At 37.6% G+C, this 288,358-nt stretch overlaps 4 protein-coding genes across 7 annotated transcripts; 2 read left to right on the top strand and 2 right to left on the bottom strand.

The window, feature by feature from the left end:
• Window positions 1-64,709: 64,709 nt before the first annotated feature.
• GIMD1 (GIMAP family P-loop NTPase domain containing 1) lies at window positions 64,710-66,068 on the top strand (the record flags this gene model as incomplete). The annotated part of the gene is made up of 2 exons (XM_081333308.1): window positions 64,710-65,102; window positions 65,808-66,068. The coding sequence occupies 2 exons, from the start codon at window positions 64,710-64,712 to the stop codon at window positions 66,066-66,068; spliced, it is 654 nt and encodes a 217-aa protein (XP_081189434.1).
• A 2,978-nt stretch (window positions 66,069-69,046) lies between these two features.
• AIMP1 (aminoacyl tRNA synthetase complex interacting multifunctional protein 1) lies at window positions 69,047-94,687 on the bottom strand. Of its 3 annotated transcripts, XM_081332140.1 has the most exons (8): window positions 94,628-94,679; window positions 92,498-92,604; window positions 82,939-83,072; window positions 79,462-79,575; window positions 78,462-78,623; window positions 77,772-77,977; window positions 75,440-75,608; window positions 69,047-69,291 (listed from the first exon to the last, which is right to left on the bottom strand). In XM_081332140.1, coding segments are annotated over exons 2-8 (954 nt in total). In that variant the 5' UTR covers window positions 92,500-92,604; window positions 94,628-94,679; the 3' UTR covers window positions 69,047-69,124. The 3 variants fall into 3 exon arrangements, with proteins under 3 accessions (XP_081188266.1, XP_081188267.1, XP_081188268.1); XM_081332141.1 differs by lacking the exon at window positions 92,498-92,604 and having other exon boundaries at window positions 94,628-94,687; XM_081332142.1 differs by lacking the exons at window positions 92,498-92,604; window positions 94,628-94,679 and adding an exon at window positions 93,213-93,231.
• Window positions 94,688-94,911: 224 nt separating this feature from the next.
• Window positions 94,912-193,095, top strand: TBCK (TBC1 domain containing kinase). Its single transcript, XM_081333217.1, has 26 exons — window positions 94,912-94,982; window positions 100,647-100,865; window positions 105,213-105,285; window positions 118,248-118,362; window positions 119,811-119,884; window positions 121,566-121,707; window positions 125,280-125,340; window positions 127,419-127,480; window positions 128,297-128,358; window positions 129,952-130,100; window positions 131,494-131,632; window positions 132,313-132,412; window positions 135,094-135,143; window positions 135,787-135,916; window positions 137,752-137,850; window positions 142,248-142,310; window positions 144,455-144,581; window positions 145,662-145,712; window positions 146,727-146,810; window positions 148,834-148,919; window positions 151,394-151,430; window positions 152,707-152,868; window positions 161,457-161,632; window positions 172,251-172,426; window positions 177,891-178,050; window positions 191,359-193,095. The coding sequence occupies exons 2-26, from the start codon at window positions 100,673-100,675 to the stop codon at window positions 191,467-191,469; spliced, it is 2,682 nt and encodes an 893-aa protein (XP_081189343.1). The 5' UTR covers window positions 94,912-94,982; window positions 100,647-100,672; the 3' UTR covers window positions 191,470-193,095.
• A 31,132-nt stretch (window positions 193,096-224,227) lies between these two features.
• NPNT (nephronectin) lies at window positions 224,228-288,102 on the bottom strand. Of its 2 annotated transcripts, XM_081332821.1 has the most exons (14): window positions 287,831-288,102; window positions 273,722-273,822; window positions 259,858-259,908; window positions 256,395-256,487; window positions 254,318-254,410; window positions 250,131-250,250; window positions 247,501-247,620; window positions 244,917-245,051; window positions 243,715-243,837; window positions 236,954-237,412; window positions 231,410-231,505; window positions 230,734-230,832; window positions 228,461-228,717; window positions 224,228-226,382 (listed from the first exon to the last, which is right to left on the bottom strand). In XM_081332821.1, the coding sequence occupies exons 1-14, from the start codon at window positions 287,899-287,901 to the stop codon at window positions 226,287-226,289; spliced, it is 1,914 nt and encodes a 637-aa protein (XP_081188947.1). In that variant the 5' UTR covers window positions 287,902-288,102; the 3' UTR covers window positions 224,228-226,286. The 2 variants fall into 2 exon arrangements, with proteins under 2 accessions (XP_081188947.1, XP_081188948.1); XM_081332822.1 differs by lacking the exon at window positions 254,318-254,410.
• Window positions 288,103-288,358: the final 256 nt, after the last annotated feature.

Raw genomic sequence — 288,358 nt, 5'->3', positions numbered from 1 at the left:
TTCCAGAAAAGGGTCAAAAATTGCCCTGGAGGGGCGATTACCAAGAGGAGGACTTCCCTGCGATCGCAGAAGGGTGGCAGCCCTCACTGGAATCTGGGATCATCTCCTTTGGCCCGAAGAAGAAGAGACAGGCCATAAAGATGGGCGATCACTAAGCCGCTCCCTGTCAAAAGCCAAAAGTACTACCTAGCACTAAGAAGCAATCTGGAGGACCTGGGTGAGCTTTTACCTTCCCTATTCCCTTAATCATCTTCCTGTGGGACTTTCCTGAAAATCTCCTTCCCCATTTTTTGAGAAAACGGTGAATATCTACTTTGGGAACAAATCTTAAAGCCTCAAAGTCACAAAAGAAATCCAATTAATGCAGCAAAGAATTTAAGCAATTTTAGCTGTATTTACTAAAAAGCTTCTATTTGTTGCTGGGGACTCACTATCCTATTCTCTCTTTAAACTGTGAATTAAAGGAAAAAAATTGGACTAATCCTACAAAAGTTCTATATTAATTTGGAAAAAGAAAAAGAAACCCTCTTACATTGCATGTTATATGTTATTGATGACATTTTGTGGCGAAACCTGGTACAGCAAGTAAATTTCCTTTTTCTGTTGTGAGAGCTGACTGAATAATAGAGCTGTCCTTGAAGATAAGTGTGGGAACACCTGGCACTGAATACAACTCTTCAGGAGGTGGAAAATCTTTGACTATTATTAAAACAGCCTCCATGGAAGATTTAACTGTAAACAACAACGAAATGGATGAATACATCCCGCCACTTGATTATAAACTAATACTGGATATGATCTTGGCAATGACAGAGCAAATTAAAGCCAAGCTGCAAGAAAAATCTGACAATTTAAAGCCACCAAATCAAACTCTGACTGTAAATGAGGAAAAGATAACCCAAAACCAAATAGAAGTGGAAACTAAAACTAAAATTGGAGATTTCAAAGAACAACAAAAGCAACCTACAGAAAACCTTAAAGTCCAAACTTTAATAGCAACTACAAAACTTACAAGCCAAAAAGTAACAGCACCTGAAGAAAGCAACACCAAGAGTGAAGACACTAAAGGTCTTCAAATACACTATATTGAGAATTCAATTAATCAAATGTCAAACATAATACCAGCTACTACTTTCTACCTAACCCAGACAGAATTGGAAGAACAAAAAGATTTGACTGATTTAATGACAATTATATTATATCAACCAACAAAAATCGAACTACCAAAGCAAAAATACAATGGTTACAAAGGGGACATTTTCCTTGCAAAACTGACATTTGGATAGGCTCCCTGGTTTCAAATAAGGGGTCTAGGAAGAAAGGAAGATACATTTGAGAATTTAAAGATGTCAAGAGGGAAGTATGATTGGCATAAACTGGTGCGCCAGTTGCGGCCTTATTTGGACCAGGATGCCCTACCCACAGTCACTCATGCACTCGTGACCTCTTGGATAGACTACTGCAATGCTCTCTACATGGGGCTGCCCTTGAATACCACTCGGAGGCTCCAGCTGGTGGAGAATGCGGCCGCGCGAGTTGTGATGGGGGTCTCCCAATACTCCCATGTAACACCTCTGCTCCGCGAGCTGCATTGGCTACCGGTTGTCTTCTGGGTGAGATTCAAGGTGCTGGTGATGACCTATAAAGCCCTAAATGGCATGGGTCCGGGTTATTTACGGGAGCACCTTTTGCCGGTGTTAACTTCCCATCGCCCTGTGCGCTCCCACAGAGAGGGCCTTCCCATCGCCCTCCCACAGAGAGGGCGCTCCCTCAGGGTGCCATTGGTCAGGGAATGTCAACTGGTGGCCCCCAGGGGGAGAACATTCTCTGGGGGCGCGCCTGCCCTCTGGAATTAGCTTCCGGTTGAGCTCCAGATGGCTCCTGACCTTCGCTTGTTTCGCCACGACCTGAAGACTTGGCTATTTGAACTTGCAGGCCTGGACTGAGGGACTGGGATTTTAGATTTTAAATTTTAAAAACTTTAAATTTTAGTATGTGTTTATTGTTTAGGGCTATTTGATTTAATCTCATTTTAATTTTTATACATTATGTGTTGTTTATAGTGTTTTAATTGCCCTGTATACCGCCCCAAGTCCTTTTGGAGAGGGGCGGTATATAAATCCAAATAAATAAATAAATAAATAAATAAATAAATAAATAAATAAATAAATAAATAAATAAATAAATAAAAGGAAGGCAAGAGTTAGATTTAAAAGACTGAATGTTTCTTTTTTGGGATTCCTAAAGATAGAGTATAAAAATATCTTTTTATGGATTAAGGGGAATCTCTAAAAAATATCACTGATTTTACATTTAATTTTCAGATTTGTAAAGGAAATATAACTTCGAACTATATTATAGAATTTGGAATGACATATCAAAAGATGGTATTTTAATAACTGATGTACAGTTAAGATGCTTTATAGAATATTCAGTGGCTATTTTTGAACTATAGTATAGAATCTAGAATTTTATATATAAAAGATAGCATTTTAATAATTGTTGAACAGTTAAGGCAAAAAATATATTTCTAATAACTGGTGATTTGCTAAGATGAAAATTAGACTTTAATGGTAAAACATAAAAAATGTTTTGTAATGAACAATATAAATTTTGTAGACAAAAGAATTATTCTTTATTGAAATAGGGAATTGTGGGTTACCCAAAATTAAGCTTTTTTTCTATATACTATAGGCTATTCTAGAATATCCTATTGCAATTAGATAACATTTAAAAACAGGATATTGATATGTATTAGTGAAAATATATTTTGAATTTTGTTGATTGATTAGGTTATAACTAGAAATATACTAACTTGCTTGAGGAGATCAACCCTGACTGCTCTTTAGAAGGCCAGATCCTGAAGCTAAAACTCAAATACTTTGGCCACCTAATGAGAAGGAAGGACTCACTGGAGAAGAGCCTAATGCTGGGAAAGATTGAGGGCACTAGAAGAAGGGGACGACAGAGAATGAGGTGGCTGGATGGAGTCACTGAAGCAGTAGGTGTGAGCTTAAATGGACTCCAGAAGATGGTAGAGGACAGGAAGGCCTGGAGGAACGTTGTCCATAGGGTCGCGATGGGTCGGACACGACTTCGCAACTAACAACAAAAACAACAACAAAATACTAACTTGCTTATTTTGACTATGTAATCACAAAGGGAATTAGAGAGGGCATCTCTGTTGATGTAACCTGACCTATTTACTAATGGCTATTTCTTATTTTAATTACCCAACCACCATATTGTTTCACAAATACATGTACATGTAAATATTAAAAATCAATAAAACTTGTTTTTTAAAAAATGAAATTCAGTGGTGAAAAAAGTAAGGTTCTACATTTAGGCAAGAAAAACCAAATGCACAGGTATAGTATAGGTAGTATAGTATAGTAGTAACTGTGAGAGGGATCTCGGAGTCCTAGTGGACAATCACTTAAATATGAGCCAACAGTGTCCTGCAGCTGCCAAAAAAGCCAAAACAGTGCTAGGCTGCATTAACAGCGGAATAGAATCAAGATCACGTGAAGTGTTAATACCACTTTACAATGCCTTGGTAAGGCCACACTTGGAATACTGCATCCAGTTTTGGTCACCATGATGTAAAAAAGATGTTGAGACTCTAGAAAGAGTACAGAGAAGAGTAACAAAGATGATTAGGGGACTGGAGGCTAAAACATATAAGGAACGGTTGCTGGAATTGGGTATGTCTAGTTTAATGAAGAGAAGGGCGAAGGGTAACATGATAGCAGTGTTCCAATATTTCAAGGGCTGCCACAAAGAAGAGGGAGTCAAGCTATTCTCCAAAGCACCTGAAGGCAGGACAAGAAGCAACAGGTGGAAACTGGTCAAGGAGAGAAGCAACCTAGAACTAAGGATAAACTTCCTGACAGTTAGAACAATTAACCAGTGGAACAACCTGCCTCGAGAAGTGGTGAATGCTCCAACACTGGAAGTTTTTAAGAAGAGACTGGACTGCCATTTGTCTGAAATGGTATAGGGTTTCCTGCCTGAGCAGGGGGCTGGACTAGATGATCTCCAAGGTCCCTTCCATCATCATCATCATCATCATCATCATCATCATCATCATCATCATCATCATCATTATTATAAAACTTTTATTCATAAAAGATGAAACTCAGTCAACTGAATACTCAAATTGAGCACAATGTTTGACACGGGTTGCTGCCAGCATCCCAGGTATCAACCAGGTATCTCCTTAAAATGTAAGATGTTTCGAGTAGTGCAGTTTTTTTTAGCTTTGCTGGACTTATTGCAGGAAGCTACAATTTCTTTTTTTTTATTAAAGAGTTTTACAAAAAAAATTTTTTACAATACATATCCCCAAAACCCACCCACCCCAAACCACCCCGTCCCCCCCGCTTCCCAGAGCTAAATACAGGGTTATAGATATAATAATCATATTCTAACTAAAAATTATCCATAATATAAAATTAACCAAATTCATAATGTGCTTTAACTCCCCTTTAACATAGATACATACAAAGTACTAACACTAAAATTAATAACAATATCCCTCTAAAATCTACTCATAAGCTAAATGGAACTTTTTAGTCCCATATTTATTCTGAATATAATCTATCCATCTCCTCCAAACTGAAATATATCTTTCTTGTGAATGATCCTTCAAATAAGCAGAAATCTTAGACATTTCTGCAAGATTCGATACTTTAAACACCCATTCTTTTATGGTAGGCAAACTATCCTTCTTCCAGTATTGTCCCACCAGTAACCGTGCTGCTGTTATCAAATTCAACATCAAATTGGTTTCTTTAACATCACAATCTACAACAATGCCCAATAAAAACAATTGCAGAGAGAACTTTATCTTTCTCTTAAAAATCTTTTGAATGTTACACCAAATTTTAACCCAAAAAGCTTTTATATTTCTGCAAGTCCACCACATATGAAAATAGGTGGCTTCTAAACTACCACATCTCCAGCATTTAGACTGTAAGTTAGGATACATGTTAGACAACCTTTTGGGATCCAGATGCCATCTATAAAACATTTTATAAAAATTTTCTCTTAAATTTTGAGCCTGAGTAAATTTAACATTTCTAACCCAAATTACCTCCCAAGTATCCAACGGAATTGGTTCCTGGATATTTTGTGCCCACTTTATCATACAATCTTTAACTAATTCTGTTTCCAAATCCAATTCAATTAAAACATTATATATCCTCTTTATATGTGTACAATTTAAATCTCTAATTTGTTAGGAAGCTACAATTTCTTGATGTATTTTGCAAAGTTTTTGGACATAGTTCCCAGTGCCCTGATGACAATGGGTATCACTGTTACACGTTTCATCCATAATCGCGTAATTTCGATGACCAGGTCATGTTGTTGTTGTTGTTGTTATTGTTGTTGTTTATTTTTTTTATTTTTTTTATTACATTTATATCCCGCCCTTCTCCGAAGACTCAGGGCGGCTTTTACAAACTTAGCAGTAGCCTTCATTCTATGTATATGCCTGCTTATTAGGGCTGTTGTTGTTGTTGTTGTTGTTTTTGTTGTTGTTATTATTATTATTATTATTATTATTATTATTATTATTATTATCATCATCATTATTTCTATAAAGCTGAAAAAGGTAGAAGGAAATACAAGAAGACAATGACAACCAGCAACAAGGTGATAGATTCAATTAAAGTACTGAAAAATGCCCTGCAGATAATATACTGTACCTATGTGGTCACTAAGAGTTAACACTAAGTTAGGACACATAAGCAAGCCAGCTTCTGAGAAGTTTTTTATATAGAATAGCCAGGCAAACAAACCAGTTCTTTGTTATTGTTGGACGTCTTTGTTTAGGGAGCTAGAGTAGATTTACCAAATAAACAAACAAACAGAAAACAAAATATTGTTCTCCTAAGAAAGTTGGCACCATTTATCATAGTCATTTAGTGCTCAAGAATAGCATTGCATATACATATATTTATTTGCATATTCTTATATATACATGCAAAATGAAAAGCATACACAGATGTAACATTAATAGCTAGCACATGTCTCTCTTGCAGCTTGAAAATTTTGCCCTTTTCTTTATGGATGAAACTCCAAATGAACTGTTTACAACTGTCCAGTTAAAGGAATGACAAGAAACAGATAAAATTGTGTTAGGGTAATTTTAGCTCATAGAATGCCAATTAATATTTCCTGGAATAGATTTCAGTATATATAATGTGTCTCCTACTCTTAGGAATAATCACCAGAAATAACCAAGGCAACAGATTCATCTGCTAAACAGCATGATTTTTTAAAAAACTAAATAAATAAGTAAATACATGCATACATACATATATACATACATACATACATACATACATACATACATACATATCTATGTCAGGAAAAATTTATTTGGTACAATTGTTGGGAGAGTTATATTTGAACTATATTGATATAACCAGTTACTAGCATAATTATATGTCTCACTCTAGAGTAGGGACATCCTCCTTGTGGTCCCCAGATGCTTTGTTCAGCTCCCAAAATACAGTATTTTTCTATTGACCATACTTCTTTTGACTGATCAGGGTTGAGGTCCTAAAAACTACAGGCCTCTACTCTAAATAGAAGGATTTCATCTTAACATTCACTGTAATGTTTCCTGGTTAGGAAACCAGTAAAATATATGACATCTTTGCAAGATACATCATGGCTGTTTTTTTGTCAGATGGTCCAGCAATTAAAGGACAAGCTTAAATAGTTCAAAGCAGCCATCTCTATTGTATGCCAAGGCATCTTTTCATATGGTGGCTGACCAATATCATTTTTAAAGGAGAGAGAGAGAGAGAACTATTGTATGGATGAGAGGTTTTAAAAGATAATCTAGGAATCTTCAGTCTCTGAAAGCTTTAAGATGTCCTACATATTAAATTCAAAACGGGTTATGTTTACTTCATCTGGTCTATGGAGGACAAAGAGAAAAGTTGCATCCCAAAATATTATACCTAGAAAAACACATTAAAACTTAAACTAGGAATGAAAACCCAATATTATTAGGCCAACTCATAATGAAAGTAATAATAAAATAATAAAATTAGTAACATGGCCTTTCATACGAGTGTGTCAAGATCATGTTTATCATTCAAATTTTATCTTTGGCCATTTTCTATTAAAATTTCACACAACAAAGTAGCACTTGTTCATGGTAATTATTAATTTAATATACATTTTTAACTCTGTAAGCTTATAAATTTGTCTCAGTTACTGTTATATATTATCATTCCTCTATATAACCAAAATATTTTTTCCCCAAGAACCTGGCAGAGAATTAGTTGTAGATCCTGAGACAATTCAGCATATTTTAGTAAAATAAACCATTAATGGTAATTAATTTACAGGCCATTACAAAAATAATAGAAGCAATGTGTGTCTTTAAAATGTTTCATAATCAGGTATAAATAGAAATATTTTTTATATTGCAAGAAAAACTCTTTTCTATCATTAAATTTTTGGAAGCTAAATTAATGAGTTTATACTGATCTACTAAAAATTACTCTAAGATCTGTCAATAGAGCCTGATGGTAAGTTGGTCGTGGTGAATTGGCCATGGTGAATTGACCATGGCAATTTGGCCATCGCGAGTTGGCTGCAACATATTGTCCCATTCGGCCCAGAATAGCCCTATTAGGGAAGTTTCTCTATACATTTTCTGTACAGTTGACCATTTAGATAAAAATAGATGCTATTAAAAAAAGATGATCTTTTGTCATATTGTGGTCAGGTGAGATATAGCAGCATTTATTTTTGTGATTTCTTCTAAAGTAGAATGAAATAACAGCTATATCAACTATTTATTACTAATCATAAATCAAGCCTATTATTGGGACATTCAGTGAATGATAGGAATGAATGGGCTTCCAGTTTTGTGCAGTAGTGCAGCAGCTGAAGGATTACAGGACTCTGCAGCCTACAGCTGTTTTTTTTTCTGTTTGGGGACCCTAAATGGGCCTATACTCTCTCACCCCAGAGAGACGAAAAAGGAGGGGTGCCCCACTGACCTAGAGAGATGGTGGTCAATCCAGTTGTCCATGGAAAGCCATTAAGAAACCAGTAGAAGAAAGGCTAGCTTCACTCCAGAGTGTAGTCAAGGCTACAAGCAGCTGAAACCAAAAAGCACTAATTTAAGCTTGATTGTAAACAACAGATTTGGAACTGGGTAAGAATATTTATTCTCTCTCTTCTACTTCATAATTGTTTTCCTGGAAAAAAACCCAAAGAAGCAAAAATCCTCCGAAAGTGAGAAGGAGGAGGACTTTTGTTCTACCCTCCCACAGATAAAAGCAGTGAATTAAATTTTTATGGGGGACAAAAATACATTGAAATGAAATGAATATATGACTAAAATTTGGATAAGTTTGAAATTGGTGGAATTAGTTAAGATTTTCTTTTTAAAAGACTATTGATGAAAACAGAAGAAAGTAAGTGCTTGTTTTCAAAACTGAAAAATGAACTGGTGCTGACATCTAGTGGTGGATGAAAATATACAATTGTAGTTACAGGAATTGGCAGAAAGCCCAGAAAAAGATAACTTGTTTTTGTGACCTTCAATGTTTAACTAATCAGAGAACAGCTGTAACAAAGAAAAGAAAATATTTTGGGCTATAAACCTTAGGAAAAAACTGATCTTCCTGGATTATAAATACTTATTGAACTGGGACTCTAAAACTGTTTGCAGAGAAAGGAAAACTTTGATTTTGGCTATAATGGAACATGGAACATGGATCACAGAACATGGAACATCAGAATATCAAGAGGAAATGTATGCTATGTTGCAACTAATAGAAAAGACAATGACTTCAAACCACAAGGAAATTAAAAACAACTTTGAAAATGTAAATTAACACATCTTCACAACAAGAAAATTCTCAGAAAATAAAAAGAGAGTGTTCAAATAAAGCAGACAACTGGACATAAGCCAGAGGAAAGAGATTTAAAAGTGGAACCCAACAATGGAAGGAATTATGACTTAATCCAGGCGGAGAAAATCTTGCAAGAAATAATGGATATGGAAAAGATAATCTACATTTCAAGATTGCAAAATAAGTCTGAGGACAAAAAAAAAGATACAACAAAATGGATTTTAGGGCTATCAGGAGAACTATGAGAACTTGAGAGACAAAAAATGATAAGAGAAATTAAGAGAGAAAGAAAGAAAAAGATTTTCAATGAATACAAAGGGTTGAAACATTCCTACAAAAACATTTTACTTGACCAGTCTCTTGTACCTACAACAACATCTACAAGACTTGTGGTCCAGCAGAGCATACTGATTAGGAAAGATGTTTGGCAAAAAAAAAAAGGCTAAAGTTAGAATTAAGAAATTAGATGATGGGATTTATCAGATTTATCTAAAGATTAAACACCTGTTTGAATATGGTTAAATAAATAGAAAAATTCCGGATATAAATGAATTTTAGTTTAAAAGTAACATAATATGTTTTATGATATGAGAAATATAAAAATGTTGGGATGGTTTATACGAGGGAAATGTTTTAGATACTTAAGTATAATTGATTTTGAGAAAATTTCAAGTGATAAGAATGTTTTGAATAGATTTAAAAGTTTAGATGATTGGATTTATTAAATGGAATATTTAAAGATTAAACATTTGTTTGAATATGGTTAAAAAGAATAGAAAATTTTTGGATATAAATGTATTTTAGCTTAAGAGGGACATATTTCTCAAGTAGTATATTATTTCCTTCTCTTTTTTTCTTTTCTTTTTTTGTTTTTGTTTTAAGATATGTAAAATTGTTGGGATGGCTTGTATGAGGAAAAAGATTTAAATACTTAAATGTAATTAACTCATAGTAAACTCATGGTAAAAATGTTTTGAACATTGTGTGGAAAACAAATCTAAATAAGAACTTTGAAAACAGGATTTATGACAAAGTAATTAAGATGATCCATTAGAAAAGGAGCTTTATATTCATGTGATTGTTACTTGTAGAAATCCTATAAAAATGTTTATATTCAATTGTTATCTATCAAAATATTAAGAGATGTACTAATTTAAGGTTGATAAAAGAGAACATTATTGGAAGAAGAGAAAATCAAGGAAAGCTACTATGTGGAATATGGAATTATAGAAATTAATTGTTATTGAATGTTTTTAAATATAAACCCAGACAACACACTGTTTATCAAATATTAAGGTGATTATGTCAAAAATTAATAAAATAAATTAAAAAAAGAATGAATGACTGTCAATGTTTATGTTATGGAAATAATTCTTTGTGTACAACAAAAATCCATTATAAGAACGTTCAATTATACCATCAATTGTTCTATCTTTCTGTTTGTAGTTAAATAGTTCTTTGCCACTACACACCCATGTCCAATAAATATAAGGTGATTTAAAGCATGCAATGGATATAAATTTGAATATCAATTTTTGGTTTGTTAGGATTTATTTATTTCAATTTCACAATTGACATACAAGACCTATGGTTACATGGCCAACAATATAATAAACACAGCAAAGCCTAAAACAAAGTCTTAGGTGATGATGATGATGATGATGATGATGATGATGATGATATTACCAATATGGATAATGCATTTGAAAATGAATCTTCTGTATAATAAATAAAGACCAGCTATGTTTAATTTAGTGGTGTTTAAGTGCCAAGATTACAGGGCTGGGATAAATAAAACCTTCCTGAAGCAAGTAAAGTGACACTTATAATTGATTTTACAGTTTTATTGTGTTTTTAATAGTTTTACCACCCCTGCTTATTTGTCCTATTCTAATTACGCTTAATGGGAAAGCTGGATGGATGGTGCATGCAGAAATATTAAATTCCCTCTTTTTCAAGGATACTGTTTGTTGTTTTCTGTACACTCGTGCAGAAAAAGGTATTTCCTAGTTTAGTTGAATTCTCCAAACATGGATGGAAGGTTTAACTGGGATAATTTCAGATTTTCTAAGGGCAAAGCCCAACAATGTGTATCTGAGGCCAACAAAGAGACCATTCTCAGAAGGAAATAATTTTCTCATTCCTTTTGGCCCATGTTATTTTTAGGTGGTCCTTGACTTACAGCAATTCATTTAGTGACTGTTCAAAGTTACAATGGCACTGAAAAAAGTGACCTATGACCAGTGGTGGGATTCAGCCAGTTCGCACCACTTCAGCAGAACCGGTAGCTAATTATTTGTTGCCCAGGCCCAGAATAGACTTCTGAAAGCGGCATCCACACAGAGAATCGGTTGTTCACATATTTGAATCCCACCACTGCCTGTGACTGTTTTTCACACCTACGACCATTGCAGTATCCCCATGATCACCTTATCAACATTCAGACGCTTGGAAACTGACTCATATTTATGACAGTTGCAGTGTCCCATGGGGTCATGTGATCACCTTTTGTGACGTTCTGACAAGCAAAGTCAATGGGGAAGCCAGATTCATTTAACAACTGCAATGATTCATTTAACAACTGTGGCAGGAAAGGTTGTAAAATGGGGCAAAATTCACTTAACAAATGTCTCACTTAGCAACAGAAATTTTTGGGCCTATCTGTTTTAGCAACATTCTTAAAATCAACATACAGTCCTAAGTTTATAGCAACTTACATTATGAAAACTTAAGCAGCTGAAGCACTTTTGCATGTTAATTGCAAATTAAGAAATCTTCAGTCTTCTTCAAACTGTAGTATTAAAATAAACTTGGATTATAAATTCATATAAAGCTGCTGCAATCTGATTGATTTTTGGACATTTAATCACTTATACAAATGCTTTTGCATTTTATGCAAAAAAATGGTGAATATTTTTTTTTAAAAAAGTTGAAACCTAAACGATAAAAAATGGAAAGGGCTTTCAATGGAGAGTGGCATACTCTCCAGTACGCTTCAGATTTCAGGGAAATGAGATTCAGATGAAATGTGTTCCATCAACATAATAGTTGGCTCACACATCACATCTATTGTATGGATTTCTCCCTGAGTATATACAGTACACAGCTAGGAGTAGATGCACTAAATGTGTGTGATTAAATTGTATTGATTAAAAATGACAGAGGTCAGTAAGAACAAAATATTGGAATAACTGGAATGTTCAGAAATGTTACTGATGTTGTTTCTGATTATGACAGTTATCAAATTCATTCCAACATGGTTTTGGGAGGAGTTCAAGTTGATCTCTAATGCCTTACTTGTATGAACCGTTGTGCTACAAAGAGAAGTGGCTTTGATGGGATGCAACAGCTGTCAAGATGTTGAATGTTTGTGTCAAGAATCATCATGTTACAGCTAAACTTCACTACACTGCAACATGTTTGTACTGCTTTGTTAGCAAAAAATGACTGCCTGAAGACATGCTATATAGAAAAGACATCACCCCCCCCCCCCAAAAAAGCTAAATCATAATTGAATGCAGCTTGTTCATTCGCAGGACTATGTAAAACCATGTAAAGAGAAAGTAGTTTTTTTTTTCTTCATTGATCTTTTCCAACCAATGCTCATTCTGAAAATACACCAATGGCCATTTTCTATAGGCAATTGACAGAAACTGAGTACTTACCACTATTGTGTCTTAAGATTCTTTTTAAAAAATATATATATGGACATTTGATAGTGGAAAGATGAACAGAACCAGACTTCATTTTATCTTCATGCTGGCACTGTTGCAAAATCAGCTCTGCTTATATGGCTCTATTTTATTTTTTATTTTATTTTATTTTAATTCCATTTATATCCCGCCCTTCTCCGAAGACTCAGGGCGGCTTACAAGCTTAGCAGTAGCCTTCATTCTATGTATATGCCTGCTTATTAGGGCTTTCATACACCCCCCCAAGCGGCATTATTACAAAGTCAGCTTATTGCCCCCAACAATCTGGGTCCTCATTTTACCTACCTCGGAAGGATGGAAGGCTGAGTCAACCTTGAGCCTGGTGGGATGCGAACCTGCAATAATTGCAGGCAGCTGGTGTTACTTAAGGAGGCATTAGCCCACTGCTCCACCAAGGCTATTGCTGAGATGGCAAGTTTATCTTCGCTTGCCTAGGATTTTTTATGCAAGTATTCCTTGACTTGCAACAGTTTATTTAGTAACCATTCAAAGCCACTGAACAGAGCTACTTATCACTATTTTTCACGCAACCATTGCTGCAACCCTATGGTCACATGATCAAAATTAGGATGCTTGGCAACCACACTCACATTTATGACAGCTGCATGGCCCAGGGTCATGTGATCATCTTTTGCCATTGACAAGCAAAGTCAATGGAGAAACCAGTTTCACTTTAATACTATGTTACTAACTTAACAACTGCAGTGATTCACTTAGCAACTATGGCAGGAAAGGTGATAAAATGGGGCAAAACTCACTTAGCAACAAAGGTTTTGAGCTCAATTGAGCTCGAGGACTTCCTGTACCTGTTTTTATAACATTTATCTTTTAATGGGCATGTTTACATGTTTACATTTGTTTTATTTTTATCTGATTGTTGTACACCCAGAGTTGCTTTTTATGAAATGGGCAGGTATACAAATTTGATTAATAAATGAATAAATAAATTATCACTGGAATGCTCAGATTAATGTTGTTGTTGTTGTTGTTGTTGTTAGCTGCGAAGTCGTGTCTGACCCATCGCGACCCTATGGACAACATTCCTCCAGGCCTTCCTGTCCTCTACCATCTTCTGGAGTCCATTTAAGCTCACGCCTACTGCTTCAGTGACTCCATCCAGCCACCTCATTCTCTGTCGTCCCCTTCTTCTATTGCCCTCGATCTTTCCCAGCATTAGGCTCTTCTCCAGTGAGTCCTTCCTTCTCATTAGGTGGCCAAAGTACTTGAGTTTTAGCTTCAGGATCTGGCCTTCTAAAGAGCAGTCAGGGTTGATCTCCTCTAGGACTGACCGGTTTGATCGCCTTGCAGTCCAAGGGACTCGCAGGAGTCTTCTCCAGCACCACAGTTCAAAGGCCTCAATTCTTTGGCGCTCAGCCTTTCTTATGGTCCAACTTTCACTGCCATACATTGCAATGTCAGATTAATATTCACCCTAATTGGTGGCAGAACTGTAGAAATCTAGGGGATATTAACAAAGTTGGCAAATAATTTTTGTGATAAATAACTAAGTGGGTAAGAGCAATTTGTTCAATTTTAGACCAAAATAAGAGACAAATAGAGGATGTTTACTAGAAGCCAAATACTTTTTCTAGAAAAAGAGAGTGAAGATAAACATGTTTAGAAAATCTATACAAATTTCTGCCAATGTGGCCAAGGACTTGGGGAAAAAATAAAAGAAAGGAATCTTGTGCAGGGAATTTCTAAGATTATTTTAGCTACCACTTCTTCAGTAATTGGAGAAAATAAAAATTATAAAGAGTTTATAGTAGCGCAATATTGGAAGAAGGAAGAACTGCCGACTATAGAAGAATGGACTTTAAAAGTTTCCAATCTGGCGGAAATGGCAAAGATCTCTGCGTACTTGAAAGACCAGTCGCAACAGAGATATATTGTGGAGTGGAGAAGATGGATTGATTATATCCAGAATAAATATGGGACTAAAAAGTTTCATCTAGCATTTGAATAAGTATTGATGTGATATTTAAATTGCTTGTAGTTATTTTATAAGAGTTAAAGTGCGATAGATTTAATATTTTATTGTTGTTGGCATAAGGTAGACTATGATTGCTTGTATTTTTATACCCTGTATTGAGCTCTGGGAAGTCGGGGAGGGGGGAGGGAGAAGGGAGGGAGATGTTGGGGAGGGTTGGGGAGAGGGGAGGGGGTTGGGAGGGGTTTTGTCTTTTTAAAAAAATGTATTGTAAAACTTTTCAATAAAAAAAATTATAAAGAGTTTAGACTAATGAGAACAATGCCGGGGCCATGTGCAGGACAAAAAAGACTTAGGTCTTTAAATTTAAATTGCCCCCAAAATATCTTGTCTGGTCATTATCAGCAATAACAGAGGAGAAACTTTCAATAGCATTTGGTGACAAAGAGGGGATAAAAGAGACTAGATCATAGCAGAACACTCTCTAAGGTACATAGCTTGAACAGAAATTAGAAGGAAGTCTTATTGTTGACAGGTAATCTTTTTCGGTATTTTCATCCTAGTTTACAGATCTAAAGTCAAATCTCCCTTAAAGTCTAAGGACAGCCATCGGGTTTCTCCTTTAAACTGTTTTTTTTTTGTTTCAAACTTTGGACCCAATAGAAAAGAAACCTTGTAGTAGTCAGTTAATCTGTTCAACAGTCTAACTATATTTTAGAATTAAAAAAACAATAGACTAAGATACAAGTTATCTAGCAATATTAACTAGGTTTCCTCTGAGTTCACTTCTAAATGCACTGCACTACATCTTGCCTCCTTTAACGTCCATTTCCAGGGACTCATCCAGAAATCATACATTCTATTCTAACATTGCACAGCAAAGATACTAAGAATTTCTCAATCCTTTGATTTTTTTTTTCTATTTTTCTTCTCTACTGCAGCTGCATTTTCAACTCACAAGTGGGATACCCTGGTTTTATATGGCACATGTGACAACTGTGCAGGTCTCTATGTCCTAGCAGCTCTCACTGTCTTCAGACCATGCTCATGGCCATACAGTACAGAAAAACAGTACTCCAATTTCTCATCAGAATGTTTTATGCCTATTCACAGTATACAAATTTTCACTACAGTGAAAAATTCTGAACTGGTGTAAAAGGTTTGTTAAATTAAAATTATATAAGGTAGTACAGGTAGTCCTTGACTTACAACAGTTCATTTAGTGACCATTCAAAGCAACAAGGACACTGAATAAATGACTGTTTTCCACACTTATGACCATTGTAGCACCCCCACGGTCACGTGATCAAAATTCAGATACTTGAGAAATGAGTCATATTTATGACAGTTGCAGCATCCCAGGGTCATGTGATCACCTTTTGCAACTTTCTGACAAGCAAAATCAATGGGGAATCCAGATTCACTTAACCATTGTGTTACTAAGTTAACAATTGCAGTGATTCACTTAACAACTGTGGCAAGAAAAGTCGAAAAACAGGACAAAACTCACTTAACAAATTTCTCACTTAGCAACATAAATTCTGGGCTCAGTTGTGGTCATACATCAAGGACTACCTGTGAATTGATAGTTAAGGGCATGAGGCTAGAAATTGGATGATCAGGAGTACTAGTCCTGCTTTTTGCAAAAAGCCAGTACTTTCTTTGTAAAAGAAAAAAGTGCCGGAACTCACACATGTCATACAACCCGCCTTGCCTACCCTACAAGGCTCCATCCAAAAATGGTGCCGGAACTCCGTTCTGAGCATTCTATGACAAAAAAAGCCCTGCAAAAAGCCATGTAGGTATCCTTAAGCCAGTCACACACACTCTCTCTGCTTTAGAAAGGAGATAATGGGGAACCACTTCCCAAAATTTGGCCAAGAAAACTGTAGGGACTAGTGAAGATTAGTGAAGATTAAGCAAACAGTTAATTTAAAAAATCATAGTGCATGCAATGCAAATTATCTATCTGATCTTTTGCATTTCTGTCCCTGAAGGCAGTTTGAAAATTGAAACACACACACACACACACACACACACACACAAACAAACCCAATCAGAGCACACCTCCACCCCATCAGAACACAGCCAAGCCTCCACCCACAGAACACACCCCCTCTGGCAGTTTAAAAAAGAAAAAACAGTCACTATCACACAGTTCTCCCAGAAGAAGGAAGCTGAAATCACCAGCCTGAGGATTGACGGATGAGATTTTGTCGAAACATTGCCCTGATACCTCCAATTTTACGTGGGAAAAAACCCGAATGACCAAAGATCTACATACACACACACACACACACACACACACTGTATATATAAATTGGATACTCTCTCCTCCCTTAGTTTTATTTTGTGTTTCTATGGGGATGAAGGGATGCAATAATTCTTGAAGTTTTGTTTTTATTTACTCAATGGGCACTTTAAGGAATAGATGCTTAGCACAACCTATTGGAAAGAATAATGATTTTAAAAATCCCTTAAAGCCTAATGGGTTGAAATAAATGTGTATACTCTGCTGAAAGAAGTAGGCAAATTCTTAGTTTTTCAGCTGAAATATAATTTTTTTAATTTTTATTTTTTTTATTTTAATCCCATTTATATCCCGCCCTTCTCCGAAGACTCAGGGTGGCTTACAAGCTTAGCAGTAGCCTTCATTCTATGTATATGCCTGCTTATTAGGGCTTTCACACACACCCCCAAGCGGCATTATTACAAAGTCAGCTTAATTGCCCCCAACAATCTGGGTCCTCATTTTACCTACCTCGGAAGGATGGAAGGCTGAGTCAACCTTGAGCCTGGTGGGATGCGAACCTGCACTAATTGCAGGCAGCTGGTGTTACTTAAGGAGGCATTAGCCCACTGCTCCACCAAGGCTCTGTAGAAATCAATGTCTGTAGAAATCAATAAGTAACATTATAATACTTACAAGTTTGGGCTGATCAGTCTATCACACCAATCAGTCTTTGAACAAAATTGACTGATGGCACAGCACCACTGATGTTATCAGACTTACTCAATAAGAGGATTGGTTTTTATCTTTAAAATCTATCAAATGACATTTATTCATCAAAGCAGGAATTTCTTTTTATTTTCAATTGGAAAGTGAACACTCTTGACTTTTTAATATATGTTTTATATCTTTTGGAATTAAAAAAAAACCCTTCTGAATTCTTTTGTATTCGACTACAAACAAAAACATTAATCTGACAAAATACAGTACTTTTGCCAGGAGCCCAAATTTTAACTAAAGACAGAACATGGCATCATGATGAATTACTTAATTATTTATCCAAGGATGAATAATACAATACACAGTCTCTTTCCTTCTTCATATTGGCTGCCCAACTCAAGACATTCTTTAAGGAAATGGATTATTTATACTGATTTCAGTTTGGCTTCAACCCAGTTTCAAGACTGAATATGGCTTGGTTTATCTGTTTAATACTTTCACTACAGAAAAAAAGCAAGAAAAGTCTTTTAAAAAATTATCTAGCTTCTTTTTCAATATTTTTCAAAAGATAATATTCTGCTATGGCTGTTGGGACAGGATGTGGAATAAACACATTCTGGTGATTCTTCTATTATTTTTGAGACCAGTTCCAGCAATTGACATTATTGCTAATTTAAAATTAATTTTACTATTGGCATGAGCATCCATGGGCACAAATGACAAAACATGATTGTGAAGTAATGATGTAAAGTCTACCCTTATGTACTTGCATCTCTTGATGAAAAATATAAGAATGTACCGTATATACTTGAGTATAAGCCGACTCGAGTATAAGCCGAGACCCCTAATTTTACCCCAAAAAACTGGAAAAAGTTATTGACTCAAGTATAAGCCGAGGCTGGGATCCGCCATTCTGCAAGCCTCCGCCACCGGCGGAGGCTGGATTCGCGCTCTGCAAGCCTCTGCCGCCAGCAGAGGCTCGATCCGCCATTTTGCAAGCCTGAATACACAGGAATACCCTGTGTGGCCGCGGCTCTCGGGGAAGCCCTGGCTGTCCGCTTCCTCGCTCCACGCTGCCATTCGGGGCCCGCGCGTTCCCCGGGCAAATCGCGGCGCCCAGCAGGTGAGGAAACACGCCCGCTCCAGTCGCCCCCCCTTCCCTCAGGAGACGCGAAGCAAGTGACCGCCCGGAGCTTACCGAGGACTTGCGCGCGGCCGAGGCTTCGGTGCTTCCAGGATCGCGCGCACCTCTCCCAAGCCGCCGCCGTCCGGAGACCTGCCGAAGTTTGGGGAGGTTTGGGGAGGTGCGCGCGGCGGTGGCTTGGGAGAGGTGCGCGCGATCCCGGAAGCACCAAAGCCTCGGCCGCGCACAAGTCCTCGGTAAGTTTTTTTGTTCACTGGAGTATAAGCCGAAGTGGAATTTTTCAGCCCAAAAAGTGGGCTGAAAAATTCGGCTTATACTCGAGTATATACGGTAAGTTTCTTTTAAACTTGTACTTGACTCGTATTTTGTCATTTTAATGTCAACATAGTTAGGAATGAATACCTGTGCATTAGATAACCTAACCATGTAATAGCCATATGCTTTGGATTGCTGGATGCAACATAGTTACAATCTGTATTCTTTGCTATTTAATATCTATATATTCCCCTTCATGGATTGCTGCCTTGTCATGGCAAACAGGCTTGTGTAATTCAATGAAGCTATGATCTATGCCATGCAGGGCCACCCAAGATGGAAAGGTCATAGCAGAGAGTTCTGACAAAACGTGATCCACTGGAGAAGGAAATGGCAACCCACTCCAGTATCTTTGCCATGAAAACCCTATGGACAGTACCAAAAGGCAAAACGATATGACACTGGAAGATGAGCCCCTCAGGTCGGAAGGTGTCCAATATGCTACTGGGGAAGAGCAGAGGGCTAGTACTAGTAGCGCCAGAAAGAATGAAGCGACTGGGCCAAAGCCGAAAGGACGCTCAGCTGTGGATGTATCTGGTGGTGAAAGGAAATTCCAATGCTGTGAAGATTTTTTCTCCATAGGAACCTGGAATGTAAGATCCATGAATCAAGGAAAGCTGGACATGGTCAAACAAGAGATGATAAGACTGAACATAGACATCTTAGGAATCAATGAACTAAAATGGACAGGAATGGGTGAATTTAATTCAGATGACCATCAGGTATACTACTTCGAGCAAAAATCCTTCAGAAGAAATGGAGTAGCCTTCATAATCAATAAAAGAGTAAGAAAAGCAGTACTGGGATACAATCCCCAAAATGACAGAATGATCTCAGTTAGAATCCAAGGCAAACCATTCAATATCACAGTAGTCCAAGTCTATGCCCCAACCACCGGTGCTGAAGAGGATGAAATTGACCAGTTCTATGAAGCCCTACAGCACCTTATAGAACTAACACCAAAAAGTGATGTCCTTATCATCATGGGGGATTGGAATGCTAAAGTAGGAAGACAAAAGATAATCAGAAAAACAGGCAAGTTTGGCATTGGAGTACAAAATGAAGCAGGGCACAGACTGACAGAATTTTGTCAAGAGAATATGATGGTCATAGCAAACACTCTTTTCCAACAACCCAAGAGATGGCTCTACACATGGACATCACCAGACAGTCAACACAGAAATCAGATTGACTACGTGCCCTGCAGCCAAAGATGGAGAAGCTCTATACAGTCAGTAAAAACAAGACCAGGAGCTGACTGTGGCTCAGACCATGAGCTTCTCCTTGCAAAGTTTAGGCTTAAACTGAAGAAAGTAGGGAAAAGCACTAGGCCACTCAGGTATGAATTAAATCATATCCCTGTTGAATATACAGTAGAGGTGACAAATAGATTTAAGGAATTAGATCTGATAGACAGAGTGATGAAGAACTATGGACAGAGGTTCGCAACATTGTACAAGAGGTAGCAACTAAAACCATCCCAAATAAAAAGAAATGAAAGAAAACAAAATGGCTGTCTGAGGAAGCTTGGCAAATAGCTGAGGAAAGGAGGGAAGCGAAAGGCAAGGGAGAAAAAGAAAGATACACCCAACTGAATGCAGAATTCCAGAGAATAGCTAGAAAAGATAAGAATGCCTTCTTAAATGAACAGTGCAAAGAAATAGAAGAAAACAATAGAATAGGGAGGACCAGAGATCTTTTCAAGAAAATTGGAGAGATGAAGGGAACGTTTCATGCAAAAATGGGCATGATAAAGGACCAAAATGGCAGGGACATAACAGAGGCAGAAGAGATTAAGAAGAGGTGGCAAAATTACACAGAAGAACTATACAGGAACAAGCTTAATGTCCCTGATAACCACAATGAGGTGGTTACTGACCTCGAGCCAGACATCCTAGAATGTGAAGTGAAGTGGGCCTTAGAAAAGCTGAGCAACAACAAAGCTAATGGAGGTGACAGTATTCCAGCTGAGCTATTCAAAATCTTAAAAGACGATGCAGTAAACGTGTTACACTCAATTTGCCAGCAAATTTGGAAAACTCAACAGTGGCCACAGGATTGAAAAAGATCAGTTTACATTCCAATTCCAAAGAAAGGCAGTGCCAAAGAATGTTCAAACTATCACACCATTGCACTCATTTCACATGCTAGTAAAGTTATGCTTAAAATCCTACAAGCTAGACTTCAGCACTATGTGGATCGAGAACTACCAGAAGTACAGGCAGGATTTCGAAGAGGCAGAGGAACTAGAGATCAAATTGCCAACATATGCTGGATCATGGAGAAAGCTAGGAAGTTCCAGAAAAACAGCTACTTCTGCTTCATTGACTATGCTAAAGGCTTTGATTGTGTGGATCACAACAAACTGTGGCAAGTTCTTAAAGAGATGGGAGTACCAGACCATCTTATTTGTTTCTTGAGAAACCTGTATGCGGGTCAAGAAGCAACAGCGAGAACTGGACACGGAACCACTGATCGGTTCAAAATTGGGAAAGGAGTCCGGCAAGGCTATATACTGTCGCCCTGCCTATTTAACTTATATGCAGAGCACATCATGAGAAAGGCAAGGCTAGATGAATCAAAAGTTGGAATTAAGATTGCCGGGAGAAATATCAACAACCTAAGATATGCAGATGATACCACTCTAATGGCAGAAAGTGAAGAGGAACTAAAGAGCCTCTTGTTGCGAGTGAAGAAAGAGAGTGCAAAACTTGGGTTGAAACTAAACATTAAGAAAACCAAGATCATGGCATCTGGCCCTCTTAATTCCTGGCAAATAGATGGGGAAGAAATGGAGGTAATGACAGATTTTATTTTCCTGGGCTCCAAGATCACCACAGATGGGGACTGCAGCCAAGAAATTAAAAGACGCTTGCTCCTAGGGAGGAAAGCCATGGCAAATCTAGACAGCACTCTAAAAAGCAGAGACATCACCCTGCCAACAAAAGTGCGTATAATCAAGGCTATGGTCTTCCCAGTTGCAATGTATGGCAGTGAAAGTTGGACCATAAGAAAGGCTGAGAGCCAAAGAATTCAGGCCTTTGAACTATGGTGCTGGAGAAGAGTCCTGCGAGTCCCTTGGACTGCAAGTCTATCAAGCTGGTCAGTCCTAGAGGAGATCAACCCTGACTATTCTTTAGAAGGCCAGATCCTAAAGCTAAAACTCAAATACTTTGGCCACCTAATGAGAAGGAAGGACTCACTGGAGAAGAGCCTAATGCTGAGAAAGATTGAGGGCGATAGAAGAAGGGGACGACAGAGAATGAGGTGGCTAGATGGAGTCACTGAAGCAGTCGGCGTGAGCTTAAATGGACTCCAGAAGATGGTAGAGGACAGGAAGGCCTGGAGGAACATTGTCCATGGGGTCGCGATGGGTTGGACACAACTTCGCAGCTAACAACAAAAACAATCTATATATTGAACATCTTTGGAGAGTAATAGGATCAGCTTATTATCATAAGTATTCCTATAACATTAAATTCTATTTTTCTTTGCACATCATTCAAGTATTTGTATTATTAATGGACTGAGATATAATAATTAGACTTCAGTAGAGACAAGTTAGATATTTATGATTGGTTGGTGATATGTTCAGCCAGGAAACAGATTCTTGTTATTCTAGACTAAAATTTTAGCTAGGCAATGCTATTAGAACTTGCAATGCAAATAAATAAATGAGCCCTGGTGGCACAGTGGTTAAAGTGCAGTATTGCTGGCAAACTCTGTCCATAAGCCTGGAGTTTAATCCTGATGGGGCTTAAGGTTGATTTAGCCTTTCATCCTTCTGATGTTGGTAAAATGAGGATCCAGGTTGTTGGGGACAATACGCAAAGAACACTTACACTGCAAACTGCTCAGAGAGTGCTATAAAGAATTTATGAATGCCAGATTTGATTTTTGCTCTCAGAAAAATAAGTTATGTATGACATGCTAAAGCTAGATTACCGCAGTGAAACTACACATCACGATTACCAGATATTCAACTGCTGGGAAGTTGAATTATTAACTGAACCTTCTAAAAGTAACCCTTTCTAAAAAAAATACTTAACATTCTAAATCATTTCTCATTGTTCTTTGTCAGAAAATAAGCCTTTGTTTAGACAAAAAAAAAACAGGAAGAAACCAAAGTCCCACAAATTCCAGAGAAGGGGAATGTGGGGGGTATGGAAATATTGGTCTCACATATGTTGGTAGTTTTGATTGTGTCATTACTGAGTCCAATGAAACCCACAATTGCCTCAACAGAAATAATATAAAAAATATAAAAATATGTAATCTCCATCTGGCAAATGGTTAGCTTCTGCTTACTTACTGAATGTATTAATTCAGCTCAGTATACATTTTAAATTTGCCTTTTTTAAAAAAATGAAAAAGCAAACTTAGCAAGATAAAAATGTAGAACGCACATTTGATGGTCATATATTTTAGCACAGATTTTAGCGCAATATTTGCATTTAGCATAATATTTACACTGATAACGTCATCGCCTTACAGTTTTGCTAAAGTATACATTTGACCGCCTTTAATTTATTCTTGTATACTACTCCAATCTAGCTGCCTTCTGAGTTGTTTTGCCCTGGGATAAAAGGATTATTTGGACAAAGGACTCTTTGGACCAATATTGGTCATCCATATAGATTCATTATCTATTCACACCTTGAATATATGAATTGAGAGTTCTCTTAAGAAACCACAGGAGAAGTCATAAAATTCCCAAATAGCAGGAATAATGGCTAAACAAAATGTGATCATCTTACAAACATATATGTGCAAACACATATGTTCAATCATTTCAAAAAGTGAAGATTTGCCAAGAGATGTTTTTGTGCTTCGGCAACCCTCTTGCAAGTTCCAAGCATAAAGTTATCAATAGGCTTTTACCATTTCTTCTATAATTTGGCCTTCTCATTTAGTTCTTTGCCCTTCTAACTGCTATCTGCATAAATTATTGTGAGTTTATATAAATTACTTGCACGTTCTTTTACCAAACCTTGAAGGATCCTAGTTAATAAACTGATATTACATTATAGCTCCCCAATTTTAGATGTGATGGAAAAATTCAAGTGATATCACTTTGTTGGAATTTGGATTAAAATCTTGAAACAGAATTAAAAGGTTATAAGTCTCAGTGAACTTAGTAAAAATTTTCTTCTGAACAGCATGTATAGGATCAGCCTATTATGTGCTGTTTTAAACCTGACACTTTGACAGCTATAGTATCCATACCATCACTGTTAATTATTTTCTCCAATTTCCACAATTTTCTCCAATTTTTTGTGGGCATGTTCTTTGGATAGCATATTGTATAGGTATGGTACAAATAATATTTGCCAGGGAGGGTTTAGGATAATTGAAACAGCCTAACCTAACCTTCTTCTCTGATAGCATTACTAACTTAGTAGAAGAAGAGAATGCCATAGATACGGACAAAGCATACTTCAGAGGGTTGGCTATAACGTATGCTTCTAAGAAGAATAAAGAAAACTTCTGGTTGGTCGCCATTCCTATCGGACGGGAGAGTTCCTTGCTCTGGAAATCTCCTGCGCGTTGGAGGAGGGGGACACCGCAACAGCACTGCGGGCACTCCAAAAAACCTCAGATCGAGCGTTCTGAGGACGTGGGATTCGCCTGGCACCCTGGACGTCTCCCCTGCTCCTAGGTAGACCCTAGTAAGGGCTGCTGAAAGCGAGCGGGGTGGGAGATGTGGTGCTGTGAATCTTCTTTGCTATCTTCAGCACGTGAAGCTGCAAGTTCCGAAGGACGTGGAGCGACCAATTTCTCCGTTAGAAATTAAGAGAATTTGGACAGTTGAATACCGTGAGTAGAAGAATCTTAAAAACAAAATTTGGACTTGATTTGGATTGCGGAAGGGAAGCTAAAAACGGAGGTCGGTCCCTTTCCGCTGCGACAAAACTGAAAGCAATTGCCTGATAAGCTGCAGCTGTAAAAAGACTCTTGAGCTTTTAAAACCTCCAAGCTTCTGAAAAAAAAAACTCCCCTGAAGCAGGGTGAGGGGGAGAGAGACTCTTTAGACTTAAAGTCCCTGTGAAAGCTGTGAAATATATATATATAAGTTAAGCCGACTCTCTCCCTGGGAGGGAGAACTGGTCAGGCAGCAGACTCCATTGTGATGCAATAAAGAGATTGGAAATCTTTGATCCTCGTTTCCTATTGGAACTTTTGATGTTACTGTGATGGTCTGAACTGTTGCAATCGAACCTCTAAGGATTAGACTTGCTACATACTGACTTTTTTATTGGCTTTGTAACATAAATTGCTTCAAAAAAAAAAAAAAAACCGGCTGACTGCTAGTGACAAAATAGAGACCTTGACATTTTAAACTGTTGAGCCTTTAGTTTAACAAGCTACAAGATTTAAAAGGAGAATTACACTTCCAAAATGATGCAATGAAAAAAATTATCAAAGATTACTACGAGACACTTTATAAAGCAGAGGAAGTTCCTAAAGAAAAAATACAGTTGTATTTAAAAAAAGCAGGTTTGCCAAAAATCCTGGAGAATATCCAAAATATATTAAATGGAAAAATATCAATGATGGAGACAATAGAAGCTATAAAAAGGCAAAAAAAGATAAGACTCCGGGCCCAGATGGACTTGCTGCATAATTTTATATAGCATTACAAGATGTATTAAGCCCGACTTTGGAAGAACTGTGTAATGAAATACTTCTGGAGACTAAAATACCAAAGTCGTGGATGGAAGCTAATATTATCTTAATATCTAAAGAAGATATTGACCTTACACAAATAAAAAACTATAGACCAATATCGCTATTAAACGTGGTTTATAAAATCTTTGCTTCAATAATGGCAGAAAGAATTAAGAAATTTTTGACTGAATTTATATATACAGATCAAAATGGCTTTCTACCTAAAAGACAGATAAAAAAGAACTTAAGAATGATTTTGGATGTATTAGAGCATTATGAACACCACGCAGGGAAACAAATGGCACTAATATTTCTTGATGTGCAAAAAGCTTTTGATAATCTAAACTGGCAATTTATGTTCCAGCAATTGGTGGAAATGGACTTTGGGAAAAACTTTATAAATGCAATTCAAACAATCTACCATAATCAAATGGCTAGAATAAATTTAAATGGAGATTATACAGAAAACCTTGACATTGAAAAAGGTACAAGACAGGGATGTCCATTATCCCCATTGCTATTTATACTAACATTGGAAGTATTGACTAGAAATATCAGACAGAACATAGAAATCAAAGGATTGAAGATAAAAGATCAAGAATATAAATTACAAGCCTTTGCAGATGATTTGGTTTTTCTCTTGGATAAGCCACTTGAAACAACTACTAAATTGTTGGAGAAAATAGAAACGTTTGGAGAAGTGGCAGGCTTGAAAATAAATAGAAAGAAGACTAAAGTATTAACAAAGAATTTAACAGATTAACAGAAAAGTCAACTTACAAAAAAGACAAATCTGCAAATAGCTAAAAAAATTAAGTACCTAGGAATGTATTTAACAGCAAGATGTGTAACATTAAAAGAAGATAATTATGAAAGACTGCTAAAACAAATAAAATTGGATTTGGAAAAGTGGAAAAATCTTCAACTGTCACTGTTAGGAAGAATAGCTACAGTGAAAATGAATATTTTACCAAAAATACTCTTCTTATTTCAAACAATTCCTGTAAAATTGGGAAAGGTCTTTTTTATGAGCTAAATACAATAGTACTGATATTTATGTGGCAAGGGAAAAAACATGAATTAAAGTGAAAATGTTACAAGAACCTAAAGATAGTGGTGGATTTGGACTCTTACATTGAAGAATACATTATCAAGCAGCTATTATACCATGGCTTAAAGAATGGATAATGCTGAGAAATAATATTGTACCTTGAGGGACATGACTTACAAATGGTTGGCATGCCTTCCTATGGTACAGGAAGAATAAAACACACAGATATTTTCAAATCCATCTTATAAGGAATGTACTTCTTTTAGAATGGGAAAGAATAAAGAAGAAAATTTATACTAAGCTACCTGAATGGCTTTCAACAATGGAAGCTTTTGCTTACCCAAATTTAATTAACTATGACAAAGTTGTGACATAATAATAATGTAGTAGTAGTAGTAGTAGTAGTAGTAATAATAATAATAATAATAATAATAATAATAATAATAATAATAATAATAATAATAATAATAATAATAATAATAATAATGTTGGAAGGGACCTTGGAGGTCATCTAGTCCAACCCTCTGCTCAGGCAGGAAACCCTATACCATTTCAGACAAATGGCTGTCCAGTCTCCTCTTAAAAACTTCCAGTGTTGGAGCATTCACCGCTTATGGAGGCAGGTTGTTCCACTGGTTAGTTGTTCTAACTGTCAGGAAGTTTCTCCTTAGTTCTAGGTTGCTTCTCTCCTTGATTAGTTTCCATCCATTGCTTCTTGTCCTGCCTTTGGGGGCTTTGGAGAATAGCTTGAGTCCCTCCTCTTTGTGGCAGCCCCTGAGATATTGGAACACTGCTATCATGTCCCCCTCGTCCTTCTCTTCATTAAACTAGACATACCCAATTCCAGCAGCTGTTCCTTATATGTTTTAGTCTCCAGTCCCCTAATCATCTTTGTTGCTCTTCTCTGTACTCTTTCTAGAGTCTCAACATCTTTTTTACATTGTGTTGACCAAAACTGGATACAGTATTCCAAGTGTGGCCTTACCAAGGCGTTGTAAAGTGGTATTAATACTTCACATGATAAAGATATCTTGGATAACGAAGGGAAATTGAAATTGAAATTGAAAGATAGACAAGATTTACAACAGCAAAGTATTGATTTAGCATGGTGGTCATATTTGCAAATTCAAACGGGTTATGAAAAAGATCTAAAGACAACAGAATTATATAAAGAACAGACAGAATTCGATCAAATATTGTTAAAAACAGATGAAAACTTGATTAGGAAACTCAATAGATTTCTGCTAAATTTAAAGATGGAAGAAGAACAAGTAAAAGAAACAATGATAACATGGGCAAAAAGCTTTGGTTATTCTATAGACTTGGAAGACTGGCAGAAACTATGGGATAGAAATATCAGATTGACTAAAGCAGTCTCATATAAAGAAAACTTGTCTAAGATTTATTTATTTATTTATTTATTTTATTAAATTTGTATACCGCCCTTCTCCCGAAGGACTCAGGGCGGTGAACAGGGCATGTATAAATAGAAAATACAAAAATTAAAAGAGAATTAAACAATTGCCCAGATAAAAACAGTAACAATATAAAAACCCATTAAAAACCCTAACATCCCCCATCAGGCCAGGCCAGCTTGTTCAAATAAATGGGTCTTCAGACCGCGCCGGAAGGAGCGAAGGTCCGGTGCCGTCCGGAGCTCAACCGGCAGTTGGTTCCATAAAGCCGGAGTGCCCACAGAGAAGGCCCTACCCCTGGGGGCCACCAGCCGACATGACCGGAGGCACCCTGAGGAGGCCCTCTCTGTGGGAACGCACAGGGCGGAGGGAAGTTGACGCCGGCAGCAGGTGGTCCCCGAGGTACTACAGACCCATGCCATGTAAGGACATAAAGACCATAACCAAAACCTTGAATCTCACCCGGAAGACAACTGGTAACCAATGCAGCTCGCGAAGCAAAGGTGTAACATGGGAGTACCGGGAAACTCCCAAGACAACTCTCGCGGCCGCATTCTGTACCAGTTGGAGCCTCCGAGTGGTCTTCAAGGGGAGCCCCATGTAAAGAGCATTGCAGTAGTCCAGGCGAGAGGTCACGAGCGCATGAGTGACCGTACACAGGGCATCCCGGTCCAAATAGGCACACCAGGCGAACCTGGGTGAAAGCCCCCCTAGTCACGGCTACTATATGGTCTTCCAAGGTAAGTCGTGAATCTAGGAGGACTCCCAAGTTGCGAGTCCTATCCACGGGGGGTAAAAACTCACCCCCCATAGAAAGAGGTGGAATATTTTGAATGTCCCAGGATGCTGGAATGCACAGCCACTCAGTCTTGTCAGGGTTGAGCTGAAGTCTGTTCCTCCCCATCCAGACCCGAACCGCCTCCAGGCAACGGGACATCACATCGAGGGCATCACTGGGGTGGTTTGGGGTTGAAATGAAAAGCTGGGTATCATCGGTGTACTGATGATACCCAACTCCAAAACCACGAATGATCTCACCCAGCGGTTTCATGTAGATGTTGAACAGGAGAGGCGAGAGGACCGACCCCTGAGGAACTCCACAAATGAGAGTCCTTGGGGTCGACCTCTGCCCCCCTGCCAACACCGACTGCGAGCGTCCCAGGAGATAGGAGGAGAACCACTGAAGAACTGTGCCTCCCACTCCCAATCCCCTGAGACGCCGCAGCAGGATACCATGGTCGATGGTATCGAAAACCGCCGAGAGGTCTAATAGGACTAGGACAGAGGAATGTCCTCTGTCCCGGGCCCTCCAGAGATCATTCACTAGAGCGACCAATGCCGTCTCCATGCTGTACCCAGGCCGGAAACCCGATTGGGACGGGTCTAGATAATCCGCTTCATCCAGAACCAGGGGGAGCTGATACGCCACCACACTCTCAACAACCTTCGCAAGAAAGCGAAGGTTGGAGACCGGACGAAAGTTATTCAACACAGCTGGGTCCAGGGCAGGCTTCTTGAGGAGAGGTCTCACCACCGCCTCCTTCAAGATGTTTTATAGATGGCATATGACACCAGTAAGATTAGCAAAAATGTTTAAAAACACTTCAAATAATTGCTGGAAATGTAAACAAAGGCCAGATACTTACTATCATATCTGGTGGACATGCCCTAAAGCATGTTGGGTTAAGATACGTACATGGTTGGAAAAGATGACTAAAAGATGACTAAAAGACAATTAGAATTTAAGCCAGAATTGTTTTTGTTAGGAATATTAGGATCTAATTATGAGAAGGAGAATGAATATTTAATATTGCATGTACTGACAGCAGTGAGAATAGCATTTGCCCAATACTGGAAAAATGAAAACTTACCAACTGAAGAGGTTTTAATTAAGAAAATCTTAGAATTTGCAGAAATGGATAGACTGATGTTAGAGATTAAAGAGAAAAAAGATTCAGTTTATTATAGAACAGTGGTGGCGAACCTATGGCACGCGTGCCAGAGGCGGCACTCAGAGCCCTCTCTGTGGTCATGTGTGCTGTGTCCCGGAGATGGCGAGGGACTGGCCCCCGCCGTCCTGGCCCCACCGACCTAGTCTACCATGACCACGGCGGCCATGCCCACCCGGCACCCGGTGATAAATAAGTGGGTTTTGGGTTGCAGTTTGGGCACTGGGTCTCTAAGAGGTTCACCATTACTGTTATAGAACATGGGATAATTTTTACCAATGGTAAGGAAAATGAACTAGTGAGAAATGAATATGATATGTTGTTTTGAATATATATTAGTAAGAAGAATGACAGGTATTGATTAACTGATACTGTTTTTGATTATTGTTTATTACATTCTCTACAGTTATCTATCACTATATTAACTATTGTTAATTGAACATTTGTACCTGGACAATAGCCTGTTTGCTAAAGAATGTTATTGGGGGATAACCCCAATGTTAATCCCAGCCATGTCCTAATCCCAACCCCACCCTAAACCCTAATCCCTAACCCGATCCTATTTTATCCCTAACCCGATAAAATTCAATAAAATCCTTTATATAAAAAAGAGAGAGAATGCCATAGATATTATGCACTTGGATTTTAGCAAAGTTTTTGACAAAGTGTGCCATTATGTTCTCTTTCATAAAATGGTTTCAAAGAAATAGATGACACTGTTGTTAGACGGACTCACCCATTGTACATTGACCGCCCTTCACAAGTTGCTTATTTCAGCTTGGAGGGAAGTACATATTTAGTGCAGTGCCAAGCTCTTTCCTAGGCTCTTCTGCTGTTGAACAGTTTTATCAAAGACCTAGGTGAGAGAAATAAGGCACAATTTGAGCAAAAGCCAGTGGCTTAAAAAGCAAATGCTATCTAGCGATGTATTAGTAAGATCCAAGATTCCAGATTACAGGAATCGTCCCACTCTATTCTGCTTTAGACAGATCCCATTGTAAATATTATATCCAGCTCTGGCCATCATAGTTCAGAAAGGACAAATTGGAATTCAAAGATGCTACCAAGATGGCAAGCAAGGCTTTTATTTCCTCTGTTCCTGCTTTTGAATTGGAAAATAATACCAAGATAAATGTACATACACATAAACACACACACATACACTTTTTCTCTAACTTGTCACAATCTGGACAAAGGTTAAGTTCAGGGTTAAGGAAGTCTGTACCTTCCAATTTCCATTTTGGTTTTGGTCCGCAGAACTTGTCCTTTTTTTCTGTTTCCCTGTGACTTTTACAGTGGATGTTTCCTCTCTACTCCCCCTGTGTCTTAGTTTTGGCTGATCAGAAACTCCCTGCAGGCCTGGCATCCAGAAAAATATTTTGATGTCTAATGGATGGGCCATTTCAGAGCAGCTTTTGTAGGAAATTTCAGCATATCTTAAAGCAATTTGACCATATCAATCCAGTGTTTGCCAAATTTCCATTTCTGAATGCATCCTGTTTTAATTAAAGAAGGCAAACAAAGGCAACATTGTTCAGTCCTTGAAATTTCCTGTAATATTGACATGTCTATTTTTACATGTGCCAAAAAGATTCATTTGAACAACTGTTTAGAAAAGCTGTTTGTAACTGTGCTTGAACAAATAACCATAATGGTAATCAAAGAAGCCATGACATACCTATGATACCTGATGCTTAGGCTCAGTCCCAACAATGTTCTGCCTGCACTTATTTCTACTTCATGGAAACTTTGAGATATATTTACAGCATATTCCTTAGCATTAATGCAATACAGGTGTATAACTTGTTTTTTTCTACAGATTCATGTATGTGGCTTGTAGTATGTGGCTAATTTTCCTATAGTGAACTACATTGGACATAGAGAAATCAGTTTCCTATATTCTGACTAAAAATCTAGAGGTTTTTTAAAAAATTCTTTAAAGCTCTATTCTTCAACAACAAGAAAAATCTTAGAAATGTTTCATTGTAAAATTAGAATCAAAGGAAAGGCTGTTTTTGCCATTTTTTTCAAATCCACGAAGTGCAGGAATTCAGATTAAAACTTTCCTGGTAGAAATTGTCGCCTAGATGTGGTTGACTCTCTCCATGAAGAGAAAATCTTCTAAGTTTCCTTCTACTATTCCTTCTACCTGAAAGATCAGCTCAATCATCTTTCAGCTGGAATCTATTATTTTGAGTCCTGCACTCTAGAACAATGAGAAAGAGTTGATCTTCTTCTATGTGACATCCCTATGTGACATTGAAAGCTTATGCACTGGAGACAAATTCATTGTGCCTAATCATGCTTGGCCAAATAAAGTTTATTCTATTCTATTCTATTCTATTCTATTCTATTCTATTCTATTCTATTCTATTCTATTCTATTCTATTCTATTCTATTCTATTCTATTCTATTCTATTCTATTCTATTCTATTCTATTCAGCATATATTAAGATTGTTGGCAGAGTCCTTCCTCTCCAGGGTGAAACATTCTAGTTCCCTTTCACCTTTCACTTTCTGTGATTGCCCTCATTCTTTTTCTTTGATCATTAGTGGTCAGAATATTTAAAATACTGTCCATTAAAAGCAAATATAGTACCTAAAATAGAATCTGAGCAATGAAGAATGTAGAGCAAGAATTACTTTGTATGAGCTGGAAGACTATACCATCTAAAATTGCACTTAATTTTGTTGAAGTCATATCAGACTACTGCCTGATATCCCAAATTAGACTGGCAAATTTCATATTTCTCCCCTAAATTCTGGGAGCACAATCTGGGGTTAAAGTTAGTAGGTGCAGTGGGGTTAAAATAGACTGCCACCTGCAGTCCTTGATCACTGCAATGAAATGTACACCAAATGTAGTTCCCATCATGTCAGAAGACCATGTTACTCAATACCAAGAGGTTGAAGATTAAACTCTTGGGCCCATTTAGAGTATTTTAGTTGATCTCTGCTAGACTGACTACTTCAATACTGTCCTGTACATCACTAGTCATTTCTAGTGAGGGTACTAAGGTAGTTATGTATTTATTTAATTTAAATAGCCACCGATTGACTTGCATTTAACTCTGGGTAGCATACAATTAAAACACAATCCCACCATTAACACTAATCACCAATTCCACCTTTAAAACAAATTAAAACAGTTTAAAGCTACAGTTAAAATGCTATAACAAAAAGCTAGGGGACAGTGAGTCTAACACTATAACCATTTGATGGGCTCTCCACTTCTTTAGAGTCTCCAAGGCCAATGGCACATCCAGGGTTTGAAGACCTTCTGGAAAGCCAGTGGAATTGGGGCCAATCTAGCCACAAGTCCAGGGGGAATGATGTTCCTGAGGGTGAGTGTAATGGTAGAAAAAAGGTGTCTTTCTGGATCCTCCTAAATGAAGCTTCTTGCCTGACAGGACTCATGGAATGCCCCTTCTGATGGACCTGGTGGGAAAGGAGGAGATGCAATTGAGAGACGCACCCTTCAGATAACTGGTCCTATGCAATGGAAAGCTTTAAAGGTCATAACCAGCAGCTTGAATTTGATCTTGAAGCAAACTGGCAGCCAATACAGTTAGCGGAGCAGGGCTGTAACATCTACGGTTCTTAGAGCACACAAAATGGTCTTCCCCTCTGGATTTTATAACAGTTGAAGTTATGAATATTCTTCAAGAGTAACCCTATGCAGATCACATTAAATGATGCATTTAAGAGTGACTGGGGCATTACTGACTTAGAATGGGACAGCCTGATCCAGGAATTGGAACAACAACATAAAACTTGTAAAAGCTCCCCTGTCCTTCTGCTCTTTAAGTAGGAGTTCTGAGTCCAGAAGGATCCCCAGATTGGACAGAATGGATACTATAGTGGGCAGAAAGCCATCAAGCCTTTCCTTGAGCAGGAATACAAAGTGTAAGTCACTTGACTAGAATAAACAAAATCTCCATGCAGATTTAGAACTCATTACTGTTGAAATTGTCCATTGTTTGGGAGGTAGAGAAAGCATTCAGGTTAAGCTAAAGAATTGCTTGTTCTCTTGAGCTGATTTGCTGTGGTTCTCCAAGCCACAGAAATAGCATGATCAGCCAAAGAAGTATATGATACACAATTTGCACCCAATAACGTGTTACCTGATCTTTATTTTGTTAAAAAAAATCATGGAAATTTATTGCTGTGAAATTATAAAAGCAAATGAGGCACATTATCAAATTCTTCTAACATTTCTTTCCCAGATAAAGAGAAAAATGAAACACCTGCAAAGCTTGGCATAGGCTCAAAGATATGCTAGAAATAAAAATGTATGTGTGTGTGTGCGCATGTGTATGTATTCGTGCAATTTAGTAAAAGTTGTTTTGATGCAGTCGAGACTACCCAAAGTCTTACCTGTTTGTTGATTACCATTGCCTAGAAAATTTTCTTCTCCTATCACATATTATTTTGCTCATTATTTTATCTTTCCTGGTTAATAAGACAAATAAACAAAACACAAGCTGAAATTGAAGTGGGATTGTTTCTTTTTGGTAGTGATATGTTTCCAGAAGTCACTGAATTATAATAAGTGGAATATTTTGTTTATGAAAGATTAATCAAAGTAATTTAAATGGAAGTTTACCCTTAACAATTAAACTGAAGCTAAACAAAAGCTGGAATACTATGAGTTTTAACAAACTAGACCTCAGGAAGCAATGGCCTTTCTTCTCTATTGCCCAATCCATACATTAACTGTCTGACCGAACACAGTTAAGATCCTTTTCTAGATCTTATCTTGTGGCAATGGAGGTGGCGAAGCGTGCTCACTTCGCCACCCTCATTGCATCCGCAGATAACCGCCCAGCTGCCCTGTTTAGGGTGACCCGTTCCCTTTTAAATCAGGGGACGGGAGAGGACCCCTTTCAGGGACGGGCCGAGGAGTTTAGTGAGTATCTGGTGGATAAAATCGCTCAGATTCGGGCTGGCTTGGACTCCGACTGGGCAGTATCTGACGAAGGGGAAACGATGGGTTTGGCCGATAATATTTGGGAAGAGTTTGATCCTGTGACTCCGGATGAAGTGGACAGGATCATGGGGAAATTAAGTGCCGCCACGTGTTTGTTGGACCCGTGTCCCTCCTGGCTGGTTTATGCGGCTCGGGAGGTTACATGAGGCTGTCTCCTGGCACTTATCAATGCTTCCTTGAGTGAGGGGTGCTTCCCTGCTGCCTTGAAAGAGGCGGTGGTAAGGCCCCTCCTCAAGAAACCTGCCTTGGATCCAGCTATTTTAAATAACTTTCGTCCTGTCTCCAACCTTCGCTTCCTTGCGAAGGTTGTTGAGAGCGTGGTGGCACGGCAGCTCCCTTTGGTCCTGGAGGAAACTGAGTATCTGGATCCATACCAATCGGGTTTCAGGCCCGGGTACAGCACGGAGACGGCATTGGTTGCGCTGGTGGATGATTTCTGGCGGGCCCGAGACAGGGGTTATTCCTCTGTCCTGGTCCTTTTAGACCTCTCAGCAGCTTTTGATACCATCGACCATGGTATCTCGCTGCGACGTCTTGAGGGGTTGGGAGTGGGAGGCACCTTTTTATGGTGGTTCTCCTACCTCTTGTGCCGTTCGCAGATGGTGTTGGCAGGAGGGCAGAGGTCAACCCCTAGGCCCCTTAGTTGTGGGGTGCCTCAGGGGTCGGTGCTCTCGCACCTCCTGTTCAACATCTATATGAAGCCACTGGGTGAGATCATCCGTGGTTTCGGGGTGAGGTATCATCAATATGCTGATGATACCCAGCTTTTTATCTCCATTCCAAACCAACCCAGCGATGCCCTCAATGTGATGTCCCGTTGCCTGGAAGCGGTACGGATTTGGATGGGGAAGAACAGGCTCCAGCTCAACCCGGCCAAGACTGAGTGGCTTTACGTACCGGCATCTTGACTTGTCCAAGAGGTTCCATCTTTGGTGATGGGAGGAGAGGTGTTGCCTCCCGTTGATGGGGCATGCAATTTAGGCGTCCTCCTGGACTCACAACTCAGTTTTGAAGATCATATTGGAGTTGTGGCCAGGGGGCATTTGCCCAGGTTCGCCTGGTACGCCAGTTGCCCCCCTATCTGGACCGAGATGCCCTACGTACGGTCACTCATGCACTCGTTACCTCTCAGATAGATTACTGCAATGTTCTCTACATGGGGCTGCCCTTGAAGACCACCCGGAGGCTCCAGCTGGTGCAGAATGCGGCCGCGCAGGTTGTGATGGGAGCATCCCGATACTCCCATATTACACCCCTCCTGCGTGAGCTGCATTGGTTACCGGTTGTCTTCCAGGTGAGATTTTAGGTGCTGGTACTTACCTTTAAAGCCCTACATGGCCTAGGCCTGGGATATTTGCAGGACCGTCTGCTGCCGGGGACGACTTCCCATCGCCCAGTGCGCTCACACAGAGAGGGCCTCCTCAGGGTGCCGTCGGCTAGACAATGTTGGCTGGCGACCCCCAGGGGAAGGGCCTTCTCTGTGGGAGCGCCAGCCCTGTGGAACCAACTCCCCCTTGAGCTCCGGATGGCCCCGGATCTCCGGTCCTTTTGCCACGACCTCAAAATGTTCCTTTTTCATCAGGCTGACCTGGATTGATGACGGGTTTTTAAAATGTTTTAATTTTTAATTGTTTAGTTAATTTATTTTGGGGCTGTTTATTTAATTTCTTTTAACTTTTGTATTGTTGTTTTTATTGTTGTTAGCCGCCCTGAGATAGGGCGGCATATAAGTCCCAAAAATAAATAAATAAATAAATAAATAGCCATAGCGTGTCTTTAAAAAAAGTATTGCTTATTGATCTGAGTAAATATAGTAGGGAGGAGAATTTGGAAGAGAAACAGAAGACATTCAATTTTGAGTTTTCTATTTATATTATTCTAGAAGAATCTGATAATTTCACCAAAAATTGGGAATAAGCATGGCTATTTGTTCACTTCTGGATGAAATGTTGAAGAAAAACACCGGGGAATGACCATTGCCTTCACATTTTGCTGTCAATGCCCAGCGGATCATTGCTGGAAATTTGGTTAGGCCTTGTTATTTTTTTAAAAGAAAAATTATCCAGCTAATTAGCCACACTTGCTAACTTAAAAGCCTTTTAGAACACTAGTTAATTATGAATGAAAGCTACCTATCCAATTTTATACTCTTAATGTTAGTGTTAATGTTCATTAATTTTCTGTATCTTAGTCCTGCCATCCGTACCATATCTTGAATATAAGATACCATAATCTATAGAAAATATGTCAATTATGAGTGCTATGGGATTTGATGTCTAGCAGATTTGAAAGTTACCTAGCAGGGCAAGTTTGCTTTAGTGAATTGAAAGACACGTCTAAAATGTAAAACACACCATGAGGAAACTGGCAAAGTCTACATTGCTACTGGTTGTCAAAAATAGCTCTTAAAATTTATGCTCTCAGAGAATTTTTCACTCAAAAAATAGCAGTTATTTTTCTTACAGGGATTGCTTACATTTAAAAGGTAAAGGTAAAGTTTCCCCTGCACATGCGTGCTAGTCGTTTCCAACTCTAGGGGCCGGTGTTCATCTCTGTTTCATAGCCGAAGAGCCAGCACTTGTCCTATGACGTCTCCGTGGTCATGTGGCCGGCATGACTAGACGCCAAAGGTGCATGGAACGCTGTTACCTTCCCACCGTAGTGGTCCCTATTTTTCTACTTGCATTTTTACGTGCTTTCAAATTGCTAGGTTGGCAGAAGCTGGGACGAGTAACAGGCGCTCACTCTGTTATGCGGCATTCAGGATTTGACCCGCCAAACTGCCGACCTTCTGATCAACAAGCTCAGCATCCTAACCCACTGAGCCACCCCGTCTTACATTTACTAAGGTTTATTTTATTGTACAGAAAAAAATCAGAAAAAATACCGATACTATTTTTATTTTAAGATCCCCTCTTGACATAAAACACATTGTTTATAGGAAGAGCAGGCAAAGACATTCAAATTAATAGAGGAAGAACAGAGAGGATTTTTTCCCATAAAAAATTGTCACCCCCTACTGAAGATTAGCATAAAGTCAAAAAATGACTGACGCCAGAATAAAAATGGACAGAATTTATTTATTTGTTAAATTTATTTGCCACCTATACAGCTACTCTAGGTTGGTTACGGCAGGGCTTTTCAACCTTTTTACCCATTGTACCACTTTTAGGATATGGCAACATCCGACTACCACCAGTTGCCTAGCAAGGTGTCAAAAACTTGATGACCAAAAAAAAGGAAAAAGGAAAAAAGTGATGAAGTACAGGTAGTCCTCAATTTACAACAGTTCGCTTAGTGTCTGTTCAAAGTTACAATGGCACTGAAAAAGTGCCCCCCAAGCCACAGCCGAGCAAGACACCTGTCTGCCAGCCCGGTGGCGCTCTTCCTCCTGTCTGAGGTTTTCATTGTTGTGAGCATTTATGTTGAGGATTGGCAGTGGGGTGGGGTGGGGGGTGTTTGTTTTTTATTTCCCCCATCTGCTGGGTGGTTGCAGCAGGTTTTGGTCACTTCAAATGACCCTTGGACACTGTGACCACCATAAATATGAATCAGTTGCCAAGCATCCGAATGTACATCACAAGACCCTGGAGATGCTGCGACATTCCAGCTGATCGGCACTTCTTCTGGGCTCAGCAAAAGTGCCAGGATCAGTGCTGAGCTCCAGCTGGAGCCTGGCACTGATCCTGGTGCCCTGACAGCCCTGCAGCTCCAGCCATCTCTCGCTCAGGCTTGTGCGGTGCTGCCACCGGTTCAGCTCATTCCCCTCCTCTGCTACCACTTTTCTAGGATAGTCGCGTACCAGCCACCAGGTGCCAATGTACCACACGTGGTACCGGTACCACTGGTTGAAAAGCCATGGGTTACAGCAATAAAAAGAAAGAAAATGGAAAGGAAGAATTGCAGGTTTTCTTTTTGTTTTAACTCAACTAACTCATCACTTATTTATGTGTTATTCTATCTTTGTAAACAGTATAAAAGTATTTAGTTTTATAAGGTCCATCCTTAGGTCCACCCTGCCCACCAAAGTTAATGAAGTATTTTCATGCCCTGCCTTGAGTCCAGCACACCTTGAATAGCATGAAGTTTAGAGGATTCCAGATGATCCTTTCTTGAGAGCTTTGGTGTGTTTCTCATTATGTGGTCTTCAAGGATAGCTTGTTTCTTATTCCTGCCCCCAGGTTTTTGATTCTCACTTCTGGCTTTGTGTTTTGTGTCCAATCAGCTGGAGCAAGTCCAGGTTCTGATTGCCAACTCCCCGTTTAGTTCACACTCCTGACTACCCAACATTAGATTAAATATAAATGCAATAATAAAAGACTTTCCATGATAGGCACCATGTTCAAAATAGCACAATTATTTGTGAAAAGTGGCCAGTTTAAGACAGCAAGCTCAAACATTCTGTAACCATACACTGAAATAGTGAAACAGTGCTGCCCTATATGGATATGTTTGCAATTACATGGCTATGAATATGCTGAAAGCATGACATTTCATATTGCAATACTTTCGAAAATAACAAGAACACTTTGGTCTTTGTGACTGAATCTTGTTTGTAAATTCCATTTTATCAGGCCATCTAACAAGTTCTGTGGAATCATTTTGGAAAAGTTTCATCAACTGCAAGAAAAGGTCCTTTCTTGTTTTGCTTTGATCTAGAAACACAGATTCTTTAGGGATTTCAACAATTAACTTTTAAGAAAGGATTCTGCTCTTAGAAGGCTTAGTCAATTGTCAACAACATGGGAAGATTTTTTCCCCCCAAACATTACCTTTTTTAAAAAGGTGTTTGGTAAAATTGATCAAAATTATTTAGCATTTCAGAGATGGAAAAGAATATTGCTAAACAGAGTTCTAAAGTTGATATGGCATTGAAATTTTAGCCAGGAGTACCGTTTTTACAAAGCTTTTTGTTGCTAAAAATTAATGAAAAGTTCCAAGATAGATTAAAGTAATATTACTTAAGTTATCATTTCTGGAACTGCTTATTTATTAAAAAGAAACCTGGACAGAACCACAAAGAAAATACCATTGTAATTTACACTTACCTCAACAAAAGAAAACAAAACCCACCACCCTTTGTTTCATCTCCAATCTTGCCAACATACTTCTGAGTTCAGCTGTATGTCTTAAGTCCTGTCTGTCTTTTGTTACCCTATAAGCGTGTGGCAGGCAGCAAGCCAGATGGAGGCCGAGATTTTGACTACTAACTGTTACCAGCTGATTTTCTGCCTCCCAAAGTTAATGTGACGCACTGGTTCAAAGACCTCACAATTCATTTTTCAAATCCATATCAGAGCGCTTTAATCAAGATGATCCCAAGTATTTCCCTGGAAAAGACCTACCAAGAGCATTTCCTTGCAGTTTGGCATATGATTGAATTGACTAGACACACTGGGGCCATTGTTGTGGCATGATTAATTGTGGGGTATCCCGTTGGAGGAAGCAGAGGCGTTCTTGCACATAAGGATGCATGGATGGATTGTTTTAATCTAATTCATCTATTTGTTTTCATTCTAAAACCATCCCTTCATGTCATCATTAATTTGTTGGAGTAGAATTCATTTGAATGGGGTTTTGCCCAGTCTTGTTATTCCAATAAAATTTCATTGTTTTCAAGTAGGTGATACAGGTGGATTCTGCTACATGTAACTGTGGTATTTTCCATCCTATTAAATTTCAATCTTCAGAAAACTTTCAATATATTTGCCAAACTTTAGAAAACAACAAAGTTTAGAAAGCCAATAACCTTCAGAGGCCCTGATTTTCCACTGCTGCCTCTAAATGCCAGGTTTGACTATAATAAGGTCTTTCCAATTTGTGATTTAATCATCAATGAGAGGGTGGTTGACCTGACAAGTATTATTGAGATCTGGCTGGACCCAGAAGAGAAGGTGACCCTTTGGGAGATATGCCCAGAGGATTTCAGATGTGCCATCAGGATGTGTTTCAGCTGAGTTTCAGTTGTGGTTCAGAGCCTTTCAGGATGCTAGCTTCACTACCATTATCATCTCATAAAGAGAGAACACTAGCAAATGCCATTGTTCTCATGATTGTTCAGAAGGCCTTTCTCCAAATAGCTCCAATGCGCAAGATGGAGCGAGGTAATGGGAAGGTAAGTGGACTTGAGAGTAGTGAAGTGTGGAAAGGGTTCATGTGCTGGTGGGCCTACCAGTGAACACCTCCTAACCTATTGCAAATTTCACATACAGGTAGTGCTGGCTTCCCAAGATGCCCTTCTGAGGCATCACCACATGGTCACTCAACAACTACAATGGGAAAAGCTCAGATTAGTCTAAACCAGGGGTAGGAAACCTTGGCTCTTTTATGACACATGGATGTGTGTGTGTGTGTGTGTCTGTCTGTGTGCCTGTGTGTCTGTGTGCCTGTGTGTCTGTGTCTATGTGTCTGTGTGTTTGTGTGTCTGTGTGTGTCTGTGTGTGTCTGTGTCTCTGTGTGTGTGTGTCTCTGTGTGTGTGTCTCTGTGTGTGTGTGTGTGTGTCTGTGTGTGTGTATACCAAACTAGGTAAAATCATTAGTGCTAATGATCAGAGCTAGTGATCAGTGCTAACTGCTAACTGATGATGTTACCTAGTTTGGTAATGAAATGTCTGCAAAAAAAAAAAAAACAACCAAGCTCAAGAAAATCTAGTACCTCACAGTTCAAACCTGAGCTACAAACATTCTCTTCCCTAAGTCTTCTCTTTGCTTCACAAGGCTAGTTAGAGAAATTATAGCTGCTCAGAGGCTATCCTGAAAACTTTTTAGATGATACTGGTGTTCAGTATTTTGATCCAGTCCTTCAACCCCCATTTTAAGAGCATCTCAGAATGTGCATTATAAAGTTGATATGTTCTTTACATACCACACTTAGACTCTTAAAATATGTGGTTTTATACATGGTCTTAAAATCACACATGAATAAAAATTATCTGCAGATGAATTTGGGGGCTGGAGGACTTTCACTTTAGGTTAACCTTGCTCATGTGGTGCTCAGAGAGATAACATCCAGTAAGGCAATGGTAAGATATGTGCCAGAGAACATAAATGAGAGTGCAGGCAGACTTGCCAGCAAGAAAGCATTAGATTGCAAATGAAATTTATGGCTAACAATGGCATTGCTCACAAACCAAAATTAATCACATTCCTCCATCTGGGATGCATTCTGTTTTCTCCTGTCCACAGTCCCTTAGGTCTTCTTCCAAAAAGAAGACCTTGAGTGATGTGACTAACATCTGTCATGTGTAATCCATTCATTCTCTGGGAGACAGTGGTGTGCTCAACAGGAGAGGTGGCTTTGTTTAGTAGGTGTGGGGCTATTTGTTTTGGTTGGCTTGAGAAAGGAATGTGCCTGCTGTTAAGAGTTCGCTGGAGCCATGGGAGGCCAAGGACACTGCAGTGGGAGTGAAAGGTGGTGGAACCTAGGAAAGCTTTGGGATTTGGCATGGGAGCTGTCCTTCAAAGAAATGTTGACAGAGCAAAAAAACAGGTGTCCTCTTTTATGGTGAGAGGAAAAAGCTGGGCTTCTTTCAAAAGACTCTGTCACAGTGAAAAGCTCTGTTTCACTGGCTTCCCTGCTATATTTAGCTAGTTGCCTTAATAACAACTGAGCTTTTCCAGAGCAGCATAGTTCAGCTATAAGCCACCATTGTTGCAAATGATATTCAAACCCATATGACCATCACATAACAATGCTTATTCATTTATTTATATATTGTTTCATCCTGCTGTAAAAACTCTAGGTGGTTAAAATATATAAAAACACTGTCAAACTACAAATCAAAATGACATTAGAAAAGCTATACAGGCAGCTGAGGTAAAAACCCAACTTACAAGAAATTAAACCACAACCACATAAGGGTCTAATAACGCTATAGTTTCCATATGAGCTCTTTGTGTATGAAAAACTGGAAATTGTACTATAATCATTTTGAATCCTGAACAAGAAGAAATTATTTCTTTCCATTTTATTTCAGTTGCTCTCCCTAGCCAAAGCAATGGAATTCAAATTATGGATCCCCTTTCTCATGAAAGCTACAATGCAATGAATGGGGAAAAAAGAAAGAAATGATTGGGGGAATTTCTGTATAAATTAGAGAAACCCAGCATCCATGATTAGACAGACCAGCACAGATACAGTAGCTCCGACCATTTCTGCATATACTTTTTACCAGAGAAAGATTATGAGGTATAATCACACTAAATCATTGCCACTAATATGAATTAATTCCATTGGAAAAATAACTGTCATTTATTAAACATAAACATTAAATTGTTGATGATTTAGTCAAACTGCTGTCTAGAAAATGCCCAAAGTTTGTGCTTCTCCACAGTCACAAAAAACAACAACATGTCTACATGTAAAAAAAAAAAAGCAAATGGACAAAACAAAAATACCATTCCTTTCTGCTGCTTTATGTTATCTGAAACAGCCAATAAGATTACTTTATGGAGGGGGAAAAAGGAAAGTCTACTGTTATACTGTAGTATATACTGTTATACTACTTGTTATATTGGATTTCAGATCCCAAGATTGGTTGTAAACATAAGGATTTTGTAAGTTGAACTCAAAACATCGGGGGAGTATAAGGCTGGGCAAGGCTGCCATGAGCCATGAATAAAGATTGTCTATGCTTTTCTTTTGTTAAGATTTCTGTGAATGTAGAAGGGGCATGCTGAGTTCACTTTGACTACTATGAACTTAGTGAACAGCTTAGTCAACATATTTGCATTTATCCTGAGGTGATGCTAAGGAAGAACAAACAACTGTAGATCAATGCTATTCAGATAATTTATATGACCATTTGAGAACCAGGAAAAATTGAAGAGAAATCAAAGGGCGACTCTATCTATCCAGAATCATCCAGCATTACCAACCTTTCTTGAAAACAGAAACTTACAATATTTTTGTTTGTGTGCACACACACACATACACAAAAACACATATTCTGAATTTGAAGCAACAACTAGGCTACCTTTACATGTAGTTGTGTATTTTGATAAGACTTAGCGGTGTTGCCTAGAGCAGTGTTTTTTCGGCCTTGGCCATTTTAAGATGTGTGGTCTTCAATTCAGTGCTGGCTTGGGAATTCTGGTAATTAAAGTCCGCACATTTTAAAGTTGCCAAGGTTGAAAAACACTGCCCTGGAGTATCTGGTAAGTGGCCTCATGCTGGGAAGCCCAAGTGGTCCAGAAATAATACTTTGTTTCTCAGAATTGGTTTCCCATACAATCTTTTTATGCAGTGTCATCAATCTACCTACCATTCAACCGTAGGACATAAAGAAGTTATGTTTGGCTACTATTTAATTTTCTAGTTTGCTGTCTAAGCCTATTATATCAGAGATGGTATCATTCATTCATATTAGTACAAATATGCTCCCTTCTCTATCTAGAGATGTAGCTATGCTGTTTAAAAAGGGAATTTCCCATTAAAACCTTCTTCAGAAATGAAGGCAAATATATATTGCAGGATCCAATCTGGATCAGTCACTGGGACCAGAAGTTAAGTCTTCCAAGCTTTCAGACGCATGCTGAGCCCATCCTCAAGGAACCTCTCTCTATACATTCTGGTATAGAGATGTTTCCTGAAGATGGGCTCCAGCATAAATCCAAAAGCTTTGAAGACTAAATCTCTGGTCCCGATGACCGACCCAGATTGGATCCTGCAAACGTCCTCAGTTCAAGTCCAAAAAGTTGTAAGTTTCCCCTCCTGTTTTTCACATTTTTAAAATTCATTGTTTCTGGGTTAAAGGCAGAAATTTCTTCTTATTTGTCCTACATCTGGCTGAATGTCAAGGGTGCACAACTATCACTAAGATAAAGACACCTTTAAAAAGAAAAGATAAAACTACATTACCATCCCACCCATTTCTCACTTCTCATATAGTACTCCTAATTAAAAAAAATATAGCTATAAAGCCAGATGAACTTTTTATATTAGAATCCATAAATGCCAATTTAAACAGGATCAGCTTTTATGAAGAAGGGACTTACATCTCTGAAATGTCATTTCATGAATATAATCGTCTCCTCTGTTATAGGAGATCAAGATTTCAGGTATCTTACTAGCCATTACATTTTTTGGAATGCCTTGAGCTAGTCACTGTCTCTAAACCTAACTGATCTCACAGGGCTGCCAGGAGAAAACTATATGAACTTGTTGCTTTGAGTCCTGGGAATAAGACAGGAAACAAAGTTACATAAATAAGTATCAGCATCTTGGAATTACATTATTGGATATAAAGCCAAAGCAATTTCCCCCCCTACATCCACAAACCTATCCATAAAAGAAACCTGTAGGCTTAATTCAGCATTAGTGTTTAGCTTCCACATAATAAATTTATATGCTGCAAATATTAGGTTCTTGGAAAGATTTGGGGTTTTTAAAAATTATTTATTCTTTATTCCAGAAATCTCTGGATTATCACAATATTGTAAATTATGAGAACTGAGATGACCTACCAAGCAGTTACAAGAAAGTAATATAGCTTTGATCACTCAATATTCTGTGTGTGTATGTGTGTATGCACATGTATACATACACATACACACATTAATATGGATATATCCATATTAGTAGTGCTCGACTAGCACTTCCTCCAGGCTAACACATTCTGCAGACAAGTAATTACCTTTGACTCCAAGGATAAAGAATCTCAAATTGTTTTGGAAATATCCATCAATTCTGTTATTTTTAATGGGAAGTGGAGTGTGTGTGAAGAGTTTCTGTCAGAGAAAGAAGCATTGTGATAATAACAAACTTTGAAAGCAGAGAAACTGCTTGATATGTAACCAGGAAAATGTCAATATTCATCATCTTTGTTTATGAGGAACCTCACTAGGGATAGCACGTTTGCTTTCTTTTGTTGGATATTAATCCATAGAAAGTCCTGAGAAAAAGGATACATATGGTACTATGGAGCATATCCAGTTCTCCTTCAGTACTGAAGGTGGTAAACAGCTACCTTGATTCATGAATGGTACAGAAGTGAACTGGGGACAATTGGAAAAAATCTGTCTATTGTGGCTCACTTCAGGAAGAGAGTTCAAATGCATTTCAGATCTATTAAAAATTACCTCCTCTTCAAAAGTGCAGTTCACTATATCTAGCACTTTCATGAAAAATAACACCCAGATAACAAACATTGATGGTTATATAGCCAGTGTGAAACTTTTATTCTGGATTTAAATCTGAAGCCTGGTGATGCTTTTCTAGCTCCCCTAATAAAACAAAGAGGCTGCAATACACTAACATGCAATTAATGCTGTTTGCTCCATAATCCAATTTGATTTGATCTAATTTTCCTCTACGTATTTCTAACATCTTGTCTTTTCTCATAGTATAATTTCAGGAACATGGCTTTGTGAGGGAGCAATCAAACCCAGAGCATTATTTCTGCCTCCAACTTCCCACACTAATAATGTATGGCTCCTAGAGAAAAACTGTACATGGGTTTATTAACAATTAACTATTCAGTTCATTAACTTTTTCAGCAAAACATATCCCGCTTGCAAAGAACAATTTAAATTGTATTCACTACAGCAGAACTAAGACTAAATACAGTTAGGCATATATAGTGTATACGTAGATTATTCTGGCTTTAGTCAGTAACCATAATGAAAATAAATCAGGGTTTAGCTTAGCATGTAAATTCAGCCATAAAAGCAATGGTTATGGTGTTAGACTGATTGGTAAACTAATGGTTGAAGAAAACTCTCTGGAAGACATGAGTGCAGTTATGACCACTGACTCCAAGACTATGCCATCTCTGGTGCTATGTGGGGTTATACTACCACAGATAGACTCAGTACACAACCTGGGGGTCCTCCTCATGACTCTTGCTTGATGAGCAGGTGGCAGTTATGGCTAGGAAGACCTTTGTCTGTTGTACCAGGTGAGCTGATACCTGCAGGGCCTGTTCATAATCACTCATGCCCTGGTCACCTCTAGATTGGATTACTACAATATGTTCTAGAGGGTATTGCCCTTGATGAGTACCTGGAAGCTTTGGTTGTTACAGAATGCAGTGGTGTGAGCTGTTATATGTCCTACTAGAGCAGCGCATGTTACACCTCTGTTCCATAAGCTGCATTGGTTGTAAATTTGATTCAGGTTCAATTCAAAATGTTGGTTTTAATCTTTAAAGCCCTTCAGGGACTGAGACTGGGCTATCAGAGGGACTGAGCCTCTCCCTAATTACATCAGCTAGTAAATAAATAACCCATTAGATCTGGCAGAGAATATATGATGCAAGTACCATCAGCTAGGGATCCACCATGTAAACATGTCCCAAGAGATGTGTCTTCTTTGCTAGGTGCCTTCCTTATGAACCATTCTTGCCCCCAAACTTAGATCAGTTCCATCTCTTTCATTATTCCCGAGGTCCCTTAAGATCTGGTTAAATTTTCAGGCCTGCAGCTCCAAGGGAACCAGAAACAGGCTTGGATAGTTCCAGTGCTAAGGTGGCCATTTTATCTCCTCTGTGCCTAGGATCCATATATTGATTGTTATAATAATTGTTTGTTTGATTGATTTAAAAAAATTATATAGCTGTCCATCTTTCAACCAACTCTGGGCAGATCCCAATTTCTTTTTTGTCTTTTTATATCTGTTTTTTTAATTGATTATTGTATACTGCCCATTTTAGTGGTATGGGAAGCTAAATAAATTTGATAAGAAAATAAATAATAAAGGAAAATATTTTCCCTTGTTCCAACTGCCTTGTCAAAACATAAATAAAACTTAATGCAACAGGCAATTGACAGACTACATATTATTTTTTCACTTTCACTTAGAAAATCCTTTACACCAAATCTTTGGCATTCATTGTTCATAGCAGCAGGATTATTAAGCTCTGGGCACATGTTTTCTATTTCTGAGGTAAAAATCCCATGATGAGAATGGGAGAATGAAAACGTGACTCTCGGGAAATATTTTTTTTTAAATCTGTACATCTCCCTCAGTGGACTTAAAAGAGGGACATGGATTAATGAGGATATAAAATAAAAGGCACAGGCTTTTAAAAACAAAATGTGGCAAAGTATGCTTCTTTAAGTTTAATAAGTCACGAACAATTGCTCAGTCATTGAAGCTTAAGACAATACTACCCATAACCTCACTTGCAAGGGTAGGAACTTGTGTGTGAAAGGTAATTTACTTTACACAAGGGCACATTACTAAGATTTTACTCTCCTCAATGGAAAACTCAGTGACTGAAAACTGCTTAGTGCCTTCTGTCCCTATCCAGCAGTATCTCCATGTGACATCAGACAGCAGAAATAGACACACTGGTGGAGGGAAATCTTGCAGAGATGAGTCAGCTGGTTTGCTTGTTTTCAGTTGTAAGAGCCATGCAGCTGAAGGCTGGTTGAGAGCAAAGCTCCAGAAATGGAAATGTTATGCTGGAGTGGAAATGAAATTTAAAATCGGTCCCCATCAGCAACAACATAAGAAAATCAAATACAGTGGGGACATCTACACAGTGGTCAAAAAAGTCAAGATGGTAGCCACAAATATGCATTCACAAGTCTCACCATTTTTACCTGAATTTCAAAAACTTCATCAAAAGTTAGTTTAAATACCTTTAGCAATCAATATGAGATTTACTTTGGAAATCAGGCCCTGAATTTCTCATTATTTATGTAAATCAATGAACAATATACCTTTAAAAAATCTATTTACATTAAGAATAAGCATGTATTTAATCTTACAGGATACTTGCAATTTGCATGAAGTATTATTATCATTCTTTAGGGAAGTGATTGCGCTGAAAAGGGACCAATATTCTGGTTAGCAAAAAGGATAGAAGCAATCGATTTAATTTTGTAAGGTATTCCTTAAGGGGAAAAAAATCTAGTTAGTTGTGGCTAATAAATTATCAAAAAATCAACTTATCTCACTCTTTTTCTGAATAAATGCCCAGAATCTGTTACCTGGCTATTTACAAAACCTATCAAGTTTATTTGATTTTCATTTCTTATGTTGGAGCCAGATTATAAAAACAGTTTTGAGACAAATGAACAAGCTGATCATTCCTTCCCAAAAATTATTATTGAAAGAGAAAAAGTCTTGTACAAATATTTAAGACAAATTTAAGCATTTTGAAAGGATTTGACATCTTAATAGTTAATGTTCGTAAGAAAATGATGGACAAAAGAAAAGAAGGAAAGTAATATACTGCAACACGTTATATAATAGGGAGTAAAATATTTTTGGATTTTATTTTTTGTGAACTCTGACTCACACTAATATGCAGATCATATCATAAATTTATTTATTTTGATTTCTATAATTTCTGGTGTATGTGATAATATATCAGCCTGAAACATCATCTAAATTATATTTAAGATGTCTGTAATCTGGATCTTACACAGCTAACACTTATGTTATGCTTCAGCAGTACAGCTTTGCTTCATAAGCTTAATAGTGCTTGTGGATGGAGGCATACCAGTAGGACACCAGCTTTTCCCAGGTGTTTAGGTCTGTACCATGCAACTTCACTAAGACCTTTAATGATTCTATGAAATGTTTCTTCTGCCTTCCAAGCAAGCATCTTCTAGCAGAGAATTCCCCCAAATGGAGCTGTTTGAGTATGTGCTCATCTGGAACACGAGTGACATGGCTATCAACCAGGTCTCTGCTCTCATCAATAGTGTGTGAACTGATGGTCGACATGCTAGATAAAACATCAGTATATGGAACTGGTACTCTCCACCGGATACTAACACCCTGCAAAGACAAATCGTGTAGAAATGGTTGAACTATCTTCCATGCCTTTAATACTCACTGCACATTTCATAAACATACAGAAGTATGTTAAGTTCCACAGCTCTGTAGACCTTGTTTAATGAGCTGAATCCTCAATGTTCCCACACAATGGAACACAAAAGCAGAAGTTGTCTTTGTTATTGTGCAGTTATCTTTATTAATAGTTAATGCTTAGGAGAGGATACTGTCCAAATTATGAAACTGGTTTATTGCTTATAGTTTCTTCCATTTGATTGTGATTTTGGGCTCTGAGTATGATACATGAGGAGCAGGTTGGTGCATGACTTCAGTCTTTTGGTTTTTGACAGAAAGTCTAAAGTTATCACAAGCCATGATGTTCCACCCTTCTATTTTTCCCACAGCAACACTGGAGTTTTGCTGAGGAAAGATGACTGGCCCATATTCACTCTCTTAAGCTTTTGTGCTTAAGAGAAAACTCATGATCTCATAGTTTCTTGTCCACCACTATGCTGAACTACATATCATAAAGGTGTGCCATTTTTGGATCTGAAATGGAAAAGAGCCTTTGGATCTGGCAAGGATATGCTTACTGTATCCATATCCATATATTCAGTGGCTCCTTAAAGTATCTATATCTTTTTCAGGCCTCACTTGGTAGCCATACTAATACAGAAAATATGTGTTCAAGTTAAGGGACTGTTTATAAGATAGCAACAAAATACAACCAGATCTCACCATGTTGTTGCCAGTTCCTTAATATTTCCTTAACACAAATGTTTATTTTCCTGGAATTCTTGAAACTTTGGCCCTCCTGGGACCTTTGAACAATGCCTCCAAAATAACATATATTAACATACTGGGATTTGGTTTTAAGTACCATAACTATATTTAAAAATATATCCCAGAAACAGAAGATAAAATTACCTCCAGAATATTTTTATCTCTAATGATTCCTTGAACTTCATGAGTAGACAGGGATTAATCCTGGCCAATGCTCTGTCATTTAGGCTAGACCAAGTCAGAATCTGCTTTTAACCATGCAGAACTAAGGGTGCAATCTTGGATTTTAAATTTGTCCATAGTTACATGCAGTTAAATCCAGGAATAAAATTTGTTTGGTCTTCTGGGAAACAGTTACCTGAACAAAAAATTTGCTGCTCAATTTATCTGCTTTCCCAAACACAGAAAAGTAGGTTAAACTTGCTGGGATTTAGACATATGCTCTTAAGGAGTCTTGAACGGCAAGACTTGCACTTGGACCACTAATCCACTCCCTCCAATTTATATAAATTGTAGGTTTTTTACATTCCAGCTATAGCAGATCTTCAACTATTACATTGCCAAGGAAATCCACATTGGTTTGCAAAGCAATTTCCATATTGCATTTTTTAATATATTACATTTGCAGTGGTTTGGAACTGTATGATGTATAGGGAAAATGTACTTGGGTCATTAGAAAGCTTTAAATATAAAAAATATTTTAAACTAAGTCAAGTATTATGTCCTAAATTTCTAACAAGTATTATAATAGAGGAAAGTCAAGCTTTGTAATAAATATTTGTTTATTTATTCTATTTTCCTATTTAATGTACTATAAGTAAATATCCTTCCTGTCATTTTATAAAACAATTCAATAACTACCTACCTATTAAACTATTCCTTTTGGGGGTAAGCAGCACTATACAAAGGAAAAATGGTAAAAAATAGTGAGCACAAATGAATTAAAAGCATAAGAAAAATGGCAGAAACATGCCTGGATATAGTTTACAGCAAGACCATTCATTATGCTGTACTTTTCTTGAAAACCCTCCATGCTTTCACCATGAGTATATACAGATCAACACATTGCCTTTCGTCCATTAAAATTCTCAGCTTTCCTTTTTGAAGATTTCAAAAATTCCATCCAAATATGAGTTTCTCAGTATCCTTCTCTTGAGACTTCCTCTCCTGAGACTTCTTCTGAACCCTTTGACACTTTTAAATTTGATCCTCATTCATCTTCTTTATACATTCAAACTACCTCCATGTACTTTTTTTGTGTTTGTCACTCAGCCAATCCTCATACATTCATTCATAACCATTTCATTTTGACTCTACTGCTTTTTCTTTTACCTAGGCCTTTGATGTAGTAATTTCAAATCATACTCATTGCTTCACATGATCTAACATTCAGTGCAAATAGAATTCACTTTGACTCTCAGCCAATATAGCACAGCATTGTCTGCTCATCAAATTACATAAACACCCATGTCCTGTATAAATAAAACTGTGATGTAACCAAATGAATTCTTTATAAATAACCAAGGGACATCACTTATTTATACTTTACTGCTTGCTCAGGATTAAATTATTGGCTAAACATTCCATTTATTCTTTTTCTTCTTTCTTTCTTATTTACTTATTTAACCACTGTTGTTAAATTTGGCAATTAACTTTTAACTCCATGGTAAAATATACCATATGTCAAACCTTCTCACTTTATCATATGCTTTCTGTAAATCAACATACGGTAAACTCTCTTATCATTTTCATCACTCAGTTTCATTACTCAGTGTCCTGCTAAAGAACAAAAATTTGATTTGCACACAGTAATTTAGCATAAAGTTGCTCTGTACTTTCTACATTTTGCTCATTGTCACCCTTTATATTTTTCCAGTCAACATCTGCCAGACACTTTGCCAGGTACATGTAAAAAAAATAATCCTCCTATAGTTTTTGCAATCACTTTTTCTATCTTTTACTTTGCATAGAGGAACAATAGTGTAATTTGTCCAATCATTGGCATAGATACAGTTTTCACACTTACGCAAAACAGTTCCATAAATACACCCATATTTTAACATTTCTCCAGTTACACCGTCTACAGCTGCAGCCTTACAATTTTCAACATGATTTACAACATTTCAGTTCCACTGAACGTATCACATAATTGCCATACAAATCTCTAAACGCTCCTTTCTTGTATTCTTGCACTATACCAACTTCCCATTTATTCTTTCGGAACATTAATATTGTCTAATACATTTACATACAGGATTCTACTTGCAGTTATCCTGTTTTCAACCTTGTTTCTTCAACTTCTTTCCTTTTCTTCTATGTCCATTTCTTCCCAAGATCCACTTTTAAGACTGACCCCAAAATATTCTATCGCACATTCATAACCTTTCATCACTCTTGGATCCTTCATTAATCAAGAACATAATACTAATAATAATCAAATTATACTCATCCCTTTGCCATGTATACATATGAATAGACGTATGCTCAAACTAAACAGATCATATTCAAAGCAGAAGGATCTATAGAAGGATCTTGATAGACTTGAACATTGGGCAGTACTAACAAAATGAAATTCAATTGTGAAAAAAGTAAGCTTCTACATTTAGGCAAGAAAAACCAAATGCACAGATACCTGGTTCAATAGTAGTAACTGTGAGAGAGATCTCGCAGTCCTAGTGGACAATCACTTAAACATGAGCCAGCACTGCCAACACAGTGCTAGGCTGCATTAACAGAGGGACAGAATCAAGATCAAGTGTTAATGCCACTTTATAATGCCTTGGTAAGTCCACACTTGGAATAATGCATACAGCTTTTGTCACCACAATGTAAAAAAGATGTCGAGATTCTGGAAAGAGTACAGAGAAAAGCAACAAAGATGATTAGGGGACTGGAGGCTAAAACATATAAAGAACAGTTGCTGGAATTGGGTACATCTAGTTTAATAAAGAGAAGGACTAGGAGTGACATGACAGCACAAGAAGCAACAGATGAAAACTAATCAAAGAGAGAAGCAACCTAGAACTAAGGATAAATTTCCCGACAGTTAGAACAATTAATCAGTGCTACAACCTGCCTCCAGAAGTGGTGAATGCTCCAATCCTGGAAGTTTTTAAGAAGAGACTGGACAACCATTTGTCTGAAATGGCATAGGGTTTCCTGCCTGGGCAGGGGGTTGGACTAGAAGACCTCCAAGGTACCTTCCAACTCTATTATATTATATTATTATACTGTAGATACTTACCTAATGCTCCTATTCTCATTCATTTTTCACTTCTCCAAATAGCCCAATCAGTTTTTCTGTATTCTCTTGCCATTAGAATAATATTTTCCCTGGGATTTCATTAATTTAGAGTGTTTCATAATATACCTCAAAATCATATATGGTTCTTCCATTATCACCATTCACTGGAGCATAACATTTAATTGTCATCTATAACACCAATTTATATTCTCTGACATACACTGTAGTCCTTTTATTTATAATTAAACCTACACGTTCATTTCCCTGCATGTATTTATCAGTTCCAGGAGACGTATTACTTCCTTCCCCTTTCTCATAGTTTTACAGACAACAGGTCCTTTGTTTTATTTATCCCTTTTTTAACATTTACTCTTCTTACATTCATATACCATTTCCCTGTCATACATCATAGTTTTGAGCAGTCAAAGTTTTCACATATTTTAATAAGATAAAAAAGATGATATCCATACCATATGCAACATTCCCTGCTCATATAGTAGGAACAATATTGAACTTTTGTGGTACATTTTGCCTAATCTGCCCAACATATGTAACCCAATCCCAGTTCTACTGAATCATGCTCTTACTACAGGTAATCCCTGACTTACGACCATTTGGAAAAAGGGAATTATGACCTATCTTTACAATTAAAACCACTGTACTACCCTTGTGATCACATGATTGCAATTTGCACACTTGGCAAACAGCTTGTACTCACACTGTAACTTGTTGTGACATCCTGCAGTTGGGTCTAGGACACAGGTCTGCAACCCACGGCTCCGGAGCCGCATGCGGCTCTTTCAGCCGTCTCCTGCGGCTCTCAGTTCTCTGCCATGTGCAGTGCCCCCACAAAAAAAAGCGGGACTAAAAAAGTTCAACCAATCAATTCAAATATGCAGGGTAGGTGCATATCTCGCCTTGGCTCCATTCTTCAGTCAAACCCTGTTCTGCGCATGCGCGCATGTACGTGCATGCGCACACATTTTTTGCAGCTCCCAGTTTTTCCTTTTGTGAGGGAACCGTTTCTAAGTGGCTCTTTCACTGTTTCAGGTTGCTGACCCCTGGTCTAGGAGAACTCACTGTAGCCAATTCACTGTGGACAATTTCCCACAACCAACTCGCTGTGGCCACCATAGACAACTCTCCACAGGACAACTCACTATGGGACAATTTAACTCTGTATTTATCATTTCACTCAGTTACTCTTATTAATGGTGACCATGTTTGCATCGAAATTATTGTAACTCTTGTATTTTTGGATTGACTTATTTTATTTTATTATTACTGGCCATGATTCTTTTGAAATTAATTTAACTTTTGTATTTGTTGAATTGTCCCATGGTGAGTTGTCCCACAGTGAGTCAGCTGTGGTGAGTTGGGCATGCGAATTGGGTATGGTGAATTGCTGTGGCGAATTAGCCATGGTGAATGACGAGTTGTCCCATTCTACCTGCAGTCACATGATCATGATTTACAATCTTCCCAGCTAGTTACTGACAAAAAGTCAATTGGGGGAAGCTTGATTCACTGAATGACTGCAGTAACAATGGCCATAAAATTGGGCTTGTGATGACTCATTTTAGCATCACAATAATTTATAATGGAAATTTTGGTCCCAATTGTGTCATAAGTCAAGGAGGCATACTGCATGCCAGCTAGGAACTTAGATCAAGAGACTCTTAATTCTCTTGCCTAGTCTCACAACTAGGGAGTAAATGAAATATACCGCGACACATGCACAATTTGCACAACAACTTAATATATACCTGAAAGGCAGCATTACAGTTTTAACAAATTGTTTAGTAAATTATGCGAACTATCATCATTATTAGCAAACAATGCTTTTCTAGATCGTAAAGAAAAAAGTATAATGGTATATTTTAGCAAGGTTGTCAATTGAAAAACAGCAGGAAATAAAGAATGATCGAAAGCTGGAGGCTGTGAGAAGGAAAGGCCCCCGAGGTTTAATAAAATGGCAAAAGGTTCAGCCAAAAGAATCTGGATAAGGACATTTTTTAAAAGATAGAAAATGGTAATTTGGAGAAAGGCCAAAGAGGTCACTAGAGCTTGAAGTCATTGTCTAACTCTTTTGGAGTCATATATTCCTTTAGACCGTGCCAAAATCTGTTACCCAATTTTCCCCAAAAAAAGTTTCCTTCTCTGCAAAAGAGAGTTCTGTTTTTCTATCTTATTATTGGTATGATCATTTTAAAAGAATTCCTTTTGGTATTATTTATCTTAAACCAGGAGCTGGGCTTTTATTTGCAGTCCCTCAAGTCCTCTGCAACCATGCTGCCAAACATTCTGCAGTTTCTTGCCGTTCTGAGGGGAAAACAGTTTATAAGATCCTAAAGTAACTTCCTTTTCAAAAGCAATAAAGGAAAAACAGGTACTGCATCTGTGCTGAAGAAAGTGGCATAGCTTCACTTCCCACCATTGTTTTGCATTTTGTTGCCCTCGTTCCACACAAACATTAAGAATGATTACCATGCACCACTGTCTTACATCAAAATAATTAAATTGAACCTACTTATACATTCAAAGTTTGGATCCAAGATGGTCCTAGGTATGTTTTTTTACTGTTCTTGCCAACAAGACTGAATGGCTGTACATACCGGCATCTCAGGAAATTCAGATTATTCCATCTCTTACTATTGGGGGTGAGTTACTACCCCCCGTAGATAAGGCTCGCAATTTGGGTGTCCTCTTAGATTCACAGCTCTCCTTAGAAGATCATATAGGAGCTGTGACTAGAGGGGCCTTCGCCCAGGTTCGTCTGGTGCGCCATTTGCGACCCTATCTGGACCTGGATGCCTTGCGTACAGTCACTCATGCACTTGTGACCTCTCGTTTAGACTACTGCAATGCTCTCTACATGGGGCTGCCCTTGAGGACCACTCAGAAGCTTCAGCTGGTACAGAATGCAGCTGCGCGAGTTCTTTTCGGGGGTCTCCCGATACTCCCATGTTACACCTCTGCTCCGTGAGCTGCATTGGCTTCCAGTTGCCTTCCGAGTGAAATTCAAGGTGCTGGTGATGACATACAAAGCCCTACATGGCGTGGGTCCGGATTACCTACGGGAGCACCTACTGCCGGCGTCATCCTCCCTCCATCCTGTACGCTCCCACAGAGAGGGCCTCCTCAGGGTACCCCCGGTCAGATAATGTCAGCTGGTGACCCCCAGGGGGAGAGCATTCTAGGTGGGCGCACCAATCCTTTGGAACCGCTTACCGGCTGAACTATGGATGGCCCCCGACCTTCGCTCATTCCGGTGTGATCTAAAGACTTATCTATTCGAACAAGCCGGCCTGGCCTGATGGGTTTGGGGTTTTAACATTATTTTAACTAACTTACCACATTGGGCACAATCATTTAACTTTAAATCTTGTATCCTGTATTCTTATTTTTATTGCCCTGTACACCGCCCTGAGTCCTTCAGGAGAAGGGCGGTATATAAATCAAATAAATAAATAAATAAATAAATAAAATAAACATTCAATGACAGGCTACCATGCTGTCTCACAGACTTTCTTTAGAAAGTGCCATTGGATTTCCCATAAGGGGGAACTCCTGTGAAGTGTTATGTGAAAGGAGGACTTGCAGGCTTTTTTCAAAACCAATACATTATATTTCTTCTCTGAAGGCATACATTTCCTTTCGTGGAGCAACACTGAAACTTGGATTTCAAAGAAGTAAATACAGTACACACACACAGTATATTCTGTTTCCAATATAGGATCCTATCAGTAATTTGCAACAATATAATGGAGTCACCATCTGCAAGTGCTAGTTCATTCATTCATGTCTCATTATTTCCCATCAGAGAGTGTGAAGCTTGCAAGAGCACATCTTAAATTGTTTACTGTGGCATTATCATTCGGCTAAATCAGGCTGCTTGTCTGCAGTGAAGGAGCTGGAATGTATGGGAACCAAGAATTCAAAAGACTAAAACTATGGGTGGCAACGGCATGAGTTATAAATAAGATGGATTATATACATTGAAAACATTCTGGTTTTCTGGATCAGCCATTTGTTTTCAGGTGCCTTTTAGATGACCTGGATTACAACATCTAGGTTAGAGTAATGGAAATTATATCTGACATATCTGGAGAGCAGGAAATATATACCGTTACTACCATAAAACAATGCTTTTTAGTTGGACTTTATTATTGAATGAGATGAGCAATTGTATCTAAAAAATGTAATAAATTTATCAAAGAAAGAAACAGGATATTTAAGTGCAGGATATTTAAGTCTTTTGCAAAATAGGTACTAGAATCATACATGAGATGAAAGCAATAATCAACAAGGTAACCTGACCAAGCGATCAAAACTGTCAATCTGGAAGAAACAGATTAAGTTATATAGATGTGATCCTTTTCCATGAATACGAAGAGCTACATTTCTCAACTGTATTATTTTTTTCAAAATTAATGTGTAAATAAAAATGTGCAACTTACATTTAATAAAGGATTTTCCCAGTACTATGCTGTCTAGGTTCTTTTGAAAAGAGTATCTTTTCCCAGAAATCATTTTGTGTGTTAAGGTACTAATAGTGCAAAACTTAATATAAATGGAACAAAAGAAATTTCAATCTAGTTGCACTGATACCTGTGATACAGGCATATGCTGCCACCTTGGGGAAGACTCCTTTCTTGAAGAGGCATCTTGAGTATAGTAACATAAATCAACTTCATGTTTGGCCTGTCATATCCCCACAGGAAGAAAAGTTTCTTAAATCCTTCTACTCATGCGGTCATAAGATCTTCCAGATGTCTCTGAGCATCTTTCATGTTATGATACTCATTGTGGAGAATTGCCATTGTTCTGAGTTGGAGCAGCATAGCTTAACATGTAATTTCACAATGCCTGTCTTAAATTAATGTAACCTGGAATAGCAAACTAGGACGATGAATAGTTCTAAAAGTTACACCCGTCTTCCCAACAGAATGGCTGAGTTCACACAACACTGTGAATGAGCAATTAAACCAATTAAATTCTGACTGTGCATAAAAACTAAGTTGATCAAAAATCACTATTTTTGGCTTACTGAACCCACATTCATTTTTTATAGGAAGCAGATTCCTATGAGTCTTTGTCCTGGGAGAGTATTGAGCAGGTTTCATGATATCAGTGGCCTCTTTGTCAATGTCTAGGTTGGAAGCAATTGGCTTGAGTTGGATGTTATTGTCAACTCAATATTAATATTTAAGAGATACGTTCTGTCCTGCTAGACCTTGGCAGTAGACTCTGGAATGAGGAACTTGCTTATATAGCTACTATTGGTAAGAAAAATTCCAATCTCTTGTTTTTAAAGATTTTAAACATATTCTTATTTAGAATGTGTTTTGGTGGTAGGTACTGAGCTAATGGTGCTGGGTTGCTTCAGATTATGAATTGTTTGTATTGTATGTTACACAAACCACCTTCGGACCCTTGAGAAATGAGCAGCCTATATATAAATATAAATGCACAGAAATTCAAACAAATATTCACTATTTGTTAATTTAGCATGCTCATTTTTATGTCATATAGAATGGGATGGAACAATGCATACCTGTGCAACAGTGGTTTCCAGACTTTCAGATTTGGGGACTGTAATGTCAACTATTTTTATAAACTCACATAATTCGTGGAATTATTTAAATATCTATGTTATCCTCCTAGTATCTGTTCACTGAAATAAAAACATAACAAAAAGAGACTATGAATTAAGAAATGATTGAAAGTGCTTTTAAACAATTTTGTATTATATTTATCACAACTATATCTACACACAGTTAAAAATAATAATATTACATATGCATGCAAGATCTTCACAGAAGAGGAAGCTTTCTGGCACCTGCTAAAAAAAATCCCAAGGGGCAGAGTCACTTCATTCTTTTCATTGATTGCTGTTCCCCACACATCATACTTGTTCCAAAAATTTAAATAAAAGAAGCTTTAAAAAAATCCAAGAATGCCCCACTTATTTTCTTGTTCACACTTTGTACTTGCTTAGAAAACTAACCACTTTGTGCTTAGAGAAATAACCACACTATTTGCTGCCAGAGGTTCGCACATCACAGCAGGTAGACAGATTCAAGCAACACTCAGTCTCCTTCACATGGGAGTACAGTGGTAGTCCAGCTTATATGTGCATTGGTAGCAGCCAGGAGTTCAAAGGAAACCTCAGTGCAGAGATTGGTATGGCTAAGGAAGATCGTATAAGTAGATCTGGAGAGGTCTTCTCCCCTTTGCATTATTGTCTCTTCTTCTCAGCTTCACTTCTAAAGACACAGTTGGGACATCTCTGTGAGTTGAAGCTAGGAAGTGAGGTGTGTGGAGACTTGTGGGATAGTTGGGCAGTTATGGGAATGGGAGAACAGCAATATGGTTCAGCAATATGTTTATAGGACAAGAACATGGATGGGCAGCCCAAATTAGTTGGTAGTATTTTTCCCATTCTTGCTCCTAGACCAATCTATATTTCTTTCTCACATCACCCCAAACACTGAAGTATGGTTTGGTCAGTGTCTGTGCCAGTGGAAGAGCTGTGTGAATGTATTTGATGTAGAGCAGGGCTTTTCAAGCGGTGGTACATGTACCATCTGTGGTACTTTGCCAAGTGGCAGGTGGTATGTGACCATCCTAGAGAAGTGTAGCGGGGGACGGGAATGAGCCGAAGTGACCCAAGCCTGAGGGAGAGGCAGCTACAGATGCAGGACTGTCTGGGCTCAGCAGAAGCCCCAGGAATCGGCAGGGCTCCAGCTGATTGCTCCAGCTGATTGGTGCTTCTGGCGGCAGCAGCTCGGAGCTGGAGGTGAACTGAAGAAAAAGCAGGGGGAGGAGAGGAGAGGCTATAAAAAGAGGTGGTTTGGGCGGGAAAGGGGGGAAAAAGACAACAGGGAAAGATTTAATCCCTTTAAACCAGGCGTGTCAAACTGCTGGCCCACGGGCTGGATACATCACACCGAAACCATGCCCACCCCATTGCTGGCAATGGGGAAAAAGTCCTGATACGTCATGCAACATCACATGACATTGTGAGCGTGACATGCCTGCTTTAAACAAATGTAATTAGTATAATTGAGTCTTTAATTGAGTCCCCCTTTAATTGAGTCTGTCTATGGCTTTTAGAAAGTTTTCTTTGAAGGTAAACAGGCTTAATTTAAAGCTAAAGCTTTTTGCAATTGCTGGAGACTTTCAGTCTTGGAGTGCAACATTGTGACACATGACATACCGGAGGCAGCTTAAAGAGAAAAAAAAGCCATGAATTTATGCATTTCTTTATTTTGTGAGTCTTTCTTGCTTTGCACTTGATTCCTGTGTCTTTAAGGGTACAGGGAAGGGATTGGGGGGGGGCATTCTTACTACACTGTGGAAAGAGGTCAGAAGGGAGAGAGGGAAAAGGGCTGACCTGCTAGCTCAGGGGTCTACAAACTTAGCAACTTTAAACCTGTGGACCTCAACTCCCAGAATTCCTCAACCAGCCATGATGGCTGAGGAATTCTGGGAGTTGAAGTCCACAAGTCTTAAAAGTGCCAAGTTTCAAGACCCCTGAGCTAGCTGATAGTGGTGCATATTAATAAACATGGATAAATTCATCATACATTTGTCAGTGCAAAGAGAAAGTGATTCAGCAAAGGAACAGCCACCAAAGAAATTAAAACTGGCCCTTTTTTCCTTTTTTCTACAGTTTGTAATATTTTATTAGATTATAGAGTAAAATACAAAAATACGAAAACAAATAGTAGGACACTGGGGAGGAAAAAGGGGGAAAAGTGAGGGGGAGAAGGGAAAAAGAACAGACTTCTTCTGTTGCAGTAGAAGGAAGCATTAACATTGAACCTCAACTTTTTACTTTTCCATAATATTATAAACTAGCCATTTCTATAACAACAAAGGAATCTAACTAGTAAAACTCAAAATCCCCCCTTTTTAGTCATCGAGTTTTTGACACCTTGCTAAGCACTGGTGGTACTCAAATACTGTCATGCCCTAAAAGTGGTACAATCTGTGAAAAGGTTGAAAAACCCTGATATAGAGTATAGAGAAGACCTTAGAGAAATGATATAGTTATCATTAGTAAAATATAGGGGTTGTAGCGACTCACATGGTTAGAACACTGAGACAAAAGAACATTGAGAGGTCAACAGTTCAGCAGTTCAAAACCGAGAGTCCCAGCTCTTGCCAACCTAGCAGTTTGAAAGCATGAGAACGCAAGTAGATAAATATGTACCATTTGGTGCAAAATAACAGGGACATGAAAGGCACCTCCTCAGGTGTCCCCTGGGCAACGGTGATGGTACCAGCTAATCCTTTCAAGATGGAAGTTTGAATGTAGTAGTAGCAGTAAAATATGACCTTACCTGGGAATACAGGAAAGCATGAGAATGAAACTCAAGATTGACTTTCTTCAGTACAAGATGGAGGGAAGGGCATTCTGTCAAGTTTTCAAGATTCTGTTATTACAGGCTATATCAATAAAGCAGAGTTCTAATATTTTTGTGGCATTTATTTCCTAAGCAGACTAAGTCAAATGAAGCATTTTCTCTTTTAAGAACCATTTTAATCTTTATTAAATTCTAATTGTTTATAAACAAATCATTTTGGTTCTTTAGTCCTTATATTTGCAGCATTTTCTCTGATTTTAAATATTGTAAACTACTACTCTGATTTTGAGGAAAATCAATACACACTGTTATTCCTATAAAATATATTTAAAAATATATTAAACAACTAAGAATAGTAGAAAGGAGAAGTAAAGGGTTTAGAGTTGTAAAGGGTTTAAAGTTTACACCATTGAAGTATTGAAAATACTGGCTGAAAAATGACTTTCAGGTAAGATCAGGCTAACAATTTCACGACAAGAAATTATAAGTGACAGATGATTGGGCACTCCTATAATTTCTAAATAAGGATCATTCTGTAACTCATTAACTTAGATAAAGACTCCGTGTCTGTCTCACAATGGTACATTATCAAGATCTGCTTCAAAGTACAGGTTGACAAGACAGAAGCAGAGCAGAACTTTATGACACAACAGAGTAAGTACATTTTGGAAAGTACTGCGGATCAGATTGCTGCTTGATCCTATTCTTATCTGAGAATTGATTCCTCCCCCCCCCCTGGAAATGCAATGCTTTAAACATGAGATTTAAGATTTACTGAGAATATGTTCAAGAGGCAGGTTTTCTTGTGTAGTTATAAATTAACAACTATCTTCTTTCAGAATATGAGTTTTTTTGTACGTGTGTTGTATGCGTGTTTAGAATATATGAATTCACATATGTGAATATGTGACTGTGTGTGTATAATTTATAATAACTTTCTTAATTATCAGCCCAGTAAGCCCTGAGTAAGCAATACATATTCTATAGGAATTAACTTAAATTAAATAAGCTGTATTTTCAGTGGAAAAAAGAATTCTAGGTAGCTTATATTGAAAAGTGGAAGCTTCCAATGTATTCCTCATTGGTCTTCAAGAGTAAAGGACAAAAGACCATACTAGCTCAAGTTTTACTGAGCATTTTTGTGGTGTTATATGATCCCCTATGGTCTAGAACATTGGTACTTTCCCTTTTGCTGCTCAATGATGCTGGACATTTTTTTAAAAAAACCTACAGATACCGGTACTTCACATTGACTTTGGCAATCTGAACAGTTTTGCCTAGAATAATGTAAATACAGATGTAGGTAAAGGGTAAAAAAGGCTTTGGAGGAAGTAAGGGAAATGGATGGTTGCACTTGGTGAGTTAATCCTTTTCTATCAAAATGAATATTGTTCCTAATTTAATGTGTGTTTTTAGAGGTATTCCTATGTTAATACTAAGGAAATACACTATCTCTTTCAGTTCAATAGGTGACTTTGGAATAGTGGACCACAAAAGTTTTCTTTAGCTATTTAAGATTGCCATTTGAGGAAGGTAGGTTTAATTTATTTAATTTTCAAAATATCATTGGGCATATATTTCATGAGCTATTAGTATGTAGAATGAAAATATAGTAGATTATTATTCTTTAAGGCTCTGCTGGAAACTTATTGTCTATTTCTCTTTCAGTCTTGGCAAGTTCTTGGAACAACATATAGTAAGAAAGTATTTTATTTCCAGAAGGGTGAGCAGTGAAAATATATTGGGGTCATATTGTGGCAAATATTGAGTTTAAATAATAAGATTCATGCATATTTACCTATTTGGAAAAATTCTATTCTAAAAATAGATGATTGTTTATTAGAAACTCACTTTAAAGCAATTAAAGTTGGGATTTTTCCCAACTTCAGTTTGGTCTTTCCAGTTCACAGCAATGGCAATATTTTCATTTATGAGATGCTCCCTTATTTGATGAAATCCGTGACATAAGTAAAACCCATAGCATATCTCTATGAAAGGTAGACAGGATTTATTTTTAAAGTGGGCAGTTCTTTAGCTCATGTTTGGAATATCCCAATCCACTTTAAAGATACTCTTCATGTTCTTAAAATGATAAAATGGTGTCAATGGATTAGAGATTAAAATTGATTCATTAAAAATGTATAAAGAGTATACAGGACTCCCCAAAGATGTACTTGAAAGGATAGACATTAAATTTTCTTTGTTGTATATAAAATAATAGAGTTTATTGATCCGGGTAATATGGTCCTGTAATATTCCCTTTGGAATTATATTTTAATGTAGGTAAGTAACTTTATGGGCAAACATTTAAATATCAACAAACTAATGTAATGTTGAACAAAGAGGTCCACACATCTGCTCAAAGATTGTGGAACAACGTCCAGTGCTACTGTTTTAATTCCTAGGAATGGCAATTCAACAGCTTTCTTCTTCACGTTGTCTCCCTAACCAATTAAGCTTAGATCCAATGTATAGTAGCAATATCTGTATAGTGCCGCTACTTTTGTTAAATAATGTTACTATTCACTTTTCATCTCACAGAAATTTCAAGCGGGAAATACAATGTCTGACAATAGCAAGATGAGCATCAATCTCCTTCTGCTTGGAAGAACACAAAGTGGGAAAAGTGCAGCAGGAAACACTCTTCTGGGAAGCACAGACTTTGCCAGTTTTCTTTCCCCATGCTCCGTGACTACAGGCTGCCACCTAGGTCGCAGCTGTAACATTTCAGATTTTGGCCGTCAGCAAGGAAGAGCACTAACTGTGCAAGTCCATGTCCTGGACACTCCTGGATATCCTCACAGCAGCCTGAGCAAAGAGCAGATCCAGAAAGACATAAAAGATGCTCTAGCTCAGCATTTTGGAGAGGAAGGTCTGCACTTGGCACTTTTGATTCTCAGAGCTGATGTTGTACTATGTGAAGAAGAGGAAACTTCCACCATACAACTGATTGAGGTAATGTCCATGATAAATAACACTGCTATATATATCGCCCCATCACCAGGGTTAATGCTCAGATTACTTAACATCAAACTACAATAGAAATTGCACATTAGAATATTGGACTGGGAATTAAAGTGTTATGAATTTTTAAAAAATGAGATGTGTGTGTGTGTGAATTCATCCAAATCCAGTTCTTACCTATATGTGATGATAGGGTTAGGGTACAGATTTAATACAGATTTTAATAAAGGCAAGCAGATTACAATTAGATTCTAAGGGCTATATTCTAACATAGAATATGGCCTGATAGAAATGTGAAAGGTATATTAATACACTTACTATGATCTTCAATTTGACCACAGGACGGCATGTTCTTTCCTGTAAAGTTCAAAGTAATATATATGGCTAATCCAACATATATGTCTTGTTTAGGCAATTTGTTAAGTGATCCTGAGTTGAATCCAATTTTTAATGAAAAGGTTTAGACAGAATCACATATAATTACTTGGATTCTCATTTATACCGATCACCTATGATACCTCCCAAAAGCCCCTTTAAAAAGGTTGGGATTTTCCAACCATAAGAGACAGGAGGTAGGAAAATTCCACTGCATATCAAAGCCAATGGTTGGGTTATATCCTGAAAAAGATAAAAACATGTATGTAAAATAATTGTTAATTATTAATTAAACCAATGCCCCATTTTTTACCTTCACAGGAACTCCTTGGACCTAATTGGAAGACTTACACAGTTGTTTTATTTACTCATGCAGACCAGATTGAAAAGTCATCATTTACTATAGACAAATATTTGCATAGTGCCTCAAACACACTACATAAAGTAATGCAATTAGTTCAGCAAAAATGCATTTTTATTGACAATCATGCCAGATTTCTAAAACATGAAAACCTAAAAGCTTTAAGAAAAATTATGGAGTTTCTAAAACAAAACAATTTCCAGACCCTTCATGTGAAATAAACAATGCTATACATTTAAATAGCTTATAATTTCCAAATTCTGAATTCTTTGCTGCTTTTATAATTCACTCTTTTGGGGGCACAATGGCTTAATGGTTAAAGATGCTGAGCTTGTCAGCTGGAAGGCTGACCTCCAGGGTTTGAGATCCAAGCGCTGCACAATGGAGTGAGCTCCCATTCCTGCTGCAATTCCTGCTCACCTAGCAGTTCGAAAGCATGAGTAGATTAATAGGTGGCATTTCAGTGGGAAGGTAACAGTGTTCCATGTACCTTTGGCATATAGCCATGGTGGCCACATGACCACGGAAGTATCTTTGGACAACTCTGGCTTTCTCTACCAAGAAACGGAGATAAGCACTCACCCTAGAGTTGGACATGACTGGATAGAAAAACCTTTACTTTGGGAGTGTTTTTAAAATTCTTTAGGCAGACATTTTACATTTCTATTACTGAATATAACTAGAATGAAGAACAAAATTGAAACTATCCTTAAGAGTTAATGCAGTTAGCAAAAGCGATAGTGTTTTATAATATTTTGATTATTAAATTATGGCAGGTATACAGTGCCAAGACTGGAGGAAAGTTTGGTTTCTGCTATCAGCTTTTTTCCCCAGTTATTTGCTCAATCTTACCATGATTACATTTTAGCAGTAAGAAAAGGTATCAGTTTAGCTAGCTGTTATTAAACTTTTAAATTTTAAATGCTGCATAAAATAATTCACAATCATGCATAATGATGTTAATATGCCATCTCTCAACAACAGTCACCAAATTCACCAAAGCTTTTAAGAAGAAAAGATTAGAAACATATTTGGAACTCTTCAGTGTTTTGGGATACAGTTATTTTTTCAGATTCAATTTCCATAGTATCAGATTGCAGCATACTATTGAAAACTACTTATTTTCACCAAGTATATCCAGGATCAAATATAAATTTCATATACTCAATTCTCAAGGTGGTTTTAAAATACCTATATTTTGTGTACCTAGGCCTATATTTCCAGAAAATAATATATTTTCAATACATTAAATATATATTAATTAGCTAATACTGACACATTGATAATATCACTCTAGATATAAAATATACACCTTGATCTCCTTTATTTCTGAACTACCAGTTTGTGCTGAAGATGATTAATGAAACTTGCCTTGTTTACTTATTTAGTACTACTACAAGATTGTTTTTGGGAACAGTAGATAGGGTGTTTCACTTCAAATCTGTATAGCCTATTTGGCAAATATGATGGAATCAATATCTGCCTTTAAGGAGCTTGGGAATCCATGAGAAAATAAATTAGAAACTTTAAGAAATGCTTCCTTCTATTTTGAAGAAGGCATTAGTGCACCTCACTTGAAAATACTGTATCTCTCAATCCAACCACATTGTACAACTTCTGTTCAGACTCCAATCTCTACTTTTAAATGAAAATTTTATAGAATGTGGGAGGTCAGTTGCAGAGAGCCCTTGGAATGAAATGCATTACTTTGATACCTTTTCATCTAATTTGAAGCCTGGTGTGGGACTGAAACTGAATTGTTCACCTTGGTGGATAACTTTTGTTGAACTAAATAGGAGTCCTTCTGGTCATATCAGATCTGTCAGCTGCATTCAGTAACATTGTATCCTAGACTTCCTGTGAGGGTTGTGGTTCCATGCAGCAATACTGTGAGATGCACCATCAAACGTGGGCTGGCACAAGATTCAGCTATGCTAGTTGAACCACACTATTTTCATATATGTATGAAACTGATGGCAGAGATAATCCTTGATTCATGAAGAGGTATTGTCATTATACCCAACTACATATAACCATTGGAAGCCAAGCAAGAAACACATTGGACATTCACGTTTAGAATGTGGAAACTATGAGGGACGAGTAAAGATGAAATAGATTTAAATTTGAATACCCAAAAAGTAATCAGTCACAGTAAGCATCTTATTCAATGTCAGTTCCTACTCTGAATCTTCATAAGGCATGTTATGAATAGAATTCAAAGTTCTGGTTTTCTTCTACAAACCCTCTATTGAGACCAAGTTGAGATTGTTTTCACAAACAGTATCTACTTGCTTTCTGTCTTCAGTATGGAAGGAGATTCTTCAGAACCCTTCTGCTCAATAGGCAAGGACTAAGAGTGGAGATAAAGCTTGTGGGCAGAATAACCAACCTCTAGATGACTGAATAGTGTTCCTACTTTGTTAGTTTTTAAGAAGGCACCAAAAATGAAGCATTCTTTACATGCATACGGAGCTAAAGTGCTATCTCACAGAGCTGCTATTAAAGTGGTTTTTAATTTTAATGTTCAGTAACTTTTTAGTCTGTTTCCCTTTCAGTGGTTTAAATGGATTTTAATGTTAGACAACATATTCTATTTCTTAAGAATTTCTCTGTAATTTTAATAGGGCACCCAACCATGAAATTCATCTATTATTTACGCTGTTTCCATTTTTTCTCTGGACCATTTCTCTGGGCTATGTATTGTTACAATCATTTGAACTAGGGTATTAATATATTAGTGTAATAAATTTCACTAGTCTGACAACTACTTAATTTTCAAGCATTAGCAACACTCGAGTTTGGGAGGGAGGGATCCTAATTCCAAATTAGTTTCCAACCCTGCTTATAGATACCACAAAATGAACTAATGGGTATGGGCATGCATGCATTCTCTACCACTTATCTGTGGCCCCAATTAATGATTTTTTTTCCAGTTTTATACAGGAATGAAAGTTTGTATTTTTGGTATGTTTTCCTCAAGCCTGACTCCCATAACTCATGAATTTGCTCAGTTTTCTCACCACAGTACAGAAGTTGTCATTCCCTTCTTTCAGGAACTTTCTTCAACTTCCTTATCTAGTATATATCTTTGGTAATCCCTGTGTCCTGTATTCAAATACTAACCAGGTCTAATATCACTAAAAATTTTAAGATCAGCCAAGGTCATGTGTAAGGTTGTAATAAATTGAATGAGACATGGTTTTCAGCGAGGCAATATTTATTATGTTCACGTTTTTCCCTTCAAAATTATCTCAAACATTTCCAAATTTGCTTTCATTTATTTGATTCCACTGTTGGCCATGGAAGGAGCCCTGCACACACCTTTCCCTTTCACTTCAAACGGCACTCCTTTGTATGTAGCAATACACTGCTCATTGGTCTGAAGATCAGGTTGGATCTGCTCCCATATTTTCTTCTTGGGATTAAGTTCTTTCTCAGGTTCACCTTTTTAAAAAAGAAAAAGGGAAGATAAGAAAGTGAAACTAGGAATTTGAATTATCATATTTTTTCATAACTTAATGGAAGTTAGTTATATCAGCGGTCTCCAACCTTTGTGGCCTGGCAGCCAGGCAGGGAGGAGAGGGGAACGGGGCTGTGTGAATGGTAAGCCGATGCACACACATGTGCACAGCTCAACTTGCACAAGTGGTGGGCTGGCACGTAGGCACATGTGCACACAGCTTGACTTGCACAAGAGCTGTGTGCATGCTAGCCTGCCACTTGTGTGGCCCACCTGTGAATAGGCCACAGCCCAGTAGGACTATGCAGTGGACAAAGATCAAAAAAGATATTTGTTTGTTTATTCATCCATCCATCCATCACAATTTCTTGTAAAACCATAAAAGGTTGGACTTAAATTAATAATATGAGTTGAAGAAAAGTCAAAACATTCGATCTTCCTCTCCTCATCATTCCTCTCTATGACTAATTATTACAAATACCTGCAGAAAGATTAACCACAGTTAAAACTGATTTGGCTTCTAGCCAATATATAATGGTTTAAAGCTGATTTCAAATTCTAGCCAGCAGCAATGAATGGTATCTGTAAAAATTAATAATCAACCCACTTAGGTCTGGCAAACTACCGGTAATTTAAAATCATATTCAAACAGTATCTACAATATGAGATACATGGTTTTGGGCTTGTTTTATCTCACCTTTAAAAAATCACTCCAAGTATGTTCAACATGATTAAGAATAAAATAATACAGCCTTCCCCATGTAACCTAAAGTTATGAGCTAGTAAGTGTTATGCAATTTTATGCTGCAAATGATCCTGAGGTTACAGCAGTAGAATAATACAATGCCCAAGAGTAAGATTATGAAAACCATTTAAATGAGCTAGGTGTTCTGCTTCCCATCAGGAAAGTACAGGACTCACACAGCAATTAGTGAACTTACTATGAGCATAACTTCTAAAATAAGGAATTCATGTACCACCTGAAAGCTCCTGTTGTTGGAACTAAATCCAAACATTCTACACATTTGAATTTTATTCATAGCCCATTAGAACAAGAGACAATTCTCTCATCTGTCAGTTACTAGATGATATACAGGTTAACAGACAAAAAAAATCATGCTAGTATTTCCTCTTCCTGTTTGCAAGAACAGGGAGATATCAAAAGAAAACTAGTTCAAAGATTCTGTTTGTATATTTCACCAAACAAATATCTACACATGAATATTAATACATTCTTATCAGTACTTGCTAGCAAGTACTAAGATATTTATAGCCTTTATTTCATTTAGGAATAATAGTTACTGAAACTATTTAGAAGGCAGGAACAGATATGCTGCAATATGGGAGGAATATTGTTTTTTAAAAAATAAAAATAAAATACAAGCCTAATATTCTCCCGGGACCCAGAATTTAAACAATTTAGCACCTGTAAAAATTATAGTAAATATAATAGGATTGTGTTGGAGTACAACTGTTCTGGACAGAAGGAGCAGTCAAACGGGAAAGAAGTCTAGAATCGTTATGTAGGCACAAGAGGGCAAGATCTGATTCCCCCTTAAATGCCATTGGATGTTAGTGTTTCCCACAGGCAACTTGCCACTGTGGGAAGATTCCTGTGAAATAGGTATTGAGCAATAAAGTAGCTCTAATTTGTACTCAACACATGTGGGTCTGGCTCTTCGCACCTGACAGATTGGTATTTCAGACTAACAAATAGTTTTTGAGAAAGAAAAACCAGCTGTTTATACATGAGTATATTATCTGCCCACCAAAACTGTTCCCAGTGGACAGAAAATCCTACCATTTTTATCTTGTTTATATATTAGATATTAGTCCATCTTTATACTGATCTATTCTGATGTTTCATTAGAATTTTTTTTTAAAATGGCATGTTTTAAAGGTCAGAAAAGAAGCTGGTCACAGAAATAGCCATATGACCATGAACTTTGGATTAAAATGGTTTCTTACTATACTATCTAGTGGCTTGAAATCAACTTTTCAGGTTTCTTTGTGGCCTGGGGGGAAAAAAGAGAAGTTTCAGTTCATAAGCCATAAATAATTAGTACTTTCTCAGACCAGCAGTTTATCTTTTAGAGAAAAAAAATAAGTAACTAAATGGCAATTAAAATGACATCTCCTCATGGTGAAATCTTTCAAATAAAATAAAAGCCTCTCTATGCAAAAGAAAATATATATCAGACCAAAAGAGCAGGCAAGTCTTTAAAATGCAAACATTACAAAACCGTATTTAGTTTTCAAGAATAAATTAAAATCTGGCTTTTATTACAGAACCACCTTCTGGATTCTATTAAAACTTGCTTTGGAATACCCAAGCAAACTCTCCTGGGATCTGTGGCAAGCTTGTATTAGATTAGCACAGGCACCACTTTTAAACATTACCAGAACACCATGGTGTATGCTCCATAAAACCCTCCCTTCTCATCCTTTTCTTAAAAGAGAAAACAAGCCTCTTGAAAGACATCTATAATAAAAATTGAATAAAATTCTTGGGAATATAAATGGTATTTTTTAAATGTAGCATTCAAAATACTGTTATTAACAAACATCAATCTATAATCATGCTCTGACTAAACCATTCACTGAAAGCAAATTAGCACTGAACTGCCTGCTTCAATGAAAGAATCATTATAGCAAAAGCAGTTTCCACCCAATATGGGATAATCTTCCTTCAGCATCTTATCAGAAAGACAAGTCTAAACAAAGTATTTCCAGTGTTGTAAATGCAGCAATAGGTTTTATTTAAATATAAAAGTTTATTATATTGCTTAGCAAACCACTGTTGTCACCATTGCAAGAGATATTAAATAATAAGGTGGAGAAATGACCAAATATGCTATTTTTCAATCCTCAGCATGTTGAAGTTTGTTATAAAATGTTGGTGCTTTTATTTCATAGCTACCAGATTTGTGAGCATTTATTTTTCTTTGGTGCTTTAGAGACCACTGTCTTATACTACAGCTAAGATATATAGTCTCGAAAGACCAAACTTATCAGAGGTAAGGTATAAATCCTTCATTTGAAACTATTAAAAATCCACAGTTGTTTCAGGTTTCCCATCAAAAAGGAATTCCATTCACAAATTCTGTATCTCTCATGACACAATTAATTAGTCATGGCAACCTATATCGTGTATGTAATACAGTTTGCTAAGTTTATGGCAAAGGAGGGAGGGACAAAGCATTTTCCTCTGCCTCCTATGTGAAAAACTGGACTTACAAATCAGACTTTTATAGACAATAAAATCTAACAAAAAATGAAGCAACAATCCATCAGACTAAAGCCACTATAAAAACATATCCAATTGCAATAGAACCATAATCATCTGCAAAAGGAAACTCACTAACCAGCAGCAGCTCGCAATGTTTTATTTAAAGAGAATGTTTTGTTGAAGAAAAGCAGAAAAAAGGAACAATCATATGCAAGTATTATGACATTTTCTATAACCTCCTGAAAATGTGATGAGTTTCTAGAATCTGAACAAGCACAATTTCAGTGGTGATTATGACAAACTTGTTTGTGTGTGCAGTCCTGCACAATGTGGGAAGGCCCAAAACACCTTGGAAAACCTTCTTCAAATGGATTTACCAATGACTTAATTAAGGATTGTTGCTATGCCTTTTGGAGATGGTGATTTAATTGTCTAGGACAATAAATATTCTAGCTACATACTAGCAAACTGTATTTACCTTACTTGATTTTATATATTTATTTAGATTTATATACCGCATGATAACCTCAATACATACAATTCTACAAGATGCATGAAATTATTCCCCTACAGACATTGCTAATATTAAATAAATATAAGTATGAAAATTTAGTTGCAAACTGAAAAATATAGTGTGCTTGGTACAAAAGATTGAGGTCAAAGAAACAACATAGTGGATCATAATGTTATTTTTATATATACATTTTCTAGTTAAGCAAAGAGGAAAACACTGCATACAAGTCATAAAATTATGAATATAAGCTTTGAAAGACACTTTGATACCTCTAAGCAATTCTTTCCCCCCCCCCCCTCTACTCCATATGCTACGCAATAGCAAAAGTAACTTTTGTGGCTATAAAATCTATTGGTTCCGGTTTTGAGGTTACTTACCCCGCCAGACTTTTAAATCCGTCTTAAAATATAACTTTTCATTTTTATGGAATCCCAACTAATTATAACCAAACATGGCTTGCCCTCCTATACTTTTCTATCAAGTTCTATTTCAAAGTTAGTGCTACCACTTCTTTTCTGTTAGGAAACTTGCAGGACTGCCTCAAGAGACTATGCCTTAATAAAATTCTATTAGCACTCTTGTCCAGCTGTATATTTTCACTCTTCCTTTACATATTAGCCAAGTTATATAATGGTTTTGATGGCATTGTACCAATTATCAAGTATACAATGTGCAGATTTCTATATTTTATCACATAAAAAAATAGGAAAATCTAATTTTATAATATTAAGCCTGCATTTTAGGGTTTTTTCCCCCATTCCACTTATGTGAGTAAGAAAATACTGATTTCCCTAAAGTTAATTTCAGAATATTTTACAAACTTGGTCTCATTTTAAAACTTAAGAAAAAACAAGAATAATCTAATCTTATCAGAGGAAATATATTATTTTTTCAACTTTCCACTTCATATCATACTGAAAAATAACCCTTACAATACCTCATTGATAATTCCAAAGTGGTTCTGTCACCTGTATTCTCCTTTTTGGTTGATTCTCCATTGAATAATTTTTTATTTAATCTAGGATAATATCAAAATTTCCCATGTTTGCCTGTACAAGTAGTCTTCAACGTATGACAACTGAGCCCAAACTTTTTGTTAAGTGAGTTTGAACAATTTTATGAACCTTCTTCCCAGAGTTGTTAAGTGAATCACTGCAGTTGTTTTTTAACTTTTGTATTTTGTACTGTTTGATGTTAAATACCCTATAAACCGCCCTGAGTCCTTCGGGAAACATTTTCTATAACCTCCTGAAAATGTGATGAAAGTTTCTAGAATCTGAACAAGCACAATTTCAGTGGTGATTATGACAAACTTGTGTGTGCAGTCCTGCACAATGTGGGAAGGCCCAAAACACCTTGGAAAACCTTCTTCAAATGGATTTACCAGTGACTTAATTAAGGATTGTTGCTATGCCTTTTGGAGATGGTGATTTAATTGTCTAGGACAGGGGTCAGCAACCTGAAACAGTGAAAGAGCCACTTGGAACCAGTTCCCTCACAAAAGGAAAACCTGGGAGCCTCAAAAAAAAGGGCGGTATATAAATCTATTAAAATTAAAATTAAATTAAATTAAAGTTAAGTTAGTAACATTGTTCTTAAGTGAATCTGGCTTCCCCCATTGACTTTGCTTGACAGAAGGTCACAAGAGGTGATCACATGACCCTCAACACACTGCAACCGTTATAAATCTGAGCTAGTTGCTAAGCAATCGAACTTTGATCACATGACCGTGGGGATGCTCCAATGGTTATAAGAGTGAAACACAGCATAAGTCATTTTTTTCTCTGCCATTGTAACTTAACGGTCAGTAAATAAATATCTGTATCCAACAGAGAAGCAATTATTTTTAAAAAGTAAAGTTATCTGAGGGAAACCACTTATTACTGAAATCATTTTTACTAGTTTTATCGTCCTTAGAAACATATTCTATTCCCTATTTGAAGAGTGAAGGATTTTATATATGATCCACAATTTACATATTGGATTGCAGAAATTACAGAACACAAAAGTTAAACATACACCTTTAGTAGGTAGATAAAAAGAGAAAAGCAAAGGAACAATATTATTCAATACTAACCTCACAAAATACAAGATATGAATTAGTGTGTGACTTTAGATACAGATAACTGGCAAAAACGCACTCCTTAAAACATTCTATAAGACATGCATATAACATAGTACACAACAGGTACTCTGTATTACTTCTCTCTTTCTCTGCCTCCTATTGAAAACAATTTTCATTCCTAAAGTCTGATTTTCATTTTTGTTTAGAGTTTTCTTTTCAGGCACAGATATGCGCACATTTAAAATTACATTACAAACTTTTCAATAATTCATATAAAAAAATTCTCATCAATTTCTGTTCAATCTTTAAGACACTTCTGCTTACCTGAAAAACCTTCAAATGTAATTTTTTCTCCAGGAACAACTCTATTAGGAGGAATTATAATTTCCACCTTTTCTGGTGTGCTAGCACACATCAGCATGGCTTGGGACACCACTCCTCTCATTTTTACTGGTTTTAAGTTGCAGAGAAATACAGCCATCCGGTTTTGCATCTATACAGAAGTAAAAAGAAAAAAAGTGCAATTTACCGAGGTCTTTTCGGGTTTCTACCAAATGAAGTGGTAAGAAAATATTAATGCATGGAACATAGAGCAAAAAATTAAATTTTTCTTTCACTAATCCAGAAATACAATCAGGAAATATCTAATTAAGTTTAATGGTCCTCTAACATACAGATGCAATAAGAATCAATAAAAACATTAGCATTGTGTCCTGATGTTCTGGGTGATGGTTGAAGCAGTATTTTATTTGCTTTCCATTCTTAGTGATCAAAAGTCAACTTTTAACTCTTCAATTAAGTATTTTAAACTAATTAGGAAAAATATAACAAATGTGTCCAGGTGGAATGCATATTTACAAATCCCAAATGTCAGGATAGAACAAATGTTTGGAACAAATTGAATTAAAACGGTTGCACATAATATGCCTTCCAAGACATTCATTTAAATTCTAAAAGTTTCTGTTCCGACCCAAATATGAAGGGGAAAAAAGTAAAGTTTCCTTTGATATGACACCTGGTGACTTCATTTAATAATATAGGTTTCTTGGAATTGCTATGGAAGCAGATTGCCACTGACTTTTTTTAGAACATGTTTTCAATTTTCCAACGTAGCCTACAGTCCTCAATTTCTAGATGATCTCCATTCATAAATGGAGACCCAACACAACTTCCCAGCCCAAGCAAGGTACTGCCACCTGCTGAGACAACCTCTAGGGAAAAAGAGCCCAAAGAAAATAAGGCAACTGAGTCCACCAGGCCCAATGCAATCACAGTTTAATTCAAAGAAATTAAATTTTAATACATGAGAATTCTGATCAAAATGCAACAGAATCATAACAATGGATCAATGAGAAGACATATGGAAAAAAATAATAACATTTGCATCAAGCTACAATTTGAGGAAAATCTTGTACAAAATATTCTATATAGTTTCTAAGTCTTTCAACAATTGTCAGAAGGGATAAATCATGTAACAATAAATGTTGGAATTGGCATAACAAGGAAAGAACTTTTTACCATATAGCGGTTATACCAATGGAAGAAAATATGCCAAAAAATCCAAAAAATTCTGAAAATAACATTTGAATTAAAACCCAAATATTTTTATTAGGTATCCAAGAAAACCTAAGTGAAAAATGTAACATAATTATGATATATGGTAACAGCAGGAAGAATCAATCTGGCACAATATTGGAAAAGAGAAACTGGGGAAAAAATTATGTTTGTGTATGTATGTACAGGATGCATTATTTGGCCAATTTTGCTTTTTAACTCTTTTTCCCAAATTCCTTTATATGTAGGTTTTTATTTTTGCCTCTTTTTTCCTTGAACATTTTAACCAATAAAAATGCAGAGCAGTTTAGATCACATCCTTTTTAAGAAACAATATTCCAGAAATGACCGTATTGGATTTATGTTGTTGGAGATTCTTCATTATATAAGAAAAGCCAAGCATGGTACATCATAAAGTGATGGTGTGCTTGATATTAATTAAAGCATGTTTCACATTAGACAATGATCACAACAGAAACCTGTGATAAATTAGAACAATAAGTAAAACAAATACCAGTAGAATGTTATGGAAAATACTTTCTTTTGATCCACGGATATTAAGAATTTGCTCAGCATATTATAGGGTGGGTTCTGACTGTATAACAAATTCAGATACAATGGACATTATGTGAACAATAAAGGCCAAGATCACTGTTAATTTTGTTTACTGTTGGCATAGAAATACAAACCTTTTCCAACTGTAATTGAACAATGTGGGCTTTGGAACATTTCTGAAAGTACAAAGTTGACTACCAAAGACAACTTTTGCTATCGAGGAAGAAATGCAAAATCTTACCTACAAGCCTTACCAATCTCTGCACAAATGTCTAGAAGATAACAGTAGGGAACTAATATTAGCCTTTCTGTGCATGCTATGTAGATCTCAGAGGACTTCTTGAATCTTCAAACTAGTAGAATTTTTGAGATAGTGAAACTTTTGATATCTTTTTATGGCTTCCTTAAGTGAAACTCAAGTTCACGATTTTGAGATTTAAGCACTTAACTGGAACACACTATAAGCAGTATACATAAATGATGAACAACAGTAAATAAAAAAGTTGTTAAAGCTTCAAATAATACATCAGAGATATTTCATTTATACCTCTTCTAAAGGAACATGTTTCACCAGACCGCTGACAACAGTTCTTAAATTTGCTTCTCCAACATCAACTTCCTCAATATAAAGACTATCAGCATCTGGGTGTTTCTTTGCCGTCATAATACAACCAATACGAAGATCAAGCCGAGAAACATCTAAAGGCTTTGAATCATCATTTGCAGCTGACTGCTTTTTTTCTTTCTTTTCTCCTACAAAAAGGAAAGAAACCAAATTAATAAACCCACTGATGCAATTCAGTTCACAACGCTACCGATTTTTTTTCTTCTCTTGACAAAAACTCCCTTATGTAAAGTATTAAGAACACTTTCATGACATCAAGACCAAAAACATTACAATTATATCAACAAATATAACAAAAAGCATAGTTGTAAAAACATAGTATTATTTACTCTAACAATAAACACGGCATCAAAAATAAATCATTGTTCCTGTTTATCCAGTTATCCCTACAATTTCCAAAGCATAGTTGTAAACAAAAAGGATGAAAAATCTTAAAACTGGCAAAACAAAGTCCAATTTCCATTTATAGAATAAGGATAGTTCCAAGCCTGAAAGCAGTTGAGAGAAAAGCAAAGGGTATTAATGTCTAGAGTTGAGTTATAAAATGAGCCTGCCTAAGCCTAATTTATAGCAGCCTTCTATGAGCATACAATATATTGAATCTAAAATTACCTTTCTTTTCTGTTTTGTCTTTCTTCTTCTTTTCTTCACTGGGTCCTTTGATCTGTTCCTTAGGACCAGATAGAGCTTCGGCAGCAGATGATGTTTCAGAGAGATCCTTCGAAAATGAAACTGCAGCAGCCGTGTCAGTAGGTGGCATAGATATTTGTTTCACTAAAATTAAACACAAAAGATTCCATAATAATAATAATAATAATAATAATAATAATAATAATAATAATAATAATAATGATGATGATGATGATGATGATGATAATAATAATAATAATAATAATAATAATAGCTCAATGAATTAACCTGAGCCTCATCTAATTAAATATTTTCCAAACTAAAAGAATAGTGAATATGAAAATAATTTTCATCTTATTGAGGAAATGTTTAATTAATGCTATCTAAACTATCTCTATTTGTGACTATTGAACGCTTTTATTAATCAGTGATTAACTTTCTTTGGAACTGGTGGTGGTTTGTATATTTTCACCTTTCACTTGCAAGTCTTCCTCTTTCGGGCTTCCAATAAATAAAACAAAAAACAAAGGAATAACTTAGCAAGGTCAATAAATTAGGTGCTTAAGGTGTCAAAACAACTTTAAAATTAGGACAACTGCAAATACAAATCAAACACATTAACCTTACGTTCTCCCCAATCCATAAGACTTTTCAACATTTTCAATCCTTCTCTGTAAGTGAAGTTGTATCAACTTGGTCTTTAAAAACAAACATTGTTGTTCCTTGGATACTTTAATAAAAGCTATTTCTCAACCTTCACTAGAATCTCTTTTACAACATTTTGGGGAAAAGCAGCATAGACAATGGGGTAGCAAGTATCTTTCCTTTTCCTCACTTCTCCTGTCATTCATATCACATTAAGCAAAAGAAGTGCAATTCTGCCCCTTAAGTGCCCCTTTTAATGTTTTTAATATTGACTCTAGGAAAAATATAAACATCACTATAAATGAAGTGTGCTTGCATAAAACAACACGTTTCTCACCTCCATTTCGAATTTCTGCTTGGATCAATTCCTGTTTTAGCACTTCAATTTCTTTCTTAAGTTTAGCATTTTCAACACGCAGTTTCTTCTCTTCCCTTAGAGATGCCTGCAAGACTGTAAGAAGCCGAACTCTCATTAGAATCACTGTTCAATTGTCAAAAATGGTTAAGTTTCATTTCTAGATGCTATAAACGAGTAACAGAACACTTGTTTGAAAACTTCAAGACAATGGAGAAATCTCATAATTACTTATACCTTGTGTATTTTGACTAAACATTTATATTAAAATACAGAATTACATTGGATACATTTACAATTATGAAAGTTCCCCGAATCATTTATGAAACTATCATGAGTGCTCAAATATCTGATTTGAAAATAGTGTCATGATATAAAAACAAACAGACGTAAGCAAAAGTCATGATAATGGGAAAAGCATCAACAAGCAATCAAAGAGTTTCATGTTATTTCCATTAAGATTGTGGAACAAGGAACAGGTGTCTTATAGAGAGATCCTATGGAATGCCTATATCAACACTCACGTCAGCTTTTGTAAATATTAAAACAGATATTTTACCACCCGGTATTGTTATTAAAACCCTGCAATAATACCCACTGAACGCTGTGTTTTCCAATTAAACAAAAGGGACTCTTTATTCAATTCACACTTCTTCCCTCTTTTCCTTGGCATATATTCTAAGAAATGAACTTTGGTTCTGGTGGGAATACAAGCTGGAACCATGTTATATGCCTATTCCAATGGAATGCATAGCTAAACAGTTTATTGTTTAAATGTTCTATATCAAGAAACCAGGAGTGGAAAAAAGATGACAGATTCTGGAGATATTATCTCAGAACTATGTGAAACTGTTGAAAAGTTTCATTTCATATTTGTAAGTAGAAACCTTGTTTATTGGCTCTAGTCTAGGCCATAAAATCTCTTCAGAACATAAAAAGGACAAAGCTTTAGTATACATGCATTAAATACAAAGCTTAAAATCCTGAATAACAGAATAAAAAAATTCTCCATTATTGCAATCATAATATATGTATTGTTGAACATACAATTTTGGTTTTATTTTACAAAAAAATCACAGCAGTCAGACATGTAACTTTTAAAAAAAAATCAGATAAATGCAAGATCCTAATGAAGAAGATGAAAAAGCTAATCCCCTTCTTTAGGAACTTGTAAACTGCAATGGAGAAAAAACGGAGAACAGCAGAAAACGAAAATTCAAAACATACACAAGAAAACTAAGTGGAGGCCTGCGAATAAAAAAATTAGGAAAAGGATGCAGATTTTTTTTTTCCAAATGCTTTTCCAGCAATGGCCATAGCAAGTTGTCTGTATTTTCTTCTGTGTAACCAAATTTGTAGCTTCAGTATCTGTATCTGTATATTTCTGTTCTTTCCCATGTTGCATGCATGTGTATATACTGGGAAGCACAGAATGAGCTGCTAATCTCCATTCTGAAGTTATGTATCAGGAGAGGGAGGCAGCTCAGAGTGGAAAACCGCAATATTTCCAAGCTTCTCCCACAGTGAAACAGTGGTGGTGGTGGTGGGGGGGGGGGGTTGAAGGGGAAAATATTTTTCTCAGCAGTCTCTGGTTGGTTCTTTCATTTGTCAGCTTCCCTTGCCTAGCTAAATGTTCAATATTCAGAGAGTTATCTGTTGACAATACCTTTATATAATTTATTTCCAACATTCCATCAAGTTAAAGAAAAAGTAAACAGTCACAAAGGGACAGTGAACAAATGGTGACAGGAAAACTCAGAATAAGTTGAGGTTAGTGAAGAATGTTAGTAAAGAAGAATATTCATATCAAGAATATGAAAATGAGCTACATACATTCAAAAGTAAAGAAAAAGAATATATACCAGCTGCTCAGTGAACATAGCAAAATGTTGACAGGTTACCTGGACAAGGCTAAGTTTTTCAAACAGTTCAGGCTGGTTTATCAAAAATATGTATCTGAAGGGACAGGATTGAAGTTTGAAAACAATGGATACATATTTATTTGATCTGAATGTGTTTCACTTTAGGATCAGATGAAGGTTCTAGGATACTAAAGGAACTATCTGAGCATCTCACCAAACCCTTAGGAAAAAATTGGGAAACTGATGGAAGTGTCAGCTTGGAGGAGAATATTGTCCCATTATAAATAAAAGAACATCAGCAAACTACAAATCAGTCAGTCTATACTGATAACTAGGATGATTTTAAAATAGGTCATATAAGGTTATTGAAAACAATGTGATAATTAAGGAAGCAAATATAGATTTGCCAAGAACAAGTAATAGACTAATTTTATCACTCGTTTGACTAGGTACTTTCTTTAAGATTGTACAAAGACTGTAGATGTTTGCTGTAAGAGTTAAGGTGCTGGACTAGAAACCAGGAACCTGTAAGCTCTAGGCCTCCCTTAGATGTATAATAGTTTGTATATAATTAACAAAATAATAGCATCCTGATTAGAAAACTAATTCTAATTGTGGACTGGACAGCAGTTCTTTTCTTAGGGACATAAAATCAAATGCATCATTACTGGGGATATCTAGTTTAGTGATGGTAAAAAAAATCCTTGCTAAAGCAGTTGGGTGCAAGCTAAGTTGGAACCAGGAACGTGATGTGGCCACCAAAAATCAAGTGTAATTTAAGGCTGCATCAAGAGAAAGATTATTTCTGATTCAAAGAATGTAACGATTCCACTTAATTCTGTATTAATCTAATTCCTGACATAACAGGTTTAAGCATTATTCACAGAAATTGGAATAACAAGGAAAGGCAACAAAAATGTCTAAGGTACTATAAGTCTATACAGACAGATTGAAGAAGTTAAGTGTATTTAGCATTGAGCTAAAAATAAGTGAGGTATAATATGATAGCATTATTTAAAGACCACTAAGTGTGTCACATAGAAGGTCAAGACCTCTTCTCTCTTGTTTCAGAATACACGGCATAGAAGAATGGATGTAGGCTACAGGAAGGCAGATTGTGATTGCATGTTAGAAAAGAATTTATAGCAGCAAAGGCAATTCAAGAGAAAGGCTATAAGTTCACCATTGGATATAGTGAAGTGGACGCTAGGCAACTATCTGTTTAGGATACTATAATTTGGTTTACTGCACTAAACAGGAATGAGTGGGACTGAATAACATAAATCATCCTTTCAACTCTAGGATTCTACTGACTATAAAACCATAAACGCCCTTCTTACTGTTATTACCATTTTCATTCAGGTACCTGTTAGCCCTAACTAGAGCCGATTCTTTAAAAAAGCACGGCCAAATATACCCCTTGACAGCTTTTGACACCAGGTAACTTGTCTTCTGAATTTTAAAAAGTGGGAAATTATGTGTTATTTTAGTCTTTTATAGGAAAGCTGTTACCTGAAATAATTTTTAAAAATGGTTTAGATTTTACTCACTGACTTAGAATGGATAATGAACAATCTATTTTAATGTTATGCCTTACTAGCTTTTTCTTTCAGAAGAGCAACTTGCTGCTTAAGGTATTCAATAATTTGATCTGCTTCAGCACCCTTCTGCTCCAGTCTATTCAAAACTGCATTGTTGGCTGCCATTTTCATCAAGGATCGGATTAAAATCCTAGATAAAAAAACAAGATAATATGAACATGTTATCAATGCAATTATTTCCAACATTGTTTTGAATAAATAGATTGAACTAGTAACTAGTACTATATATAGTTGCTATATAGTAAAGGTAAAGGTTCCCCCGCACATGCATGCTAGTCGTTTCCGACTCTAGGGGCCGGTGCTCATCTCCGTTTCACAGCCTAAGAGCCAGCGCTTGTCCGAGGATGTCTCCGTGGTCATGTGGCCGGCATGAATAGATGCCAAAGGCACACGGAACGCTGTTACCTTCCCACCGTAGTGGTCCCTATTTTTCTACTTGCATTTTTACATGCTTTCAAACTGCTAGGTTGGCAGAAGCTGGGACGAGTAACAGGCGCTCACTCTGTTACGCGGCACTCGGGATTCGACCCGCCAAACTGCCGACCTTCTGATCGACAAGCTCAGCATCCTAACCCATTGAGCCACCGCATCCCTTATAGTTGCTATATATAGTCTTTACTTTTACTGTATTTACTTTTTTAGTTATAAAAAGGTCACTTTGCCTATCAACTGTAATAACCATGTTTTTTCTATGTATAACAATATACATTCCACTTTTAAAGACGTAAAAGAAAAACTGAGCCAACTGAACTCAAGCACTAATAAGATGGATAATTTTCCTTGTGAATTTTGTGGCAAGCATTTTCTAAGCTGTAAAACTCTTTGAGATCTGAATCCTAGTATTAATCATAGTTAATAATTCATTATATCTTAGAATAAAGGAAGCAGCTATTAGTAAAGATATACATACGCACACTTCCACAGGCCAATTTCTCTTACCAGTTCTTTCTGGAATATTCTACCAAATTCATCCTCTCAAATCAAGTATTGCCTTTTTACTAATTTTCACTGACCATACTGAGTAAATACCTGACTCATACAAAATTCTAGTGGAGTATACAATAGCAAGAATGACAGATAAATAAGGATTGCTTCTTTTTTAACAATTGTTTTACTACAGTTTCTTCTATTCCAGACTTTTACAGCCTGGTTTATTTCTGGATATATTTCCAAATCATAACATCTAAAACATTCAAGTTAAGGAAGGCCATTATACAATGTTTTCTTATGTCCGATCCAAGACTACTATGCTTCTGTTGGTTTTCATCTAACATAGGACTATAACTTTTCTTCCTTCCATAATGTAGCTTTCTATTTAGTCTCATCATAACACATAATCAGTCAAGGCACAGATCATCATAGTTTCTCTGTTGCAGCACATATTTAGAATCCACAATTTTACAATTTATTAGTTTAACTCTAAATTCAAACTCTGAGACTAGCAAACACATCTATAAACTGTTATATTTTTATTTATTAAACTCCACCTCAATTTAATCAGATTTTGTTTACAATACCCATGAAATATTTGAATTCATATGGCTATCTGATCCGATTCCTCACTACAGAATTAAGAGTTCTTGTGTTGCAAAAATCTGTAGGACATATTAATACATTCACTATGAGCTCTGCCATTCCAATATTCACCTGTATGCCATTATACTTGTCCATGAATATGACTGGAAAATATCCAGGAATAGAGAACATCCAGCAATATATAATGTCAGCTAATATTACTATTTAATTAGACCTCACTAAAACTAGTGAGTGGTTGATAGATTAACAACAGATCCACCTTCGTCTCCCCCTCCCATCCTACTCCTTCTCTCTCTCCCTCCTCTCTCCGTTTCCAAGTTTTACATCTTTATTTGGATCTATACAGCATTTTATTTACGTCTTTTAGATTTTGTATGATTTCCATCTTTTTAAGATTGTAAGCGCCCAGTTACCCTGTGGTAAGATGGGTGGCCAATAAATTTTACAAATAAATAAAACTAGCAAGGAAATTTAATCATTTACCTAATTGTTTATACAGGCAATCATGAAAAAGATATGGAATGCTTATGCAGCTATTACATTTCTGCAACAAAACACTTAATCCACTCCAAGATATTAAAAATACACATTTCTTAATACTGCTTCTATCAGTTCAATTAGGATTAATTTAATTAATTTATCAATTTGTTCCGAGATCCCTTTAATGGGTGCCAGATAAATTTCAATAAATGTAAATCAATCAATTTACCTATGAGTAGTTACAAGAACTTGTATCAGAATAAACAATAGGGACTGCATTTTTAGTCATTAGGAAAGCTTCTTTAATCGACTAATACCGAACTCTTAGTCTAACATAGGCTGAAGAGAGCATATTTTATTACCTACCGGTCCAAACTGAATTAACACTTTCACCCTGCATAAATACAACTTTTATTAACATACAGCTTGATATCAAGCATACTTAAGTAGTAAATCTCCTTGAAATGCCCAATATCCAGATGACTTTAATAGGTTAATGAAAACTGCAGAAGTATCTGAAAATGGCTTCCAGACTGAATTTAAAGATGCAATTCATTTCAATATTTTTGGCAAATTTCCTCGGAATCAGGGACAATAAACTTCACAGAATTAGATTTTCAATTTACTTTAGAATGACTCTAAGTATAGATGTTACAGATATATATCATATATCATAGGAATCATATAGCAGGTGGCAAGCCCCTGGTCAATTCTGATCTCAACCAGAGCTGGATTTGATTAGCATGTGGATGGGAAATCACCAGGAAATCCTGGAACCATGGAGAAGTCAATAAAACATCAAGATAACAATGGCAAACTATTTTCATATTACTGCCAAGAAAACAACATGAAAATGTACTGGGAGTTCACTGGGGATCAAGTTTAATCTGAAAGACATTTTACTTTTTCATTCAATCAACAGAAATTTATCTTTCTTTTTCTTTCTAAGTTTCTTTTGATAAACATAAATTTGGATTAGACACAAGGCATAGCATATTCAATATTCTGTGCAACATCCAAGACTCTGTGGACAGATTCCTGTTTTCTTTTAGTTTCTCCTCAACACAGGTGTTCTAATTCACTATAGGAAAGCATTTTAGGGATATTCCTATTATTTGAGACAACCCTCTGTTCCGTTTGAAATAAATCAGGTAACTATGGATAACCCATAAGCAAGAAATAAGCAAACAGCAATTCTTATCCATGCACACATTTAACACACTTAAATTGTCTAGCAACTGGTAACTATACAGATAAAAAAATTGTTTTCAACATCAGGATTGGACTTAGACAAAGGTTCAATAGAAATTTTTTTCATAAAGTGACCCACAGCTGCATGTTAGCTCCAGGGTCTTTGGGGAGCTGCAGGCTGTAGAAAGCATAAAACACTGGCAAAGATCCCTTCACCAGAATGAGCTTTCTGTAAACAGAATTATCCTTATTACCTCTCTAAATCCAACCATTCACATCTAAAAAAATTTAATCTCATTACAAAACTAAAGGTAGTTACTATCCCTCTGCAGATCCTATGCAAAAGGAAGACATCTAGTGTTCCACAAAAATATTTCACTAAACATTTAATACCTCTGGCACTCTCTATGGCTCTGGCACAAATTCAAATTTCTTAATCATTGCCTGGACTTTGCTTCTGGCCTTCTATATTTCAAACAAGTTGCAAATTATCAACTGCTGACCAGATGGAAGTTGGTGTGTGAGGGAACCAGAAAAAAATCCTACTCAGCCAAGATTCACTGAAAAATCTTACACCTGACAAAATTATCACATTGATTTAGATCAAATTTCAATGTAACAGTTATTTTCAACTTGAAATAAATAGTTGGGAAGAAACTTTAGCAGGTTTCTGAAGTCAAAATATGCTCTTATGTGTAAGAAGACATTTAAAAAAATATAGGGAAACTTCCATTATTGTACTGTACTACATCTGAAATATTTTTATGCTACTCTTCTATTACATTTTACAGTTTTAAATTGAAACAGCAACCTATGATTTACAATTGAATAAATGCATAACATGTATCATAGAAGCTGTGAGGGCTTCAACAGTAATATATAAAATGTATGAAAATATACACTTAACTGTGTTTATTTTAAATTAAATAAAATGGTTATTTTAGATCATTTAGATCAGGCATGTCAAACTCGCGACATCACGTGACATCGCGCGACGTATTGGAACTTTTTCCTATTGCTGAAAATGGGATGGGCGCGGTTTCTCCGTGACGCTCCGGCCCACGGACCGGCAGTTTGACACCCCTGATTTAGATCATTTATATCCACTTCTTCTGCAAGTCTAAGAAAACTATATAAGAACAAAAGTAAAACAAAGCACCAAATAGGAGAGCCAATATGCATATTAAGATTAATTAATTTAGATTAGGTCTAAAATGGCCTAGGTTTAAATCTTCCTAGTTCTTTGGAACAATATTTTTACTGCTTTTTAAATCAAATCTACTTTTAAGACAATTAATTTTATTTTTCTCCAGTAGCAAAGAATAAACCTAGAAAATTAAAATATCTACAGAATTAAACTGATTAGCTTCTATAATATGGATTTTTACAAAAATTGTAAAAATATACTTAATTTTATAAACATATTAAGACCTGAAGTTACAGTTAAATTATCATCACACTGGAGCTAAATGATGTTTTAGAACTTCATTAATGTTACAATATGATTAATGTGAATAAGATTCCAAAGATTTACTGCAATTTAGAACAGAAATATCCCTTTCATCCCTAAATCCAAAGAAATAAAATAAATAAACAGGTACACATTATTTCTAAAAGTAGAAGAAAAAATTATGTTGAAAATCACACTCTAAAATCAAAGGACAATCTTACAAAATAAAACTTCAATAAACCAAAAAATCAGGGAAAATAATGGAAAAAAAATGAAAATCACTAAATGTAAAAAAAATCCCACAGAAACCCTGTTTACAGAAACAAAGTTTAATGATACTGAGTGTGCAGCAAAAATACGTTCTATTTTTTTCTGCTTGTTGAAAGAAAGTATTGTTAAATATTTTCTGACACATAACAGACTTTTTGTAGATTATTCCTTTGTTTAATGATTAGTTTAAAATAAAGCAGTCTAGGTAAAACAAAAGGAACTTTGTTGCTTAATATTCAAACAAAACAAACAAAACGTCTCAATTTAACGAAGGAAGATAATGAAGTTACTAATATTAGAAATGTTCTGCCTTTAATATTAGAAGAAAACCACCTCAGTAATCATCAGAGATATGATTCTTCATTGTAACTTATACCTTTTCCAGGAATCAACGCAGCAGGAAAAAAAATAGTATGACTCCTTTATAATTTTGATTTTTGAAGAGAAAGAATAAAAAACAAAAGGATAAAGATGTTAGCCCTTGTAGATTTAACATACCTGTGAAAACCTATGAAAAAAGCATTTCAATTTTTAAGTGGAAAAAATGCTTTACAAAGTTCTTACTAGATTGTTTTACTAAATATTCTCACAGGAAAACATGCTTACCTAAAGAATATGAACTCAATAAAATTCAGGAAGAAAAGTTTTGCTTTTTCACAAACATTGGGGTGGGAAAAATCAAGGGCGATGAGCTATATCCTGATAGTTTTAATTATGTATAACATGTAAAAAAAGAATGCCCTCACAGCCTTCTGTATTTAGATGAGAGCAATTTAAAAAAAATATATGAAGGGGCTAACAACCACACCTTTATGCAGAGAAAACTCATTTTATAGCTCCAGGGAAAGAATAAAAAGAAAATATCATAGAACAAGAAACTAAGAAACTCCACTCCTTGGTGGAGCAGTGGGCTAATGCCTCCTTAAGTAACACCAGCTGCCTGCAATTAGTGCAGGTTTGCATCCCACCAGGCTCAAGGTTGACTCAGCCTTCCATCCTTCCGAGGTAGGTAAAATGAGGACCCAGATTGTTGGGGGCAATTAAGCTGACTTTGTAAAAATGCCGCTGGGGGGGGGAGCGAAAGCCCTAATAAGCAGGTATACATAGAATGAAGGCTATTGCTAAGCACATTGTGCTTTAGATTGTAAGCCGCCCTGAGTCTTCAGAGAAGGGCGGGATATAAATGGGATTAAAATTAAAAAAATAAATTAATATTAGTACTGCAAATTCAGATACAATGTCATGTAGCAAAATATGTATCCGAGCTTTGATTTCCGCTGCTTTTTCCTAGAAATGTAATGTTCTCTTTGCAGTAATATGTTTGAAGTTAGGGCAGAGCTGAATGGACATACTACTTGTCCCTGAAGTTATTGCATGGTTCTACAGTCATGTGATCAAAAATTAGGTACTTGGCAACCTACTTACCACTTACCATTCCAGTACTTCAACTCCACCTATCTGCCTATCTCCCATCTATACCTTTTTGACCCCCTGCATTCTGCAATCCCTGCTGCCCGCCACTATATTCTTGTTCCCACTTCTAATGAGTTTTCCTCATGTCACACACTGTGGTTTCACACCTGGGGGAAATGGCCTCATGTAGCCAGCAGCTACCTTGTGAAGGATCAGGGAATGTATATCTTGTCAGCAGGAGCAAGAATCAACTGAGAAAAGTCAGGTGAGCTGTGTGCCAGAGTGTAGGGTGGAAGGTGTTTTGCAGTGCAGGGCAGCAAGATAGGATGAGCTGGGGTGATTGGGGCTTCCTGGGATGGCAGCTTTATGCCAAATTACTGAGTGAAAGTTTTGCACACTGCTGGGGCTTCCCTGGGGTAGAAGCTTTGCACTGAGCTGCAGTTCAGAACTTCTTGCAGAGTGATGGATGCCAAGAACCTTCAGCCACAGTGTGCCAAATGGCCCCAGGGCCATGCAGTTTTGGGGATGATTGCCACACTGCAAGGCAGGATACTTGGCAGCCAACAGAGGAGAGATGAAAAAGTGATAGCGGGTGAAAGTAGTTGAAGAGAAGGCAGTTCTTTACGCAGGCTATACTGTATTCATTAAAATTAAAAAAATGTTATAGGTCTATAACAAAAATTATAATTTGTATAAAGTAACTAATATGGCTTCTGGAATATGGTGAACTGAACTAAGGTGAAGCAAACAGCTGTGATTAAATGAAATATCCTTTGTAATTCTTCTCTGGACGAGGAGAGGATTTCATATCACCCCCCAAGTGCTCCAGAGAGTTGCTCCTCATGTAGACACCAAGGCAGAAGTGACCATCAGGTTTACAATTCTGGGAAACAAGGGAATAGTTATCTTGCTCAAACTAATGAATGTTGGGAATGGTCAATGGAACAAAAAGGGGGAAGCAATAAACACACTGGCTTGATAACATCAAATCTGATACGAAGTTGAACATCCAACAATTGAAAGAAGCTGTGCTTGACAAGGTAGCATGGAGAGCACTTGCCTATAAAGTCACCAAGAATCAGACATGACTAAACAGTTAAACCAATCAACATCTTGCTCAAGCTTCCTTCTTTCTACTTCCAAAAATTGCCTGTTAATTGCTTTTCAGCAATTTCAGGAACCATTAAACAGACAAGTAAATTTTCTTCAACCCTTAGCAAAAGAAGTTCTAAACATAAATTTAAGGATTAAAAAAATATTGGGAGGGGGAAGCATAAACATCAAAAGGATGATTAGAACTTTGATTTGGGAATGTTACAAATAGAATAAGGCTCCAGATGGATTTGAAATGAGACACTGGAATTAATTACAAGAATCCTTGTGGGAATATAGTTTTGTTTTGAATTCATAAATACTTAAAACATGATAAGATGGGACTTTGAAGGTTGGACACTATATAGAAAGAACTAAAGATTACAATTAAAGAACATTTAAATTTTACTTACTAATAAAGATTGGAGAAAAATATTTTAACGTTTGACATATTGCAGGATATTTTTTAACAATGGACCCAGACATTAATTTTAACACCATCTGCTTTTATAGATAAGACTATATTTACAAGATGTTATGGAAGAGGAACAAGTTTTACTATATAAGAATGAGACTGATTTGAAAGTGGATTTATAATGACAAGCTATGAGAATTGTAGGTGCTACACTTGACATACAAAAGAAAGAGGCTCATGTCTTAATAATTAAGAGAGATGTAGAAATAAGTCTTGAGAGTGACCTGGATAATATTTCTATATTGGAGATACAAAACAGACTTGTTAACCCTTTGAAGAATATTGTGAGAAAAGACAAAGAAAAAATAAAAAGAAATCAAGTTCTATGACATTATTTGAAGGGATTAAAGATCAAGATTGTTACAAGTAAAAGGAAGCAGGATGGTTCATTTGATCAAGGTTAAAATAGATGTTATTTCTAGTACATTAATGGACTTTTGCTGATCAGGACTGAAACAGCAATGTTTTAAGGATTTGTTAATCGGTAGGAGCTTAGATATGGGAAGAAAAGATCATTGTTGTCTTTTATGACAAGTTACCAAAATTGTTTATATTCATTATAATGAATGGGGAAATAATTTCTTTATATATATATATATATATATATATATATATATATATATATATATATATATATATATATATATATATATATTCATTTTCTTTACTATATTATTTTTCTATTATTTTTCTATTTTTTCCTTTTATGTACCTTTTATTATAATTTTATTTATAATAAATATTACTATTAAAAATGAAAAAGTAACTTCAACAAGGTATCTATAGCATAATGAACATCTTTAAATTTTATACAGCAAAATGTACCTATACAAGCAAATTATATATAATACATTTTGCAAATCATTTTACATTGCAAGGAATGTTACAAATTAAGTATTACATTTTTTCCAAAATGTCCATTCTTTGTAATGTTGTCACAAAATTCTAAAAAACCCTATTTTCATGTCCTTCCAAATATTAGCAAAGCACTTACACTGAATGAAAAAAAAAGAAATATAATGGAGCTGTCACAGAATTCTAAGTAATTGATTTGTCAAGGATGTAATTTACTGAAGATAAGGCAGTTGTATGTCAAAGTATTCTATTAAAACTTTCTTTACAGCCATGTAGTGGAAGGGTTAGAAATAAAAGGAGAAAAGCTTTAATAACCTTAGATACTTACAAGTAAATCCTTCACAGGGATAATTATTAGTTTTTTATTAATATTTCTATATTCTATAAAAGTATAGAAATGAGAGGCATAGAAATTTGATACATTTGATAAAATATAGATCACTCTGTCATCTATAATTAGAACTGGCTTCAGCCATTTACCATAAAATGTCTTTGGCTTGTTCCCTTCAATAGGAAGCTTAGCTTGAAGATATCTTACTCTACTCATAGACCTGACCTGGAGAAACAGTTTAGTAGGTGGTGATGAAGGAACTAATATGAAAAAAAAAATCAAGCACTAGTTTTATTACCCTCTTCTATCCACTGTTTTTCTTTTATTAAAGCTCTGTTCATATTGATATATTGGACTTAGATCTTTATTTTGCACGTTCATATCTTACTTCATTCACAACACAAACATCCTTCCATCTGTGCAAAGGAATGTATTAGACTACCAAATGTTAGTTTCACTCACATTTAACAGGTACTGCCAGAGAAGAGGTTCACATTGCAAAGTTCAGTGGAAGATGCGACCCTCAACTCTACTTCCTCTTCCCCACCAAATTTGTCTTTTGTGAGGACCTGATATCAGGAGAGGCAGAGTTAATCATGTAAATATCCCTGGACACCATTAAAACAAGCCTTGAAAATGCACCTGCACATTGAACAATTCTTTTTTTCCCCTTTAAGAATAAATTAGACTGCATTAAAGACCAAGAGTGTTAAGCCAGTACAATTGAGACATCTGCACGGACAAAGGAAAAGCACACAAAAAGATCTTAAAAGGCACACATATTGAATTTAATATAGATAGAATAGAATTAGGCAAGATCAGGAGTAAATAGATTAATAGAATGAAGATAAAGTAAATATAGAATATACATATACAGACACATTCATTCATTCATTCTTCCATTCATTTTAGTAAGTTTAGGTCATCTAATTTGAAAATCAGGTATCAGAAAACCAGATATCCCATGTAACATCAATAGCCACATGCAAAAAGTTAAGAATAAACACTTCCAAAGCAAAAGAAGTTCTACCTCTCAAAGTTATTTTATTAACTAAAATAAATCTACAAATATGACCCCAAACTTGTTGAAACAGAGTTGCTGCATTAAAAAGCCAAATATTCTAACATTTGTAAGAGTAACACACTTTAACATAAGCTTTTATGACTGAATCCTTACGTGTAGTATGTTCATTACAGCTGCCTGAAGAGACTTCATGTATGGGGTTATTTTACATATAGGCCAGTAACTAGAAGTAGTTCCTAGGGTGGCAAGAGATTTTTTTTCCAAACACCAATGTAAACAGAAGGCCATCTAAATGCCCTGTGCTTTCTAGCATTAAACTTTCCTTTCTATCTTATCTGTGTGGGTTGGCTTGACCAGTGAGAGGAAAAACCGGAGATTAAAACTGCCACAAGAGAGGCAAACCGCAAGGAAGAAAAAAGAAAGCATCAGTTCAGGAATATCGTTACTCATAAACTCCTCCCTCCCCCAGACTCACAACCTAATATTTATTATTCTTTTTTTTTAAAGTGCGATAGATTTAATAGTTTATTGTTGTTTGCATAAGGTAGATTATGATTGTTTGTATTTTTATACCCTGTATTTAGCTCTGGGAAGTCGGGGAGGGGGGAGGGGGGAGGGAGGGAGGTGTTGGGGAGGGTTGGGGAGAGGGGAGGGGGTTGGGAGGGGTTTTGTTTTGTTAAAAATGTATTGTAAAACTTTTCAATAAAAAAAATATTTATTATTCTTTCAAGGCATTCACGGGATGCTCGGCAGCCTCGACGTCCCCCATTCGCCGCCGCCTCCTCCCCTCTCCTTACAGCAGACTTTTTTAAGACATTCCCTGAATACCTTTATCTATCCCCAGATGCAAATAAAAAGCAACACAATTAAAAAAAATGAAGGCGCTGGGGGGGGGGAAGCGAGAGCTTGAACGACTGCATATCGATATTTCAACACCCCAACCCCCGCCACACACACACACACATACACACACACATCCCTATTACGGGTACTCCCAGCCACCCGCTCGTTTCGTTCTCTCAAGGCTAGCTTTTACGAAGCCTACTTATTTTGCCCACAAAGATACTATAACTCAGGGGTCTTCAAACTTGGCCCTTTTATGACTTGTGGACTTCAACTCCCAGAATTCCTCAGCCAGCAAAGCTGGCTGAGGAATTCTGGGAGTTGAAGTCCACAAGTCATAAAAGGGCCAAGTTTGAAGACCCCTGCTATAACTCCTATCCATGGGAAAGATTTTAGTCCAAGTCACGCTGACTTTTATGTTACATGTTGTCTCTCAACCTATTATCCATGGGAAAGATTTTAGTCCAAGTTACGCTGACTTTTATCTTACATATTCTCTCTCAACCTATAGCGAGAGGAAACCCCCACACCCCCCCTGCATCCCAACTCTGCAAGCCTGACTTTGTACCCCAAAGCAACTGACGGGCCCGAAGAGCTCCCCGCAGAGACACCCCCTGAGCAAAAACAGAAATTCAGACACGCGCCCCCTCCGTACTCATCCACGACCCCATTTAACTGTAAAGGTCACGCGGCCACCCGAGTTCATCCCTCCCTTCCTCGCTTACCCTACTTGCAGCAGACGCTCGGGTAGATGGCTACGCGCACGCGTCAATCGCGGGAGGCCAAAATGCCATGCGCGGCGCGTGCGCACTCGTTCTTGGCTTTGGCCAGTCAGGTGGACGAGCCGAGGAGGGGGGCGGAGCCAGAGGAGGAAGGACCAGCTGGAGCAGGTTGGTAGGCTGGACGGGAGGGTTCGTGGGGAGCGCGCTGGGTGCTTTGCATTTGTGTGAGTGTGAGTGTGAGTCGGGTCATCTCTTTATGTGGATCTTCTCGCCTGGAGGCCTGGTGTGAGAATATGGTTTTGTTCGTACGGTTACTTGAGCCACAAGACACATGCAAACATTGGATGTGTGAACCCAAGTTCGTATATCGAGTGGCTTCATGGTTTAGAATGCCTTTCTGTCCCGGGAAATTCAGAAAATTGTGGGTAAACACGTAGTTCAAGCCCGGGCCATTTTTTAAAAACTATGATTCACGTGTAAACTCTTCAATTCGAAAAGGGAAACGAAACCACTGTATTTGCGGATTTCAGTTATTCCGTACAAACAGAATTTTTGGCTGAGTCCTTTTTAATGCAGAAATATAAATTGTCCTTGTTGACAGATAACTATTGATGTTATCTGTGAGCTGCTTATGAGCAAATACAGCGTTGTCTGATATGCTTGATTATTCTCCAATCGAGTGTTTGCTATATTGGATTATATTGTTTGAGGTGATGGATAAGTGCAAACCAACATAAAGCAAACCAGTGGATAGAAAAAAGTGCACTTAATTGTGAATGTTGATTATATAATTCATTATTCTGTTTAAAAGAATAATCCAATCCTAATTGATTTGGGAAATAAAAGCGTAGTAAAGCATTGGGGAAAGAGAAATGCAGCATTAGACGCACAAGGAAGTAAAAGTCTGTAGAAAAATATCCCTGAGGAGTGATCCACCTTGAATGCACTTCTAAATTAAGCATGTCTAAAATCAGATTGGAAGACTTATGAATGTTAATCAAACGAGTCGGAACACATAGATGCAAACAAAGTCATTACTGAAAGCCAACATGGGTTTGTCAAAAACAGACAAATTCTTTGACCAAGTGACAAAATTAGTGGACCAGAGGAATGCTGTGGATATAATTTACTTGGACTTCAGTAAGGCATTTGATAAAGTAGATCACAACCTGCTACTTGATAAAATAGAAAAATGTGGGTTAGACAGCATCACCACCAGATGGATTCATAGCTGGCTGACCGGTCGTACTCAGCGTGTGGTCCTCAATGGAACTGCATCTACATGGAGGGAAGTGTGTAGTGGGTTGCCCCAGGGCTCTGTGCTGGGCCCAGTGCTCTTCAACATCTTCATCAATGATTTGGACGAGGGGATAGATGGGGAACTCATCAAATTTGCAGACACCAAGCTGGCAGGAATAGCCAATACTCCAGAAGATAGGCTTAAGATATAGGAGGATCTTGACAGACTTGAACACTGGGCGCTATCTAACAAAATGAAATTCAGTGGTGAAAAAAGTAAGGTTCTACATTTAAGACAAGAAAAACCAAATGTATAGGTATAGTATAGGTGGTACCTTGCTCAATAGTAGTAACTGTGAGAAGGATCTTGGAATCTTAGTGGACAATCACTTAAATATGAGCCAGGAGTGTTGGCTCCCAAAAAAGCCAACACAGTGCATTAACAGAGGGATAGAATCAAGATCACATGAAGTATTAATACCACTTTACAATGCCTTGGTAAGGCCAACTTGGAATACTGCGTCCAGTTTTGGTCACCACGATGTAAAAAAGATGTTGAGGCTCTAGAAAGAGTACAGAGAAGAGCAACAAAGATGATTAGGGGACTGGAGGCTAAAACATACCGTATTTTCCGGCGTATAAGACGACTGGGCGTATAAGACGACCCCCGACTTTTGAGAAGATTTTCAAGATTTTTCGTCTTATACGCCGGAAAATACTTACATGCCAGTTGCCAAGTGTCTGACACAAGCCCGATTCAGCCCCGTCTGATGCAGATGGTGCAAAGCCCTGCCGGTTCCTGCCCGACGCTGGACGGCTCCGCCGGTGCCGCCTCGAGAGGGAAGGGCGTGAGGCGCCTGCCACGGCTCCCCGAGCACTCCTTAGCAGCCGGGGAGCGCGCGCGTGCATAGGACTGCCCTGCCGGCTCACGCCCGACGCCGGATGGCTCCGCCGGTGCCGCCTCGAGAGGGAAGGGCGTGAGGCGCCTGCCACGGCTCCCCGAGGACTCCTTAGCAGCCGGGGAGCGCGCGCGTGCGCAGGACTGCCCTGCCGGCTCCCGCCTGACGCCAGCCTGCCCTGCTTCCTCCACAGTGAGAGGGGAGGGCGTGCCTTCCCGGGCTCGTCGACTTGCAGCCATGCCAGAGCCAAAAGGGGCTTTTCCTTCCACCCACCCTTTGGAATAAACGCAAGAGCTCCCGGGGTCTGGCGTTTGCAAGGGGGAGGGGAAGGGGCTTAGGGGCTCTTGGGGGTGGGAAGGGAGAGTCATGTTGGAGGGGGGACTGGACTAAGGAGGCTTGAAGTTGCTTTGCAAGAACAGGGGCGCTCGATTGATTTATGTACTATTTTCCGGCGTATAAGACGACTGGGCGTATAAGACGACCCCCCAACTTTTGAGAAGATTTTCATGGGTTAAAAAGTCGTCTTATACGCCGGAAAATACGGTATAATGACTATAGGTTGCTGGAATTGGGCATGTCTAGTTTAATGAAGAGAAGGGCGAGGGGTGACATGATAGCAGTGTTCCAATATCTCAGGGGCTGCCACAAAGAAGAGGGAGTCAAGCTATTCTCCAAAGCACCTGAAAGCAGGACAAGAAGCAAAGGATGGAAACTAACCAAAAAGAGAAGCAACCTAGAACTAAAGAGAAACTTCCTGACAGTTAGAACAACTAACCAGTGGAACAACCTGCCTCCAGAAGCGGTGAATGCTCCAACACTGGAAGTTTTTAAGAAGAGACTGGACAGCCATTTGTCTCAAATGGTATAGGGTTTCCTGCCTGAGCAAGGGGTTGGACTAGATGACCTCCAAGATCCCTTCCAACTTTAGCAGTAGTAGTAGTAGTAGTAGTAGTAGTACAAAATTAGTATAACATGCAATTTTTAAATCACCCTTACAAACATAGCTATTTTATAGAATAAGTTACATATATAACTTGGTTAACTGAAAAGTTATATTTTTGAAGAGTATAACATTAATTATAAATTGTTGCATTCTGTTTTAAAACACATGCACATATTTGATTTTAAAATAGAGTTACAGTGGCTTGGTGATTTGTTTGATGAGGAATGAACTAAAAGCTAGAAATCATAACACATTACATTAAATGCCTGATCTGTTTCTATTTCTGACTTTAAATAATTTCACCATTAGCAATATTCAGTTCTTCGGATCCTTTGTTTTTATTATTTTATTATTCCCAGAGAGTGAAAACAAAGGTTTTTATTGTACCAAGACAAGTTTTTCTATCTTTTTGTTAAGAAAATACTGTATTAGGAGATAGTTCTTTGTTCATTAAGCAACAGGAATTGAACATTTCCTGCTTTTCTCCACTGGGCCTTCACATCTTCAGTTGCAGTGCCATTTTTATTTATTCTCCACTGCTGTTTTCATGTCTTAATTAATTTTTCCAATTGCTTTAGGAGTTCAACTATCCTGCTTCATTTTTGTTTGTTTCTTTTTTAAAATCCTGCTTTTAAATACTGTGATTTTCAATGTTTTCTTTCTCTCAAGGCTAGCTTTTATGAAGCCTACTTATTTTGCCCACAAAGGTACTGTAATTCCTATCCATGGGAAATATTTTAGTCCACGTTATGCTGACTTTTATTTTTTTATTTTTTTATTTTAATTCCATTTATATCCCGCCCTTCTCCGAAGACTCAGGGCGGCTTACAAGCTTAGCAGTAGCCTTCATTCTATGTATATGCCTGCTTATTAGGGCTTTCACACACACCCCCAAGCGGCATTATTACAAAGTCAGCTTATTGCCCCCAACAATCTGTGTCCTCATTTTACCTACCTCGGAAGGATGGAAGACTGAGTCAACCTTGAGCCTGGTGGGATGCGAACCTGCACTAATTGCAGGCAGCTGGTGTTACTTAAGGAGGCATTAGCCCACTGCTCCACCAAGGCTCTGTTACATATTGTCTCTCAACCTTTTTCATTTGCTTTGCATTACAAATATTGTTGAACGTTCCAAGAAAACTAATACATGCCAGAGGCTTCACGGTCACCATCATATATTCTCCAATACTTAAATTATAATTCATGTTTGCTGAAAAATAACATAGATTATATTCAATGGAGTATTTGTTTGATATAGTGAAATTTGTATGTATATCCAATATTAGCTAAAAATAGAGAAAAATACTTCCATAAATGTCTGTTTTAGGTCTTAAAGCTAAAAGCTTCAATCCATGGAGAGATTGATCAGTAAGCAGTAGCTGAAACTATCCCCCCCCCCATATCTTCCAGTGGTGCATGTGCACAAAGGGTCTCAGAAATTAAATCCCTTTGAGCTTGTTTAGAGGATATGATGGAGAAGCACTGCCGTAGCCTTCTATTAGCTAAAGAACAACATGTTCCTTTCTATATGGCAGGGATGTCAAATTTGCAACGTCACGTGATGTGTCGCAACGTATCACAACTTTTTTGCCATTGCTGGCAATGTGGTGGGCACGGTTTCACTATGATGCATCCGGCCCCCGGGCCGGCAGTTTGACACTCTTGCTCTATGGCAGGGGTGTCAAACTCAATTTCATTGAGGGCCGCATCAGCATTGCGGTTGCCCTCAGGGGACCGGGTGGGTATGGCCAGGGTGGGCGTGGCCTACTGGGTGGGCGTGGCTAGAGTGCGCATGGCCTACTGGGTGGGCGTGGCCAGCTCTACCTCATTCGCATCAAGGGTGCCTATGGGGGCCTGGGCAGGAGTGGGACAGATCTGAGTGTCTCTGGCAGAAGGAGGGTCTCTGGGCCAGGGCCAAGGCAGTGGGGGCCGTTCCCTCACTGTTTCCAGGATGGATTCGCGGGCCACATGGAACCACTTTGCGGGCCGCATCCGGCCCCCGGGCCTTGTTTTTGACATGTCTGCTCTATGGGATACTAATCCTCTTCACCAAGGACAGGATGGAGATGTGGATATCCATGGAGTGATGAATGAGGAAATGGATTACACCCACTTCACCTCACCATGCACATCAGCTAAATTAACCCTAATGTGTAATATTTTACTAATACTTAATTGTCTTTACCCAGAACCTGAACATACCTGTAACATAGTAGTAGACAATATTACAGTAGTAGATAATTTGAGGGCTGAAATGTTTTGGTGTAGATATCGAAAATTCTATTCCCTGAAATTCAGGGGACCCATTGCCAGTTGCCTTATGAGCTGGGTGTTTCTATCCCACAGTACTGAGAAAGCTGTTATTTATATTCCTGTTTAAAGCATCAGTGCCCCAACTATACAACTTTAATCCCCCAATTAGAGTCAATACTATCAAAGCAGCTTTATTTATAAGTAAAATGTTTAAATGAAAACTAATATTATACACTTTTGAAAGATCTAAGTTAATGCTAATATATTGTCTTCACTTTTTTAATGTTAAATTTATCTGAGATTGTTTTGAATACTTTCCTACTTGTTTTTACACTTATTCCTTCTGGAGGATCATTGTATACTTTTGGTTTCGTTATAAGTGAAATACTTTTATATTTTATTTCTTTTTGAACCAGTAATGAGGAAAAAAAATCCACTTTATTACTCTTTAGTCCATATAATTTCTTTCTAAAGACTACCTGAATAATCTCAGGTTGAGGCTTTTCTATTTGGAATGGTCTGAATGCTATAAAAGAAATACTGGTTAAAGTAACTTCATAATTTATAAATAATGACATACAGTAGCTATCTTTAGTTAGTTCTAATCAGTATTTAGCAGCTTTTATTTTGCTTCACTGCTGTTACTGTAAAACCTGTTTTTATCAATTCCTCTTCATTTCTCTTTCAGGGGCACACACGTGCTAGACTTCTGACATGTTTGCCTTAAAGGATTCAGAATTAGGAGCTTTCACCTTTTTTGCTTCAGCTCTCCCAAATGATGTTTGTGGCAGCAATGGTCTACCTTTGACTCCAAATTCCATAAAGATCCTGGGTCGCTTTCAGATTCTTAAGACACTTACATATCCCCGGCTTTGCCAGTATGTGGATATTTCTCGTGGAAAACATGGTAAGTTGTATTATTTTTTTCAACCCCATAACTGGCTTAGGCCCGGGATAGCTGCAGGACCGTCTACTGCCAGGAACGACTTCCCATCGCCCTGTACGCTCACACAGAGAGGGCCTCCTCAGAGTGCCGTCGGTCAGACAATGTTGTCTGGCGACCCCCTGGGGGAGAGCCTTCTCTGTGGGGGCACCTGCCCTGTGGAATCAGCTCCCCTTGGAGCTCCGGATGGCCCCTGACCTCCGGTCCTTTCGTCGTGACCTTAAGACACTTCTTTTCCAACAGGCCGACCTGGACTGATGATAAGGGGTTTTTTAATATGGTTTTAAGGTTTTATTGGTTTTAGTTAAGGCTTGGTATAGTTTAATTTAATTTTTTCTTAATATTTGTATCTTATTTGTATTTTATTGTTGTTAGCCGCCCTGAGTCCTTCGGGAGATAGGGCGGCATATAAGTCCCATTAGATAGATAGATAGATAGATAGATAGATAGGTAGATAGGTAGATAGGTAGAGATAGATAGATAGATAGATAGATAGATAGATAGATAGATAGATAGATAGATAGATAGATGATAGATAGATAGATAGATAGATAGATAGATGATAGATGATAGATAGACAGACAGACAGACAGACTTTTGGGTGTGATTGGAAGACTGTTGCATTAATTATTTTGTATATGTACTTCAGAGTTTTAGAAACTTCAAAGACTTCTACATTTATTTTTCCCAAAGGCATTTGTTTGCTTTCCTCCAGACTGACTCGGCTGCAGCATATTTCAGTCTTACCACTATTGTTACACATAACAGTCACAGATGTACGTAGCTGCTCTTTCATTACAGGCTTTGTTATCCTATAGTTCAGATTACACTGATAATTTTGAGCTATTTTCTTTTCTTTTTCACACTCTGTCTATATATTTTTCTCTGCCATCCCCTTTGTCTCTTTCAAGCTTCTCTTTTTGCTGGGTTCTGTTTGGTTTTAAATGTAGGAACTTCATTCACTGCGTTTATTTCCTAGGTCCTGTATTTCATCAGTGGGTCTTGCTTTCACTTTAATTCCTTAAATCTTTCTTTTGATGTAGGAAGTTGAAAAGAAATGTGCTTCACAGAAGGCACTCTCAACAATCCTTTCCCACTTCCTACTCCCAATTCTTAAATTACAGAATTTATTGCTGGCACATATAACAGTAAAATTGATGGGCAACTGTAATTCACATCTCTTATGTTGCTTATAGACTTCTGAATCTTGCAAATCATTGAATGACACAGTTTAAATTGCATTTTTTTCACATCATATGGAAATGAAGTAAAACATATTAATTTCTTACAGTTTAAAAATTGTATTTTAAGATACATTGCTTTCTTCAGGATATGTAGGCGCAAATTGCATTAGGATTAGGTGACTGATGTATTTCCACCAAATGTCATAATGTCATTACAATAATTGCACCATTTTCATAATGGTGTCATAATATGACATGTTATGGTTGCTGCTGGCTCTCCACAACTTAACTATAATTCCCATTAATCCTGTGTAGTCTGGATATTGATAGCTGTGATTCATCATATCTGGAAGACACCAGGTCAAGGAATGTTGGTGTAAGCTAATAATCCATATGCCTTATCTTTTGACTGTAGTGAAGGTTGTGATATATACGTTAGACTGGCTGAGTTTCTACTTTGTACTAGCCTTGGTTTATTTTAATATGCTTGTCTATATAGCAAATTGGCTGTTATTTTCATAGAAAGCTCTACATGGATGCACAAATCACGCAGTGCCATAAATCATGGCTTACAAACCATAGTGGCTGAGTACACATAACATGAAACAAACCACATTATAGCTTAACATGATTTTAATGAAAATTAGGGGTATTTTGTGGTAGACCGGAAGCAAAGGTATTTTGAATAGCCTACATGCTGAAATATTTAGTGCACTTAGTGTGTTTAAATGCATGGAGTTAAGTTACTTATTAACTTCCTGCCCCTTTTTTCTAGTGTGATTTAAGCATACTGAATACGATCAAGCAAGCAACATTAACTATTGATTAATGTTATGTATGCCATTGATGCAATTAATATTTATATAAAAAGTATACTTGATATTGGCACCTGGAATTGCATGATTTTCATCCTTTGCTATTGGCTGAAATCCCACCTGGGAATCTTGCCTATTATTCATGTAAAAAGAAGATTTTTTTTCCCATTTTGTTAGAAAATCTTGAGCAATATGTCCTTTGTATGGCATACCAAGGACTAAAGTTTTCTGTGCTAGGGCTGAAGTCTGCATTAGCCTTCTACAATACTAGCAATTTAGTTTTAAAACAATTCACTTTCATTAATTCTCTAAATGATATCCTATTTAATTTTTTTTTTAAAAAAATGAGTTAATTGGTGCACAGTAAATTTTTAAAGTGTAACTTAAAAGTCAATATTAGTTAATGTTGCTGAGAGAAGAAAATAAGGATAGGTTTTCTCTGATTTGATCTTTACTTCATTTTGAGATATGAACAAGGAAAGAAAAGATGTAGTTACAATGGAGAATATTGTTAAGATGGGCAAAGCCCTAAAAAAACTCAATAGACATATCAGCCAAGAGTTTTGACTAACCTGACTATTATCCTATACATTGAATGTTTTTTATGTTTCAAGAAGTGCTTGACAGTTACTTGTTGCTGAATTCTTCAAATATTTCTATGAAATGGAAAAATAGAGGTGAAAGAAGCATAGGAAACATCACAGATTCCATCGTTGCTCATTTTAAGTGTGATATTTTAGTGATAAAACAATTACATCATTGTAATAGTAAAAGTCAGGGGCTACTTATTTATCCCATTTATATATATACTGTTGCCTTCTTAAAACACTTTTGGCAATTTACACACAAGATAAATACATAATGTGCAGTAAAAATACCCAAACAGTTCCCAAAACCAATTAAAATTCCTAGAATAAAATTAATTAGCAAAACCAAACAATCAATATGGCTGCCAAAGGAGAAAACTGTGTATTCATTTTTGGGATTCAACGATTTTAAGAAGGTCACAAAGTGGTATTTCAGGGCTAGATGGAAGATGCACACATATGGAATAGGGGAAAAATATCTCAAACTTTGGAACTGACATACTTCATTTCCTTCAAACATAGAAAATGTAATAAATGGAACATTTTCTGCTTAAGCTGGTAGATTTTTCCCTGCTAATGAAGCATTGGCTTTAAATCCTCCTTTGGGATAAAAAGTAGCTATATATATTTCAAAATTAATAAATGGATAAAAAGTACATGAAATCTGACTTGTGAAACTACATCTGGATATAGTGGTTATTAATAATAACTGCTAGCTATATGTTAACTTCAGTATTCACCATGTAAGAGTTCCCTACAAAGTAACCCTCGACTTACAACCACGATTGAGCCCAAAGTTTCTATTACTAAGTGAGACAGTTGTTAAGCAAGTTTTGCCCCATTTTACCTTTCCTGCCAGAGTGGTTAAGTGAATCACTCTTAAGTTAGTGACATGTTAAGTGAATCTGGCTTCCCCATTGACTTTGCTTGTCAGAAGATCACAACAGGTGATCGCAATAACCCTGGGACACTATATCTGTGAGTCAGTTGAATTTTGATGATATGACCATGGGGATACTGCAATGGTCGCAAATGTGAAAAACTGTCATAAGTCACTTTTTTCAATGCCGTTGTAACTTTAAATGGTCACTAAGTGAGCTGTTGTAAGTTGAGGACTACCTGTATTTGAATATGTTGACATTCAAAAAAAATTATGGGGAGGGAGACTTACCTATTCACAAAGTGGCTGTCACAATAAAGGCAGCTGGTCATAAAATATCAGTTTATATGTCAAGGCAGCCTAATAAGGTCACTCCATGCCACCTCCTGTAGTCCTTCAGAATACACCTCAGCAGACAGACACATTTTAATGTAAGCGCTGACCTACAACTCACCATTTTTTATTTCCTAATAATCCCTGTGGAGCTAGAATCCAAGAGCTCTGGAAGCAAAGTTAAATTTGGAGATGTTTACTTTGTGGAATTCCAGGTTCTTGTTTCATTTTGTTTGCAGTTAAACAAAAAATAATTAAGGTGGGATGGGCCTCATGAGTGTCATAGGTGGTATCTTGGAAGCTACAAAGATCCTATTGAGTGTTCTGGCATTATAGATTCCCCGTTCTGTTATATCTCATTAAACTAAGTGGGCATCTTCTTTATATTATATGATGCAGTGTGTCATAATATGGTTTTAATTTTGACAAGATGTTAAAGTAAAAGTGTTTGGTTTCTATATGCATATTATTATATTAAAACTGTCTTTGTTCATGCCTATATTTTCCATCAGAGAGGCTGGTGGTTGTTGCTGAACATTGTAGAAACAGCCTGGAAGATTTGCTTCGAGACAGGAAACCAGTGAGGTATGATATCAAGAAAAAACATGGCAAGGAAACACGCTAACTGAAAGTTTATCTACTTTAAGTGAAAAAGTCCAGATACACTTTTTCTTTTAAAACCTTAACTATCTTTACAGGTCTATATAGATTCAGACATGACATCTTCCAGCTCTGCTTTATCCTTCTGGCAGCCAGATTAACACATGCTTAGAATAAAAAAGATATTTACTTCTGCACAAAAAGGATAAAAGTTATAGTTTTTAATGAAAATGCTAGAAGCTGCCAGACATTTATCCCAGTATATTTTGTTTGTGTTTGCTTAAAGTTTGTACCTTTAAAAAAATATAAACATAAACATAGTATCTTGGAAGTTACAGTAAAACTGTGTGTGCATCATTGTGCATTGATTATAAAGAGTTTTAAGTGTTTAAATTATGAGTAGTGGTTAAAAGGAAAAAAAGGTATTTCTTGTATTTATTTAGAATATTTCTATGGTAAATTGCTTTTAGTTTATTGTGTTTGGATTATTATATTTACTGAAAAAAATCCTAAATACGATCTCATATAGGAGAGTTATAATCTTGTCCCTTTTCTCTTAACTATAGATAGAGCCTGAAACCCTTTAAAACAATGTGAACAGAACTGAAAGTTCCAACTCTTTTAATTATAATGAACTCCCCCCCCCCCGCAGTTTGAATTGGCTCTTAAATTTATGGCATCAAAATTTTGTACTTATTTTATGTAAAAGCAAAGTGGCAGTGTCTCCAAGGTACACCTGGTTTCAAAGTGTTCTATGCACACAAAGGCTTGCTTGAATATTCTTGCTGATATATGTATATATACACATAAACAACATAATTTTTATTTTCAATGTTTTACTTCCATCGTTCCTCAAAAAGCTTAAAACCTGGAAAGTTTTTTCAAAACTGTTTTAAAAAATGCCCCCCAAAGCAATTTATAAGAAAGCACTATTTACATTTATGCATGTCTGTATGTGTGTGCACACACACGCTTGCACACACAGAGAGATATACCAGTGACTAAGATTCACATTAAGCAGCATATACATATGGAATATCTTTTCTGTGCCACACTCAAGCCACTAGAGTGGCGTAGCTTCAGTATAACAAAAAGGCTATTTTACCTCAAGGAGAATTCCAGTGTGCCCAGGGGAAAAAATGTATTGCATTTAATTAAAGGGAACATTGTTTTCTTTTGTAGGCATTTTCAATAGCCAGAAATAATTTAAGAAAGGGAAATACTCCATTATGTTGCTTAATCCATTTTGGTGAATTAGTTTTGCAACAGATTTTCCAACTCTTCGTACATGTTTGGTTTGTATTAATTCATGATAGAACAGCCAAAGTTTGATGTGAATGCTTTTGTAATTAATTTCTGAAACTCTTAAGGAATGAGAGAAGCTGTCCTTATGGTTTATGGATTAATTCATTACACTTGTCAGAAAAAAATGTCCTTTGCACCTGTAACATAAGCTGATGTCAAGTCAGCAGGAAATTTGTTAGGCTGTGCTGAAATTGAAGATATACCAGAGTGGACAGTCCATATTTCCTTGCAAAGTGGAAAATAGCAGGCTTTCCAGCTGGCTGATCCTTTTTTTCACAGCTAAACTTATGAAGTCATTGATCATTGTATACATTACATATGAGCTAGGTATTTGTATGTTTCTGTATATTCCTTCTTCTGTTATAAGATTGCAAGATTATTATTCTTTTCTATTTTGTTTGTTCTCCCTGTCTCTGTGTGTGTTTTAATTTCAGTTCATTTCTTAAGAGGATTTATCCAATATTTTACTGAGATACAATTATAAGAGCAGATGGGAGTTTTTAAAAGAGAATTAGATGTCAGAAATAGCCTAAAATCATTCTTTTAGAACATTTGATGATGAACCAATGGCCTAAACAAAGATTGTAGTACTATCCGACTGAAAAATTGGAATTTTGTGCATGCCTAGTTAGCAAAGTTTACCCCTTTGAATAGACTAGGATCTTTTTCATAAAGCCCATTGGATTGTTCTGTCTATCTTGTTCAGGTTTGAGGTGGTAGTTTGGGGTGTGTGTATTGTTGCAGTATATAATCTCAAAAAACATCTTAATTTTGTATGCTTGTACCATGGCATTAGAATTCTTATCTTATTTCCTTCCTAAATTGTGTTTGTTCAGCAAAAAAGAAAAAATAGTTTAAGCAAAATAGTATTGGTTCTTTGAATTAGAAGCTTGTATTGAGTTTTAATGTATCAAAAGTTTAAGTACTCATTAATCTGAACCTGATATGTACTGCATAATACTAATTTAACATACTGCTTTGTGTGTATGTGTAAATAGACATACTGTAGATTAGACATGTCAAACACAAGGCCCGGGGGCCGGATCCGGCCTGTGAAGTGGTTTCATGTGGCCCGCAAAGCCATCCTGGAAAGAGTGAGGAAACGGCCCCCACTGCCTTGGCCCTGGGCCAGCGGCCCTCCTTCTGCCTGAGACCCTCAGATCTGTCCCACTCCTGCCCAGGCCCCCATAGGCACCCTTGATGCGAACGATGTAGAGCTGGCCATGCCCACCCAGTAGGCCATACGCACTCTAGCCACACCCACCCAGTAGGCCACGTCCACCCTTGCCATACCTACCCGGCCCCTTGAGGGCAACCACAATGCTGATGCAGCCCTCAATGAAATTGAGTTTGACACCCCTGCTGTAGATATTTAAATATGTGCACATATACTGTATATATGCCTGTGTGCATGTATGTGAATAAGTGTTTGTGTGTGTGTGTGTGTGTGTGTGTGTATACAGAGAGAGAGGGAGAGAGAGAATGCATTATGAAGTGTGTGTGTAAAATTTTTACACATTTCAAAATTAATGAATGTATTTTTATTATCACTTGTATTGTCTATTAGTATGATATAGGCTAGGGGTGTCAAACTCAATTTTATTGAGGGCCACATCAGCATTGTGGTTGCCCTTGGGGGACCGGGTGGGTATGGCCAGGGTGGGTGCGGCCTACTGGGTGGCCGTGGCTGGAGTGCGTATGGCCTACTGGGTGGGCATGGCCAGCTCTACATCATTGGCATCAAGGGTGCCTATGGGGGCCTGGGCAGGAGTGGGACAGATCTGGGGGTCTCTGGCAGAAGGAGGGTCTCTGGGCCAGGGCCAAGGCAGCGGGGGCCGTTCCCTCACTGTTTCCAGGATGGCTTCAGGGGCCACATGAACCCACTTCGTGGGCTGGATCTGGCCCCCGGGCCTTGTGTTTGACATTTCAGATATAGGCAGTCCCTTTGCTAAGAAGGAGTTCCTTTCCTAAATCTACCTTTAACCTGAATTTATGTAAGTTGGAACAAGTATTTAGTATCATTCTGAAGAAAGAGGGAGAGAATCTGTGTGTCAGTGTGTGTGGCTCTTAAAAACTTTAGATAAGGGGGAAAAAGATCATGATTAACATTTACAGTACTCTTCCTACATCTTTTCTTTCATTCATACGTATACATAAACCATGGAAAAAATCTTCCTTTATATAAATTCTACTCTCATTTGATTTTGCAGGATAGTAGAACAGAAGGGCAATTGGCAAAGTAAAATCGTGGCTGGTGTTCTCCTTCCTCAAGTCAGCAGTTCATTGGTGCAATTTTTTCATGAACCATTGAAAATAGGCTGTACAGTACATTAAAATCGCATCCACTACTTTGTAATGCTTATGGAAGCATTGTGTGCCTTTGATAGTTTGTTGGCTGGGATATGGAGGGAGAATGTCATCTACCTCTGAGTCAATAGCACATTTGTAACTATGGGTTGTCCGTAAGCTGGACATTCTTTAACCCAAGGACTACCTATATTTTCACAAACATATATTGAGAATGTTTTTTCAAGGGTTTAAAGAGGGCCAGTATTTATTTTATTCTTCATCATTCATGTGGTACTTTATATTGCCTTCGAAATTAAAACCTAGGAAAAGAGGATACAGACTTTTGGCACCTGTAGTACTTTGTGGACAGTTCTCAATTTGTGATCTAAGTCAAGATAATATGTCTTCACTCAAACAAAGTTGTCATATGTTTCAGAGGTTATGGTTTTGAAAAATTACCAGTGAACCATCAGAGAAATACGAAGGTATAGTGTGTTATACATAGAGTCCTTGATCGGAAGCAGACTGTGTCTGCAGCTCTTTTACTAGCTTGGTGGAAAACATGATCTGATTTGGATGAGTAGATTTTATTTGCTTTTATTGAAGTACTGTCTACTTTCTGAATTAGATATTTTTGTTTTGTTCTATAGTAAAAACCTTACTGTTGTACTATCTTGCAAAATCAAATGATCGGTAGAATTTATATAAAGGAAGATTTTAAAATACTTTGTATAGATGTATGTACTGGATGCAAGGCTTGTCTTTATGGTGATATCATTTACAGTACTGAACTCCCAAGTAATTTTCACACTTGAGACTGATACATTAATTTGTGTGTACAGAAAATGAACACGCACTGGAGGGGAACAATCAGAAAAATTGCTCATTTTAATTGGTTAAAAAGTCTGTGTATGTTTCTCAGTGAAAGAGGAAGGAAGATTTTGTTGTTTTTAATTGAGAGAAATTATTCTTGTCAGAGAGAACTTTGTTGGTAAACATACAGATCAAAAAAATGTATAGTCTCTTTTTATGAAACAAATGTGTTGTTTTTGTTTTCATTCTCAATCATGGATCCATGTTATTTGTACTAATAAAATCTGCAGTTAAGTGTTGAATACATGGACATGAAGAAATATGATCAAAGTCTGAGAAAAGGAATTAAAGTCAAGACAACATGATGTAATGAAAAAGAGTAACAAGTTACCTACCTACACACAGGAAGAAAATAAACCATTTTAATCTCACCAAGTAGGACAAATCATATTTTGGGATATGTAATCTTTTTAGAATGTATTTCTTTTTATTCCTTTTCCAGAAATTCATTTCCAAAACAGTATTTGTTGTAGTGAGGTCATAATATAGAAAAGGAATGGGGAAAAATCCAACCCATTAGTCATGATTTGTTTATGTAGAATCCAACCCTCCTTTTCTTAATTATTCTTTGATTTTTTTTAATAAATACAAAATTGGAACTGAAATAGAGTTACAGGCTAGTTTTAAATACCGGAAAAACCAAAGAGATCATTGTCGATTTCAGAAAAGGCAGGCATAGCCACACTTCTCTGTGCATTAATGATTTACCTGTGGAGATGATTACCAGGATCAAATTCCTGGTTGTGCGGTTAACAAATAGCAAGACACTGGTGAAGCGAGCATAGCAGCGCCTGCATTTTCTGTGTCGCATGAGAAAAGCACATCTTCCTTTATCCTTACCACTTTCTACAGAGGGACGATCCAGAGCATCCTGTCATATAGCACCACTGTCTGGTTTAGAAGCATCACTGCTTCAGACAGGAAGGCGGTGCAGAGAGTGGTGAGGATGGCCGAAAAGATCATTGGCAGTTCCCTCCCCTCCATCCAAGACATAGCACAGAAGCGTTGCTTGAGCAGGGTCTGTAAGATTATCTGGGACACTACACATCCTCTTCACGACCTGTTTTCCTTGTTGCCTTCTGGGAGGAGGCTTCGTGGTATCCGAAGCAGAACATCCAGATTCAGCCATAGTTTCATTCCATACAGCATTAACCTTGTGAACTCTCAGGCTTCCTCCTTCCGTTATATATTCAAGATGGACAGTGTTTAATATTTATTTGTTTTGTATATGTAGGGGTGGGGGTCTATACATATGTTGTATATAGTATGTTTAGGTGTGTGTGATGTATGTGCTCACTTTGAGAGCGGGCAACTAAATTTCATTTTTGATGTGTGCTGTTGTGCCCACAGTAAAAAATGGCAATAAATCTAATCTTACCTTACCTTATCTAAATATATGGAAAAATGGGATCATAGTTAACCTAGGATTGGTTTAGTGTCAGAAGCTATGATTTCTTTAACCTTGAGAAAGATCTGAATTCCCTGTTTGATGCTGGTTTGAATATTATGTTTTAACTGTGGCTTCATGTGTTGCATCTTTATAAGCATTGCATTGCCTGGTAATAAAAAGGTGGAGAGTAAAATGTACCCGTTCAATGTGCCAAACCAGCTCAAACTGTCTGAGCTGGTTCAACACCTAGCTATAGATACCAACTCTTCCTCCTCCTCCACTTCCTCCCTCTCCCTCTGTTTACATGATTCGGTTATTGTTGTTTGAGACAAGAATGATAGTAAGAGAATAGTTGATCTAGGAATGTGGATTAGCTAACTTTATCAAATAGTTCTTGATATCCTACTGCTCTTCAAAACGCTGGTAAAAATAGACATTGAGTAGAGAACATTTGGGAGATGATGAGTAACTGCCATCTCTGTTACTATATTTTTACATACTTCTGGTTTTAACTATTTTTAGTGTAACTTGTCATGCATATTATATATAATTAATTAATTAGCTAGTTACTGCAAACCAATGAATCATAGAATCATAGGTCTTTTAGTCCAGTGGCCCCCAGCCTTTTGGGCATCAGGAACTGGTTCCATGGAGAGACATTTTTCTGTGGACTGGAGGGGCTGTGGTTTCATGTGCTGCCTGCATCCCACAGATGGGGCTTCGTTTGCTTGTGTGGCCCGGCTACTGGCATGCCGCGGACCTGTGCCGGTCCATGGACCGGGGATTGAGAACCTCTGTTCTAGTCCAACCTCCTACCCAAGGCAGAAGTCCTTAATTCCATCCCAGACAAATAGTTGTCCAACCTTTTTTAAAAAAATCTCCATCAATTAAACTCCGACAACTCTGGGAAACAAGCTTTTCCACTGATTAATTTGCTCTCACTGTCAGGAAATGTCTCCTTAGATTCAGATTGAATCTCCCTCTACCCATTACTTCTTGTCCTGCCTTCAAGTGCTTTGGAGAATAAATTTATTTATTTATTTATTTATTTTTATTTTATTAGATTTATATACCGCCCCTCTCCAAGGACTCGGGGCGGTGTACAGGGCAATTAAAACAGTAACAACACACAAGGTATAAAAATTAAAATAAGATTAAATCAATAGCCCTAAGTAATAAATACAATCTAAAATTTAATTTTTTTAAAAAATTTAAACACTAAAATCCAATCCCTCAGTGCAGGCCGGCCTGTTCAAACAACCAAGTCTTCAGGTCACGGCGAAACGAGCGAAGGTCGGGAGCCATCCGGAGCTCAACCGGAAGCTGATTCCAGAGGGCAGGCGCGCCTACAGAGAATGCTCTCCCCCTGGCGGCCACCATCAACTCTCTCTTCTCTATTACAGCCTTTCAAGTATTGGAAGATAGCTATCATGTCACCCTTAAGCCTTCTCTTTATTAAGCTAAACATATCTAGTAGCCTTAGCTACTAATTTAGCTTCCAGACCCTTTATCATTTTTATTGCTCTTCGCTGGGCTCTTTTGGATGCCTTTTGTATCCTGGTAACCAGAACCTCATACAGTATTCCAAGTGTGGCTTATTAATGCAGTATAGTGTGGTACTATCACTTCCCATGATCTTGATATTATCTCTCTGTTGATGCAGCCTTGGACTGCATTGACTTTGTTGGCAGCTGCAGCATACTGTCCATCACCACTTATCACCATAATGAAGTAGATTGCATTCGGGGGAGTGGCTGTTCCAAAATTATTCTATGGAATGCTATGGCTGAAGTACTCTTGAACAGAGGTTGCCTTGTATCAGGGTCTCTCTGATTACACTCAGTCCCTCTCACTAGCGTATCTCACTGATTTTGCCTATGAATAGTATATGATTTTTTTAAAATGTTACTCTTTCCTAGAGGCGGGGAGTTATCTTAAATTTGAGGTGGGCTTCCTTTCAGTTGGATTTATAGGCTTCTTTGGAAGAATTTTTCAGCTGCTATAAAACACTGTTCAACTCAGGGTTCTGATGGTATGTATTCACTGTCTCTGTCAAAGGACCGTCGTCTGTTCTTATGAGCACTATACACAAGGAATTGGGTAAAATAATCACTCTCCTCACATTCTGCCCATTTAGCCTTGACCAAAATTTGGACCAAAACAAGAGGACTAGTGAGACATTGTGTAATTACAACGTTGCAAAAAACAAAACAAAAAAGAGGGTATTGATGTTGTTTATAGCCTTATGCTCTCATGCTCTTCTTGCTTAGCCTTATGCTCTTCTTGCTTAAATGTGATGCATGTTATAATCCAGCTCTGTTAAAAAAAACTAGGCAGCTTATGTGGCTGTTAATGTTTCACTTAAACTAGGTTGGCTAGCAATGAAAAACAAAGTATTTAACCACTGTCCTACCTTAGATCTTCCTGCTCAACAGCTATTTTTCTTGATCAGATCATGTTGTGTTTGTCCCCCCCTCCCAAATTAGGCAGGCTTTATACTCACTTTTTTTCCTTCTGTTATAATGGTGTTGTGTTGAAACTGACAGTGTAGTCCTATCGGTCTGCTGTATCAGCACTTTTTTCATCAATCCATGGCTTTAGATGTTATTAAATTGATGCAATACATTTGGCCTCACTTTAAAGGATGAAGTAAGAGAAGCAGTCCAAGACACCCTCAGATAAATTTTGTGTTTTGTGCAATTTTAAGCTAGAGCATAGTACACAGAGTTGTTTTACGCAACATTAAATATAGTTTCTAAGGAAAGAAAAAATGATGAATTAGAAATTTCCTGTTAGGAACTCTTTAGGGTGAAAATACATTGAAACAAAGCTGATAGTAGGAATGGATTGCTATTTGAAACATAATTGCAACTGAAAGAGCACAAAGGTACTCAATTCCAAACTCAAAATTATTCAGTTCCAAGTATTTTAAATATCTGGAAGTACTTTCTAGAGAGTAAATTTATTGTCAGGCAAGTCTTCATTTCTGCCTGGAAAAAAGTTTTTAAAGGATTCTTGGAATTCAAAGGGTTGTAATCAGAAAGAAAAACAAATAAAAAAGTGTGTCCTAGTCTATGAAATGTCAATGGTTCAACGATCCTTTTCTTCCAGAAGTACTGGAGAAACATCTGTTTAAAATCGTGGCAAACAAGTACAACAAAAATGAGATGGACAAGTTATTATTGATTAATATAATTTATTTATTTAGATTTATTGTTGCTTGTTTACTTACTGTGGAAAGAAGCAGGCAGGCAGGGCACAGAGGAACGGAGACCCGGCGACGTTTGGGGATATTTGGAGAGGCGCCCAAACCTCCCCAAACGTCGCCGGGTCTCCGTTCCTCCGCCCCCTGCCTCCCTGCTTCTTTCCGCTGTGGAAAGAAGCAGGCAGGCAGGGCACAGAGGAACGGAGACCCGGCGACGTTTGGGGATATTTGGAGAGGCGCCCAAACCTCCCCAAACGTCGCCGGGTCTCCGTTCCTCTGCCCCCTGCCTGCCTGCTTCTTTCCGCTGTGGAAAGAAGCAGGCAGGCAGGGCACAGAGGAACGGAGACCCGGCGACGTTTGGGGATATTTGGAGAGGCGCCCAAACCTCCCCAAACGTCGCCGGGTCTCCGTTCCTCCGCCCCCTGCCTGCCTGCTTCTTTCCGCTGTGGAAAGAAGCAGGCAGGCAGGGCGCAGAGGAACGGAGACCCGGCTTCGTTTGGGGACTTTTGGGGAGGTGCGCGCGCACCTCCCCAAACCTCCCCAAACTTCGGCAGGTCTCCGGACGGCGGTGGCTTGGGAGAGGTGAGCGCGATCCCGGAAGCTCCAAAGCCTCGGCCGCGCACAAGTCCTCAGTAAGTTTTTTTGTTGACTGGAGTATAAGCCGAAATGGAATTTTTCAGCCCAAAAAGTGGGCTGAAAAATTCGGCTTATACTCAAGTATATACGGTAATCAACATTGGCTCACTGAATAACCATAGGGATTCAAGAAGTTAACACCCATTGCACACAACATTTGTGCAAGACTGGTGAAATATTCACCACTGAATTAACATTAGAAAATTTTGCTTTTCTTCACAGCCAGTTGTGTTTTTCTTTACTACCATTTCCTTCAGTAAAAGAGGTATTATTCACCTCTCCTCCTACCTGGGTCATTTGAGGTCATGTTTTGAAAGCTTGAATTATTCTCCCTGTGGGAACAGAGTGTTCTGCTTCTATGCATTGGCTGTTAGTTTTAGGTGGGCACAGAATATATTCCCATCTCATCAAAGTGTATTTTGTTTAAATACGTATATTTAAAATTGGAGTTACACAATTTTTTATTCTTAAAGATCAAAGCAGGGCTAAGAAATAAGTAAAAATTATTCCTAAATGTAGAGAATTCAGTGTCCAAAGTCGTCGTCTTCTTCTTCTTCTTCTTTTTTTTTTTTTGCCCTCAAAAGACATCTCTTTACACACTTCCACCACAGGGTGGACTTGGGGAATTAAACCTTAAATATTAAATAGCAGCCTGAGTGTTTGTCAATTCCATATGTGATCAATCAAGCTTAGTTTTATTTTAGTTGTGTTTTCTTACCTTGTACCTTTAATTTCTTTTATTTTCTGTTCTTTGCAAATTCTTACTCTCAAAGGAAGTCAGTTGACTATAATAAATATAAAAAGGTAAAGGTTCCCCCGCACGTGTGTGCTAGTCGTTTCCAACTCTAGGGGCCGGTGCTCATCTCCGTTTCCAAGCCGAAGAGCCAGCGCTTGTCCAAGGACGTCTCCGTGGTCATGTGGCCGGCATGACTAGACGCCAAAGGCGCACGGAACGTTGTTACCTTCCCACCGGAGTGGTCCCTATTTTTCTACTTGCATTTTGACGTGCTTTTGAACTGCTAGGTTGGCAGAAGCTGGGACGAGTAACAGGCGCTCACTCTGCTACGCGGCACTTGGGATTCGACCCGCCAAACTGCCGACCTTCTGAACGACAAGCTCAGCGTCCTAACCCACTGAGCCACTGCGTCCCCTATAATAAATATAATAAATAGAATTTTACAATTCAATCTGAAAAAGGCCTTTGACATGAAATACTAAAAGTATTGAGTTTAATGGATAAATAATACAACTGCATGCAATATAATTTTGACTTCTTTATTTTCTTTGTGTTCTTGCTACAGATAATTAGGATGTGAGGTCCAGAAATGTACAGGAATTTTAAATGGCTAGAAGCAGTAAGAGTTTAATTAGCATATTAATCTTTTTTTTTAATCAGACGGCCTACTATTTTTGCACATTATTGAAATTTCTTACTGAGGAAAGGAAAATAAATTAACTTTCTGCTATAGATTTGGGGGAAGAGTTCTGTCTTTTCATGTTTTGTTTGCTATCCACTAACTGAATATTATACTTAGAACTGACTTTACATACAATTAAATCTATATTTTTGAGGAATAAATAAGAGAAAACCTTCAGTGTATTCATGTAAAATAAGATTTAGGACTGATAATTAAAAAGATCCATTTTTGAGTCTATATTCAGCATTTGCCCATTGATGTATGTGAGACAGTTCATTACGCAAGTAGTATGATTTTAAGCTTATTTGTAAATTCTGCAGCATCGCTGTATCTAATTAGAGTTTTTTAAGCTTTGGATCTTATGCAAACAAACAGATGCACTTTTTAAAAAAGAAACTTTAGAGTCGTCTTGTCTGCTTATGTCATTTCCTATTTTCCTCTCAGTAATTATTGATAGAGTTCTTGACTCATGTGCAGAACAGTATGAAAAATGGTGATTTCTTCCCACAACCTGCACATGTTCTAGCATAATGTAGGTTGATCTAGACCAGGGGTAGGTAACCTTGGCTCTTTTATGACTCGTGGACTTCAACTCCCAGAATTCCTGAGCCAGCCAGGAGTCATAAAAGAGCCAAGGTTGCCTACCCCTGATCTAGACACTCATAGAAGGCTTGCCAGATCCAGGGGAACATTAATAATGCCTTTATTGGCTCGTAATAAAATCCTCAGTTAACAGATCCATTATAACTTTTACTTAAACAATTAATGTCATGTTTGTAATTTAAACTTTGGGAGGAAGTGTGGAATTAAGACTATATTGACTCCTGAAATGCCTTTGTTTAGGTCTGTCAGAGTATCTTTTGTGGACAATACATATGCAAAGGAGGCCCTCTAGTGTCTCAGTGATGTGCAATTTTTCATTTACACATTTCATAAATCTGGAGATCAAATTAAACAGCCCAAGTGCATAATAATACTCTCTCTACAGAGTTAGAAAGGACCTCAGGTGTATTTCACCTGCCAACATTATTATTATTATTTATTTATTTATTGCATTTATATACCGCCCTAGGGAATATAGTACTACAGTATCACTGACAAATGAGCAAATCCAGCCCCAGCATATAAAATGTCTGTACCAATGTTTGATCAGCTCATATCATGCTTCAGATCATAGGGAGATTGTTATGGAAGCAAGTGAGAGGATTAAATACTTTATGTATTGCCTTGTTCTCCTGACAGCTAAATCTAACATATAAATGACACTTTTTTCTTCAATATGAATTAAATGGGTTTAGAGAAACATGCTCCATGCCCTATGGGACCATTAACCACCTATTTTAAGAAGGTAGCCATCATGGTTTGTATGAAATGTAGTTGCTTGTATTACATAAGTTTTTGGCAATATTTACTTTGAAGTAATTATTGAACTTAGCTTGAATTTTAGCTTTCAGAAATAAAATTGTACTATTGATGTCACTCTGAGTTACAGAGACAATGAAGTCTTCAAGCCAGAAAGAAATCTAAGATTTGTAAATTCAGTTTAGTCCCCTGTCACAATGCCAGCTTAATCCTTTCTTTTATCTACTTCTTTGATTTAAAAAAACCCTTCTGGTTGTCAGACAGCTCCTCAAATTAACTCACAATGTATTAAATATAGCAATAAAAGATTACAATATCAAAGCCCAGAGCATGATGAAAGCAATTTACAGCAATCTACTGACACTTTTACTCTCCCAGTCTATATGGTGTGAGAATGTGGTATGAAAACACCAGCCAACAGTGTTGTGTTGCCTCAGAAGAATTCTAACCTGACAATCTTTCATTGCAGTCCTTTTAGAACATTATGCATCGCCTTTGAAGTGCTACAAGGCTTACACTATCTCAATGAGCATGGAATAGTCCACCGAGCTCTCTCACCTCATAATATCCTCATGGATGGAGAGGTGAGTCTTTGGCTATTAGTCTTCTATTATGTATTATACATGGAGGTCAGAGGCCTGAGGAAAAGCCTGAAGCAATTATGTGAGCAATTCTAATTTCACCTCCCCCCCACCCGTTTACTCCTTTACAGGTAATCCTCAATTTACAACCACAATTGAGCCCAAATTTTCTATTGTTAAATGACACATTTGTTAAGTGAGTTTTGTCCCATTTTACGGCTTTTCTTGCCGTAGTTGTTAAGTGAATCACTGCAGTTGATAAGTTAGTAACCAAATTGTTAAATGAATCTGGCTTCCCCATTGACTTTGCTTGTGAGAAGATTGCAAAATGTGACCTTGGGACACAGCAACGGTCATAAATATGAACCAGTTGCTAAGTATTTGAATTTTGATCACATGACCATGGAGATGCTGCAAAGGTTGTAACTGAAAAACAGTCATAAGTCACTTTTTTCAGTGCCATTGTAACTTTGAATGGTCACTAAATGAACTGTTGTAAGCCGAGGATTACCTGTATTTTCAGGACTGGAAGAAAATGATGCCTGTTCCCAGCCATTCAGCATGGAAGGAAAGCTGAATCTTGTGGAAATAAAATTAAGTGGCTGGATGCATGTGTTTGAGCATCTATGGTATGTGTGTAGACGGATTTGGAAAAGAAAGAGAGGAAGACAAAAGGAATTTTTGACTATTAGAGTGAAAATGTGCATGGGAAATAAGCAGATTAAAAGGACTTCCCATTTTCTTTCCTTTCCAATAAACCTGCCTAGCTCCAATTGAGCTGTCTTCAATTTCTCCTGAAATAGTGTGTTTCCATAAAGGCGGTCCACTCCTGATCTATATAATAAAGCCTTCCTTAAAATAATTTAACTTCTCATATATCATGAGTATAAAAATTATATGTATGCTCCATGGTGGAGTATGCCAGTGAAACAAATAATTGTTCATTCACTCAAGTTATAACAGTTATGTTTGGACGTTGTCATAAATAACACTTTTCTGTTCTCAGAAATGTTATCTTCAGTTTTGATTAATCACTCAAGTTATAACAGTTATGTTTGGACGTTGTCATAAATAACACTTTTCTGTTCTCAGAAATGTTATCTTCAGTTTTGATTAATCACAATTTCTTACTTAGTTAAGGTCACAAACTCTGGCTATATATGGTATATTTGAAACAAGCCAGAGTGTATAAATAAGTCACCAGGCTAAACATAATATGTTTAGATGTATTTTGGTAGAGTGGATTATTTTAAAAAAATCAACATTTAAGAACAGGCATGCAAAATAAGTGTTTCTTTTTACAAAAGAATATAATTTTATACCACTGGGACATTTTTTCAAAATTTGTCCATAGGAATTAGAACTTAAAAGATTTTTATTGATTCTTATTTCTAATGTACAAGTCAGAAAACGTTGCCAAGTAATTAACTTTGTCGAGTTTCTTTTAACAGGGGCATATTAAATTGTCAAAATTTGGCCTTTATCATATGACTGCTTATGGTGTAGATGTTGATTTTCCTATAGGGTAAGTTAGTTGTCTTGAAATAACCATAATCATATATGAACATTATAAGAGTAATTTTCTAGTACATTTGACTAAGATTAATGTTTTCTGTTCCTCCAATATTCAAGAAATATTGTTTACGCATATAATAAAATCACCTAGTAAAGGCATTTCTCATTAGAATCATAGAAATGTCACTTTCTATTATTTTTGTGGCAGCTGTTCCTCATTGGAAGCGATCTGTTGTCACCCATCAATGCTAAACATCAGCAGCCAATTCTCCCCTGCTTCTACTAGTGCAAGTGGCTGACCATCCAGTTGACCTCTCCTCTTGATGCCAGACAGACCATGACTGTGTCTTCCTCAGCTCCTGAACTCTCTGGACACTCCTGGGAATTCATGCCACCCCTGTCTGATGGCCCCAGTTCTGGCTCATCTTCCTCCTCCAAACCAGCTTCCAATGGGGCCATCACCGATGTTCTGTACCAGCCTGCAGAAAAGGCAGGGACAACCCCTTTACAAACGACAAGAGGCTGGAATTAAGCCTGCCAAATTTATTAAGATAAAACAGAGGAAAACAAGACACCAACCATGAAACAGGAGCTATGAAACAGGAACTAATCAAGCGGTTGCTTTCAGCAAACCAGCCCTCCCACGCATTCCCCTTTTATATAGTTCAGGGCGTGGCTTCTCTCTGCCTCCTTCTGAGGTGCCCCATTGCCTTCCTCTGTTTACTCCTGATTGACTGCCTCCTGCGTCGGGCGTCCTTGAACAGGGCCAGCTGTGGGTCATCTTCATCCACGCTGCCAGGCTCACACAGCTGGGTCTCCGTCGTGACCAGGTGGGAGGGGCCTGGCTGAGGGCTCTTATCAGCAAGATCTTCAACCCCCTCAGCAAGCTCTTCAACACCCCGCTCCTCCTCTGAGTCGTCCGACCCAACTGCCGAACCCACAGGCTGACCCTGAATCACAACAACCGAGAGAGACAGAGAGAGAGAGAGAGAGAGAGAGAGGAGGTGGAGGCAGATAGACAGACAGACCCTGACACAAACAGACTATTGCATTGATGAAATCACATTAACTGAAATGATGAAATAATAACAGTAATAGTGGGATAAAAAAGGAGAAAATAGCAACTTAGGAAATTGTGCAATAGAAGGAACACTCTGAAAACTCTGAGTAATTTGGAAAAAATGTATATTTGTTGTCTTTACGGTCGACCCAGGAGTGCACTTTAGACCTTTAAAAGCATGCTTTGACTTTAGACACCAAATCTGTTCTCAGTTTCCATGGCCTTCCTATACCTACAAACTGACTTTAATGACAGAATACGTTTTTTAAAAAATTGTTCTGTCATTGTGACCATTCAATTTTTTTAAAAAAAGGCATTGGCAAATGAATTGTGTGAAGTTTGTTTGTCATCACCTGCTCCTGAATAATATTTTTAAAACAAAGTTTAACAAAGCTTGAAGCACAATTTGACAATAGGTTAGCTTATCCCATTGTCTGGTGGAATAAACAGTAAAACGTGTTGTGGAACTAAGAAATTATAAAAATCACCATATGATACATAAATAATGTTTTTTTTTCAAGGTAATATCTGTGTGTTGACCATGTGATAGCAGGAATAATTTATCTCGGCATCATCTTGCTGCTTTGTTTTAGCAAAATTTTATTTTAATAAGGTGATTTTCATTTTTTAGGTACCCATCATACCTGGCCCCTGAAGTAATTGCACAAGGAATTATTAAATGCAATGATCACGTGCAGACAGAAAAGGCCCTATGTTCTGGTCCTAAATCAGATGTGTGGTCTCTTGGTATTATATTATTTGAACTTTGTATGGTATGTAACATGTGTTTTTATGCCTTTGAGGGGAACTGTAGTTCGACCACAACTTTCAACTTCATTAGAACTTTCAAAGTCATTATGTATTAGTGATGATAATAAATCTGAGCAGCCCCAGCTTCAGGAATGCTCTTTTTTCAAGATATTTGAGAACCATGCTTGGTATATTTTTGTTCTATCAATGAACTTTCTTTGAATCATTTCATTTAAGACAACAATAAATGTCCAGAAAATGTTACAATTATTGCACTGCCCTTTTCCCCCTTCTCCTATGGTATGGTCCAGAGGAAATGCAGCCTTGAGGTAGGCATACAAATCTTTTATGACTATGCACATTTTTACTGAGGTCTGTTTAAAAACAATTATCGTCATGGATGTACAGTTGCAAGAAAAAGTATGTGAACCCTTTGGGATTACGTGAAGTTTTGCATGAATTGGCCATAAAATGCGCTCTAAATGTCATGTAAGTCACAGCAATAGAAAAACACAGTCTGCTTAAAATAATACTACACAAACATTAGCTGTTGTCATGTTTTAATTGAATATAAGATGAAAACATTCACAGTGTAGGGTGGAAAAAGTATGTGGACCCCTAGCCCACGGGTCGGCAACCCGCGGCTCCGGAGCCGCATGCGGCTCTTTGAGCCATCTCCTGCGGCTCCCAGCCACCCGGTGCGCGCGCACCTCTTCGAACGGGCAGTGGTGCGCGTGCACCTCTCCAAATGGAGAGTGGCACCGCCCGTTTGGAGAGGTGCGCGCGCACCTCCCCGAATGGGCGGAGGTGCGCGCGCACCTCCCCAAACCTTTGGAGAGGTGCGCGCGTACCTCCGCGCGAACGGGCCGTGGCGTCGCTCTTTGAGGACGCTGCCGCGGCCCGTCTGCAAAGCTGCCGAAAGCGGCAGCTTTGCAGATAGGCCACGGCAGCTTCCTGAAAGAGCGACGCCGCGGCCCGTTCCGAGAGGTGCGCGCGCACCTCCCCGAATTGGCGGAGCTGCGCGCGCACCTCCCCAAACCTTTGGAGAGGTGCGCGCGTACCTCCACGCGAACGGGCCGCGGCGTCGCTCTTTGAGGACGCTGCCGCGGCCCATCTGCAAAGCTGCCGAAAGCGGCAGCTTTGCAGATGGGCCACGGCAGCTTCCTGAAAGAGCGACACTGCGGCCCATTCCGAGAGGTGCGCGCGCACCTCCCCGAATGGGCGGAGCTGTGCGCGCACCTCCCAAACCTTTGGACAGGTGCGCGCGTACCTCCGCGCGAACGGGCCACGGCGTCGCTCTTTGAGGACGCTGCCGCGGCCCGTCTGCAAAGCTGCCGAAAGCGGCAGCTTTGCAGATGGGCCACGGCAGCTTCCTGAAAGAGCGACGCCGCGGCCCGTTCCGAGAGGTGCGCGCGCACCTCCCCGAATGGGCGGAGCTGCGCGCGCACCTCCCCAAACCTTTGGAGAGGTGCGCGTGTACCTCCGCGCGAATGGGCCGCGGCGTCGCTCTTTGAGGACGCTGCCGCGGCCCATCTGCAAAACTGCCGAAAGCGGCAGCTTTGCAGATGGGCCACGGCAGCTTCCTGAAAGAGCGACGCCGCGGCCCGTTCCGAGAGGTGCGCGCGCACCTCCCCGAATGGGCGTAGCTGTGCACGCACCTCCCCAAACCTTTGGAGAGGTGCGCGCGTACCTCCGCGCGAACGGGCCGCGGCGTCGCTCTTTGAGGACGCTGCTGCGGCCCGTCTGCAAAGCTGCCGAAAGCGGCAGCTTTGCAGACGGGCCGTCGCCGTCGGGCAACCGGGAACCGGTTCCATCTCACTTTTAAAAAAATTGGCAACCGCGTGCGTCCGCGCATGCACAAAAAACGTTTTGCGCATGCGCAAAACGTTTTTTGTGCATGTGCGTGCATGGACACACGCACGCGGCTCCCAGTTTTTTTAATTTGTGATGGAACCGGTTCCTGGTGGCTCTTTTCCTTTTTTAGGTTGCCAACCCCTGCCCTAGCCTAATGACTTCTCCAACAGCTAATTGGAGCCAGGAGTGAGCCAACCTTGACTCCAATCAGTGTGATGATATTGGATGTGTTGCTGACAGCTGTCCTGCCCTTTAAAAACACACACCTGGTTTGGGTTTACTGGTCTCAAGAAGCACTGTCTGATGTGAACCATGCCTCGCAGAAAAGAGCTCTCAGAAGACCTACGATCAAGAATTGTTGACTTGCATGAAGCTGGAAAGGGTTACAAAAGTATCTCCAAAAGCCTTGATGTTCATGTGTCCACGGTAAGACAGACTGTCTACAAATGGAGAAAGTTTGGCACTGTTGCTACTCTCCCTAGGCGTGGTCGTCCTGTAAAAATGACTGCAAGAGCACAGCGCATAATGCTTAATGAGGTAAAGAAGAATCCTAGAGTGTCAGCTAAAGACCTACAGAAATCTCTGGCACATGCTAACATTTTTGTTGACATATCTACAATAAGTAAAACATGAAACAAGAATGGAGTACATGGGAGGACACCACGGAGGAAGCCATTGCTGTCCAAAAAAAATATTGCAGCACGTTTGAAGTTTGCAAAAGAGCACCTGGATGTTCCACAGCACTACTGGCAAAATATACTGTGGACAGATGAAACCAAAATTGAGTTGTTTGGGAAAAGCACACAACACTATGTGTGGACAAAAAAAGGCACAGCACACCAACATCAAAACCTCATCCCCACTGTAAAACATGGCAGAGGGAGCATCATGGTTTGGGGCTGCTTTGCTGCCTCAGGGCCTGGACGGATTGTTGTCATTGATGGGAAAATGAATTCCAGAGTTTTATCAGGACATTTTGCAGGAAAACGTACGACCATCTGTCCGCCAACTGAAGCTCCGCAGAGGATGGGTGATGCAACAGGACAATGACCCAAAGCATACAAGTAATTCAACAAAACAATGGCTTCAATAGAACAGAATACGCCTTCTGGAGTGGCCCAGTCAGAGTCCTGACCTCAACCCGATTGAAATGCTGTGGCATGACCTTAAGAGAGCGATTCACACCAGACATCCCAAGAATATTGCTACACTGAAACAGTTTTGTGCAGAGGAGTGGTCCAAAATTACTCCGGATCGTTGTGCAGGTCTGATCTGCAACTACAGGAAAGGTTTGGTTGAGGTTATTGCTGCCAAAGGAGAGTCAACCAGTTATTAAGTCCAAAGGTTCACATACTTTTTCCACCCTGCACTGTGAATGTTTCCATCTTATGTTCAATTAAAACATGACAACAGCTAATGTTTGTGTAGTATTATTTTAAGCAGACTGTGTTTTTCTATTGTTGTGACTTACATGACGTTTAGAGCGCATTTTATTTATTTATTTATTTATTTTAATCCAATTTATATCCCACCCTTCTCCGAAGACTCAGGGCGGCTTACAATTTAAAGCACAAACCAATGTGCTTAGCAATTTTATGGCCAATTCATGCAAAACTCCACGTAATCCCAAAGTGTTCACATACTTTTTCTTGCAACTGTATCAGTTAATACATGATTTAAGTACACACTACGCAATTCATAATAATGCTTCATTAATCACCCCCTTTATTGTTGCCTTTAGGGCAGAAAGCTGTTCCAGAGTTTGGATGTAGCTGAAAGTCTAAAACTGATACTTAATCTTGGTGAGTAATGTACAAATTACTGCAGATCATTGAAGGCCTCATAAAATCCCAAATGACTACCTAGTCATTATACAGGCTCTGCATTGCGTTTTTTCCCCCCAGTGTATCTGAAAATTGGATATACATTCAGCCAGCTCTACCCCATAACAGCAGCACAGCATTGTTGCTTTGATAGTGCTAAAGAATAAAATAACTGAAGATTATCAGGGCAGTGATACAAGGATGGTTCTGGAATGGAGTAAGTTTTGACTGCCTACAAAGTAGTTTCAAAAAATATAGCAACCTATCCCTTCATTATTCTTTTATGTATTTTAACCTTATTTCTTGACTGTGGTTGATGTCAGGTCATCCCTTTTACAAACACTGGACCTGTATATAATAGCTACATTTTGTATCTGAAAAGCAACATCCACAGAAGATATAACACACCAAGTAAAGCAGCCTCTGTGGATTTTACTCCGCTAGTCGTTGCCAGCTATAGGCGGCAGTGCTCATCTCCATTTCAAGGCCATTGAACCAGCACTGTCCAAAGATATTTCCGCAGTCATGTGGCCAGCATGACGTCACGGAACGCTGTTACCTTTCCACCGTAGAGGTATCTGTTTACCTATTTGCATACTTTTGAACTACTAGGTTGGCAGGAGCTGGGGTGAGAATTGGAGCTCACCCCATCATGTGGCACTTAGGTCACAAACCTGAGCTGTCAGTTTTCCAGCCAATAAGCCCAGCATCTTAACCGCTGAGCCACTGCACCACCCTAGAAGATGTAGGTGGAATGAAATTGGTGTGACCTTATAATCTTCTCTTGAATTTGCTACAGCTGATCTATTTTTTCTACTGTTTTGTTCAAAGAGGAGCCACCCTACATTTTTTAGGCTTATCAGGCCTTCCATATTACAAAACATATTTATATATTGTATATTTAATACTGGAATAAGCAACTTTACCCAGATTTTTGTTCCCCGTGTAATGTTGATATTAATTTTTGAAAAAGATGTGCAAAGCTGTTGTGCTTCAGTGCAAAATATCCACGTCTAGCATCTTTATTTTCAAGAATGAAAATAGACCTCTAGGCAGAAAATAAAAATGATGAGTAGCAGCAGCCCAGTGCTTTGTTTGGAAGTCTGCCTGCTTACCCGAAAAAAACAACAACATGGCAGACAGTATACCATGGGCAAAGAGGAAACAGTAGAAAGCAATGTTACCAGTTTGCCTTCTGTTAAATGCCTTTACTAAGTTTGGTTTTTGGCTAGGCCCAAACGGCAGTCATTTTACAAGTATGGAAGACCTTATAAAACAGTCATGTTTGAACACCCGTGACGTTCTCTCAAAGTTCTGAATTTGCCGACAAGTTGAAAAAGTTGTTTATTCCTGGTGTATTCCACAAACAAAACACAAGTTGATTTTCATTGTTGTGCTTAAAGTGCTCAAATAATTTTGATCTCAGATATTAGAATGGAATTTATTATATGAACAGTGGGTATCCAGGAAAGCTATGGAGCTTTCTCCATAGAGATGGGCATTTCCCACATTTTCTAAGAGACAATATTCTGAAATTCATCTCGAGATAATGAGGACACTTTTAAAATTACTGGGTCATATCTAGTGCTTTTTTTGTAAAAGAAAAAGGTGCCGGAACTCACACATGTCATACAACCCGCCTTGCCTGCCCTACAAGGTTCCATCCAAAAAAGGTGCCGGGACTCCGTTCTGAGAGTTCTATGACAAAAAAAGCCCTGGTCGTATCTTTTTGGTTACTATCGAATAATTGCAATAATGTTATTTCTTTGTATACGTGAGAGCCAGTTTGGTGTGCTGATAAGTATGCCCGCATAGAGTTTTGAATAATGCCCCTCATTATGCCCCTGAAGAAGATGTAGCAAAAATGCCTACTTGTCCTTCTATTTGCTAGATTATCCACTTTGTACATCTCAGTTCCACACACCTCTGGGTGGGTGTTTTGCTTTTGAGAGACCAGATGGAAGAGAAACATTGTGTGCATATACATAAAAGAGGGGGGGGAAATGAATTCTAGGAATGTAAGTAAAGAATTACTAACAACTCATTCTCATCTACAGGGTGTGTTGATGACATCGTAACAGTGCTAGCTGAGGAACATGGATGCTTGGAGATTCTGAAGGTCTGAATTTCTTACTTATATCTACAATGACTAATTATAATTCATAGTGGATTTCTTTCTTGAAGCATAAACAAAAGTATTTAGAAGCAATGTCTTTAAAGAAACTCCTGGATGCTCAATTACTGGATATTCATTCCTGTCTGCTACGTTAAAATTGTTTTTGTTTTTTCAGAATTGCCATGTAATTAAAAAATCTGGGTAATGGTCCATGACCGTAATAAAGATTGATTGAAAATCTGTTGCAGTATATTTAGTTGGTTTTGTTCACTATAGCAGATATAGTTTATACTCCTGTTCTTGATTGTAAATCAGAAGAATATTTATCTTTAATTCATTTTGAAAGAAAGTGCCTATATTTTTGGCACATTTTGCTTAGACTTTGTATATAACATGCAAACACTTGAATATGGCACGTTTCTCAGATGTTGCTCCAGCTTTGTTGAAACTGTCACTTTAGAATTAAGATTTGCTCCATCTGAGTATCACTGAAAGTGGAACTTTTTGAAAGAGTATTTAATTGAATATTTGCTATCCTTAATTTATTTAACTTTTAATTAGTCATATTGTTGATCTTCATTTGTTGATCTTATTTTATTAGGTTTTTAATCATTAATTTATATATTTTTCATCGTGGCAATTACAGTTGCTTCTGGTTTTGGAACTTTGATTAGTTAATGGTTTTAATTTATTTATATATGTAAATGTTTATAGCTATTGTAGCTGTCTATTGTTTTGATTAAACCATATTAACCATCTATATTGATTTGATATGAATAAATGAGTTAACTAAATTGAAATTTATATTTTATGCACTAGGAAGTTCCTGAAAATATTTTAGGTCTACTTAAGAAATGTCTTACATTCCAACCTTCCAAACGGTAAGTGTACCTTACAAATACATTAGGTAATTAGACTTGAAATAAGCAAAACTACAAAAGTTACATATACAATTTGTTCCTCTGTATTTTATAAAATGAAAACCATAGATATATCAGTCTACTTTGAAAACTGTATGTCCATTAAGTTTAACCAGCTTTTTGTCCATACCTGAACTATGATACAAATCAAGCAGATTCAGACTTGCAGTTCTTTAAGCGTGGACCAAAAGCAAATCATAGATATAAAATAACCGTGACTTGCGAATTTTTTAAACAAAAAACTTCAGTCACATTTTACAGTTCTAGTTAACATCTAGAAATTGTAGATTCACAAGGTGTGTTGCCAACATAAACAATAAACAACCAAGAAAGGAGAAGAACCAAGCTCAGAGAGCAGCAAGGACCCCCATTTCAGCCCTGAGCTACAAATAGTTTCCTTTATTGCTAATGATATTGTTTTATCTTTGACTATATTATGTTCAAGAAGAGTTCTTACAATATCTTTCCTAATTATGCAAACACTGCTACCCCTTCTTTGTGTTTCATCTCCACAGTAATAAACAGTGGGATCACTGAAAATGTCCAGACCTAGTCCATCTCCAATTGATGATGCCTGAAATGTCAATCTGTAGTCAATTCATTTCATCTTTCACTGTCTTGACTTTTGTTATGTTCATGTAAAATTCTTATTCTGTCTTTGCAAATTCGGATTTTCTTTTTCTACATGGGTAACATCATCAATGAGGGTGCTTACCGCAAGGAGGTTGAAGGTTTGTTGAAGTGGTATAAAGAAAACAGCCTAGTTTTAAATACTGGAAAAACCAAAGAGATCATTGTCGAGTTCATAAAAGGCAGGCACAGCCACACTCCTCTGTGCATCAGTGATTCACCTGTGGAGATGGTTAACAGCATCAAATTCCTGAGTGTGCAGTGAACAAGTAGGCTGGCTTGGTCGCTCAACAGCGAGACACTGGTGAAGCGGGCACAGCAGTACCTGCATTTTCTGCATCGCATGAGAAAAGCACATCTTCCCCCATCCTTACCACTTTCTACAGGGGGACGATCGAGAGCATCCTGTCATACAGCATCACAGTCTGGTTTAGAAGCATCACTGCTTCAGACAGGAAGGCGGTGCAGAGAGTGGTGAGGATGGCCGAAAAGATCATTGGCAGTTCCTTCCATCCAGGACATAGCACGCTAGCGTTACTTGAGCAGGGTCCTCAAGATTGTCTGGGACACTACACATCCTCTTCACGACCTGTTTTCCTTGTTACCTTCTGGGAGGAGGCTCTGTGGTATCCGAAGCAGAACATCCAGATTCAGTCATACAGTCCATACAGCATTAACCTTGTGAACTTTAAAGCTTCCTCCTTCTGTTATATATTCAAGATGGACAGTGATTAATATTTATATATGACTTACATGTAAGGGTGTAGGTCTATACGTATGTTGTATATAGTATGTTTAAATGTGTGTTATGTATGTGTACACTTCGAAAGCAAACAGCTAAATTTCATTTTTAATGTGTGCCATTGTGCCCACAGTAAAAAATGACAATATTTTTGCCCTCACTTCCTTTTTCTATTATATCAGGCCTACTCCTGGAAAACTATTGAATGATTCAGTGTTCAGTGAAATCTCATCTTTATATCCAACCTTCCATACACCTGTCAGTTTTTTCTCATCTAATCTAAGATGTGCTAATTTGTCTCTTCCTGAGGATATTAATGAGTTATTTCAAGGTAAGGCAACAGATTCCAGCTATTTCCCTTGTGTTACCAGACTAGCAAGCAGGAGTTGGTGAGGTCCTCCTCAGCCATGAAAGCCAGCTGGGTGACCGTAAGCCGGTCACTCCCTCTCAACCCAACTCACCTGACAGGGTTGCTGTTGTAGGGAAATTATGAGGAAAGAGTGTTGGATATGTTCGCTGCCTTGTAAAAATAATAAAGTCTGGGAACAATAAGTAATCTTTTTATCCATGTTTATTAGTATTATCCTCTTTCTCCTGAAACACAAGGGTAGCATATACCTGTGCCATTTGAATTCTGAAGTTCTTTGGCCTGTAACTCTTTATAACTCTACAACTAATAACTCTTTTGTATCCTGATAATTTGCAGATTTCAGATGCTCACATGAATGTTTCATGCCTAGTTATGTGGATTGAAATCCCAGGCTGTAGATTTTAATGAAATGTTTGTTGGGCAGTTAGATTACAGCCAACTGTAAGGAAAATGATCATATGATAGCATACAAGAAAAACTATAAGTGCCGACAGATCCACAGTGATATGTTCAGTCCCCAGCCTTTTCAATTAAATAAATTCTAGGTAGGAGAATGAGACCTGAAAGAGGTGTGACTTTTTAAACAGTGCTACTTTGGATGAATTAATGGTTTGGTCGGTTAATTACACCTTTTATTCTGTTTGGTAAGGTGTTTTTTTTAAGATTTTCAGATTCATTGAAAAGAAAAACTTTGTTGTGCACACATGCTTAAAGCATTTGCATCTACGCTGATATCTTCCACATGAATCTATAGTTCTTATCATTCCCATCTATCATGGGCATTAGCCATTAGATTTAAGATGATGATTTAGGTTCAGTTTGTCTGAAGACACTGACTTGGTGAAAAATGGGTGAAACTATTCTTAGTATAGCTTATTTATTTATTTATTTAATTGGATTTATATACCGCCCTTCTCCCGAAGGACTCGAACAGACATACACATTTTGGATTAATTTATTAATTTAGTACTCATCTTGCGTTCTATTATGTTATTGCTGTTGTATGACATGAGATTGAAGATAAAACCCGTTTGATGAATGAATGAAGTATTTAATAGAACCCCGTCTCTTGAATTTATTGAATTGCTAACAAATTGCTATGAAAACGTTGTCATTCTTCCTACAGAGCAGCCAATAGATTGTGCAGCTGGTTTCCCTTTCTTACAATTTTCCCTCCTGCTCAGAGAGAAAATATTGTTTCTATTTGCTAACACGGGAAGATTTTATCTGCAAACTTTTTATTCAGTTTTCAGGGGGAAAAACACATGCTTTTGAACCCAGAGAAAAGAAAGGTGCATGAAAATTGATATAATAATTGTCTTTAATAGTTGTCCTTGTTGAATTCTATTAATAGAGGAAAGTTCTGATTACCTAGCAGAAAGGACAATTGAAGAAGTTTATTATCTTTGGTGCTTGGCTGGAGGTGACTTGGAGAAAGAGCTTGTCAACAAGGATATCATTCATTCCAAGCCTCCCATCTGCACACTTCCTATGTAAGATATACAGGCGGAAGGGGAATAAAAGCAAGAAAGAAATATCTAAATGATAAAATGAAAGTGGCTTTTAAATAGGAACAGGGCCAATAGTCTGAGAAGTCTAGTTGCATTATTCACTATTCGCACTTATTTCCTTGAAAAAGTATGGCAATTTGTAGAAGTCTTCAGAGGTGCGCTCTGCAGACATACAGATTCAGTTAAAATATTTCTCAGCTAAACATTTAATTGTATTGGATTTTATTTACTTATTTATTTAATTCCATGTCTATAGCTGCCCATTTCAGTCAATGACTTAGTTGCATGATTAGTATCGTGCAGCTAAACAGTTTGATTAAAATTAAGATATAGGTGCCTATAGGTGGAAATAGAAATACCCACCTATCTATTTGAAGATAGGTAACAGCAAAAGCTGTTTGCGTTTGCAAAATTAACTATATTTCAATTAGCATCCTCAACTTCTCAAACATACTTTTTAATGTGTAAATTATGTTAATTAGCAAGTAGAAGCAGAGTAAGATTATGTCCCTAAATGTATGAAACTGCAGACTGATCAAGTGTCAGTATAAATACAATGAAAGCAGTTCTATTGAATATGGGGGGAGGGGAGAGAAAAGACTACATAAGCTAATGCTTGTTGTTATATTGAAATTTTTTTTCCTTTTTCTTTTTACTCCTAGCTTTTTGTTTGAAGATGGGGAGAGCTTTGGACAAGGGCGTGATAGAAGTTTCCTTTTGGATGATACAACTGTGATGCTATCGCTATGTCAGCTCAGGAATGTAAGATATTGTGATTCCTTAAAATAAAATATGGATTGTTTATATATATATATATATATATATATATATATTATGTGTGTTGGACAAAGTTCTGTAGCCAGTATTATCAGAATGGTCTTTGCCTTGTACAGTAAGTCCCATCTTTGCCTTGCTTCCTTTCATAGACCTGAGATCTTATCCATATTTACCCACAGCATATTCAGGAAGTGTATGGAGGGCCTGCTGAAATTCTAGTCCTTCTAGGCCTATTCTCCAATCCAACACTCAACCTCCCACTATTGATAAACAACATCAAACTAACCAGTATTTAGGGGCGATACTGAAATATAATTTTATTTTATTTTACTTATCTATATATTAGGACCCAGATTGTTGGGGGCAATTAAGCTGACTTTGTAATAATGCCGCTTGGGGTGTGTGTGAAAGCCCTAATAAGCAGGCATATACATAGAATGAAGGCTACTGCTAAGCTTGTAAGCCGCCCTGAGTCTTCGGAGAAGGGCGGGATATAAATGGAATTAAAATAAAAATAAAAAAAATTAAATTGTTGTATTTTACTCCAGTTTCAATTTAAATTGTTTTTCTAGAATTTTAGTAATAATTTGTGTTTGGAACTCTGTATTTTGATATTACCTATTAGCTAATCAATAAACTAAACTAACTAACTAGCTGCCTTCTAAATTCATGTCTTTTCAAAACTTAAGTTCTTCTTCCCATTCTTCTAATATTCCCTACTTTTGTTCTAAAGTCAAACATCTTTTTATTAATTATTTTTGAAAATAAATGTTTTAAGAGCTTGTAATTGCACATATATAATTTAAGTAATTATTTTTAAAGAAACAAGGTGCAGGCCTTTGAATAGAAAGACCAGGAAATCAACTCCATAGGAATATTATAACTACTTTTATTGAAATTGACTATAGACATAATCTTGCAAATCTGATTATGCTGTAACTTCTTCCTCTTATGCTCTCATGAATTAGGGAGCTATCTGCTTTAGCTTCCTCTGAATGTAATCTCCTTGCTGTTTCGATTTTAAAAAATGTATCTGCACCTTTTGCATAGGTAATGCTTCTTATACATTTTTGTCAAGGTGATCTTCCTTATTCTCTACACAGGAATTCATTTAAAAACAAGGGAAAGAAATCCAAGACAATCAAATTTCATGTAGTACACTATAAAATTTTCCCAATGCTTTTATCAGTTCATAAATACCTTCACAGTTTAAAGCTAAACTTCATCCTGCTCTGATAATGATGCTTGAACAATATACTAAATGCAAATATGTTTATGTGTGTCTGAGTGTGAGAAAATAGTTAAGAGATACTGAGATACTGAAACTGAAACTCAAATACTTTGGCCACATAATGAGAAAAGGGGATTCATTAGATAAGACCTCGATGTTGGAAAAGGAGAGGGGGACAGCAGAGGATGAGATGTTTATAAATCCCTTTTGTTCACAAGTCCATCAAGCATAAATAACATGCACAATACAGTTTGTCAGAACCCATATCTACAGGGTTCCCCTTCCCACCCCCAACCCAATCCTTTTCCTCCTCCTTTCATCCTGACCCGAAGTTCACTCTCTTCCTGGGTTCTGCCATACTCCTGGGGGGAGAGGGGAGTGCTTGTGGGTTATTGCCTTGACTTTCTCTATCACTACAATGTAACACTTTGCTTTCCTGTACATTTTTTCTGTGAACTATCTCTTCCCCTATTGTCAGCTACTAAAGGGGGGGAGGGGGGAGAAGAAAGGAATGCAAACACTGGCAGATGGTTATCTCCACGCTCCCAGGAGAAGGTGCGAAAAGCCGCCAAAACATCGCTCCTGCAGCCGGAGACCGCCTGATGTTATCTCCCTTTTCCCACAAGGAACCTAACACCTGGGGATTGGCCTGTTTGAACTGACCGGATGAACTATGGGGTGGGGTTTTGCTTGGGACACTTTAACCTATCGATCTGAGCGGGAAATCCTCAGATCCTGTCCAGTAAGCTTGCTATCAACTCCTCCTAATAAAAGGTCCTTTTGAAAGAAACTGCTTCTACAAGTTCTACTTTCTTGGGATGAGATTTTGAAGTGGGCCCTGACACAGTTCTTACCACATAATATGCAAGTGGATCTACAGACAGTATATAAGTGGAAGTTGGAAGAAGATAGGAAAGAAGAAGGGAAAAGGTGGGACAGAGTTACAATCTCTGTCCCACCTTCTCTCGGCTTCCAGACCTTCTAGATTGGCATTTGGACAGATTTATTTGTATTGGCAACTTGAAAATTCATAAGTAGATTAGCTTCTGTGAATAAAGATAGTATTTTAAAGGAAATAACCTTTATTTACATTTAAGGTTCAAGCAACTTTTATCTTGCTAATCAAGTCTCCTTTCTTTGTCACAAATAGTTTGGATCCAGGAATAATTATGCTGCATGGATCCTTGCATGAGCTCCAGAATTTTGGAAAGGTGCTGGAGTCATCTTCAGTCACCTAGACTGCATAAACATGTTGGTTGTGTTTGCAACTAACAATCCAGCCATCCTTTTGAACCAAGATCAAACTAATAAGTAGTTTGAAAACAAATTAGGCAGCAAATAAATTTAGTAAGTAAATAATAAAACATCGTTTTCGTGAATTGTTGACTATTTAAAATGGATATTTTTTAACTGGTAATTTATATAATTTTTATAGAGATTGAAAGATGTTGATGGAGAAGCATTTTATCCATTGCTTGAAGATGAGTAAGTATATAAAATAAATTTTCTGTTTGAGAGGATAAGAATCTCTTAGATTCCCAAGAAATTGATTTGTTAGTCTTTGGAAGCAAAATACTAGCTTAGGGATAAAATTAGTTAGAAGTATAAGAGTCTTTAGTGGTTCCAGAGTTGTTTAAAGTGGATCTACTGCACTCAATGTAAATTAATTTGTTAATTTCAATATGCACATTTACTCATATGAAATCTAGAAGTATCTTAATATTGTTCCCAGAATCAGATTTGTGAAGCAGTAAAATATTTTATAGTACAGCTTGACCCATTACTGCTTCTGGCTCAAATGAATCTGATTAGAAGAGATTGAAATTCTGAACGTTCTTTATTGCATCTGTTGATCTCCATAGGTCAGTCATGAATAGTGATTAATAGTAGTTGTATTGTGTTTCTTAATACTACATAGTACAAAGTAATTGTAATATATAAAGCTATTTTATAATAAATTAGGAAATTAAATCAATCAGGCTTCAGTTTATAAAAAGGAAATTGAATTTGTTTTTCTCTATGCACACAAGGTAAATATTTCAATTATTTCATTCCTTAGTTTACTTTTATGATTTCTTCTGTTTAAGACATAATACTTTAAGAACTATTTTCTCTGTTGTTTTTTCAGCCAATCAAATATGCCTCATTCAAACAGTAACAATGAATTATCTGCTGCTGCCAAACTTCCTCTTATTATTCGAGAGCGGGATACTGAATATCAACTAAATAGGATTGTCCTATTTGACAGACTACTGAAGGTGTGTAGTTTAGTAAGACTTCAAATGCTGTCCTAATTTGGCTTTATCCATTTAATTTTCCTTGATTAGTTTTTCCATCAACTATTATACAGTCATGGCCGAAATTGTTGGCACCCCAGAAATTTTTTCAGAAAATCAAGTATTTCTCACAGAAAAGTATTGCAGGAATATAGGTTTTGCTATACACAGGTTTATTCCCTTTGTGTGTATTGGAACACAACAAAAAAGGGAGGAAAAAAAGCAAATTGGACATAATGTCAAACAAAACTCCAAAAATGGGCCGGACAAAATTATTGGCACCCTTAACTTAATATTTGGTTGCACACCCTTTGGGAAAAATAACTGAAATCAGTCGCTTCCTATAACCATCAATAAGCTTCTTACACCTCTCACCCGGAATTTTGGACCACTCTTCCTTTGCAAACTGCTCCAGGTCTCTCTTATTGGAAGGGCACCTTTTCCCAACAGCAATTTTAAGATCTCTCCACAGGTGTTCAATGGGATTCAGATCTGGACTCATTGCTGGCCACTTCAGAACTCTCCAGCGCTTTCTTGCCATCCATTTCTGGGTGCTTTTTGACGTATGTTTGGGGTCATTGTCCTGCTGGAAGACCCAAGATCTCGGATGCAAACCCAGCTTTCTGACACTGGGCTCTACAGTGCGACCCAAAATCCTTTGGTAATCCTCAGATTTCATGATGCCTTGCACACATTCAAGGCACTCAGTGCCAGAGGCAGCAAAACAACCCCAAAACTTCATTGAACCTCCACCATATTTCACTGTAGGTACTGTGTTCTTTTCTTTGTAGGCCTCATTTCATTTTCGGTAAACAGTAGAATGATGTGCTTTCCCCAAAAGCTCTATCTTGGTCTCATCTGTCCACAAGACGTTTTCCCAGAAGGATTTTGGCTTACTCAAGTACATTTTGGCAAACTGTAATCTTGCTTTTTTATGTCTCTGTGTCAGCAGTGGGGTCCTCCTGGGTCTCCTGCCATAGCGTTTCATTTCATTTAAATGTCGACGGATAGTTTGCGCTGACACTGATGCTCCCTGAGCCTGCAGGACAGCTTGCATTCCTTTGGAACTTGTTTGGGGCTGCTTATCCACCATCCGGACTATCCTGCGTTGCAACCTTTCATCAATTTTTCTCTTCTGTCCACGACCAGGGAGATTCGCTACAGTGCCATGGGTTGCAAACTTCTTGATAATGTTGTGCACTGTGGACAAAGGCAAATCTAGATCTCTGGAGATGGACTTGTAACCTTGAGATTGTTGATATTTGTGCACAATTTTGGTTCTGAAGTCCTCAGACAGTTCTCTTCTCTTTCTGTTGTCCATGCTTAGTGTGGCACACAGAGACACACAATGCAAAGACTAAGTGAACTTCTCTCCTTTTTATCTGCTTTCAGGTGTGATTTTTATATTGCCCACACCTGTTACTTGCCCCAGGTGAGTTTAAAGGAGCATCACATGATTGAAACAATCTTGTTTACCCACAATTTTGAAAGGGTGCCAATAATTTTGTCCGGCCCATTTTTGGAGTTTTGTTTGACATTATGTCCAATCTGCTTTTTTTCCTCCCTTTTTTGTTGTGTTCCAATACACACAAAGGGAATAAACCTGTGTATAGCAAAACCTGTGTTCCTGCAATACTTTTCTGTGAGAAATACTTGATTTTCTGGAAAAATTTCTGGGGTGCCAACAATTTCGGCCATGACTGTATATATATAATTTATTATAAAATAATCAAAAGGTTATCAGCATAGAAATGTTAAAAGTATGCTATTAAAAGTATGAAAATATTACTAATACCAGATTGATATGTTATTTCTAGGCCTATCCATATAAAAAAAATCAAATTTGGAAAGAAGCCAGAGTTGACATTCCACCTCTTATGAGAGGTTTAACTTGGGCAGCGTTACTTGGAGTAGAGGTAAGATTAAGAGAGATACAACAATTGTTTTCTCTGTCTATGCAGTATATTTCAACTCTACCTTTTAACTTCCACAAAACATTAGAAATTAGCCTCTGCAAATAAAATAACAACTGATTACAAAATATTAATGAAATATTAATGAAAAAAGAGAATCTGCAGTTTTGGCCTGAAACTATAGCAATGATGCAATGTCACAATTCTTTTGCACTCAGTCTATGGAGGTGCAGCATCAAAGTAGAATTTAAAGGTTGAATCCGGGAAGTAGACAAATAAGGACAGTAGCTGACATTTTGAATTCTTATCTAAACTACATTTGCAATTTGGCACTCCTAATTACCACCTCTTCTTTGAGATATATTATCTGAGCTCTGGCTGAATGAATTATTAGTAGAGAATAATACTTACAGTGGAGTTCTTGGTGCTCTCTGAGGTTGGTGTTTGCTTGCAGGAATTTCATTGGCTGACTAGGTAACAACTTTAGTGGACTTTATTTATTTGTGGGACTTATATGCCGCCCTATCTCCCGAAGGACTCAGGGTGGCTAACAACAATAAAAGACAATAATACAAATGTTAAAAAAATTAAAGCCCCAATGATAAAATATTAAAAACATTTTTAAAAATCCCTATTGTCAGTCCAGGTCAGCCTGATGGAAAAGAAATGTTTTAAGGCCGTGACGAAAGGACCGGAGGTCTGGGGCCATCCGGAGCTCAAGGGGAAGTTGATTCCACAGGGCAGGCGCTCCCACAGAGAAGGCCCTCCCCCTGGGGGTCGCCGGCCGACATTGTCTGGCTGACGGCACCCTGAGGAGGCCCTCTCTGTGTGAGCGTACCGGGTGATGGGAAGTCATTCCTGGCAGCAGACGGTCCTGCAAATATCCAGGGCCTAAGCCATTTAGGCCTTTAAAGGTAAGAACCAGCACCTTAAATCTCATCCAGAGGGCAACCGGTAACCAATGCAGCTCACGCAGAAGGGGTGTAATATGGGAGTATTGGGATGCTCCCATCACAACCTGCGCGGCCACATTCTGCACCAGCTGGAGCCTCCGGGTGGTCTTCAAGGGCAGCCCCATGTAGAGAGCATTGCAGTAATCTATACGGGAGGTAACAAGTGCATGAGTGACCGTACGTAGAGCATCTCGGTCCAGATAGGGGCGCAACTGGCGCACCAGGCGAACCTGGGCAAATGCCCCCCTGGCCACAACTCCTATATGCTCTTCAAAACTGAGTTGTGTATCCAGGAGGATGCCTAAGTTGCGCGCCCTATCAACGGGAGGTAACACCTCTCCTCCCATAACCAAAGATGGAACCTCTTGGACTAAACGAGATGCTGGTACATAAAGCCACTCAGTCTTGGCCGGGTTGAGCTGGAGCCTGTTCTTCCCCATCCAGATTCGTACCGCTTCCAGGCAGTGGGACATCACGTCGTGGGCATCACTGGGTTGGTTCAGGGTGGAGATGAAAAGCTGGGTATCATCAGCATATTGATGATACCTCACCCTGAAACCACAGATGATCTCGCCCAGTGGCTTCATATAGATGTTGAACAGGAGGGGAGAGAGAACTGACCCCTGGGGTACCCCACAACTAAGGGGCCTTGGGGTTGACCTCTGCCCTCCTGCCAACACCGTCTGCGAACGGCCCAAGAGGTAGGAGAACCACCATAAAACGGTGCCTCCCACTCCCAACCCCCCAAGATGTCGCAGCAAGATACCATGGTCGATGGTATCAAAAGCTGCAGAGAGATCTAATAGGACCAGGACAAAGGAACAACCCCTATCCCGGGCCCGCCAGAGATCATCCACCAGTGCGGCCAATGCCGTCTCCGTGCTGTACCCGGGCCTGAAACCCGATTGGTATGGATCCAGATACTCAGTTTCCTCCAGGACCAAAGGGAGCTGCCATGCCACCACGCTCTCAACAACCTTCGCAAGAAAGCGAAGGTTGGAGACAGGACAAAAGTTATTTAGAATAGCTGGATCCAAGGCAGGTTTCTTGAGGAGGGGCCTCACCACTGCCTCCTTCAAGGCAGCAGGGAAGCACCCCTCACTCAAGCATTAATAACTGCCAGGAGCCAGCCTTGTGTAACCTCCTGAGCCGCATAAACCAGCCAGGAGGGACACGGGTCCAACAAACACGTGGTGGCACTTAATCTCCCCATGATCCTGTCCACTTCATCTGGAGTCACAGGATCAAACTCCTCCCAGATATTATCGGCCAAACCCGTCGCTTCCCCCTCAACAGATACTGCTCAGTCGGAGTCCAGACCAGCCCGAATCTGAGAAATTTTATCCAGCAGATGCTGACTAAACTCCTTGGCCCGTCCCCACAAGGGGTCCTCCCCCATCCCCTGATTTAAAAGGAAATGGGTCACCATAAACAGGGCGGCCGAGCGGTTATATGCGGACGCAATGAGGGTGACGAAGTGAGCACGCTTCGCCGCCTCCATTGCCACAAGGTAAGATCTAGAAAAAGATCTTAACTGTGTTCGGTCAGATTCGGACCGACTGGACCTCCAAATGCTCTCTAGGCCCCTCCGGCGCTTCATCTCCCGCAGGTCCACGGAAAACCAAGGGGCCAACCGGGACCTGCGCCGGGTCAGAGGCCGCAAAGGCACAATGCGGTCGAGAGCCTCCGAAGCAGCCCGTTGCCAGGCGTCAACTAAGGTCTCGACTGGGCTATGGGAAAGGGAGGCAGGAATCAGTCCAAGCGCCGTCTGGAACCTATCCGGGTCCATCAGGCGCCTGGGGCGGAACCACCTGGTTGGTTCTGCCTCCCAGCAGCGGGAGGTGGCATAACGGAGGCCCAGCCGCAGGAGATAATGGTCTGTCCATGGAAGGGGTTGAGAGATTGGAGAAACCCCACCCAGACCATTAAGCCACTGCCCAGAGATAAAAATAAGGTCGGGCGTGTTTCCCCCCTCATGAGTTGGACCCTGAATAATCTGGCTCAGGTCCATGGCCATCATGTAAGCCATGAACTCTTGGGCCACCCCCGACGCACCCCCCAGGGAGGGCAGGTTAAAATCCCCCAGAACCATAAGTCTGGGAAACTCAACCGCCAACTCCGAGAGAGCGTCGAGCAGCCCGGGTAGGGCTGTTGCCACGCAGCTGGGAGAAAGGTACGTAAGCAACAGGCCCAACTGACCCCCAGGGCCCCACCTCAGGAGGAGGGACTCACATCCACCTATCTGAGGGGCAGTGGCCTCCCGCGGACAAAGGGCCTCCTTAATAACAACTGCCACCCCACTGCCCCTACCCTGAGCCCAAGGCTGGTGAAGCACACGGAAACCTGGTGGGCATAACTCAATCAAAGGGACTCAGCCCTCTGGGCCCAACCAAGTTTCCGTAATGCATGCCAGGTCTGCGCCTTCCTCGATCAAATCCCGGATGAGGGGAGCTTTATTAACCACAGACCTGGCATTCAAATAGACCAGCCTGAGCTCAGGTACCTGTCCTCCCCCACCCCCGGAAAAACAGGATGAAGCCAGAGGGTCGGAGCGCGCCACCGCTCAAAGACAGCGGGGGCGCGATCCCAGATTTCGATATGGCCCTCTGTTCATCTGCCGCCATTCCCAATCACCGTGCGGATCGCTGTCCCCACCCCTTCCCCTCGGGCCCCGAGACCCCCCATCCCGTCCCCCCCATTGCCGCAACCATCTACCAACCTGGACTGTGGAAGGTCCAGCAAAATCCCCCCATCTGTCACTCTGTCACAGTAACTTTACCTGTTGGTGGGAAATTGTTTTCTCTTTGGTATTTCCTTGATTAGATGGTTGTTTACTGCTTGATTGTTTATCTCAATAGATAATTTCTTGATTAGGTTATTGGTACTGTATTTTTCTGAGATTTATCTTGGTGTTAATCCGTCCTTATAAGGGTGTTAATTGCTAGACAGTAGTTGTTGTTTTTTAGAATTTTAAATGTCTCTTTTGAATGCTGAAAGTATTGTTCATTTCTAGAGTATATGCCTGTGGGTGGCTGATTTCTCTTGATTGCCAGCCTCCTAGGAATTCCATAGAATTTTAAAATTTATCTTGTTCTAGGCTGCCCAAAGTTTCCCAATTGAAACTATGCTAACTTGGTCCGTGTATTTTGAAATTAAGGAGGTTTTCATCATGTTGTCTGCTAGTTGTGCTGGTGGATACACACTACTAGCCTTCTCCCTGTCTGTCCTATATAGTGGCTGTATAGTAGTCTTTATACTGTATGTTGTAGATGACTCCTGTTTTTTCTTCTTCTTTTCTTCTTCTTTTGTTGTTTAATTGGAAAGTTCTGGGGAACTTTGGTAGGTTTGTGTACTACAATGATGCTGTGTAGTTTTAATAGTCCGTTGGTTGTTTCTGAGATTTTTTTTGGCAGTGTTATACTAAAACCTATTGTGTCTTCATTTTAGGGAGATATTCAAGCAAAATATGATGCTATTGATAAAGACACTCCTATTCCTACAGATAGACAGGTAAGTTTTTTGTTCTTTTAAGTGTCATAAGCTTTTGGAATCATAATGTAGAAGTTGACCAGGCTGAGCCCAAGGAAGGGGTCAAACATGCCATCAGTGTCGAGTTCCTTCGTGCCCACAAGAGATCTAACTCCAGCCCACCTTGAATTCCATTGACTCTTGATCTACTGCCACTTTGCTTTGACCATTAGTAGTTCAGATTCTTGCAGAGTGTTATTTGAACCACCTTGCTTTCTGATTTCTTGTGCCTACACATTGAAGTGTTTTCAAATATTACTTAATAGTACATATTAGTAAAATAACATTAAAGGTAAAGATAAAGGTTCCCCCGCACATGCGTGCTAGTCATTTCCAACTCTAGGGGCTGGTGCTCATCTCCGTTTCAAAGCCGAAGAGCCAGCGCTTGTCCAAGGACGTCTCCGTGGTCATGTGGCCGGCATGACTAGATGCCAAAGGCGCACGGAACGCTGTTACCTTCCCACCGTAGTGGTCTCTATTTTTCTACTTGCATTTTTACGTGCTTTCGAACTGCTAGGTTGGCAGAAGCTGGGACGAGTAACAGGTGCTCACTCTGCTACGCGGCACCCGGGATTCGACCCGCCAAACTGCCGACCTTCTGATCGACAAGCTCAGCGTCCTAACCCACTGAGCCACCGCGTCCCCAAAATAACATTACTACTATAGAAATTCCATTACAATGGAACTATTATTACTGTGCTTAATATATTTGGAATTAAAATTTGTGTACAGTTAGGAATACATGGTGTGACCCATAAATTTGTACTTTAACCAGTTCTCCCTCCCTCTTTCTTTCCTTTCTTTTTTTTCAAATTAATATAACAATCCATAACTAACAAATAACTTATACAGCAGCCAAAATGGAAAAAAAACCAACTAGCACAACAATTAACCATTTTACAGTCTCAATCATCCACCTGAGACTCCATAACAACCCCAGATCTTCAAGGATTTATGAAAAGTCAGCAAGTCTGATCTCTAGAGAGAATATTGTTCCAGAGATGGGTGCTACAACTGAAAAGAAACCCTTCCTGAGTCTTGCCACATGATACTCCCTGGAGAAGTATTTGCTTGTCCTGTCAAATCTTGTAGGACTTGGATATAAATAACCTGGTCCCAAGCCATGAATAACTACCAGCACCTTGAACTGAACCTAGAGGCATACTGGTAATCCATGAAGCTTACTTAGCAAAGTGTAAAATGAGTCAAATTAGAAGCACCCATAGCTGCCTCTTAATCAACAGAAAACTGACATATCTTATAGAATAGTCATGTTTTATGTAAGAGTCAATTCTATAATACTGTATCGAATGTAGTCAAATTATTGGAGTTGTATCCATTTATGCAGTAACTTTTTAAATATTTAACTATGGACGATCTGCTATAGCAGATTTTTGTTAAAGTTACGGAGAACTTGTACTTCTTTATGCCTGCAATATATTATATATTTACGAAGTTTTATTCTTGAGCTTTTTAGTTGAAAAACTATAACAAAACTAATGATGGTGATAGCCATGAAATTATACCTATTTCCAGTTTATCCTCATATGTAAGATCATAAAAAACCTCATTCTGCCTTTCTTTCCCCATAGTAATGACTTTAGTCTTCTTGAAATTGAATATTATGCATGAAGGACAAATAATCTCTCATATTTCTCCTATGATAGAACTCTGCCCTTTGATCTTCTCTCAAGTGCATATAATAGGATTTTACTACTTCAGAGGCTCTGGTTTCAGTTCAATCTATAATTGGGGGCAAGGGAGAAGTCCTAGTAATTATATTTCAAGTTTGTGGAGAGTTTGGGATAGCATTTTTAGGCCCTTTGTAAGTCCGTTACTATGAGGATTAGAAAAATCAAATTGATCTTGATGGGAGAAGTTGCAAGGTAAACTATGAAACTGTGGTATTCAGTTAGTATCTTGTCTTTTGTCTTTCTATTTTGTCTTTCTATTCGAAGGATTTATACTCATAAGAAAATACATTTGCAAATGTTCCCTGTCCAGATATTTGGAGCCTAGAATAAGTCTTCTTTCTCCCAATTTGAAGTGTAGAAATTCATAGGGATTTGGCACCTAGTCTCCTTTTATGGCTGGTTCTGTTCTTCTTCTTGTTGCCTACCTTGTAGATTGAAGTTGACATCCCTCGCTGTCATCAGTATGATGAATTGCTGTCATCACCAGAAGGCCATGCAAAATTTAGGCGGGTTTTGAAAGCCTGGGTAGTTTCTCATCCTGATCTTGTATACTGGCAAGGTTAGTTCAGCTGGCTCCTTTGGTTAGCAGTTACATTTTGCACAGTAAATAAACTAAAGCATACAAATGATGCAGTAATTACTCTCAGTTCATTCTACATTCTACCAGCTCTTTTCAAAAAGGTATGTATACTTGCAATATAAACAGTTGGTTCTTGCATTGCTTCCAGTGAGTAAATTTATTAATTGGTTTATAGATTTATAGACCACTTTGATCAATTGAGTCTAACAGCAGTGTACAAGAGGAACAGCCAAAGTCACTACAACATTCAAAGTAAAACAATAATGCATAATAAAACTATTGTAGAATATAACTGCAGTTAAGAATGCAATCAAGCTAAGGAATAATGAGATCATTCCTGGGGATAGAAGCTCCACATCAATCAAATCCCAAAGGCCTTGAAGAAGAGCTGAGGTTTCACGAGCTTCTTTGCAGAGTGGAAGCTATCCTTGCCTCAGGGTGAGCTGAGGAGCCCTTATGGAAGGGGAATCCCTTCCTCCCCCCCCCCCTCAGAGAATGCTGAGTTTCAGTCACACCTCTTGATAAGTGGGGACTTTTGGCAGATATTCTTTGTTAGTTAGAACTGTAGTGTTATTTTAATAGCTAAACAGAATATCCACATATCTGAATATAATTCTACACATATTTGGGAAGAACTGTTCTCAAGCCCATGGCTAGGGCCCTATATCTCACATTTTGGCTTAGAGCTTAGAATAATCCAGATTATTGGGATGAAGCACATTTTTTCAAAGAAACTGCTCTGGTATTTATGAGTGAAACCATTGAGTCTTCTTAGAAGCTCTAAATTTCTGATTTTAGATTTATTTGATATATGAAGCTTTTCAGAAGATGGTCATAAATGGCCACCCCTCCAAACTCATGGATTTATTTAACAATTTAGTTGGTGACTGCATCACATGTGATAATTTTGAAAGTGGCCTACTGTATATCTGTAAATAACCTCTGCAGAATATTTAACTATATAATAATGATAAAAACTATATAATAATTTTTATCTTCTGGATATTCTCAAACTTTATTGACTGTCCAATATTTTTGAATAATTATATCTCCCTGTAGGTCTTGATTCCCTTTGTGCACCGTTCCTGTATCTAAATTTCAACAATGAAGGTAAACATTGTCTTTATGAATGTTGAATTCATGCATGCAGTGTATTAAATCCTGATTAGCTCTATGTCTCTGTTTCACTAGGTTCATGCATATTATACAGCAATTCATGAGTTTGCCACAATACATAAGGCTGGGATACTTGCAGGACTGTCTGTCTCCAATTATCTTGCCCATCTAACTAGATCAAACAGGATTGGCATGTACTGGGTTAGTTAGTTAACTAGTGTCATCTTATGGCAGTCTGGAAGTATGCCAGAAAAGTAGTGGCCCACACGCAGTGGTACATCCTTGTATCTAAGAATGCTTACCCTGTGAGACAACATCCCTTGAGATTCAGATTGCTTATCTTTAGAAAGACCCCTGGTTCTTCTCCCAGTATTGGACCAAGTATTATTCGATCCCTTTTACCATGTGAGGTGGCATGTTTTTAATAGCTTTAGTTTAGTCAAGTGTTTTTAACTCTGAGTTAGCTACCCAGAATAGTGAATCAGTAAATAGGTGACCATAATGAAGGAAGGAAGGAGGGAGGGAGGGAGGGAGGAAGGAAGGAAGGAAGGAAGGAAGGAAGGAAGGAAGGAAGGAAGGAAGGAAGGAAGGATAATGAAATCAGAAAAATTATAACTTCAATTGTTTTCTCATACTTGGTCTTTGCATGGGGGTTTATGTAATTTTTCACCTTTTTGTGGGATATAAATGTTAATGAAGAAGATCGCAAAAGGTGATCACATGACCCCAGCACACCGCAACTGTCATAAGTTGCCAAGAATCTGAATTTTGATCATGTGACCACGGGGATGCTGCAACAGTTGTAAGTATGAAAAATGGTCATATGTCACATTTTTCAGTGCTGCTGTAATTTTGAGCAATCACTAAATGAACGGTTGTAAGTCAAGGACTACCTGTATTTTTAAGTTTTACAGAATTAAATGGGAACAGTGTAACATTGTTTTCATTTTGTTCTAACAATTGTAATGGTTGGTTAAAAAGCTATCTTTCTTTCTGGTTCTTTTTTAGCTTTGGCCTATTCCTGCATGTCTGCTTTTATTCCAAAATATCTCTATAATTTCTTTCTAAAGGATAATTCTCATGTTATTCAAGGTAAGTTTTCTGCTATAAATCTGATTTAAAGCCTTAAAAAACCTATATACATGTTTTACAGTGGGACAAAAAAGTATTTAGTCAGCCACCAATTGTACAAGTTCTCCCACTTAAAAAGATGAGAGAGGCCTGTAATTTTCATCATACGTATACCTCAACTATGAGAGACAAAATGGGGGGAAAGAATCCAGGAAATCACATTGTAGGATTTCTAATGAATTAATTCGTACATTCCTTGGTAAAATAAGTATTTGGTCACCTACAAACAAGCAAGATTTCTGGCTCTCACAGACCTGTAACTTCTTCTTTAAGAGGATCCTCTGTCCTCCACTCGTTACCTGTATGAATGGCACCTGGTTGAACTTGTTATCAGTATAAAAGACACCAGTCCACAACCTCAAACAGTCACACTCCAAACTCCACTACGGCCAAGACCAAAGAGCTGTCAAAGGACACCAGAAACAAAATTGTAGACCTGCACCATGCTGGGAAGACTGAATTTGCAATAGGCAAGCAGTTTGGTGTGAAGAAATCAACTGTGGGAGCAATTATTAGAAAATGGAAGACATACAAGACCACTGATAATCTCCCTCGTTCTGGGGCTCCACGCAAGATCTCACCCCGTGGGGTCAAAATGATCACAAGAACGGTGAGCAAAAATCCCAGAACCACACGGGGGGACCTAGTGAATGACCTGCAGAGAGCTGGGACCAAAGTAACAAAGGCTACCATCAGTAACACACTACGCCGCCAGGGACTCAAATCCTGCAGTGCCAGACGTGTCCCCCTGCTTAAGCCAGTACATGTCCGGGCCCGTCTGAAGTTTGCTAGAGAGCATTTGGATGATCCAGAACAGGATTGGGAGAATGTCATATGGTCAGATGAAACCAAAGTAGAACTTTTTGGTAAAAACTCAACTCGTCGTGTTTGGAGGAGAAAGAATGCTGAGTTGCATCCAAAGAACACCATACCTACTGTGAAGCATGGGGGTGGAAACATCATGCTTTGGGGCTGTTTTTCTGCAAAGGGACCAGGATGACTGATCCGTGTAAAGGAAAGAATGAATGGGGCCATGTATCGTGAGATTTTGAGTGAAAACCTCCTTCCATCAGCAAGGGCATTGAAGATGAAACATGGCTGGGTCTTTCAGCATGACAATGATCCCAAACACACCGCCCGGGCAACGAAGGAGTGGCTTCGTAAGAAGCATTTCAAGGTCCTGGAGTGGCCTAGCCAGTCTCCAGATCTCAACCCCATAGAAAACCTTTGGAGGGAGTTGAAAGTCCATGTTGCCCAGCGACAGCCCCAAAACATCACTGCTCTAGAGGAGATCTGCATGAAGGAATGGGCCAAAATACCAGCAACAGTGTGTGCAAACCTTGTGAAGACTTACAGAAAATGTTTGACCTCTGTCATTGCCAACAAAGGGTATATAACAAAGTATTGAGATGAACTTTTGTTATTGACCAAATATTTATTTTCCACCATAATTTGCAAATAAATTTGTTAGAAATTCTACAATGTGATCTTCCCCCCTTTTGTCTCTCATAGTTGAGGTATACCTATGATGAAAATTACAGGCCTCTCTCATCTTTTTAAGTGGGAGAACTTGCACAATTGGTAGCTGACTAAATACTTTTTTGTCCCACTGTATCTTTTATAGTTTTCAATTTATAGTCAGCTTTGAGATATAGTGGAAAATACCACACCACAAAAAAATAAAAAACCCACCAAAATTGCAGCTACTATTAACTTGAAACAGCTGCAATTGCTAAACTGCAGCATGCAGTTTGTTTTGAATTTCCCTAATAAAGCTATGCATTGGTCTATTATTTTGATAGTGTTATTATTCATAGATTTTATATTGTTCCTTGTAATATTGTTGTGATTTTGTTTTAATTATTTTAATAGTAAATATTTTGTTAACTCTTTCCTGGAATTCTGTTGCAATGGTGATTTCATAAAGCAAAATTCTTGAGGCTGAATTCTTGCTGAAATCATTTTCTGTTTATCTTTCTTCCAGAATATCTTACAGTATTCTCCCAGATGATTGCATTCCATGATCCTGAACTGAGTAACCATCTCAATGAAATAGGTTTCATCCCAGATGTAAGTGGAAATGCTTTTTATATATTTTAATACAGGCAGAAACAGCAGAAAGTTTGATCATCTATATCCACATATCATGGTCCAAAAATAAATTCAATACCAGAATCAAACTCTGATAGCAGCTATCAAGCAGTCAAAATCTGCAAGATGTGCCATTTAATATGATTTTCAAAGAAATATTATAATTATCATTTTCTTCATTCCTTTCTCACTACTTTTCCCTAAGATCACACAATTACGGTATATTCATGTTTTATTTAGAAGAAAATCCCACAAAGTTCAGTGAGGCTTATGTCTTAATACTATGATACATAATACAGTTTTAATGGCATCTAAATTGCCAAAGCAGGTAGTCCTCAAGTTACTACCAATCATTTTATGATTGCTTGAAGTTACAACACCTGTAACACCAGGTTCTTTCCATGGCCAAAAAAGCACTTTCAGCCATTGTAAATGATAAAGCCTCTGCTCCCCATGGTCATGTGACTGAGGGTGTTCCATGGTCATTCAGGGTGGTTTTTGACAGTTTCCACCAAAAAAAAGCTCATTCAAATAAATAGATTCGCTTAATAATCACAATGTTCACTTAATAATATTAAAAAAGTACTCGTTACATGGGTGCCTCAATTTGCAACCAGATTTCTGCACCCAATTACAGTCATAAATCAAGGGCTACTTAAACTTATTTCTGCATTTACAGCATATAGTTTCCTGTTTTTCTGCATATATTCCTGTTGTAATTCAATGGCTTGGGGAGGAGAGATCATTGTCCTGCCTATGCCTACCCATATATTAAATAAGTAATACTCATCTTTCATTGACAAGGGCGGTATATAAATGTAATAAAATAAATAAAATAAATAAATAAGTTTAAGTCACATCAGAACGTTTTTAATGTCCTATCATTAGAATTGAATATGGAATTAAACTTTTGAATAGAAGTTTACCTCTGACATAGATTTCGTATATATAGAGATTTAATATGCAGTCTTGTACAGTTTAATTTGTGCAGTTTCACAGTTTAACTTGTATAAAGTAGACATATTTGACAGAATTCTTAGAAATGTTTTCTGTATTGCTCTATCATTCACTAGAAAATAAAATCTGTACTTTATTTTAGTACTTGAGACTTTCCAGAATCCATCAAAATGAAGTATATGCACTTAGCAATACTATTTTGATGCTTGAAAACTAATCCTGTCAGATCAAGCTGATTAATCTTGTGCGTTTTTCCTGCATGAAGAGGATGTTCCCTGTATGCTCCTTAATTTTGTCTATAAATAACAGAATACAAAGTTGGAAGGGACCTTGGAGGTCTTGTAGTCCAACCTCCCTGTTCAGGCAAGAAACCCTTTACCAGGCATGTCAAACTCGTGACGTTACATGACGTTGCGCTGCATATCACGACTTTTTCCCCATTGCCGGCAATGGGATGGGCATGGTTTCGGAGTGGCGCATCCAGCCCATGGGCCGGCAGTTTGACATGCCTGCCCTATACCATTTCAGACAAACGGTTATCAAATCTCTTCTTAAAGAAATGAACTGGAAACTATAAGAAAGAAGTCCTAATCTAAGGATCAGGCAGACATTTACCTTTTGACTTTTATGAGATCTCATTGCACCTGAAAATAAAAAATCAAATATAACCATTAAAAATACAGAAGAAAAACAGTGATATAAAATGAAAACTTGACTGAAATTTATTCTGCATTCTCAAATTGTTCTCTGTTGAGCAATTTGAAAAATTCCTTAAAAAGGGGCATTTTTCACAGGAATGCAGAAGCATATAACTATTGTATTAACTATGGATTACACTTTATTACTCCCCATTGTGTTGTGGAGAACAATAGAGGAAGCTTCTCTAAACAAATACTGTGACAAGAAAGGTAGCTGTGCTCTTAACTTGTGTATACCTGGTGAGACAGGTAGGGGGCAGTGTGTACTAAGAAAAGCACAGGAAGACCTCACCTCACCAAAGATTATTAAGATAGTTGTTAATAAAAGTAGAAACAGTAAGATGGAAGAAAGAAGCAAAATTACCTCCTGCTCAGTTAATGACTATCTAGATATAGTGCCCACTAGGATGGATCTTCTGAAGCTTAAGCTTATGTAAAAGTCCCTGAATTCAATCAAATAGGTTTTAAAATCATAATTACAATATTTGTGAAAAAGTATAATAATACTTTATTATCAATTCAGCACCATCAATAAGTTTAAACAGTTGCAGAATGAGTGATCATTATGTGAGGGCCGTCTTATAAGTAGTACTCAAATATAATCAGACTCTGGTTCGAAAATTTTAAATTCTAGTTTGGGTAGGATATCATAATACAGATTTGAAACCACAATCCTGATTTAAACTTCTCATATATGTTATAAGTTAGGCTTGCAGAATTCCAACACTGATGTGATTGAAAATTTGCAATGATCTACTCTAACAACATATTCTTTTTTCTCCCATGTTGTTGTTATAGCTATATGCTATTCCTTGGTTTCTCACAATGTTCACACGTAAGTATATTTTCTCATTTTTCATTTACAGGTATGTGTTTATTTATCGCATGCACGTTTTAATATTTTTATTTGGCAATTTCTAATTTAGAGCAGTAATCATCTAATAATCTTCAGTATTCCAAAATTAGTAATTCAGGTATTCTCTGATACTGATACTCCTGCCTGAAATCAGTTGTGACATGGATTGTGCAGTGTTTCTTAATCCAGATTGCATAAGGATGTTCTGAAGCTGGAATACATGTGAACAAAGCAGCTCTTTAAAGCAGCTAGGTAGGACTTCTGTTAAGATAACGTGGTAGCCTTAGAAGGTATTGCATGATTCAATGAGAAACTAAATGGTCCTGGATGGATACTATTTTCACAACCTTGTGAACCTTTCCAAAAGGAGTTTTCCAAATTATTGCTAAAGAGTTGCCCAACCCTATTCTTTGGTATTGCACTTTGGTATTGCACATTAAGAATTCCTAGGAGAAGAGTGGATGAATTTGCTTTTGCCTACATCACAAATATTTAGATGTACTTTTTTGGGGGGGTGGGGGTGGGCATTGAGGGAACTGTACTGAAACTCAGACTTGGTGAATAGATGAAATGTATGTTGCAGGATCTAATCTGGGTCGGTCACCAGGACCAGAAGTCAGTCTTCTGAGCTTTTGGTCTCACGCTGGAGCCCGTCCACGGGGAAATTCTCTGTGACACATTCCAGTGGAGAGAAGTTCCCTGAGGATGGTCTCCAGCATGAATCCAAAAGCTCAGAAGACAAAATCTCTGGTCCCAGTGACAATTGGGTCCTGCAACTTTATCCTGGGACATATACATTTGCTTTCATTCGTAAAGTATGTTGTGGTCTTCTTTATCTTTTGCTTGTTTTTTTTAAAAATTTTACCCAAATTTTATTTTTTCTGCCCTGTTTTTATTGCTGCCTGGTGAAATATATTAATTGATATCAAGACACTGTCCCCTTAGTATATTTTGCAGTTCATGGGTTTCATGAATACCCCTGTTAAAACACTTACACTTTGGCCGTTCTTTTTCATCATACCCTACATTGCTGCCTAAAATAAGGGAGACAATAGAAACTGCTTTAGAGGCTCTTCTCCTTTATACTTATTGTGGAATTGTCCATCTCCTCTTGCCAACTGCATTCTAGGGAAAAATATAAATCTCTCTAAGTACTCTCTTGTTGCCTGTTGCCTGATTACCTATTTGGCATTTCAAAAACAAACCTGAAAACTATTCTCCCCCAGTTGATATTTCTTTATTGGCTGCCTTGCAGATGTCTTTCCTTTGCACAAAATCTTTCATCTGTGGGATACATTACTACTGGGAAACTCTTCCTTTCCATTCTGCATTGGAGTAGCTATTCTACAGCAACTGAGGGATCGTCTTCTCTCCAATGGATTCAATGAGTGCATTTTGCTGTTTTCTGATTTACCAGGTATTATTTTTATCAGTCTTATATCTTTGTTGGATATCTTTTGTTCTGAGATATATATACAGTGTGTGTGTGTGTGTGTGTGTGTGTGTGTGCGTGTGTGTGTGTGTGTGTACATATGTATTCCTAACTTATTAGAATTTGAATAGGAAAGAATTAGTATGAATTGGTAATTATGTTGTACTGAATACATTTTTATTTGGCTGTAGGCAGCCTTTGTTAAACTGAGAGAGGTAAATTTGAGCAGGTTAGTTATGTAAGTATACTTTAATTCTTTTTTTATGCAGTTTTCTGTGTGGGGGTATGTATGTTAATAATATGGGGCACCTGAATTAATTGTGGGCATGCTAAAATATAAGACCATGTATCTTCTAATTCACTTTAGAGTCATTTGGGTTTTACAGTTCTACCTGCCTTAGTCTTTGTAGAAAGGGCAGAATGGGGCCAGCCTTTTTGCAGATTGTGACTTAGTCAGAGTTTGGGTTGATTAGCACAGTTGATATTTTAAGGTCTGCCATTAAATGCAGCGAGAAAATGACAATCACAGCTTTCTCTTGAAATCTTCCCAGAAAATTGGTTTTGTGCTTTGGAGAAGATTGCAGAACCTCAGAATGCAGCTTCCACCACCCAGCCTTGTGTGTGAAATGGTTGATCTGTATCAGGCTGGGTCCAGGCCTTCCCAAGCAGCTTAAGAGAGCAGCATAATGTGGGGATTATCTGCTTTCCCTTCCAAAGCTCTGAGTTCCATTTCACCCTGTACTTCCAAGAGAGACACTTACCATCTTAGAAGCACAGCACATCTGCAAGCCATTTTGATCTCTGAATACTGCAAGGCCAAGATCCTATTTCTTGAGGAAAGACCTTAGCAGTCATACGTTTGTTATTGGCAATTATAAATTCTACAATTTTTAGTGCTTGTGTGCTGCTAAAACTTTGTTGTTGTTAGCTATGAAGTCGTGTCCAACCCATTGCAACCCCATGGACAATGTTCCTCCAGGCCTTCCTGTCCTCTACCATCCTCTGGAGTCCATTTAAGCTCACGCCTACTGCTTCAGTGACTCCATCCAGCCACTTCATTCTCTGTCGTCCCCTTCTTCTCTTGCCCTCCATCTTTCCCAGCATTAGGCTCTTCTCCAGTGAGTTCTTCCTTCTCATTAGGTGGCCAAAGTATTTGAGTTTCAACTTCAGGATCTGGCCTTCTAAAGAGCAGTCAGGGTTGATCTCCTCTAGGACTGACCGGTTTGATCACCTTGCAGTCCAAGGGACTCGCAGGAGTCTTCTCCAGCACCATAGTTCAAAGGCCTCAATTCTTTGGCACTCAGCCTTTCTTATGGTCCAACTTTCACAGCCATACATTGCAACTGGGAAGACCATAGCCTTGACTATACGCACTTTTATTGACAGGGTGATATCTCTGCTTTTTAGTGTGCTGTCTAGATTTGCCATTGCTTTCCTCCCCAGGAGCAAGCGTCTTTTAATTTCTTGGCTACAGTGATTATTTTCTCCTTTTTTCCCTCATTGAGTGAGTGTTCTTTCTTTTTAAAGATACATGAAGCCTATTTTCAGGCTGACACAATGCTTTTTATGTTTCTTCTTATCTTCAAATGCCAGGGAAACACAATGCTAATTTTTTCCCAATACAGGACACCAACAGATGCACGAAAGGAGTTTGGGGATATATATATATATATATATGTAAAATGTTTGTTAAGTATTTAGAATGCACTTGCTTAGGTCCCAAACACGGGACAAATCTTATTTCCTGTTTCAGCCTAACCCAAGGCCATCCACAGGCAGTAGCCACAGCCGTGGCAGCTCATATTTGTGTAACCAATGCAGTCATTGGTATGCTGTAGTCATTTCTCTTTGTCATTCAAAACCTAAGAGAGTCTCTCTTCAAAGGAGATGTGGCATATACTTCAGATCACAGTCTAGAGTAACTGCTCCCAAACTGATGCTCAGTATGTAGAAATATAATTCTCAGAATTTCTACTTAATGTAGACATTGGCTAGGCCAAATGGGAAAGGACAATTTGAACCAGCAGTGACCATATGAATTCTGTGGTTTGCAAAAGGCCCCAAGAAGGGGTCTTTTGTCACCAAAATTCAGCAGCTAGGGTAAATTCAGTTGCACACTTTCTGTAGTCAAAATTTTTCCATTGCCATTCAGTCTGATTCTCCTTTGATGTGAGGAAAAGGCAAGCTTCATGGAAGAGAAGTATTCTCATGAATTGTGTGGGCCCATGAGAGCCTGCATCAGCATTTGATGTAATCCTGGGATTGCAAAAGGGTATCTACCTTGTATGGTTGCATTTACATGTCAATGCATGTACTCACCTGTACACACATAAATATGAAATGAAGCCTTAGGTTTCATGCTGTTACTTCCACAGAAAGTCCAGAACTTAATAAAATATAGTTTATATTTTTCAAATTAGTGTTACATGAGAACTTTTTCTGAATCAACTATTTCCCCTGGAATTTTTTATCCAAAACAGCAAATATTGTACTTAAAGCTTGCACAATTTAAATGTGAAGTATGTGACAACATTTCCCAATTACCATGTTACCTGTCTTCCCAATATGACACTACCAGTTTAAAATTCTCTTTTCATACTTTTGTTTGTGTTGTAGATATTTGTCAGAAAAGAGAGACATTTTAACAAATTTCAATTCTGATATTAAGTCCTGCCATGAATCATTCAATTCAGAGAGAGAGAATAAGAGATTTCCTTTGAATATTAAGTATTTCTTTCTAATCTTTTTTATTAAAACTATTGGTTTCTTGAATCTAAATGATCTAGATTAGGACTATGGAGCACTTACATTTTAAAGACTCAAAAGAGTAATTTGAAGCATGTAGCAGATGTTTAGAAGTCCTTAAAGCGCTGATTGATTGATTGATTGATTGATTGATTGATTAAATATTTATACTTTATGCCCATTTTATAACCAACTGTGGATGACTCATATTTTCCCAGAAACCTGCAGCTCTCTTCCATGGCTGTAGCATGCTTCCATGAAAAGATATGGCTGGTTTACAGAATGATAGAGAGGTGGTACACGTTTGCCTCCATGTGTTCCAAAACATCTTTTGATTGCAGCAACTGGATCATGAAGCTTCAAGAAGTGCACAGATACTAAAAATAGCTCAAATATGTAAACAATTTTATTAGCAAGTGGGAATGGAGCTAATGTTTTTCTGAGCGTGTATCAAGTAGCAAGCTCATTGCTTCGTGGAGGAAATAGTCACAGAATATTAGGATTTTTTTTTACTATTTCTGTTCCACAGATAGATAAAAGAATGGAATGTTTGTAGAAGAGTTTTCTTTATCCTTATGAATTTTTGAATTAAGTATGTCTGATGGCTTTGACCAGGAACAAGAAGAAGACGTGTTTATACAACGGGTCTCAAAACCTCATCAAAGGTGTTTAATGGTATTATGCAACAAAAGCTATTCAGTTTGCAGCCAAGTTTGAAGTAGAGAATCTAGCTTTGGTAGAAAAAGAAAACGATTTGTTTCCACAAACCTGTTTATCAAAGACAGACATGTCAAACTTGCGATGTCGCGTGACGTATCGGAACTTTTTCCCCATTGCCGGCAATGGGGTGGGTGCGGTTTCTTTGTGACGCCTCCGGCCCATGGGCTGGCAGTTTGACACCCCTGATCAAAGACATTCTGTAATGCCATGAACTGCAAAATAGATGCCATTTAACCTAAAGCTGATAATTTTTATAATTATTCATGTTTTCCACCTGATCTGCATGATGTTTATAAATCCATGCTGATTACTTTTTCAAGAATTATCTTAACGGTTTGCTGAACATATATCAAGCCATAATTATTCATGCATTTGCACTTACTGATTGGTCAATGGTAAATAGATAACTTAGATCGGGGGTATCAAACTGCCAGCCCATGGGCCGGATGCGTCATGAGGAAACAGCGCCCACCCCATTGACGGCAATGGTGAAAAAGTTCCAATACGTGACGTCGTGAGTTTGTCATGTCTGTATTAGATAGTCTTTTTCCCCAGAATTCTGGCTAGGGGAGTAGGCAAACTTTGTTGCTGATATGATTTTATGATGGGAGTGTATGATTTATTTTGGGCATCTTGCATTATTGTTTGTAACTTTTGGGTTTTAAATCTTTGTGTGCCACCCTAGATGAACAGCCTTAAAAATTATTTAAGTGAATATTATTGAGTGCCCTTTCTCTAATTAAAGCTCATTTTGTCCTCTGGACAGATTTTTTTAATGTTTAATTTGCTCCTCACAGATTTGCTTCAGGTGGGGAGGGATCTTCTAGAATGAATGGATTAAAGATTTAATTTAAGAATTAAGGATCGAATCCATGTCACTTAAAGAGCCTTCTATCAATGGAGAAAACTCCTGTATAAAACAGTTGGGGTACAGTTTTAACATCTAGTAGTTGAAATTTTAATATAGTGGTCAGACTTTCTTGCTAAATATTTGTTATGATAGAACTGGTAAGGATTTGTACTTGGGTATGCAAATATTTCATTTGTTTTAAAATACAGATGCCACTGAGTTGAGTCTTAGCCCAGGATTGTACATTCAAAGGGTTGCGATCCTGACCAATCGCAGCAATAATGGACTGTAACATTCCAATGATGTCCTTGATTCTGACTTTTCTTCTTATTCATTGTCTTCCTTTCTTGAACTTATTTTAGTCTCACTTAAGCAGTCTCTTTTCTTGTCCATCGTCTTCTTACATCATCTTCTCAAATTGGTGACTTTCTTTTTGCGAGTCATCACCTCAAGGGAGTAGTTGATTTTATTTGGTCCATGATTATTGGGTTTCTTGCAGTTCAGAGTAGTCTTATTAACTACCATCAAGTTCATAATTAGAAAGCATCTACCAACTTTTTCCAGCTTACACAGCCATACATTACTGCTAGAATGTCTGTTCTTCTATTCTGATTGTGACTATTGTACAACAACCTTTTGATCTAGCAACAACCTTTATCTTTCTAAATTTGTCTTGTCATTTCCTTCCTCCCTAGGATTAATCATCCTTTTAGGGTTATATTGTCTCTGTAGGTTGCTAAGACTTGGCCCTGACCTGATGGCATATAATCAGAATGTCTTCCATCTTGACTGTTCTTCAGCCTAAGAAAACAAAACTATTTATGCTTTTGCTCTTTCAAAGTTGATTGTGACTCCGTTGAACATACTGGGTTGTATTACCTTTGTCTTACTAATATTTAGCAAGCTTTTCACAAGGAGTTCTTCCAAGTTGTCTTTTCTTTATGTGTTTGATCAGGCAGTTGTTATTTTGACCTTCAGTTTTGATTGCAGCTGCCATCTCTTTCAATACTGCCATTCTTATAAAATCTTTACAAGCCAAACAGATATGGGAGGTAATAACACATTGTTTCTCATTCCCTTTCTTAGTTTGAACCAATCTGTTTCTTCAGATCCAGTTCTTATATTAGCTTTCTGTCCATTATAATGATTCCTAAGAAGAATAATCAGAATACACATATGCCTTAATATATTTCATGTTCTGCTATGATCTCGCCATCCAAACGTCTTGTAATCAATAATGCATAGATAAAGATCCTTCGTATGTTCTCTTGCTCTCAATTATCCATCTTATATTAGTTAAATATATTATTATCATCATCATCATCATCATAATCTCATGCATCTTATTTTCTCTGAAACTGAGTTATTCATCTGTCATTTCTGTGTTTGTCTATTCATTCTAAGATCTGAAGCAAAAATTATTACAATGTTTTGATAGTTTGCATATCATCTTGCAAATATTTCCCTTTTTTAGAATAGGACTAAGGAAGGACCTTTCCCAATGTCTAAGTCACAGTTTTGTTTTATAGGTGTTGATACAAAGCAGTATTTAAACTATTTCTTTAAGCAGTTTGATGGGTTCTTCATCTGTGCCTGATTAAGAATCTTTTGGCAGCAATTCTGCTGCTTTTTATACCTCAATTTCTAGTGAATTTCTTAAATGCTTTCTCTTTGCAAACTGGAAGATTGTGAGATCTAGTCCTGTCTTATGCAGAAAACTAGTTGGGTGGCCTTGGGCCAGTCATACATACCCTCAGAAGGAGACAATAAAAAACTACTTCCAAGAAAACTGCACACGCGCACACACACACACACACACACACACACACACACACACACACACAGAGAGAGAGAGAGAGAGAGAGAGAGAGAGAGAGATTATCATTTCCCCTTCAAACCCTCACACTGAGTCATGCCTTGAACTGTATTTCAGATAGATCATCTTAGTTAGTGGCCAACTCTGAATTACCTAATCTGTCTTATTTTATAAACCCAGTCCAAAAGACTGGATTAGAGAGGTGTTGTCGTCTGCTCCCAACAAAAGATGCTGCTCATCTTTGTTTTGCTCTCTGTGTTCCTCTGGTAGGTACCCTGTCAGACTCTGGTCACTCATTATCTTAGCCCCTCCTGCTCAGCTTCATTGCCTTCCATTTCTGCTCCAGTGGCTGTTTGCCCATTGGCTTCTCAGACTGTCTGGCGTGCAGCTTCTGAGGGCATGAGAGGAGATCATGATCATTTTCAAAGGGAAGAGTGTGTTACAAACTTGTTTTTCTTTGCAACACATCTAAAGAAACAGGTATATCCAAAGAAAAAGGTATTTGCAGTAATTTCAAAACTGGAAAAGCATTTTGGACTTATAATAAATAGAGCATATGATGAGATCTCTTCATATAGATTACAGCTTAAAATCAGATACATTATGAATTATATATCCCAAAACCAGTGCTTTTTTTGTAAAAGAAAAAGGTGCCGGAACTCACACATGTCATACAACCTGCCTTGCCTACCCTACAAGGTTCCATCCAAAAAAGGTGCCGGAACTCCGTTCTGAGCGTTCTATGAGAAAAAAAGCCCTGCGGCCAAAACAATGGGATGTATATGCAAGGCTACATAGGGGAAGAATTTCTGCAGGTCATCTGTATGTTCCATCATCATCATCATCATCATCATCATCATCATCATCATCATCATCATCATCATTATTATTATTATTATTATTATTATTATTATTATTATTATTATTATTATTGAGCACTGGACTATTTGTGTTCTGTATAGAGTGACCTAACCTAGGAAACAGACTGTTTGAGGCTGAGAGGCCAGTCCATTTCTTAAAGCCAGTTTTGAGATGGAAAAACCATTGATCATTCCTAAATTTCCCTTTGCACAGCAATTCATTTCAAAGGAGCAGGCTTTAAAGAGGATTTTAAAAAATTGCAAGCTTATGTGAGACTGCATGGTTCATTTTTTTCCAGTGCTATTCATGTAATATTTTCTTATTTTAAAATTATTTTTTTCCTATGATCAGTCTTTGCAGGAAGATTGTTTTTCCTCAAAAAAGTACCTTTTCTTATCTGTGTTTGTCTTGTGTAATCAACTAATTTTGAAAAGTCTATAAATTAATATATTAGCATGAATTGCTAGGTGCAGTTCACGTTTCTCCTATCTCTGATAACTTTGTACTAGTGTAAGAGAAGTGTATCAAATGAGAAATATTAAGTACAAGTTCTGTTTTTTGAAAACTCAGTAGGATTTTTTTGTTAGTGCAGATCATTAAACCTTCAGCACATAAATTTATTAGCCAGACTGCCTTAATTTTTATGAATAACCTGTAGTTGGTTTCAAGCTAGATTACTATGAATTATGAATTTGAGAGAGAGGGAGAAATTGAATTTTATCAAAAGTTTATTATTAATCTTTTATTAAGCATTTTTATCCTATTTTCTCCCCAAACTTGTACCCTTCCTATATGTCTTTATCCTGATTTCAGACACGTGAGGCAGATTATTAGGATACAGTGGGATTTTTGTAGAAAAGGCAGGAAACTACTCCAAAATAGAAGAAACAAATTGCCATAAGTAAAAGAAAAAAGTAAACATTAACAAACATAAAAACAGTTTTACAGTATATATAAATATTTTTGAAACTTTAGTAAGAGGTTATTCTAATCATTCATACTCTACAGTACTTCTTTTTATACTGGTCGTTTTTGGCCTATTAAGATTATAAAAAAATTATTTATTACTAATTGTAGCATATTGTTTACAGTTTTCCAATTTTATTACCACAGTTTTGTCAAATGGTCAAAACCAGCCAACTTGACTGCACATTTTATTTCTTTATTCAGTTTATATTCTTCCTGGAGGTGATTCTAGGTGACTTAAAAATTCAGAGACTTTGCTTTACAGCATGCTTCAGTTTCTTAATTCCTTAACTTAGTTCCCCTAACCTTTTTTGTCACGTTTTACCATAATTACATTGCAGAATGCCCACAAACTGTAATTACTTGTTGTAGTTTAAAGCCTATAAATCATCTGAATTTGTGTCTTAAATCTTATTCTTTTCTCTTGGTTACATGCTAGTGGAGGAAATATGTTTCTTGTTTCTTTTATCATATTTACATAGGTTATGTTAAAAAAACAAAATGAATTTATTTTAGGATAATGTGTTCTTTTAAAAAAATGCTTGTCAACTGCAGTTTTTGTTCTTATTACTCATTTCCTTCCTTTCATTTTTTTCATTGGTGTCTCCTTTTCAGAAATCGACATTGAACGGTGTGTCCATGAATCAATTAACCTTTTCTGCTGGACTCCTAAGAGTGCTACATATCGACAATATGCACAACATCCCAAACAAACCAATGAAATCAACTCTACAAGAAGTCTACTATCTTGTTTCTCATCAGACTATCAGGATGCATCCAGGAGTGACCTGGTGAGTTATCTAGTTGTCTTTCATTAGAAAAGAATAGAAGGCTTAAATATTTTAGGGCTGTTTAGAATTGGATTTATTTATTCATTCATTGGGTTTAAATCCTCCCTTTCTTCCAAATCACAAGCCTGAAAACTAGTGATGGGTTATGTTGTCCATGAAATTTTCATTGCTAAAGATGGACTTGAACCTTAATTACATTGTGTTCCTAGTCTAACAGCTTAACAACTAATTCTTATCATCCTATAGAAGAAAAATGAGTGGTGTGACTATCATTAGACATAATAAGTTAAGTGTCTCAACCAGTAAGTGTACAAAGTGTTGGCAGGTTGCTATATGGAGCTATCTATATGTCATATTTTCAAGAATATTGGAAGTACATTTGTACTTTGCCTCATGCATCAAAAAACCTTGGAGAACTCTGAATGGGTAATCAGTATAATAAAATACTAACACAATGAAATCAAATCAAATCTTCCTTCATTCATAGATCAGCATAAGAAGGGAAAAATGCAATTAATTTTAAAAACTAAAAATATAAAATACACAAATTTAAAAAACATTTTGAAAAATTAAAAAGCTATATAAAGTAAAAATACAAAGTGATTTGATTTGGCTTGGTGCACTTAATTGTAGTGAGCGGGTGTAATAAAATGAACCAAATGGTGTGAGGAACATTTGGAATGTGAAAGGATTCATGTTCAACACACCTGCTTTGAGTTTGAAACAGCTGGTCCATATCAAAATTGGAACACTTCTGGAATGTCGAAAGAGCATCAGAACATTTGCACTGGAACTGTTTGCTTCAAACCCAAAATATTTCAAATTTGAAATGGTTTGTATGCTTCTAAAACTTAATGTGCTAGCAGTGTCATAATGATTCGTATTATGTATAACTACACTGTGACAAATATGTGTAACACGTATGATACATTATTGATTTAAACACTTGAGTATTCCATTCTTAATTGATTTATATACAAATGAAGGAAGAGATGTTAGCTTTCTGGACTTTTTGTTAGACAACATTTGTTTGTAAAATTATGAATACTATCAGAAAAAGACTATGACAAGAAAGATTTTAAAAGCAAACATTCTGAATTAGTTTGCAAGTGCATTTTTGTAGTGACTGTTGGAGAAATAAGAGTTTGGGTTAAGCTAACTTCTACCTTCGGAGGACCTTTGGTCTTTACAGGATGGAGAAACCGAAACAGTCCCTTCTTCCTTTCCGAAGATCAAGGTGGTACAAGGTTTGGCAGCAATTCAGTTGACATCCCAGAGTTTCTTAGAAAATGACTAAGGTTTCACGGTCAAAGCTCTTGTCCATTATATGGATCAGACAGAAATTCTTTACTGTGTATAGGAAGGAGTTTGATTCCTCACCATCTCCAAATCCCATTATATCAGGCTTGCTTGATTAAGGGAAAAGGGCCAGCCCTTTTTAGTTTCCTTCTATATTTCAAATGGAAAATAGAGTTTATATAGATTCTGTATACAGAATATTTGGCAGGAGCCTGTACTTCTGATAAATAAATTCAACATCTTAAAGATGGCGTACCAGTTCACACATCAGCCTACAACGGAAAATTTATTACTTAGTAAGCTCTAAAACCAATAATACTGAAGATTAATTTGTAAAAGTTACCTTCATAGCCAAACATATTGGCATTGTGTAGCAACAACAGTCAGAAATAGAATTGTTGGCAATCTAGCAACTGTTTCCTACAGCAGGAAGAAATTATATTCCATCTTTTCCATTGGATCCCATTAAATTGTCCTTTTCATCAGCTGCATGATCCTGACCATCACATTAACACTTATCCCAAGAATCTAAATGACAATTCTGTTCCAGTAGATTCAGCTCCAAGAGTGATTGAGTTACTATCTTAATGTGTAGAACACATTTACAATAGGCATTAAAGTTCTTTGAATAATATTTTTTGTTACCATATAGCATTCATTTCCCTCTTTTCGGTATTATTTTGTTATCAGAGTCAGTTTTTGCTTCTCTTGTGAGACTAAGAAGCCTCCTATCTAAGGGACTATCAAACACATCCCCCTGTCAAAACTGCCTAGTTTATATCATGGAGACCATTATCTCCAAAAACCAAAGAGGTTTTCAAATTATTTTGGATCTCTGAGATATGTCATTTTCTAAAATTTAGTTTATCTCACTGGCTTTAGTATTTCTGTTTAATTGAAGAATGCTGGTTTCATTGATGGGATTTATCAAATTTCCCTGTCTTTCCCCCCCACTCTCCTTGATTATAGATAGTACCTTTGTTTCTAGTTGGGTAAGTCTGTATTATCCCAATAAGCCTTGCTATGACACCAGAATCTTTACAAACTTTCTTGAAGTCATAAATATTTATTTGTATTTGCGCTAAATTACAGTATACTTGTATTTAGATAGCTGGTCAGTAATTTTGTCTTTTAGATACTGTGGAACATGTTCATGTCTTATCACTTGTCTACTAATGCAAGGCTTATTGTACATGTTCTTATCAATTGGGCATTAACCTCTATTCAAGGCTTCATGTCAAGTCTCTCAAGGCCTATTTATTCCGCTGCTATCTTATCTTTTCTTGTTCCTTTTCTTCTTTCTTCTTTTTCTCTGCCCCTATACCATATATTTCACTAACTGCAAAAGCATGCAATATAGGTGAGGAGCACATTGTTAAGGTAAGTAGATATAGAAACTACATTATTCCATGGTTTACAAACTTTATATCAACCAGCTAGAATTCTCAGCAGCGTTCAAGATACTGTGTGCCTTCACCCAGTTATAGCCGGTCAGGATCCGTGTTAACTATTTAACAATGACATCATAATTCAGAAATCAAATAGCATACAATTAGTATCACTATTCAACTTCTTTACCGAACTGTGGGATTGGTGTACTTACCGATGTCTATTCATTTGGTGATAAAAACAGTATTTTGCCATTCTTCATTTTTACTCTCTGAAGATATAACATACTTACCTCAACTATTAATGGTGGGACTTTATTTGTTCATTTATAAAATAATTTGTATATCATTCCATTCAACAATTAAATATCTTCAGTAAAACACTTCTTGTTTCCAATATTAAACCAAAAATTGTCTTGGTGCCAGCTCACTGGGAGATACTTTCCAATTGTGCAAAAGTACATATTTATGTACTTTTGGCCCCTACCAGGGTCATTTCCAAAATTAATTGTCATGATGAAATTTGCATGGATTGTCTGATGATCCTGGCAGTGCTCCTGTGCTGCAAATACATTTTTCTTTTGCCTCTGACCAGGTGGAAACTCCTATTTTATTTTTACATCCACATTTACTCATTCTTAGATTTATCATGTATTATTTATAACTGACCTTTTCCTCTTTAGTAAGTACAGTCCCCAGCACAGAAAGCCTAGGCAGCAACATTTTATATTCTCTATTTTGCTTACAATATCCTTTTTCTTTGCTGATCTTCCCAACTTCTTGTTGACAAGGTAGAAAGAACTTTTCTTCTTGTCTTCAAATATTATCTTTCAGCAGCTGTTTTTTTACAGTTCTGTCAACCCCTTTCTCTCTCTCTCTCTCTCTCTCTCTCTCTCTCTCTTTCCCTCCCTCCCTCCCTCCCTTCCATTCTGTCTTTTCACCCAACTATTACCAGTTTTTGAAAAGCCTTATCAATTGTTTCTGAATGTGTCCACCACACTGTTTCAAGTTGGAACTTGAAAACTTGTTGTCTCTGTGCTGCTTGTAGCACTTTATAAAGTACTGGACAGCTATGCAAACCATGTTCTCCTTTGGAAGACAGGAGCATTATTGGTAACAATCAATGTTGGTGAACGAATTTTCAGTTCTTTTGCTCAGTACTATTTTTGAGGGGAAAGTAGTTTTATTTATCTCCAGAATGCTCTATGTGTATCAGGAACTGGTCCTTCCCGTTTTCTTTCAGAATACATCTACAGGACTCTCTAAATGCTCTTGACATCAAAAGATGATTATTTTCTGTGTCTTTCTTCTCATATCCACACTTCTTCATTGTATATGCTAGACAGAAGCAGGACTTTCCAATTCCATTGTGGTGTTTATTCAATTAGATAACAGTGTCTATGATTTGGCAAAACACTTTCAGCTTTCAGAACATTCGATTCAAGCAGTAATTGTATCAGTAGCATTTTTAAGTATATGCTTCTTCCTGAGATTCACTAAGCCATCAGCCTGGTTGCAAATATTAGGTATTATTGGCATGATACTGCCAAGATTTTGATTGAAAGAATGTTGTCTCTGGCGTGCAGTACATTCTCATATTATCCAAGGCTACCTGCCTTTAGGTAACAGATACTATATGGTTAATCACCCATATACAAGAACCATGGAAATTACATTAAAGAAAAGCTGGTTACTGCTGTGGATTGGTGAGTGATCTCTGAATACAGACCTCCACTATTCATTTTGCCTGCTTAAATTTAAGGATAGTACCTCAATTTTGATCTGCTATGGCAGGTGGAAATATCTCACCCTTTTCATATGCTATGTCACAGCATGAGCAAGACTCTTGGCCAAAAGTCTTAAATTTTGGAACATTCTTATCTGAGTTATTATGTAGTGCAGATCCTCTAAATATGAATTCACAGTTCAAAAAAATGACAAAGGAGCTTAGACAGTTCATATTGTTTGTGTGCACGCAGTATCCCATCACTTGTTTTGCTTTATACAGAATACATAATAGTGAAGGTACTAAATTCTAATAAATATAGCACAGTCTGGTTAATTAATTCCCACAATCTAGTTAATTCATTAACTCCTGTGATGAGGAGAATTAGTTTAAACCAGGAGTGGATAGTTTGAGAAGTTAAGGTCTCATGCAGCCATCCAGAGTCTTGAGCAACTCTAAAATTGTTACCAAATTGTGGTTTCAATGAAATATAAGACAAAATGTTAAATACATGGGAATAGTAAAACTAATTACATTTAATTAAAGCAATTTTAGTGTTTTTCCCCTGGCCCCGTGGTTTTGTCCTACTGATTTCTTGCAGCCTACTTAGGAGAAGCATGACTCATGACTATAAAGTGCATGTTCCATTTCCCTGGAATAGAGTAGTACAGTAATGAGAAATAGGGAATTGCTTGAATTAAACTCAATAACCAGGCATGTTTTTAACATACATTCACTTTTTTCACATACCTGCGTTATTCATATTAGCTTCTAACTGTTTACAAACTGAAAGAAAGCTCTGTTTTACATGAGCAAACTATTTTAATAAGCTATAGCTTTAGAAAGTGGCACTTCGCTTTCCCTAATTCACTAAGCATTTTAAACTGTTGGTTAGTCATCTGACCTTTATTTATATTTCACTATCATTTTGATCCTAAATGTTCTCTGAAGAATGTGCCAGCATTAGTATTTCATCTAGTGCCAGCTTTTCTCCCCATCCTTGTTTTCCTACTGCTTTTGTGGTTCAAGATTATATAGGCCTCATCATAGTGCTTCTGAGTAAGCTTTTTGTCTCCCAAAGAGCTAATTCCCCTCTCCTGAAGAATTTGAAAAATGTTTTTTAAAAGGCTATATTTTATTTTAGGTATAATTTATTATTGCCAATGCACTATTTCTCATTCCAATAGGCTTATGTGTTTACTAGTATGAAGTGGTATACCATATTTGTCCCCTTCATTAACCAATGGAAATACACTTTTGGAAAAATATTGTTAAGGGAATGACCTAAGCATCTGATGGAAACAATTTTGTCAATTTTGTCTCTATCCATTTAGAAATATGCTAATTTTCTTTGTCTTGTTTTGATTCTGTTAATAAGACTTAAACATTACATCTTTCCACCTTTGATTCAATAGTTTAGTTTAAGTTTAATCTAATCTAGTCTAATCTAATCTAGTTTAATTAAGTTTAAACAAGTAAATTGGGCCACGTAGTGCATTTTTTTCAACTTAGAGCTGATTTGCTACTTATTCTATTTGTTCAGTATCAAGAGGTTTCAATTAACATTTAATGATTGTGTAAAATCTTTGATTTGCCTGAGGAACATACTTTATAAGATTGATGGAAATTATTTATTTATTTTTTATTTATTTTTTATTTTTATTCCATTTATATCCCGCCCTTCTCCGAAGACTCAGGGCGGCTTACAAGCTTAGCAAATAGCACAATCAATCCATGATATATTTAATATATTAAATATAATATAATCATTCCATAATATATCATTCCATAATATATTTCCGTATGTGTATGTGTGTATACACACATATACATACACACCCATAAATCTTTCAAAATCACTGATATATCTCCATGTCCCCAGCCCCTTATTTTCTCATAAAAATCTGCCTCACTCCTTTTGAGGTTGTCATCTGAGTGATGCAATAACCTCATTTATAAAAGGAGATAATAGGGAGATATACTTTATTACTAGGAAAAATTCTGAACCAGTTTTATTGCATTTTGCCTTCTTCTCATGAGCAAGTACACTCTTGCTAGTCACACAGTTCCAAGTCCAGCAAAATGCTCAGAATTAATAAACAGACGTAACAGGCAATGAGAGTTTTGCACATAACAGTCCTATCAGCATAATATGTTCAATGATCCTCCACAATTCTTTTTACATCAAAACCAACTCTGAATTTTACCAGCTTGATATGTGATTTATTATTTATAATTCCTTTCATGCCATGAGCAGAACTTCCCTCAGTGTGCTAATCACTTCCTAAAGTAAACCCCTGAACTCTACCACCACAGAGAAAAGCAAATGGTGATAAAGATGAAAAATAAATACTGCTTCAGCAGCGGACTCTCTTCTATTTGTTTCTTCATATGAAGTATATACCATACTTCATGAGAAATGCTTGAAGTGGCTACCTTGCTTATTAAGTGGGAAATAATTTGGGCTTAGTACACTTAAAATAGCTGCAATTTTTCAGGTAACTATAGTAAAATTTGCTTATAGCGATTAAATAAGTGAGCTTTTTCACAGTTTATGAATACTTTCTCTGAACAAGTTATTCAAAGTTCTTCTGTGTATCTACCTCTACAACTGCATTAAAGAATACAAAATAAAGACACACTAAGAACCCTCTACATAGTGTTTAAATACCATTTGTTCCAATATATTTGGCCAACTAAATAACTAACTCATTGCTTTTATCGTCTTCCTGCTATTTTTTTAGGATCACCAATGAACTTAAGATTTGTTACTTTTTCATTTGGAAATCTCAAGAATTTAGCCTGAGAATGTTAATATTCAGTGGTGTCTCCTTCTTCTGAACTATGGTCCTCTCCCAAAATGTAGACAACCAGCAGTGGTGTCAGCTCAAATAGAAATGGGGATCACTAAACCATAGTGCATATTGATTTAGAAAACTACACTTTTTTATTAATACACCAACATGTTAAAATCAAATAGGAACTAGAGCTAACCAATACGTAAAAAACATTGTCATGAATTGGTCTGTTTCTTTTCAATATTTATGTATGTCTATGTGGGTGTGGGTATTTATGTGAGGGTAGATCTTTGGTCATTCGGGTTTTTAGGTTTTTCCCCACGTAGAATTGGAGGTATCAGGGCAACGTTTCGACAAAATCTCATCCGTCATCCTCAGGCTGGTGGCTTCAGCTTCGTTCTTCTGGGAGAACTGTGTGGTAGTGGCTGTTTTTTCTTCTTTTTTAAACTGCCAGAGGGGGTGTGGTCTGTGAGAGGCGAGAGGTTAGGGGGCCTATCAGCCATTTGGAAACCCGCCTTGATTGAAAGACGAGCCCCAACCACCAAGAATGATACCAGACCCAAACCCATGATAACATCACATGACATCACCACCACACAACCATTCAAAAAGCAAATCCAAACCCACAACGATAATGACACACAACCACAAAACAGAAACCTAACTACAGCTGCAACATCAGCCACTTTAAACCCCTCCAAACCACACAATAAGCAAACTGACACCCACTATAAAAACATGGCACCACCACAAACACGGAGCCGAACAAAAGCAGCACAACTCACCAGTTCAGGTCTAAGGCTGGCAGCTGAGACCAGCCCATCCACTCAAAACACATCCCCACCCAATCAGAACACAGCCCCCATTCAAAACACACTCCCACCCAATCAGAACACAGCTAACCACCACCCCACCCAATCAGAGCACACCTCCACCCACAGACCACACCCCCTCTGGCAGTTTAAAAAAGAAGAAAAAACAGCCACTACCACACACTTCTCCCAGAAGAACGAAGGATGACGGATGAGATTTCGTCGAAACGTTGTCCTGATACCTCCAATTCTACGTGGGGAAAAACCCGAATGACCAAAGATCTACATATATATATATATGTATATATATATATATATATATATATATATATATATATATATATATATATATATATATATATATATATATATATATATATATATATATATATATATATATATATGTATATATATATATATATACATATATATATACATATATATATATATATATATATATATATATATATATATACACACACACACACACACACACACACACATATATATATATATATATATATATATATATATATATATATATATATATATATATATATATATATATATGTATATATGTTTTCGTAGATTCTCGCGGGTGTCTGTATGTGTAGGTCTAGAGTCTCGGGTTTCTTCCCGCGTTCCTTTCATCTTCAGAAAGTTGTGGCGACGTTTCGACGAAATCCCATCCGTCATCATCAGGCCGGAGTATTCCTCCTGCTGCTTTCAGGAGCAATGCGTAGACCACGCATTGCTCCTGAAAGCAGCAGGAGGAATACTCCGGCCTGATGATGACGGATGGGATTTGTTTGGCAACTTTATGACTTGTGCACTTCAACTCCCAGAATTCCCCAGCCTGATGGCTAGGGAATTCTGGGAATTGAAGTTTTCAAGTCTTAAAGTTGCCAAGGCTGGGTTAAACCAAGGCAGCAAACATGTTCAAGATTACTCACAAGTTTGATGATGATTGGTAACTAAATGTATTATTATTTAGTAATATCCAGGTTTTATTGTATCTTTATTTTGTTAAATATTTTCAAGTTGCATTTTTATTTGGTTCAGATCATACTCTGATGTGTTGTAGATCCCATGTGGCCTGTGAACTAAAGGAATGTAAGAAATTCAAATTGTACCCACCAAGCCATCTTTAATAATTGTTTTTACCAGATAGTTCTCCTTCTCCTCCAGAGGAATATGGCCCAAGGTTATATTGTTAAAATTCACAGGCAGGTTGAATTAATATGTATGTGTTCAAGGCATTATTGCCAGTTTTTTTAGTCTTTGCAATACTAGGATAAATTTTAAGGACAGACAAGCCATTTTCTTTGTATGTATAGATTAAACAAATTCCATTTGCAAAGCCTCAGTTTTCTCTACACCACAAATATCTATCACAGTACAATATACAATAAGCTGTCTTCCTAAAAGAAAAATAATCCTCTAGAATTAATTTATTTGGGTGTGTATGTTGAACCTCAGCATGATAGAACAAATAGAATTCAAAAAAGATACTATTGCTCTGAATTGTTTTCCTGCTTAAGATCTGGATAATTACTATTTCTGAAGGAACCTACTGGCTCAAGTCTTGGTTAAACCACTTTGATTGACTGACCAAATTAACAAATATGCTGCAGTAAATCTGCAAACTGTGAGTAATGTAATGCAGGGGTCCCCAACCCCCGGTCTGTGGACCAGTACCAGGCTGCAGCATGCCAGCAACCGGTCCGCACAAACAAGCAAAAACCCATCCATGAAATGCAGGCAGCAGCAAAACCATGCCCCATCCGGTCTGTGGAAAAACAGAACCAGTCCCTAGTGCCCAAACAGTTGGGGACCTCTAATGTAATGTAACATAATTAATGTTGATGATACGCTATAAAGCAATTAAAATCTGTAGTTTAAATGGAAGCTGCCTAACATTGTTTTAAAAGTTGGAGATATTGGATTTATTAGGCATCCATGGACTTTGGAGAAAAATTGTGACATAAAATTGAAAGGTAGAACAGTCATAGTGTCCTCCATCCCACTTAGTTTAATTAGCAAAGAAAGATTCCTGGTTCATTTTTTTCCCAACAGTATACTTTACTGAGAAGAAAGTGGTTGCAGATTAGAGCAGGCAGAATCTGTTGGCTTAGTGCAAAAATTATGCAATCAAGTTCCCCTTTTCCCTGGCCACCCTCCTATTATCAGTCAATGTCCAATTAAATGTTCTCAGATTGTTTTGGACGTGGACCTGTGTTCACACCTTTCTCATCTCTGCATTCCTTTTGCTGACTTTGTACTGGATTGGTGCGACATGCAGTCAGAGCCAACATCTCTTCAATCCCAGCACCCCCTTAATCACCCACATTCCAATTTCTCCCCTCCTCCATTGCAAATGTCAGGCTGGCAAGATGCTATGCAAAGCAAGAAGCAGAATGTCAGCCATGACATGCCGCCCCTCCAGAAAAAGGCTGTTAGAGAAGAGTGGCAGCCATGACATATAGCTTGCAAGATAGTTGGAGAAACATATTTCCTTACAGAATGTTCACAAACTCTTAGAAATGGTCAATGCAAATAATAACTTTTGTTGCACTTCTTTTCTTTGTTGAAAAGTCTAGGGATTCTATCCAATTAAATGATCTGAAATCTGAAGTGTCACCACGGATCTCAGCTGAAGATTTGATTGACCTCTGTGACCTGACAGGACCTGGCCATTCTAAAATGCCAACCAAGAAGACAAAGTCTAGCAAACCAAAGTTGCTTATTGTTGATATTCGGAACAGTGAGGAGTATCCTTCTATGCTGAAAGTCATGGCTTAATAATTTCTCACTGTTTTTGTCCTCGGCACAGTTTTGGATTGAAAAGTATTTTATGAGAAATGGGAGAAAAGCTTCCCACTAATTGGAGGAAGATTAGTGATTGAAATCATAGGACTGAACTATCTTTAATCTATTATGTGTGTGTGGGGGGGAAACCTCAGCACTTAGAAAATCAGACATCAGTAAGAAAACAATCTACCTTTATTTTCTTAGTAACATCTTTTTCTGTGTTCATTTTTAACAGCAACAACAAAAATCAAAGCAAACGTATCAGCATGACACAGAATTAACCATCCTAATATCAGCAGTGCTAGAGAGTTGCAACAGAGTAAAACATCACAGACTCCAGACTCCAAATTATGTATTTCTTTGGTTTTGTTTTATCTCCACACTATTAACCTTGTGTGATAGATTGGGTTGAGAAGTAGCCCAGAGTCACTGTGTGTGAGTTGGGTGGCTATGTAAATGTGATAGAAAAATAAATACATAAATAGTGATGTGCAAATATTAATGTGGAAATCATTGGCTTAATGTAGAATAAGATCTCCTTTCTTTCCCTAACTATTGGAAGTTTCAAAACATGGTCCACTTAACTGTAGTACTACCAATAGATTTTATGTTCCCTTCTGTGCCAGTTATAGATAGCTAACAGGTTTGCTTTCCCTCACTCTCTGCAACAATGGTTGTTGAAACTCTTGGGCAATTCACATTATTGAAAAGGATTATGAAAAATGATAATCCTATTTTTTATCATTTTCCCCCTAGATTCTGGATTTTTTGTTATCTCTCTATCAGGACACACACTCACACACACACACACAGAATTACTTAGTTTTCCTTTATCCAACATAGCTTCCGTTACTCAACGTATCTTCTCAGTGCCTACAGATCTGCTTTTCAGTAAGACCCAATTAGAAATCCTATGTCTTCCTATTGCAGGTATCATTAATTAGAACTGCTACTTTTATTTTTACTGCTAGAGACTTAGAAACATTTAGAACTGAATTACTTTTAATTTTAAACACCCTTTTCTTAGTCACACCTTTATTAGAAAACAGAATTGCTATGGCTTGAAAACAAGCCAAAACCCAACCCTCAGTATGTTGTACTATCTAACTAAAACAACAGTGATCAAGGATAACTGTTTTTTATAGATATTAATTAATTTCATGTGTTTGTTGAGGTTTGCAAGGCCAAGCTTCACCATGTTAATCTGTTGGATCTTCATCATTTAGTTTTCTGAAGCTTTTCTCCTGAAGTAGTTTAATCTTTTTAAGCCAGATTCATTTATAAGGAAAGCTTTTAATTTTGCCTCCACGACATGTTAAGAAAATCTCACAGAAACTTGAGCAGTTCTGCTACTAATAACTCTTTGTTGAAATTAACAGGCAGCTTTTCTTGCCAAGGCAGTGGGTGTGTAAAGTTAATAACATTTCATCTGTAAGATTTGCTGTTAAACCCAGAGGTCGGCTTTTAGTAGATCAGTGAAATATATCCAAAATAGGAAGTACTACAAAAAGAAGCAATAACTTAGAGGAGTTTAGTTCCATAGTCAGTGGAGAACTATATCCCAAGCACAGAAGGCATTTCTCAGTTCACAGAGATCACTTTGTTTTTTTTCTCATTAACTGTGAATCTTGGTTTTACTTAAAACAAGAATCTACAACTTGCAATCCTTGGGAACCCTCAGACTTCCCCATTTTCTGATGAATTATGCTTAATTAGATATGATGAATAATCATACTAGCAGTGTTCAGTTAACCCAAATTAAATGTTAATTAATTTTATCAACTCTTCCCACTTTTGGGAATGTACTCCCTGGAGTTCATTTGAAAGCCAAGTGCTGCTTTCAGTAGTGGGAAAAAATTCTTTTGTGCTCTTAAGGCAAAAGGCTTTTTATTCTCAAAAACAGGCCTGTCTTACAGATTCTTAGGCCCAGAATCCTAGTTATAATTTTGCGTATGTAATACAGTCTGAAAAGAATTAAAAATGTTTCCAGATTTAGGAGTAATTTAATTTTACCAGTATAAGAGTAAGGTAAAGGTTCCCCTGCACATGCGTGCTAGTCGTTTCCAACTCTAGGGGCCGCTGCTCATCTCCATTTCAAAGCCGAAGAGCCAGCGCTTGTCTGAGGACGTCTCCGTGGTCATGTGGCCGGCATGACTAGACGCCAAAGGCACACGGAACGCTGTTACCTTCCCACCGTAGTGGTCCCTATTTTTCTACTTGCATTTTTATGTGCTTTCGAACTGCTAGGTTGGCAGAAACTGGGCCGAGTAACAGGCGCTCACTCCGTTACGCGGCACTCGGGATTCGACCCGCCAAACTGCTGACCTTCTGATTGACAAGCTCAGCGTCCTAACCCACTGAGCCACTGTGTCCCTAGTATAAGAGATTCCAGTGAGGCAATCAGGTCATTTCACAACAAAAGTTTCATCTGGAAGCCACCTAATTCAGTTGAAATTAAAATAAAACTCCATTAAGAAAAAAAAGCAGTTCATATCACAATAAAAGCTTTATCTGGGAGCCTCTTAATTCACTTGAAAGCTTGCCTATAACAGAAGGCTAAAGGTCAATCCATACAGACTCTAGCCTGTTTAAATAGTATTCAGCCTGATGAAGCATTATGAAATTTTAGGCAATTGCATGGAAAGGAAGAAAGAGATTCAATTTCCAAAGCTCATAAACTTGTTTTTGTAGGATAACATGTATAGACTGCACATATCTAGTCAACCACTAGATGGAAGTCTGATTGTCCTATATTTGTCTATTCTTTCATCTAGTCTCAGCCCTTTGAGGTATTCCAGGCAAGATGCAGAACTAGGAGTATTAGTTCTATCTTTGTTGTAAGCTTTCATTAACAGTATCTTCTTGCAAGTCTGAAAGTATATCTCCTTCCCCATTGCCTTTACAGTCCCTAGGACCCCTGAGATGTTTGCCACTTCCCATTCCTTCTGCCGGTTCAGCTGCTCTTATCTGAGTGTTGCCTAGTCTATGGTTCTTCCTCATATCTCCCAACATCTTTCCCACATACTATTACTTCTAATGTTCACATAGAGATTTGGAACCCAGATATGGTGTGCCCGTATCCAAACTGTACAGTCAAATAATTTGGACATTATTCTTGAGCCAGTGTCACTGACTTTGGTGATTAGAGTTTAGTTGTGCTCATCATCTTGTACTTTGATACACCCAATATTCATGCCTAAAAATTTTGATACAGTATGTTTAAAAATAGTATAATTAATAACAAATTGATTGGAAAATTAGGCCAAATCTAGCAACTTGGAGCTTCCATTTATTCTTATTTTAGTGGTGGTTCCCATATAAATTCCTATAGAAGCTAGGCTAAAAATAATTTGATTTATATTACAGGTATAAGCTGTAGTGAATTATTTTTTTCTCCAAGATAAGGGAAATCTTTCTGTTAAAAGTTGGCACCGTGCAGGGTAGCATTTAAGTGAAATAACGTAACATTTAAGTGATGTATGCTTTTGCAATATTCAGCAGGTTTTTAAAAAAAAATATGTTACAAAAATATCAGTCGTGTTTCATTGTTTTTGATGAGGATCTCTGCAAAATTCTTTACAGGCCTTTAGTTCTGTTGCATACATTTCTGCTACTTATAATCAGCTCATTACTGGAATGGTTAACATTCTATTTAAGATTGGAGTGAATACTTCAAACACATGCACAGTGACCTGCTAAAACAATTGCAGAAACCCAACATAAATGTTTTTTCTCTTTTTGAGGATATATTTATACAGTTGTCAGAAAAGGCTATCCTATTTTTTATCACTATTATACTACTAATGATAAAGATGTAGATTTATTTATATATTTTGTTGTTGTAGTCCAAAGTATAAGATAATTATTCCCTCCAGCTAGGTGAAATTAATGAAATTAACTAGTGGGATAGGTCAGGTTTTTGTTGACCTCAAGGAAATGTTGCTGTTATGCTTCTCATGGTATAATCTTGACAGTCATCCAAATGGAACTGCTTATACAAGTTGTTTTAAGAGGTATTCAAACTAGTATTAATCCTAGATTAGCTGTAAGCCTTCCTAAGGGATTTTAAAAATTATCATAGTGTTGCAATAACTTAAATAGAAAGTTATTACCTTAATTTTTAACAGGCAAACCAACCATTTGTACTCAGTAGATGAAATTGGAACTTGTTTAGCTCCAACAACAGTATTAATTTAGTCTTGTTTATAATATTTTACAGTCAGATAGGAATAGTAATGCAAAATGATATGCAATTAATAAAACTTTATTAAAATATTAAAATCTGTATTAATAACTATTCAATACCAAGCTGAACTGTAGCTGTTTTTTTAAAAAAATCTTTAAAACACATCAGATTTAGTAATATGTATTAAAAACACATTCCTTGCACAAATACAGAGGAGAGTGAATATTATGCATGAATATTGAAAAGGAACCTTCATTATTACCCACAGAATTTATTCTCTATCAGTATTTCTGGGATTACATCTTAAAGATCCTAATACAGAAGTTGGAAAGTTATGGACCAGAGTCCTTATCTGGGCTTCAACATTGTCTCAATTGCTAAGGATCTCATTTTGTCTCCCATGCTCTGAAAAGTCACCCTGAACTCCGTAATAATTTTACTTGGTTATAGAGAAGCTGCATAATTTAAAGAAAAAGAACTGCTTCAGAATTCTTACCAATTGAAAAGCAGAAGAAACCATGCAAGATAGAGCAGACCAAATCTGCTGAAGACAGCAGAGTCATTAGGAAGAAAGAGAAAACTTTGGACAATCAGATTGTCCAAAGATATGATGATGTTGAATACCTTTGGGCCAGTTTGAGAGGTGGACATCTAAGTTACATAGTCCTACAAGAAGTCTCAAGCACCAGGTTTATAGCCGAGTTCCTTACTCCTATTTTAGAGTAACAATCTCCTTTGTTCTAGTTATCATTTGTAGAAAAATAGTTCTAGTTGAAGCAAACTTTGGGTGAATTCGTCTTGTTGGGGCTTCCCTTACCTGGTGTTCTACGAAAACCAGAACCAATATCTGCTGAATAATTCCGGCACTGAATAGCTTACAATTTAGTTTCCCATCTTTGTCCTGATGGACCATTCTACCTGTAAATGTTGCTTTTAAGGAGACAATCAGAATGGGATGGGGATCCTTCCAGAGTTTTCCCAGGTCATTAGTTGTCAGGAGAACACTGCAGTCTGATGCTTGGTATGTTTTTAGTGTTTTTTATTGTTTTAAAATGTTTTTAAGATTTTAACTGTAATATATGCTTTTGAATTGTGAGCCGCCCAAAGTTGCTTGCTGAGTTGGGTGGTTATAGAAATTGAATACATAAATAAAATGGCAGCATTTATAAGATTTCTAGTTTTGCTCTTGTTCATGGTCCTCCTTCTCAGTTTCCTTAACTAAAAATTTTTTTATGTAGTTTTAACCGTGGACATATACCAGGAAGTATCAATATCCCATTTGGATCAGCATTCACTGCTGAAGGAGAATTCATCCAGTGCCCTGCTACTTCCACACTTCAGAGCTTTAAAGGGAGAGTTGTGGTGATAGTAGGACATGTGCCAAAGAATGCAGCACAGGTAAGTTGGATGGGGGAGAAAGTATATCTATTGTTCAGAACAATGATTGGCAAATAGTACAGTACCTGGACTGCAATTTTACAGACAACTTACAGATGTAAAAATGTGTACCCGAAATCTACCATCAACTACCGTATTTGCACACCTTAAAAAATCAAGTAATACCTACATAAACATTGAAATTTCAAATGCTTTTTTAAAATGTCCAGGTCATCCTTTCAGCCTGGTTATTTGGACTATAACTTTGATCATCTACAATAAGTTGTAGAAATTTAATAATTTATTTATTAAGAGGTAAATTAATAGTTTGTTCAGTTCTCATGGGAAATATATCAGAATTTGATTAACAGGCAACTCAACTATTCCATTCAAGGATATCTTACACTCTAAAATATATGCAATGTTTCATAACAAGGACGGGCTAAAGAGACCAACCTATGTTAAATAAAAAGGCAGTGTTTTATTCCATTTTAGTTGTTGCTTGCCCAAAATGATAATATTGTAAGGAAATCATAGGGAATGACAGGGTAAAAGAATTGTCATTTTTAGTTGTTTCAACAGATTGCTAATGCCTAGCAATCACATCTTCTCTCTCTGGTGAGAAAGAAGTTCCCTGAGAATGGAATCCAGCTCAGAAGATTAAACATCTGGTCCCAGTGACCGAGCCAGATTGGATCCTGCAATATTATCCTGGGACACATTTGCCTTATTTCAAATCACATCTTCCAAAGTAGGATTCCCTGGATGTCTGATTCCAGAGGAAACTTGGGGATCTCTGGAACAAATTGCACCCAAACTTGGCTAAGGACCAGAATATTTTAGAATTTAAAGGCTATGATTTTGTGGTTACAGCTATTAAAATGAATGGAGCAATTAGTGTTTGGCAGGGAAGAACAAATTAAGGGATGGAGGGACATATTCCGAATGATTCAAGGCATTTAATACAGAACAGAGGGAGATTTCTTGATACCATATATAACAGTAAATCGTGCTAAAAGAAACATTCACATTCACTAGCTTTTTCCGTTACAGTGTAAACAATCTTTATTTTAAAAAAGTCTCAAGATATTTATGTTTTAAATATATATAAAAAGTAGTAAAATACAGAAAAAACACAATGAAGTATTTGTGAAGGAGCAGAAAAATTAAAAAGATTTTTTTAAAAAATATAGGGGGATTGTTAAGGAATTGCCTTACTAAAATTCTTTAATTCTTTTATTGATTTATTTATTCAGCAAATATGTGCCCCAGGGCAATCAAACAACTTGCCAATTTTCATATGAACTGCATATAAAACAAGAAATAAAACATCCACAATCACAATTATAGCATAAAGACAAAACAAGACATAGCCCATAAAAAACATGGATGCAAGAAAATATAATAATTGTGCATATTCTATTGACTCAGCAGCAATACTTCCCAGCAGTGTGACCAAGGCCTACATTGTTTGGTAGTTTGCATTGAAATGCTGCTTGTTTTCAGTTAATGTATATATCGAGGAACTTGTGCACATTTCACTAAAGGAACAGCAGATTTATACATATTTTGGGATTTTCTAAAACTGTTAGTACAGTATTTCTTTTTCCCTTAGGTGTTCTTGTAACAGCTCCATATTTCCTGAAAAATTAGAATTTTGAGTGTTATCACAAACAATTCAGAACTACCATGTAAGGCAGCAGTCCCCAACCTTTGGGCTCCGTTGCAGGAGGCGGGGAGAGGGGTTGGTTTTATACACGCACCTGCCACTTGCACAAATGGAGGTTTGTGCATTCACCTTTTACTTGTGAAGCCCAATAGGCTGTGGACCGGTACTGGGCCATGGACTGGGGATTGGGTACCCCTATCTACATGTTACAAAGCTAGTAATGTAAGTTGCCCAGTGTCACAATAGATTTTTGCCTTTGAGACTGTCCATCCATAGCAATATCTGTAGTGCAGTTTTAGGAACTAATTGACTGGATATACACTAAGCTCTATGTGAAGTGATTTAGGACATTAGTTATTTTCTAAGTTATAAGGCTAAATCAGCTAATAAGGGGACTCTGGTTTGAGCTGATAAGATTTTCAGTAAGAAGTGTTCTTTTAAAAGAGATAGCCAACTTTTAGCTTCATTAATCTGGTGACAGTAATATTTAGAAATTTTGTTCTGTGATTATAAAAACAACAGGTTCTTGAACTCAAGCTCATTCCAGATATAGTGAAGATTAAACAAATGAACTTTACCTTTACCCTGTTTTTATAACTGTTAGTGATTAGGGAGTGTGAACTTTTTATCACCATTCATTTATTTTGCCCTGTAAAAATTATGGTATGTTTCTAAGTCATTAACTGGAACCATTTTTAAATAGTTTGGTTATATTATTTTACTATTGCATTAGAATGCTTGTTAGTGTATTATATTTTTAGAATTATAATTGATGGGATTTCATCTCCCCAAACTGTATGTGTTCTTTTTTAATTCTGACAATGAAATAAGGCAGGATGACACATTCCTGGCCTCAGCATATATCTCTTTGCCTCTATGAAACTGATTGATTTTTAAATATGTTTGGTGACCTTTCCATGTGGGAACTGTTTCCTTGGCTGATAACTAAAGAAAATTATTTGTTTCATAGCATCACATGTACTGGGAAATTAATTTTAGGGTGCATTTTCAGTGGAAAATTATTGACTCAGTGGCCCAAAATAACAATACTACACAGTAGATACACATAGCAGCATTCATTAGTGTGTGCCAAATCAGCTAATCCAACTCTGGAACCAACCCAGTCTCATGGAGTTATTGTGGAGATAACCCAGAGTTAGAATCAGAAAATAGAACAACATTGTCTCATAGCTGAGCATGGGAAAACCAAAACAATTATTTTTGTTGTTTTTTTACCAGTAAGTGAAATCCATCAAAGAGTGGAAAAGAACATGCTACAAGAAATTGAAATATTTCACATTTTGTACAATTACAGATTTTTTGAAGCCACAGTTTTTCTACAAATTGAGTTGTGTTTTCTTATTTTCAATTATCCATAATTTAGTTTTTGGGGAACGTTAATTTTTATATAATTATAAAAGTCCCCAAGGGGATGAACAGCTTTGTAAAGTTTCAGACATAGGTTATCTGTTGAAGCATAATGGAAGTCATGAATCTTGTGAGTTGGCCAGGTCAATTAGTTATTGCAGTTAACAAAACATTATTATTCGGGGAAAATCTGGTGAAAGATTTAAAAAGGTTTGGAGATTTTTTGAAAATTATATTTGTCTCATTGTTTATATGAGTTAAAATCAATCATGGAAGGCTAAGATGAGAAACAGTATACAAACAGCAGGTGCTTTATTTTTTCCATTATTTAATATGTATTGCAATTACAGTCATACAACAAGCATCATAAAAGTATATTGTAAGTGAAATGCTGAATGATAACAAGGAGATATAGTATTTGATGACCTCTCTTCTGATAATAGTGATGATGTATTTTTAGCCTATTAAGAAAAGACTCATAGACTTTTTCATTCTAACTAAATAGCACATGATGTAATGAATGTTACAAAATTCACTTACGGTACTACTATCTTCAATAAGATTTTGTGCTTTGCAAGAGGAGAGTGGTTATTTTGAAAATGTGTGTACTTTTAAAGAAAAGAGATAAATCCATAAATTAGATCTCAAATTTAAAATAATATATTTAACTGTACTGTATGGTAGGTTTATTTCTTATCATATTTTCCATCTACCTAGATTAATAGGAACTTTAAACTGCTTGTAAGCTGAACTCTTATACCTGCCATTTCTACTTGAAATTATGGAGTGGAAGGGGTACATTCCTTACCAGTTGAGAATTTAGGGAATGTTCCTTTTATCTTGAGTGAACAAATAGTGCATTTTTGTCATAGTTTGTTCCTTACTACTTATCTCACTCATTACCTTGATGTTTGTAGAGTTGTACTCTTTCACTTGTTTTAAATTCCAAGCCACATCTAAGAAACTTTATTAATGCTTTCTGCTTCATTGTTCAAAAGATCATTATTGGTCAGATTGTTCAAAAGATTGTTATGTGCCAAATCAAGTGATTCCAGATACCAAATCAAGTGATTCCAGATTTAAATATTGATGATACTGGCTGGGAGAAGATTCATCAAAATACTTAGTTTGCTATTGGTTCCAAAACTTTGGCTTTTGAATATATTGTGATGAGTGGAAACATTTAGATAAGTAATTCAAATGCTTATCTGTATTAATATTCTATAAAATGTAAATGTAAAATCAACAATTCAGGATTTATCCCTTTCTTTAGTGCATTCTTGTTGATTTGTAATATTTTATCTAATTTTGAATTTATTATAAAAAGTTAAAGAATAACCTGTTTTGACAGCATGATCCCAGAAAGCCTCAAGGCCAAGACAATACATAAACTATATTGATGTATAAAAATGCAGGTGTTTTCCTATCCTTTTTATCACCCTGTTCTAAATGTTCAATTATTCTTTCCTAGAGTCATCTACTGCCGCACAAAATTAAAAGCCGTAAAACAGTTAGCTTTTGATACATGACTATGTACAGGTAGTCCTCGACCTACGACCACAATTGAGCTCAAAATTTCTGTTGCTAAGTGAGACAGTTGTTAAATGGGTTTTGCCCCATTTTACAACATTCTTGCCAAAGTTGCTAAGTGAATCACTTTAATTGTTAAGTTATCAACACAGTTGTTAAATGAATCTTGCTTCTCCATTGACTTTGCTTGTCAGAAGGTCGTAAAAGGTGATCACATGACCCTGGGACACTGCAACCGTCATAAATGTGAGTCAGTTGCCAAGTGTCTGAATTTTGACCACATGACCACGAGGATGCTGCAACAGTCATAAGTGTGAAAAATAGTCATAAGTCACTTTTTTTAGTGCCATTTTAATTTCGAACAGTCACTAAATGAACTGTTGTAAGACCACCTATATAAGTATTTTGAACTGAATTATATATGAAAAAGCATATTGGCATATTCAGAAAGAGAAATTTATAATAAATTTATATAGCAGTGTTCTTGCAAGCTTTCCTGATTTGCTTAGATTAATTTCATACTTCAGAATTTTAAATTTAAATTAATTGGATTTTAAGTAGAGGAGAGTTGCAATTGCAGAAGTTATTAATTGAATTGTATTATTTTAACATTGTGTCTTTCTCATTCTGCCAGCGCTTTATGGATGTTTCTAAACAGGGCTACAATTGCTTCTATTCAAAATATGTTTTCCTGACCCTTTCTTTTAGGGGAGGGGGCAGGAGAGAGAGTGGAATTAGGCAAAAGTGCTAGAAGACATGAGAAGGGTTAAAATAGAAGAGACTCTTCTATAAATTATCCGTGACAGAGGCAGCATAATTGCAGAAATGAAAGCCTAGTTTGGAAGCATCCTAAGTTGACTATGTAAATAAGTAAAAATAAATATGTAACATATAGTCAACTCTATTGATACTTCCTTTGTTGCTTCTTTCCCCCCCTCTAAGCTCACTTGGAAAAACAAAAGTTGAAAACTTGTGGAAGCATTTGGAAGCCGTACAGTTGTCTTGTGTTCAACCTTAAAACTTGCATTATCTCCACCCCCCACCTCCAGATGGGGAAAAGCAGTGAAACCAGTTTTCCAGTCATCTGTATGGTGTAGGAAAGCTAAACCATTGTGTAAGAGTAATGATGACCACTTTAAAAAAAAAAAGAAGAAAACAGGACAGGGCTAAGAAAGATTGTATGGCAGTCACATTTTCACTGCAACACAGCTACAGTTTATAGCTCTAGTCCAGGGGTAGGCAACCTTGGCTCTTTTATGACTCGTGGACTTCAACTCCCAGAATTCCTGAGCCAGCAGGAATTCTGGGAGTTGAAGTCCACGAGTCATAAAAGAGCCAAGGTTGCCTACCCCTGCTCTAGTCCAATTGGAGTGTCCATCTGTTATGTTGTTCTTATTGCCTTGTTCTAACGCTGAGCTTTTCTACTTTTAGTTTGCTCTGTTCACTTTCCAGAGTCAGCTAATTTGCATCAAAGTATAAATCTCTCTCTCTCCCTCCCTCCCTCCCTCCCTCTCTCTCTCTCTCCCTCCCTCCCTCCCTCTCTCCCTCCCTCCCTCCCTCCCTCCCTCCCTCCCTCCCTCCCTCCCTCCCTCCCTCTCTCTCTCTCTCTCTCTCTCTCTCTCTCTCTCTCTCTCTCTCTCTCTCTCTCTCTCTGCCAAACGAAGGAGGAGGCAAAGTTTGCCAAGAAAATTGCAAGGACTAGTCCAGGCAGTTGCCAGGTCTCAGCACTGACTTAAAAACATAGACACACATAAATGGTATTAAATCAATAAAATTGCTATTTACTTCAAATTATTGGCCAGATCAATAAATATCTGGTTTGTACAGCAACCAAACAGGACAGGTATAGATGCCAACAAATAGTTAAGACTGCAGAAAAAACAATTGCAACCAGCTTGCCTTCCACAGAAAATCTTGTATATTGCACGGGTCAAAAGGAGGGCTGAGAAGATGTATGCAGACAAACTGTTTCAACTACTCCCTTCAGGACATACCAAAACAACTAGACACAGGGAGGACAGTTCTTTCTCATGACATCATTCTGCTGAACACCTAATTCTCATAGCACTGTCTATAGTCTATGTCAGGGGTCCCCAACCTTGGCAACTTTAAGACCTGTGGACTTCAATTCCCAGAATTCCCCAGCCAGCTGTTGAAGTCCACAGGTCTTCCACAGAGTTGAAGTCCACAGGTCTTCCACAGAGTTGAAGTCCACAGGTCTTAAAGTTGCCAAGGTTGCAGACCCCTGCTCTATGTGACTTTAAACATATAATATGGCTCTATTGTCTTCTTTACTCTGCCCTCTTATTGGTATTATTATGATAGAGAACTTTTTCTGTTCCTTTGCCTGTACACTGAAGCTTCTGCACTGGAGACAAATTCCTTGTGTGTCTAACCACTCTTGGCCAAATAAAGTATTCAATTCAATTGAATTCATCTTCATTCAGTACTGCTCAATATGGCCTACAAAGGCTAGTAAACTCTGCAACATTAAAATAAATAAGCTACTACTTTGTCTATGAAATAAAAGAAAAGGCACATTTTGGCGCTGTTCCCTTATGCTCAGAGGACCCACTTGAAAGTCTAGTAACATTCAGTGCCAAAGATAATGCAGAAGTTTAGAAAAGTTAAAAGGGCCACCTCCTTTTTCACAGAATTGTAAGAAAGGGCACCTGATGTTTTTTCTGATTCTATCTGGCACTAGGAAGCTATAGTAGTTAGCTATACTTGCCTCCCTTCCCAGCAGCTAGCAACTCATTTTTCTTTGTTCAGCATAACTTATGATGGTAGGCTTGAATGGCATGGTGGCTTAGGAAATAAATCTCTAGACAAGGAATAAGTGCTGGGTTTAATGAATTACAAGTGAAAACTAATTTAAAGCATTCAAATTCTGCTGGTATCACAGGATGAAGAGTTGATAGATACATTTACTACACCCTGTAGTCTCATAGGCTGCCATAAGATAATTACATTTTCTCCCTCCTAAAGAAAAAAAGACCTAGCAAGCAATATATTATTTCAATATTTCTCCCCCAAAGCTATATGATTGGAGGAAGAAAAAGTTAAGAACACTTGGCGGTAAAATTCTCCCTTCTCTACCTGTAATTTAGCTTATCTAGAGGGTTTGAAGAGAAATATATAATTTTTATATTTTTTTGTGTCTACAAAGATGGTATAATTTAAATATGGGTTCAAGGAAACCCTTTTATTTATGCAAAACTCAAATTCCTCTGCTCTGCACACCTATAATGGAAAGTTCTCCTATTTTATTACTATAATTTTGCAATGGAAAACTAAGGTCCTCCCCTCTAAATAAATAAATAAATGTGAAACTTAAAGTGAAATCCATGTAAATATTTGGAACGATTCTCTCTCTTCCCCTTCAGCCAGAGGTAATACGTGCCAGAAATAACCCTTTAACTTTTGTTTTGTTAAAGAATAACTGTAAGGATTGTGTTCTGACTTTGAATGTAAGAAATCAAACAGTACTGGAAAATGACCTATCTCTATTCTGATTTTAGTCTCTTTGATTATTCACATATTCTGTTGCTTTTTAATTGTCAAAAATTTGGCTGCCGGTCAGATACACAGACTATCTTAGCAACAATAATTAGAGAACATTCACCTTTGACCCTACTTTTCATTTAACTTTTTGATTTTTAATTTGCCTTTCAATATAGAATTGAAATAAAGACATATTTTCCCTGTTTACTGCTGCTGTTTAGGTTCTAAATTATTTAACTCAGTATTCTATAAATCATTATACATCGGGATGAAGACTATTAAAATACTGTAAATTAGCAATAATAGCAAATACCAATTCAAAAATACCCTAATGTGAAAAATGTATCCTATGATGACAGTTTTACATGTTAAAGCATATATTCCTTCATCCATGTGCAAACTAGGTGATAAAAAAATGCAAGTGATTTCCTACCCACCACCCAACCCTCAAAATCTGAATAGGGAACGTTGTATATGCACAAAAATTTCAATTCCTCTCTTTTTCCTTTTTTGGGTAGTATTTTAGATCAAGCATAGATCTGATTTATTAAGTCTACTACTTTATGGAATAGTATTTCTGTTAATATATACTAGTGCTATTTTTCCCATGTCTAGTTATATATGAAAATATGAAAAAGCTGCATGCATACAAACTGTTTCTTTCATGTGCATTCATCCAAGTTCAGATTTGTATTGTAAGATCTGACTCTTTTGTCAAAATGTTCAATTAGGTGCCTTTTTTAAAAATCAACCCTTTCAAGTACTTCTTTTCCCTGCTCCAGACCACCCAGCTAGCAAATGCCGTATTTGACCAGTTGTCACAGATTCTCATCAGTTTCGTTGCTGTGTCTCCCAGCATGATGGCAGTCATAGCTCATTATCTCTTCAGGAGTTCTAAAGGGGTCATTTGTCAAAGCTCCGTCAGTTACTTAGGCATTGCAAAAGAGCAACAACACAGCACAAGATTCATTAGCTTTTATGAGACCTCAGCAATTGCTGTTGCCTTTTGGATAAATAGAACTTAGAGAATATGTGGGATATGCTAAACCAAGCATACCAAACCTTTTGGCTTGCCTGGGCCTCACTGAGTGAAGAGGAATTGTGTTGGGCTGCATATAACATATATAATAAGTAACTATCACTAAAAATGACATTATGTTAAAAATTTAACCTTGTGAGCTCTCAAGCTAACCTTGTGAACTCTCAAGCTTCCTCTTTCCACTACGTATTCAAGACAGACAGTGATTAATATTTATATGTATTTATATGTTAGGGTGCCAACCTAGCAGTTTGAAAGCACGTAAAAATGCAAGTAGAAAAATAGGGACCACTCCGGTGGGAAGGTAACAGCGTTCCGTGCGCCTTTGGCATCTAGTCATGCCGGCCACATGACCACGGAGACGTCCTCGGACAAGCGCTGGCTCTTCGGCTTTGAAACGGAGATGAGCACCGCCCCCTAGAGTTGGAAATGACTAACACACATGTGCGAGGGAACCTTTACCTTTATATGTTAGGGTGTAGGTATATACATATGTATATTTAAAATCCAATAAACGCTACTGATATCTGGGATGAAGAAAAAACCTTTTTAACCACTGAGCTTTCGTCAGTCCTCTGCTGACATCATCGAAGTAAGAGCAAATAGCTGGAAGAACTCGCTTTTATAGCTATGTGATATTTAGCGCTCTGGTCATGGAGCGTGTTAGTGGTTAAAAAGGTTTTATTGGATTTTAAATGTATCTACCTGGGATTCAAGTTTAGAATTGCTAAGGATACATATGTATGTATACAGCATGTTTATATGTGTGTTATGTATGTTTACACTTTTGAGAGCAGGCAATCGAACTTTAATGTGTACCAGTGTGCCCACAGTAAAAAAATGACAATTTTTTGACAGTTTACGATCTTGTGGGGCCACTTTACTAGCTGTTTGGTAGCTCATGGAGCCTGTAGATCTTGGATTGATCATGCTGTGCTAAACCATGAGGTATATGAAAAATCAGGGAAATATCGATCTAAGTGCCTTCCCTTTCCTCTTTTTTCATGAGCATCCAGGAGAAAGAAAAACAGTCCCAAATTCAGTTTCACTTCAGCATGCAAAACAAGGGATTGTAGCTAAATTCTAACTCTGAATGACTTGCAAAAAGAGCAGAAGGTTAGAATATGGTTCAGCCATTAACAATCAGAATTGCCTATAGCAATAAGAAATTTATTGAATTAAATATATACTGTGATTTATCCCTCATTCCTTGTTACAACTGGGTGCCTTTCTTGCTTACCTCTGCAATACCAAATTATTGCTTAATGTGACTTGCTAACTGCATAATTTAATATATATATATATATATATATATATATATATATATATATATATATATATATATATATATATATATATATATATATATATATATATATATATATATATATATATATATATATATATATATATATATATATATATATATATATATATATATATATATATGTTTCAAATGTTAACTATTTAGATTACCTTGCTAGGCCCCAAACATGGGGCAAATCTTTATTTCCTGTTTTCCGCCTATCTTGAAGGCTATCAAACAGGCAGTAGTCACACCGGACAATTCATATATTTGTGTAAATTACTAACACACATGTGCGAGGGAACCTTTCCCTTTAATTCTTTGTTAGTAATTTACACACACACACACACACACACACACACACACACACATATATATATACATATATATATATATATATATATATATATATATATATATATATATATATATATATATATATATATATATATATATATATATATATATATATATATATATATATATATATATATATATATATATATATTTGATTTTCTATGAAATAGACCTAAAATATTGATGTTCAGTGTGCACAAATAGACCCTTCGTTGACAGTTTTGGTGTCAGGAATGACCTTCTCACCAAATGAACAAGAAAAAAAAAGCTCTAAGTTTGTCCTATCAGTATTGTACCCCTACTGTATAAATGTGAATTTCTGAAGCTGTCCTTGCTATTGGCCACAAAGTCTTGCTATGTTTATCCTGTACTGATTTGGCCCCACTTGAATAGGAAGAGGGACGCCAAGATTCCTTGGCTTTTTTCTTCACTAAAGCTTTTAAGAACAATTAACTCTGACTGTTATCAGCTATATTACTTGCCTATACAAGTAACAGCTAGATATAGATCATGTACTCTATCTCCAGTCTCCAAAGACCTACATGAAATCCTTTGAAAGGATGTTTCTTTTAGCTTTCATCACGGACCAATAGATATTATCTTGTATTTGTTCAACACAAAAATATTTGTTATGAAACATAACGAAATTATCCATTTATTGTTTAAAGCAAACTAATCCCTGGTTTTCAAATCAAGAAACCCATCGATTTACAGTAGTTTTTGTACTGTTTTTCCTTTTTAATTGTCAAAATATTTTTGTTGTTAGTTTAAATAGACATGTATTACTTTTGTCCGCTCTGCATAGGGATTTTGTTTATTATATGCATTACAAATATTATAGAACATGAGTTAAAATGAATTGACATCATAGCTGAATTATGTGACCAAATTCTAAAAAGACTGTTCATATAGGTGCATTACAGAGAAAGTATAAAGCATTTGTTGTGTAATGTTTTAATTAAATAGCTATGTAAAGGATACCTATTCCTGCATGAGCCTATTACAGCATTATAATGAATTTGAGTAGCATTCTGTGGCATTCTGTGGCATCCATTTATTAAGCAAATGAAGAATTTTCCTAACCACTATTTTCAGGTAAAAATTAAGACTATTTTCTTGAATATAATAGGTAAGGGGTTAATATGGCAATAAAAGAACCATATTATATAATTTAGAAAATGGAAAACTATATCAAGTATGTATGTTTAAAAAATATCTTAAGTATTTTTGTTTTGTCTTGTTTTTCTTTCTATTGTTTTCAGTACTTTTTTTAATTTCTTTTTGTATTGCTTGGTGCTTATCTTTTAACTTTCTAAACATACTTAATGAAAATTATATACATAAAAAAACCATAATTGCTACAATAACACATGTTGTCTACTAATGCAATTATAAGACCCATGGTGAAATCTGAAAGTCAGCAACATTTCTCATTGCTCTGGAAAATATTTGTGTTGTTTCTCCATTTACACGTTCATCTCTGAAAACAAATATGTTGGTCTGCTTTTAACTGAGTGTAGAGGTCCCACCTTAGACATGAAGGCAGCTGGATAACTTTGGATCAATCAATCTCTCTCAGTACTCACCTCAGAGAAGCTGTTGTGAGGAAAATAGGAGGAATGTACAGTACAGTGTGTTCACTGGTACAATATGTTCACTGTCTTGAGTTATTTAAAAAAATAAGGTGGGATATAAATAAATGAAATCCGTACATAAAAATTAAATATAATAAATCATTAGTATATTCTAATAGAATAAATAGAAATCAGTCAAATAAAGAAATGAATATGGATCTTCAAATTCAGTTCTCCAGACCTAAGCATGCAAATGTTAAACATTCAGGATAATTTTCAAGGGATACATGAGACAACACACTGTTGCTCTACAAGTGCTATGTATGGATAAAGGAGGTGATGGTAGGATGGTGGAGGAGGATTACCACTAAAACTCAACCACTTCAGCTTGGAAAAAGTAGGTAAAGCTTCTGTAGTATTTCCTGTAAAAAACAAACATAAAAATTACTCGAAATTAATATAGTAAGTAAAGATTGCTCTTTGATAATAGGAGAATGCAGAAGATTTAGTAAGCCTTCTCCCTAGTTTTTCTTATATAGCTACACATAAGTGGTCCTCAACTTACAATCATTCATTTAATGACTGTTTGAAGTTACAACAGCACTGAAAAAAGTGACGTATAACCATTTTTCTTACTTATGACCATTGCAGAATCCCCATGGTCACATGATCAAAATTCAGACACTTGGCAACTGACTTGTATTTATGACGGTCGCAGTGTCCTGGGGTCATGTGATCACCTCTTGCAACCTTCTAACAACCAAAGTCAATGGGGAAGCCAGATTCAGTTAACAGCTGTGTTACTAACTTCATAACTGCAGTGATTCACTTAGAACTGTGGCAAAAAAGGTTGTAAAATGGGGCAAAATTCACCTGTTTCACTTAGCAACAAAAATGTTGGGCTCAATTGTCGTAAGTTGAGGACAGCCTGTATTGAAGCAATATATATACATTATTCTAATGTAAAATATTTCTACTTCAGTTCACAGCTCATCTGGTGAAAATAAAATATCCAAGAATTTGCATTTTGGATGGTGGTATAAACAAAATCAAGACAACAGGTCTTCTAACAGTTCCTTCTCCACAAATATGACCAGAAAAGCTTCAAGTGTCTCTTAGCTTTATGGAGAAAAAAAAACCTCTTAAGAGTACAACAACATTTTAATTCTGCTCATGCCTCAAATATTGTGTCTGTTTACAGTGGTTTTTCAGTTGAGTGGATTTTTTAAAAATGTATCATTTTTTACAGAACTTAGCTTGGCTGGAAGAAACCATAAAGCATGGGTCTCAACTTGATCGCATCACGTGATGTATCGTGATGTTTTTGCCTTTGCGGAGTGGGGGTGGGATCTGGCCCGCGGGCCGCCAGTTTCACACTCCTGCTATAAAGCATTAAAATGGTGTAATTCTAAGAAAGCTTCAATTATTTGAGCTTTGTCCATCTAGCAAGAGGAAAAAAAACAGCAGTTCTACATATAAAATCTGCACTTATTAACTCAAATTATGAGTTTGAAATTACATGAATTAATATCATTTGAATGACTGATACATTTAAGATATAATTCTTTCAGTTCAAGAATTAATTTGTTTGACTTGTTAGTTTATCAGGACCATGGAATATTTAAAATCAAGTAAGGTGGGGGGGAACTAGAAATTGCTTTCATAACCTGCTTGTTGAATCTTTTACAGAATATTTTTATAGAAATATGTCCAAACATCTTTCACTCTCGTTTGTTACAACTTTAACAAATAATAGTGCAGCAGTGATAGTGCAGCAGTGTCATGAAATAGCCTTGTCTGTTAAATTTAAATATATTGTGCTTTGAAAATTATTTGTAAAAGAATAAACTTTTACTGTTACATTTGAAATATTGTTTCTGTAAATATTAGCTTTGCTAATTAAGAACTGTGTCTCTCTGTGTGTGTTCCCTGAATCCTCATCAGTGCAAAAAATTGAAATTGACCAGATAATTTTCTCACTAAGGGACTGGAATGCTTTTACAATCCAGAAGAATAAATTGTTGGAAGAAAAGTCTTGATCATAGTTCCATCCAAGCCGGGGATAAACAACATGGCGACTGCTTTGGGAAGAGGGTTACAGTTTATTGCAGAGGAAAGCCAGACAGGAAGATGGATCCAGAAAAAAGGACTGACCACATGTGGGTAGTGGGATTTTATACCCCCTGGACTCTATTGTTTGGAGTTATTTCCAATTCCTGTTTGGGGCTATTTCCTGTGTGTCCTGAGTCTAAGTGGGCCCCTCTAGGAATCTTGCTGGTTGTGGATATGTCTTTGTCTTTCCTAAGCGTCTAGCTCCAACCTTCTTGATGGCTCACATTTGCATTTCTATAGAACTGGTTTTCTGTTTGGGGGGAAGGAGACCTGAAACTATTAAGAAAACTCAGCATGCTTTCCTGGTTCTTCAATTTATTTTTAGGAAATATATTTTTCTGCCCTTTTAATATTTCCTTCTCCGGGGAGCTGACTTCCCTCAGTATGATTTGAAAAATCTAAATGGCAGTGTAAAAAATAGAGTTCATGCAAGGTCATTTCTCCCACAGGGTCATTAGGGTGTTTTTTTCAGGTATAATTTTTCATTTTATTAATTTGGGACACATGTAAGAGTACCATTGGATATGGTAAACATTATTTCCCACGCACATATTACTTATGTTTAAATACTTCATCAAAAAATAAGATTAAAATAAAAATGGCAAATATTTACCCTAAATTGAGTCCGATTTTACTTTTTTCATAGAGACTTTGATAATCAATATTCTCTTTCAGAAGAGAAGTTGAATGGTGGAAGTTTTCAGATCATCCATTCTTTAACTTTGCACACATCATTAACATGCTCTGAATCTACATTTTGAGATGAAGACATTATATATATGGTTCTGTGTGAGTGGCAGGCGTGCACACCCTCCACCAGCGCAAATGGAGCTCTGCACACAATCGCAAGTGCTCTGCTCACATAAGTGGACCTTCATGCACAATCACCCACCACTTGTGCAGCCCAGTTCTGAACAGGCCACAGCCCAGGGATTGGGGAACCCTGATATAAAAGACACGTAAGTAATAAATTGTCTTATTGCATCATAAATACATTTGACTCAGATGTCTCCACTTCCAGAGTGTTGGGGGTTTGAGCCACGTTAGTTTAAAGGTTAAGACACCAGTCTAGAAAGAGGGAGACCATGAGTTCAAGTCCTGCCTTAGCCATGAAAGACTTTGGGCCAGTCACTCTGTCAATTCAATCTACCTCACAGGGTTGTTTTCTGGAAAATGGGAGGGGAAGATGTGTTAGATATATTCACTATCTTGAGTTATTTGTCAGTATAATAATGGTGGCATGCAAATGAATAAATAAAACTGCCTCAACTGCCATCTTGACTTTTTTAACCTCAAGCCATGTTCATAAAAATTAAATAGTAAACAAGCTTTACAAGGAACTTCAGAATGTTTCATTATGTCAGTTATATGAAAAATGGAGAAAATTATCCCTTCATCAACCAACATCCCATCCCAGTAGAAGTTAGAATGAAGACAAGGAAAAACTATTTCATACCCATTCAATAGTTCATTTTTTAAAAAGCTTTGGAATGGTTTAGGAACATGCTTAGAAAATGCAAAGCTATTTGGGGAAAGTTTCAGCATGTTTTATTACTGCCTGCTGTTGACAGTTGTCTTACTGCTTAGGCCTCTTCTAAGGCCTAAGCAAGTATAAATGCTATTTCATCTCCAAAGAGATCTGGGGAGAAAAACATATAAAGCAGGATTCAAATGTTATCGTTCTTAGAATAAATCTACTGAAATTTGCTAAATGAAGTATATTAGTTTTAATAGGTCTGCTCTAAATATAATACCACCCTAACTCTAAGTGACCTAAAAAGTTTAAACCCGGCAGCTGGAAAAATCTGTGATTTCATTCCTGTCACTTAAACATTACAAAAGATAAATGGTGCTGGCTGAACTTAGATAACCCAAAATATACAATGCATCTTACCTCGATGCCTTTGATTCTTTTTCTTTTCTAAATATAAAAATAAGATTTAAAATAATTCTTTTGCAAAATAGAGCTGGATATCTCTTTTGTCCTCCAGGTATTCCAAAGCATGTTCCCTCAACTATCAAAGGACGTGTTTTTCTAGTGAATATGCAGTTACCTGGCAGTAACACTATAAGCTGATTCTAGCATGAGTCACTGATTCCATCTTTCTCTTTAGGGAGAAAATTTATCTTTTTTCCCCCAGTTTTAGAACATAACTCTGGCGCCACTGAGCACAAAGGTAGCATAATAAATCTTTCTTCTAGTAGATAATTGTTAATATTAGTTACAATAACCTACTTGTCAGTATCTGGGGAAACAGGGGCAGTGGTTATTATAGAACCCAGGATATTTAAAAGATTTAGCTTCCTTACCTTCCTATTACTAGGTGGAATTGCTTGCTTCAACCCTTCAGAATAATCTTTAGTCAATCCTTTGTAGTTGGCCTATTTATTTTCCTGCATTCTAGATATTGAAGGATGATAGGTACTGGTGCAAATTTTAACAAATATCTATTTTAAATTTACATTCATTTTAGCCATTTTCTCCAATTTGACAAATCTCCAAATTTTATGTTAACTTGAAATTCCTGGAGCTATTCTATTCTATTCTGTAAATAAATAGAAAAAAGAAAAGGAGATTGTGGTTTAATTGTATAGCTTCTAAACCATACACTATGCAGAGATTCCATGGATCATTTTTTGGTATCAACAATTAATAATTTGCATAAATTTAGACACTTGAGTTTATGAATCATTAGTTATGGCTTAATATTATATGTAAACCCAGCATCTTCTACAAACTATAGTTAAAAATCATGGTGTAGCACACGAGTGTGTAATTGTTTAGCTCTTCTTTTTTTCTAAATATTTCAATTTCACTTCAGTCCCTTGGTTTCATGAGAATCAAACATTATACTGATTTTTCAGAGTTTATTCCCTTTTTTGGCAACAGCCTCCCTCAAACTGGACTTCTCAAGATGTACTGGATTATATCTCTATTATCTCCAACCACCATAATTTTAGTTGATTTTTAGTCCATCATATCTTGACACCAGATTGGGGAAAGCTACTGGCTCAAAAACTGTGAGGGGGACCTTGGGAGTCCTAGTGGATGATCACTTGACTATGAGCCAGCAGTGTGAAGCAGCATCCAAAAAAGCTAATACAATCCTGGGTTGTATAAACAGAGGCATTGAATCAAGATCACATGAAGTATTAGTACCGCTTTATAAAAACCTAGTCCATCTCTGGAATACTGCAACCAATTTTGGTCACCATACTACAAAAAAGATGTTGAGACCCTGGAAAAAGTTCAGAGAAGAGCAACTAAAATGATCAAAGGCCCGGAGACTAAAACATATGAAGAACGGCTGCAGGACTAGGGTTTGGCTAGTCTAAAGAAAAGAAGAAACGGGTGAAATGATAGCAGTATTCCAGTATCTGAGGGGCTGCCCCAGAGAAGAGGGTATCAAACTATTCTCCAAAGCACCAGAGAGCAGGACTGTTCTGTACCAGCCTGCTACCGGCCTTGCAGAAAGGCAACCCCTGTACAAACGGCAGAGGCTGGAAAGCGTCTGAGGCTGGAAAACGTCTGCCAAGTTTATTACACAAACAAACAACAAAACATGAAACAAGATACCGGAGCTTTGATCCTCAAACGGAGCGGTTGCTTTCAGCAACCAGCCCTTCCCCAAACACTCCCTTTATTAGAGTTCAGGGCGTGGCCTCCCTGTGCCTCCTTCCGAGAAGTCCCATAGCCTTTCTCTGCTTGCTCCTGCTTGACTGCCTCCTGCGTCGGGCGTCCTTGAACAGGGCCAGCTGTGGGTCATCATCATCCGCACTGTCGGGCTCGCGCAGCTGAGTCTCCACCAAGTAAGAGGGCCCTGGCTGGGGGCTCTGCGAAGCCTCCAAGCCATCATCAGCAAGTTCGTCTTCAACACCCTCCTCCTCCCCCTCGTCTGAGTCATCCGAGTCATCCGACCCGGCTGCCGGACCCACAGGCTGACCCTGAATCACAACAAGGACAAGAAACAATGGTTGGAAACTCACCAAAGACAGAAGCAACCTGGAATTAAGGAGAAACTCCCTGACAGGGAGGACAATTAACCAGTGGAACAGCTTGCCTCCAGAAATTGTGGGCGCTCTATCACTGGAAGTTTTTATGAGGAGTCTAGACAGTCACTTGTCTGAAATAATATAGGTTCTCTTGCTTGAGCAAGGGACTTCCAAGGTCCCTTCCAGTTTCTATTCTATTCTATTCTATTCTATTCTATTCTATTCTATTCTATTCTATTCTATTCTATTCTATTCTATTCTATTCTATTCTATTCTATTCTATTCTATTCTATTCTATTCTACTGTAGCATTTGTGCCTGGATTCAATGTCACCAAATTCTCAGTTGAATAGTTAAGAATCTGCTGCCTTGCAAATTTTAAAAGTGGAGGCATGATAAGATAGTTATATGTTTGCCTCCTCCATGAAGGAGTTGTTTTTTTTTAGAAATAGTTGGAAGGAGTGTCCCAACATTCATTGGAGCTGCTGAGAGTGCAGCCATCAAGAGCACTCTGAAATTATTCATTAATCATTACATTTTGGAGAAAAATATAATTGATAATTGGGCCTTCATAAGCTCACATTTGTCAGATAGAAACTGAACACAGATTTATGTTAATAATAATAATAAAGTTGGAAGGTACATTGGAGGTCATCTAGTCCAACCCCCTGCTCAGGCAGGAAACCCTTTACCATTCTGGACAAATGTCTGTCCACTCTCTTCTTAAAAACTTCCAGTGTTGGAGCATTCACAGCTTCTGGAGGCAGGTTGTTCCACCAATAATTGTTTTAACTGTCAGGAAATTTCTCCTTAGTTCTAGGTTGCTTCTCTCCTTGATTAGTTTCCATCCACTGCTTCTTGTCCTGCCTTTGGGTGCTTTGGAGAATAGCTTGAGTCCCTCCTCTTTGTGGCAGCCCCTGAGATATTGGAACACTGCTATCATGTCACCCCTCGCCCTTCTCTTCATTAAACTAGACATACCCAATTCCAGCAGCCGTTCCTTATATGTTTTAGTCTCCAGTCCCCTAATCATCTTTGTTGCTCTTCTCTGTACTCTGTTAAACTTCAAGTGTCTTACTTCTTTGTATAAAAGGATGGGGGATTAATAATAGTATTTCTGTTCTCAAGATTAAATTAAAATCATAATTAAAAACCCCATTATCATCAGTCCAGGTCGGCCTGTTGGAAAAGATATGTCTTAAGTGTAGTATCATCCCCTCAGTGTGACTGTAAGCTCCCATGTCAAATTGTAGATCACATTGTAGAAAAATGTGGGTTAGACAGCATCATCACCAGATGGATTTGTAGCTGGCTGACTGGCCATACTCAGTGTACGGTCCTCAATGGAACGGCATCTACATGGATGGAAGTGTGTAGTGGGGTGCTCCAGGACTCTGTTCTGGGCCCAGTGCTCTTCAACATCTTCATCAATGATTTGGATGAGGGGATATATGGGGAACTCATCAAATTTGCAGACAACACAAAGCTGGCAGGAATAGCCAACACCCCAGAAGATAGGCTTAAGATACAGGAGGATCTTGACAGACTTCAACATTGTGCGCTAACAAAATTAAATTCAGTGGTGAAAAAAGTAAGGTTCCACATTTAGGCAAGAAAAACCAAATGCACAGGTACAGTATAGGTGCTACCTTGCTCAGTAGTAGCAACTGTGAGAGTGGTCTTTGGGTTTGTCTAGTCTAATGAAGAGAAGGATGAGGAGTGACATGATAGCAGTGTTCCAATATCTCCAGGGTTGCCACAGAGAAGAGCAAGTCAAGCTATTCTCCAAAGCACCTGAAGGCAGGACAAGAAGCAATGGATGGAAACTAACCAAAAAGAGAAGCAACCTAGAACTAAGGAGAAAATTCTTGACAGAACAATTAATCAGTGGAACAACCTGCCTCCAGAAGCTATGAATGCTCCAACACTGGATTTTTTAAAGAAGAGACTGGCAGCCATTTGTCTGAAATGGTATAGGGTTTCCTGCCTGAGCAGGGGGTTGGACTAGATGACCTCCAAGGTCCCTTACAACTTTATTATTATTATTGCTGTTGTTGTTATCGTGACCAGCTGTAAGCTGAGGGCACATACATGCCCAGTATCTGACTTTTTCCATATAAAGCATCTGCACCTCAAAGATTAGATGGCCTGGACATTGGTATTTGAACATAGATCTTTTTAACATGTATATATATTTTTAACATTTTAACATTTCTGTGTGTGTGTGTGTGTGTGTGTGTGTGTGTATATACATATATGTGTGTGTGTGTGTGTTTGTGTGTATGTATTCCATGTATGTATGATATAAAAAGGTAAAGGTTCCCCCGCACATGCGTGCTAGTCGTTTCCAACTCTAGGGGCCGGTGCTCATCTCCGTTTCAAAGCCGAAGAGCCAGCTCTTATCTGAGGATGTCTCTGTGGTCATGTGGCCGGCATGACTAGATGCCAAAGGCATACGGAATGCTGTTACCTTCCCACCATAGTGCTCCCTATTTTTCTACTTGCATTTTTATGTGCTTTCGAACTGCTAGGTGGGCAGAAGCTGGGATGAGTAATAGGCGCTCACACTGTTACACGGCACTCGGGATTCGACCCGCCAAACTGCCGACCTCCTGATCGACAAGCTCAGCATCCTAACCCACTGAGCCACCATGTCCCTTATGTATGATATACTATATGCTAAATAAATGTGTTGAATTTGTATCTTTACTTCCTGAATGTAAGTTTTGAAGTTTTATTAATTAATTAATTAATTTGTTTATTTATAATGAGACTTGTATGCCACCCTATCTCCTGAAGGACTCAGGGCGGCTAACAACAATAAAATACAAATAAATACAAATATTGAAAAAGAATTAAATTGTGTCAAAGTCTCACTAAAACCAATAAAACATTTAAAATCATAATTAAAAACCCCATTATCATCAGTCCAGGTTGGCCTGTTGGAAAAGATATGTCTTAAGGTCACGGCAAAAGGACCGAAGGTCTGGGGCCATCCGGAGCTCCCGGGGGAGTTGATTCCACCAAGCAGGTGCCCCAACAGAGAAGGCCCTCCCCCTGGGGGTCGCCAGCCGACATTGTCTGGCTGAGGGGGCCCTTTCTGTGTGAGTGCCCAGGGCGATGGGAAAACGTTCCTGGCAGCAGACGGACCTGCAAATATAAAATAAATAACAATAATAAAAAATAATGATAATAAAATAATTAATTTTATTATTTTCTCCATTTGTAGAGAAAAAAATAGAATTAGTAGCCTTGTATGTAAGTAAGTTACTAGCTATGATGGAGTTCTTAATAGATCCACTTCAAATGGCAGTGGAGTGTAGTTAGCTAACTTTTCCACCATACACAATAATCCATAATTTGGGAGTTAGCATAGTAATACTCTTGCACTCTATCAGAGACTGAAATCTCATTAAATAATACTTTAGTGAGTTATTAGGAAGCAGTATTGTTACTATTGAAGAGCATCTATAGTTGTAACATTTCTATTTTCACTTGGCATTTCTTGGCACATCAAGCTATCAAAAACTCTTTTGTGCCTTAATTGTTCTTGTCACAACAGATTCTTCATGAATTTATGAATGGTTGTTGAACTGAAGCTGACCATTTTGTGACTGTCTCTAGATCCTCATGACAAGCTGCTTTTGGCTGCAGATATATGCATCAAATAGTGGCACAAAGTCCAATGAGGGAAAGGAATTTGTTCCTTGTTTGAAAGTCACTGTTTGGCAATTTTTTACTTGCATGAAATGGTACATTGTTTTGTGGTAGGCTCTGGAAACTTGTATCCTCTTTGAAATCTTAAAGAATAAATTTATTCAAGTGTGATTAACTGGAAAATGGTAAAGGGATTTGTTTCTAATCTGTCCTTAGTCTCTGTGTGAAGGTGAATCTGTACAAAGGTGAATCCAAGATCATTCCTTGGATTCATAGTTTATTGAGAAATATAGCTATAGGTGACTTGTGACTGAGTGGAAGATCTGGTCACATTTTTGGTTGTCAACCATGTGTCTATGCAGTTTCCTCTTCAACTGAACCAGTTTTTCTCCTTGAGAACTAAAAGAAAGAAGGAAAGAATAATTTGGGATTTTATTTATTTTAAAAGGAAGCAGTTGTAAGGATAAGCACTGAAAAAAATGCTTGGTATTTGTCCCCTCTTCCAGATCCACTATTTTGAAAATGAAAGTTCATTTCAAAACTCAGATGGGGGAATATTGTAACCTGGAATTATTTAGATACATAATGAAGTTAAAAAAAAGAAAATATAATACCTTTTTAAACCACTGTTTTACAATCAGTAAAATAAAATATAGGGAAAAATTATGTTACTCTGAAAATAAATGATTAGACTGCTGGCTTGCCTTAACATCAAGTAGTTGTGTTTTTTATTATTTATTTATTTTATTTCAAGAAATGTCTTCCTCTGGTGGCCATATCTTGGATCACTTGATTTTGAAGTACTGAGAAACAGCCAGTGTGTTTAATTACTATTTTTATATTGTCAATGCATATGTTCACTATGCCTTGTAATTTAAACACAATGTATTTTCCTGAGACACAAAAGTCTGACTGATGAGTAATACTCTGTATGTTTTGTGAACTTTACAGATCACTACAATGCAGTCATTCTTAAGGAACTGCAATTATCTTTATTAAAGTAAAAGCTGTAGAGAAGAAAACTGTCCTAAAACCTAAGATTTTGACAAATACCATTTTTCTTAAAAAAGCTAAACGATGAAAGACAGATTGGAATGTAACTTAATATCTTTTCAACTAAATGGTACCAGCATGTTGACTATGAAAGTGTTAAACAAAGCCATGGTCAGTGAGAAATGACAGAAAACTTTACTCACATTCTGGAGTTCTCTAAACCACTTTTTCCTACCACCACAGTCTCCTTTCCCAAATCTAGGAACTAGGAAAAGGTAGTAGAGCACAGGTGTTTGCATATCGAAGATCTGAGGTCCTCCACAGCTCTTCAGTTTTCAGCATCTATGGATGTTTCCAGTAGGCCTCAAAAATATCGTACTCAGAATTCCAGATAGCCACTACTAGGGAGTGTGGATAATTCTGAGCTAGGTGGACTAACGGCAGTAGAAATGTTTGACATGTGAACTTTGAGAAATAGAGTTCCCATTCTTCCTTATTCAGAGAAGCATTGAAAGCTAACCCTTAGACTCTCAGATTCCAAGATTCTCCAATAGATGTATCCAGTGATGGGATTCAGCCGGTTCGCACCACTTCGGCAGAACTGCTAGCTAATTTTTGGTTGCCCGGGATGGACTTCTGGAAGTGGCATCCACACAGAGAACTGGTTGTTCACATATTTGAATCCCACCAATGGATGTATCACACAAGTCAGGGGTCCCCAACCTTTGGTCTGCAGACCAGTACTGGTCCATAACCCACTGGGAACCGGGCCTTGCAAGCGGTGGGCAAATGTGAGAAGCCTTATTTGTGTATGTACCAGGAGCTAGGTTGTGCACATGAATCCATACCCTTCCCCTGCTGCTGCCATCACTGTTGCTGCTAATCTGGGGAGCCAGAAAGGTTGGGGACCATTGACATAAGTGAATAGATATTAACACTAAAATAGTAACAATATTAGAGGGATGCGGTGGCTCAGTGGGTTAGGACGCTGAGCTTGTCGATCAGGTCGGCAGTTTGGCGGGTCGAATCCCGAGTGCCGCATAACAGAGTGAGCGCCTGTTACTCGTCCCAGCTTCTGCCAACCTAGCAGTTCGAAAGCACGTAAAAATGCAAGTAGAAAAATAGGGACCACTACGGTGGGAAGGTAACAGCGTTCTGTGCGCCTTTGGCGTCTAGTCATGCCAGACACATGACCACAGAGACGTCCTCGGACAAGTGCTGGCTCTTCGGCTTTGAAACGGAGATGAGCACCGGCCCCTAGAGTCGGAAACGACTAGCACACATGTGCAGGGGAACCTTTACCTTTACCTAGTAACAATATTAATATATCTCTCAGGGTTTTTTTTTCTTTTACTGGTGCTTCTTCTTTATAATTGCTTTTGTTTCAAGAAATTACAAGCTAGACTCAATTTTTTAAGGATAATTTTCCATATGGAGGTTTTGGTACTCCAGTCCATCATTTCTAAATTTCAGTGCTTAAAATACTCTGCTGTGACAACTTGTCAGCTACGACCAGTTTTTTATTTTTGTTTTGTTTTTGTAAAAGAAAAAGGTGCCGGAACTCACACATGTCATACAACCCACCTTGCCTACACTACAAGGTTCCATCCAAAAAAGGTGCCGGAACTCCGTTCTGAGCGTTCTATGACAAAAAGAGCCCTGGCTACGACTCCAACAGATGCTTATTGATTGTATTTACTTATTTATTTTAAACTTGTACACATGTAATATCTAAATACTCCTGTTCATGAAAACGTTTAAAATGTGCTTCTTTTGTCATTTTGTTGATTTGTTTCTTTTTCAAGGAGACCTACCTTTAGCCTGTAGCAAAATGGAAATCTGGTCAGTCTGATAAATACTCTGAAATTACATAGCTGCAGTTATCTGAATCAGCACTGGAATAATAAAAATACTGTGGAATATTTATAAAGACTAGGCATGCTTCTGAATTTACTTGGGAGAAATCATTTGAGCACAGAAACACTTTGCTATTCATTAAAGAACTCTGACCATTGTCATGAATCTGAAAAAAGGTTGATGCTGTCTTAAGGCACCCCTCATTAAAGTTAACTGTTAAAGCAATGCCGTCTTCTTTTTTCAGATTCACATGGAAATCTGGAAAACTTTCCCCTAATAAAAGCAATAGTTAGTGTATTTGCATTCATCCAAGGTCTAAAAAGCTAGGCCAGGTTCTAATGAATCCAGGCCAGCAGACAAGGTTTATTTTTGTATTAACTCCAGTTTTTCTAATTGATCTGTACGGGCTTGTAATTTTTATAAATCAGTCATCAATGTCTATGGCTCACAATTTGTTTTTCGCCTTTAACATCATAACATAAAGGATTTGAACAATATTGCTAATGGGCTATTTTCTTCTGGCCCCATATGCAATGATCTGTTGCTCTCACTGAAAAATGAGAAGGTTGATAACAAAGGTTTTTGACTGATGGAACTCAGATAATGAACTTTAGCACTTAGTTAAATGTATTTGTTATATGTATTCAGACAACTTTGTTTAGACAGGTGAGATAATGGAGTGAGTATAGAACATACCTTCTTAAGAGTACATATTACTCTTAATGTGCTGTTAGTTTGTAAAATTTGCCTTATTGCTTTATTTTTCAAATAGTTTACAGGATGAAAGATGCACCTAGATACTTTCATAAATAAATTAATTGGATACAGACAATTTCCTACAAAGTTTCAATAGAGGTTTTGCTCCACTTCTATTGTCTAGTTGTTGTTTTCTCTCACACATAAAAGGCACTTGAAATGATAAGAGTCCAATCCCCTCTAGACTGCTCATCAGCCACATAATGATCTCCAGGTTTCTCCTAAGAACTAAAAGTTAAAATTTGATCTCATTAGAAGATATGATTAACAGTTCTTTGTCCCAAGCACTTTCTCTGCTGCTTCTTTAAGAGATAAGTTACAGCTGTTAAATTTTTGTGGAGCTCTGCATAAGTGGGATGTAAGAACTCCACTCTCTATGTCAGCCTTGGGATGATGCTATTAATAATACAGCTATTGTTTTCTTTTGTGAGTCTATTATGGGCTCCTATTTCTGAGACTGGCACATTTTATAGTTGTTTAGTCACTTTAGAATACACACCCGCACACACATACACACACTGCAAACAAAAAATAGGAAGAGATTTTGACATTTGATAACATTATTTCGGAAGAAGAGGATTTGAGCTGGCTGCAAAGTTTTTGTAGGCTGAGAAGATAATTGAGGCAGACTAGGCTCAAATTCCATGCAGTCTTTGAAACCTTTTGTTATGCTGTTGCTATCAATACACCTGCAAGTCAAGTTAGTACATAATCAAGTGGGTACTACAAGAAGGCAATTTTTAATGGCTCTAGCTTCATCTTTTATCCCATTTGGAGACATTATGTAAAGATCTAACTCTCTAGAGAAGGCTCTAATGCTGTGAAAAATGGAAAGAAGAGGTGATGACAGCCAGAAGGATGATGGCTGGACTCAGTTATATTGGCAACAGGTGCACTATTGGAAGACCTGGGAGACCAGGTTAAGGACAGATCATTATGGGGAAAAAATATGGTCTTCAACAGTCACCACTGACCTGAGGGCACGTAATAAATTAATTAATCAATCAATGGTATCTGTGAATCAACATTTTTAAGCTACTATTTGGAGTGGTAACAGTCACATTTATTTCTATTATATCATAGATAGATATGTACATCTGTTATTCCATACTAATTTTCATGGAAGATGACAAACTGGATTATCACATTATATTCAAGCACCGTTTGTTGAATTGTGTATCACAATAAGCTGGATTTGCTAAACTTACTAAGCAAAAGTCATGGACTATACAATGTCTGTGTTACAGACTAACTTTTACATATTGCTGACAATGCTGTTAATCGTGCCTAATTCTCAGCGATTCTATGGACCAGCAGTCTAGTGTGGTTTCTTTCACTTGTTTTATTCTCTGACTGATGTTAGCTTGGGTAGTGTATAGCCACTATGTTTTTTGGGCAGCCTCATTTCCTTTTACCACTGACTACTCTGAGCATAACTGCTTTTCCAGTGAATTTGATCACATGACATAGCTGAAATAAGTAAGGCAGAATTTTGTGATTTGGCCTTACTGTGATGTGTCTGGTTTTATACACCCCAGTAACTTGCTGGTTTGTCACCCTTGCTGTATAAGGAATGCACAGGAGCCTTCTCCGACACCACAAGTCAAATGAGTTGATTTTCCTCCTGTCTACTTTTTTCATGATCCAACTGTAGGTAGCTTTTGAAAAACATGAAATAATCTGCATTTAGTTGCCAGGCTGATGTCTTTCTTTTCTATACTCAGTTCATGCTCAGCTGTGTGACCGAGTGTGATTTGATGCTTTATTTCTGAACTATCTTCACAACTTTAATCTTTCATTCGATTTCTTCACGGTCAGTTGTTATTTTGACATTTCCACACATCTTTATTAGAAGACAAAACAGTAAGATTGCTCCCCACAAATACATGTAACCTTCCAGGATATCATTCTATCATTGAGCATCCATGTTCATGCTTTTTCTATGCAAGTAGATATTCCTTCAAATACTACAGTGGACTGGGATGTCATTCCCCCCCCCACCGAGACCTCAGCTAGGGTATATTCAGATACCATGAGCATTCTTGAAAATAAAGAGGATATTTGAGGTGGTGCTTCAGAATGCTAGCATTCATTTTAAATTACCAGAGTGTTTAAAAAATGAAATAAAATAAGGTTGTACATAGAACGTAAGAGATAGCCTGGGATTAATTTCATGAGTACCTATAGACACCATAATAAGAATTTAGGATTTAACCCCATCTGTAAGTCCCTCTATTGTAAAAATAATACTGAGACTAATTCTTCCTCTATGGCATTCTGAATTACAGTCAAAATATCTAAACACTGGAGGGCCTTTACTCTGAGATGATGTCATGACCTCCCCTTAGCTGGCTTTGAAAACTGATACCGGAATATTCCTTACCTGGAGAGACAATGTCCCTGTGACTCTGGACATATAAAAACAAAAGCGCATATGAGCCTTCATTGTCTGTACTGCAGAAACGTTCATACTAGTCTCATCTTACCATTATCCATTAAATACCCAGAGTGCATAAGACCATTCTACACCTCCCTGCTGCTTTCAGATATCAACCATTCTACAACATACCATTGTTACTACATTCTGTGCAACACTACTTAAAATTTATTGGATGATAACCTGTACCATACACTAGACTTAATAATCACCTAGCTTGACAAACTAGAATGGTCTGTATTTTGATAGATATAATCTTCCAGGTGCTAATCTTTATATTCTCCTATACCCATCAAATGTTCCTATCCCAACTTTTAGATTTTCCCAACTTTTAGATTTTTAGGCTTTTATATGTGTGTGTGTGTGTGTGTTTGTGTGTGTGTGTGTATTTTCTATGTGTGTGTATATACTATATATTTTCTATGCTTTTTAACTGACTGTACCCCATCCTTCTTATGCTGGTCTATAACATAATAAAGATTTGATTTGATTAGGCTGATTATAAAATATTTTTGGATTAATGATAAAGCTTCTTGTGGGTTTCACAACTTCTGTCTGCTTCTTCAGGTATATGAAAGATTAGCCTTAGGAGAGAATTTTTTCATTCATCTAATGCTGCGGAGACAAAGAATAATCAAAGAAGGTCACTGTTTAATTTTTAAGAAATTGTGTTAAGCTTCCAATCAAGTCTCTTTGTTCACAAAGAAACACTTTAAGGACAATAACAGTTTGTACAATGGTTGCATATACATTTCTGATATTAAACTTGTGTGCATGCTTTCATTTAGATGCTGATCAGTTTATCCTAAGAAGAATGGAGTGAGGCAGTGCTAGAAGATTATGGACTCCATTAAAGTAGAAAATGACCTAGTATATCAAGTCTTCTCTTGTGAATAATGCTATTAGGTCTTGCTGACAAGATAGACAGCAAGGGAGCTATGTAATTTAATTTGTAAATCTTCAGTTCCACCCACTTCAGTAAGATGCTGTACAATCTAGAAGTAATGCTATTCATCATAGGAATCTGTTTCTAACCATCACGATCCCCAAATGATTATACATGCATCATGATCTTTTAATTTTGCTGTTTTGTACTTGTGTCACAAGTAAAAATATGCAAGGAGTGGAATTTCTGCTGCAGTGCATGGCTCATCCTATGCCCATTCTTGCCCTTCCATAGATGTCTATATTTTTTAATTGAGGCACAGCAATAAGATAATTAACATCAGAGTATTTTTGCATTATTTCTGGGATTCTCTTTCTGGAGCCCTGGGTTGGGGGGGGGGGGGTTGAGCATGGTTTGCAAAGCAGTTTTTAAAGCTTCACAAGCCCTACTTTATGCTATAAATTCAATAAGCTCCAAGAAATAAAGAGAGATTGTATTTTTTCATCATTTTGTTTTCACAGCAACTCTACATTTAAGATGCTACAAGAGGCAGTTAGTTGCTTAAATCTTTCAGTGAATTTCAGAATTGTGTACAGATTTCCCAGTCATAATCTGATTCTGTGATATTGTGTGTGCCATATAAATTCTGCATGCAGGATCAGAAACATCCATAGACTTAGGTTGCTTTTTAGAGTCAAACAATAGTGATATTCAGACTGCCTGCCGATTCCTGCTTCCCTTTTAGCAGTGTTATTTCGTGATTTATTAATTAGATCAGGAGTGTTCAAAAAGGAAGCGAATAGAGATCACTTATACACTAGCTGACCAAGAACAATGCACTCTTTCTATTTGCTGCAAGAAAGCTGGAAAGAAAATCTCTTTTATGAATAGCTAGACAATATTGATGGCTAGTGGAAAAAAACTTAAATTCTCTTTGGGTTGCTAAAACTTATCTCCCAAACCCAGACTTTAGATTTCCAAAATTTGGAGATGACCAGGTTATTTAGGTTTTGTTTAAAAGAGGCAAATGAGAAAAAAAATCTAGTAATAATCAGATGGTCCACTGCATCTCCTTCAGAATTTCCTACAGGCAAAGCCCAGTTTTGTTTCAATATGTTGGAAATAGTGACAGCAAAGATTTGAGGTTTCTTTTAAAGAAAGCATTACAAAAATAATTGCTAAGTAGTTGACTTATCAGTAATTCTCATCCTTTTCTTTTCTTTTCTTTTTCTTTCCTCCAAATATACATACTTAATGTAGCAGGGCTTTAGTCAGACAACTCAGAAAAATAAAATTAACATTGAACACGTTTGTCTGTTTAAGTTGTGGGGTTTTTTTACCACCTGGGTTCTAATCACATGCAGGATTTGTGATCTATTAGGCTATTTAACATTTAAGATTTTAAAGCACAGGAAAAGACACGTGAAAAATGTTACAATATGATTGGAGTTCGAGTTGGTTTCAAGACAGCATCTCGTATCTTTATTACATTCCCAAATACCTAAGCAGGGACAGGCCCAGTTGCTATCTTGGCAGGAAACTACCAGAGACAGGGAAGTTGAAAAAATAATTAGTTCAAATCATTTCCACATTTTTGCCAAAACTCTTTACATGGATATCAAGTTCAGCTTAAAGAAGATTTGACCCAAACTTTTTCAGGGCTACCTAATTTTGCTGCATCAAGGGAAAGTACTAGGTTGACCGTATCTGTGTCCAGAAGCTAAGCAGGGCTATATGCAATTCTTTTAAAACATAAATCACCAAGAGATCCCATTGTTGTTAGCTGCGAAGTCGTGTCCGACCCATCGCGACCCTATGGACAACGTTCCTCCAGGCCTTCCTGTCCTCTACCATCTTCTGGAGTCCATTTAGGCTCACGCCTACTGCTTCAGTGACTCCATCCAGCCACCTCATTCTCTGTCATCCCCTTCTTCTCTTGCCCTCAACCTTTCCCAGCATTAGGCTCTTCTCCAGTGAGTCCTTCCTTCTCATTAGGTGGCCAAAGTATTTGAGTCTTAGCTTCAGGATCTGGCCTTCTAAAGAGCAGTCAGGATTGACTCTCTAGGACTGACTGGTTTGACCGCCTTGCAGTCCAAGGGACTCGCAGGAGTCTTCTCCAGCACCACAGTTCAAAGGCCTCAATTCTTTGGCGCTCAGCCTTTCTTATGGTCCAACTTTCACTGCCATACATTGCAACTGGGAAGACCATAGCCTTGACTATACGCACTTTTGTTGACAGGGTGATGTCTCTGCTTTTTAGTGTGCTGTCTAGATTTGCCATGGCTTTCCTTCCCAGGAGCAAGTGTCTTAATTTCTTGGCTACAGTCCCCATCTGCGGTGATCTTGGAGCCCAGGAAAATAAAATATGTCACTACCTCCATTTCTTCCCCATCTATTTGCCAGGAATTGAGAGGGCCAGATGCCATGATCTTGGTTTTCTTAAAGTTAAGTTTCAACCCAAGTTTTGCATTCTCCTTCTTCACCCTCAATAAGAGGCTCTTTAGTTCTTTTTCACTTTCTGCCATTAGAGTGGTATCATCTGCATATCTTAGGTTGTTGATATTTCTTCCGGCAATCTTAATTTTAACTTTTGATTCATCTAGCCCTGACTTTCTCATGATGTGCTCTGCATATAGGTTAAATAGGCAGGGCGACAGTATACAGCCTTGCCGGACTCCTTTTCCAATTTTGAACCAATCAGTGGTTCCATGTCCAGTTTTCACTGTTGCTTCTTGGCCCACATATAGGTTTCTCAAGAGACAAATAAGAAGGTCTGGTGTGCCCATCTCTTTAAGAATTTGCCACAGTTTGTTATGATCCACACAATCAAAGGCTTTAGCATAGTCAATGAAGCAGAAGTAGATGTTTTTCTGGAACTCTCTAGCTTTCTCCATGATCCAGCGTATGTTGGCAATTTGATCTCTAGTTCCTCTGCCTCTTCGAAATCCTGCCTGTACTTCTGGTAGTTCTCGGTCCACATACTGCTGGAGTCTAGCTTGTAGGATTTTAAGCATAACTTTACTAGCATGAGAAATGAGTGCAATGGTGCGATAGTTTGAACATTCTTTGGCACTGCCTTTCTTTGGAATTGGAATGTAAACTGATCTTTTCCAATCCTGTGGCCACTGTTGAGTTTTCCAAATTTGCTGGCAAATTGAGTGTAGCACTTTTACTGCATCGTCTTTTAAGATTTTGAATAGCTCAGCTGGAATACTGTCACCTCAACTAGCTTTGTTGCTGCTCAGCTTTTCTAAGGCCCACTTCACTTCACATTCTAGGATGTCTGGCTCGATGTCAGTGACCACCTCATTGTGATTATCAGGGATATTAAGCTCATTCTTGTATAGTTCTTCTGTGTAGTTTTCAGATGTGATTTGCCTCTTTACTAGGAGGTTGAGAGAAAGTGACTGGCCTAAGATCATCCAGATGGATTGACCAGCATTTCCTCTGCTTTCCCCTTTATATTCATTGGGAAAGAAATTGATGTATAACCTAACAAGTTTGTGTTTTACCTAAAAATTATAAGCCCTTCTTATGCATTTCAGCTACCCCTGTAACCTTCCACATTGGTAGAAAAATGGTGAAACACACCTGTCAAAATTTATAATACTGTATTCTATGTTGCCATCTTCATAGCTTTCCAGCTTTCAAGTATCTTTTTACTCCAGAGGAATGATGGCTTCATTAGAAATGCTTAGATGAGGATGACTGCAAATTAATGCATGCAATGGTAATGAAAATGTCAGTCTGGGACCGAAAGGATATTTTATTGCTCTAGAACTATATATCTGGACCAGGATGTTCTGGGGTAGGTAACTCATGCCTTAATTACCATTCCAATGGATTACACAATATGGAAATGTTTTTAGAGACAACCTGGAAGTTGATCCAGAATGCATAAACAAAATTATTAGAAGGTCAGTCCCACTATTGCTTCACAACATCTCCCCTGAAGCTATTACATTAAACCAGTGGTGGGATTTAGCCAGTTTGCACCAGTTCGGCAGAACCAGTAGCTAATTTTTTGTTGCCCAGACCCAAAATGGACTTCCAGAAGCGGCATCCACACAGAGAACTGGTTTGTCACGTATTTGAATCCCACCACTGCATTAAAACTCTGGGTCACATAGAAAGTTTTATATGGTCTCACACCAAGTTACACCAAGTTACATCAGGCACTATTGCCAGAACTGAATCTTCGTGTCCAGTGACCATTAGGAATGCCTGTTAAGAAATTAGGACTGTGTGAAGAATACAACAGGCCTTCTCTATGGGAACACTCATAGTTTAGAACTCTGTACCTCTAAAAGACCATAAATATCATTTGTTTTTAGGAGAACCTTTAAGATATTACTCTTCACTGGGCTTTCAATCCTCGATGAGTTTTATTGATATCCATCTTGGGGACGTCAGTTGCTTGACATTGTTTTTATTATTACTGGTTTTTTAAAATATATTTTATATTAGTTCTATTGTTGTATTTATAATTTCCATGCCTTCTTAATAGCCAGCTGGAGAGAAGCACTGATTGACTTGTGTTCTCATAATCCCAAAGTTATATGGAAGAAATCAATTTATATCCCACTTTAAATTGCTTTGGACTAATTGGGGAGTGAAAGTGGTATTTTGTGGAAGTGTCTCATGTGTTCTCATTGTGGATGATGGCTAAAAGATGACACTAAAAAGGAGATGTATTAGATTTAGCAAAACAGCAAAAAAAATTGGTATTGAGCTAGTCACTCAAACAAGCTTTGAACAGAAAGACTTATATAAAAGCTGTTGAATGTCTTTCTTTTTTGACAGCTGAGTAATCTTGGAGTGGAAGGCAAGTACTGAGGTGAGATATTGTAATAATACCTTAGCAGAATGTTTGGCTATTTTATTTCTATTCATGATTTTTTTTAAAAAAAAAAAGGAATTAACTTTTAAAGAGATAACTTGACATTCCATGTGAGAAGTTAGAATGACAGGACCTACAAGTTGGTTTCCTGCAACAAATAATTCCTGTTTATTTAACAGCCCTGTGAAAGTAAGTTGGTTACTCATGCCAGAACAAACATCCAGGAAATTCTACCTGTCCCAAGGACAGAAAACTGATGTTATTGTTAAACATTGGATCAAGCAGAACCTATCAGATGTAACACACGTTAAAGTAATGAGTTGCAAAAATAAACCCTTAATTTTTAAATACACAGCCTTGTGCATAAAAGTTTTAATAAATCTTTTTTACACTTCTTCAAAATCATATAGGGACATAAATGCTTGGCCTGAAGGAACTGGTAGATTTGATCTGAGAACCACTGGACTATATTTTTCAAGGATCCTGGAGCACTGGGGAACTACCAGAGGATGGAAAAGAGCTGATGTAGTTCCCATCTTCAAAAATGGGGAAAAATGGATCCAGGAAACTACAGACCTATCAGCCTGACCTCAATAGCTGGGAAGATTCTGGAAAAGATAATCAAGCAATGAATCAGCAAACATCTAGAGGCAAACAAAGTCATTACCAAAAGCCGACATGGGTTTGTCAAAAACAGATCATGCCAGACAAATCTTATTGGATTCTTTGACCAGCTGACAAAATTAGTGGACCAGAAAAATGCTGTGGATATAATTTACTTGGACTTCAATAAGGCATTTGATAAAGTAGACCACAACCTACTACTTGATAATAGAAAAATGTGGGTTAAGGCAGCATCACCACCAGATGGATTCGTAGCTGGCTGACCAGCCGTACTCAGCATGTGGTCCTCAATGGAACGCCATCTACAAAGCCCCAGGGCTTTGTTCTGGGCCCAGTGCTCTACAACATCTTCATCAATGATTCAGATGAGGGGATATATGGGGAAGTCATCAAATTTGCAGACGACACCAAGCTGGCAGGAATAGCCAACACTCCAGAAGATAGGCTTAAGATACAGGAGGATCTTGACAGACATAAACATTGGGTGCTATCTAATAAAATTAAATTCAATGATGAAAAATGTAAGGTTCTACATTTAGGCAAGAAAAATCAAATGCACAGGTATAGTATAGGTAGTACCTTGCTCAATAGTAGTAACTATGACAGGGATCTTAGAGTCCTAGTGGACTATCACTTAAATATGAGCCAGCAGTGTGTTGCAGCTGCCAAAAAAGGCAACACAGTGCTAGGCTGCATTAACAGGGATAGAATCAAGATCACGTGAAGTGTTAATATGACTTTATAACATCTTGGTAAGGCCATACTTGGAATACTGCATCCAGTTTTGGTCATCACAATGTAAAAAATATTTTGAGACTCTAGAAAGAGTACAGAGAAGAGCAGCAAAGATGATTAGAGGTCTGGAGGCTAAAACGTATAAGGAACAGTTGCTGGAATTGGGTATGTCTAGTTTAATGAAGAGAAGGACGAGGGGTGACATGATAGCAGTGTTCCAATATCTCAGCTATTCTCCAAAGCGCCTGAAGGCAGGACAAGAAGCAAAGGATGGAAACTAACCAAAGAGAAAAGCAACCTAGAACTAACAAGGAACTTCCTGACAGTTAGAACAATTAATCAGTGGAACAACCTGCCTCCAGAATCTGTGAATGCTCCAACACTGGAATTTTTTAAGAAGAGTGTGTGTGTGTGTGTGTGTGTGTGTGTGTGTGTGTGTGTGTTGGCTGAGGAATTCTGGAAATTGAAATCCACACATCTTCAACTTTCTAAGGTTGAGAAACACTAAAGTTTTATCCTTCACACTGGTCGATAGCAGCTTTTCAAATCACATTTCTTACCTGCAGTGATAGTTTTGGCAATGCTGAGTTCTTCACATTAACTTTCATGTCTTCAGACCTCAGGCATCTACCAGCTTAAAACACTGAACAGCTCTATACTAGAACTTCTGTTTGCAGATGGTTACTGAGGTGCAGCTGATTGGGATGTGAAAAAGGCTTTTCTTGGTGCCATTGTTATAAGGTTGAATGCCATACTCTGGATGCTCACTTAGCCCTTTCTGTCAGCTCTGTATTACTGCTGTCAATGATTAATTATTGTTATTACAATATTGGGCTTTATTATTATTGGTTACATTGAAACACTAACTTTAGTTCATTATTGAAAAAAAGAAGCAAAGGTATCCTAAAAATGATGGCAAAATGATGCATGTTCTGCCACAGAATACCCAACGTTTATCCTTATTTGAAATTAATAAAGCAACATTCTTTAATGCTATATCGTAGAGAGCAAAATTGTCTCTGATTAAAGTATGCAGATAAATACATCAATTTTCAAAGAGCACAGGTTCAGTTGACATGGGACCAAGAATTATGTACATTCTCTAGTATATGTAAAAGTGAAAAGATCATGGAAAAGACTAAGGTCAGCATTTTTTTCATTAGCAGCATCTTGACTTTGCCACCATTTTTGACTTGCAAATATTGCAGTATAACTCAGTAGCATTGATGTTTCAAATGTTAAGGTGCCCTTTCTGGGCTTCCTGCTAATAGTACTACATTAATGAGATTTTCTAGACACCATGTAATTCCAGAATTCAAATTCTTTTCAGAGCTTCAAGCTACAATAGTTTACAGGAATTTTTTTTCAACACCAAGAAGTAAAGTTCTCCCTTAGTTGATAACTTGGATATTATCAATCACACAACTATATATGCCTTGAAAAAGAATCTGAAGGCATATATACCTCAGTTACATAGCCATTTATTAATTTACAGACTACTCCAATCACAAGATTCTACACAGTATATAACAAAGCCAGAAAAGCAGAAAATTATAGAAATAAATTATAATACAAAAATGAAATGATTATGATTGATTAGCATCAGTGGCACAGTGGAATGTTTTTACTACCTTGTGGAATTTAAGAAAAAAGCACTACATATACTTCTGGGGAAAGTTATTATTAGAGCAAACTCGCTACGTCATGTGACATGTTGCGCCTTATTGTGATTTTTTTCGCATTGCCGGAGCTAGGCTGGGCATGGCCTCTGCATGATGCAACCGGCCCATGGGCCAACAGTTGACACCCCTGTTATAGAGCCACCACACACATCAAATCTGCCATCTGATTCAGCTCTTATGCTTCCTGTGAGCAAGAGGTCTTTTGGCAGACTCACTTGATATATTTGGACTAGATGGAGAGGATCAATTTGAATAACGCAGATGTAATCCATTAATCTCCTGCAATAGGTCTTTGTAGACAATAATTTTGAATTGGACACAGAAGCTTGTTAGTAAACCAATGCAAGAATGAAATCAGTGTTATCTTGCAATGGTGGAGTTGTGCACCAGCTGTCTGGCTACCACAACTTCCATATTGCCTTCAAAAGCTACCTCATATGCATTGCAGTGCATTAGTTTGATTGTTCATTTATTAAAAACATTTCCAGGCTACCTCAGTCAAAACAACTCTTGGTGGCCCACCTAGAAAATACTATTTACTATAAAACATATTCAACATAAAATAAAAGCACAACATGGTGACAATACACAGATAGAAGAAGCTAGAAAAGATGGCAACATCAAATCAAATCAAATCAGATTGTCTAAAATAGGTTGGTCTTCAAGAGGTTTTGAATGACCAGCAAAGAGGAAGCTAGCTTGATCAAGAGGAGTCCATTCGACAGTGTCCATGAGCAACAAAAAAAATTTGCCTGCTTGCCTCAGCTCCCTGAATCTCCTGAGAGTGTAGGTTTTGCAGAAGCTTCTTCCTGGTAGATTTAATCAGGCCAAAACCAGTAAGTGAAGACAGTCATGTAGTATCTGGGTACCAAGCCCTTTAAACTGAGCCCAGAAACTAATTGGCAACTAATGCAGGGTCAGTAAAACTGCTCTTAGATATTGTCATCATGTTTTCAGAAGTGTATGAGCTACTGCATTTTTTTGTAAAGTTATTGTTTTTTTCATACATTTCAGTAGTATTTATTCAACAAACGTGTTGTCTGAGTTTAGCATTCACTAATACAAATTTAATTCCTAATCCTTTATTCCTTTCTCCAGCCATTGATAAAATAATTCCCAAGTTTGAAAGTATTCTGTTTCTTCTTTTTCTCTCAACCTCATAGTAAGTTTGTCCATTTCTGCATATTCTAGTATTTTTTTTAAATTATTTCTTCCTCTGGTGGTATTTCTTCATTTTTCCAATATTGTGTGAATATGATTCTTGCTGCTGTTATCACATGTTAAATCAAGTATATACTTTGTTTATCAATCTTTTCTTGTATTATACCTAGTAAAAAAAGTTCAGGTTTAAAATCTACATGCTTTCCCAACATCTTTTCTAGCCAAGTATGTATTTTTGTCCAGTACCTCTTTGTTTTAACACATGTCCACCATACATGGTAATAAGTATCTGACTTATATTTACATTTCCGACATCTATCTGACAGATTTTTAAACATTTCTGCTAACTTTGCTGGTGGCAAGTGCCATCTGTAAAACATTTTATATAGGTTTTCTTTATAAGAAGTTGACATTGTCAGTTTATAATTTCCTTCCCACAAGTTTTGCCATTTTTCTAAATCTATGTTATTTCCAAAATTCTTTGCCCATGTTATCATTATTTAACTTGTTCATTTTTCATTTTCAAATTCAATAAAAAGCTACTGCATTTTGAACAACTGTAGTTTCTGAATAACATTTAAGGGCACCCCCATGTTAAAGCAGTCTAGGGTAATGGTAATGTTGGCATGGTTTTGTGTTATCCACGTGCCAAGAAAGAGCAAGCATATTTCTCACCCTTTTGATTTAATTCCATTTACTCCTCAGCCGCTGTTGCTGATTTTAGAAAAGTTTTAAAAAAGTAACTTTTCCAATTAGCAACACAACTGGAAAATATTGGAGAAAATGGACTGTAGAGCAGGATTAGGTTAATAATTTAAGAAAAGTGTGAGGATTTCCTGCTTTTTAAAAATGTTCACATCCATTTTCCTTCTTATCTGTACATAAATAAGACATGTATGGTTGTTGATCAAAAATGTTGTGCTCTTATTAACCTTCATAATGTTCTGAGTTACAAAATATATTGCCTCTACTCCATGCATACAACCTAATCAAGGACAGCAGAGAAATATGCAGTTCAAAATTACTTTTTTTCTTAATAATTCACCCTAACTGAACAGTGAAATTCAACTCTTCCTGTTATTCTCTTGTATATTCCCTTTTAGCCTCAGTTTAATTGTCCAAATTAAATTAAGGCCATAGTCACAAAACCCCACCAATCCTGCAAAGATATTGATACTTTGCAAACAGCTCACAGCCTGCATAATGTTTTAATGCACAATTAATTTAATAGCTCTCCCCTGAAGAAATTAGAAACCAGCATTGCTGTTCAAGCAGCCATAATATCTCAATTATAAACAAGGCAAAGCTGATAAAATGGTAGATGGAGGTGGCGGTTTCATTCAGTCAAGGTTTAATGGGGCTCATAAATACTGTAATAAAGTCAATGTGTCTGGCTTTTATGTAAATTGCTACCCAGGCTCTTTTCTGCCTTTAGCTTGAATTACATAACACTTTTTATAAGTATGCTAGATTATTCTGCAAGGTTATGTGGGAAATACCATGTGGTTAATACTGCCCATGTCCCCCATTAAATATTAAATATTAAGTATGTCATCTGTCCAAGGAAATTTCTTACAGAGATTTTCAAATTGTTTTTCCTGGCTCATAACAATTTCTCAGTTGGACTAGGGCAGGGGTCAGCAACCTGAAACAGTGAAAGAGCCACTCGGAACCGGTTCCCTCACAAAAGGAAAAACTGGGAGCCGCAAAAAATGTGTGCGCATGCGCGTACATGCGCACATGCGCAGAACAGGGTTTGACTGAAGAGTGTAGCCAAGGTGAGATATGCACCTACCCTGCATATTTGAATTGATTGGTTGAACTTTTTTAGTCCCACTTTTTTTTTTACTACACATAGCAGAAGACTGGGAGCCGCAGGAGACAGCTGAAAGAGCCGCATACGGCTCCGGAGCCACGGGTTGCAGACCTGTGAACTAGGGCAAGGGTAGGGTAGAAAGACTTGCGCTGCAGCTACAATATATTCATTTTTGCCATGTATAAAATCTGTGACATTTCTGCTGCTTACTACATTTGTCTCTCAGAATATCACAATGTGATTACACTTCTGTATGTTCCTGCGTTGCTATCATGCAAAATTGTAACCAAGTGTCAGAATTTTGGATGTAAAGCAAAATGATCCAATATTTGGCTCCTCACAATTCATAAAGTTCACTCATAACAATAAAAAATTGCTTTTTTAGCAGTCTGGGAAAAAAGTCTAATCTTCCTTATTTCTTGCAGTTAATCTCAGCCTGATTTGGGGATATTGAAATGAATGAAAAAGCATGTTTGCCTACAACCCCACATATTTTTAAGAGTTTTGACTGAAAGAACGTGTGTTACAGCAATGACTATTTGTTTGAGATTATGGCAAAAAGAACACTTAAGAAATATAAGCTCTTTATAAATGTCAACTGAAGCCCCACATAGCATTCAGCATGCTGAAGCCTATTCAGATCATGATTCTTAAGCTTAAATCTTAAAATATACAGTTGGGAAACAAATGCCTGAGGAAACAGCCTCATTAGCAATTTTTAGAAAACCATTGCAGCCAATGTCTATTAGAATTAATGTTATCAGACTTGTTGCTTCACTTAAATTGGTTGCCCTTTTGTATCAGCAGGGCAAGTTCACAAACCAATCCAATATTATGAAAAATAAAACTTTTTTGGTTTTAGTAATTTTATCTTAATTTTATTTTTTTATATTATGTTGCTGTAAATGGAGTTTATTTCTTCAAATTTATATGTCCTCTATAGCAGGCCTTTCTCTTTCCTTTCCTTTTTTCTTATTTCCTTCTGATAGAGAGGGAGAGAGAGGTAGAAGCAGGGAAAGAGAGAATATTCATGAGTGCACAGCAGTATTTCTTCTATATCCAAAATAACCCAACTTGGGACTCCATGAAACCTTTCTCTTTGCCTCTCCCAAATCCTCTCCATCTCATAATGACTAAAAGTTGATGACACTTTGTTCTACCATTTTGGATATAAAATATCATTCTAAAAACATCCACTAACCTTTAAAAAGACAAAAGTAGTGCATCCTCAATTCAATCCACTTTCCATCTTTCTTCTTCATCATATTCATTCCAAAGCACAATAACATCGTGTTCATCATCTTGAGCAAAGGTCAAAGCAACATTAAGCAAATGGCCCTGTAGCCCTTACAGTACCTTCTCAAACAATACTTGAGGAAGAAGAAAATAGTCTGTGATAGAAACATATGGATTTTAATTCAAAAGGTTTAAAAGTTGAAGAGCAGTTGAAGAACTAACCTCCCATTACTGCAAGGCAAAGCTTAATCAAGTACAATTTAAGAAATGCTGTTGATTTTATGGTATTTTTTGGTTGTAACCTTCATCCAAAAAACCCCCAATGTATAAAACAAGTGAAATTATGTTCTGTTAAAGCCTTATTCCCATCAATGAAAGAAATAAGAACATCAGGATATTGATCTCAATGTATTGGATAACCTAAAGGCAAGATAGGTTATGTGGTTATGCGCATGGGCGTATGTATTCTTTGAACTGAATCCATTTTTAATACTCATGTATAATCCAGATTTAACAAATGTATTTAATACCAATCCACGCTTATAGATTGTGTTTGCATATGGTGAGAAATTCTTAGTACCGGATATATTGTTTTGTATAAAGTTTCTGTGTTAGTTCATAATTTATGAATGGGTCTAAAACTGATTAAAACATGAGTAAACAAGGATACCATATCATTTTAATAGGTTGTATCAGAAAACTATTTTGACAATTATGAAGACAGTAATCAAAAGAAGAAAAGATAGATAAGTTATTATACAGTTGCACCTAGGTGCCATTAATAATGGACTTTAGGCATGTTTAAAATACTAACATTTTTCAAAAAAGAATGTATGCCAATTAAATATAGATGAAAGATTCAGATGTGCATCTGAATCAATTTGTTGGTTTGGAGCATTTTCTCACCTTCATTAATGATGATTTAAAAAACCCATCTGCTGCAAGTAACATCCTCTTTCTTAGACCACATATATGGTGAGTCAGATAGGTCTGTATAAATTATCATAAATATTGTGTGACACAACACTGTGTTCCTTAAATATATATGATATTTTCTACTTGTATACCTCCAGAAATATACCTACAACTTAGAAAGAATAGCTTAAATGAAAATTCTTGATTGTTGCTTTTATGAAATCCAAGCATGACAAATATTTTTATGATGCATTAACCTGTCACAAGAAGTTTCCAGAAAATAATTTTCAACAGAAAATCTTTTGACAACTCAACAGACACTGAACCAAATATATGCATTCAAAGGGAAGGCATTTCTCCAAACATGAAGCCATGAGATATCTTTGCACATGGTGCTCATGTGACTCACTAGAGATTTATGAGTTTCTTTTTTGCTATTATTCTAAAAGCGGGACAACCAAATATGGAAGCAATTCATGCCTCTATGAATTACATTTTACTTTTTCAAAAGCCATTATTCAAATCTCTTTCAATTCATTGCTGTTAGAAGCAGCAACCCATATCTTTATTGGGGATTTGTTCCCATCTAGAAAATAGTTAACAGTCTGCCTATTGAAAGAGGAGCCTAAAGTGGATGATGAAGTGTATCAGAGCTGAATCATAACACCGTCTTGAATTGCGTACATATTACAACACAAACATGACATTCCTAGCTGAGCTTATATCTTATTCACTCCAATAGTAGCCCATTAAGTGGAATTGAGTAGATCCATTGGAAAGTTAGGGAAAATAGTAATCAAAAAAGTATACATTCTTATTTAATTAATTTATTTGTATGCAAAGCTTTAGAAAATATAAAAATGCATATAGTTTCCATAAAGCATGATCATGGCATAATTTAAAGAATGTGTTATTTAATACTGTCAGCATAATTCAGGAATAACAGAAGTATTTGGCCAGAATCTATAAAAGCATTTTTAACAAAAGGAAATATTAAGTTTTTTTAACATATTCTTAATTCACCATAATGAATTTTGTGTACTGCAGTTTTCAACTCTGTTAAAAAGGACAAAACACTTATTTTTGCAGCGTGATAGTTGATTATCAGATATGCAAATCCACTGACTACCGCTAGTTTAATTCAGATTTGCATGTCATCTCTTCCGCATTGCAGGGTCGTGCCGAGGAGTTTAACAATTATCTGTCGGACAAAATCACTCGGATTGGGACCGGTCTGGACTCTGACTGGGCAGAGTCTGGCGATCAGGACGCGGGTGGTCTTGTCGATATCATTTGGGAGGAGTTTGATTCTGTGACTCCGGAGGAAGTGGACAGGATTATGGGGAGACTGAGCTCCACCACATGTTTATTGGACCCGTGCCCTTCCTGGCTGGTTTATGCAGCCCGGGAGAGGACACGCAGCTGGTTCCAGGCAGTTATATCAGCTTCTTTGAGTGAGGGTAGCTTCCCTGCCGTCTTGAAAGAGGCGGTGGTGAGGCCCCTCCTCAAGAAGCCTGCCTTGGACCCAGCTGTATTGAACAACTTTCGTCCGGTCTCCAACCTTCGCTTTCTTGCGAAGGTTGTTGAGAGTGTGGTGGCGCATCAGCTCCCTTTGGTCCTGGATGAAGCGGATTATCTAGACCCGTACCAATCGGTTTCAGGCCCGGGCACAGCACGGAGACGGCATTGGTCGCGCTGGTGAATGATCTCTGGAGGGCTCGGGACAGGGGTCATTCCTCTGTTCTAGTCCTATTAGACCTCTCAGCGGCTTTCGATACCATCGACCATGGTATCCTGCTGCGGCGTCTCAGGGGATTGGGAGTGGGAGGCACGGTTTTACAGTGGTTCTCCTCCTATCTCCAGGGACGCTCGCAGTCGGTGTTGACAGGAGGGCAGAGGTCGACCGTGAGGTCTCTCGTTTGTGGAGTTCCTCAGGGGTCGGTCCTCTCGCCTCTCCTGTTCAACATCTATATGAAACCGCTGGGTGAGATCATTCGTGGCTTTGGAGTTGGGTATCATCAGTACGCTGATGATACCCAGCTTTTTCTTTCTACCCCAAACCACCCCAGTGATGCCCTCAACGTGATGTCCCATTGCCTGGAGGCGGTTCGGGTCTGGATGGGGAGGAACAGACTTCGACTCAACCCCGACAAGACCGAGTGGCTTTGCATACCTTCATCCCGGGTCTATTCGGATATTCCATCTCTTTCTATGGGGGGTGAATTATTACCCCCCGTAGATAGGGCTCGCAACTTGGGAGTCCTCCTAGATTCGCGGCTTACCTTGGAAGATCACATGGTGGCCGTGACTAGGGGGGCTTTCGCCCAGGTTCGCCTGGTGCGCCAGTTGCGGCCCTATCTAAGCCGGGATGATTTATGCACGGTCACTCACGCGCTCGTGACCTCTCGTCTAGACTACTGCAACGCTCTCTACATGGGGCTTCCCTTGAGGACCACCCGGAGGCTCCAACTGGTACAGAATGCAGCCGCGAGAGTTGTGTTGGGAGTCTCCCGATACTCCCACGTGACACCTCTGCTCCGTGAGCTGCATTGGTTGCCAGTTGTCTTCCGGGTGAGATTCAAGGTGCTAGTAATGGTGTTCAAAGCCCTCCATGGCATGGGGCCGGAGTACCTCAGGGAACATCTGCTGCCGGCATCAAGCTCCCTGCGCCCTGTGCGTTCCCACAGAGAGGGCCTCCTCAGGGTGCCACCGGTCAGAGAATGCCGTCTGGTGGCTCCCAGGGGGAGATCCTTCTCTGTGGGTGCCCCGGAGCTATGGAACCAGTTACCGGTTGAGCTCCGGACGGCGCCCGATCTGCGCTCCTTTCGCCGCGATCTGAAAACATACTTGTTCGAGCAAGCCGGCCTGGCCTGAGGGGGGATTGGTGGGGTTTTTTATCATTTTTATTGGGGTTTTTACTATGTATCAATTGTATTTTAATCGGGCATGCATTTAATTATCTTTTAATTTTTGTAAATTTCTGTGTTTTATTCTTGCCCTGTACACCGCCCTGAGTCCTTCGGGAGAAGGGCGGTATAGAAATGATAATAAATTAAATTAAATTAAATTGTAGTGTGTAGCAATAAATCTGTGATCTCTGGAGCTTCTATAGAACTGTACATGTGAAAACACTTTAAAAGTCTGTTTCAGTTTACAAACATGTAGCTTTTGTTATTGTTTTATTTGATATATAAATTTAAAATGATTTTTTTTCTTTTAATGACCATGTAATCCCTTGCATGGGGGGGGGGGTTCGAGGCTACTAAATGGAGCTTGAGCATTTACTTACCAGATGCCCTTCCTGATGCCTATGCAGTTCACAGCAGACAATAGCTCATTGCACCCAGAGAGAAAAATATCTGCCACTACCTAGATTGAACTAAATCTCCTGATTGTGAGGCAAAAGCTCCACATCTAGGCCACCATGTCTTCATAAATTAAAGTTGATTACAAGTAGTATACTACTATTATTATTATTATTATTACAACTCTAACTCCAAAGAAAATCATTAGTTATATTTGTAGAGAGGATCATTTATCATTTTTAGAGGTTTATGCTTGATAATCTTGTAATATGATGCTATTGAAACTAACAGCTTTTACTTTTTTTAAAGTCTTAAAAAATTTTCGGACCATAAGACGCACCCAGTTTTTAGAGCAGGAAAACAAGAAAAAAATATTCTGAACCAAATACTATCGGTATGCTAAAACAGGGCTTTTCAACCTTTTCATCCATTGTAACACTTTTAGGACAAGGCAATGTCTGAGTACCACCAGTCACCCAGCAAGGTGTCAAAAACTTGACCCGCCCCCAAAAAAGGAAAAAAATGATAAAGTACAGGTAGTCCTTTCTCTCTCCTATCTCTCCCTCTTTCTCTCTCCCTTTCTCTCCCTATTTTTCTCTTTCCCTCTATTTCTCCCTTTCTCTCTCCCTCTACTTCCCTCCCTTTCTCCTTCTCTCTCCCTTTCTCTCCCTCTCTATTTTTCTCTCTCCCTCTATTTCCCTCCCTCTTTCTTTCTCCTTGTCTCTCCCTTTCTCTCTCTCTCCCTCTTTCTTTCCCTCCCTATTTTTTTCTCCTTCTCTCTCTCCCTCACTCTCTCTATTTCTCTCTCTCCCTCCCTCCCCCATTGTCCCTTCCTTCTTTCCTTCCTTCCGTCCCTCTTTGTCCTTCCCTCTCTGCATTAGAGCAGTACCCGCAGAGGGGGCCCTGTGGCCCGGCCGATTCGCGTTCCTGGCAATCTCCCTCGCTCCGTTTCACCCTGCTTTCTCTTGTAGCAAGGGAAGTTGAAACCGAGCGAGGGAGATTGCAGGAGCGCCAGATCGGCGTTTCTCAGCACATGCCGATTCGTGCTCCTGGCAATCTCCCTTGCGGAGGTTGGGGCTGGCCATATGGATCACCTTTGGACCATAAGACGCACCCTCGTTTTCCTCCCCACCTTTTTTGGGGGGGAAAGTGCGTCTTATGGTTTGAAAAATACGGTACGTGATGACATGTCACATGATGATGCAAGTTTGACATACCTGGTCTAAGATGTTACTGTTTCAATGGCTGTAATGGAATGTATTAAAGGCCATCAATTTACTTTTACAGTGCTTCTTTACAAAGTACTATGCCTTAATAAACATTATTTCTGTCAAAAATATATCTATAACTGATTTAGTCTGAATGTTGCAAATTTTTAATAACTGCAAAATTTCAATGACTTTAACTCTTAAATATCCTGCAATCTTATCAAAGAATGCCCCTGTGAACTCAAGAGACTTTAATAAGTTCTAGAAATAAATACATGTAATTAAATGGGTGAGAGGATGGTTGAATACCTTTTAGGGTGCCATATTATTGACCTCTGGTATATAGTGAGAAATACAGGAAGAAATCACACATTAGTAAGAAGTAATTTCAGATATGGAGTAAGTTGAAATTAAGTTAAATTATTTTTGACTTATAAAATGTGATATGTTGGTCACCTGTTTTGTGTCTTATTAGTTGAAGATCTACTCACTTTGAGGCAATGAAAAAGAGGATTTTCCGTGGCAGTCCCCACCACCTGGATAGTTTCTTGGGGAGATTAACATATGGGGAAACTTTTTAAATTTTCCATTTTTTGTAAATAAGAACTAAAAGGTCCAAATTCTAAGCCATTCAAAACTCTCTTTGGATTTTCTATTGCATTTTACTGCATTCTACTGCATTTTTGTTGTCTTGGATTTTTTTTCTCTATGCTCTACTGTGCAAGACGGAGTTTTGATAAATCTGAAATTGATCTGTTTTGCAACCCTCCTTCTATGTTCAGGAAAGTCATTCTGCATTTCTTTGCTTATGAACCCCAAAACCTATTTTGTTTCTTAATAGTTTCTGACTAAGAGAGGAAAAATTTCTATCTGCCAAACTTTCCTTGACTATATTTTAAAAAAAAAATCCATCAAGGCCAAGTTGTGCTACTGATATCAGTCATGAATGCTTTTCTTTTCAGAAAAGGACTGCTGAGTCTAATTCTCCTGATTCTGGTAATACTTACATTATACAGTTTTTTTTGCAATTATGTAAACTATTCTACTATTTTAGTTTTGAAAGGCAGGACAATTGCTGGGTCTTATATATTGGACTACCAGCTTGTTTCGCTGGTTTAACTGTAACATGCGCAACTACTATTTCGCCTTACAACTAGAGTTTGCAAATATACAACATATATAAATACATTAATAATCATAATACATATTTATACATAACACAGCACTACCCATATTAAGGGTTGCAGTGCTATTCTTTAACTGTCTTTTATAATAAGATAATGGGATACATGTTATCATACACACAGAGACACACAAAATACTCTTCTTTAAAAACTGATGCAGTACAATAACAGCTGCATCTTTAGCTTGTGACACAAAATGAGCCATAATCAGCCAATGGGAAACACAAAGAAGACATGAATTCAGTTGTTGACTCTTTTTTATAACATTTAGGCAGTCTTTTCTTCATAAAGGACGTGTATTTATCCTACATTCAGAACCTCTTAAAGCACAGGCAATGTTAATGGCCTCTTCAACATCTGTTTAAACTTTCTTTACTATTACAGAAAATTTGAATTATTTATCTGGAGATCCACTGTGATTTCACAAAGACAAAGGAGAAGTTATCAATCATTTACATGTCTCAAATAATAGGTATGGACAACGAAAGTCTGTTCTCTTCGCCCATCTGTGCCACTAATGGACCTGAGAACATCGGCCTTTTCTCAAACTTATATCATCCAGCCCAATTTCCCCAGTTCTTCCTTTTCCTTTTTCTCCCTTAAAAATAACCTGAGGGGAGGAAAAAAAATAAAGACATATGAGACTGATTAGGTTCATGTATCATGTTAAGCTATTGCTTGTTTAAAAAGTAACAATGACTTTAGCTATACATAACACCAAGCTATGAACCATGATTTATGGCACAACAATTATACTCACAAATTATACTAAGCAACACTACATTTTGGATAAGTGCAATGTGTGAACTTGGCAACTTTCAGCTTATGGGCTGCTGTTCCTTTAGTTTATTATATGATGTTGAGAGAAATATGGAATATTTTTAGCATTACTTAAAAAGGAGCAAAATATATTTGCATTTACTTCTGATGTACATTCATTCAGGTTTAGCTTTAAGTTAATCATGGATTATGAATGGATATATAACAATAAGGGAGGTTGCTAAAACTAAAAAGGTTAAATTAGGAAAGGTGTCTGACCAGATGGATGATCAGGTTCTTATTATAAATGATTTGAGGATGAATTTTTACAACCTTTACAAAGCCTGATTAATCTTACAAGGATAAAAGATGCCAGAGAATTGGAAAGAGGCCAATAAAGCATTAACATCCAAAGAGGGACAAGATTTGACTTTAACAAGAAGCTATAAGTTAATATTATTGAATAAAAACTACAAGTTGTGTGCAATTATTTTGGCTGATAGACTCAAAATAATTTTGCAATAATTATTCATGGAGATCCACATGGGATTTTACTTGAAAGGATAACCTTAAAACAAACTGCCAAATCTTTCCATGTGCATGCATGCAGTAATCTTGCTGCAGTTATCATATGCAAGGTTCCCTTAATTTTTCCATCTGTTAGTCCATTGGTCCCAAGGAAAGACCTTTGGTCTCAATTGTATATTAACCTTTTAAATCCTCCAAATCAGTTTATATACTTCAATCCACAATATTGTAGTTTTTTTACATGTCCACCACATATGATAAAATGTCTCTGCTGTTCACATTTCCAACATGTATTTGAAATGCTTTCATATATTTCTATGCTTCTAGAGAATTTCTCCACTAACATATTCCAGCAGTACATCATTTTGTAAAAATTCTCTTTAAGATTATAGCATAATGTAAATTTCAATCCTTTCAACCACTTATGTATCCCATTGTTCCATATGTATATTACTCTCAAAAGTTTAATTCCCTTTATAATTCTTTTCATCATTATTTCACTTGTATACATTTAAAAATTCCAGTTCCATCTTTTGTACCCAATTTCATTTCAAACTCTGTCTTACAATATTCAAAATGATAAACTCCTTTTTGTCTACTTTAAATATGTATATTAACTGTAAATAAAAAACCATTTTCAAATGTCCCTCTGTCATCAATTCCTCTTTTGATTTTACTTTATATTCCCCTTGACAAATTTCTAATATTTCATGATAAGTTAGCCATTTATATTTGCTTATTATTTCTTATCTATCAAATGTTTCTTTATGCTGAGAGCCACAGAAGTGTTTTCAGGTACAACCTGAATTTTTATCTATTTAATACAGTATTCTCAATAGGGCACATAGTGATTTTTAAAATTCACATTATAACCTTCATTCTATCATACCACAAATATTCATGCCACCCAAATTTTGGGCACAGGGGAAGTGTTCCAGATTTTAAAATTACAAATTCTTGCAACTGAAGTGGGGAACTGCAATTTAAGTAATGCTTTCAAATGTAATCAATACTTGAAGAAAAATGGTTATTGTGGAAAGAACAATGTTTTGAGGAATCTGGGGAAGACAACATGCTTTATATGTTTCAAGCTCAATCCATAAAACAATGCAACAGGGAATTTAATCCAATACTGGGGAGCGTGGGGAAGATCTTTAGTAGTATAACGGTTAAGATGTTAGATGATTTAATTTTTATGGTGGTCATAGAAAAAGGTGCTCTGCAGATTCTATTTTGATAATTAACATTAAGCAATCAAGACACTCATTGAAGAAATTGTAACACATATAGAGATTAATAGAAGAAAATGTAACTCTATTGAATATACTAAATATAAATAATATTGTGCTCTCTCTTTCTTTCTGTTTATTTTTCCCCCTTAGATCTCAGATTTGTACTCACACTTTTGATGCCAGGTCCTTTCAATGTTATATGCGTTTGACTCCAACCATGACCTCTGTTCCTTCCCCAAATTGCTGGCCCATGAATGCCAGTCTTTCTTAAAAAGACTTGAAGCAAACCAGAGTGTAACCCAGATACTTTATGCCTAAAGGATAAGCACAGCTCTTCCGAGCGAGCTAAATGGCCAAGTGGGAGAACCAAGCGGGCAAATCGACCTGCCTTCCCTTTCGGCTGAGAAATAGATAAATATTGTCCACCTGTTTAAAACAAAGTGGGAGAAGAAAACACATCATTTCAACATGTCCTTGAAAAAGAACATAATAATAAAGAATTAAATTTATGGCTGCAACAAAAGACTAATACTGACCACCCAGCTGTAGCACTGCAAGTAATGTGAGGGCAGCACTGATTTGACTGATTTTAAATTATTTATACATTTCCAGCATATGGTCTACCCTGAAGGCACCATAAATATATATATATAATTTAGTTAAAATAATAGAAGAAATGACTTGGATCTGAAAAAGCATTAGCATAACATACTGTATATATGAGTGCTGTCACCTGCATATTTCTATAATGTTGCAGAAGATATTCTATCCAATTCAGAAAGTATTGTTATCTTCAAGCTGTAATAACTGAATGTTGGGTCTTGAGAAACATTTTTTTTGCAAAAAAAAATATTTTCTCATCAATATTCTTTAATTATATTTGATCCTGATGGTTTTCCATTGATGAAAGGTCACTTTGGGGATCATACTACCCAAACAAAACTTGGGCTGCAACTGACACCAAAGTATTAATAATCTGGACTAATTCTATGTACTCCCATTGTTTATTTTGGAATGTCCACACATAATTTATCCTAAGAGAGAAGATAAAAGCTTTTCATTTGAAACTGTAATCTTAAAATATTTACTGCCTGGAACAATTCATGTTTCTGAGGAAGTGAGAGTTCAGTAAATCTTCTACTTTCTCTTTTGGATATGTGCAGGTTTACATCCATAGATTTCAGATAACTTTAAACATGTCCATTTGTGCAACAATCATCCCAATTTCTGTAAACATAGTATCTAGAGCCAGCCAAAGTATCTAGAGCGCCCGACCTGCGCTCCTTCCAGCGCGATCTAAAGACGTATCTCTTCGAACAAGCTGGCCTGGCCTGATGGGATGGGGTTGGGTTTTTATTACTTTTAATGTGTTTTAACCTATTGTAAGAGTTGTGGGCATTTTATTTAATCTCTTTTAATTTTTGTATTTTGTCTTTTAACATGTACTGCCCTGTTCACCACCCTGAGTCCTTCGGGAGAAGGGCGGTATACAAATAAAATTAATAATTATTATTATTATTATTATTATTATTATTATTATTATTATTATTATTATTATTCCAGAAATATATCTAACATTTGCCATTAGTTAATCTTCCATGTATTTCTTCATGACAGGATAAATAGTATGTTGTGCAAAAGCTATCAACTTTAGAGGAGAACTGGAAGACAGGAATGAGTCAAAAAGGTAGTAATTTATTTCACTGATGAGAATTCAAAAGTCTACCAAAGTATGTTATCAATATTTTATATATATATAATTTATTTTAATATTTCAAGTTAGAAAAGTTCTCTAAAGAATGTATACCTTTTATACAAATGTGGTAATAACAAAACAAAGGCATAGCATTAAAAGGCTTAACATCTTAACTAACCTTCCATGTATACTGTACATACTGTACTTGTAGTGTGGCTATATTATCTAACTGTAATTCCCAAAGTGATTTTGGTCCAAGCCCTATTCAAGTGACTTGAGATGTCTCAGTACAACTAATTGTATAAATCCATATTCAGAATCACAAATTATAAGTAAGTAGTTTTCTAAAGCTTCAGCTACACAATAGGCTATACAGATTTAGATTTAGCTATAATCTCTCATGAAAAATTGTCAATTATAAAGAAAATAACTAAATGCTAGTATGATTTAGAAACAAAAATCTGAATAAATATGCAAGGAAATTGTTTTAAGATGTATTACTGTGTAGTTCACACACTGTTTTTTAAACTTTCCCATTCAAGAAATAGTCCAATGAAAATGGCCCCTGAAAATTTATATACACAGGAAAGCTGAAACAAAACTCTAACAAATTCTAACAAAATTCTAACAGAAACACTTTTCAGCTCCAAATAAATCAATTGCCAGAAACTATATGCCAAGATTTTTCTTATTTCTGATTCTTTGCTTATCAGATAGTCCTATCTTAAATGGAAGGAAATCAATACCTGAGGAGTCTTTAACAGGTTCCCAATGTAAATCATCATTTCTTTCCTTGATCCATCCACACAAACCACCATCAAAGTTGCAAGTATGAATCAGAACACCTGCAGAAAAGAGATGCAAAATCAATAAAAAGACCTTCAGATTTGAGACAGATTAACTCTCTCCTTTATAAACATGCTGGGATGTGCATTCCAATACTTTGTAAGGGTACTAGATTGGTAGAGGCTAAGCTAAGTGTGTGGCTATTATGTGGAGTCAATGTTCACACAAGCAATGTAAAGAATATATCAATCACATTTGGAAAAAGGAGAAGCTTTTATTAGTGCATCAATTGATGAAGGCTAAGGAATTCTAAGCCATTTTCCTACAGTGTGCTTCTCTTCATTTCTGCTTTTAGAAAAGTATGGGATACCCAATTTAGTTAAAATTTGTTATCTTGGGGCAAATTATAAAGTTCTGTAGATTTCATTAGATTTATTCTACTACTTTCCTCAGAATTCAAGGAATGACTTTCTTAGAAAGTAGAGTTCTTGTTTTACAGCACAGCTGTTTTGTACTCATAAGTATTAAGGTGGCACACATATTGTTAGGAAAGTAGTAAACAATAAACAGTAATGCTTTCTGTTTCTAGAGTGCCTTCTAGAATGATATCTAGATCCAAAGGGACAAACTGCTTACCTGGATCATCATTTGCTTCATCCTCATTGGCACTTATCCCTTGTTCAATTTCAAATGTTTCTAAGAGATTATTGCTCACTCCAGGCTGGCGGGGAACTGGAAGAGGAAACCATCAAGCCATTAAAAAAAGACTATAAAATAGAGAAGGAAGTCAACCACAGATAATTACATAGATTACCTACCAACCTATTGTCAAGCTTCACTGCAAAAGCCATTTGGGTGAGCTTGTAAGAAATACAAGGATTTGAGCTAAGTAATAATTATAGAGGCCACAGCCAACTACTATGACTCATAAAGAAGACTATAAAGAGAGAACCATATTCAGACTCTCTTGCATTTCCTTCCTAACAGCTTTTTAGCATGCTAGTTCATTTCAATCAAATCTTTGTTTCAGCTTTCATTGTGAAACTGCTCTGTTTTCAGTTTTTTCCTAACATCTAGAAGACCCCCAAACTCCTTTCCAACTCTGTTATTCTGATATTTGCTTAAAAATTGTGCGATTCATTTAACAACCATGGGAAAAAGGGTAACAAAATCTAGTGTGACTTAAGGCTCACTTAAGGTCCATCTTGTTTAAAGATGGAAGTTCCAGTCCCAATTATGGTTCTAAGCCAAGAATTACCTGTATAGCAAAAATAACCTAGGTAATATATACCCCTATACATGATTATCATGAGTTTTGTGACTTTGTTAGGAATCAAGATCCATATATGCTTGCTAAGGCTAAGTTCTTGTTGACAATACTATAGAAGAGGCTAGTAGTATGCATAGTACAGGTAATTAGAGAGAACATCTTTGCCATTTAAATCATTATGACATTTACTTTGGGGAAAAAATGTTTGTAACTATAATAGCATTAACACACTTAAATTTAAAATTACCTTTCAATGTCCACAACTTTTATCTCAAAGTTCCTCCTAATTTGGAGCTAGGCCTACAAAAGGATCTAAATCTTCTGAAAGAATAATGCCTTAGGCTGTTTGCCACATGAAAGCTTGACAAATTGATGTAATCCAAAACACGAAAGGAATTTCACGTGCAGACTGTACAGCTGGTCCTTTGATTTCATGTATATCAACTAAAGAATAACATGCAATTATTATAGCTTTAGACTACTCATATCAATATCTCTAAATGCCAAACTATTTGTGCTGTGTAACTAATATTTCTCAGAGAAACCAGCAAAAAACTGAGAGTTGAATCCTTGGCATTAAAGTTGTAATTCTTTCAGATTTACAGTCTCGACTGATTTTTTTTTAACTTCTCAGCAGACATGCCTGAGATCTTACAAACAGTAGAGACAATAAGCCTATGCTGATACGTATATAATGAAGCCTTTTCTGACAAAACTTTTCCTTTGGCTATAAGAATCCATGATTCTGCACTAAATACCGCAGTAGGTAAAGAATACCTAGATATACATAAAAAAGAGAAGACTACAGAGTGAATTTGAGTGATTTATTGGTTAACATTCTGTGGATTCATTGAAAGAATTTCCTCAATTAATTAATTAAGCATTCTTCCATCTCTGAGCAACTTAATGGATTTCTAAGCATACCAGCCCTCCCTTCCTCAAGCCCTGCTATGTCACCTCATTCTGGTATTCGAGTTTCTGGGGGTATGAATGAAAAACACCAGGAGTATATACCCAAACTAAAAGCTGGTATGCGACTTCACCTGTGGTGTAAAGGTCATCCCAACTGCCTAGCTAAAGTAAGCAGGCACTTATATTAGACAGTGAAGAAGGAGGAGGTATATGGTCTTTCTTTTTAGAGGCAAGAGCAAACCTATTATTTGAATTGGTATGCTAAGGGTCACAAGGTGAATGATTCAGAGGAGAAGAAGAAGAATAAAAAAAAAAACCAGGATGGAAACTTAGTGAAATTCTGTATAGTACAGATGTCAACATCCAAGATACTTTAGAAGATATTCCCAATTCTCAAGAACCTGTACAGATGAAAGATGAAATTTGATTCTGATTATTACCAAGTTGATGACGAGAAAGAACAGAATGATCAGCAACAAGGTACATGGGTATAATTACAGAGCGATAGGTATTCTGTTAGGAAAACTGAAAACCTAGGATGGGAACAGATTATCTTGGTGGACGTCTACCCATATGCTTATTAAATATTAAATACTGACTTGAGGGCACATAATCAATTGATAAGTTAAAACATTTCCAGTTCTTCCAAGCTTAACCTTGTTGCACCATTTTATTTGCCTGGCTAAATAGTAAGTGGCAAACTTGACTGTTTAACCATTATGAAGCAGTATCATCTGCTCGCTCACATGGAACTGGAAAGATAAACTGCTGTCAGTTGTAAGCACTTTCAGAAGCCAAAGTACAGTTAATTTCACTGCCTTTCATTTTGAAGGAAAACATTTGCTTAGATTCAGAAAAGTAGTCAGAAACTTAAATTGTGAGTTCCAAACCTGTTCCAACTTGATATGTTCTCAAAGGCCTTTCCACAGGCTATAATATGTATTATACTGAGACAAAATGTGTGTGTGTGTGTGTGTGTGTGTGTGTGTGTGTGTGTGTGTATTGTTTTTAACCCAATATAGTGCATGTACCTTTCTTTTTTTCCTGTTCAGTTATGTTCAATTCTCAGAGATTGCCTGGACAAATCCCTGCAGTTTTCTTGGCAAGGTTTTTAAGAAATAGTCTGCCATTGCCTCCTTCTTAGGGGTGAAGCAAAGTGACTGGCTCAAGGTCACCCAGCTGGCATTGTGCCTAAGGCAGGACTAGAACTCATGGTCTCTCAGTTTCTAGCCTGAAGATTTAACACACCAAACTGGCTCTCTAACATGTACCTATCCTACCCTAAAAATAAGATTTACAAACCAGTTGATATGTTTATACAGCATGGCAAAAGAGGGAAATGGGCAGAGAAATTTTAAGATGTGTCAACATTGATAGAAAGGAATGGGAGGCAACAACTTATTTATTATTTATGTATTGTCCAAATCCAATATTAGACTAAAATGGAATAGTATGATTATTAGGTACTTATGTACGCAAGTGTAGTTAAATAGAAGGAGGAGAGGAGAGATATTGTTATTCTGTTCCATCAAATGACTTCAGCCCAGAAAATGTTTTATAGAGAGTCAAAATTTTAGCTCTACAGATAGGTTTGTCTTCCTGTCTGTCTCTCTGTCTATCTGTAATTTATATAATCATCCATCTCACAAGCAAATGAATCTAGGTGGTATACAACAAAACATATCTAAAAAGCATTATCATTAAAAATATTAAAACCATTAAATAACTGTAAAAATACTAAGACTAATAGATGCAGGGATGTTAATAGTAATGGAGCTACCTCATTAGTTCACCTTGTCAGGGGGCCCAGACCTCCTGGCACAACCAGATCTTGAGGGACCTTCAGAATCTTAGATGTGATGAAGCCATTCTCACCTCAGGAGGGAGGGAGAGAAGACTCACAGTGTAGGGATTATAAATATTCTAACAGATTTTCCTGAACATTAGCTATTTTGTGAATGTGCCTTATTGCCAATCATACTGTAGTTCAGATTTCTTCTGTCATAAATAAAAATAAGCATCCGCTAGGATTGGATATTAGACAATATGAACAATACAGAACAAAACTGTGCAATTTACATATTATTCACTTTTTCATTCACTGGATTTATTTATTTATTTATTCATTTATTCATTCATTCATTCACTGGATATTTATTTACTTACTTACTTATTTACTTACTTACTTACTTACTTACTTAGTCATTCACTGGAGTTATTTATTTATTTATTTATTTATTTATTTATTTATTTATTTATTTATTTATTTTATTGCCGCCCATCTCCTATCCAGCAACTCTGGGTGGCAGAGTCCTATCCTGAATGTGGGTAACAATGTTTGCAAAATAATTTTTAAAGAACCCTTAATAATTCCTACAGAGAATTAAGTTTCAAAAACATTGGGTATTCTTAGATAATGCCTTCATCTTCCTCAGGCTTAACTGATGTGTTTTCTGTCTCCTAATTTATGAGGACCTTATACCTACAATATATATTAAAGGTGGAAAATTCAAATAAACTGTTTTTCTGGGGAGGGAGAAAACTGTCTTAAGAAAGTATGCTAATAGTTGTTGCTGAAATACAGCCAAAATCACTCCCAAAGTTATTTAGGAATGCACTTGTCCATACAAGATAATAAAATTCATATTCTATTAGCTAAGCACTGTTACTATTCTGGGCACCAAAGAAGACTTTTCGAAATACACTCACAAACTCTATAATTAACGTCAGTTGTGATGCTAAAGATGAAACAGAGCACTGGGATATTTCTTGGCATGTATTCCAAAACATGCAAGTATCAAATGTCATTTGTGTCATGAAGCTGACTTGGCATGAAAGTACTGCAATATTTTTAAAGACATCTCTCTAAATGATGCTCCCTAATGAAGAAGCACCATTGGAATCATGAAGTCCAAATGTCTTCCATCTGATGAGCTCGTTCCATAAAGCAGAAATCAACAGTTATTTTTAACTTGACTTTCCTTTTGATTCTTGTGCAAGTAGCCACAAGACGGTTATGGGAATTCACATGAAACAACATGTCTCTCAAAAACATGTTTGGAAATTAAACTTGGGTCCAAAATATTAACCCGTTACATATTTAGTATTGTTTATTTAATTCATAGCCAAACTTCACATACCACTGCATTCCATTTGATTTTCAAATGTCCATCTGTTATTATTGGACATGTTGATCTAGATTTTCCTAGAATAGACCACAAGCTACAAGTCCAGCATTCTATTCCCACAATGATCAAATGCCCAATGTCAGTGGGAAATCAACATGCAAAACATGATGAAAGTAACAGCATCCTCCAACACATGTCCTTTATCGCATAATATTCACATTGCATCTGATATTAGAAGTGTACAACTATCATGATTAGCTGCTGTAGATTACCTTATTCTCCATAAAAGTGTCTACACTGTGACAGTATGAGAAATCTTATTTTGAACAACAGAAGAATATCAAATTATACAGGATCTTGTGATATAGTATTCCAAATAGTAATTATGTGCTTTTATAACCATCCTTCAGTGCATAATGCTGGTTTGTAAAGAAAAGATTTTTTTCCAAACCAGACATAAATATATTCATTTTTATTATTCCTTTCTTACTCATTCTTTAAAAGTAGTTAATAACAATAATAGTGACAGTATAGAAATACCCTGAGACATAATGTAGAATTTTAAATCTGTCAACTTGTGGATCAATATTAAAAATGTTTAATCCCATGAATAGTTTTGTCTTAACCCAGGGGTAGGTAACCTCGGCTCTTTTATGACTCATGGACTTCAACTCCCAGAATTCATGAGTCAGTTGACTCAGGAATTCTGGGAGTTGAAGTCCATGAGTCATAAAAGAGCCGAGGTTGCCTACCCCTGTCTTAACCCATCACTTTCTCTCTCTCTTCTCCTATTCCTGCTCATTTATGAATTTAGTCTAGTTAATTAACTATATTTCACATTAACACATGAGAAAATTTAGCCTTACTTACTAAATACATCTCCTCGGGGTTTCTGTGGCTCAAATGGGATCCTATTGTCAACCGTAGGTCCCAGCTGTGGTGTAGTTTCACTAGGAAAAGGCAGAGGCTCCTCAGTTACTACTATTGGCATTGTTGTTGTTACAGGCTTAAATGGAATTGTGGATGGTTGGGGAGGACTTGTCACTGGTGGAGATCTTGTCACTGGACTGAAAGCTGCTCTTGTTGTGGTAGGTTGTGTTGCCAATCTAGTATATGGTTTGTATGTTGGTTTCACAGTTGGTCTTGCTGTTGTCTTCACATTAGGCTTTGGTGTAATTACATGTGGTAAATATGGCAATTTGACAGGATATTTTGTACCACCAGATTCAGGTATTCTGTTGGTCATGCCACTGCTTCCTTTCAGAAAAGTTGAATTGCTTTTAAATACACTGTATGGGTTAGATGGATCAATCATAACTTTGGGAATCCCTGGAAAGAAAAAACCAAGAAATGTGCAAAGTTAAGAAGTGATGCAGTATTAAGCCTAACAAAAGCAACCACAAAACAAAACAAAAACAAAAAAACAGGATTTCTATCAATACAAAAGTATTATGATGCTTGCTTATAGCTCTGTGGATATCATTTTTTATCTTTAATTCTTAACTACAATTTCCATATCTATATGGGATTGTCAAATAGTCAAGGAGATGCATTTTTTCCATAAGTTGGCTATGTAGTCCAAAATAAACAGGTCTTCTATCATAATCATAATAGTAAAGTTGGAAGGGACCTTGGAGGTCATCTAGTCCAACCCCCTGCTCAGGGTATAGGGTATAGAAACCCTATACCATTTCAGACAAATGGCTGGCCAGTCTCTTCTTAAAAACTTTTAGTGTTGGAGCATTCACCACTACTGGAGGCAGGTTGTTCCACTGGTTAATTGTTCTAACTGTCAGGAAGTTTCTCCTTAGTTCTAGGTTGCTTCTCTCCTTGATTAGTTTCCATCCATTGCTTCTTGTCCTGCCTTTGGGCACTTTGGAGAATAGCTTGCTTGCCTCTTCTTTGTGGCAGCCCCTGAGATATTGGAACACTGCTATCATGTCACCCTAGTCCTTCTCTTCATTAAACTAGACATACCTAATTCCAGCAGTGGTTCCTTATATGTTTTAGCCTCCAGACCTCTAATCATCCTTGTTGCTCTTCTCTGTACTCTTTCTAGAGTCTCAACATCTTTATTTACATCGTGGGGACCAAAACTGGATGCAGTATTCCAAGAGTGGCCTTACCAAGGCATTGTAAAGTGCTATTAATACTTCACGTGATCTTGATTCTATCCCTCTGTTAATGCAGCCTAGCACTGTGTTGGCTTTTTTGGCAGCTGCAGCACACAGCTGGCTCATATTGAAGTGATTGTTCACTAGGACTCCGAGATCCTTCTCAGTTACTACTATTGAGCAAAGTACCCCCTATACTATATCTGTACATTTGTTTTTTCTTGCCTAAATGTAGAACCTTACTTTTTTCACCATTGAATTTCATTTTGTTAGATAGCGCCCAGTGTTTAAGTCTGTCCAGATCCTCCTGTATCTTAAGCCTGTCTTCTGTAGTGTTGGCTATTCCTGCCAGCTTGGTGTCGTCTGCAAATTTGATGAGTTCCCCATCTATCCCCTCGTCCAAATCATTGATGAAGATGTTGAAGAGCACTGGGCCCAGAACAGAGCCCTGGGGCACCCCACTACACATTTCCCTCCATGTAGATGCGGTTTCATTGAGGACCACACGCTGAGTACGGCCGGTCAGCCAGCTATGAATCCATTAGCTATGAATCCATCTATAGTTCCAACAAAACTAGACAGCACCAGTTTGTAGAATTGTATTGAAGGCTACTGCATTTTAATAGTAAGAGAAATTATTCAAGTATATGCTTGTAAACATAGTGGAGAATTCAGTGTTGTACACTTCTAAAATACATAAGCAAATAACATAAGTGCTTAAATATTATCTAAATTAAATTGAGGAATTTGTTCAATAGAAGAAAGCACATTTTTCTTGGCACATACATTGCTCAAATTAACTTAAGCGAAACTGTTATAACTAATGAATTTAGTGAATAGGTCTTAGAGCAGAAGCATGAATCTATGCATGGAATGAAAAGCAATTTTTCCAAGATAGCTGCAACATTTTATTTGGGCCTCTGCATGATTTTGTCCAGCAAAGTGGTGATATATAGGTCTGCTCACTGAACTATGTCAATGGGTTGTAGCCCTGACTCAAATTACCTTTGTTCCTAAATGTACATGATATCTAAGCCATTGCCGTCCTTGACAGTATCCATCAAAAGTGTGAAATTAATGTCTACTTACAAGTGGTGATGACACTTACTACTGTAAGTATATTTACATTTTGTAAGCCAAATTGAGATAATATTTATTTATCAAATTTATACAGCTGTTTATCTCATAGAAGTCATTCTGGACAGCATACAAGAAATAACGGAAACAATGAATATATAAAAATATCAGGGTGAGGGGTGACATGATAGCAGTGTTCCAATATCTCAGGGGCTGCCACAAAGAAGAAGTCAAGCTATTCTCCAAAGCACCTGAAAGCAGGACAAGAAGCAATGGATGGAAACTAGTCAAGGAGAAAAGCAACCTAGAACTAAGGAGAAACTTCCTGACAATTAGAACAACTAACCAGTGGAACAAACTGCCTCCAGAAGTGGTGAATGCTCCAACACTAGAAGTTTTTAAGAAGAGACTGGCCAGCCATTTGTCTGAAATGGTATAGGGTTTCCTGCCTGAGCACGGGGTTGGACTAGATGACCTCCAAGGTCCCTTAAAACTACTTCTTCTTCTTCTTCTTCTTCTTCTTCTTCTTCTTCTTCTTCTTCTTCTTCTTCTTCTTCTTCTTATTCTTATTCTTATTATTATTATTATTATTATTGTATTAAAATATATATTAAAAAACCACAAGGTACAAGAGAGACTAAATGTTTCACCGGCTTCCTGGGATTATCAAGATTCATGAGTTAGCCAGGTCTTGACAAATTTCCAGTTCCTGGGATTACCAAGATTCATGAGTTAGCCAGGTCTTGACGAACTTCCAGAACATTAACTATGATGGAACTAACCTCACTTCAAAGGGGAGAATGTTCCCTAAGATGGAAGCCATGATGGAGAACACCTGTCTCCTGGAACTTGCCAAATATAGTTACCTAGCTGAAGGGACTCATAGCATGCCTTCTCTACCAGATCTGATGGAATGGGCAGGGGCCATCTCAGGGAGAGATGGTCACTCAGATAACCCTTCCATATGCCACAAAGGTTAGAACCAACACTTTGAATTAAACCCGGAAATAAATTGGCAACCAATGTAACTCACAGAGCAGAGGTATAACACGTTACAGTAGTCTAATCAAAGAGGGTACTAGGGTATTAGTGACTATGAGCAAAGTCTCCTGATCCAAGAATGGCAGAACTAGCACAGAATATCCAGCTGTGCAAAGGATGATGCCACACCCAAAACCCAGCTAGGCATACCTCCCAAACAGGTCAGTAGTATGTACAGGGTTGGCCTCTCATGAATGGTTAAATCACTGATGACGGAGGCCTTATATTCAACTAACCTAGCATTTATTTACAGCAGCTGAAATCCAGGTCTGCTTAGAGGGTACCAGGGCTGAGACCACAGAGCTGGAATGTGAAACGGGTATAACACAATGGTCTTGAATTCCCCAAGATGGCACATTCCCTGTTTCTCACCATATTTGCCCATGGCAATATCTTCCCATAGCTAATGAATATTAGTTTCATGTACAGGATGCCAACCAGAATTCTGTGCTACCAGTAAATAGCATGCTGGTAAATATGAGTGCCAAAGAATTGAGGCCTTTGAACTATGGTGCTGGAGAAGACTCCTACGAGTCCCTTGGACTGCAAGGCGATCAAATCGGTCAGTCCTAGAGGAGATCAACCCTGACTGCTCTTTAGAAGGCCAGATCCTGAAGCTAAAACTCAAATACTTTGGCCACCTAATGAGAAGGAAGGACTCACTGGAGAAGAGCCTAATGCTGGGAAAAATTGAGGGCAAGAGATGAAGGGGACGACAGAGAATGAGGTGGCTGGATGGAGTCACTGAAGCAGTAGGCGTGAGCTTAAATGGACTCCAGAAGATGGTAGAGGACAGGAAGGCCTGGAGGAACGTTGTCCATAGGGTCGCGATGGGTCGGACATGACTTCGCAGCTAACAACAACAACAAACAACAGGTAAGGAAGACTAACCAGTATGGATAGTTCTATCCATGGCTACTTTATTGGTCCTTTATCGAATACCTGGATCTTACAAACAAAAAAGAAACACACCTAGCCTTTTTAAAGTTCTACCCACTGTCTGTACATTCACTTTTTTACTCTGATATGCAAATACAGATAATGTGAGAGATTATTTTAGCAACTTTCACCTTATAAATATAACAGGTATAACAAATAAGCTGTTCAGTGTCGCCTGACCCATGACAAATAAGTTTGATCAGTAAAGAAATAAAAATAAATGGTCTAGTGTTCCCAAATAACCATCAGTATAATTAATTTCCATGGTTAACTCAATAAAATTAAGATCATTAAGACCACAGTTCATAAACCTATACTCACTTCAAAATAATATCTAAGGGGCTTTCAAGTAGCCTACAAAATAAAAAAAATGATAAAAAAGCTCACTTTCCAACAAAAATAAATCAGCAAGTAAGCAAATTCTTGCTCAAACAGACTACATTTTGTTATGCTTCAATCATCCAACATGTCTAAGAAAACAGTTTGGAACTGTACTAAGATATACAGAGACAGTTCTTCACACATATCTTCCTTTGAGTTAGTAACACAGACAGCAACTCAAAAAATGACAGAACACAACTCAAATTTACTTCTGGTGGCTATAGTAAAAGACTTATTACTATCAGTAAGGCAATTAGCTGAGCTGTCCAAGATACTTCTTTTTAGGTTCCTTCACAATTTTTTTTTGAAAAATACCTATTCAGATGTATTCATCAGGCATGCATATTCCCGAAAGTAAAAGCTACCATGAAAATTAGCTCTAGGTTGAGTTTTGGGGGTGGGCCTACTATAAGCCCTACCCCTAAAATAAGCCTAGTTTTAGGGCAAGGTACATGCCTAACAATCAAGCTAGGGCAGGGGTGAGGGAGTGGAGCTGCCCCATGTGCCCTGCACCCACTTACTGTTGCAGCCAAACCTCCCATGAATTGACACCTGCTTCATCTCACTGGCCCACTTCTTCTGTGGTGCCCCCACCCCTGCCTGCATTTCACCATCAGAGGCCTTCAGGAAATGCCTCTGCAGCTGAAAATGGAGCTCCGGATTCTCTTCCGGCCTGCATTTTGTGGTCAGAGGCCTTTTGTAAATGCCTCTGCAGTTGAGAACCGTAACTTGGTTCTCGGTTGCAGAGGCCTTTCCAGAAGGCTTCTGACACCGAAATACAGGCCGGGGGAGGAGGGGCACCATGCGTGTCAATCCTGAGCTCCATTCTCAGCTGCAGAGGCATTTCCTTCAGCCACAGAAAAAGTGGGCCAGCTGGACGGGGCTGTCGGTGCCACCGCTGCGAGGTGAAACCATGGAAAAGACAACCCCCAGGAAAGCACAGTATTACCTGATCACAGAGCCTTAGTATTCCAATCCACTACAAATACCTTACCAACTTTGAAAAATACTGAAGGGATTTTATTATGCTTAAGGTTGATGTTAGTAATATTGTTATTAGTAGTGATACTTTGTAATCATCTTTGTTTATGTGCAAGGAGCTTTGTAGGTGCTTTATATTGGGAAATTAGTTATATAAAAGCAAATGTTTCATGCTTTAGGTACAGGTGATTGCTTACATGAAAAGAGCATGGTAAGGGAAGGGGGGAAAGGAGTTATGGTGGAGCCTGGGTTGTTGTGTATGAGTCATCATCTAGGAATTATTTTTCTTTACCTTCTGGTTCCTAGTACCAAGACCAGATCTCTTTGTTCTGGAAAGGTATTGTTGTGTAGTGAGTTCATTGCGCAGGAAAGGAGACGAGGCAAGTGAGTTCAGCAAAGCTCATGGTTTATTTCTTGCAGAATCTGAGCTGAGAATTGGGCTGCAGCCTGCAGCAATTTATAGCCTGTCCCCTAGGCGGCAGCCAATAGGTTTGAAGCAACCCATTGCTGCCTAGGGGCAGCCAATAGCAGCACTGGAGACGGGGAGTCTGAGTTGCTGGAGAGCTGTTAGCTGCTCCAGCTTACCACGTGGTGTTACAAGTGAGCCCAATACAAAACAGGTATAAAAGGTGGAAGACATCTTTCCTGGTTGTTCCCTTCATCTCTCTACCAGCCACGGAGAGAGATGTGGCCACTCAACTCTATTTTGATCAAAATAAAAGTTGTTTGCTTGCTGAAACCTCGGCTCAGGAATTTCTTTTGGCTCTTTTAAATTCCTGAGTAATACTGGGGAAATACATTTTACACCAGCTTTTTAATATGACTACCAAAACCAGAGTACAAATGTCCAGGTGACCACCAGATAGCAAGCAAAGATTTGGAGTTTACAGTGTTTCCCTATGACCATACAGTGATTATCTGGATTTAAGTAGTCCAAATGTCATAGCCCTAATATTAAACCTCTTAAAACTTTCAGAATACACTTTTTTCTTTTATGAGTATTAATGAAACTGAGATGAACACAAATAAAATGAACTTCACAAAGAGGTCATGTCTCATTTGGATTCAGAATACCAGATTAAAAGGATCATTACGTACTTATGCAGTTTAATCCATCTCCTCTGTACCCTTCTTTGCATTTACATTTGTAAGACCCAAGCGTATTGTAACACTGGGAATAACCTCCACACTGATATTGGCCAAGAGAGCATTCATCTATGTCTGTAACAGAAAAGAAAATAAATACTATTTTAATGATAACAATCATACATTTGCATTTTCAAATGAACAATTTCTTTAAAAAGAACTGAAATAAATCCTATTGCTGTATTCAAAGGCTGAAATTCTAACAATCAAAATTAAAATGGAAGGCAAATTTGAAGAGTCTTGAATGAATCTGATGTTTTAAGGAGTCTTTTACAAGCAATAAAATAATAAAAGGTCAGAGGTTTTAGATAGTTGAGTTTTGACTTTTTCTGTGATAATATGATACTGCAAGCTACAAGAAAGAACCACATATTACAAGATGGATTCACACTGCTTGAAATTAATAGCCATGCTGGCTGATGATCATTAGAGTTGAACCCTACATGTCTAGATGGCTGGGAAAAGTTCTATGAACTATGGTTTATTAAGCATAGTGGCTGGCTTTCCAGTTTATGCTATGCAAAATCAAATATAATCACATTTTATTTGATATTTGAATCCAGCCAAAAAATTGCCTCACCCACCCACCCCACCCCATTCCAATAGGATCTTTTTTTAAAGTTCCTCTTCACTTCCTTCATAATTCAGGTCTGTCAGATCTGAGCAGAAAAAGCCCAGATGGTCAGTAAATGGTGGCACTGAGCTTGCCTTTATATAGCCTAAATCACTATCATAAATTTTATAGAAGACAAGGAAGTTACCTCCTACACCTCTTAATTTAGTTCTAGAGTATATAAATGTGAATCCACTTTGATAATTCAGCATACTAACTATAGTGGAAAGCCAGAGAGCGTAAACTAGGCATTCTACAGTTCCTGAGATCTGAAGTGAAGTTGCAAATGCACTTGGCTAAATATGTTTTATGAGTTTTGTAGAAGAGAGGTCTCTGATTATACAAAATATGATGACAATATTCAGGCAAATACAGGTGTCAAGTCCCTTCAGAGCTTCCCTGTTGTCCATGGTAGTTGAAGATAGGGAGAGCAGAGCAATCCTGCTTCCCTTTCAGACTTATGTTTTTCAAGTGCTTCAAGTCAACTTTGGTGCAACAAATGTTTATAAATGGTTTTTCTTTTATGAATGATTTTCATTACCATGGCATTGGTATCTGCCTCCAATGTACATCAAATCAAAGCCTTTATGACACTTGCAAATATAACTTCCAAAAGTGTTGACACATTTCCTGAATCGGGGACAGGTAACGCTCCCAGTGATGCATTCATCCACATCTACAAATAGAAGTCCATTAATAATTAGTAGCAATGAGTTTCATGTATTCAAATTTAAAAGCGCATTTATCTTGGATAATCTGAAAGTTCAATAGTCTTCTAGGGCATTACTTTTTATGTAGTATTGCGGTGTGCATAAATTATAGTTCAATTTTAAGATGAATGTACGGCTAATTCTACTTTTCCTCCATAAAACCCATCTTTTCAAATGAAATTTCACATCCCTAATGTGGCATAACTTTATAAAAAGCAAGTTTAAACTCTGTGTGCAAAAATTCTGAATGTTAGAAAAGGAGTGATAAAGGAAGAATTAGAACACTGAAATATTTAATTTAGGAAGAGGTAACTAAAATCTAGTATCCTTCAAAAGCACAATTTATTCTGATTTATTATAATTTACCCTGTTGCACAAGTGAATTTTATTGGCAGATTTCCATGCCGAAAATAAAGTTCAACCAAGGACATTAAATGACTGTTGAAAAGATTTATTCAATCCAAACCAATCATTGGAAGGTTTCATATCCAAACTACAATGCTTGTCAAAAGCTTTATTAACTGTTTCTGGAAACTATTACAAAATGGAACTATGTGTTCACAAAATGATTTATTGAGAAAATTTCTAGACTCCAGGCATACCAGATTCTAGGGATCAACATTACTATATGAAAAAAAAAAATTCATAACATATCCTTTTACAACACTGAAAGGAGACATTTTAACCTCTGAGTTCAATTACCTTCTCAATTGAAAATATCTGTGATAGATCTTTATCTAGTTTCTGTATGAACACAATAATATTAACACCATCAAGCAACAACATCTGCCTATAAATCAGTTGTGGTGGTCCCAGTGGCTTTTGATACACTGGGTGCTGTAATAAAAAATCAGCACTTAGAAAATCATTGCATTGACAACATTTCAAAAGGCCATACTCCTTGGTCCATACATATACTATACAGATACATTATGACATGCTAGATTCTTGGGAAGAACTTGATACATATGAAAACCAATACCAACTAAAGAACTGGCAACTCTGATTTCACATTGTTGTTTATATAATATAATTTGGCTAACAGTGCGTCCAACCACAATATTTAACTTGTATGCCATCTGACTCTGAATGACTCTGGGCTCCTCACAACAATCACACAAATGAATTACAATAAAATCAATAAAGATAAAAGAAGGCTAGAGTGAGGAGTCTCCCTTTTCCTCACCAAAGGTCTGGATAAAGAGCCATGTTTTTATGTCTCTACCAATCAAGAGTGGGTAGGGGGTTCTTTGGAGGAGAAAGCAGGGCTGCTACAAAGAAGGCACACTTCCAGGGTCCTAAGAGATGACATTCTTTAATCAAGGGAACCCACTGAATGGTTCCTTCAAAACTGGTCCCTTATCAAACTGCCCTTATTATCAGGTTTCTCCCAATTTTCAGTTAGAATCTGCCTGTCTGAAGTTTAAGTTCACATTGCAATTGTATGCGGCCATATGAGGAAGCCATAAGATGAACCATACAATCACAAAGCAAAGTCTGCCTCTTGCATACTACATCACAACATAAGTATAAAAAGGCAGAGATTTCATCTTGATGACCCAGTACACGTTTCATCCTTTTGGCATCATCATGGTTAGGAACAGATACCTCTCTCTGCCACAGTTTCTAAAAACAATTTTTATTTCTGACAAATATTGTAACATGGAGAAAATACTTAAAACTATGTAATGATTTCCTACAGTATTTACACTGAACAAATTCATTTCAGTGATCACTTGATGGTCTCCTTTACATTAGTATATTCTTTCAGTCTTATAATGCTCTTTATTTCCAAAACCTATTTCTGAATGACTGTTCAGATTGGTTGAAAATACATAAAGATTCTTTACTTCTTAAAAATCATTTAGGTAATTTAACATTTTCAAGAACCAGAATGACTCTTTGTTTCGTCATTTCAGCCCCACATCAATTGTGAATGGTTCATTCATTGTTGCATTTAAAACAAAAATGGCATATTTTTTCAGTCTTTTTTTCACTACTGATATCACTAAGAATGTTAAAACATTTTTTCAATTTTATTCTTCTGCAATTCTTTGAAAGTTCAACATGCATATTAACAGAATTCAAAGGCCCAAGAATATTAAAAATCCCACTAATATATTAGGAATGGAAAACTGTTGTTTCTAAGAATTTGACTTTGCTTGAGTATTATTTTGACATGAGTGTGATACGTGCTCACATAGGGGTGTCCAATCTTGGTCACTTCGAGACTTGTGGACTTCAACTCCCAAAATTCCCCAGCCAACATGTTTTAAGTTGCCACGATTAGATACCCCTGTTTTAAAGGCTCTTTTAATCTCCAAAATTCCCTCCTTCAAACAAAATTTATTGCGAAAGGCTGCCCAGAATTTCCACATCTTATGGAAGAGTGAAAATAAATATTTTTTTACTCACCCATGCAGGTTCTGCCATCTGGTGCTAGCTGTAATCCTGGTGAAGGACAACGACAGTGTATTTCCCCCTTAACCACATCACAGCCATACTGACAGTTTGCCATTGAACATGAGAGAGCATCTGTGGAGAAATCAATATGTTAATCAAATCCTTCAGAATGTTCCATGCTGTCAAGTTATTTTTAAAATAGCATTGTAGTGCAATTTAGCAACAGAAAAAGCCAGTGGAAACATTGCTGTGATTACCTTGATGAGATGTTTCCTTCCTGATTGCAGAGAAAACTCTGTTATTTCTCCCAATCCTGATGTACTAAAATACGGTAGGCAAATTTATTTTAATAGTAGAAAGGCGGAACTTCCTTTTTACTATTAAGAGCTGTGGTGGCACAGTGGTTAGAATGCAGTATTGCAGGCTAACTCTGCATTCCCACCTCCAGGAGTTTGATCCTGACAGGCTCAAGGTTGATTCAGACTTCCATCCTTTCAAGATCGGTAAAATGAGGACCAAGATGATTGGAGGCAATATGCTGATTCTGTAAACTGCTTAGAGAGGGTCTGTAAAGCACTATGAAGCAGTATATAAGTCTAAGTGCTATTGCTATTCACTTACAGGAAAATTATACTAGAACATTAAAACAGGGAACCATGGGAAAGCATGGGATGATTTTGATAGATTTCATTTGTGATATTGTATTTTTGGGATTGTGGGGAAGGCTGCCACTTATTTAACAAGTTTTCAGAACCACAGCTTGATAAATCTTTGGATTTCTGACAAAAGCCTACAGTTCAGGGAAATTTTGGAAATTAGTATTTTAAGCACCAACATCTATCCTCAACTCATTGTCCAAATACAGAGAATGAATGCCACCTTGAAGCAGTAACTTCATTACTACATGAAGTACTCTAAATTGCCATATAAACTGTTTACCAAACTGACCACACCTTTTAGCCATGGATGTCTTTGCTTAAAATAACTTAGTTCCTATCTCTACTCTTTTACCATTTCATACAAGTTCTCCCCACTTCCAGAGGCATCCCATTTTCTCCAGAAAATTCAGACCACTTAGCACCTTCTTAAGAATCAAGTACACCCATAGTGAAGCTTCCTCTAAGCACTCAGTTAACTGCCATTATCTGACTGCTGTTGGAAATCACATATGGCTTTTTCCTCCCTGTGACTTTAAAAAAATTCAGATACAACCTTTCTAACAGCATCCCTTGTGATAGCACATACAGTGGCACCTTGGTACTCATCGTAATTGGTTCCAAGAGGCCCAATGAGTACCAAAAAATGACAAGTACCAAACAAAATTTTCCCATAAGGTATAATGTAGTGAGTCACAAGGCACCCAAAATCGACAAGTTCTAGCTTACGTGTTGAGTACCATACAAATGAATAGTCTCGGGACAAAATTTTCTGGTTTCAAAATGTATCAAGTACCAAATCTGATGAGTTTCAAAGCAGTTTAGTACCAAGGTACCTCTGTATTCATCTTTCACTGCTTCCAATCGCTCTGAAAATGTATTCAGTTTTCCATTACTTCCTGAATTCTCAACCGTTTTCCTAGCCACTTACACATTTCTATCCCACCCATCCTTTCTCGGTGAGAGAAAAGAAAAATTAGAGTAATGTGTATTTTAAACACTCAGCACAGGTGGGGCAAGCCTGAATATTTGGAAAGGCTATAAGGACACAGAACATTCTTGGCAAAAAGTAGAAATCAGCTCTTTTGGTACTTCTGTTTCTGATATCCTCTCAAGTCACAATTGCCCGACTGGTTGAGCTTTAAAGTTTTTAAACCTGTTGGCAGATCTGATTCTGATCAGGGTGAAGATTGAGAAGAAGCAGGAAAAAAGAAATAACTGATAAGAGAAATATAGAGAATGTCTCACCTGAGACCAAAATTACTGAAATGTGTGTGGGGGAGGGAGTTCCAAATGAAGAAAAATGGAGATGGAAGAAAGGGACAATCCCTCAAAGCCAGAAAGAGGGACAGGACAAATATTTTGTGAGTCATGTGGTGGTGGTACAGAAGTCAGAGACAGAGAATAGACTTGAAGGTAGAGAGTAGCTAGTGATTTTCTTGCCAAACATGGCAGTCATATAATACAATGGCTTGGCTGCAAGGCTACTAAATATTAAAAGCCTATTAATTCTTGGGTTGGGCAGGAAGAATAAAGAATTTTACATTATTGAGGGTATATAAATAATTTGCGTACTTTCACCAGCAATGATTAACTGTTTTGTATGGTTTTTCTTACTGTCTGCAACAAAAATTTATAGCTAGTGGAGATGTGAATCTTCTGCCAAGATAAGTTAAGAAGCCAATCTGTGACAGAAAATTAATCAATTACTGCCAAGACCTGGCCATGGAATTCTGACAGCAATACTGCAACTTAACAAACATCCATAATCCCTGCTATGTTGTTACATTCCAAATATGACAATCGTGAGTCACATAAAAAGTGACTCTTGTATCTTGTGAAAATAAAACAAATGGAATGCTATTTCTTCTTTTTTTTGTTTTGGTTTTTTTAAATCTCATGTAACAGAGTCCTTTAAGGAAAATTAGCTCCTGCTTCCAAGGAATTCCACTGTAAAAAAATTGAAACAATGAAAACTTAACCTACTAGAGCATGATCCATCAGGCATAAGCATGTATCCATTCAGACAATAACATTTGTAGCTTCCATAGGTATTCATACATCGATGTTTGCAAGGCCTTGGTTTCAATCCACATTCATTGAGATCTAAAAAGGATATAAGGAGAATGAGGAGGAAGAAATAAAACATTAGATGCTAGCATTTGAAGTTTCAGAAGTTCAAATTCAGTTATTTTAGAAAATTAAGTCTGCTTTACAGTAGCTGATATATATATATATATATATATATATATATATATATATATATATATATATATATATATACACACACACACACATACATATACATATATGTATGTATGTATGTATGTATGTATGTATGTATGTATGCTTGGCGTATTTGGGTCTTTTCCTGTGTAGCCAAGACCTACATACCTATACCTGTGAAAATCTACGAAAACACACACACACACACACACATTTATTAAATAAATAAATAAATAATACATACATACATACATACATACATACATACATACATACATACATACATACCAAACAAGCCACATTATAGCTTAGCATAGCATCATCTGAGCTAAGGCAGTGAATAGTTTTAAGCTTGCTATCTCTGTGTAATGTTCCCAATAACAAATGCCAATCAAATATCTTTTATGGAAGTTCTGTTATTCTTAGAACCAAGCATACATTTAGCTTTCGATGAGTATGTTTAGTTAAACCAATGTAGTATGTTCTTTTTTTTTAAAAAAAAGTTCACTTTGGTTAATTGGTTGTCATGAGGAATTCAATCATTACTGGACAACATAACCCAAATTTAGTAAACAGATATGAATATGTACAATATATTGAAGGCAAAATGCAATAACTTATTAAATTTTTTATACTGTTCAGATTCAGAAAGTGTAGGTTATGACAAATAGTTTTGGTACACATGGTTTGGTACACAAATGTAATGATTTTGGCAGTATTACTGCACAGTGTTAAAATAAATCTTAATAGAGGAAATATATTCTACTAAGCTTCTTACTACTTGCTTAATTTTAATTAAACATTAATTGTATATTTTTGCTGACTTTGTTAAGCAACTTTGAGAATAAGTCAAAAGCAGACAGAGTCTGGGTTTTAAAATTGTAATTTTCAAATCTTGCAAACTGCACTAGAAATAGGGCGTTTCACATCAGCTTCATTGTTTCTGTACTGGTATTCCATTCAAAGGCTAAAAAAGTTGACTTAGGGGTTTCACAGTATAATTTCATTAAAGGGGGAAAAATCCTTTTTTTAAAATTTAACTGTTTCACTGTAACATCTCTAATAAACTGCCTTTCTGTTTACATTCTGTAACAGCTTTCTTAGATCTGTGTTAAAAATATTGGATATATTTTTAATCCAATATTTTTTATCAGCAATATGATAATAATATGAATATCAAAGACTCCACTACAAATTTCAATCACACAAAAAATAGCCTTCAGTAAGGATTTCTTAAGTAGAAAAAAATGTCTATAAACGGGCCTTGGATTTATTTTGTGCATTTGGAAATAATTTAAGGCCATTAAGGCAGGCATAAGGTCACAAAGGATTTTATACAATAATCAGAGGGCAATCTTTAATCTGAGTTGTGCTTTTTTCACTGACCTCAGTAGCCTTTGATCATCTACATGAACTATGCAGACAAAGCAACAGGAATGCACATATCTCCATGTGACTTGCAAATACACTGAATACACATTTTAGAAACTCACAATCCTGTGCAGCATTCCAGATATAAGTTTGCAACTCTCAGAACTAATTGAAACCTGGCAATTGTTATCTATACTATATAACCCTATCTTTAAAAAAAAATCTGTTTTAGCCAGTGGCACTATACCTGTGGTTTTTGTACATAAAGGAAAGGAATAGTTATAGCTAAACATGTCAGCAATTAGTTTAGCCACAAAAGTGTAAGTATTTTAATAAATTGGCACACATGTTGCATTTTTCAAAAAGATCAGAAAATGTGTTCCATAAAGATCTTGCTTAGAATACTATAGGAACTAAAAAAGCAAATCTAGCAAGTTGGATCGAATGTAATAAAAAGTTACAAAAACGTTAATTATCAAAACCTTTTTAAAAAATACACTGCGGTCTTTCATGTTTCTTTGCATTTTGAAAATGATTTAATGAGAAGTGCTTTAGCAAGCTTTGTTTGTGTTGGTTGCTGAGATTTTTCTTCATAACCAGAGGCTACAGTTATACACAAAAAGGATAGTACTAAAATAATAACATAGGAATATTGCCATCATTAAAACTATATATTGAAGAGCATATAGAGAAAGCTAGGTGTTGAAGCAGCCCTTTTAAAAAGCCAATCTCAAAAGCGCAGGCTGCTAAGCTTAGCTACTGCATTATAGGAAGAGAAATGGTTAATGCTTTTCTTAGAAAGCAAATGGCTTTTGTGTGCTATCACTGCAGAGCAGTTCCTAGCTAAAATATATAATAAAGATTTAACAGTTGCATCTAACAATGAAATACAATTGCTTTTCAGGTGCCATAAAATCAAAACTTTTAATCAGCTAGATGAAGTGAAACTGTGCTTCCAGGATCAGGCTTGGAGACATCATCAATGCTGAGATCCACCCACAGAGGTGTGGAAGGATCTGACAACTCTGCAGTATTTAAATCCTTTTCAACTTCTCTTTGTTCTTGTCTGCATGCTCCAAACTAAAGTTCAACTAGGGACAAGAAAGCCATCTTCCCAACCACCAAAGAGATCTAACCATAGGTCCCATTCTCCTACTGATAATTACAGACTGCACGTGCACCAGCAGAAGACAAAGGAACTATTATTACCCTCAATTCAGCAGGTAACAATAAAAATGTTTAAAGAACCTTAAGAACAATTTCCTTTAACAGAAGATGTGGTAAAATATTGATCCTAGGGTTAATCAGGGCTTTTTTCTCATAGAACGCCCAGAACGGAGTTCCGGCACCTTTTTTGGATGGAACCTTGTAGGGTAGGCAAGGCAGGTTGTATGACATGTGTGAGTTCCGGCACCTTTTTCTTTTACAAAAAAGCACTGGGGTTAATTATTCATAATTATTAACTTACATGGGTTATAACCTGAATCTTGTGAGTGACAGTTCAGTCAGTATAATAACCCTTACCAAGCCACATTGTCTGATAGTTTTCCTATTGCAAAAATCACATTTTCTGAATAAACTCTATCAAACATGCAGCATTATTCTAAATGAACTACCTATTCTCAAGATATGATGGGACTCCAGAAAGCCCTGCTAGATGGGATTTATAAAAGTATAGTCCCAACAGATCTCTAGAACTTCAGGCCCATAAGCATTCAGATTCTGATTACTATTGTCCCATGTACGTTGCACTACCTGAAAAATGCACCAAGGACCTGCTCAATTGTCACAGCTAGCAGACTTCTGGGAATAATCTAATTATCTTCTTGAATAATATATTGCAAAGTGCTAAGAGGTCTGCTGTACCTGCTTAATATATATCAAAAAGAAGTTCTATCCCTTCTTCCAGCTCAACTTTTCCTATTTTGCAGCATCTTAGATACAGTAGTTGTCTTTCTTATCTTCTGTTATTCGCTAGGTCTGACATTATCCAGGTACAGCACTTTCTGCTTATGTTTTTCTCAATCTCTAGATGGAGCACCAAATCCTGGATTTTCTGCAAATCATAAACCTTTTTCTTAAATGTGTCAAGAGATGTTACAGTAAACCTATAAGCTTCAGGATTGCCTGTATGTTATATTATTATTGCCATTGCTCATACTATACTGTGCATGCATTTTACACGCTAATACTAGCACTACTGTTCCTGGAAGAGAAATTGCCAGAGATATTAACAAATGCTACAATTATGATGTTTACTTAACCTTATATAAGCAAGCAGCATTTTATCAATTAAAAAGGAGCTTAGAAAAAGTAGCATACATCCGAAAAGCTCTGAGCAGGTAAACAACCACAGGAAGAAAGTTGTTGAGGAAGAGAATTGTTTGGAGGATAGGGTAACTGTCTTAAGGAAGTGTCAATGCTCAGTCTAATTGCATGCTGCCTATATTGCAGGCGTCTTTGTGGCAGCCAGACGTTTGTTATCCTTTCAGCCTGTTTGCAAAAGAGGTTTCCATACGTATTGAAGCCGTGCAGGTGGAAAGCATGGACCACCTGAAATAAAGGATTGTCCTCACCCCTCCAAGGCAAGTATGTGGAATGATCTTCCGCAGTGGTGAAAAAAGGTGGTTCACTGGACCAGTGTTGAGAGGTTGCAAACAGGTGTGCAGCTTCACAATGGAGGAGAAGGTATAACAGAAGTCAAATGGTTGAAACTCAGCAACACAACATGGCACTTTATTAGGTGAAATACCATTTCTGCATGTTACACTCAACTGTCTCAGTTTTCTTTAAAAGAGCAGTACCAGACTGGGTTCAGGGGAAGAGACAATCTAGCTGAATTTGCAGCATGGGCCTGAAAAAGCTGAATGTTCAACTGAGAAGTCGCTGCTATACAAACCTTGAGAAGGTGAATCTTCTTGTAAATCTGGAGTCAGAAATTATTTGAACAGATTAGCACTTCTACTACTGGGGCACCCACAAATGATACACAGTACAACAGTTCAGATTTAAGTGAAGTGGAAGGTTAAATTTAGAGAGAAACACCAACTGAAGCACAAGAGAGCACCTGCTACAGCAGGGTGTCAAACTCAATATCATTGAGGGCCGCATGAGCATTGCGGTTGCCCTCAGAGGGCTCGGTGGATGTGACCTGGGTGGGTGTGGCCTACTGGGTGGGTGTGGCTAAAGTGCGTATGGCCTACTGGGTGGGCGTGGCCAGCTCTACATCGTTCGCATCAAGGGTGCCTATGGGGGCCTGGGCAAGAGTGGGACAGATCTGAGGGTCTCTGGCAGGAGGAGGGTCTCTGGACCAGGGCCAAGGCAGCGGGGGCCGTTCCCTCACTGTTTCCAGGATGGCTTCGCGGGCCGCATGAAACCACTTCACGGGCCGGATCTGGCCCCCGGGCCTTGTGTTTGACATGTCTGTGCTACAGGAACAGTTTTGTGATAGGCCCCATTGCACCCACTCAGAATCTCCAATGTTCTGAGAATTCCTTTAGCCCCAAACTCTTGGCAATTCTTGCTTAGATTAGAAAGAAGGGTATGGTATAACATTAGTTATACTACCAAAAGTAGAAGAAAATGCAACAACATGATGTGTTGAAGGAAGGGGAAGGAGAGGGGGAGGGGTAAGGCAGGGAAGAGCCCAGGACAAAATGTGAGGTCTCACAAAAATCTTTCAGGTGAAGTTTTATATATCTGAACAAGTAAGTTTTTAAAAACATTTAGAATTCACTAAGCTGTGGAAAGATGAATAATTCCCAGGAAACACATTTCCTGTTGCACCAACTTTCTCAAGTTGTCAGACATTCTAAAATGCTCGTTTCATTTTCCATCAGAACAGAAGCCTAGGAAAGCTTTATCAGAATTCAAGAGTGTAACTGCACTTTTAAGCCCTTGAAAACAGAGAAAAAACAGGCATACATGTCACTTAGTTGCACTTTTCTTCATCTGATGGAATGAATTTTACTTCTATTTAAATTATTTTAGCCTATGGATTTCTTTGCTTATTTTTTGAGAAAGCAGTGCTGATAACAGCAATTTATGTTAAGTTCCCACCATTTGCTTAAACTGTAAATATTTGTGGAGGATTGTGCTTGGCTGAACTAAGCCACAACAATTTGAACAAATGTTTCAAAGAGATAATACAATTTCTCATTGAGTTCAAACTGGCCAAGGGGGAAAATAGTGTGACCCACAAGCGACATATGCCTGCCAGCAGTCCTCTTTTTTCGTCCCCAGATTACAAAAAAGTGGGTAGAATCTCCTTAAAAAATACTCCTTTTTTCCATTTGGGGGAATCAGGATATTTTAAGGGGGGGGGAATAAAAGTTTCCTATCCTCAGGCCTACTCTGGGAATGAAGACTTTGATGTGCCCTCAAACCAATGGAAATAAGGAGAAGATATCAAAGATTCCACAATTGTTCACTTTCATTTGATAAAATATACCATTGATCTTGTCTATCATTAAATCAAGTGGCCAATATCTGTGCCCCAGAGAATGAATGAAGCTGTACCTCTGCAGTATAAATTATTCCTCCTTTATAATTCTGATAAGGACCAAACAATAGCTACTATAAAAACAATTAACTGAAGTTTTGTAAAGAAGCTTGAGTTTTATTTGTTTTTCTTTTCCTTTTTTGTTTCCTTACCTTGGTTGCATATTTTCCCAGTGTATCCTGGATGACATTTGCATTTGTTTGGACCAACACATTCTCCATGCTTACATCCAGGTTGACAAACAGCTGTGAATACCCAAAAAGAAGGCTATTATTCTCCTTTCAAATTAAAATGTTCACAGAATTAAACAGAGTAAATTAAATAAATTTTCATGGTCTTTGTAGTTGTTGTATTTTGTTACCTGCTTTTATTGTTGTTTTTTAACTTTATATTGTTTTGAGAATTTCTTTAAAAAGGTCTTCACTAATTGTTATAGTAGCCTTTATTAGAGTTAGAGTTGTGAAGTAGTACAGCCTTTCCAGTACTATATGTTTCTACTACAAAACTCCACCGCCCGACACATTTTCCCAAGAAGACAAAATAAAGCTGACTTATTTATAAAACAAAAAAGCATAAATAAAACTGTGGCCTCTTGCCAAAAAACGGTGTCTCTTTGCCACAAAAAGGAAGCATCTTTCTTTGGCATAGGTATTTAAATATGAAATCTTAGCTATATTTTGCCCTGTAAAGAAATAAAAAATGTAACAAATGCAAGTAGATAATCAAGAATGTCATCAGAATTAAGACTCCTTGAGTTGGGCGGAGGCGGGCGGGCGGGGGTGGAGTGGCTGCTCCTAGGAAAATTACTATAAGGTTGCAGCCTATAGTGCATAACTAATCCTTCTGCCATGGTGAATAAACAGAAATGAAGGCAGAAACTGCAAGGAGATTGCTTTTAATTAAATGCCAAATAAGCTTATCCTTCAACAACACTTTGTTAGGCTCGCATTCTACAAGGTGGCAAGTTCTGTCAAAAATATCCCAATATATATGATATGAACAGAAACAAATAGAATGCTATGGATTGACAATAAATAATCTGTAAATATGACTGTAAAAGGACTATTACAGTGTGGGAGCAACTTAAAACAAGGACTGACCTCTGAAAACTGAATGTTCTTTTTAATTATGGAGCTACCTGACAATCTTTGCTTGCTGACAAGAAATATTAATATAACTATTAATAATTTGTTTTACTGATGAAATTTTAAATGGAATGTATGATATTCTTTTTTCCAGATATGTTTATTATCCCAAAATTACAATGGCTAGAAGTGCACATTTACAGATTGTTAATATGCTTTCAGAAATCTTTACCATAGGCAGGTGGTTTTTAATCTTTGAGCAGTTCAATAAGCAATCTTTTCTTCTATCATCTTGGAATGACAGTGCCAAATGCAGGGAAAATAATATTCTGTCTGTTTTAAATATAGCAGGCATTAGAATTCCAGAGAGATTTCCAACTAGTTAAATCACTGCCACTTTAAATTAGAATTGTGTATGAATCAGTCACTGTAAATAATGCACTGCTTTACATTTTGAAAGTGTTATTTCATTACACTCATGGACAAAAATATCTCCAATATCTCCAGAAGTTAAGCTACTTGGATTTTTCATGTAATAGTACATCTATACTGTAAATCAAGGCAATATATTACAAACATTCCTTAGTATAGTACATAATATTGGAACGCCTCCAGAAAGTTCAGTGGAATTGTACAGACAGTAATGTCTGAAGCTGATTCTCAATTCTATGGCAAAAAACAAGTTGCCACAAGGAAAGTTGACACTGATTTGGAAACAAAAGCCACCCATAATTTTGGCCTGAGAATTGGAAATCTCCAGATAACATTAAACTTTATTTTCTCTTGAAATATCTGAGCATGGACTTCAGCCCAGATAAGCCTTAATAAAAGCATTCTAAGATTCCTTGCTCTATCTTGTGCAACAACAAGAAGATGGGGAGAAATCTCAAAATTATCAACATAGCCCAAAAAGGAACACCATCCCTTTAGAAAATCCACATCTCAACTTCTTTATTAAACATCAGTATAATTTTTTAAGAATGATTATTATACAGTAGTAACATCCTATACATGTGGAAGTACACGGACTGGCATTTTATTCATAGGCAGTTTCCTGGCCCTGAAAATATTGGCTATTCTTCTCCTACATTCAGTCCAAATGGCACCTTTTGTGGTAGCAACTAATTCTATACATAATTGTATGCTTGAAAGCCAAATTCCAATATTCAGTTGAATGTATAAAAATAGCATAAAGAATCTTTCAGTGGAATATAATCCAGATATCAAATCTATTGGACATGTTAATCTGAAGCAAACTTGTTGAGAAGTAAGTCTTTAGTGAAGTAAGTGCCTGGATAGGCTTTTGCTTGGAAACTCTTAAAGAGCTCATGTAATTATCAATCAGAATCACTGTCAATTAGTTATAACTCAATTAGTAAACTTATTTCAGATTTGACAACAGAGAGTGTTGTCTTGAGTTATATACCTGTATTACAGAAATCAAAGCACAGGGCAGCTAGATTAATTTTATGCACACTGGGTTTTCTCACTATTGCTCTGTCTAAATGTGTTGGGACTGCAATTCCTAGAAATTCAATCCTAACAGATCTGGAAGGCCACTGGTTGAACATAGTTATTGTATGTTGCTGGGCAGTTGCAGATGTCAGATCAATGGCTATTAACTTGATGGCAGTGTGACTGCCATTGAAGGCCAACTCCAGGCAGATAGCGGGCTTTCCTATGTAGTTGGTTGGCTAGGTTTTAGAAGAGTCTGCTCTACTAGTTGGGCCAAGGGTACAATCCAGCAGGACACATGCTGTTTTCCTCTGGATTTTGGACACCTAGATAGGACCCAACCAGATACAATAAAAAATATTTCCAAGGAAACATACATAGAGGTGCAGTGAAGTCCTAATGAGGTTTGTTCATAAGGAAGTCTAACAGTATTCTCAGATAAGCATAGACCAAAATTGCTAGCTTGGTCACTATTTCTGGCACGGATTCAAATAGAAATTTGCATACAGCAACACTGAAAGAAATGACTAGAAAATAATTTTTTTTTTTTTTAAATCCCATTTATATCCCGCCCTTCTCCGAAGACTCAGGGCGGCTTACAATCTAAGAAGCACAAATCAATGTGCTTAGCAATAGCCTTCATTCTATGTATATGCCTGCTTATTAGGGCTTTCACGCCCCCCCAGAGGCATTTTTAAAAAGTCAGCTTATTGCCCCCAACGATCTGGGTCCTCATTTTACCTACCTCGGAAGGATGGAAGGCTGAGTCAATCTTGAATGACTGTGTATAGCATAGTTTGAAATTGTAAATAAACAATTAAACAATTTAAAACAGGCTTTCCTGATAACTTATTTATAAAACTGAAAATGATGTCACAATAGATTCATATTAGTTAGGAAATCCTCCACTGTATGGGAATGCTTCAAAAAAAGGGTTTTGTTGCCTTAAAATAACAAACAAAATAAACACATATTTTTTTCTCAGTTTATATAGAACATTATTTCCCCAAATTAGCAGTTACAGCTCCAAAACACCATTGTGCCAAAATTATTTCAAGAAATATGTTCAGCTAACCTTTGGGTTGGCACCTTATCCTGGCTATTCTCTGTCTTAAGATGTAGAAAGCTGCAAAACAAATTTCCATAAAAAGCAATTCAAGCTGTTTTTAAAAATTATTTCTGAAAGGAGGGTGAACTTGGATGGGATTTTATCAATTTGCTACATTCCTGCAGACTTACACACACATTCAATTTTTTTCTGAAACAAAAAATAAACAAACTGAGACACATGTAAAAAGAGAATACCTTATATGTCACTAACTTGCTATGAGGGTTTGCAATGAGATACATTGTAAAGTTAATAGAAAGAAATTGTGTCATGCTATTCCTCTTTGACCTTTTAAACTCCAAAAGTGAAACAGGCTCCCTAATCTCACCAAGCAAAACACTATGGTAAAACAGTCTATTCCAACATCTAGTACAAATGCAATTCAAATATTCAAAATATTTTTTCTTTTAAAGAAACAGTATCCTTTTCTATCCAACCAAAGCATCAATTTTTGGCCCACTGACATCACTTACAAATTTAACAAAAATAATAAAAGAACCTTTGGACATCTAGAGACTTCAAGGGCACAAAAGCTCAAGGCAACAAATTGATTAGTCTCTAAGATGCCCTAGTTTCTGCGGTTGAAGATTAACACAGCTATTGCTTTAGGAATTTTAGTAACATATCTTATCAGTTGTGAGACAATTAATAATTAAAATCATTGCATTTTTAATATATTGGATTACAACAGCTTATGGGTTGGATTTTTATTTGTTTGACATTGGCTTGTGTGATATGTGAACTTAGCCACTGTGGTTTGTAAACTATGATTTATGCTTTAATATTTTTCTTGAACTAGGTTATTATGGCTTATTCAACAATTCATAAATTAGCCATAATTAAAACGCCAATAGTTAAGATGCTTGTCTAGAACTGGGAAGGTCCAGTATCAGTTGATGCTGAGATAGCCATGAAAATTCACCTTACTGTTTACTGTTTACTGTTTATTAAATTTGTATACCGCCCTTCTCCCGAAGGACTCAGGGCGGTTTACAGGGCATATATAAATAGCAATACAAAAATTAAAAGGAATTAAACAAATGCCCAATTAAAAGTTACAATAACAATAAAACAATAAAAGACCCATTAAAAAACCCTAACATTCCCCATCAGGCCAGACCAGCTAATTCAAATAAGTGGGTCTTCAGCCCGCGCCGGAAGGAGCGAAGGTCCGATGCCATCCGGAGCTCAACCGGCAGTTGGTTCCATAATGCCGGAGCGCCCACAGAGAAGGCCCTCCCCCTGGAGGCCACCAGTCGACATTCCCTGACCGGAGGCACCCTGAGGAGGCCCTCTCTGTGGGCACGCACAGGACGGAGGGGAGTTGACGCCGGCAGCAGGTGGTCCTCGAGGTACCCCGGACCCATGCCATGTAAGGACTTGAAGATCATAACCAAAACCTTGAACCTCACCTGGAAGACAACTGGTAACCAATGTAGCTCGCGGAGCAAAGGTGTAACATGGGAGTACCGGGAAACTCCCAAGACAACTCTCGCGGCTGCATTCTGTACCAGTTGGAGCCTCCGAGTGGTCTTCAAGGGAAGCCCCATGTAAAGAGCATTGCAGTAGTCCAGGCGAGAGATCACGAGCGCATGAGTGACCGTACACAGGGCATCCCGGTCCAGATAGGGCCGCAACTGGCACACCAGGCGAACCTGGGCGAAAGCCCCCCTAGTCACGGCCACTATATGGTCTTCCAGAGTAAGTCGTGAATCTAGGAGGACTCCCAAGTTGCGAGCCCTATCCACGGGGGGTAAGGACTCACCCCCCATAAGAAGAGATGGAATATTTTGAATGTCCCGGGATGCCGGAATGCACAGCCACTCAGTCTTGTCAGGGTTGAGTTGAAGTCTGTTCCTCCCCATCCAGGCCCGAACCGCCTCCAGGCAACGGGACATCACATTGAGGGCATCACTGGGGTGGTTTGGGGTCGAAATGAAAAGTTGGGTATCATCGGCATATTGATGATACCCAACTCCAAAACCACGAATGATCTCACCCAGCGGTTTCATGTAGATGTTGAACAGGAGAGGCGAGAGGACCGACCCCTGAGGAACTCCACAAGCGAGAGTCCTAGGGGTCGACCTCTGCCCCTCTGCCAACACCGACTGTGAGCGTCCCAGGAGATAGGAGGAGAACCACTGAAGAACTGTGCCTCCCACTCCCAATCCCCTGAGACGCCGCAGCAGGATACCATGGTCGATGGTATCGAAAGCCGCCGAGAGGTCTAATAGGACAAGGACAGAGGAATGTCCTCTGTCCCGAGCCCTCCAGAGATCATTCACCAGAGCGACCAATGCCGTCTCCGTGCTGTACCCGGGCCTGAAACCCGATTGGAACGGGTCTAGATAATCCGCTTCATCCAGGACCAGGGGAAGCTGATGCGCCACCACACTCTCAACAACCTTCGCAAGAAAGCGAAGGTTGGAGACCGGACGAAAGTTGTTCAAAACAGCTTGAGCTCCTAGAGATAAAGTGGGATAAATATCAAAATAATGTTAGCAGTAATGATAATAAAGGCACTCCAAGGACAAGGGGACATGCAACCCAAAGTAGTTTAAAAGGCTGCAATAACTAATTTGCTGCAGCTGTAGCATTACATGATTTTAGCCTTTCCAGCCATGATGTCCCAAAATTGAAATTAAACTGAAATGCTAGAGAAGAAACACAAAAGCAATAGCACTTAGAGTTATAAACTACCGGTACTCCATAGGGCTTTACAGCTTCTCTAAGTTGTTTACAGAGTCAGCATCTTGCCCTCAACAATCTGGTCCTCATTTTACCCACCTCAGAAGGATGGAAGGCTGAGTCAACCTTGAGCCAGTGAGAATTGAACTGCCTGCAGCCGGCAGAATTAGCCTGCAATACTGCATTCTAAACACTGCATCACCATGGCTCTGTAACATTTCAGTTTAATTTCAATTTCATTTATTAAAAATAATATAATTCAAGATCTAGGGGGAAAAAGAGTAAGTCCTGACCTACACCTGTTTAAGCAGAATAGCAAAGCGTGGTCCAGTCTTATGTGAACCAGCAACAAAGAAAAGGCAGTTTACCTGTTCTCCCTCCCTCTCATGCATGAAGAAACTTTGCCTGCTCCTGTTATTTATTAGTGCATCATGAAAGTAAGACAGAAAAGTAAAATTCCCAACAAGCACAAATCTTGCCACAATGGATACTGTTTCCTTAAAAATGCAATACATGTTCCCTTTGAAGTTATGCTAAAGTACATTAGACTTTTTCAAAATATCATTAAAGGGGAGGGGGGGGAAAGAATAACAGAATCTCATTGTTTTCTATACAAACACAATAATGCAGTTCTGTATTAGTTCAGCATACAATAATTCAGATTCATAAACTGAAACTTAAATAGTGAAAATAACCTCCTCATATTGTACTGCTCTTTTTGGTAATGGAAAAGTTCTGTACTCTGGAACAGAGCATGATCACAACCAAAACCTGCTTCTTAGAATAAGCTACCTTATATATACAGAATTGCATTAAAAATGTAATTATTCTCCCCCACCAAAAGAATGTTTTCCCCTTCCATAATATCTTTTGGCAACATTCAAAAAGAAATTCCACGGTTAGTAATAAACATGCATTAAAGGGAAGATTAATATTTAGAAAGGGCAGAATTTAGCAAGTCGTTTTAGCCACAAAGCATAAAAAAGAAACAGTATTTTCTCAAGCATTGTTTTTTCCCCGCAGCTGTAGCAAGAGGGCAGAAGCATGCAAAGGGTTAGGTTTCCTGGACTCTTTACATTTTTTTATGAAGCTCCCTATAAAGTTTGTCTGCATTTCAGTTAAGCAAAGTCAGTTTTCTGGAAGCATTTTCATGATGAAAGGGGTTTTCATGATGTTGGCTTAAAAAGTAATTTTAGGAAAAGAAGTGGTAGATGAGCGTTCTTTGAAACTGAAAGCAAGCTTTCTGACTGTGGCAAACTACTTGTAGTCCTGCAATATTATACTTCTGGGCTGGGAATGAAGTCCTTATAATCTGATCACAGGTAGTAGTCCTCGTTTAGCATTCACAACACAGGCCGGCAACTCTATCATTAAGTGGCCTAGTCATCAAGTGTGATATCACATGGATGTGGCTTGCAACATTCTGCTAGCTTCTGTTGTGATTCAGGGTCAGCCTGTGGGTTCGGCAGTTGGGTCGGACGACTCAGAGGAGGAGGGGGGTGTTGAAGAGCTTGCTGAGGGGGTTGAAGATCTTGCTGATTAGAGCCCTCAGCCAGGCCCCTCCCACCTGGTCACGACGGAGACCCAGCTGTGTGAGCCTGACAGCATGGATGAAGATGACCCACAGCTGGCCCTGTTCAAGGACACCCGACGCAGGAGGCAGTCAATCAGGAGTAAACAGAGGAAGGCAATGGGGCACCTTGGAAGGAGGCAGAGAGAAGCCACGCCCTGAACTGTATAAAAGGGGAATGCGTGGGAGGGCTGGTTTGCTGAAAGCAACCGCTTGAAAAGCTCCTGTTTCTTGGTTTGTGTCTTGTTCTGCTTGTTTTTGTATCAATAAATTTGGCAGGCTTAATTCCAGCCTCTTGCCTTCTTGTAAAAGGCATTGTCCCTGCCTTTTCTGCAGGGCCGGTAGCAGGCTGGTACAGAACAGCTTCCCCCATTGAACTTGCTTACTGGAAGCTGGCTCTGAAGGCTGCAAATGGTGATCATGTGATTCTACATGCCTACTGGTTGCCAAGCATCTAAGTCATGATCACTGTAATGGCCACAAGTCTGAGAATCAGTTTCCTTTTAAGCAACATCATAATTTCAAATGGTCACTGAACAAGTGGTTGGTAAAGCAAGGACCGTCTGCAATGTCTGTGGACCTTAAAACATATCTAATGTTCTTAGGATACATTATTAATGTCAAATGTGCTTGAAAAGCCAAAGAGTGCTTTCTGTGCTTTTAATATAAAGTGCATATCATTAACCATGCAATCATAGGCAGATTTGCTCAGAAGGAGGTTTTAACAATTAGATTCATTCATCTTGTTTAGACTTGGTTTGTTAAGCTATGATTTGTTGAATAAGCCACAATTTGCTGAGTATATACAACAACATGGGTTATAAATTGTAATAGTTGGTTTCATGCAACATACCAAGTCAAACCAATCAAACAAATGAATCATATTTGTGTTAGCACACTTTACTTCTTTATAATTTGCATTTCAATAATATACATGCTTCAGCAAAACAAATAAACCGCATTGGAATGTCTTATGACTGAAGCAATTTGGTCCTTGTAGATTCTTCTCTAAGTGTTTAGCTAGATGTAAAAAAAAAATACCGGTACCCAAATTTTATCCTGTAGAAATGTCAACATTGTCAATAAGTGGGGGTTTTATTCTAAAAAAGAAAAATATCAATAGAAAAAAAAGGTAGAAATTTTTAAAAATCCAGAAACTAAACTCTGATTGTTCCCTGTACATATTTGCTTTCCACAAATTACTTTAGTTAACTCACGGTTAGCCTTAATTGGGCAGAGAATCACACTAAGAGTAGAATTGGTTGATTGACGAATGTGGAAAATGTACTGGAAAGTACTTCAGGAGTTTATAATAAAGCAAGCAAAACTACATCCTATGATAACTCTTTATAGGCTCTGGTATCTTATACCCCCTCCTAGGAAGAGTTATCATAGGATGTAGTTTTGCTACATGGTGACACAGTGGTTAGAATGTGGTATTACAGGCTAACTTGCAGGCCAGCAGTTTGATTCTCACTGGCTCAAAGTTGACTCAGAATTCTATCCTTCCAAGGTGGGTAAAATGAGGACCCAGATTGTTGAGGGCAATATGCTGACTCTATAAACAGCTTAGAGAGGAATGTAAAGCACTATGAAGCAGTATATAAGTCTAAGTGCTATTGCTATTTGACCCCATTTTTTTGTAACCTTCTTGCTTATCTGAATGGAGTTGTACGTTTAAAATTATCATCTTTACAAACTCAATAATCCATCATACATCATAAAAGCCAAATCCTGCCAATGTACTTTACTTTTTTTCATCCTGTGCTGGCTTTAGGAATTGTGAGAACATCCTTCTCTAAAGAGCTTTCAATATCCTTTCAAGCCAATTAATGATCTTTGACCAAGTTAACAGACATCATAGAGATCTTCGCACACATTCATAGATACAAACTTGCTGCAAAAATAAATAATCTTTATGTAGCTGAGTAACCCAGAAGGTAAAGTTTGAAAAACACTCCCAGCCACAAAAAAGACTTTTCCAGAGGTTATAATCACAGCCAACTACAAAGAACAGATGATAATCATCTTTAGATAAATTAGCCCCCAAACATAACTTAGATATTGTTCTCAGCCTCTTTGATCTTTCTGAAGTAATTTAAACAAAGCTATCTTTTGTTTTAAAATAACTGATTATGCATTTTTAAATTCCTAAATCTGAAGACTATCCTATTATGTTGAAGTTTTAAAAGGAAGCATTTTACACCTCTTTTATTGCTGTACTTTCAGAGTAGAGAAGATTGCATGTAACACAGCTTAACATTTGTTTGAGATGGTATACATAAAAGGGCTGCAATCAGGTTTAATGAGAATATGTTAAGTAATACATCAAAAGCAAATATCTGGTCTATGATTATGGAATAAAGACTGGTGGAGGCCATTTACTTGGGACATGTTCAACTTATTTCATGACACATTGGGATTATTTTAAAAAGATAGAGGGGTGCCAATACTTTTGGTCATATCTGTAAGTGCATAAAATTGAAGCATATTGTAGGAAACAACAACAAAAGTTTTGAAAAATATCCAGAAATGCAAGTTCACAAGTGGCCAGCCTTCTCTAACTTTCATAAAAGCCAAAATTTCAGTTATACGTTTAAAGAAACAGAATTTCATCTTGCCAAGTTAAAGAACGGTATGTGCCTTTGGGCTTTTCATATTAACCACATCAAATTTGCTACTTGGATTTTCTTTCACTTTAATAGAGCAGTGCTGGTTATTGTCAACTTTGCTAGGTAGATCAGAGAAGAGATACAACCAGATGGGCTAATCTTATTTTATCATAAAGCTACAGAATTCTATAAGTTTCTCCCGCCATCTCCTTTACAGCTGAAGAAACGAGGGAAGGTATCTTTTGAAACTCTTGCTCTAATCGTTATCCAGTTGCAGTCTATGCTGACTCTTATCCAAGCATTTCCTAGGACCCTAGGTAGTATCTCCAGACCTAATTTGGGAAGGTCTTTCCCATATTCTGTTGGTTCCTTGCTTATTAAGTGAATCACTGCAGATGTTAAGTTAGTAACACAGCATCACTGGTTTCCCCAATGACTTTGCTTGTCAGAAGGTCCTAAAAGGTGATCACATGACCCCGGTGATCCCAAATATGAGTCAGTTGCCAAGCATCCAAATTCTGATCATGTGACTATGGGGATCCTGAAATGGTAGAAAGTGTGAGAAATGGTCATAAGTCCCATTTTTTAGTGCTGTTATATCTTTGAAAGTTCACTAAACTGTTTTAAGTCAGGGTCTCCCTGTAATATGTACAGCTTGAACTAAAATGCTGTCTGCAGGATTTTTGAACAGTCCTGTTTTTTTCTGCTACTTGATGCCTCTCTACACCTCCATGGATGGGAGGGAACTGTGATGAATTCCCCAAAGCTGCTTATAGACCTCATTTTGGGGGGTTCAGAGTCCCTTCTAGGAATCTCTGGAATTAATTAACCCTGGAAAACAGCCACATCCTGTTTCCAGAATGCCTATATCTACTACAGAGTTACCACATAAATGTACAGTCATAAACCCAAATTAAGCCTCCAAGACACAGCTCTCACATTGCAGCTAGCAAGGTTATTTCTTGAACTTTAGTGAAGTTTCTATCAAGCAAATCTTTCTAGCCATTCCAAAGAATATTTTTAAATCTGAGCAGGCTAGGCTGATATGGTATAAATAAACCAGCCAAATACTGCCAAGCATTTCTATAAGAAGCAACTAAGAGGTGGGGACTCAGGCTGTGATCTTAATAGGGATATTGCAAAGAAGCAGAATAATCCCACCTTCCTTAAGTTACATATCCAATGTTTCTTTTCCAGAGTAATTTTTCCTGCCTTTCGAAGGCAGTTATATATGTAACTACACCCATACACAAAGAGCAATCCTCAACATGCCAGCCATTAATCTCTTTATCCTTAAAGGGGAAAGTTGTTGCACATGAGCAGAACCCAGATTAACACCTTCCAACAATTAACAGAATTAAAAAAAAATGTTTATATATTTAGAATCTCCCCAGCTATCCAATTCACCCACTGCTATGCTATGTTGCTTTATTACGAAGGAGAGTGACCTGAGCTATTAATAAAATTAGTTAAAATCACAAGATAGCTTTAGAACAGGTAGTCCTCAAGTTACGACCACAACTGAGCCCAAAATTTCTCTTGCTAAGTGAGACATTTGTTAAATGAATTTGGGCCCATTTTATGACCTTTCTAGCCACAGTTGTTAGGTGAATCACTGCAGCTTTTATGTTAGTAACCAAGTTGTAGTGAATCTGGCTTCCCCATTGACTTTGCTTGTCAGAAGGTCACGAAAGGGGACCCCGGGACACTCCAACCGTCAATAAATATGAGTCAGTTGCCAAGCATCTGAATTTTAACCATGGGACCATGCTGCAATAGTCATGTAAAAAACAGTCATAAGTCACTTTTTTCAGTGCCATTGTAACTTTGAATGGTCACTAAATGAACTGTTGTAAATCGAGGTCTACCTGTAGTTAACATCTTTCATGCATACACAAACACACACACATACAAACACACACACACACACACACACACACACACACCTATGTATATGAGCCACAGCTACCAATGTTAACTTCTCGTGTACTGGCCTGTGTCTAAATTAATAAGGTAAAGGTTCCCCCGCACATGCGTGCTAGTTGTTTCTGACTCTAGGGGCCGGTGCTCATCTCCGTTTCAAAGCCGAAGAGCCAGCGCTTGTCCGAGGACGTCTCCGTGGTCATGTGGCCGGCATGACTAGATACCAAAGGCGCACGGAACGCTTTTACCTTCCCACCGTAGTGGTCCCTATTTTTCTACTTGCATTTTTTATGTGCTTTCGAACTGCTAGGTTGGCAGAAGTTGGGACGAGTAACAGGCGCTCACTCTGTTACGCGGCACTCGGGATTCAACCCGCCAAACTGCCGACCATTTGAGCGACAAGCTCAGCGTCCTAACCCACTGAGCCACCGCGTCCCCGTGTCTATATTAGTAAGTGCTATTTTTCACTTTCAATTCTTTTCAAATTCTTAAGATAAAACCACCTTGCCTAATCTTTACCCTTTTCCTTTCTTTTTGATGTTATTACTCACATAAAGCTGGGAAACATTGGGAATGAGCTCTTTCAGACAGCACTAATTTGTTGCTAAAAGAAATACTAACATTTGCTTTAAGATTAAGGTTTTTTTAAAAAAAATAATTGAACGGATCCAAAGATGGCTGTCCTGTGGCTAAAAATGAGAATATTATGGTGACCAGTGTCAGCCTGCGGTTGTTATTGAGACTGCATGCCACAGTACCCATCACCTGTTACTTTCTAGAGGTCACTGAAGAGGATGCCTTTGTTACAGATTTGATTCCTAGGCCAAGCTCCTTCTTAGAACTGGAAGATCGTGTTGCACAAAGGGAGTATTTAATTCTTTGCATCTGTTGCTTAGAAGTCAGTGAAAACCTTTCTCCTCTGAAGCTTCCAGTCTTGGAAAGCATAAGTGGAAGTTTCAATTGTATGAAGACAGGAGGGCAAACTTTTGAAACAGCTCCCATTTTTGATACCCATCCACTGTTCTGTTTATATTAATGTTATCTAGTTTGGTTAATGAAACGTCTGCAAGAAAACAACCAGACTCAGAGAGCACCGAGAACATCTCTTTTCAACCGTAGATACAAATATTCTCTACGAGTACCCAGTATTTCTGTATCTTTTAATAATAAAAAAAATGCTGCTGCCTTCCTCTCGAGTTGTATACAAGAATTAAATTTTGATATATACTATGCTACTTGTACGAAACGTGATACCTTAATCAGGACGGTGGCCTTTTAACTTTAAGTAGACACAGACACATAAACACTCACACCGAGAGAGAAAGATATGAAGAGACTATCTTCATATTAAACTGAAGTCAAGAAATCAGAATTCGTTTTGTTTTTTATTTTGTTTCATTGTACCGAGAACTTCACACATTATTGGAACTAAGCTGAATGGGTAAAATCCAAGTAGATTTTAAAAAATGGTTTTCATTCTAAATTATAATGAATTTTACCTTAGTAATTTGACTTCTTACAGGGAATAAATGGGTTAGTGCTGCACCTGCAAATAGGTCTGAGATAAAGACAAGAGTGATTGCCATTCCTGTTTTTACAAAGATCTCAAGGTGTCTCTTAAATTGCCATTCTGTGCTAACTGGAGAATGGTGAAGATAGCTGAACTATGCAGTTTGGAGGAGATAGGGAGGGACACTAGGAGGGTTTGGAAAACTACATTCCTGTGGAAGTTAGGAGTTTCCTTCCTCTTTAGCTTTTCAGCTGTTATGTTCTACCGACACTAACAAAGTAGCAGAGGGAAAAGCAGACAATCAGATGCAGTGCTTTTTTTGTAAAAGAAAAAGGTGCCGGAACTCACACACATCATACAACCCGCCTTGCCTACCCTACAAGATTCCATCCAAAAAAGGTGCCGGAACTCCATTCTGAGCATTCTATGACAAAAAAAAGCCCTGATCAGATGTGTGAAATTATGATGCCATAATTATACACATTTTATGGCACAAATCTATGACTGGATTGAGCTTGAATCAGCCTCTGACCCATGGCTCACCTTTCACCCTGACAGTTATCTAATCTAACAAAAATAGCTTACTGAATAATAAAACCCACTACATTTAGTTGAAATCTTTAAAAAACATTAAGAATTAAACATCCAGCCAGGCCAAAGGCAAAGTAAATCCACATAAATATATGGAATTAATCAGAATTGTCTATTGGGATAGAGTGAACTATTCTGCAGTTATTGTCTTCAAGATGACTAACACACTGTATACAATACAGATGTATAATCTGTTCAGTAAAATTTAAAACTGGAACAATGCTAGAATTTTCACACAGTTTTGACTGTTATCATCAGCTTTCTGGAAAGACTAAGAAGATGTAGCCAATATAGAATTGAAAGTGAGTTGGAAACTATTCATACATGAAAACAAAGAGTACCCAGTATGAGGAATCCTTGGTGGTCTCTGAGCTTGGTTGTTTCCTTGCAGACATTTCATTATCCAAACTAGATAATGTTATCAATGCACTGGTGATGTTATCCGGTTTAGGTAATGAAATGTCTGCAAGAAAACAACCAAGCTCAGAGAACACCAAAGACACCTCTTTTCAACCCTAAGGTACAAATATTCTCTATCAGTACCTCGTATTTCCTTATCTTTTAATAAGAAAAAAAAGTGCTGTTGCCTTCTTCTTGAGCTGTATACAGGAATTAAATTCTGATGTAAACTATCCTATTTATACAGAACACGACACTTTATAGCCTTCTAATTTAAATATACACGTATACACAAACATATACACAAACTTAAACACACATACTGAGAGAAAAAGATATGAAAAGACTATCTTCATATTAAATGGAAATCAGAATACTTTCCTTTTTATTTTGTTTCATTGCACTGAAAACCTTACCTTCACACGTTATGGGAACTAAACTGAAGGGATATAATCCAGATAGATTCTAATACACGAAATGACCCTGATTTTTTTAAATTTTTAGCAAACAGAATCCAGAAAGTTTGTAATGCCTGATGATATCATTTAAATTTAATTAATTTGCTTTGCTTTTTTCTTTGATTTTTTTTCCTTTTTCCTTAATTAGTCCTAAGTTTTGTTTAAGACTTTCAAATTACTTGCTGCCTAACAATTGTCCTTTCTCCTGGTAGTAAGGCAGCTCAGCTGAAAGGAATTATTACACTCTACACTCTATTACACTCTAGAGTTCATAATAGTTTAATTCTTTACTCCTCCGTTGTAGTGCATTATTGTTCTAAGGTCATTCTTTTGAGCATATTTGTGAAAATAGCTTCAGAAGAATGGTAAGGGGTCAAAGAAACATGGAAAAGGCAAACATGTCAGTCCAAATGGCAGGTTGATGACTGTGCAGGCATGGCAAACTGGTATATTTATTCAGGAAGTGTTGTAAGAGAATATTTCAAAGCTTAGATCACAATGTCCTAAAATTTGTCTAGACATTGTGACAGATGTTGAGAGAAACCTAGCACTGACCTTCTTGTGATAACCTGAAAGAGGATAATTAATCAAAGATATTAAATGGGATGTGGTGCTGACTTATCCATCTGTTCACAATATCTCCTACAATAAGCTAATGCAAATATTGTTTAACTGAGTATTCTCTAGTATTAGGAAACAGTATTTCAGTTGTCATGGTCAGGAATTGTGCAGAGATCTCCTTGAGCTAACAAGAAGTTGTACAGACAAAAAAGGTACTGACAGTAGCAAAGTTCATACAGTAACCACACAGATACACTGAGGTGTGAAAAACAAAATACTTTACGTTGTGGTGTAATACAAAACACAGTCAAAAAGAAACAGTCCAGGTCATACACATGTAAAGAACAGATAAACAACCTTAGCTTTACTTTACTTTACAGACCTGCGAAGGTCATACATGTGAGAATTGACTGGAACTAATGAAAATTACTTTTTTATTACCATCATAATTGCACACGGTCATTGTCTGTGGCAGTTGCTAAGTGAGGACTAGCTATCAAGAGTTGTCTGACCACATGAAATAGGCCTTTGTGGGATAGGTAATTGGTCCAGTGAAATCATTTTTATTTATGAAGCCACTTTAAATTATATTTTACTGGATTTTTTTCCATTGAAATTGCAGCATCCTAAAAAGGCGTATTTAATTTCAAATATTTTGTTTGTTTTCACAGAGCCTAAGTAACATCTACTATAGATGGTCTCTATAAATACAAGCACGAAACCGATGCCTCCTTTTATGAAGGTGAAAAAAATTATCTGTAGAGTACTAGATGATTATGCTTCATAATGCTTCATAATGTGGGGAATCTAGGAAGATCACATATCTAACTTTGCAACAATTTGTCAAAAGCATAAATATCTAAATATAGGTATTTGCTGGATGAAGACTATAGTGATTTAACAAGCTGTCTTAATTCAGTTGATAGCCACCATTTCTGTATCATTATCATTTCCTAGCTTCTAACATACCTTTTCAAAGTAGCAGTTTAAAGGGTTGATAGAATAATGAAAAAAGTGAGAAATGTTATTAATAAATGACCACAACAGGACACTGTCAGGATAAACAGAAAGATGAAAACTGAGCTGGATTGTTTTTGTTGCATTTTTTAAAAAAACCAACGTTAGGTAGGATATTTCCACAAAATTCCATTTAAAGAGCAATTGCTCACACACAGAACATGTGAATTAAAATTTAAGTTTCAAATAAAAATTAATTTGGACAATTAAAGCTGGTCAAAGAAAGATATACCAAATTTAATACTGAGGTACAAGAAAAAGAAAAATGGTGATTCCATTGTTTATTTCTGCCACTTACAGTACTGTTTGTATGAGTACTTGGACTTTACAATGACCAGAGTTTTTAACCTGCCAGTGTCCCTCCAGGAAAGAGCAGTAGCCAGTATATATTATAAGCCCTTCATCAGATGAGTATCCATGATTTCAGGAAAGCTATTACAGTATTAGTGATGTCCAAGCCCCATGAGGAATGGCTCAAAGCCCCAGCAGTGGTGATACTCACGTTGGCAGTGGCCCCAGGCGTGGCGTGCCCAGCCCCAGCAGCAATCCACTCTGCTCCCAAAACGGCACAATCCAGTCGTGGAAAGGATCTGCCTAGGCCACCTGCACCAGCACCAAAAATAAGCTTTAAAGAGTAAGTTCAAGACTCAGTTCGTGCTAAGTTATAGTTGGTTTATTGGTGCTGAACTGAGTAAACCTCAACTGGCTGGGTTCACACAATGTACTAACTTATGACATTAGAAACCAAATGGCTGGGTTTACCCAATATACCAACCAGAACTATATGCACTCGGTTCAGTATAATGTTAACGTTAATATCACCCTGACAGAAAGGAAATGAGTGAACTATGGAACTTTTGTCCAATTACACTACAACAATATTTTTGCCCAGTCTTTTTATTGTAAACTTTCAAGAAAGAAACCAATCATTGCATTTCTGGGTCCTTCCTTTTTCCATTTTTGTGAGTTTTTCTTCTTGCAGAAGAGATATCATGCTGGTTAACTCCTGTATATCTATTTCTCAACCTTGGCAACTTTAAGAGGCATGGACTTTAACTCCCAGAATTTCCCCGTCAGCCATGCTGTCTGGGGAATTCTGGGAGTTGGTCCATACCTCTTAAAGTTGCCAAGGTTGAGGAATACTGCCCTTCTGGATAACTGCAACATCATGTAACAGGGCACGTGTAGTATGTGATGGTTATTGTGGATGTTAATTCAATAGACAGAACTTTCAAACAATTTCATTGCATCCCAAATGCTGTATTTTTAATTGGGATTGGTTTAGACATTCAGGTGTCATTTATTAAATAATATTTTTAAGCTTCCAGATTTCATCATTATTTGGGAAGCATGTTTTTACTCTTCTTATTATCTTGGCAAGCCATCTTGAAACCATCTGTCATAAAGTTTTCATATGTTTTTGAATTATCTTTAAAGGGTCTGGGAAACTATTTTTCCATCTTAGGCTAATATTTTTATTAGTTTAGTTTCTCTTTCATTCCGTCTCTTATTAGCTTAACATATCCAATGCCATGCAGGTTTACCATGGAAATCAGATGTTTCTGGTGCTGTTTTGTAAAGATAATTTAACCACATAACCCAAAATGTGATAAGGGTCTTAAAACACAAGTTGCATGAAAATTCTTCTGGGTAATCATCCTTTACTTCTAGCCATTCACCATAAAAACAACAACTTAGCTGGAAGATATTATTTCTAGGCAATTCCCCAGATCTACTAGGATAAGATCAACATTCTGTGTACCATCCTGTCCTCTAATTATATATTGGACATACAATGTACAAGAGATAAGGTCAGACATTCTGAATATGGAGCTGAGCTAGGAAACTTTTCTTCCAACATGCTAAAAACTACAGCTGAAATACATATTCAAGATGAAGGCACCATATGTCAGTAAAGGGATAAAGTTGAGGCAGCTACAAATATTTTATGATGCATTGTCCTTTGATTAGCTATAGCAATATCCATTTGATTACTGATGCTATTCAAAATTTGTACACTTCTCCTGTTAAAGCATAACATACTATAAAATAATAGTAAAGTGTGTTTTACTTGAGCAAATCAACTGACCCCATGGAATAAATAGTGATTACCAAACAAATTGTGAAAAGGATAGGTAAAGGGTAAGCTTTGAACTAAAATCCCATCCAGCATATTTTCTTATAGTCTGCATATTCCCTAATTTGCATCAAAGTTTTTTAAATCAAATTTTGACACATTATAACTGTAGCAATTACATGCACATTCCTGCTTTTCAGCCCTCGCTTTCAGATTTCATTTATCTGCATTCATGTTTAAACTTGAGCTGCAAACTTGTCAGCATGCTATTTCTTCAACTTTGTGCTCAAATCGTTAACTTCTGATTTATTCAGCTTACTAACAGAGTTTTTACTATTTGATAGACCAACTTGATAGCAGCAATAGGAATTACAAAGACAAGACAAATTGTTTTCCTGTAATATTCCTACAGTCTACATGTGTGTGTGTGTCTCTGTGTGTTATACACACAATAAAGATCTGATGGCAGCAATTTAGCACCTTCCAGATGCCTTGCATTCTTATAGTCCTCAACAGACATGTGCCTTTTCCTGAACCATCAAAGTATCTTTAGGAAACTGAGATCAGGGACAGTGGAAGAGATCCATAATTGTCCATTTAACATAGGCAAACACATTTCTGCATGAGCACCCTATAGTTGTCAAAAACCAAGAGCCATAGGCATAAATTTGATGCTCATCCAAAGATGGCAGGGTTTTGAAGGATTCAGGGTTGTAAGCTGTCAGGGTTTTGAAGGATTCTGATACTGAAGTTTCAAGCAATGAATGTATTAAAATTGGAAAGCCATTAAACAAATAAATTCTTTGTGTAACAGCATCCCAGAATCTTCCCATGTAATATAAGTTAATAAAGGTAAAGGTACCCCCTGTCCAGTCCTGTCGGACTCTAGGGGGCAGTGCTCATCTCTGTTTCTTAGACAAGGGAGTGAGGGTTGTCCAAAGACACTTTTGTGTTCATATAGCCAGCATGTCTATATGCTGAGGTGAAAACACTGTTACCTTCCCACTGAAGTGGTATTTATTTTTCTACTTACATTTGCTTGCTTTAGAACTGCTGGGTGGGCAGGAGCTAGGCAGGGATGGGAGTTCATCCCACTGTGCAGTGCTCGGTTCTCAAACCCAGGACAAGGTCAGTGTCTTTAACTGATGAACCACCATACCTCTTTTAATTGCCAGGTTTAAATCCTGGGCCTTTTCCTTTTACCTTTTTAAGCCATGAAGAAGGAACTATGCCACTCCTTTCATTTCAATTATTTTGTCAACTAGAGCAGATAAAACCTCTCCCAACATTAGTCTGAATCCTTCCTTGCTCCTGGCCAAAGATCTCTGAAAGAACCAATTTCCACCTTTTTTTTTAGGTGGAAATGGAAATAATTCTAATAATATAATAATTCTGTCTAATGAAGAGAAGGAGGAGGGGTGACAGGATAGTGGTGTTCCAATATCTCCGGGGCTGCCACATAGAAGAGGGAGTCAAGCTATTCTCCAAAGCACCTGAAGGCAGGACAAGAAGCAACGGATGGAAACTAGTCAAGGAGAGAAGCAACCTAGAACTAAGAAGAAACTTCCTGACAGTTAGAACAAGTAACCAGTGGAACAACCTGCCTCCAGAAGTGGTGAATGCTCCAACACTGGAAGTTTTTAAGAAGAGACTGGACAGCCATTTGTATGAAATGGTATAGGGTTTCCTGCCTGAGCAGGGGGTTGGACTAAATGACCTCCAAGGTCCCTTCCAATATTATATTCACATACACACATGTAAACTATGTACACATGTATACATACACACATGTAAACTATGGATTGGATTCTCTCTGTTCCCTTCTGTCCTTCCCTATTGGCCTGATATTTCCCAAGAGAGGGAGATGTCCATTACTTCTTCGGGAAGGAATTCCCTCCCACACAAACATAAACATAGACTTTTGCACTCTCTTGTCAAACACTTCCCTATTCCTGAATTCATCCCTCCATTACAAGGAGGTTAATCGGCGTAATTATATCTTCCCCATTCTGAAATCAGCCCTCTTCCATCTCAAAATCAAAGCTGCTAACATGCACCAAAGCTGAAAGATATAACCAATTATGCCTGAATTAGTGAGGGCAATTTATTTATTATTATTCTGATAAAAAAATTTAAATAGCTAATATTCCTTTCTCCTCCTATTTTCCCCGCAGCAGCCTTGCACTGAGTGTGTGTGACTAGCCCAAAGTCAAACAGCCAGCGCTCATCGCTAAGGCGGGACTAAAACTCACAATCTGCTGGCTTCTGCCCTGATACCTTAACTACTGCACCAAAACATACCAAATCAAAGGAATGTCAAAGGAAGCAATCCTTTACTATTTCCCAGGATATCTCTCTTCTAGGTATTTTTTCCAATGAATCAAATATGACAGATCGCTTCTTGTGTGTCAGGTGTCTGAAAGAACTTCCACCTTCAATTCTTCGTCCCTACTTGCAGAGATGGAGTAAGCACAATACAACAGTGATGCATAAGGCTGAGGTTCCAAGCTCAAGTGGTGGCAAAGCAATGTATGTTCAGTGCAGCTTGAAGCTGCTAATAAAAGCTGCAGGATTGATATGTGTATGTACAGGAAAGAGTGCAGCTTCTTAATGGTCATATGACAGAGAGAAATTTGGTAAAGAGCCAGGAGACAAGGGAGAGACTTCAGTAATGCAGGGGCCCTGTTAGTGATGTCAGTTAGCAGAACATTTTTTAATGGTCTTGGCTTGATACAACTGATCCTTGAGGAGATGCTGATCTATCTGCTATCCTGGAAAAAACAGAAGCTCTCAGGGAACAAGGACAAGCAGGAAACATTAAGCAGCAGTCACGGATAATATCTGTGTATGTCCTAACATTGCAACACTAGTGTAGAGACATAAATTGACATATTAAATGAGAACCCAGTCATAGGCAAAATATTAATCCAATGATGTTACTGTGGTTAAGATAGCAATGGAGGAATTCTGTTTCATCATCTAAATATACAGTAGATGATAGGCAGAAGATAGTTGGAACAGTATATCCAACAGATGAAACAAAATGATGCCATGAACTGTTGGCTTTTATCAGAAATTAAATGAATTCATAATGTGTGGTTCTGGAAAATCTGTTGAATGAGCCAATAATCTCTTTCCAGGGCAGAGGGAAGACCATAACAGGAAATGAAATGGGCCATTGTGGAGGAAAATTAAAATACCACTCGAATGGCATCCATATCCTTGACATAAGGTCAGTCAATAATAAAAGCCAATGAAACTGTGTCTCAAGGCCCCTGAAAGAGACAAACAGTGCAGACAGCTTCTAGTAAGAGATGTGGCAAGTTGTCAAGGGTAGCAAAAAGAAATGTTGACTTTCATACATGCTATTCTAAGAAGCCAGAAAAAGCCACAGAGAAGAAAATAAGTTGTTTTAAATAGAATGAAATGTCCAGAGCAACCTGATTTCTTTCCTCAAGGAAAAATATATTACTAATCACTGTGAAGCAATTCTCCCCACTTTGAAGAAAACAAAAGAAGCAAGATGACAGAGTCCCCTTAAAGCAGGGGTCTTCAAACTTGGCCCTTTTATGACTTGTGGACTTCAACTGCCAGAATTCCTCAGCCAGGCACACTGGCTGAGGAATTCTGAGAGTTGAAGTCCACAAGTCATAAAGGGGGCCAAGTTTGAAGACCCCTGCCTTAAGTCATCTGTTTGAGCGTGCATATTTGGTCCTGCTATTGTGGATTGATACGCGAGGTCAGTTAGGGAAGGCAAGTCACTTGGGGTGGGGAAGATGCTGGGAGAGGGAATTATAATTTTCAGGAGCCAAATAGATATGGTAAGAGGGCTTCAGGGTAAGAAGTAACACACCACTTGTTGTGTGGCAAATCATACCACTTGTTTTGCAAGCTAGAAATATAAGAGATGCATATATAAAAGGGGGGAAAAATTGTATTCAGCTGATCTGATGACATATAAGTCTATGAGAAGTCTGTAAAAGTGTATCAGGTTTCTGTGATCAATTTGAACTTCAATAAAATGTGTTGTGCCTTCAGATCTGACAGCAATTGGAGTTCCAGTGTTGAAAACTATCCCCCAGAGCCAAAGGCTCCTTTTAAAAAGAAACTTAAGTTTGCTTTGCAGGAAAAAATTTGGGAAGAAAACTGTAGAGCAAGCTCTCATTATACTTTTGATCAAATTATAAAAGCACAGCACTCAAAGCAAAATCAGAGGAATCAGACTAAGCCATAGACAGACATAAGGAATCTGGATAATGAAGGGTATATTGAAAAGGGAATGTTCATTTGAATAGACAAAGACTTGTCGGATCTCAGAAGCTCACCATTCTTAGTAAAACACTAAGCGCAGTGCATGAATGGAAAGGCTCAACAGAGACTCCACTTCCTCAGGGTCTTCTGGAAGAACAGGGTAGAACAACAACCAATGACCTTCTTTTACCGGTCTACTATACAGAGTGTCCTCTCGCACTGTATTGTGGTTTGGTATGCTGGCCTGACAGCCGTGGATAGGAAAATATTACAGAGGGTGGTGAGCACAACACAAAACATCGTTGGCTGTCCCCTGACACCACTGGATGATATCGCCAGGGCTTGCTGCCTTGAAAGAGTGAGAAAAATTCTCAGGGACGACTCACACCCTGGTCGGTACCTCTTTACTCTCCTACCATCGGGTAGGAGATATAGAAGTATAGAAGTATAGCCAGCCACACCAACAGGCTGAAGAACAGCTTCTATCCATGGGCTGTCAGGCTCTTGAACAGGAAATATTATTACAGCTATTTATGTTCCACGTGATGCCAATGTCAGCACGGCACTTTCCAAGCTGTATGACACCATCACCAGGCAGCAGCAAACTCACCCAGAGGGAGATCTTGTCGTGGCTGGGGACTTCAATCAAGCTTGTCTGAAGACAGTTCTCCCCAAGTTTGTACAATATGTGCAAGTTCCCACCAGAGGGAAGAACGCTTTAGACCACGTGTATTGTAATCTGAAACAAGCATACAGAGCTTTCTCTCTCCCCCACCTGGGTACATCTGACCATCTTTCACTCCTGTTGTTACCAAAGTATGTTCCTCTCAGGAAAAGAGCTCAGGCAGTCACGAAAAGGGTCAAAACCTGGCCAGAGGGTGCTCTCAGCCAGTTGCAAGACTGCTTTGAAACCACTGACTGGAGTGTATTCGAAGATCAACACCTGAACGCATACACAGATGCTGTACTCTCTTATATTAGTACATGCACTGATAGTATAACAACAGAAAAGTGCATTAGAGTTTACGGGAACTGTAAACCCTGGATGACTGCAGAGATATGAACACTCCTGAGAGCCCGGGATTCTGCCTTTAAGGCAGGGGACAGGGACACATACAGAGAGGCCAGGGCAAATCTTAGAAGAGGCATTAGGATGGCGAAACAGCAGTATAAACACAAGGTGGAGAACCACTTAGCAGACAACAATCCGAGGCAAGTGTGGCAGGGACTGCAGCATTTAACCAACTACAAGGGCAGTACGAGGAGCATGGTTAACACCGATGCCTCATTGGCTGAGGAGCTGAATATCTTCTTCGCTCGCTACGAGGTAAAAAGACCAGATCCCGTAGCCTCTGCTGGCTAACCTTCTGATTTTCAGCAACTCACCCTGTGTGAACACCAAGTGGGAGCTATATTGAAGGCTGTGAATCCCAGCAAAGCCGCAGGCCCAGATGGGGTGCTGGGGATAGTGGTTAAGAATTGTGCCAACCAATTAGCAGGGGTCCTGTCAAGAATTTTTAACATCTCCTTGCAAACGGCATGTGTACCATCGTGCTTGAAAGCAGCTACCATTGTCCCAGTCCCCAAGAAAACTGCAGTTGAGTGCCTGAATGACTACAGACCTGTTGCATTAGGTCTGTCATGAAATGCTTTGAAAGACTGGTTCTCCAACATCTCAGGACATGCCTCCCACTGGATTTCGATAAATATCAATTTGCCTAAAGGGGAACAGGTCGACAGACGATGCTATAGCTACTGCTTTACACTCTGTAGCAAGTCATCTTGAGAAACCTGGAAGCTATGTCAGGATGCTTTTTGTTGATTATAGCTCGGCTTTCAACACCATTTTGCCGAGCACTCTCATCGAGAAGCTGACTGACTTGAAATTTTCACCCTCTATCTGCGATTGGATTCAAGACTTTCTTAGGGACCGGTTACAAACAGTGAGGGTCGGGTCCGCTTTGTCCACCCCCCTGAAGCTTTGCACTGGCTCGCCACAGGGCTGCGTGCTTAGCCCCTACCTGTATTCTTTTTACGCATATGACTGTGTATCATCTGACCCATCTACTGCAATAATTAAGTTTGCAGATGATACTACCGTGGTGGGACTTATTACAGGTGGGGATGAGACAGCATACAGGGCGGAGGTACAAAAACTATCCATATGGTGTTGTAACAACAACTTGCACCTGAACATCGGCAAGACGAAAGAGATGGTGTTAGACTTCCAGAGGAAAAAAGAGGAACCTGCCCCACTTTACATCAGGGAGGACTGTGTGGAGAGAGTTTCCTCCTTTAAATTTCTGGGAGTCTACCTCTGTGAAGATCTGACCTGGAAAGTTAATACAACCCAGGTGGCCAGAAAGGCCCAAAAGAGGCTTCACTTTCTCAGGGTCTTGCGGAAGAACAGGGTAGAACAACGGCTTATGACCCTCTTTTACCAGTCTACTGTAGAGAGCGTCCTCTCGTATGGTATTGTGGTTTGGTATGCTGGTCTGACAGTCGCGGATAGGAAAGCATTACAGAGGGTGGTGAGCACAGCACAAGACATCGTGGGCTGTCCCCTGACACCACTGGATGACATCGCCAGGGCTCGCTGCCTTGGAAGAGTGAGGAAAATTCTCTGGGATGACTCACACCCTGGACGGTATCTCTTTACTCTCCTACCATCGGGTAGGAGATATAGGAGTATAGCCAGCCATACTAACAGGCTGAAGGACAGATTTTATCCATGGGCTGTTAGGCTTTTGAATGGGAAATAATTTAATATAATATAATATAAACTTTATGCATAATTGACTTGCAAGGCCGGTGCGTTGTGCAATTAGCTCACAGGGTGTAATAAGATGGAGGGTTTGTGTCACTGTAAGTTGGGGGTGGGGGCACAAAGGGAGGCTCAGCCAATCTCAATGTATACATGGTTGTACTTTGACAATAAAAGGGTCATTCATTCAAATAACTTTATGTATGATTGACTTGTGAGGCCGGTGTGTTGTGCAATTAGCTCACATGGTGTAACAAGATGGTGCGTTTGTTGTCACTGTGAGTTGTAGTGGGGGGAGCATGAAGGGAGACTCAGCCAATCTCAATGTATACACATTGTACTTTGATAATAAAGGTTCATGCATTCATCAGCAAAACTGTTAAAAATTTAAGTTAAAAAAGTGAACAAAGTCCATTATATGTAGAACTCGACTTACAACCACAATTGCGCACAAAATCTTTGTGGCTGAGACAGTTGTTAAGTGAATTGCCCCATTTTACAACCTCTGTTACCACATTTGTTAAGTGAATCACTGCAGTTGTTAAGTTAGTAACCCTGTTGTAAAGTGAACCTTGGCTTCCCCGTTGACTTTGCTTATCAGGTCACAAAAAGGGATCACATAACCCTGGGACATTGCAAATGTCATAAATATGAGTCAGTTGCCAAGCATCTGAATTTTGATCACGTAACCATGGAGACGCTACAATAGATGTTAAGTGTGAAAAACGGTCATGAGTCACTTTTTAAAGTGATGTGGTAACTTTGGTCATTAAATGAACTGTTGTAAGTTGAGGACTATCAGCAAAGAATTGTGTATGTGTACAGGATGGGGGATTTCCAATATAAACTAAATCTATCTTCAACTGAATCCATCTGAATTCTCCTTGAGGAAATATAATAGCTTAGACAGACAGATCAAAGAAAGGCTCATTTATTCAGCATAGTATAGAGCAGAATTCCCCAACCTTTCCAGCTTTATGGACTGGTGGGGGAGGGTAGATGGTTCCACATGAGTGGCAGACAAGCGTATGCACATGCACAGCTCCATTTGCCCAAGCGGTGGGCATGCACGCCCACCACTCATGCAAATGGGAGTGCACACGAATGTGCTTGCCCTATGCTCATGCAAGCGGCGATGGTGTACACGCTCGCCTACCCACCACTTCCATAGCCCGATTCTGAATGACTAAAGGCTCAGTAGTGTGCCACAGCCGGAGGTTGGGGACCCTTGGTATAGAGAAGATGTCTTCAAACTTGGCCCTTTTATGGCTTGTGGACTTCAACTCCCAGAAATCCTCAGCCAGCATGCCTGGCTGAGGAATTCTGGGAGTTGAAGTCCACAAGTCATAAAAGGGCCAAGTTTGAAGACACCTGGTATAAAGCATATGTTTTTATAGGAACTGCAGAATTGCACATACTTGTGTCATGTGCAGAATGGTAAATAAGCAAAAAAAATATGATCTGAATGGTCTCCAGCATGTCTTGATAAACAAGGTTCATAAATCTCATTAAGGAAGGTTGAGGAAGAACCATCAAATTCAAATGATATTACTAAACATTCAAACTTTCCGTAATGAGTATCAATGGGAATTAGATGTCTATATCCCTCTTTCATGTCAAACAATTTGAAAGTTCCTCTGAGAAATGATTTGTAGATTTTGTCATATTCCATGATTTCAAAAAGATGGGGAAAATGATAGTATTCATTAATAGATAAGAGGGTCAAGGAGTTGGTAACAATGAAGTATGTCAAAGGCAGGGCACTTACAGGGGAAAAAATGGGCAGATTTTTTTCTGCAAGTTCTCATTAATAAAAGTCCTTTAGGTATCCATCTGTCTTTCATAAATATGATGTTCTGTGAGAATCCGAGCTCCAGGAATAAGACTGAAAGTACAATCACAAAGTTGATGGATGTCACAGTCATTGTCTCCCCATTTCCAAACACATCAACTTCATTGCTTGTGAATTGCTCAGAGCAATTGCAATTGGGCAATGCCTAAACTCAATTAAACAAGAAATAAATAAAACATGGCCCATGGATTGCCAGGCAAAGGAGGACACTTCTGCCAGAGGATGCAATGTGGGTGGTTTCAAGCCCTGCAGGCTGTGAGTTTTGTAGGCAGGTGAACTAAACGTTAAGTCATTCTAGTCCTAATTAATATATGGATTATGAGTTTTAAGCCAGTCCATCCCCAGAACTATTAGAAAATGTGATGGTAAGGCTAAATAAAATCTAGTCTGATGGCTCTTGATATTAAATAGCAAATGGTGTGTTTAGAGATGGGCTTTTGACACAAAATCAACCATTAATAGCTTCAACTCAAAGTGGGAATCAGCAGATTTCATAGGGTGAGCATACTTATTGTGATGATAGATTCTATGAAGTCACCAATGGTATGAATAATAATAATAATAACAATAATAATAAAGTTGGAAGGGACTTTGTAGGTCATCTAGTCCAATTCCCTGCTCAGGTAGGAAACCCTATACCATTTCAGACAAATGGCTGTCCAATCTCTTCTTAAAGACTTCTTCCAGTGTTGGAGCATTCACAGCTTCTGGAGGCAGGTTGTTCCACTGATTAATTGTTCTAACTGTCAGAAAATTTCTCCTTAGTTCTAGGTTGCTTCTCTTTGGTTAGTCTCCATCCATTGCTTCTTGTCCTGCCTTCAGGTGCTTTGGAGAATAGCTTGACTCCCTCTTCTTTGTGGCAACCCCTGAGATATTGGAACACTGCTATCATGTCACCCCTCGCCCTACTCTTCATTAAACTAGACATACCTAATTCTAGCAACCGTTTCTTATGTTTTAGCCTCCAGTCCCCTAATCATCTTTGTTGCTCTTCTCTGCATTTTTTCTAGAGTCTCAACATCTTTTTTACATTGTGGTGATCAAAACTGGATGCAGTAGTCCAAGTGTGGCCTTACCAAGGCATTGTAAAGTGGTATTAACACTTTACATGATCTTGATTCTATCCCTCTATTAATGCAGCCTAGCACTGTGTTGGCTGTTTTGGCAGCTGCAGCACACAGCTGGCTCATATTTAAGTGATTGTCCAGTCTACTAGGGTCTGCAGTTGTATTTCCAAGCCACGTGGGTCTGTAGTATAACCAGAAAATTTTGTGTCATAAGTCTGGGCTTCATTTAATTTCTGGGTCCCCTAGCCTCTGAGAGTTTGGAGATTGGAACATACTCCATACTCAGAGACCAAAGAGGCTAGTGTAATATGAAACAAGATTTCCTTTTTACAATGAGATTTGCCTACTGATGTAGCCATAAGGTCTGTTATTCCTCACCATTCCTAAATGTCTTCATGAATTACGAAAACCAAGTAAGTCTGGAGACCTAAATCAGTTCCAGTCAATAAACAGCAGGTGTGCATTCTTTTTATGGCTTCAAATCACAGGGAAAGATAAACACTTCCCATGTACAGGTTTCCATTTAGATTTGTTCCTCCTGACTGTTTGCATTGCGATATCTAGTTAAAAAACAGCTTTGTTTCTATTATTCTGGGTTCCAATGAAAATGGCTTGATAAATGAGGTCAAAGTACTGCAGTTATGATCTATTTAACAATTGCACAAAGATAATAGGTCTATCAGTTACAGAAGGGTTGTGGCAACTAAGCAATGTATTTCAAAAGAAACTTGGATTGCTTAAACCTGTCAAGGCTTGCCTATCATGCATCTTTACACAACTGAAATATTTGCATTGAATGGTGGAATATAATTGTGCCCTTAATGTTACAGCTTGTCTGATTAATGTTTGTTTTACATATGTGTTTACAGATATCCAAGCATACCTGGAAAACATACAGGTATAAAAAGAAATTAAAAGTTTTACAGGATAATAAATATTCCCTGGTTTACTGTCAACTGCATAATTTATCTGACAGGAGATAGGCATTTTTTTCTCTTTCATCCCCAAACACTGAAGCTACACAGATGCTAAACATAAGAGTTCTGCAGGCTGCAGTTACTTGGTATGACAATCCATATAATTATACATGAACAATGGGGAAATAACCACTTCAGCAATTAAAGTATTTTGTTTTAAAGCTCTTTCTTCCATGTTTACCTTTTGTGAACATGTTATTTTCACAAAGCACAAGCGACAGAATATGATTAATATCCATAGAGTATAATCATATGTTATGCTTACCATCTCTCAATAGCCTATCAATTAAACTAGAGCAATTTTCCTTGCTAGTATTCTTCCTGCACATTCAAATGCAGATTAGATTCTTTACATCTACACTAACGTGTAAAACACAGAGAGGTTAAGTAAAAGACTGAGGCTGATGGGTTACAGACAGAAGATTGTAGACTTAAGCCCTGACACCTTCAGCTGGGTCTACCTAATAATAGAGAGTTCCTATCAGTCGGTTTAGACCAGGGATAGGCAACCTCGGCTCTTTTATGACTCGTGGACTTCAACTCCCAGAATTCCTGAGCCAGCTATGCTGGCTCAGGAATTCTGGGAGTTGAAGTCCACGAGTCATAAAAGAGCCGAGGTTGCCGACCCCTGGTTTAGACACTTAAAATAATTCAACTGTCCAATGATCTGTTTAGGACTACCATAGCTACCTGTATCAAAAAAAATAATCAGTTCAGATTAGGACTCACAGCTATTCACATTTAATTAGAGGTAAATTCCATTGGAAGAGATGAAATTACTTTCAAATAAATGCCAAGCTGCAAGCCTTCCTAGTTCAGAAGGTTCCCCCCTCAGAGCGAATCAATGCAATGCAGCAGTTCAGAGACCAAACTACAAATCAGAAAAACCCTGTGCTGAATTAATCTCCCATTCACAAAGTGGCTTTTCCTCTTTGCTAGGAATTTGAAACTGACCAGCTTCAAAGGTCTGCTGGGATCCTTGTAACAATTCAAGGTTCGGATTTCCAGAGGGATAGCCTTAAATTAGTGAAAAACAAACAAAACCAAAAATTCCCAATAACAAACAGGAGTCTTCCGTGAACTTTAAAAAGCTGTATTATTAAGTCATGCATCTGATCAAATGGACTATATAGCATGGAAGCATGTGCCAATCATTATCTCACAAATCTTTTAGGCATATGAATTGTTTTGTGCACTTTGAAGGCTATGCTTTATTACAAAAAGGGGGCACAAAAATAAAACCCTGTGTCTCATTTATCTACTTATTTAGAGTTACTAGAGACTTGCAAAGTTCTTCTTGCAGGTGCCACTTATTGCCGCTGATTCCTCCCAGCTCTGCTTCCTCAAGTAAGTGAAAACTTTCACAGCTGTATTTTGTGCAAAGTGTGAACGGAGCGTGCCCTGGATCCTGTGGAGTGGAGACCGATTCCACCTCCAACAGGTTTTCTACCCTGTCTTAGCCACTCAGGTGTTAGAGGGGAAACAGAAGGCAGAGTGTCAAGGTTGTGAATTGTTTCCTTCCCTTACCAAATTGGACACTTTCTCGTTCTCCACCAGCTCGGAAAAGCAGCTCCTTCTTTCGCTTCCCCAACCTTTTTCCTTCCAGGAAACCGATCGACTTACCTTCCGTCGAAATCCCCTAAAGTCTCCAGGTAAAGCCAGGATAAAACGAGGACCCTCCAGGATAAATCCATGTCGGAGAAGGGAAGACAGACACAGACAGAAAAAGAAGAGAGGGCGAACAAGCCCTGGATCTCTCCACCACCAGCGGCAACGGCAGGTTGGGAAGAGATGCAAGAGGCGAAGGCGCCGGAGCTCCCCCCCCCCTCCGGCTCTTCTAGGAGGCGCCCTCAACCCAGCCCAGCGCGCCGGGGGAACTGAGCGCCAGCGGGGGCCTCCGGGGGCGCCCGGCTGCAGCTAATCCAAGTCCTCGCAGGAGGCGAAGAGGTCGGCAACAACGCAAGCGGCAGGAGGGAGCCCCCTCCCCCCCGCCTCCCCCCCCCGCGTCCTTGCCTGGCGCTCCCCTCCCTTGAGCTCGGAGGCGGTCACGCCGCCCGCTGCCGGGAAGAGAGCGGAGCGCAGGCGTGCGCGTCTCGGCTCGCCTTCGGGTAAGCGTGGGAGAAGCGCGGCCGATCCTAGCGCCAGGTTGCC

Source organism: Vipera berus (assembly GCF_964194415.1).
Source record: "Vipera berus genome assembly, chromosome: 7".
In the NCBI taxonomy this organism is placed as follows: domain Eukaryota; kingdom Metazoa; phylum Chordata; class Lepidosauria; order Squamata; family Viperidae; genus Vipera; species Vipera berus.
This window is presented reverse-complemented; position numbering and strand designations above follow the sequence as displayed.

What these genes read in the sequence shown, in the direction of transcription:
- AIMP1 (XM_081332140.1), bottom strand. An exon ending in AGACAAAACAGAAAAGAAAG is followed by an intron (nt 77,978 to 78,461) that starts GTAATTTTAGAT and finishes TCCTTTTTGTAG; the next exon opens with GAGAAAAGAAAGAAAAAAAG. An exon ending in AACATGTTCCTTTAGAAGAG is followed by an intron (nt 75,609 to 77,771) that starts GTATAAATGAAA and finishes ACTTCTGTATAG; the next exon opens with ATGCAAAACCGGATGGCTGT.
- TBCK (XM_081333217.1), top strand. Translation starts at nt 100,673, where the DNA reads ATGTTTGCCTTAAAGGATTCAGAATTAGGAGCTTTCACCTTTTTTGCT. An exon ending in ATATCCTCATGGATGGAGAG is followed by an intron (nt 118,363 to 119,810) that starts GTGAGTCTTTGG and finishes TTCTTTTAACAG; the next exon opens with GGGCATATTAAATTGTCAAA. An exon ending in ACATTCCAACCTTCCAAACG is followed by an intron (nt 128,359 to 129,951) that starts GTAAGTGTACCT and finishes CTATTATATCAG; the next exon opens with GCCTACTCCTGGAAAACTAT.
- NPNT (XM_081332821.1), bottom strand. Translation starts at nt 287,901, where the DNA reads ATGGATTTATCCTGGAGGGTCCTCGTTTTATCCTGGCTTTACCTGGAG. An exon ending in CGCCTGGGGCCACTGCCAAC is followed by an intron (nt 259,909 to 273,721) that starts GTGAGTATCACC and finishes TTTGTTTTGCAG; the next exon opens with CTTTCTACATCTTAAGACAG. An exon ending in ACCCCGAGGAGATGTATTTA is followed by an intron (nt 231,506 to 236,953) that starts GTAAGTAAGGCT and finishes TTCCTCTTCCAG; the next exon opens with TTCCCCGCCAGCCTGGAGTG.